This window comes from Anomaloglossus baeobatrachus, chromosome 2 (genome assembly GCF_048569485.1).
Source record: "Anomaloglossus baeobatrachus isolate aAnoBae1 chromosome 2, aAnoBae1.hap1, whole genome shotgun sequence".
Lineage (NCBI taxonomy): Eukaryota > Metazoa > Chordata > Amphibia > Anura > Aromobatidae > Anomaloglossus > Anomaloglossus baeobatrachus.
Genome location: NC_134354.1, coordinates 137763802 through 138052159, shown reverse-complemented (window position 1 = coordinate 138052159; position 288358 = coordinate 137763802).

The window sequence follows — 288358 nt, the reverse complement described above, 5'->3', positions numbered from 1 at the left end:
GCATTATGAGCAGTATTTATTAGAAGTTTAGCACTGGATGCTGTATCTCTACTTATTTCGCTCATTATCAAGCTATTCAAATGGGTCCTATTTATGTACTAAGCACCTTGTACCCTGCACAGTTATAGACCTGTTATACAAGTGTTATCACTGGACAATAAAAAAAACTTTTGTACAATTAAAGACGAAGTTGTAGCACTGTGCACTTTTGTTCACATATAACAGGTGTCTTATCATTTCATCTGTAACGCCGTTTCTATTCTATTTTTTCAGCTGTGATTTATTCTTAATTTTAAATTATTACATTTGTCAAATACATTTGAAATTTGAATAAATTCAGTCTATTAGACATAATTTTGACCTATTTATCCTCCTGAGATACAGAAACCTTATAACTTTATTGTATAATAAAATCCCCTGCTGTGTTGTTGAGGGTGTCTTAGGGTCCCGTCACACGTAGCGTCGTTCCAGCGATCCCACCAGCGATCCGGCCTGGCAGGGATTGCTGGAGCGTCGCTACATAGTCGCTGGTGAGCTGTCAATCAGGCAGATCTCCACAGCGATCAGAGACCAGCCACCAGCGACCTGTGTAACGACACTGTGCTTGGTAGCTAGGGTACACATCGGGTAACTATGCAAAGCGCTTTGCATTGTTACCCAATGTGCACCATGGTTACCAGTGTACCGCCGCTTTAAAGACTGCCTGCACATTCAGATCGTTGGTCTCCCGCTGTCAAACACGCCAATGCGTGCTGCACAGCGGGAGACCAACGAGCAAAAAATGGTCCTGATCGTTTTGTAACCTTGCAGCAGTGGCCCGCTTGCAGATGCCTGTCACACACAGCGATATCGCTGACGAGGTTGCTTATATGTCGCAAAACTTGGGACGTTTCAGCGATCTCGCTAGTGATCTCGCTGTGTGTGACGGGGGCTTTACCCTATAAAGGAATCATGTTTATTAGCATTAATTATGTACAATTTTAAAAGAGTTTTCGATAAAAATGTATTTTATTAATATTGGAGTAAATGTGCTCAATCAATTGTGGACATTCTGTCTATTATTTGGAATAATAGTACTATACACTAGATTAGCAGGTATGACAGAAGGACCATGAGTGAAATGGATTTTGTGTGTAACTTTTCCACCTTAATGCACACATTCTCACCCTTAGATGTAACATGACTTTGAGCAAGGGGAGAGTTATCAATCGTTGACACCTAAATAGGATACTCGAGATTAGAAACACTGTACCCACATTCAATAGGAAAATCATAGCCCATGAGATCTAAGGCGGAACGTGAATCTACAAATGCAGTGATGACAATAAATCCAGATTTTGTACCCATAGACCACTGGCAGACGCAGACAGAAAAAGGTCCCTGTGCAAGAACAGTATATGGGGTCTTTTTAGTCCAATATATCAATAAAATGCACAGTGCCACCTGCTTTCGAGGGAGAAATGGGCCCTCTTACCTACTGGGCCCTTGTGCAGCTGCATAGGTTGCACCAAAGATATGTCCGCCCAAGCCATAGACACTTGGAGGAAAAACCCAAATATTTGTGTAGCACCCCTGAACCCTTCAGGGCACTACTAGGTACTGCCTCCTGATAAAGATGCAGGGCATACCCCCAGGGACCTGGAAGCTCAGTTCCGGTACCAACAACACACATAACATCCTCAGTTCCCTCTCCAAATTGTGGGTGACTGATTAGTGGGGACCCAATGGATGGACACCTAAGCGTGGAGTTTATCCAGTCCATTAGCCAACAACCCGGGGGGGGAGGAGAGAGACAGTAGTTCAGTCTGTAGTGACAGTAGTAGGAGATGGACGTGTCTCGAGATGGGGTTTTGTAGCGGTGACCTGACTGGTACAGAAGAGTGGTTGCTAGGGAGGGTACTACGAGGCACCTCTGGAACCAAAGCACTGATGGGGCACAGGGCCCTAGGTTAGGTGAACGCTTCAAGCTGCCTGACAAATACCTGTACAGTGAGGGGCTCATCCAGGACCTCACTGACCCAAGAGTCCAGGGTCAGGGTTCACACTGCCCGACCAGAGCCTGACGACAAACAGGAGGGAACATTCCCAGACGTTCCAAGCCACGGGGTTCTACAAAACTACTGAGAGGTGCAGGGGAAATAAGCCACCAGGTTACCACACTGGCTCTGGGACTACAGGGACCAGAGGTCTGAACCAGCCATCCAGCACTACCATCGCTGTGAGTAAACGAGAGTTGTACTGCATTCCGATCGTGTGGTCTCTGTTCTTTCCATGCTGCACTCCATCATCCACCCCCTGGGGCTCAGCCCTACTTGCGGAGGGCCTAACATCCAAGCTGCTATCACCACCAGCCCCAGTGGCCCTAAACTGTGCAGCAGCGGCTCCAACTACCTGGTCGCAACCCGCAAGTGGTGTCACGACATAAACTCTTTCATCTCCCCTGTGTATAACCCTTTTTAAAGCGGCCCCAAGGGTCACGGAACCGGGCATCGACCATCACACACCTGTGACACAGCATCCCCTTACATATACGGCCCGGGACTGAGTAATCCATAGCCCTGGGGTGGCTCATTTGCATGAGAGATCTTTTCAGACTCTTAAAACTTGTGCTATTGCACCTTAAAATGCCTTTTGATTTTTCATTTACAAATTCATTCTTGAACTTAAAACACTGAATCATAACATGACCTGTATGACCACAGTTCAAGCAAAAATGAGCAGAGGTACCCAGTTTAATTCCCTCCTTGAACTTTTGGCAAGCCACGATTTGCATATATTCACACGGGTCTACTGAATGATAGGCATAAGTACAGCCAGAGACATTGCCTCTTCCAGTGACAATGGCGAGGAACTATAAGCCATCGTGTTTATGATCTTACTAGAATTTCCCTGACAAAACTGACTGCCGAGAGCTGGATCATTCTAAGTGGTTTCCACTGCAGAATATCTGAACTGCAAGTAGTAGTCCTCCACTTTATGATACCCTGAATCAACCTGCAATTAGATGACTGCGCCACTGCAACCTTATCGGCGTCATGGTAAATAAGCTCCAGTGTAGAAAAACTGTTAACAGAGGTAAATATTGGAGAATTCTCAGCCTGAGAAACTCCACAAAGCAAAGACACAACAATGGCTACACTGGACAGAGGCGAAAATACAGCTTACAGGGAGAGGAAAAAATGAAAAACTTCCTTTGGTCTCTGTTGAATCAGCCTGGCAATTTCACCTTAGGTTCGGAGTCAATGTTTGGATGGGAAGAAACCTCTGTAGCTCTGGCAAGTGCATGTTTCCAGGTGCAGTCTTGAAGCGATTACTCTTGGAGGGTCTCCACATTATCCTGTCCTCTCTTGCATTTGTCTTTCAATGGTGACCAGCCTTCTTGGAGGACTTGAAAGAGTTTGTGATATTGTAAAGATAAAATATTCTCGAAATCACAGACTTGGAACGACCAACTTCCCTTGATATGGCTGATAATTTTGATCTCCAATGTATATAAATCACAACCTTTTGATCTCCAGTGTATATTAAATCCCAACCAAAATATTAATTTTCATGCTATATGACAATTTTCTGTCTATTGCATTCTTATTCTTTGATTATACATAAAACTCGAACAGAACACCTTACCCACCCTGAACATAATACACATAGATCTCTATCTCACTGTCACTGTAAATAGAGCTACCTCACTAAATGCATACATTTATTTCTCTTACTAATTTTTATATTTTATTAGAATATGTATCCCAATGAGCATTTGCACCTTCAAGGTTTTTATTTAATTCCTCTACTTTTAGTCTTATGACACTACCACTTATGCTTTCTAGTAAATGCGATTCTGTTATTGTAAAGATTGTCATGAATCATGATCTTGGTTATGTAACCTTCCGAATTGTAATTGAGCAAAAGACCTTTTTTTTTCAATTAGATTTCACTCCTCTTTCTTTGTTTCATTCTACCTTTAACCATTCCAGGTGAAATAATGCATTGGATTGATCTATTATCATTTTCTGCCTAGGAACAGTTTCTTACAAGCATTGTCTTAACAAGCATCTTTTAATAATAATAATAATAATAATAATAATAATAATAATAATAAAAAAAAGTTTATTTATATAGCGCCAACATATTCCGCAGCACTTTACAATCCGGTGGGGGGTTGTATAGACAAATACAAAAAAAAATAGTACATAATTCAACAGCTACAGTAGGAATGAGGGCCCTGCTCGAAAGCTTACAATCTATGGGGAAAAAGGGGGACACAAAAGGTGAAGCACACTTGTAGATCTGACCGGCCATCGTTATGCTACTTTATTGGTTACATATAAAGAGGAATGATCTGGTCTTTAGACAGTAACCTTTTGGGTGCCCTTACGTGCTATTGGTTGTATGTAGGATGTGAGGACAGAAATAGGCGAGAGAAGGGTAAGTAGCATTTAGAAGGTGGGACGGGGGAGAGTTAGGTTAGTAACTTATGATAAGCTTGTCTGAAGAGATGTGTTTTTAATGTACGCTTAAAAACTTGGGGGCTGGATATTAGTCGCATTCTTTGGGGTAGTGCATTGCAGAAAACTGGCGCGGCACAAGAAAAGTCTTGGAGACGGAGGTGTGAGGTTCGTATTATGGAGGATGTTAGTCTAAGATCATTTGCAGAACGAAGGGGGCGGGTAGGATGATAGCTTTGAGTGATATGGAATGAAATACAACTGGAAGTGAACCCTTACCTTTTCTCTGTTTGCTCTCATCTCCCACCCAATAATGAAACAAAAACATAAGCAAACATTTTGGTATCTCTAGTTCTATAGTTTACTCATCATCTGCCTTATTTTTCCCCATAATTCCATTACTCTCTAACATCAATCTTTGCCTAGGGCGGAGTTGTCATATAATTATCATGAAAGCAAGCCAGCAAACTCACTGTTCTTCATTGTATATGATCAGAAGCCCAAGGTTCCCCTTCTAGTGACAACCACTTCATTATCCCTGAGGCAGAAGCTCTTTGTAAGGACTTCTCCAAGATCTGGGAGGACACAAAAGACATTCTTGAAACGTCATCCGAATGGATGAAAAGACAGGAAAAGAAACGATTGGATCCATCATGTTTTTGTCCAAGAGATAAGGTAGGGTTCTCCTTTCCGTTTCAAGATGCTTTCTTACAAGTTAATCCTTGCTTTATTCATCCATTTGAGGTCATCAAGCAAATCAATGTTGTGTCGTACAAGCTGAAGCTTCCAGACTTGTTGCACTTGCCTAACTCCTTCCACATAGCTCTCATCAAGGTAGTAACCTTGAGTCACTTTTTCAAGGACCTGTATGCCACACATTTGCCTCTCTGTACTGTAGATCTTTTTGAGGTTAAGAACATCCTGGTCATGAAAAAGGTAAGGGGAAAAACACTTTTCCTGGTCAACTATAAGAATATTGGCTCTGAAGAGATGTTGTGAGAGCTCAAGAACATTCACGCCCCTCTTTTCCTGAAAAATTCCTTTCTGACCTGTGGAATAGGGGTTGTAAGGTGATAGGTACTGTGACGCCAGCATCCATTCACTGTCCCACTTCCTGCACCTTGCGGGGACACTGATGTACTCACCACTCCAGCTGCCGAGCTGCATCTTCTGCTTCACAGGTCTCTTGGCAACACGCTTAGCATGCACACACACCACTTTTTAAAGAGGCAGTGAGTGCACTCCGGAAGTGTCCCCAACCTATAGTTAAGAAGCATTAGGTATTTAGGCCACCCTCCCATATAGGGAGGTGCCTGCAGAACTTCAGTATCTAGTGTGTATTGTCTAGTTCATTGTCAGGTCCCTGTGACACTGTATGAACCTGCCATCCTGTCTGAGCCAGCCGTTCTGTCAGAACTAGAACAGAACCTGAGCCTGTCCTGTCTGATCCAGTAATGTTATCCACCCTGCCTGTGATCTCAGTCCTGTCCTGCCTGATGACCTTGGGGCCAGCTGCTGATGACCTTGGGGTCAGTTGTATCCTGCAGGTACCTGTGGAATAAGCCTAACCTCACCATCAATGGCAGAACTTGGTGGTCAGTCATGCCACTCCAAGGTAAGCCCAGTCCCATGGTGCAGTGGGTTCTCATACACCATTGTGACAAAACTATTTCAAGGGAATCTGTTCATCTGATGTCTAATAAACCATTGGCTTGCCATTATACTCTAAAATAATAGTGTTATTTTTTTTCAAAGCAGCATAAAAAGTTTTCACAAGTCCAATATTGTCCAAGGGTTACTACATAGCTAGTTAACTAACTAAATGTGCGCAATGGATGCACTAGGGATGTGTGTTGTAACCAACATAACACATCTTATAAACAATTTGGTTCTTAATTTATATGATACCACATCTCTGGTTGTTTATTTTGGCAAATGGGTTGGCTAAATGAAAAATAAGATTTTACATACAGCATTTTCTAACATTGAGACACTCTAAATAGGTATGTGGTTTGCCAATTAAATAGAAAAAAATATTGGACAGAATATTTAGAAATGAAAACGTGCATGCATAAACATATTGGTCTACAAGGTATGGGCTCCTCCATCATATGTAGTGTAATGCAGCTCTAGTGCCTCCAAAGCATTTTATTGTCTTTAGAGCACTTGTTTTCACCATCAGGTGTCAATCATAATTCTATAAAGTTCACAGGAAACTGTATATTAATGTCTTGAAGTGAGCTACATCACTCTATTCAGTTCTTGGCTTTGCCGATATTATCTTACACCTCATTGCATGCATCGTACTATATTTCTAACCATAAATGTGTGTTGCTTTACCTCGTCTTGACCCTTATTTAATTTACAGAGTGATGGAAGGTGTGACATCAGACCAGGACATAGCACACATAGTAAGTATGCATTCATAAAGTATCTTATATTTAGGTCCCTGATCTCATACTTTCGCAAAGGAGCTTCTCCATTCTTTCAGATAGAAGCATTTAAAGAAGAGGTCTCTCATATGGTACAGGTTAATACAGCCAAAAACCTGTTTGGCTTGAACTTGAAGAATTGCTGCTTGTTTGCTTGATTTTTTATTTCATGATCTTTGGGTCACCATTCCTTCCTATTTCTACACAATGTAGTGTGGGGATCACTGCAGAGGTTATCAACACTGATTAAATAAAAGTGTCAAAAGAGTAACTCTGCCCTTGCTTTTTATAGGAGTTGTCCACTACTGGACAACCACTGCTTGATCCAAACCTAAATATAATATAAACAATCTGTATACACCTCCTGAAGCAGCGCCTTTTCAGCGATGTTACTGTTACCCGAGAGTGATGTGACTTGTTGTTTCATAGTTGCCAATTGAAAAGGCTTGTTAAAAAGCCACTTTTGACTTTTAAGGCCCTGTCACACACAGAGATAAATCTTTGGCAGATCTGTGGTTGCAGTGAAATCATGGACATATTGTTCCATTTGTACACAGCCACAAACCTGGCACTGATTGTCCACAATTTCACTGCAACCACAGATCTGTGTGTGATAGGGCCTTTAGGCTATGTGCCCACGGTGCGGAACATTTGCGGAATTTGCCGCGATTTTTTCACGGAAATTCTGCAGATTTTTCAAAAATCTGCAGTACAGCGAGTCCCCAGCCATTTCTATGGCATTTTGGAACTGCTGTGCCCATGCTGAGTTTTTTTCCGCAGCGGAAATAATGCGATTTCCCTGCGGAAAACTCTGGAGCATGTCAATTATTCCTGCGGATTTTTCCGCACAATTCCATACTTACCTGCCTTGATAGAAGACACCGGGAGGAGCGCAGTGGAGCCAGGAGCAGGAAGCAGGAGGTGGGCGTGGCCTGCACGAGCTCCGGTCATGTGACAGCCGGAGCTAGTTCAGGCCCGCCCACCTTCTCCTGCAATGGGCAGACAGACACGGCTGGAAAGTGAAGTGCTGCGTGATGGAGGTAAGAATTAACTCACCGATCACTCCAGCACTTGTTCTACATTGAGGATGCAGTGCCAAAGCCATAGTACTGTATCCTCAATGCAGAATGACCGCAGCATATCCGCAGGACATTCCGCAATACAACCGCAGCATGTAAACAGACAAAGTTGTGCTGCGGCTTTCTGGGAGCTCCTGCGGATATATCCGCATGACACTTTCCCCGTGGGCACATAGCCTTAGGATTGCTACTTTCTATAGGTGGTACAAGAGTTTGTCTCCTTCCTCCCTGGAGAGACAATTTTGTTGTTTCATGTGATGGTGGGCAACAGTGAATAGCTGCTCATCAACTATAGCCTTTACTATTCGATCTGAGAAGACATCCAGCCAAACAGAATACTGATTAGCTGCATCGAAAGAGTGGTCACTCATTGCGTATAAGCTGCACATGACACAACAAGTCACGTCACTCTCCAGGAACAGCAACGCCAACATTGCTGGAATAAGATCACTGCAGTATGTGAGTATACACTGTATTTTAATTAGGGTCCCAAAGTAATTAAGCTTTGATTGTTCAGTAGTGTACAACCCCTTCAAAGTAATATTAATATATTTTTTTCCTTGCCAATGAGATGTCTAACTTCTGCTGTGGCATAATCAAACAGCACCGAAACGTTACCTCCATGATATTTATCCAGACTTATGTTTACTTATATGGTGGTGTGAAAAAGTGTTTGCTCCCTTCCTGATTTCTTTTTTTTTGCATGTTTGTCACACTTAAATGTTTCAGATCACCAGACAAATTTAAATATTAGACAAAGATAACATAAGTAAACACAACACGTAGTTTATAAATTAAGGTCTTTACTATTAACGGAAAAAGAAATGCAAATGTGGCGCCCTGGAGAAGCCAGGACGTCACAGGTACTACAACAACACACCCCACACCCCGGGGTGTGCACACCAAGGTCAAACAGAAATCCTTGTTGCCTCCCTCCAGGGGCTGATGTCCACACCAGGGGGTGGGCCAGCCGGTTGGCCCCGCCCACCGAGGAGTTCACAGTCCTGGAGGCGGGAAGAGAAGTCAGATCAGTTTTGAGTTTGGAGAAGTGAAGTGGTAGTAGAGGAGACTGACCGTGTCCGGGTGCGTGGACCGGGCACATACAGCAAGGTTGGCAGACGGTGGTGACCGTCTGCAGGAGAGGCTGATTGGAGTGAACCGTAAGGACCGGGGACGGGCGGTGGCCCAACGGTACTGGATCGGGGAGCAAAGAGAAGCCAGCACCATTCGGCAGGGCTTACGGACCCCGACCAGGCTAGGAGTCACCGTAAAACTGGTCAAATCCATTAGCAAAGGGAACCTCCGGGGTTTCCCAGCAGTCAAGACCCGATTGAAGGCAACAGCTCACACCGTAAAGGGAAACACAGTCACCGCCAAGGCTACAGTTCCCAGGGACAGAGCCTGCGGGCAAAAGGGGCTCCCTCAGCATCCATCCAAGCTGGGGAGCGGGTTACCGGTGGGAAGCCATTGGAACCGTAAACACAACACAGGTGCAGGGAAAGGCAGTCACCATCAACCTACCGGGAGAGCTACCGCAGCCGTCTGTGGGACCCGTCCATCCAGCCATTTGTTTTACCGGAGACTTTGCATTCATTATTGGCTGAGTGAGTACCACCGTGCCATGCGGCACAGTGCTGCCCCCGCGACCCTGCACCTCACCAGGCCCCGTAACCCGCCTGCCATCCCTAACCCTCACCGGGGCCCCGGGACAACCAACCCCCCTACCCACGGAGGGGAGAACCAACATCCAAGCTGCTCCCTGTCTTCGCTCCCAGGATCCCCGTCCAGAGCAGTGGTGGTGTCATAACCTCACCACAACCGTGGGTGGCGTCACGGACAATATCCCTAAACCAAACCACCCCCTTTCACTCACGGGCGAGGAATGCCGCTCGAGTCCCCGGGATCCGGCTCGTCGCTCGAGCCACCGAGCAGCAGCAGCAGCCGGACCCAAGCAGTGGGTGAGCGCAGCATCACCTCCTCCGCCCACGTCACAAACCTACAGGGCCCTGAGTAAAAAGTGATTGCTCCTCCCTTAAAACATATTTTAACTGTGGTTTATCACATTTTTATTGAGCTGAGTTCAACACTCACACCTGATTACTGCCACACCTGTTCTCAATAAAGATATCAGTTAAATAGGACCTGCCTCACAAAGTGAAGTAGACCAAAAGAGCCTCAAAAACTAGACATCATGCCTAGTGATGAGCGAGTACGCTTGTCACTACTCGGTACTCGCACGAGTATCACTGTACTCGGGCTACTCGGCGGGTACCGAGTAATCTCGTGATACTCGTGCTGTACTCGTGGTCTTCATCCCTGAATGTTGGCGCTCTTTTGAGAGCCAGCCCTCATGTAGGGATTGGCTGGCAGACCACTGCAATGCCACAGCCCTGTTAGTTGTGGAATTGTAGTGATTGGCCGGCCCGCACAGCGTGACCGAGCCTTTATACCAGCGGGCGCGCTGTGCTCTGCACACAGCCATCCAGACAGTCAGTGCAGGGAGAGTGTTGCTGCTTCAGGGAAAGCGGCCCTTTATAGTTAGTTCCGGAGCAGGGCTGCAAACAGTGTGACCAGAAGTCCTTCTCAGGACTATTGAAATAAATAAATAATTAAAAAACCGGCGTGCGGTCCCTGAAGTTTCCCCCCCTCTCTCATACTCACCGATCCCCGATCACCGGCGCGGCACTGCACGGCGTTCACACTGCTCCGGCGGCTTTTACTATTTTGAAAAAGCCGGCCGCTCATTAATCAATCTCGTATTCCCTGCTTTCCCCGCCCACCGGCGCCTATGATTGGTTGCAGTGAGACACGCCCCCATGCTGAGTGACAGGTGTCTCACTGCGCCCAATCACAGCAGCCGGTGGGCGTGTCTATACTGTGCATTGAAATAAATAATTAAAAAAAACGGCGTGCGGTCCCCCCCAATTTTAATACCAGCCAGATAAAGCCATACGGCTGAAGGCTGGTATTCTCAGGATGGGGAGCTCCACGTTATGGGGAGCCCCCCAGCCTAACAATATCAGTCAGCAGCCGCCCAGAATGGCCGCATCCATTAGATGCGACTGTTCTGGGACTGTACCCGGCTCTTCCCGATTTGCCCTGGTGCGTTGGCAAATCGGGGTAATAAGGAGTTAATGGCAGCCCATAGCTGCCACTAAATCTTAGATTAATCATGTCAGGCGTCTCCCCGAAATACCTTCCATGATTAATCTGTAAGTTTCAGTAAATAAACACACACACCCAAACAAATCCTTTATTAGAAATAAAAAACACAAACACATTCCCTGGTTCACCAATTTAATCAGCCCCAAAAAGCCCTCCATGTCCGGCGTAATCCAGGATGGTCCAGCGTCGCTTCCAGCTCTGCTGCATGAAGGTGACTGGAGCAGCAGCAGACACCGCCGCTCCTGACAGCTCCACGTGGCAACTGAGGTGAGTAGCACGATCAGCTGTATCCAGCGGTAGCCGCGGGTTACCTCAGTGACAGCTCAGCTGATCACGCGGCTGTCTTCAGTTGCCGCGTGGAGCTGACAGGAGCGGCGGTGTCTGCTGCTGCTCCGGTCAACTTCATGCAGCAGAGCTGGAAGCGACGCTGGACCATCCTGGATTACAGGGAAAATACAGGGAAGCCCTTTTTGTTTTTAGTTATTTAAATAAATAATTAAAAAATATATATGGGCTCCTGCTGCAGTTTTTGTATTGCTAGCTAAGGGTAATCCAAGCAGCTACTGGCTGCTAACCCCCACGGCTTGGTGTTACCTTTACTGGCAATGGAAAATCCAGGGAAGCATTTTTTATTTTTTTTGCCAAAAAACTACAAAGAAAATGACGTGAGCTTCGCCATATTTTTGTATGCTGTGTCAGCCGGTCAATAACGGAATGGGGAAGCAGAACGGGGAGTTGACCGTGTGCCAGAGCATGTCACCAGTACACGGCGATACACTAACGTGCACCATATACCGGAGAGATGCAATGGCTGGACCTAGCATGACGTCAAAGCCATGTGACCAGTCTGTAGCCAATGAGATAATAGACACGTGACTGGTTACATGCTATTTTGACGTGACGATAGGTCCTGTCATCACTGCTGGTTACCCAGAGAACGCAGCGATTACCGATGGAAAAGCTGCGGGAGACAGAGTGCAGGATGCATCGCGGGTACCAGTAAGTGTTATGGCAATGTTTATTAACTGTATGTGTACATTTATAATGTGTTTTTATGTGTTTGTGATTGCCTCCCATTGTTTTCAATGGGGTTCGAGAGGTTCGTCGAACGGTTCGTCGAACGGTTCGTCGAACGGGGCACCGTTCGACGAACCGAACTCGAACTCTAGGGGGGGTGGCTCATCTCTAGTAATATGTAATATGTAATAATGATATAAAAGAAGAACTTGAGCAGAATGCGGAATAACAATCAATATTTATTAAAAACAATATTAATAAACTGCATAGTGCAAAACACAATAACACATGATTAGAGACATAATGATATGGGAGGAAGATGGGGGACAGGATGTAAATGAGTCAAATGCTGGGTACAGACTTAGGATAATGCTATTATCAAAAAGGCTCGAACAGTGCCAAACAATAGAGATAAAGAAATCACCAGATAGGAATCAGAAAATCCTTAAGCAATTATTCATGCGCCTGTCGACAGGGATATACCCTGGGGAAATATAGACCATATGGCATGCTAAGAGGAATAAGGTAATAACACCTGGATTTTAAATCAAGAGTCTGGCAGGAGCAAGGCAAAAGTTGCCCATTAATAGAAGCATTTACTTGAGTCCGGTGGCGGAAAGGCCCGACGCACGTTTCGCGGCTCTCTAGCAGTTCGTTAGCCGCTTCATCATGGGGTAACATAGAGAGTAGTCATGATGAAGTGGCCAGCGAACTGCTAGAGACTTCAGGACCTCATGTTTCATGTAGCATGACGAGCGTCAGGGAGTAACAACTCAAGCACGACTACTGCCCCATGCCATGTTACAGTGTCAAAAACAAAACAGCTTTATTTAAAGCATGACATCCTAAAAAAAGACAAAAAAAGTGTCAAAAATGTTATAAAGCGCATTTACAAAACACACCCAAAAAAGCAATATAAAAAGTAATTTAATTTACATGATAGATGCAGAAATGATGCATAAAGTTTGCAACATCAAACACTAGAAGATGGGAATATGGCCTTAAGCGGGCTTTACAGGTTGTGATCTCGCTAGCGAGATCGCAAGCGATCGTACCCTCTCCCGTCGGTTGTGCGACACGGGCAAATCGCTGCCCGTGGCGCACAACCTCGCTTACCCCCCGTCACACGGACTTACCTGCCCTGTGACGTCGCTCTGGCCAGCGAACCGCAACTGTCTAAGGGGGCGGTTTGTGCGGCGTCACAACGACGTCACACGGCAGACGTCCAATAGAAGCGGAGATGAGCGGGACGTAACATCCCGCCCACCTCCTTCCTTCCGCATTGCCGGTGGAGGCAGGTAAGGAGATGTTCGTCGCTCCTGCGGTGTCACACACAGCGATGTGTGGTGCCGCAGGAACGAGGAACAACATCGCTAATAAGCAGAAAACGATTTATTGTTTCAGGACGACCTCTCCACGGCAAACGATTTTGACCGATTTTGCAATTGTTTAAGGTCGCTCGTGTAACCCACTGCGATCTCGTTAATGACGCCGGATGTGCGTCACAAACACCATGACCCCGACGATAATTCATTAACGATATCGTAGCATGTAAAGCCCGCTTTAGAGTGGGTAAAAGGGTGCATAGGCTCAACAAAAAGTCTGTGGGTAATGTACTCTGCTTTCATCAATGATCAGAACTTCTGAGATGCGGCAATAACATGTTAATTTATTTTTAAGTTTAACCCCTTCACGATTTTGCGCTTTCCGTTTTTTTTGCTATTTTTTAACAAAAGACGTAACTTTTTTATTTTTTAGTCAATGTGGTCATGTGAGGGTTCATTTTTTGTGGAACAAGCAGTAATTTTAAATGAATCCATGAGTTTTACCATATAGTGTACTGGAAAACGGCAAAAAAAATTAAAATGCGTAACAATTGCAAAAAAAGTGCGATTCCACTATTCTTTTTGTGATATTTTATTCACTGTGTTCTTTATATGGTAAAACTGATGTGTCAGTGTTCTGCCTGAGGTTGATTTGTAGACACCAGACATGAATAGGTTTACTTTTATCTAAGGGGTTAAAAAAATCAGAATGTTTGTTCGGAAAATGTGGCGTACGTTTTGCGCCATTTTCCACGACCCATAGCGTTCTCATTTTTCGGGATTTATGGCTCAGTGAAGGCTTATTGTTTGCGTCTCGGGCTGACATTTTTAACGGCAACTTTTTTGCGCCGATACAACGTTTTGATCGCCTGTTTTTGCATTTTGTGCAAAATATCCAGCAACCAAAAAACATAATTTTGGTGTTTGTAATTTTTTTGCCGCTACACCATTTACCGAACAGATTAATTGATTTTATATTTTAACAGATCGGGCATTTCTGAACGTGGCAATACCAAATGTGTGTATATTTTTTATTTTTTTAACCCTTTAATTTTCAACGGGGCCAAAGGGGGGTGATTTGAACTTTTAGGGTTTTTTTTTTTTTCTTCTAATTTTTATAATTTTTTTTTTATTTTACAAGGTCCCTTAGGGGGCTATAAGGATCAGCAGTCTGATCACTCATTTATTTATCCCAATCAGAGAAGCATCGCTCAGGTTGGGAGAAATAATCATGTCTTGTAATCAGCAGTACTCGGCTGCTGGTTAACCCTAGAACTCGCAACCATAGAAATCTACCATAGAAAACAAGTAACCCAGCAGGCCTGCGAGGCCCCAGGTATGCGTTCTAGGGTTAAAGGACCTGAGTCATGTTAGGTACAGGAGTCATCGCATGACCCTGTGCTACCATGACAGCCATCGGATCCACGTGACTTCCGGTAGCAGCCTGTGAGTGTTGGATTACCGCAATCAATGTTAAAATGGCGCTGTCGCATCTTGATAGTGCCATTTAAGGGGTTAACAGGTACGGGTGGATAGCGATTCCACTCGTGCCTGCAAGACACACATGTCAGCTGTACAAATCAGCTGACATGTGCACGGATCCTCGCCTGCAGCAGCAAGTGGGGATGAACACTATGACTGCAGGGACGTAATATTACTGCCCGCAGTTGATAAGAGGTTGATTACCCTTTAGCTTTTTCAAAAGTAGTGTGAAAATGCCTGCCTTGAATGAATACACTGGACCATTAGTGATCACACATTGTTGACCTGCTCCAAGGATATCTTAGAAATATATACATTTTATATATATATATATATATATATATATATATATATATATATATATATAAATATACATATATATATATATATATATATACATATATATATAAAAATATACATATATATATATATATATATATATATATATATATATAAAATATATATACAAATTCTCCATATAAGTAATGTACATGATGGAATTTCATTAAAGAGTATTTAAGCTGCAAGTACTGTACTTTGTAGGATGTTTTCTCCCCAGTCATGATGCATTTTGTTGGGGTATGAAATTTAAACTTTTGCTAACTCGCTAACTGTTTTTTATATTTCATTAATTTTATCTTATTTGTAGGTGGAAATTCCTTTAAATGAGATTTCCTATCATTAGTGGAAATTGAAAAGTATTCTTTAAAAACCTGTTCTTGGAAACTGAATTAGATTACTTTTAATGAAGTATAATTAAAAACATATGGCTCACAGAATACACTGTACCAAACCAATGTTTTAGGCCAGATAAGTTTTTAGCCGGATAGATTGCTGTAAAATTGAAGGAAGCAGTATGTACGGTTAAAATGACCCAATAATGTAGGTAAATGAAATCCACGTTCTATCATACATGTCTCCAATTTAGAACCGAAGAGCAGACAAGTAGTTTAAAAGTATTGGACCCTTTGTATGAATGACCGGCCAATTCAAGATGACATCATATTTGATCACACGACACTGCGGAGTAGAATCTTATTAAATATTAATTTGTATACCATGATTACATCATTGTGCCTTAACTTGATTACATGCTGGTGTCTTACATAGGCTCCCTAGGAGTAGGGGCTACCTCCGCAACTGCTATCACAGCACCCCTCCATTATTGGAGCTATTGCAGAATCAAGCGCATTTGTATGTTTTTTGCAATGTTAAAAGCTACAACATTGCTTATTCTTGAAGACTTGCCAATTTTTGCATTTGAGAGGACATTCTTCCAGATTTTTTTTTACGTAATTATACCCGAGGGCCCATACATTGTCTTTTTTTAAAATACAAATAATTCTGTCCCAAAAAAAAGTATATACGATTAATATACACATCATTATAATTATAAATTGATGATCTAATACTAGAGGCATGTCCGAGTGACGTTCCTATTTCTCCAGACAGGCAAATGAAATGGCAGCCAGACACATGAATGTAAGAAGAGTCTGCCATTGACATCTTGCTTGTTGCCTCTACTAATATTATATAGAAATGTATATATCAAAAGTAATTAAAAGAGTCAAGGCAATCAAATACGTAAACTGATAAATAAATCACGTAAGATACATAACATGGCTGGTTGAAGCAATTAGATCCCCAGTTATTTCTGTTTGGATAGCTAATCATGTTGGACAGCACATTAGCGATTTCCTTTGAGTCTTGTGTATGTACGGGTAATTACAGAAGGGTTTAGGAAGCACGTTTTGTGCACACAATAAAGTATACCCACGTGTTTTATGGACTATTTGGAGATAAATAAACTTGAACTTAGAACTTTAATAACTTGGGCATTTCATGACAATGAAACATTTGAAAACTCTGTTAATGATTTACATTATAAGAGTATTACATAGACAGAATAGGACTGGTACTAATTAAAGACATTTCCTTCGATGTTGCATTGCTTAGTATAATTTGTGGATTCCATATGTAAAAGCCATGTGTCAGATTGCTCAATGATATGCCTGACACTAAGTACGCTGAGATCTAAGGACTGAGAAATGTCACCGAATGTTCACATGTGATCTCATTCATTCCAGGCCTAAGAAATCGGAACAAACGTATTAACCATGTAATGGGGGCTACATTGTATTTTTTGAGTTTGCGATAAAAGAATTTGTTTAATGGGAACCGGTCACAAGGATTTTCCCTTATGAACTGTGGCCACCACCAGTGAGAGGTTATATAGATCATTCTAGAATACTGTATATAAGAGCCCAGGCCACTCTGTATAACGTAAAAAAATATAATACTCACCCAGGGGGCAGTCCGGTCTTATGGGTGGTCCTGCTCTCAGTACGGCACCTCCTGCATCTTGTGTGATCGCGTCCTCCATGTGCACTTTGATCTGCCTGTCTGAGGGCATAGCAAAGTACTGTAATGTGTATTCACAAGAATAGGTCAAAGACTGCTCGTGCATGCACACTATACTACTTTGATCTGACCTCAGCCGGGCAGATCAAAGTGCACATGTGCAGGAGCCCAATGGAGACCTCTGTGTAAATGATACAGGATGCGTCATGCACATGGAGCTGGGCAGGAGGACAGCAAGCACACAAGATGGAGGAAGCACCAGAACAAGAGCAACAACACTGATCAGACCGGACCGCCCCTAGATAGATGAGTATTATAAAGGTGTTTTTTCATGCTGACCATGTTTTTTTTAACTTCCTCATAACTTTTGATGTGCATCAAAAGTTGTGACCCTGCCTTAGATACGGTCTCGCACATCGAGCCTGCATCTTTCCCTGTACATCACAAGTGATTGTTAACCAGTTAAATACCACTGTCAATCTCTGACATGTAACACTCTATGAAAAATGGGCGTATCATTCCTCCTGCCCATCGGCATGCCCGTGACGTGATCATGTGATGTCAATGGGTTGTAATGACAGCCAGGGGTCTGCTGATGACCCCCATGCCTGTCATTATGATTTCTCTGTTAACACAGAGAAAAAACAAGCCCTCATATGGCTATATTGATGGAAAAATAAAAACGTTATGGCTCTTGGAAGAAGGGAAGGAAAAAGCCGAAAATGAAACAATAGATAATCACCCAGGGTGAAGAAGTTAAAGGTTGCCTTTAAAAAAACTTATGAAACCAGGAATCAGCAATACTTGGTTTATTGGTGTGTGTAGATGAGATTTTTTTATGGCAAATGTTAGGGGCAAAATAGGCTATGTGATAAACATGTTAGCAAAACAAATAGTGAGACGCTACTGGCTAAAATGCTAGATAGGTTAAAAAAAATGGAATTATTCCAGGAGACCAGAGGGATGACACCCTGACACCTCAGTGCAATGTGACACATCCACACTTCATGCTGTCTGTATTTCATTATTGTCAGAGGCTATGTTCACAACCATGGCATAGCATGGCGTGGGTTGCCAGCTTCAGGGACATTATACGTATTTTCAGCCCCTAATTTTAGCAGTCCCACTGTCCCTTCTAGCAGTCCGGTATTGAACCCTGTATTTCCCAAGCACAATTATTGTATTTTGAGGAAAATAATAATGTTTAGTTATTATAATTTGTGCTTTGACCTCCTAGTTTTGTTCCGCTTTTTACAAACATTCAAAACATAAAAAGTTTTTTTTACTTCTTTTTTTTATGTAACAATTTAATTCCGCTATATCTAACCATAATGTACATCTAAGCCGGCGGGCTTTGCACACTACGACATCGCAGGTGCGATGTCGGTGAGGTCATGTCGAAAGTGACGCACTTCCTGCATCGCTCTCGACATCGTAGTGTGTAAATCCTAGATGATACGATTAACGATCGCAAAAGCGTCGTAATCGTATCATCGGTGTAGCGTCGGCGAATTCCATAATTACGCTGACGCAATGGTCCGATGTTGTTCCTCGCTCCTGCGGCAGCACACATCGCTGTGTGTGAAGTCGCAGGAGCGAGTAACATCTCCTACCTGCGTCACCGCGGCTCCCGTCGGCTATGCGGAAGGACAGAGGTGGGCGGGATGTTTACATCCCACTCATCTCTGCCCCTCCGCTCCTATTGGCCGCCTGCCGTGTGATGTCGCAGTGACGCCACACGACCCGCCCCCTTAATAAATAGGCGGTTCGCCGGCCAGAGCGACTTCGCACGGCAGGTGAGTGTATGTGAAGCTGCCGTAGCGATAATGTTCGCTACGGCAGCTATCACAAAGATATCGCAGCTGCGACGGGGGCGTGGACTATCGCGCTCGGCATCGCAGCATCGGCTTGCGATGTTGTAGTGTGCAAAGCCCGCCTTAGGGGCACTTTGCACGCTGCGACATCGCACCTGCGTTCTCATTGGGGTCAAATTGAAAGTGATGCACATCCGGCGCCGGTAACGATGTCGCAGCGTGTAAAGCCTAGATACACCGATCACCGATCGCAAAAACATCACAATCGGGTGATCGGTGTAGTGTTGGTCATTTTCATGAATTTGCTGCAGCGACAGGTACGATGTTCTTCCTCGTTCCTGCGGCAGCACACATCGCTGTGTATGAAGCTGCAGGATCGAGGAACATCTCCTACCTGCGTCCGACTGCAATGAGGAAGGAAGAAGGTGGGCGGGATGTTTCCGTCCCGCTCATCTCCGCCCCTCCGCTTCAATTGGCCACCTACCGTGTGACGTCGCTGTGACGCCGCACGACCCGCCCCCTTAGGAAGGAGGTGGGTCGCCGGCCAGAGCGACGTCGCAGGATAGGTAAGTGCATGTGAAGCTGCCATAGCGATAATGTTCGCTACGGCAGCTATCATTAGATATCGCACCTGCGACGGGGGCGGGGCCTATCACGCTCGGCATCGCAAGCATCGGCTTGCGATGTCGCAACGTGCAAAGTGCCCCTAACAGTAATTTGAAGATTAGCCCTAGCCCTAGGCCTAACTTTGACTTAACCAATCCCGAACCTTAACCTCAATTAGGGTTAGAAAATATATAAAAAACATAAAAGGAGTTCTTAGTAATGAATGAACACACTACTGAGTCATGAGTTCTGTAACTGATTCTATACTGTCTTCAATCATTATGTGCAAATCTTTTGCCATCTCTGTTCCCATTTATGCAGAACGCAGCAGTGGAGATGAGATTGTCATTGGCTGTTGCACTCTGTATAGACATTGATTGATATGACAAAGGTCACTTCATTATATTGGGCTAAGGTCAGCGTTTGGTTGTTTCCTATGCAGAGCGCAGTAGCAAAAGACAAAGTTATGTCACCTACTTCACTATTCATTAGCAATATTGGGAATGGTGTGGAGATGGAGATGCCAAGCGCTTTATGGGTGCTGTGAGGAAAGGGGCCAAGTTTGCACACCTATAGACTGTGGTGTCTGGAGCAACTGCCCCATGAACTTCCCATGCCATGCCACTGGGGCTCAAACACACACGTATTCTTTTTGAAGAGCTGCTGCCAAATCCACCATTTGAACACAGAGCGCAAGAGTCTTTAAATTTACCAAAATATAGAAATACCCCATAGACACCGTGATACAAATGTATAAAACATTTTATTTTATAGTGCACAGGGTATTGCAGTACATACAAAACAAATCATGAAAAAACCAGATTGAGTAGGTGAAGGAAGAGGGGAGACCCCCACGTGACCCAGGAAATATGTCAAAAGTTGTATCGGACCTGCTAGACCAGATAAATATAAATCTTATTGTGGCAACCTCATGCCCATAAAAATGATCCTATATAGGGGCCAACACATCCATTGTGCCGCCAATTCACGGACCCATAGCCTAGGCCTATGACCTTAAATCAGGTCATGACTCAGAAGGCCCATATGCAAGGCTGCACAGTGGATGGAATACTCCTTAGGGCACGGTTATCACTCAATACAACCATACAAAAGTAGAAAAATAGAAAGTGCCCAAGCAGTATCGTATTAGTTAGTCATTAATGAGGCATGCAGGCTTACCACACACAAATTAAGCGTCCGAGAGTCCTGGAGGGCACGTGGGGACCGACGTCCCAACACGTGTTTCGTCACAATACTTCGTCGGGGGACGACGAAGTATTGTGACGAAACACGTGTTGGGACGTCGGTCCCCACGTGCCCTCCAGGACTCTCGGACGCTTAATTTGTAATAAAATGTTTTATACATTTGTATCACGGTGTCTATGGGGTATTTCTATATTTTGGTAAATTTAAAGACTCTTGCGCTCTGTGTTCAAATGTATCTCCGAGTTGTTGCCTATAATGTCTGGATTTTTTAGGTTATATACAAATCCACCATTTCCCTACAGTACAAACTGTCAGCTGTACCTTCAGTTTGGGAAGAAAATAAAGTTCCTTGCTTAACTTACAAGAGTTTTGTGCCATTTCAGGAGGGGGGACATTCTTACAAGATACTTCAGTTTTTAACGGTTTGATTTTTATTCACTATACCGACTACAGTTTTTGTTCTTGGGTGAAGAGTGAGAAGTCCCTATCTTCAAAGACCCTTTCATTCTTCACCCAGCCTGTTTCCAAGAGCCTAAAGGCCACTTTACACGCAACGACATCGCTAACGAGATGTTATTGGGGTCACGGAATTTGTGACGCACATCCGGCCTCGTTAGCAACGTCATTGCGTGTGAAACGCAGGAACGACTGTTAACGATCAAAAATACTCACCATATCGTTGATCATTGACACGTCGTTCTAATCTCAAATATCGTTGCTGCTTTTGGACTCAGGTTGTTCGTTGTTCCTGTGGCAGCACACAATGCTATGTGTGACACCGCAGGAACGAGGAACAACATCTTACCTGCGGCTGCAGTCAATGAGGAAGGAAGGAGGTGGGCGGGATGTTACGTCCGCTCATCTCCGCCGCTCCGCTTCTGTTGGGCGTTCGCTTAGTGACGCCGCTGTGACGCCGCACGAACCGACCCCTTAGAAAGGAGGCGGTTCGCCGGCCACAGCGACGTTGCTAGGAAGGTAAGTATGTGTGACGGGTGTTAGCAATGTTGTGCGCCACGGGCAGTGATTTGCCCATGACGCACAATCGACGGGGACGGATACTTTCACCAACAACATCGCTAGCGATGTTGCTGTGTGTAAAGTGGCCTTTACTCTTATATCTCTAGACTCTATAGTTCAAGGGTCTCACCATGCTTCCCTGGACTCTACTCTACAGGAGCACAGCATGCTGATCAATCTACACACATGGTCAAAATTGTTGGTAACCATCGTTTAATGAAAGAAAAACCCACAACGGTCACAGAAATAACTTGAATCTGACAAAAGTAATAATAAATAAAAAAATCTATGAAAATGAACAAATGAAAGTCAGACATTGCTTTTCAACCATGCTTCCACAGAATTTAAAAAAAAAATAAAACTCATGAAATAAGCCTGGACAGAAATGATAGTACCCTTAACTTAATATTTTGTTGCACAACCTTTTGAGGCAATCACTGCAATGAAACGATTCCTGTAACTGTCAATGAGACTTCTGCACCTCTCGACAGATATTTTGTCCACTCCTCAAGAACTAACTGCTCCAGTTGTCTCGTGTTTGAAGGTTGCCTTTTCCAGACGGCATGTATCAGCTCTTGCCAAAGATGCTCAATAGGATTTCGGTCAGGGCTTATAGAAGGCCAGTTCAGAATAGTTCAATGTTTGCCTCTTAGCCATTCTTGGGTGTTTTTAGCTGTTTGTTTTGGGTCATTATCCTGTTGCAAGAACCATGACGTGCGACTGAGACCAAGCTTTCTGACAGTGGACAGCCCATTTCTCTCTAGAATCCCTTGATAGTCTTGATAGTTCATTGTGCCCTGCACAGATTCAAGACACCCTGTGCCAGATGCAGCAATGTAGCCCCAAAACTTAACAGCCTCCTCCATGTTTCACAGTAGGGACAGTGTTCTTTTCTTGTTATGCTTCATTTTTCCATCTGTGAACATAGAGCTTATGTACCTTGCTAAAAAGTTTCATCTTTGTCTCTTCTGTCCATAGGACATTCTCCCAGAAGCTTTGTGGCTTGTCAACATGAAGTTTGGCAAATTCCAGTCTTGCTTCTTTATGATTTTTTTTCAACAGTGGTATCCTCCTTGCTTGTCTCCCATGATGTCCACTTTGGCTCAAACAACAACGGATTGTGCGATCTGACACTGATGTTCCTTGAGCTTGAAGTTTACCTTTAATCTCTTTAGAAGTTTTTCTGGGCTCTTTTGCTACCATTCATAATATCTGTCTCTTTGATTTGTCATCAATTTTTCTCCTGCGGCCATGTTCAGGGAGGTTGGCTACAGTCCCATGGATCTTAAATTTCTGAATAATATGTACAACTATAGTCACACAAACATAAAGCTGCTTGAAGAGTCTTATAACCTTTACATTTAACATACTTGTCTATAATTTTCTTTCTAATCTCCTGAGACAACTCTTTCCTTTGCTTCTCGGGTCCATGTTGAGTGTGGTACACACCATGTCACCAAACAGCACAGTGAGTATTTGTAGAAGGCCCGGATTTAGGGGGCACCCAAGGGGCCCGCGCCCTGGGGCACCCACCAAGCGGGGGCCTCCCACCAATATAGAAAATGTGAAAAAAGCCAAGCAACTGGTGTAACCAAAATGTGTGAAGACAAGTGATAAAATATAACTTTTATTAATCACTGATTAAAATATTTTACACACACAACATAAATGGTTGTAAAACCAAACAATAATTACAGCACAAGGAGCTGATGTTATGCAAAGCTCCCACTGTATACACAGAGGACATTAACAGTAAGAGAACCTGGTCCCAAAAAAAAAATTCTCTCACTGTGCACACAAGTATGATTTACCCAAAATAACATCAATTGTATCCAACTGATGTCCATGAGTGTGTACGCCAGAATGTGATAATCATAAACTTACACACCTAACAGTGTTGGGAAATGTCATCAAGATATGCATACGGTCATAAAGCACTGAGGTGCTATAAATCAAAATAAGACGTGTTGTCTAGTAGAGGGGGGGGCAAAACAACAGCCTCATAATACCCCTCAAAGGCAACAATCTGACCTTATACACTCCTGGGCCTCTCAACGCGTTTTGTAAATAGCTTACTCATCAGGGGACACTGGTCAAGAAAGCGAAAGCTGCAAGAGGAGCAACATGGTCAAGGTATTTTCTATCAAATTAATTTAGCAAAGCGTGCATAAACCCAGCATGTAAAGAGCCAAATCCTACCTTCAGAGTAGTACGGACCTCCACCATAGTATGTCCGGGCATAACATAGCGCACCGGGCTTTGAATTTGCTGCCCTTAAATGTCATAAAGGCCGATATAGGCTCCGCCCACTGTGACATCACTCCCAAGTCAGGTGACCGCCCTCCATCCAACAAACCCGAGGAGGCTCGGAGCGATCATGTGATAAGGGGAGGGTAAACAATTATGTAACAGGAAGTTACGTCAGAGTCCAAATCTGTGCTCCAGATTGCACATCCCGGATGGGACATCTTTAGTACATCACTAATGGTTTAAGCAACCATCAATCATTATCTTCTGTATGGTATAATCCTTTATTTTGGCAGCATTTGTGAATTATTGTTATTAGTGATTTAGAACACTCCCCTACAATGGCTGAGTATATGAGATATGGGCAATTGTCATCTCAGCTGTGGAGGCCTGTTTAAACTGTTGCCTTATCATGATAATTGCGTTTGGGATCAAACTGGATCGCAGGCTTGCTTTCTATAAGATATCGCAATAACAGAATCTAATTAGCGATGCCTTTTGTAGTCACATCTGCGATCTGCAACAGAGTCTAATTAGCGACACCCTTTTAGTTCCATCCGGGATGTGCAATCTGGAGCACAGACTTGGACTCTGACGTAACTTCCTGTTACATAATTGTTTACCCTCCCCTTATCACATGATCGCTCTGAGCCTCCTCGGGTTTGTTGGATGGAGGGCGGTCACCTGACTTGGGAGTGATGTCACAGTGGGCGGAGCCTATATCGGCCCTCATGACATTTAAGGGCAGCAAATTCAAAGCTTGCTGCGCTATGTTATGCCCGGACATACTATGGTGGAGGTCCGTACTACTACGAAGGTAGGATTTGGCTCTTTACATGCTGAGTTTGTGCACGCTTTGTTAAATTAATTTGATAGAAAATACCTTGACCATGTTGCTCCTCTTGCAGCTTTCGCGGCTAGTGTCCCCTGATGAGTAAGCTATTTGCGAAACGTGTCGGGAGACCCAGGAGCGTATAAGGTCAGATTGTTGCCTTTGAGGGGTATTGTGAGGCTGTTGTTTTGCACCCCCCTCTACTAGACAACACGTCTCATTTTGATTTATAGCACCTCAGTGCTTTATGACCGTATGCATATCTTGATGACATTTCCCAACACTGTTGGGTGTGTAAGTTTATGATTATCACATTCTGGCGTACACACTCATAGACATCGCTTGGATATAATTGATGTTATTTTGGGTAAATCATACTTGTGTACACAGTGAGAGATTTTTTTTTTGGGACCAGGTTCTCTTACTGTTACTGTTCTCTGTGTATACAGTGGGAGCTTTGCATAATATTAGCTCTTTGTGCTGTAATTATTGTTTGGTTTTCCAACCATTTATGTTGTGTGTAAAATATTTTAATCAGTGATTAATAAAAGTTATATTTTATCATTTGTCTTCACACATTTTGGTTACACCAGTTGCTTGCCTTTTTTCATATGACCGTGGTGAGCAACAACACACGATTTGTAATATTCCCACCAATATAGGGATAAATATCTTAAAACATGCAAAATACACGTCTCTTTGCTGTGAACCATTTTTAATGATAAGGAACATTTAACAAAATAGAAACTATTGAAAGTGTAGGGGACATTGCTACAGTCCTACATCTCAGTGGCTGGCGCAAAGTCATGGGACCTGCCATGACCTGGCTGACCTGGCTAGCCAGACTTTCTTAGTACCTGTACCTAATGCTTAGGTTATGGCATGAGGCAGCCTTCTCCGATCCCAACAGAAGCTTCTAGGCCAGAGATGGCAAACCTATGGCACTGTCAGGTTTCCAGGTTTTCCGGTTCTCTTTTGAATGAGCTTGCCCTCGGTTAACATGGAGTTTACTGTTCTGTTGCCCTACTTCCTGTCCAGCTGCTTAAAAGGCCGCCTCTAAGCCTAGTCCAGTGCCTGAGTATACTGCTTGCTGTGTGCTCCTGCTTTGCTGCTGCTAATCCTGTTTGCCTTTGGATCCTCCTAAAGACTACTGATCGACCGACTCTGGACCTTACCCGGTTTCTCAAGCTGTGCCCGGATTCCGTCTGCCATCTTCGGTCAGCACTCTGCCCGGTTCTCTCTGGTTCGTAACCACTCTGGACATTCATCCCGTACGGACACTCCTGGACTTTTACCGCTTGCCCCTTGTGTCCTGGCTGCTGCGCATTTAGGCCTTCCGGGGTGATTGCCGGACAGTCCCTGTATAGGGGTTCGCTCTGGTGGTCTCCCTGGGGGAGTCCGGTGCGTGGCCCCGGGAATTCCCTTCGCTCCGTTTCGGGAAGGTATTGTGTGTATTTGTACCGCTGTGTTTTCCGTTGTGTATCTACCGTGGTTACATATTATAAAATATCTTGTACCAAGAACTCGTCTCTGATTGTCATTGCCCTACGCTATCGAAATCCTCAGAACATATATAAGTATTACATTATACTCAGGCCATAAGAGGATTTCGCTGGGGCAATGACTGAGACACGAGTAGATCAGCTCTTCTCCATGATTAACTCCCTGCAGCAGGAGATGGAGGCGGTGCAGAATAAACTTAGAGATATGGAGGCACAGCTGGGCCATGATCACCAGGTACTGGGGCCGGCTATACAGGATTTGCAAGTCAGAGTGGAGGCTCAGGAAGCCGTCCCCACTACGTCCGTATCAACTGCCGGTATGCCTAGGTTACCCCCATTCCGTTTCAATGGTGATCGTAGTCAGTTCCGTGGATTTGTTAACCAATGTATACTGTTTTTCGATGTACATTCTGATTATTACCGTTCTGATCGGTCAAAGGTGTTATGTATCATCATGTTATTAACCTCACGAGCACTGGCTTGGGCTAATCCCATGATAGAGAATCGGGACATCCGTTTGAATCACCTGGATGACTTTCTGAATGCAATGGCGCAAATGTTTGATGATCCGAATCGCCGTGCTACCGCTGAAGCGGCTCTCCTTTCCTTACGTCAGGGAAAGCGTTCTGTCGTTGAATACGCCACTGAGTTCAAGAGGTTAGTGGTAGACACCGATTGGGGAAACAATGCCTTATTGTCTGTTTTCAGAAAAGGTTTGTCCGGTACCATCAAGGACGAGTTAGCCCGTTCCGAATCTCCAGGGGATTTTGAACTGTTTCTCCAGCACTGTGTGCGCATTGATACCCGTTTGACGGAACGTAGACAGGAAAAATGGGCAGCTGTAAACCGTGTAAACAATATTGCGTTTCCTTCCAGAGAACCCGCTCTCAGGACGCCACGGGAGGCCGAGGACGTACCTATGCAAGTGGACTCTCTGCAAAAACGAGAGACCAACGAACGTCGTGAACACCGGCTCCGTGAGCGTTTGTGTTTCTATTGCGGTCAATCGGACCATTTCTTGATCGACTGCCCGAAACGTCCAAATCGCCCAAATAAGGTAATGGCAGCCATGGCAGAGTGTGACAACACGGACGCAGAGTCCGATATCTCTGAGGCAAGTGGACACTTGGATGCGGTGTTTCCCTTGACGGTAATGTCTACCTCACCGAAGGACTCAGAGGGGAAATATACCCATTGCTCACTCCCCATTCAGATCCGTTGGGAGGGACAGCTAATTCCTACCTCTGCAATGATAGACTCTGGGGCAGGGGGAAATTTCATGGACTCTTCCTTTGCCAGGAAACATGGTATCCGGACTCAGCAAAGATCCTCACCGGTTACCATGGAGACGGTAGACGGATCTCCGTTAATCTCTGGACCAGTGGATCGGGAAACCGTACCGCTCGAATGCGTGATGAAGCCAGGTCAGCAGGGGACCCTTGTTTTCATGATAATTTCTTCTCCTCATTTTCCGATTATTTTAGGTATTCCGTGGCTACGGTCTACAAATCCCGTCATCGATTGGGAGACTAAAGAAATATCCTTCCCACCGCAGAGTGGTCCGACCATTTGTCCAACTGTTCCGGTTCCAGTAACATCAAATACGGAGGGCACTGTACAGGTACCTGTTTTACCCCCGGTTTACCGTGACTTCGCTGATATATGCGACAAAAGAAAAGCTGATCGGCTTCCCCCGCATAGACCGTATGATTGCCCCATAGACTTACTCCCAGGGGCGGAGATTCCGTTTGGTCATGTCTACCCGTTGGCCGCACCTGAGCTAGAAGCACTAAAAGAGTATATTGATGAAAGCCTAGCCAAGGGATTTATTCGTCCGTCTACCTCACCCGCAGGGGCACCCATCTTTTTCGTGAAAAAGAAGGAGGGGACTCTGAGACCCTGTATTGACTACCGGGAACTGAATAAGATAACCATCCGGAACCGGTATCCGTTACCGTTGATTCCTGAGCTATTGGAGAGGGTCCAACAGGCAAAAATATTCACCAAATTAGACCTCCGTGGGGCATATAATCTGCTTCGTATACGTCCCGGAGACGAGTGGAAGACCGCGTTCCGATGTCGGTACGGACATTTTGAGTACCTAGTGATGCCTTTTGGACTTTGTAACGCTCCCGCGGCATTTCAACATCTAGTTAACGATATTTTCAGGGATATCATGGACCAATTCATGGTGATCTATCTGGACGATATCCTAATCTTTTCTGATTCTTTACAGGAACACCAGGAGCACGTTAAGACCGTACTTACCCGTCTGAGGGAAAACCACCTGTACATTAAACTGGAGAAATGCGAGTTCCACTGCTCACAAATACAATTCTTAGGTTATGTCATCTCTCCTCAGGGACTGAACATGGAATCTAGCAAGATACAAGCCATTCTCGACTGGCCGGAACCGGGAAACATCAAAGAGGTACAACGCTTTGTCGGTTTTGCCAACTTTTACCGACGCTTTATCCGTAACTTTTCAGAGATTGTTCGTCCCATCACTCTGTTAACCAAAAAAGGACAGAAGTTTGTGTGGTCCGCCCAGGCCCAGGAAGCATTCCATCGTCTCAAGGTATGTTTTACCTCAGCGCCAATATTAGTACATCCGAATCCCGCACTTCCCTTTATCGTGGAGGTTGACGCTTCCGACTATGCATTAGGGGCCATTCTTTCTCAAAGGACCGGGGACAAGAGTCTCTTGCATCCGTGTGCCTTCTTTTCCCGCCGGTTGTCCCCTGCAGAAAGGAACTATGACATTGCGGACAAGGAATTATTGGCAATTATTTCCGCTTTCAAGGAATGGAGACACCACTTACAGGGAGCCACGCAGCAAGTGATAGTACTCACAGATCATCGTAATCTGGAATTTCTTAAGTCTGCCAGGTGCCTGTCTCCACGGCAAGCCCGTTGGAGCCTATTTCTTAACCAATTCAATTTTATCGTTACATACCGTCCAGGTTCACGTAATGGGAAAGCCGATGCCTTGTCCCGAATCCACGCCGTGGACTCCGTGCCTGGAACCCTGTCTCAGACCGTGTTATCGGATGCCAATTTCGTTGGAGTAATCCAGGACCAGGACTTGTGGAAGGACATCAAGCTGGCCTATGATGGTGACGTATTTCTTGCTGCCCCCCCGAATGATGTAACTCTTGTTCTTCGGAATGGTGTGTGGTTGAGAGAGCGACGCATTTATGTCCCAGAGGCCGTAAGACTTCGGGTTCTCAAATTGGTCCATGACTCCGGGTTGGCTGGTCATAGGGGGGTACTGAAGACGCAGGAATTTCTGAGCCGTTTTTTCTGGTGGCCTACCTGTTTAAAGGATGTGAAGGACTATGTCCACTCATGTGTGGTTTGTGCCCGGTGCAAGGTCCCTCGTGTGGCTCCTACGGGACTCCTCCAACCGTTACCCGTGCCATCTCGCCCTTGGGGGTCTATCTCCATGGATTTTATTGTGGAGTTGCCAGTCTCAGGCGGGCACAATACCATTTTAGTGGTGGTGGATCGATTGACTAAAGCTGCTCACTTCATTCCGTGGACCGGTCTTCCCTCAGCCGCAGAGACAGTGGATTTGGTTATCCAGAACGTATTCCGATTGCATGGGGTACCAGACGAGATCATCTCTGACCGGGGCGTGCAGTTCACGTCTAGATTCTGGAAGGGGTTTTGTACGGCACTCCAGATTGATGTCTGTTTGTCTTCTGCATACCATCCTCAGACAAATGGGCAAACCGAACGGACAAATCAAACCCTGGAACAATACCTTCGATGTTATGTCAGCCATCTCCAAGACGATTGGTTGAAGATGCTTCCGTTGGCGGAGTTCTCATACAACAACACTCAGAGCAGCTCCACTAAGGTAACGCCCTTTTTCGCTAACCTGGGTTACCATCCAACTGTTTTGCCTAGGTCACCGGTTGCGGTTTCGGTGCCAGCAGTGGAGGACAGATTGACAGAACTACGACAAAATCTGGAGGTTCTAAAGGACACTGTGGCTACGGCTCAGGAGCGTTACAAGAGGTCGGCAGACACTCACCGGAAACCGGCACCCATGTACAAGGTAGGGGACTCTGTATGGTTATCCACCAAGAACCTGAGATTGGGTGTTCCTTCGCAGAAGCTGGGACAAAAATTCATCGGTCCGTTTAAGATCACCGGAATCGTGAGCCCTGTGGCCTGTCGGCTACGGTTACCGCACCATCTAAAGGTACACCCGGTCTTTCATGTGTCTCTCCTCAAACCCGTTTCCCCTAATACGTTTCGTGGTCGTGTTATGCTTCCTCCTCCGCCTGTGATGGTCGACGGCGAGGAGCAGTTCGTGGTTGAGGACATTATTGACTCCCGGCTCCATCGTCGTCGGCTTCAGTATCTGGTACGTTGGCAGGGGTACGCCCCCGAGGACGATTCCTGGGAACCGGTGGGTAACATTCGGGCACCCCGGAAGATTGCTCAGTTTCATCAACGTTTCCCGGACAAGCCAGGCCCTGATCCGTCCTGAGGCCGTCTCTGGGGGGTGAGTAATGTCAGGTTTCCAGGTTTTCCGGTTCTCTTTTGAATGAGCTTGCCCTCGGTTAACATGGAGTTTACTGTTCTGTTGCCCTACTTCCTGTCCAGCTGCTTAAAAGGCCGCCTCTAAGCCTAGTCCAGTGCCTGAGTATACTGCTTGCTGTGTGCTCCTGCTTTGCTGCTGCTAATCCTGTTTGCCTTTGGATCCTCCTAAAGACTACTGATCAACCGACTCTGGACCTTACCCGGTTTCTCAAGCTGTGCCCGGATTCCGTCTGCCATCTTCGGTCAGCACTCTGCCCGGTTCTCTCTGGTTCGTAACCACTCTGGACATTCATCCCGTACGGACACTCCTGGACTTTTACCGCTTGCCCCTTGTGTCCTGGCTGCTGCGCATTTAGGCCTTCAGGGGTGATTGCCGGACAGTCCCTGTATAGGGGTTCGCTCTGGTGGTCTCCCTGGGGGAGTCCGGTGCGTGGCCCCGGGAATTCCCTTCGCTCCGTTTCGGGAAGGTATTGTGTGTATTTGTACCGCTGTGTTTTCCGTTGTGTATCTACCGTGGTTACATATTATAAAATATCTTGTACCAAGAACTCGTCTCTGATTGTCATTGCCCTACGCTATCGAAATCCTCAGAACATATATAAGTATTACAGGCACGTGTGCCAGACAGGGCACACAGAGTCCTTTCTGTTGGCACGCGCGCTGTCACCTCATTCAGCCACTTTGAACTGCTGTTGTGATGGCACCGGCTGTTTAAAATTGTGTTGGAGCAGAGCCAGAGTAGACATTTCTCCTCGCTCTGACACTTCTCCTCTCCTAGGCCGCAGGCCTGTTGCCTAAGAGACGGCGGAAGCATCAGAAAGCGGCGCCGGTATAATGACGACTGGTGGCAGCGCGGGAACTGAGGATCCAACCCAGTGGCGCAAAGTAGTGAATCTGGTGCTGGAAAGTAAGGGTTTTTTTTAAACTGTGTGCGGCAGCAGCTGTGTCAAGGTGGAGGTGAAACATGACAGTATGGGGAAAACATGGCAGTATGGGGGAAACATGGAAGGATGGGAAAACATGGAAGGATGGGGGAGACAGGTAAGGATGGGAGAAACATGCAAGGATGGGGGAAAACATGCAAGAATGGGGGAAAACATGGCAGCATGGGGGAAAATATGCAAGGATGGTTGGGAAAAACATGGCAGGATAGGGGAAAACATGGTAGAATGGGGGAAACATGCAAGGATGGGGTAAACATGACAGCATGGGGGAAACATGCCAGGATGCGGGAAACATGCCAGGATGCGGGAAACATGCCAGGATGCGGCAAACATGCCAGGATGGGGAAACATGCCAGGATGCGGGAAACATGCCAGGATGGGGGTACATTAATCAGCATGCGGAAACATGCCAGGATGGGGTACATTTACCACAATGGGGGAACATGCTAGGATGGGGTACATTTACCAGAAAGGGGGACATTTACCAGGATGGAGTAATTTACCAGCATGAGGGAACATGCCAGAATGGAGTACATTTTACCAAGATGGAGGGCATTTACCAGGATGGAGGACATTTACCAGGAATGGGGTACATGCCAGGATGGGGGAACATTTACCAGGATGAGGTACATTTACCAGGATGGGGCCATGATGGGGAAACATATACCAGAATGTAGGAAATATATATCAGGATGGGGGACATGTTTACCAGGAAGTTGCCCAGGAAGGGGGACATAACTGCAATGAAAGGGGAGGAGAGCAACTCGTACATCTTTATGGAATTTCAAGATGTTCATACTTTGAAATGTAGATGTGGATTACAGGGTAAAAGGATATTCATGAAGCAGGAACGACTTGTAAATTTGGCTATCATGAGCATCAAGTCAGATATACTGCGTGAATTGAACTTTAGTGACATCATTAGTGATTTTGCAGCACGAAAATCAAGGAAAGTGCCTGGGTTATAAAAAATGAATGATTTTACCTGAATTACTCTGATTTTTGTAAATAAACCTGCATTTATTTCATTGTGTGTTACATATTGCAACACCTTGAAAAATGGGCCTCCCTCCAAAATGGGCCCCTGGCCACCCACCTTTTAAATCAGGCCCTGATCTGTAGCCCTATATACTGGTCGACTGACTGATTACAAGATTGTAGACACCTGTGATGCTAATTAGTGGACACACCTTGATTTAACATGTCCCTTTGTCACATCATTTTCAGGGGTACCATGATTTCTGTCCAGGCCTGTTTTATTAATTTTATTTTTTTTTTAAAATTCTGTGGAAGGATGGTTAAAAAGCAATGTCTGATGTTCATTTTTATAGATTTTTTTAATTTATTATTACTTTTGTCAGATTCAAGTTATTTCTGTGACCATTGTGGGTTTTTCTATCATTTAACGAGGGGTAACAACAATTTTGACCATGAGTGTAGCTCTCACCTACTGGAGTTAAACATTGCCTTTTATCCTCCTCAAGATTTCTCTTCCCTGCACTTCTATGTGACATAGTAATGACACTATTGACTATTCTTGAGCCTGCCCTTTAATTTGACAGCTGAATATAAAATGCATTTATTTAAATAGAATAATATGAAATTTGTTTTGTGTCTTGCACATCTCTTTATAGAGAAGGTTCCAGTTAATATTTTAACTTAGATCTGCAACAAATCTTATCTTACTTCAATGTTGAGATGCAATCACTTGATGTTACAGGCCTAAAGCCTGAGATTGCACTTCTAAGATGTTATCAGTTGGTCTGATAGATCTTAAAGTAATCTCAAATATGAGGCTGCTGATAAGTCTTTGGCTTTGTGATCTTTTTTTTTGTTTCTATGGTAACGAATGTTACTTCACATGAAAGCCTTATGTGTCTAATATATGTTTTCAAAATTTTGTGTTTATTGCTTATGGCAACAGTGTTCTGTGCATGCGGGAAAACAAAATGGCAGAGTCTAATGCAATATTCACAGCAACTGAGAGCAGAAGAGTGATAAAATTCTTGTTTCTGCAAGGAAAGTCCGCAAAAGATATTCATGATGATATGTCCCAGACATTGGGGGATCAATGCCCTTCATATTCCACAGTTAAGAACTGAGAAATTTAAAATTGGCCACTTCAGCACCAATGATGAGGAATGTCCTGGATGACCGAGAGTGGTTGTTGTTCCAGAGATCGTCGATGCTGTGCACAACCTCATACTGGAGAATCGACGAATTTCAGCTAAAGCAATAGCAGACATCATGGGGATTTCCTGTGAACGTGTTTGTGTCATTATCCATGAACATTTGGACAAGAGGAAGCGATCTGCAAAGTGGATCCCCAAATGTTTGACAACAGATCAGAGAAGCAGCGAGTGAAAACTTCCCGCTCTATTTGTCAGCGTTTCTGGACTGATAAGAACTTCCTGGATCAACTGGCCACTATGGATGAGACCTGTATTTATTTGTGTGACGCTCTGGGCAAGCCAGGGGTCACAGGTCATGACACCACCACACCCTACACCCCGGATAGGTACACCAAAGCTACACAAAAATCCTTGTTGCCTTCCTCCAGGGGCTGATGTCCACACCAGGGGGTGGGCCAGGCGGTTGGCTCCGCCCACCGAGGAGTACACAGCCCTGGAGGCGGGAAAACCAGGCAGATCAGTTTAGGGAGAGGAGAGATAAGCTAGGGAAGTGAAGGAGTAAACAGTGAAGTAGAAGGAGGGAAAGTAGAGAAAGAGAAAAGTGACAGTGGAGAAAGCCTGAAGTTGATCCAGGTGTGTGCCTCGGACTGAGAACAGCAAGGTCAGCAGACGGCGGTGACTGTCTGCAGGAGAGGCTACTTGGAGGTTGCCGAAAGGACCGTGGACGGGTGGTGGCCCGGCGGTACCGGACCGGTACACAAGGAGAAGCCAGCACCATTGGCAGGGGCCTTTCGGATCCCGGCAAGGCTAGGAGTCGCCGTGAATTTGCCAAATCCGTCAGTGAAGGGGACCACCGGGTCTCCAAACAACTAAGTTCCGATTGAAGGCAACAGTCCAACCGTATGAGAGAGACACCGCCACCGCCAAGGCACCAGTTTCTCAGGGCCAGCGCCTGCGGGCAAAGAGGGGCTCCTCCGGCCCATATCCAAGTCGGGGAGCGGGTTACCGGTGGGAACCCATCGCAACCAACAGAAGTACTAGGTGCAGGGAAAGAGACAGTCACCGTTAACTACCGGGGAAAAGCAACAGCAGCCGTCCGTGGGAACCGTCTTTCCAGCCGTGTGTTTTACCGAGAACTGTGTCAACGTCTCAGGCTGAGTGAGTACCACCGTGCCGTACGGCACAGCGCTGCCCCTGCGACCCTGCACCTCACCAGGCCCCACACCCGGCCTGTCATCCACCCCTACCCCATCACCGGGCCCCGGGACAACCAACCCCCTACCCACGGAGGAGAGAAATAACAACAAAGCTGCTCCCTGTCACCGCTCTCGGGATCCCCAGAGCAGCGGTGGTGTCCACACAATCACCACAACCGTGGGTGGCGTCACGGACAATAAATCCCCAAAACCAAACCCCTTTTCACTCACGGGCGAGGAGCACCGCTCGAGTCCCCGGGATCCGGCCCATCGCTCGAGCCACCGAGCAGCAGAGGCTGCAGCAGCAGCGGCAGCCGGACCCGAGCAGTGGGAGAGCGCAGCGTCCCCTCCTCCGCCCGCGACATTTGCATGACCCTGAAAACAAGGAATAGTCAAAAGAGTGGAGGCACAGTGGTTCTCTTTGTTCAAAGAAGTTCAGGGTGCAACAATCAGCCACTAAGGTGATGACGTCCCTGTTCTGGGATAAGGAGAGCATACTGCTACTGGAATACCTTCAAAAGGGTTCCACCATCAATGCAAGGTATTACACTGAACTTTTGGACCAATTGAAGGCAGCTCTGAAGGCCAAAAGGTGCGGCAAGCTGTCCAAAGGAATCTTGTTCCTGCAAGACAACGCCTCCGCTCATACTGCACAAGTGACCACGGCAAAACTGGCATAACTGGGTTTCCAGCTGGTTGACCAACCACCTTATTCACCATATCTAGCTCCCTCTGACTATCATCTGTTTCAAAACACCTCAAGGGTACCACATTTCACTCCATTTCTGATGCCATGGCTGCTACAGATGCCTGGTTTGAGGCACAACCAAAATCCTTCTTTTTGCTAGGCTTACAGAACTTGGAATACTGATGTAAGAAGTGTGTTGACATCAGTGGAGAGTATATGGAATAAATGTAACGTTTCATCATCCTATCTCGTTTCTTTCTGGGTACTGCCAAAGACTTATCAGCAGCCCCTCGTATATATACACACAACCTCTTTTAGACGTCAGGTTTTTCAGGCAAAAGACAAGTAAATGCTGGCTTTGTTTTTTCTGAAGCGTCTTTTTCGACATCTTTGCTTCCCTTACGTGGTGGCTTTGCAGCCAATGAGTTTTTTACTTCTATGTATAAAATAGTAGTTTCCAACATAAGAATGGTCAGGTCATTTCTGTTTACTCATCTTTTAAAACCTATTCATATGCATGGCGTTCTTTAGTCTTTAACCATCAGCTCATCTCCTTCCACTAGTCCTATTTATTTTACCTACCAAAGGCAAATTAAATGTTCTATCCCATGTGGACACAACTAAATTTGGCCTATTCTCTTTGAACCAATATTAGTTCCAGTTTAATTCCAACTTGGCATTTGCAAGTTTACAAAATGAAATAATGCATCTGCTAGTTTGCGTTGAGCCTCAGTCATCCCAATGGTTTTCAACTGTTAGTTTTTACGATTCCCAGAATTCCGTGAACACCCCAGTGACTCCAACGAAGAGCTGTATATCCAGCCTGCTTTGCTATCAATTCTATGAATCAGACATTTCACATAACACCTTTTTTAATATATGAAATCTCACCTTTTGTTGGCAGCAAAGTTTTCAAGCGCTTGGGCATTCCATACAAATATTTTTCTATAAATACATGAATATGCCCCTGTAGACATTTAATAACTAGGAAATACAGTTTACTATGCAAAACAGAACACTAAAGCACCAAGTAATATAGCAAGTGAATATTATAAGTATTGATGCCAAGCAAACTTTATGAAGTTAATAGTAAAGTTCATCCCTAGAATTATTTTTATTAGGCTGAATAGAGTGGTATCAGAGAAGACATAGAGGAATGGAAAAAAAGATGGACAGTTAAAAAGATAATCCTATTCTTTTGTAAAACCATTATGTATGATGGGAAGTTGTGTATCTTTATGATATACTTTGTGCTTTATCCACCACCTTGTGAGTCTGGGTATTTAAGGTTTATTTATACACCATTGAGAAGGAGGATTTCCCATTTTGGAGCATGCTTGCTAGTTGTTTAGTCCAAGATTGCTCCATCCTGGTGCCATTTCGATGTTTAGTACACTAAGGTCTATCATACAGAAGATCTCAAGTTTGGACAAGACACAGAGATTAGCTCTCTCTTCGCACTGTTCCCCGATGCTGCCCCCACTTCATACTGTGCCCCTCATGCAGATCTGTCTCCATAATGAATCCCGCCTTCATGCTACCCCCACTTCACACTGTGCCCCCATGCTGATTTGTCTCCATAATGAGCCTAACCTTCATGCTGTGCCCCGTTTCAATTTTCTATACCAAACAGTTTATATTGCCCAAATTTCATCCTGAGCCATCCCTTGCTGCCTCCTCTCCATAGTAAGCCACCCATGATTCCCCTTCTCCATACTGAGATTTTCATGCTACCTCCTCTTTATATGCCCCCTTTCTATACTGTACCCCACGATACCATATCTTCCCTTTATTCCCTCTCCATACTCTCCCTCACACTACACCTCACTCTGTAGGCCCTGTTAGTGCAGTCTATAGTAGTAGTCCACCAGTATCTACAGCTATATGAGCGCTTACGTGCACCTGGCTCCAGATCCTTGTCTTCCTCTGCAGTGCTTTGCAGCGACATCTGAAGCGTGATGAGGTGACCTTATCATGACTCGGTAATGGTAGCAGTGTGAAAACGCTGGAGCTGATCAACATATCACTGACCCTGAAAGTGCTGGCACACTCATAGCTTCATTTGTATTCACATCTTACTTTTATGACCTTGTGTTGGTAAGGATAGCTGTATTGTGGTGTTTTTTGAATTTTATGTCCTTTTCAGTGAATTGTTTTCTTCTGAATGTATGTAGAATTTGGAACTCCTAGACACCTTCATTTGGTATTTTCAAGCCAGCAAACATTGAGACCAGGAATACAAAAAAGCATCACTAGGTATGGACTGCGCAACTAAAATTAAAATTAAAGCTCCACTTACTCTCGTGTTTTTTTATTTTTATTTGCCCTTTTAGAAAGTATCATGTGTAAGTGTCATGAAGGTAGTAACATACTCACTAGTTGCTGTCGTCTTCTGGTTTCAGCGGTGTTGCGATCCGCTCCAGCACCATGTGACCACATCTATAACCTGCCTACTCTCTCAGTGTAAAGGCTACTTTACACGCTGCGATATCGGTCCCGATATCGCTAGCATGGGTACCCGCCCCCATCTGTTTTGCGACACGGTCAAATCGCTGCCCGTGCCGCACAACATCGCGCAGACCCGTCACACATACTTACCTGCCCGGCGATGTCGCTGTGACCGGCAAACCGCCTACTTTCTAAGGGGGCGGTCCGTGCGGCGTCACAGCAATGTCACTGAGTGGCCGCCCAATAGAAGCGGAGGGGCGGAGATGAGTGGTCGGAACATCCCGCCCACCTCCTTCCTTCCTCATAGCGGCCGGGAGGCAGGTAAGGAGAGGTTCCTCGTTCCTGCGGCGTCACACATATCGATGTGTGCTGCCGCAGGAGTGACGAACTACATCGTTACTGCTGCAGTAACGATAATCAAGAATGGACCCCCATGTCACCGATGAGCGATTTTGCACGTTTTTGCAACGATGCAAAATCGCTCATCGGTGTCACACGCAGCAACATTGCTAATGCGGCCGGATGTGTGTCACAAATTCTGTGACCCCAACGACTCCACATTAGCGATGTCGCAGCGTGTAAAGCCCCCTTAAGTCTATGAGACTCAGAATTAGGCTGTCCAGCCTCTCTAGCCTTGTTCTGATAGACATGCATTGAGACCATTTAAAAAGTGACCTCCATTCCACCCAGTAACTAGTGTTTTTGGCAGGTCACAAATGCGGTTAGGTGGAGCCACCACAGACTGTAACGCTACTGAAACTGGGAGATGACTGCAACCGGTGAGTATGTTATTATCTATATGACACACATTATACCTGACAAAAGGAAAAATGTAAAAAAATACTGAATTGAACTTCCATAATGACAGTAATTTAATGGTGAACATTTGTTTAATAGAAATATCAAAAATCTTCTGCATTATGGGGTTCTTCAGACTCACAGAGATAATGAAAACCAACATAGCAGAGCTATATGAATCTATAAAATAAGAACAAAAGTGTAACAAATGTCAAACAATAAAAATCTACAGATGAGAATTAGTCATAGCAATCATTTTTTAAAACAGATCATAATAGAAGTGTTGCAGAACATGGACTGTATGTACAAAAATACAAACATTATATATAGTTAATAAAATGAATAAAAATTTGTTTCGGTCCAAAATAAAAAGTCAAAACATAATCCACAGATTATAAAATGAAAATAGGCAGTATAGTTAGTAAGCAGGGGGTGATATAACTGACCAGGTTTATTACATGGTTTTATATATATTTATTAGTTTATTAAAAATTCTAAATACTAATTCCAACATGCTAATGTGCTGGTCTACATAGCAAACAGCTAAAGCCATAGATTTTATAGCCAAAGAATACAGGTGCATCTCAATAAATTAGAATATCATCAAAAGGTTAATTTATTTAATACAAAAAGGGAAACACATACAGTATATTATATAGAGTCATTGCACACAGAGTGATCTATTTCTATATATTATGTAGAGTCACTACACATAAAGTGATCTATTTCAAGTGTTTATTTCTGTTAATATTGATTATTTTGGCTTACAGCTAATGAAAACCCAAAAGTCATTATCTCAGAAAATTAGATTATATAAGACCAACTGAAAAATGATTTTAAACTCAGAAATGTTGGCGCCTACTGAAAAGTCTGTACAGTAAATGCACTCAATACTTGGTCGGGGCTCCTTTTGCATGAATTACTGCATCAATGCGGCGTGGCATGGAGGCGATCAGCCTGTGGCACTGCTGAGGTGTTATGGAAGCCCAGGTTGCTTTGATAGCAGCCTTCAGCTCGCCTGCATTGTAGGGTTTGGTATCTCTCATGTTCCTCTTGACAATACCCCATAGGCCCTCTATGGGGTTTAGGTCAGACGAGTTTGCTGGCCAATCAAGCACAGTGATACTGGGGTTATTAAACCAGGTATTTGTACTTTTGGCAGTGTGGACAGGTGCCAAATCCTGCTGGAAAATGACATTTTCATCGACAAAAAGCTTGTTGGCAGAGGGAAGCACGAAGTACTTGGATTGTGGCCTCTCCACTCTTCCTCCAGACTCTGGGACCTTGATTTCCAAATGAAATTCAAAATGTACTTTCATCTGAAAACAACACCTTAGACCACTCAGCAACAGTCCTGTTATTTTTCTCTTTGGCCCAGGTAAGACACTTTTGGCGTTGTCTATTGGTCATGAGATTCTTGACACAATGACACAAGGAATGCGACAGTTGTAACCCATGTCCTGGATACATCTGTGTGTGGTGGCTCTTGAAGCACTGACTCCAGCAGCAGTCCACGTCTTGGGAATCTCACCCAAATTTTTGAATGGCCTATTCTTAACAATCCAATCAAGGCTGCGGTTATCCTGGTTGCTTGTGCACCTTTTTATACCACACTTTTTCCTTTCACTGAACTCTGCATTAACATTCCTGGATTTAGCACTCTGTAAACAGCCAGCTTGTTTAGCAATGACCTTTTGTGGCTTAGGGTGGTGTCACACACAGCGACGACGACAACGACGTCGCTGCTACGTCACCATTTTCTGTGACGTTGCAGCGACGTCCCGTCGCTGTCGCTGTGTGTGACATCCAGCAACGATCTGGCCCCTGCTGTGAGGTCGCCGGTCATTGCTGAATGTCCAGCTTCATTTTTTGGTCGTCGCTCTCCCGCAGTGATGCACACATCGCTGTGTGTGACAGCGAGAGAGCGACGAAATGAAGCGAGCAGAGAGCAGGAGCCGGCGTCTTGCAGCTGCGGTAAGCTGTAACCAGGGTAAACATTGGGTAACCAAGGGAAGACCTTTCCCTGGTTACCCGATATTTACCTTCGTTACCAGCATCCGCCGCTCTCGCTGCCAGTGCCGGCTCCCTGCTCTCTGCACATGTAGCTGCAGTACACATCGGGAAATTAACTCGATGTGTACTGTAGCTAGGAGTGCAGGGAGCCAGCGCTAAGCAGTGTGCGTGGCTCCCTGCTCTCTGCACATGTAGCTGCAGTACACATCGGGTAATTAACCTGATGTGTACTGTAGCTAGGAGTGCAGGGAACCAGCGCTAAGCAGTGTGCGCGGCTCCCTACTCTCTGTAGCACAGCGACGCATGTCGTTATGATCGCTGCTGCTTCTGCTGTGTTTGACAGCTAAGCAGCGATCATAACAGCGACTTACAAGGTCACTGTTGCGTCACGTAAAATGGTGACGTAACAGCGACGTCGTTGTCACTGTCGCTATGTGTGAACCCAGCTTTACCCTCCTTGTGAGGTATGTCAGTGACTGCCTTCTGGACATCTGTCAAGTCAGCAGTCTTCCCCATGATTGTGTAGCCTGCTGAACCAGACTAAGGGACCGTTTTTAAGACTTAGGAAGCATTTGCAGGTGTTTTGCATTAATTAGTTTAATTTTCTGAGATAATGACTTTTGGGTTTTCATTGGCTGTAAGCCATAATCATCAACATTAACAGAAATAAACACTTTAAATTGATCACTCTGTTTGTAATGACTCTATATAATATATTGTTTCCCTGTTTGTATTGAATTAATTAAATAAATTAACTTTTTGATGGTATTCTAATTTATTGAGATGCATCTATAGATGTTATCCTCCAGGCAAAACCAGTTGCAACATACTAAATAGTTAAAATAGTACCTATAATTTATGATAATACAGCCCTAATTAATACCTCTTATATTACCATAGGAATGCTAATTTAAATGAAGGCAGTATTAAATGTTGCTATAATTCCACATTAACAATGGATTTTGATATAGGGCAACTTTATAAAATAAAAATGTTTTGCACAGAAATTTGATTCTATGCCACTATTGCCTCTTCAGGCTCTTTATATATGTGGATAAGAAAGTGCAGATATTTGCCAAGGTGATGGTTAGGCATAAAGATAGATAATAGTGCCATGACAGGACTTATTATTTTCAGAACAACAATAGCCAAGAATTGGTACTACTGATCTTCTCCCTCACTTACCCAGTTGAATAAGGACACTAATACCAGGCTCCTTGATAAAACCATTACAATATCATCACTTAGGAATAAATTATGAACATGCATCTTTTCTAATACTTCAAGTATGAAATCCCAGGCCCTAACCCCCTACCTTGCTTTTATCTCTTAGCGACTGTGAATTTAACTCCGTCCATACTCCTAATAAGACAACCATTAATTTTTCATAACACATCACTATTTCTCAGGCTTCAAAAACAAGTGACCCTATTGTGACTCCCTGGCAAAACCAGGTAGTCACAGATGACTGTACCCCCCACCAAGGCTACAGGAATCGCTTCCTCCTTGGGATTACACACCCACATAGTGCATATGAGCAGCCGCCCCTCCCCCCGTCAGGAGCTGAAAAGAGCAGCAGGGGAGGAGTTCAGTAAGTCGGAGGAGAGCAGCAGAGCAGTCAGGAGTGTGTCTCCTGGGCTGCAGAGAAACTTGCAGAGCGGTCAGGGGTTGGAGCCCCTGGACTGCGGGAACAGGTCAGGCACTAGGAGGGCACCCAAAGTGGACCGGGGTAGGGTAGTGGCTCGCCGGCATCGGGAACCCGGAATAGTGCAGGGAAGTGGACTTCCCCCGTTCCAACCAGAGGTGCTAAGCAGACTACAAGGTGCAGTGCAACAAAGGAGGGCTCCTGCTCATTGCATCGTGTGTAGGACCAGCACACCCCTCCAAAAGGCTCCCGGTCACCGGCAAGTTGGTTTACAGAGGACTCTGTGTTTTATGACCACACACATCAGCCTAGCTTCATCCTACACCAAGACAACCAAACTGTGAGTTTCCTGCTTCCTACAATCCCTGCCACCACCACAACTCCCAATTGGGCCCCGGGACTACACCTCCCCTACTCGTGGAGGGGATTCCATCTTGCTGCCCCACACCACCAGTCCCGGGCACGGTCCCCAGAGGCAGCGGCAGTGCCACCATCTCATCACCGCAACCCACAGGTGGCGTCACAGACAATCTCCCTTACCTAATCCCATTTTTGCTGTGGAGCCTGGGATCACAGATCAAGTCACGCCACCGTGATACCTCTAGAAGCGACTCCATTGGCCCGGCTCTGAGTACCCCCTATCCCTGGGCGACACACTATAACACCCCTAATTTAACATGATCATCTTCCATTCTAGAAGTGTGACGCCCTGGACAAGCCAGGTAGTCACATACATACCAACATACAACATACACCCCCACCCTAGGCAGATACACCAGCCAAACACAAAACCCTTGTTGCCTCCCTCCAGAGTCTGAGGTCCACACCAGGTGGGGCAGAGCCAGGCGGTTGGCCCCACCCACCGAGGAGTTCACAGGCCTGGAGACCGGAAAAGTGACAGTTCAGTCCAGGAGGTGGAAGTGAGAGGAGTGAACACTTGGGTGTCTGGGTTGGAGCCCAGACACTAACAGCAAGGTTGGCAGACGGTGGTGGTCGTCTGCAGGAGTTAGTGGAACTCCGCTGAGCCGTAAGGACCGGGGTCGGGCGACGGCCCGCCGGTACCGGACCGGGGAACGGAGTGAAGCTAAGCCCACAGGCAGGGCCATCGGACCCCGACCAGGCTTGGAGCCGCCATCAATAGTCAAAGCCGAATGTGACAGGAACCCCAGGGGTTTCCCAACAACCAAGTCCCGATTGAAGGCAACCATCCACCCAGAGAGGATATACAGCCACTGCCACAGGCTAGAGATCCAAGGGCCAGCGCCTGCGGGCAAAACGGGCTCCTACGGCACCTATACGCCGGGGAGCAGACTAACGGTGGGCAACCACAGGAGACAGAACATTCTAAAAGGTGCAGGGAAAGACAGCCACCATCAGCCGTCCAGGGAGAGCACAACAACAACACTGCAGCCGACTGCGGGAACCGTCCATCCGGCCGTTTTGGTTTACCAGAGACTTTGTCAGTGATTGTCTGAGTGAGTACACCAGTGCCGTCCGGCACCGCGCCACGCTGCCCCTGCAACCCTGCACCTCACCAACCCTGCCTCCCCGTTACATCACCGGGCCCCGGGATCACCAACCCCTGCCCACGGAGGGGACAACATCTCAGCTGCACCCTACCATCTCTCCCGGGATCCCCGTTACCAGCAGTGGTGGTGCCATTATCACCACGACCCGTGGGTGGCGTGACGAACAATCTCCCTAACCAAACCACCCCCCTTTCACTCACGGGTGAGGAGCGTTGCTCAAGTCCCCGGGTCCGGTCCACCGTTCGAGCCACCGAGCAGCAGCAGCAGCAGAAGCCCCGGACCCGAGCGTGACGAGTGCCCTCGACAGAAGATTCATTGCTAACCGTTTATAATACTCAAAGTGGAATTGTCATCCCTAACTCTTTCTATATTGACACAAACTCTCCAATTATGGTGAGACCTTCCATATCCCAATCTGCCATCAGTATATATTCTGAGGTTTCTTTTTTGAGTTGTCCATTACCTTGCCTCTTAAACCTATGTATCACAGAGGATACTAAACTACAACCAAGATAACACCACCTCAACCAGAAAAAAAAAAAATCAGTAAAGGAACTAGGGGAGGGAGAAAATGAAGAAATAAACACATATGAAAAACTACCAAGCAAGAAAAAGTACAAAAGGCAACTGTAAAAATATAACTTTTTCCCAAATATGTGTTAGATGATTCTATAACTAATCTTTTAAAGAAAGACTCTTTTTCCCCTCAGCCAAGAGAGATGAATTTGAACTGTTGTATAAGTAACTTCATCAGCAAGCTCATTCTAACTTATTACTTTGCCACTAAAAGGCTTAAACAGCCAGACAAAACCCCTTATGTACGAACTTCCAATACACACTTTGTAATATGGCGCCTGGTATGTAGCATAGAAGTGGTGTAAACCTGAATGTCAGTTTTGGTAATTGTAGCATCATAAGTTTTGTTAAGGCGTACCAGGGCCAGGTTTTATGGATAACTGGAGAAACAGGTGGGTCTGGCTATCCACATACCTCCACCTATGTGTATGTGTGTCGCCCTGGGCAAGCCAGGGGACACGGGTCACAACACCACCACACCCCACACTTCAGGTAGGCACACCAATGCTAACCAGAAATCCTTGTTGCCTTCCTCCAGGAGTTTGATGATGCACACCAGGGGGTGGGCCAGGCAGTTGGCTCCGCCCACCGAGGAGCTCACAACTCTGGAGGCAGGAAGTCCCAGGCAGATTAGCCCAGGCAGGGCAAGTATGAGGAGCTAAGTGAAGGAGTAAACAAGCAGTGAAAGTAAGAAAGTAGTAAAGGAGGAAAGCGAGTGAAGTGACAAGTAGAAAGAAAGCCTGAAGGGTCCAGCTTTGTGGAGGGCCAGATCAGCAAGGTCAGCGACGGCGGTGACTGTCTGGAGGGGGACCGTTTGGAAGTTCCTGGAAGGACCCCGTTGGCTGTGTGCCCGGTGGTCTGGAGCAGTGTTCTGAAGGACAGTCAGCACCAGGGCAGGGGCCTCTCGGACCCCGGCAAGGCTAGGAGTCGCCAAATTTGCCGAATCCGTCAGTGACGGGGACGCAGATCCCCCAACAACCAAGTCCCGATTGAAGGCAACAGCCCAACCCCTATTGGAGAGACACCGCCACCGCCACGGCACCAGTTTCTCAGGGCCAGCGCCTGCGGGCAAAGTGTAGAGCTCCTCCGGCCCAGATTGCAGTCGGGGAGCGGGTAACCGGAGGGAATCCACCGCTACCACAAGTCAAACATAGGTGCAAGGAAGAGGGACATCACCGTCACCTACCGGGAGTGCAGGTGCAGCCGTCTGTGGGACCGTCCTACCAGCCGTTTGGTTTACTGTACAAACTGTGTCCGTGTCTCAGGCTGAGTGAGTACCACAGTGCCGCAAGGCACAGCGCTGCCCCCGCGTCCCTGCGCCCACCAGGCCCCGCACCTACTTCCCCATCACCGGGCCCCGGGATCACCAACCCCTACCCACGGAGGGGCAACACAACAACTGGCTGCTCCGCATCACCATCCCCGGGATCCCCATATTGAGCAGCGGTGGTGAAATCACCACAACCGTGGGTGGCGTCACGAACTATAACAATCCCCACACCCAACCACAAAACCCCCCTTTTCACTCACGGGCGAGGAGTGTCGCTCGAGAAACCCCGGGATCCGGCCCACAGCTCGAGCCACCACTGAGCAGCTGCCGGACCCGAGCAGAAGGGGTGAGCGCGGTGTGCTGACACCCTCCTCCCCGCCCGCGACAACTGTCTCATCTGTTAAGATGGAGACTGTTTGTTTACCATGTGGTCAGTGTGGGCAGACTGGGATGTTTCCATTAAGGAATCCTCTGAGAAAGGAAGATTCGCTTGTCCTGACCGGGACCGTTGATAAGAGGTTGTGATGCCTCTCGAAGAGATCCTCTGAAGGAAGAGGGGGGTCGCTTTGTCTGACCAGCGTCAGTGGGGGGTGTATAGAGGTTTGTGAAACTCCGGAAAATGTACCTCTAGAGAAGGATGTGTATATTGGCCCAGGGTCAGTGAGTGGTGGCTGATATCGCTGGAACAAGGTAAAAATAGAAAGGTTAAAGCTCACCAGTTAGTTTGATTCAAAGCTGGATGGAGATTCCTGGACAGTGCTCGGTGGACAAGTGAGGCTGCAATTAATCAAGACAGGGAGGAAATCCAGCACAAAAACGTCCATAGAAGCAAAAATTTGAGGAAGATTAAAAAGTCATCTTTATTCCTTAGTAATTAAAAAACATGGTGAGTATAAAAACTCCTATGATGTACGCGTTTCAGACAATCAGTCCTTAGTCATAATCATAAGGAAAAGACAGAGAAAAGGAAATTAATAGCCTGTGAAAAGAGCTAAGAAGAGAAAATTACACAATCAATACAATTAGATATGCAAATTTGAGTAACACTGGCTTTGCAACACAAAAAAAAAAGATTTATTTTTTTAAGACTCAATAAATGTACCAAAGATCAGTTTGTTTGTTTAAGGCTGTGGGATGTTTAGTATTCATACACAAAATTGTAAAAGCTTCTTGTTGATGTAACATCTGTATGCGATCTCCCTGCATAAAATTTTTTACATCACCATGATGGAGCTGCAAAAAATGATATGAGGCTCCAGAAAGATTTCTAGTAGTGGGGTTACGGATATCATAAAGATGTTCAGCAATACGGGTATGTAAAGGACGGCTGGTACAGCCAACATACCGAAGATAATAGTATAATGCCTCAAGCATATGGACAAATATTGGAATATACAATGAAAAATGCTACTTGCTAATTTGAACATGTGAAAAATGAATTGCATACCTGCCATGAATATTAGGAAAAAGGAGATATTTAGCAATCGCATTGATCAATGTAACTGAGCCCCAAGGCCTCGTCAAGGCATATCTCTATATTGGGGTCCCTAGCTCTGTGACCCTAACTGTGTGTCATCTCATTGCAATTAAAAACTGCTATGGGAGGAGAGGGGTAACTAAGGACTTTTTTATATAGGAGATGGAAAAAACATGGCCGAAAGGGGCGGAGCTGTGTTCACATTCAGAAAAAAACTACATATAACTGAATAGGATAACTGAAGTGAGCACTAATATATATATTATGAGTGCAAGCCAAAAATTACATACTATATACTGATAAGGCTGCACATCAAACTTAGATAATAGTATAATGCCTCAAGCATATGGACAAATATTGGAATATACAATGAAAAATGCTACTTGCTAATTTGAACATGTGAATAATGAATTGCATACCTGCCATGAATATTAGGAAAAAGGAGATATTTAGCAATCGCATTGATCAATGTAACTGAGCCCCAAGGCCTCGTCAAGGCATATCTCTATATTGGGGTCCCTAGCTCTGTGACCCTAACTGTGTGTCATCTCATTGCAATTAAAAACTGCTATGGGTGGAGAGGGGTAACTAAGGACTTTTTTATATAGGAGATGGAAAAAACATGGCCGAAAGGGGCGGAGCTGTGTTCACATTCAGAAAAAAACTACATATAACTGAATAGGATAACTGAAGTGAGCACTAATGCGATTGCTAAATATCTCCTTTTTCCTAATATTCATGGCAGGTATGCAATTCATTATTCACATGTTCAAATTAGCAAGTAGCATTTTTCATTGTATATTCCAATATTTGTCCATATGCTTGAGGCATTATACTATTATCTAAGTTTGATGTGCAGCCTTATCAGTATATAGTATGTAATTTTTGGCTTGCACTCATAATATATACATTAGTGCTCACTTCAGTTATCCTATTCAGTTATATGTAGTTTTTTTCTAAATGTGAACACAGCTCCGCCCCTTTCGGCCATGTTTTTTCCATCTCCTATATAAAAAAGTCCTTAGTTACCCCTCTCCACCCATAGCAGTTTTTAATTGCAATGAGATGACACACAGTTAGGGTCACAGAGCTAGGGACCCCAATATAGAGATATGCCTTGACGAGGCCTTGGGGCTCAGTTACATTGATCAATGCGATTGCTAAATATCTCCTTTTTCCTAATAGTCATGGCAGGTATGCAATTCATTATTCACATGTTCAAATTAGCAAGTAGCATTTTTCATTGTATATTCCAATATTTGTCCATATGCTTGAGGCATTATACTATTATCTAAGTTTGATGTGCAGCCTTATCAGTATATAGTATGTAATTTTTGGCTTGCACTCATAATATATATATTAGTGCTCACTTCAGTTATCCTATTCAGTTAAACATACCGAAGATGGCATTCCCCGAAAGTAACAATGTAAATAACAAAAGAATCACTGCAATTCAAAAAAACATTATTTTTTAAAACCTTATTTGTTACTGTGGACAAAACAGAATTCTCATTGGTAATGAAATCTTCCTCAAATTTTTGCTTCAATGGACGTTTTTGTGCTGGATTTCCTCCCTGTCTTGGCTGATATCGCTCCACTGGAATACTGTCATGGTCACCTCTTGATGAGGTTAGTGACAGGCTCAGGGTCTCTTTTATCATCTAAGGCCTTACATATTAAACGTATGTTTTTCTTTTAGCAGTCACAGAGTTAATGTCAGTTTTCCTTAATAGCTACAAGCTCATTAACTCTGCCCAGGTGATTGCTCTGGTGACCACTTCCAACCTGGATAAAAACCTTCTGCTTCCTGCAGAGGATGCTGGTTATTCAGTTCAGTTTGAAGCCATACCTGGAGCTGTGAGGAAGTGCTTTTCTGCTGCTGCCGCCGCTGCCGCCGCCGCCGCCGCCGTCGTCGTCGTCGTCTATTGCGTTGGTGTGTGTGAAGGTTACTTGCATTGTTACTTTCTTTTTTCTGTGTTTCCCCTCCCTGTACACCTTTTGTTGTTCCCTATTGTTGGTATTAGGTGTGAGTGAGTTTTGATTGTACCTCTGTCAGTTTTGTCATTGAGGTTTTCCACTTCTGTTCTTGCCCCTCCCCCCCAGGTGGTGGGTTGTGGAGGGGGGGGTCCTTTCATCAGAAACAAGGACAGGAGACAAGGAGACGTTGGGGGCCCAGACCTCGCCATCTTTAAATATACCTCTGGGTTGAGGGAAAGCCTAGGGTACGCTTAGTCTAATGATCAGCGTAGGGCCTCCATTCCAGTAACCCCCCCCCCCCCAATTCCTGTCACTCCGCGTGACAGATATTTGAAAAGTGTATGCGAACCTGAGTGGGCATACTGCAACCATAACAACTTGAAAACCATGTGTATATTGTACGAGAAGTGTGGTTTATGTATGTTGCAATAAATCGGCTGGACTTTTTAATGAAAGTGTTCCTGTGAGCTACTTTACATCGCAAGCAGTGTGAGTAACCCCATGACACCTTATAAAGGAATTTGACCCAACACCTACCACAACAGAACCTAAACCGAAATTTAAATTTTACCTTACTCATCACAAGTGTAACGATATTGAGACCTTTTTTTTTATTAGTTTTTACAAAGTTTTTAAATATTAATCAATGTTGTTCTAAGATATAAACATAATCTGTCAGCACTTTTTGGGAGTACAATCATAAGCATTTCATACGTTTTTACACTATTATTGACACATACATCAAGTTTATGTGAAGACTCGATACTTATTGTATACTAGAAGGTGGCCCGATTCTACGCATCGGGTATTCTAGAATTTACGTATTGTGTAGTTAATGTATGATTTTTGTTATATATATATATATATATATAGCTGTTGTTGTGTGTAGTTACCAAGTGTTTGTAGGGGCTGTACATGTTCTGGGTGTTGTCTGGGTGTAGCGGGGGGTGAGAGCGGTGTTGTTTGTGTGTTGCGTTGTGTGTCGTTATTTGTGGAGCGCTGTGTGTCTGTATCGTTGTGTATGTGTGTTGCGCGGTTTGTGTGTGTGTGTGTTTTGGGGGGAGGTATGTTTTGTGCAATGTGTGTGGTGTGCGTATATTTGTGTGTGCCGCGGTGTTTGTGTGTTGGGTGTTGTGTGTCTGCGGCGTTGTCTGTGTGTGTGGGTGTCTGTGTAGGGCGGTGTTTGTGGTTCCCAGTGTGTGTCTGGTGTGTTGTGCAGTGCGTGTGTGGCAGTGTGTGTGTGTGTTTTGGAGGGAGGTGTGCACCCCCCATCGTGGTCCACCCCCCATCGTGCTCCATCCCCCATCGTGCTCCATCCCCCATGCTGCGCACCCCCCATCGTGCTCCATCCCCCATGCTGCGCACCCCCCATTGTGCTCCATCCCCACTCCCCATTGTGCTCCATCCTCCATGCTGCGCATTCCCCATCGTGCTCCATCCCCCATGCTGCGCATTCCCCATCGTGCTCCATCCCCCATGCTGCGCACTCCCCATCGTGCTCCATCCCCCATGCTGCGCACTCCCCATCGTGCTCCATCCCCCATGCTGCGCACTCCCCATCGTGCTCCATCCCCCATGCTGCGCACTCCCCATCGTGCTCCATCCCCATGCTGCGCACTCCCCATCGTGCTCCATCCCCCATGCTGCGCACCCCCCATCGTGCTCCATCCCACATGCTGCGCACTCCCCATCGTGCTCCATCCCCCATGCTGCGCACTCCCCATCGTACTCCATCCCCAATGCTGCGCACTCCCCATCATGCTCCATCCCCAATGCTGCGCACTCCCCATCATGCTCCATCCCCCATGCTGCGCACTCCCCATCGTGCTCCATCCCCCATGCTGCGCACTCCCCATCGTGCTCCATCCCCCATGCTGCGCACTCCCAAACGTGCTCCATCACCCATGCTGCGCACTCCCCATCATGCTCCATCCCCCATGCTGCGCACCCCCCATCGTGCTCCATCCCCCATGCTGCGCACCCCCCATCGTGCTCCATCCCCCTTGCTGCGCACTCCCCATCGTGCTCCATCCCCCATGCTGTGCACCCCCCATCGTGCTCCATCCCCCATGCTGTGCACCCCCCACCGCGCTCCACAGTCACACATCAGACAGTAAACACGCACACATCTGATCGAATACACTCACACACACACCCCACTTTTCCCTGTGCCCACCGGTGGGCGGTCCCAGCAGCTGTGCTGCACGCCGTGCTCCTCTGCCGACACTCACAGATCCGATCGCATACACTCACACACACACTCACACACATCCGATCGCATACACTCACACACACTCACACACATCCGATCACATACACTCACACACACACACATCCGATCGCATACACACACACACTGACGATATCGCACATACGCGCTGACACACTCACAACATCCGGAGATACCACATGCTTCCGGCCATGTGATCCTCCGGCAGGTCCTGGAAGATCACTGCACAGTATCGCCGCCGAGAAGCAAGCGATATCACGGGATGTTGTGAGTATGTGGATTAGATCTGATGTGTGTGTGAGGTGTGTGTGAGAGTGAGTGTGATCTGATGTGTGTGTGTGTGTGTGTCTGTTCTTATGTGTGTGTGAGGTGTGTGTGTTCCGCCGCAGGACGTGGATGCGATCTGATGTGAAAGTGTGAGTCTGAGTCTGAGTCTGAGAGTCTGCGTGTGAGTCTGAGAGTCTGCGTGTGAGTCTGAGAGTCTGCGTGTGAGTCTGAGAGTCTGCGTGTGAGTCTGAGAGTCTGCGTGTGTGTCTGAGTCTGAGTGTGAGTGAAAGTGTGTGAGTCTGTGTGTGTGTTCTTATGTGTGTGCGTGTTCCGCCGCTGCAGGACCGGGCGAGCGGCCAATCCGTGCGGGGGGCGGGGCCATGACAAGCCCAGCGGCCAATCAGCTTTGTGTCACCCTAAGGACACAATTTTGGAGCAAGACAGACAGACAGAATAAGGCAATTATATATATAGACTAGAAGGTGGCCCGATTCTACGCATCGGGTATTCTAGAATTTACGTGTTGTGTAGTTCATGTATGATTTTTGTTATATATATATATATATATATATATATGTTGTTGTGTGTAGTTACCAAGTGTTTGTGTAGGGCGCTGTACATGTTCTGGGTGTTGTCTGGGTGTGGCGGGGGTGAGAGCGGTGTTGTATGTGTGTTGCGTTATTTGTGGAGCGCTGTGTGTCTGTAGCGTTGTGTGTGTGTTGCGCGGTTTGTGTGTGTGTGGTGTGTTTTGGGGGGGAGGTATGTTTTGTGCACTGTGTGTGTGCGGTATGTGCATATATTTGTGTGTGCCGCGGTGTTTGTGTGTTGGGTGTTGTGTGTGTGCAGCGTTGTCTGTGTGTGTGGGTGTCTGTGTAGGGCAGTTGTTTGTGGTTCCCAGTGTGTGTGTGTGGTGTGTTGTGCAGTGCGCGCGCGCATGTGTGTGTGTGTTGGGGGGAGGTACGCACTCCCCATCGTGCTCCATCCCCCATGCAGCGCACTCCCCATCGTGCTCCATCCCCCATGCAGCGCACTCCCCATCGTGCTCCATCCCCTATGCTGCGCACCCCCCATCGTGCTCCATCTCCCATGCTGCGCACCCCCCATCGTGCTCCATCCGCCATGCTGCGCACTCCCAAACGTGCTCCATCCGCCATGCTGCGCACTCCCAAACGTGCTCCATCCGCCATGCTGCGCACTCCCAAACGTGCTCCATCCGCCATGCTGCGCACTCCCAAACGTGCTCCATCCGCCATACTCCGCACTCCCCATCGTGCTCCATCCCCCATGCAGCGCACTCCCCATCGTGCTCCATCCCCTATGCTGCGCACCCCCCATCGTGCTCCATCTCCCATGCTGCGCACTCCCAAACGTGCTCCATCCGCCATGCTGCGCACTGCCAAACGTGCTCCATCCGCCATGCTGCGCACTCCCAAACGTGGTCCATCCGCCATGCTGCGCACTCCCAAACGTGCTCCATCCGCCATGCTCCGCACTCCCCATTGTGCTGCATCCCCCATGCTGCGCACTCCCAAATGTGCTCCATCCGCCATGCTGCGCACTCCCAAACGTGCTCCATCCGCCATGCTGCGCACTCCCAAACGTGCTCCATCCGCCATGCTGCGCACTCCCAAACGTGCTCCATCCGCCATGCTGCGCACTCCCAAACGTGCTCCATCCGCCATGCTGCGCACTCCCAAACGTGCTCCATCCGACATGATGCTGCGCACTCCCAAACGTGCTCCATCCGACATGATGCTGCGCACTCCCAAACGTGGTCCATCCGACATGATGCTGCGCACTCCCAAACGTGCTCCATCCGCCATGCTGCGCACTCCCAAACGTGCTCCATCCGCCATGCTGTGCACTCCCAAACGTGCTCCATCCGCCATGCTGCGCACTCCCAAACGTGCTCCATCCCCCATGCTGCGCACCCCCCATTGTGCTCCATCCCCCATGCTGCACCAGCATCAGCCTCTCTGCCCGCAGCATCAGCCTCTCTGCCCGCAGCATCAGCCTCTCTGCCCGCAGCATCAGCCTCTCTCCTCCCAGCATCAGCCTCTCTCCTCCCAGCATCAGCCTCTCTGTCCCCAGCATCAGCCTCTCTCATCCCAGCATCAGCCTCTCTCATCCCAGCATCAGCCTCTCTCATCCCAGCATCAGCCTCTCTCATCCCAGCATCAGCCTCTCTGTCCCCAGCATCAGCCTCTCTGTCCCCAGCATCAGCCTCTCTGTCCCCAGCATCAGCCTCTCTGTCCCCAGCATCAGCCTCTCTGTCCCCAGCATCAGCCTCTCTCCTCCCAGCATCAGCCTCTCTCCTCCCAGCATCAGCCTCTCTCCTCCCAGCATCAGCCTTTTCTGTCCCCAGCATCAGCCTCTCTCCTCCCAGCCTACCCCAGCCTCAGCCTCCCCCAGCCTCAGCCTCCCCCAGCATCAGCCTCTCTCCTCCCAGCATCAGCCTCTCTCTTCCCAGCATCAGCCTCTCTCCTCCCAGCCTCCCCCAGCATCAGCCTCTCTCCCCCCAGCATCAGCCTTTTCGGTCCCCAGCATCAGCCTCTCTCCTCCCAGCCTACCCCAGCCTCAGCCTCCCCCAGCATCAGCCTCTCTTCTCTCAGCCTCCCCATCCCAGCCTTCCCCAGGATTAGCCTCTCCCAGCCTCCTCCAGCACGCCGTGCTCCTCTGCCGACACTCACAGATCCGATCGCATACACCCACACACACCCACACACACCCGATCGCATACACTCACACACACCCGATCGCATACACTCACACACACCCGATCGCTTACACTCACACACACCCGATCGCATACACTCACACACACCCGATCGCATACACTCACACACACCCCCGATCGCATACACTCACACACACCCGATCGCATACACTCACGCACACACACATTGACGATATTGCACATACGCGCTCATACTCACAACATCCGGAGATACCACATGCTTCTGGCCATGTGATCCTCCGGCAGGTTCTGGAAGCTCACAGCACAGTATCGCCGCCGAGAAGCAAGCGATATCCCAGGATGTTGTGAGTGTGTGGATGCGATGTGATGTGTGTGTGAGGTGTGTGTGAGAGTGAGTGTGATCTGATATGTGTGTGTATGTGTGTGTGTGTGCTGTTATGTGTGTGCATGTGTGTATTTTCCGCCGCTGTAGGACCTTGATGCGCTGGTAACTATGCTACCATGGTTACCAGCGTATCTCGTCCCCCGCTCGCACGGGAGCCCACACCAGCATACGCCGGCCAGCCCCAGCAATGCGATGGTATGTGTCGGCTGGTTTGGCGGCGTACGCTGATGTGGGCTCCCAGGGGTACAGTACTCACCTGGTAGTCGTGGCTCCGTGACCGTGTCGGTTCGGGGAATGCGTAGGGGGGGCGGGGCCAGAGCTAGCGTGCATTGCGTGAGGGGGGCGGGGCGTGGCCGAGTTGTCAATGCCTGCAGGGTGCCGGGGCGAGAGGCCAATCTGTGTGGGGGCGGAGCCTGGGAGAGCGGCCGGCCAATCCGTGTGGGGGCGCAGCCTGGGCGAGCGGCCTATCTGTGCGGGGGGCGGGGCCATGGCGAGCCCAGCGGCCAATCAGCTTTGTGTCACCGTAAGGACACAATTTTGGAGCAAGACAGACAGACAGACAGAATAAGGCAATTATATATATAGATAGTGTACATTTATCAAGAATTCTACAATCTGCCCTGCCATACTTGTTATCAGTTTCTGGGCCAAATACTGACTAATAGCTTTCCATCTTTGTCTACTCAGTGCTTGGAGTTTATCACAATTTCTGTGTTTTTTTTTTTTTTCATCCATCCACTTTTTGAGGATTGACTACTTTATCAATGGGATTGAAATCTGGAGACTTACCTGATCATGAATCCAAAATATCATTGTTCTATTCACTGAGCAACTTTATGTAAGAAGAAAATCAGGTACTCTGAATCTAAGTATGATGCATATAGTGAAGTTTTAATCGTGGTCCAGTAGAAAAAGTGTAGAATATATGATGTTTTGGTCAAAGACTTTTATCAAACATACACAGAGGTGTCTTGACCACATGTATGGATCAAGATGTCCTAAGCAGCCTGAAGTGGACTTCATCAGAGAAAATAACTTTAACCAAGTCTTCTGCAGTCCAATCCCTATACTTCCTGCAGAATGTCAATTTGTCCTTGATGTTTATCTTGAGAAGTGGTTTCATTGCAGGCCTTCTCGGCACCAGGCAATCCTTCAAAAGCCTTTGTGACGCCCCGGACTAGTCGGGTCGTCCCAGGTAGTCACACACAACACCACATCCCCTCCAGGTTAGGTGACATCAGTCAAACTAAAAACCTTGTCACCACCCTCCAGGTTTGATGTCCACACCAGGGAACGGAGTCAGGCAGTTGGCTCCGCCCACCGAGAAGTTCACAAGCCTAGAGGCGGGAAAACACAGATACAAGTTCAAGTTGACAGTGCAGAGTAGTTTTGACAGTGAAGGAGAGAGGTTGAGTCCAAGGGCAGACCTGCGCCCAGGCCTGCCATAGACTACTCCGGTGGCTGGGTTGGAGCCCAGTCACTGTTGGCAAGGAGGCAGACGGTGGTGGCCGCCTGCAGGAGACCGGGAAGATGACCGGTGGAACCGTAAGGGACCGGAAGAGGGTAGTGGCCCGCCGGAACCGAACCGGGGAGCCAACTGGATACCGGAGCACTAGGCAGGGTACTCAGACCCAATACAAAGCCCTGAACCGACAGGGCCGAGTCAAATCAACTGATTGCTGACTGGATTTAAGGACCTATCCCACACAAGTCCCGTTAGAAGACAACAGCCCAACCATACAGGGTAAAGCTACCGCCAAGGGATAGAGACCCAAAGTGCCAGCGTCTGCGGGCAAATGGGCTTCTACGGCATATACAAGTCGGGAAGCAGACTACCGGTGTCTAGGCATAGGAGTCAAACATTTACACATAGAGGTGCAGGAGAAAGGCGGAAACCACCAACCTATTCTGGGAGAAGCTGCAGCCGGCTGCGGGCCCCGTTCATCACTCCGTTTGGTTTACCAGAGACTCCAGTGTCTTGTGTCAGAGTGAGTACACCAGTGCCATCAGGCACCGCACCGCAACACTTCACCCTGCACCCCGGCCCTTGCCTACCGGGCCCCGGGACCAACACCCCCTACCAACGGAGGAGTCAACACCTAGCTGCACCATTACATCGCTCCCAGGAGCCCCCATACCTACACCGCAGCGGTGGTGTCTACAATCACCACGACCCGTGGGTGGCATCACGAACTTACATTACAAACTAACCCGCCGTGGAACTCCTCACTCAAATCCCCGCGTGTAGCGCCAACTCCCTTGCAGAGCGATGTGACCCCCGGGTCCGTGAGAGGCTCGAGCCACCACCTGCAGTACGAGCACGGATCCGAGCAGCTCGGAGGTCGCAGCCGAGCCCGCGGGGCAGTACACCTTTGCCTTAAGTGGGCTTTACACGCTACGCTATATCTAACGAGATGTCAGTGGGGTCTCGTCGTAAGTGACGCACATCCAGCATAGTTAGTGATATCGTAGCATGTGACAGCTATGAACGAGCAGAAATACTCACCTTCTCGTTCATCGTTGACACGTCGCTCAGTTTCTAAAAATCGAACGTCCTGTTGTTCATTGTTCCCGAGGCAGCACATGTCGCTCCGTGTGACACCCCGAGAACGATGAACACAGCTTACCTGCGTCCCGCCGGCAATGCTTAAGGAAGGAGGTGGGCGGGATGTTTACGTCCCGCTCATCTCCACCCCTCCACTTCTATTGGTCGGCCGCTTTGTGACGTCGCTGTGTTGCCGAACGTCCCTCCCCCTTCAGGAAGTGGATGTTCGCCGCCCACAGCGACGTTGTTTGGAAGGTAAGTACGTGTGACGGGGGGTTACAGCATTGTGCAACACGGGCAAGAAATTGGCGGGCCGCACAAACGATGGGGGCGGGTGCGATCGCAAATGCGATCACACGAAAAATTGTAACGTGTAAAGCAGCCTTTAGTTTGAGTGAAGATGCACTGTCACTGTGTTTCTCTGTTGAGCAGAATCAGGATATCTAAGCTTTGGTAACTTGTTTGTTATAGTCCACTGATGAGAGTGATTAAGAGTTGCACTCTGAGTGTAAGTAAGGGTATCGTCACAGTGTTCTCAAGAGACGTTACTGTAAGACCACTGACTCTTCTTCCAGAGACTTCTTTAAAACCACAGTAGGTGCCTAGTTGAACAGATCAAAGAGTTCTGACGTTGCAAGTGATCGGTTGCTCTGATCAACCTTCCAATATAAGTTCACCAGACATATCTTTGCACATGACTGGTTCTAAAGACCTTCTCTACAGACTTCTGTGCATGAAGTAAATATTGTGATAAAACTTGCTGGTTGGTTTGCATCCTCCCCTCCATGGCTTGTGGTGGGAGGAAGAACAATCAGTGCAGAATTAGGTTGGGGTGGATGGAGTGCTTGTATGTGGTCCTCACTGTCACGCTTTAAACACTTAATGGCAATTTTTCAGTCTTTAGCAAAAAGTGTTCAGTAGAAGCATAGCATGTTAGCATAACCCAAATGTCTTTAGACGCTCCTTGCATTCTGGGAGCGGTTTCTTTCTGAAGCCAATGTATTTCTTTAGAGGATTTGATTTCTTATGAATGGGACACAGATAATTAGTGTTTTCGACCTTTTTTCCTTCTTTGCTGGCCTGGAGCTGATGCAGGTGTGGAAAGAATATCTCTTTCACTGACACTGCAGTTTCTGTTGTTTGAACGTGGACTCTCATATTTAGGAGGAGACAAACTATGGCCACTGGGTTCTCCATAGAAAAAGTTTGGGTCAGTCTTATACTCTGCAAGAATAAGGAGAATATCTAATAAGGGACATGGCTGTAGTGGTGTTGGTTTTGTAGCTGCTTCAGGGTGAGGATGTGGTAGATCTGTGCCTGCTACACTTTAAACTGAACACTTACCTCTGCTACATGCAGGCTGCTCTTCATAATTTCTTAGGCTGAAGTGTTGCGGGCGGCGGGGCGCTGCGCTTGCTAACGCTCGGGTCCGGCGCTGCTGCTGGGTGGCTCGAGCGGTGGGCCGGATCCGGGGACTCGAGCGGCGCTCCTCGCGCGTGAGTGAAAAGGGGGGTTGGTTTGTTTTGGTTATTTAGTCCGTGACGCCACCCACGGGTTGTGGTGAAGATGGGCACCACCGCTGCTGGTGACGGGGATCCCGGGAGTGATGGTAGGGAGCAGCTGGGATGTTGTTTTCCCCCCTCCGTGGGTAGGGGTTGGTGGTCCCGAGGCCCGGCTGTGTGAAGGGGATGCAGGGTAGGTGAGGTGCAGGGTTGCAGGGACAGCGCGGCGCGGTGCCGGATGGCACGGGTGTACTCAGCAAAAGAGGCACAAACTCTCCGGTGAACCAAACGGCTGGATGGACAGGTCCCGCAGCCGGCTGCTGTGTCCCTCCCCGGACAGGTGATGGCGGCTGTCTTTCCCTGCACCTTTGTGTACTCTCTTGACTATGAAGGGTCCCCAACGGTAGTCCGCTCCCCGGTGTATGGATGCCGGAGGAGCCCGTTTTGCCCGCAGGGGCTGGCCCTTGGGTCTCTAGCCATTGGCGGTGGCTGTATACCCTCACGGTGCGGATGGTTGCCTTCTAACGGGTCTTTGGTTGTTAGGAAACCCCTGGGGTTCCTGTCACACTCGGATTTGACTGTTGATGGCGGCTCCAAGCCTAGTTGGGGTCCGATGGCCCTGCCTGTGTGTGCTAGCTTCACTTCGCTCCCCGGTCGGTACTGGCGGGCCATTGCCCGACCCCGGTCCAACGGTTCCGCGTTGATCCACCACTCCTGCAGACGGCCACCACCGTCTGCCAACCTTGCTGTCAGTGCCTGGGCCACAAACCCAGACACTCTCCACTTTACTCCTCTCACTTCAACCTCCTGGACTATTCTGTCAAATTTTCCCGCCTCCAGGCCTGTGAACTCCTCGGTGGGTGGGGCCGGCCGCCTGGCTCCGCCCCACCTGGTGTGGACATCAGACCCTGGAGGGAGGCAACAAGGGTTTTGTGTTTGGCGAATGTAACTGTCTGGGGGGAGTGGGGGTGTGTGTGTGTTCCCTGTGACGACCTGGCTTGTCCAGGGCGCCACAGAAGCACCGCTACATGAATGATTAGGCCAGAACATGTTTAGGCGATTTTAGATTAAATGCAGTTCCTTTGCATTGTCTTCTACCCAGTCTACACCTGAAAGCTTAGAGTTGTCTCCTAAGTTCCATAGTCATCTTCCTTCCTGCTCAACCCATTCAAAATCAGCTAAGCTGTCTGAGCCACATCTCATGCAGCAGTCATGCTTTTTGATGACTCTTTGATTGCCCATCTGCCTGGCCCTGCCCCAGAAGTGGAAGACACCAAATGCACTGACACCCAACCACTTGTTGTATTGGAGGATGAGTCCATAGGAGGGCTGGTAGACATGATCTGCAGATCACCACAGTTCAGAGGATGATGAAACACAGGTGCCAACTGCTGCGGCTTTCATCAGTGTGTAGACTGGGATGGAGGGCAGGGCTGAAAAGTGGGTGCAAGACGATGCGAGAGATGATGATGAGGTGCTTGATCCTACCTGGAGCGAAGGCTGTTATAGTGACGGGCACAGTTATGATGAAGACATACCTCCCTAGCCATCCACTTGCTTATGAAATGCTGCCATTCAGGCTGGTGGAGATGGACAGTTTCCAATAAATGATGTATGTGGCTGAACCGCAGTAAGTTGTTGCCAGCCACCATATTTTTCCCAGCGTGCCATCCCTGCCCTGTACACTACCTCAAAAATTACCCACATATGTTAGAGCTTCTGCTGAAAGTGCTGGCACCGTTTCCACCCTGATAATGCTCAACTGTCTGTGTTACAATTGCTGTTGCCCACACAGGATTCCTAGGTGTGGTTTCTGGGCTGAAAGCGTCCTTGTATCCAAGGAGGAGAAACCATTTGCCCAGCGGGGTGGTCAGCATGTTATGTCAGGGGCAGCACTGCAGCATGACTAGGGGACCACATATAAGTCAGTACACACACCTGTGACTGATCTCAGCTTGTTGTTGACTCTGGGAACTGCACATGAGGCAATATATGGTGTTGTGCCTGTACAATAACCCTCAAGTTGCAAGGATTGTGACCAGTGGTGATTACTGGGTGGAGACCCTACTGGATCTGTACTGCCCCATGCACGGCTGCAGCCGAGCCGCTCGGATCCGGGCTCGCTGGGGGGTGGCTCGAGCGTCTCCGGACCCGGGGGTCCTGTGGTCACTCCGATCTGAAAGGGGGCAGGCGGTTTTAGGGGGCGTAGGTGCATGGCCGGAGCCGTGGTTAAGTTCGTGACGCCACCCACGGGATGTGGTGAAGGTGGACACCACCGCTGCAGTTATGGGGCACATGTTATGCAGCAAGTTGTTAACCCCTCCGTGGTCAGGGATGGTGGCCCCGGGACCCGTTGGGGGTGTTTGGCGGTGCAAGGAGATGGGCGGCCGGAGGGCACTGGTGTACTCACGATTAGAAACACACACAAGTCTCTGGTAAAACAAGGTGATGGTGGTCGGTGCCCGCAGCCGGCTGTAGTCTGGTCCCCCACCCGGTTGGTGGTCTCTGCCTTTCTCCTGCACCTGTTTGTGTGATGGTGGACTACCTGCTCATGCAGCGTCAGGAGTCCGCTCCCCGGCTTGTAGATGTCGGAAGAGCCCTTTGCCCGCAGACGCTGGCCTGTTGGATCTCTCTGCCGTGGCGGTGGCTTTCTATCCCCCTCGTTGGGCTGTTGTCTTCAGTCGGGACTTTGGGTGGGACAGGACCTATAGTCCTGGCTGCAATCAGTGAATTAGCTAGCCCCCAGTAGCTTCTGGACCTAGCTTCAGGGTCTGAGTACCCCCTTTGTGCTCCGGTTTCCGAGTCGGTTCCCCGGGTCGGTACCGGCGGGCCACTACCCTGTCCCGGTCCACCATGGTTCCACCGAGCCGTCTTCCGGCTCCTGCAGGCAGAGGCCTCCATATGCCTCCTAGCCAAAGGTGCCCGGGCTCCAACCCTGGCACCTTTCAGTCTGATGCAGGCCTGTCGCACAGGCCTGACCTCCTCTACTGAACTCTCAAACTGAACTGTTTTCTTTTTCCTGAATCAGGCTCTCTGAACTCAGTGGGCGTGGTCAACAACTTGGCTCCTCCCCCTGGTATGTCCATCAAGCCCTGAGGGAGGTGACTAGGGTTTTAATGGTTGGCTGATGACACCTTGTTAGGGGACTGGTGTAGTGCGGGGCTCTGTGACTACCTGGCTGGTCCACGGCGTCACACTCCCTCTTGGTTAACCACAGACCGTCCGCAGGCTGTCCGACCACCACCGTTTATTTTTCTAAACTGAAAAAGATAAAAACATATTTACAAGTATAATAGCATTTATACAATTCTCACGCATATGTGTAGTTCTTCCCTTGTGGGAGGCTGGTTACTTAAACGTTGCAAACAATTTTATTAATCGGGCACGGGATGGGACCGAGTCCTTTCCATTTTGCCCACCCAAGGAAACCTAAACCTTGATACTGCCTCTAAAAACAGGTCAGCACCCCTTTTCCCCAGTCCAGGAAACGGGTTCAGGTCCGGGTGTTGCCCATACGGGCCGTGTAATAAGTTCCTTACCAGACAGTCTGTCAGAGGCCCCACGTCCAGGGGACCCCTGACCCGGAGGATAGTCACCGGTTTCCTTGGTGACGGGACCCCGACCTCCTCTGCCGCAGGCCCTTCCTTCAACCAGTTTCTCCGGAGAAGGTAGAACTGGAAAGGGTGGTCAGGGACTATATAGAAAGCCCAAAAGTTTTTGGATAGCCAGCGAGTTCTCAGCCATGTCTATGTAAAAATTGGGTTTTAACTGGAACAGGGGAGTCATCTGAGTCCCAACGGGGTCGGGCAAGATGGTAGCTGGTAACCGCTACCTTTTTAATACTCTTCTTCATCTTCATGGTCAGAGGGTGGTGGAGAGGGGCGGACGTGCAGCTGAGCACCCATGTATGCCCTTCTCCGGACACTCAGCGCAAACCACCCCCTCTCTCCGCAGTGCCGGGTATACGTGACATGCCGGGTATACGGTGGGGATAGACGTCCCTCTGGGATACAAAAATCTCTGCCTCCAGGCCCGGCTCAAAGATGAACCCCCATCCTCTTTGGGGGTCAAAATGCCGAACTTGGCCTTCAAAGTTTGGGCCCCGCACCTGGAAGGTGGCGTTGCGGAGGTTGTCCTTCTCTTTGATGGTACGGGAAAGCACCTCTGCCTTCCTCTTCTCCCAGGCTGCAATCTCCTGGCCCAGCTGGCGCTGCTGCCGCCCCCAATACGAAGCGTCCTCCTGCTCCGGCTCGCTCTGCGCGGGGGTCGGGCCCAGCCGGAGCTCCCCTGTGCAGCGGCAACCCCGCGATGCCTCAGCCGAGGCTTGGAACCTGGGAGCGGCCAGCTTTACCTGCTGGGCTGACATCCGGTCTACGGCCATCTCCATCTTGGCCGGGTGGACTGCCGGGGCCTGGATCACCTTCAGCACGGTCGCTTCCGGGACTGGCGGGTCCACACCGGGAGCGGGCATCCTCCGGAGGTGAATCTTCCTCAGTGTCGGTGACGGAGCGGCGACGGGCTGTTCGCCGGCGTCTTCTTCAGGCGGATCCTCGTGGATTGGTGGATCAGGCTCCGCCGCCGGTGTCGGTGGCAGTGGACCGAGCGGGGGAGCAGCGGCAACCGGTACGGGCGGCAAGGGAGGCAATATAGAGGGCAGGGGAAGACCGGGTCCCGACATAGGGGCGTGGGTCGCTTACCCGCTCCTCTAAAGTTGCCTCCACTTCACGTACTCGCACGGCCGCAGCCACTTCCTCCATCTCAGCCACCCACCGCTCCATCAAGAAGTCCACCCATGCCACTGTTCCAGGCACGGGCTTCGGGGCTCCAGGCTTGCTAGACGGGTCAGCCATGTCGCTCTCTTGGGGTCCAGGTACCAGAAGGGTGGCAGGGTTCTGGAGTCCCTGCACTTTATCTGCTTGGTCACATGTTGCAGAATCTTCACCCGCCCCCCTCCCTTGGTCTTTTCACGGCACTCCCTTCTCTGGCCGGTAAGTTTCGTTTTGCGACTTCTGGCTTTGTTGTACGGCCGTGTTCCCAGGGGCTTCAGCTTTCGTGCCCTTTTCACGGGGAAGACGACTCTGGCGGGAATCTTCGCACCAAAAGATGGCGGCAAGATGGTGGATTTTGAAACTTTTACAATGGATCACCACTGACTTCACTTCAAGGCGCACTTCACTAGGTAAATGAATGGGTAAGTAACCTGTTCTTGACGCCAGAAGAGCCGATGTGTACCGCCTCGTGCTCAGCTGCAGCCGAGCCGCTCAGATCTGGGCTCGCTGCACCTGTTTGTGTGATGGTGGACTACCTGCTCCTGCAGCATCAGGAGTCCGCTCCCCGGCTGATAGATGTCGGAATAGCCCTTTGCTCACAGACGCTGGCCCGTTGGATCTCTCTGCCGTGGCGGTGGCTTTCTAACCCCCTCGTTGGGCTGTTGTCTTCAGTTGGGACTTTGGGTGGGACAGGACCTATAGTCCTGGCCACAATCAGTGAATTAGCTAGCCCCCAGTAGCTTCTGGACCTAGCTTCAGGGTCTGAGTACCCCCCTTTGTGCTCCGGTTTCCGAGTTGGTTCCCCGGGTCGGTACTGGCGGGCCACTACCCTGTCCCGGTCCACCACGGTTCCACCGAGCCATCTTCCCGGCTCCTGCAGGCAGAGGCCTCCATATGCCTCCTAGCCAAAGGTGTCCGGTCTCCAACCCTGGCACCTGTCAGTTTGCTGCAGGCCTGTCGCACAGGCCTGACCTCCTCCACTGAACTCTCAAACTGAACTGTTTTCTTTTTCCTGCCACAGGCTCTCTGAACTCAGTGGGCGTGGCCAACCTCCTGGCTCCGCCCCCCTGGTGTGTCCATCAAGCCCTGAGGGAGGTGACTAATTTTAATGGTTGGCTGATGACACTTTGTTAGGGGACTGGTGTAGTGCGGGGCTCTATCTGTGACTACCTGGCTGGTCCAGGGCGTTACAGATCCACACCAGGGGCATACATAGAAATCATGGGGCCCCATAGCAGAATGTCTAATTGGGGCCCCCCCAAAAAAAAAGTATAAATATTCAGCTATAGTAATCGAGAGCATATCACACAACTTTGAAGACGTTAAAAACTAATTTTCCTCCCATTGAGACCCTGAATTTCCCTTTCATTAAACCCAGAATGTATGATGCCAACTAAAGTGTCTCACAAACATTGCACAATACCACCAGTGAATTCCTCCACACGCACAGTATGACAACCCTACTGTACCCCCCTTCAACTACTCCAACACAGCATGATCCCCAACTGTGACCCCCACAACTCTCCACACTGTATAAAGAATTCTACATGCAGTCTAATGCAATTACATAAAGTATAATGGCCTCCACATTGTATAATAGTCCCCACTAGCCCTCCAGATTGTATAATGGTCCCCACTAGCCCTCCGAAAAGACCTCTGCGAAAGCGCCCTCCGCATTGTATAATGATCCTTCCTAGCCCTCCGCATTGTATAATGTTCCCCACTAGCCCTCCGCATTGTATAATGGTCCTCACAAGCCCTCTGCATTCTATAATGGTCCTCACAAGCCCTCCGCATTGTATAATGGTCCTCACAAGCCCTCCGAGAAGACCTCTGCGAAAGCACCTTGTCGGCCACATGTGTAGGACACGACAGGCCGAGTGGTCCTCCGGTTAGCGTTTCTGGTCACCACTCGACTGGTGTGTGAAGGACACGTCAGACCAGGTAGTCACACCAGTAGAATTTGACTGGGAAGCCGAGGAGGGAAATAGGGTTCACACACCAAATACAGGAACACCCTGTCAACTCCACAGGGGTTCTGGGATACGCTGTCCGTGCGCGTAGAGGACACAACCAGACAGGTGGCGCAGCAGGTACGCTGTCCGTGTGCGTAGAGGACACAACCGGACAAGTAACGCAGCAGCCCAGTTAACGCCACTGGACTGCTATAGCACAACTGGAACGGCAGCAAGGAAGCACGGCGCCTGACGCTGATGTGCTGAGCCACGAATCATGGCGTGACAGGCACCGTTCGCCTAGCCCTACCTACCGCTTCCAACAAAGCTTATGCCACCATGAACTCTAAGTGAAGACTGCGCACCTCCATGTTGTCTCCAGCCCCTTTTTATAACCTGGGTCTGCCCCAAACCCAGGGTGGAACCACCAAGGTCCAATAGCAGAGTGACATGTCATCAGCGACGTCACCAGCGGCCTATCCGGAACCGCCACATCATTGATGACCTCATGGCAGCCACGCCCCAAACACTTCACCAGTCATCGTCTGACGACCAATAGTGAGGTGCCAGATCATAGGGGCGGGCCTCTGCGAGCCAGTCCGGAGTGGCCACGTCATCAGGACACCTGACACCCTCTGCCCTATCAGGGCCTGCCACCTCACAGACCTGCTCAGTGAGGTCCTTACTGGACCTAGCCTCTGATGTACTAAGTGCCTGAGCATGCTCAGTAGCTTGCACAACAGACTCAGAAATCAGACTATAATAGCATGCTCAGAAGGCACATCCCAGAACTTAGACACAGCACGAAGTCCAAGTACCTGTGCAAAAAGTCTGTTAGGATTAATTGTGGGAGCATGCTCAGTAGCCTGAATTGAGGACTTATGCGGTCGTCACACGATACGATCTATCGTGCGATCGCACGAGCGATCGTACCCGTCCCCGTCGTTTGTGCATCACGGGCAATTAATTGCCCGTGGCGCACAAAGTTGTTAACCCCCCGTCACACGTACTTACCTGCTGAGCGCCGTCGCTGTGGGCGGTGAACATCCACTTCCTGAAGGGGTGGGTTGTTCTGCGTCACTGCAACGTCACACAGCGGCCGCCCAATAGAAGCGGAGGGGTGGAGATGAGCTGGATGTAACATCCCGCCCACCTCCTTCCGTCAGCATTGCCGGCGGGACGCAGGTAAGCTGTGTTCATCGTTCCCAGGGTGTCACATGGAGCGATGTGTGCTGCCCCGGGTACGATGAACAACCTGCGCAAATAAGATTAAACGATTTTTTAAAAAGGAGCGATGTGTAAACGATACACGATTTACAACCGATTTGCGAACGGTAAGAGTCGCTCGTAGGTGTCACACGAGATGACGCTGTGAACGATACTGGATGTGCGTCAGGAAAACCGTGACCCCGACGACATATCGCACGATAGATCATCTCATGTGACGCCCGCATTAGTCTCAGAAATGACACAATTAGGCTGAGCATGCTCACTAGGCAAAACACCGGACTTAAGCTCTGGCTGGGGTGAATCGGTGCGTGCATGCGCACTAGCCGCCTCTCCACACGTAGACGTGGTGGAAGGAGCAGAAAGCTGGATGACCCGAGCCACGGCCAAGTACGGCAGCCGGCGCCTGGGCGCAACAGGAGCCGCAGCAGGCTGCTTGCGGCTATGACAGCGCCGGTTCATAACAGTACCTCCCCTTCTAGCGGCCCTCCCACTCTTATGGTCTATAGTCGCCACAGATACCACTGAGCGACGGGCAGAAGATGGAGACATGCAGTGGGAGCTACAAGACTCGCTCCACCGTGTAATCACCTCAGGTAACCAGTCGATATGTGGGGATGCCACTTCAACCAAGGCATACCCAGCAGACTATCATCTGCACCATTAGGGAAAACCAGAAATGAAATGGTCTCCCTATGCCCAGATGACATGGCAAGGGTAATGGGCACTGTCCGCTGGTGAATTACCTCGGGCAACAAGGACCCATCCACCACACGGACTCTCACTGGCCTTGGCATTTGCACCAGCGGGATGGCATGCCACCGGGCAAAAGAGGAGGAGATGAAACTCTCTCCAGCACCTGTGTCCACACTAGCCATTGTGGGCCATGTTGACCCCTTAAAGGAAATGGACACAGGAAACGTCACCTTAATGGATGACGCCGAGTCTAGTCTACCTCCAGCTATGGTCACCAATCGCGGTCGCTTACCCTGACGCTTTAGGGCAATGGTTGGCATAATGACCATACTGCCCACATGCAAAACAGGAAATGCCCTTGCGACTCGATGACCTAACAGCACCAACCCTAGAGATGTCCATAGTGACAAACGTCCTCTAAGGGAGGTTCAGTGGGAGAGACCACTACAGTGGCTTAACAACCCTCTGACCTGCGCTCCAGTCGACGTTTGGAGGTCTGCAGGTCAACGCGGGTAGCCAGAGTCATGAGGCCCTCAAGGGTAGTTGGTACCTCGCGCAACGCTAATGCGTCCTTCATGTGCAAGACTAATCCATTCCAGAACAGTGGCATGAGAGTCCTCTCTGGCCATCCCAGTTCTGCAGCAAGTGTCCTGAAACTCACAGCATATTGACTCAAGGCGGTACGCCCCTGCTCCAAAGTCAGTAGCTGTAGGGCCGAGTCGTGAGTGACCTGAGGCCCCAGGAACACTTGCCGCAAGAACTCCAAAAACTCATCAGAGTCCTGAACTACGGGGTCATTCCTCTCCCACAATGGTGTAGCCCACTCCAGTGCTCTATCAGAGAGCATGGAGATGATAAACTCCACCTTCGACTTCTCTGTAGGGAACCGTGCAGCCAACCGCTCCAGATGGACTGAGCACTGGTTCACGAATCCCCTACAAGCCTTGCTGTTCCCCGAAAACTTGTTGGGCAGCGAGAGGTGAGGGAGGGTTGGAGTGAGCTTGGTGGCCGACACCATTGCAGCCGCTTGAGCCACCACATCATCCATATCAGCAGCAAAAGCAGACTGCTCCAGAGACCTCACTCTGGCCTCAAGCTGCTGTATGAACTGACGTAGCTGCTCTATCTCTGCCATGCCAGCGAGACCCTGGCGCAGTCATAATGTTTTGGGTGGACCGGCAGATTGGGACCAGGAGGTATATATCCCAATCGCCAGTCGGGGCCCACCGTGCTCCAGATGGTAATGGTGCTGTTGGCACCCTGTGGGTTTGGCGGAGACTATAGAGCTGATGACTTAGAGATAACCCAGGAGACCTGGGAACCGGTCACGTGTGTAGGAACACATCAGACCGGACGACAACCCAGTTAGTGTTTCAGTGGAGCGGGTGCTACTTCGACCACATGTGCAAGGAACACGTCAGGCCGGATGGTGACCAGGTAGCGTTGACCAAGAAGACCGCTGCGAAAGTGCCCTGTCGGCCACGTGTGTAAGACACGACAGGCCGAGCAGTCCGTGTGCGTAGAGGACACAACCGGACAAGTAACACAGCAGCCGCAGCCCAGTTAATGCCACTGGACTACTATAGCACAACTGGAATGGCAGCAAGGAAGTATGGCGCCTGACCCTGATGTGCTGAGCCACAAATCATGGCGTGACAGGCACCGTTCGCCTAGCCCTACCTACCGCTTCCAACAAAGCTTATGCCACCATGAACTCTAAGTGAAGACTGCGCACCTCCATGTTGTCTCCAGCCCCTTTTATAACCTGGGTCCGCCCCAAACCCAGGGTGGAACCACCAAGGTCCAATAGCAGAGTGCCATGTCATCAGCGACATCACCAGCAGCCTATCCGGAACCGCCACGTAATTGATGACCTCATGGCAGCCACGCCCCATACACTTCACCAGTCATCGTCTGATGACCAATGGTGAGGTGCCAGATCATAGGGGCGGGCCTCTGCGAGCCAGTCTGGAGTGGCCACATCATCAGGACACCTGACACCCTCTGCCGTATCAGGGCCTGCCACCTCACGGACCTGCTCAGTGAGGTCCTTACTGGACCTAGCCTCTGATGTACTAAGTGCCTGAGCATGCTCAGTAGCTTGAACAACAGACTCAGAAATCAGACTATCTGCCTGAGCATGCTCAGAAGGCACATCCCAGAATTTAGACACAGCACGAAGTCCAAGTACCTGTGCAAAGAGGCTGTTAGGATTAATTGTGGGAGCATGCTCAATAGCTTGAACTGAGGACTTAAGCGGGCTTTACACGCTACAATATATCTTACGATGTGTCGACGGGGTCACGTCGTAAGTGACGCACATCCGGCATCGTAAGTTATATTGTAGCGTGTGACAGCTACGTGCGATTGCGATTGAACGTTAAAACGTTCATCGCATGCACGTCTTTCAATTGCTAAAAATTGAACGTGAGGTTGTTCAGTGTTCCCGAGGCAGCACACATCGCAGTGTGTGACACCCCAGGAACGATGAACAGATCGTACCTGCATCCCGCGGCTCCCGCCGGCAATGCGGAAGGAAGGAGGTGGGCGGGATGTTTACGTCCCGCTCATCTCCGCCCCTCCGCTTCTATTGGCCGGCTGCCGCGTGACGTTGATGTGACGCCGAACGTCCCTCCCACTCCAGGAAGTGGACGTTCACCGCCCACATCGAGGTCGTATGGAATGGTAAGTACGTGTGACAGCAAATAATCGTTTGTGCAACACGTTCAACAAATTGAATGTGCCGCACATATGATGGGGGCGGTTACGATCGCATACGATATCGTATGCTTAATCGTAACGTGTAAAGCAGGCTTTAGTCTCAGAAATAACACAATTAGGCTGAGCATGCTCACTAGGCAAAACACCAGACTTAAGCTCTGGCTGGGGTGAATCGGCGCGTGCATGCACACTAGCCGCCTCTCCACACTTGGTGGAAGGAGCAGCCAGCTGGACGACCCGAGGCACGGCCAAGAACGGCAGCCGACGCCTGGGTGCAACAGGAACCGCAGCAGGCTGCTTGCGGCTATGACGGCGCCGGTTCGTAACAGATATGGAGTTGAGCCCTATCTGAGGATTGCAGGCTGCATTTACTGCTCACTACCTGATTAAGTTGATTTTGTGTGTTTTTAGTACCACAGGTAGCATATTAATTACTAATAGGCGCATATGTTTGTCAACTGAAAATGCTGACAGACTGACTGTTCTCAAAATGAACAAGGACTAGATTGGCCATACTTCTCAACCCCAGAGAATGACATAATTTGTATCGTCCGTTTAGTTGAGCCAAATGTGAGGCTCGCAGGCTCCCTCCCTGCTTAAGTTCATTCTGTGCCTTTTTAGTGCCACGGGTAGCATGACAACTAATAGATGCATCCACCTCTCAACTGAAAATGCTGACAGGCTGGCTGTACTCAAAATGAAAATGGCCTGGATTGGCCCAGAGTTTTCAACACCAGCAGATGACAGCAGCTAATTCAAATGTTCCTTTTGTGTCTAATATACCGTATTTTTCGGACCATAAGATGCACTTTTTTCCCCCCAAATGTTGGGGGAAAGTGGGGGGTGCGTCTTATGGTCTGACTATAGGGCTGCGGCCGGGAATGAGGGTGCTGCGGTGGAGCGGGTCATCGGCGGCACGAGCAAGCTGCAGCAGCACCTGCCGTGACCACGTGGGCCCGCTCATTACATATGCACGCCCATCCTCCCGCCCATCATCTCTCTGCGAAACCGGCGCTGACAGGTGGGTGCGGGGGGGGGTGCGTGCATAATTAACAGCCGGCTGTGATCACTCCTGGCAACTACAGCCTGGAGTGATCATGTGCGGCTGTATTCACTGCCCCCTGTGCATCATTATCAGCGCGGGGTGCAGTGAATCAGTGTACTCACACGTCACCGTGTGTGGAGCCGCCCCCTGCAGCATCGCGATGTCTTCCTGTCTGTGCCGGTCAGCTGATCTGGACACTAGCGGATCGCACAGCGATGACGTCATCGCTGTGCGCGCCGCTAGTGTCCACTAGATCAGCTGACCGCCGGCACAGACAGGAAGACGCGATGCTGCAGACAACGGTGACGGCTCCACACAGCGGCGCTGCAGCTGAGACAGAGATCGGTGCTTCAGGGAGTGAGGAAAGGTGAGTATAAACGTTTATTTTTTTTCTGTGCCACAGGATACAGGCCATTTACCAGGATGGGGGTATATCATGAGCAGGATGGATGGGGGTATATCATGAGCAGGATGGATGGGGGTATTTCATTAGCAGGATGGATGGGGGTATATCATGAGCAGGATGGATGGGGGTATATAATGAACAGCATGGATGGGGGTATATCATGAGCAGGATGGATGGGGGTATATCATGAGCAGGATGGATGGGGGTATATCATGAGCAGGATGGATGGGGGTATATCATGAGCAGGATGGATGGGGGGTATATTATGAGCAGGATCATATACAAGGCAGGAGGATCCTTACCAGAATGGGGAACCTTAGTAGAGAATTTGGGGACATTACCCCTATAACAGTGTCAGCAGCAGATCCTCGCCCCCTAACAGTGTGTCATGACCATATTTTTTTGGTTAAAATTTTATTTTCCTATTTTCCTCCTCTAAAACCAGGGTGCGTCTTATGGTCAGGTGCGTCTAATAGTCCGAAAAATACGGTATTACCATGCACCCCTTCCCAACTCCAAAAAGGTATATGGTTCATGTTTGTTTTTATTTTTCTTGTCCTCCTCCTCCACTATATCCACATTATGCGGCACTCTCTCATAATTTTTAGAGGGCCTGCAAGCGAGTCTCAATCAATTTTTACAGGGCTAGCAGCCAGCATGTACTCATAATTTTTAGAGGACCAGTCGCTGGCCCTCACTCAATTTTTACTGGGTCAGCAGCCAGCCCGAACTCATAATTTTTAATATCTTACACGATGACGTGTGCCATAACAACATCCATGCCCTCACCAATGCAGTTACAGTGAAGGAAATAATTTGATCCCTTACTGATTTTGTAAGTGTGCCCACTGACAAAGACATGAACAGTCTATAATTTTAAGGGTAGGTTCATTTTAACAGTGAGAGATGGAATATCCAAAATAAAATCCAGAAAAAATCACATTGTATAAATTATATAAATGTATTTACATTTTGCAGAGAGAAATAAGTATTTTATCCCTCTGGCAAACAAGACTTAATTCTTGGTGACAAAACCCTTGTTGGCAAGCACAGCAGTCAGACATTTTTTTTGTAGTTGATGATGAGGTTTGCGCACATGTCAGGAGGAATTTTGGTCCACTCCTCTTTGCAGATCATCTTTAAATCATCAAAATTTTGAGGCTGTCGCTTGGCAACTTGGAGCTTCAGCTCCCTCCATAAGTTTTCAATGGGATTACTGTCTGGAGACTGGCTAGGCCACTCTATGACCTTAATGTGCTTCTTTTTGAGACACTCCTTTTGTTGCCTTGGCTATATATGTGTTGGGTCATTGTCATGCTGGAAGACCCAGACACGACCCATTTCTAATGTCCTGGAGGAGGAAAGGAGGTTGTCATTCAGGATTTTACGGTACATGGCTCTATACATTGTCCCACTTATGCGATAAAGTAGTCCTGTGCCCTTAGCAGAGAAACACCCCCAAAACATAATGTTTCCACCTCCATGTTTGACAGTGGGGACGGTGTCCTTTGGGTCATAGGCAGCATTTCTGTTCCTCCAAACACGGCAAGTTGAGTTAAGGCCAAAGACCTCAAATTTTTGTTTTCAAGGAAAGGCAACTGTGAATGAAGGCAATCCAGGTCCCAGCATGTGTAGCGAACGCCACACACACCAGGACAATGTCAGAACTGGCCCTCACCGTGCCAGACCAGGGTCCATGAATGAAGGCGGATCAGGTCCAAGGATAAGGTGCTTAATTAGTTCTGATTTTAATGAATTTAGGTGGCCGCATAGCACAATGTAATAAAAAATATAGAGTGGGACCCCACTATCATGATTTGCCGTGATGTGGCAGGGGCGGCTCAAAAAATTGATCAATCATTTGCTAAAAATCTCATTTTGCATTATAGTACAATTGGAATAATACGTGAATCTTCACTTTTAACCCTACTTTTATGCAACCATAGAAATCTACAATAGAAAACAAGTAACCTAGCAGGCCTGCGAGGCCCTAGGTATGCATTCTAGGGTTAATTGTTTGCATGTCATTCTCAAGCAGTGATGCCCCCCCCCCTTTTCTGTTTTATGAGGGAGACCCACACTAGGTCCAACAGAGGCAGGGGAACACTATCAAAGGTCTGGGAAAGTTTCATTAGCTTCTCCCAGTGCCCAGGCCTTAATGCGCAGTGTAATCTAACAAGGAGGGAAACGTTTATGAAAATGGACAAGGAGTAACTAGCTGACCACTCCAGAGTCCTCCGTGATTTATCTGTACCATACAAGTATTGAGTATCTAAGCTGGATATATGGTATGAACCTGCCTGCTGGCATGCCCTGCCGATAGAGTTTTGTCAGAGCATGTTTCTAGTCCCACAAGGGGCATAATAATTGATCAACTGAAAATGTTGACATGAAAAAAATTGACAACACTTCCTAAAAGACAAATGTGAACAGGTGCAAAAAAATCTTATATAGACCCGATGACGCTATGCGGCTGACCAATCACAGTAATACAGTAGCCAAGATGGCTTCAGCATTACCATGGCTGGCAGGCAATCCCTGTTTACTGGCTGATAAAAAGCCAGGAAACATGTGGGGCGGGAACTTGACCATAGCGTCCGGGTAGCAAAATGCTCAATCGAGTATTGAGCGTCTCGAACACAGTAATGCTCGATCGGGTACCGAGCAGTGCCGAGCACATTTTCCCATCACTAGAGATGATGTCTCTGATATTTGTAGACCACACGAAAGACTATTCTCCTTGCGGAGACCTGACAAACCAGTCTGGCTGCCAGTGAGGGGACTTATAGCTGCAAGACCCCTCTGGGAAATATTTAAATTGTCTCTCCAGGGAGGAAGGAGACAAACTCTATTGAGAGTAGCAATCCTAAAAGTCAAAAGTGGCTTTTTAACAAGCCTTTTGATATAACTAAGGATTTATGCTAGATCAGAACCCCAATTTGCAAACAAGGTGTTTTGGGGGTGATTGTCCCTCGTAAGTTCAAAGTATGGCTATCTGATGTGGCTTATGAGAAGCTATAGTGGGGACTACGGGGAAGACTATTCTCCTTGCGGAGACCTGACAAACCAATTTGGCTGTCAGTGAAGGGACTTTTAGCGGCAATGCCCCTCTGGGAAATAATGTGCTATTCTTGCCTCTGTTATAGACGTAATATCATGTAGTGGGTAGTCTCTCTCAGAATTAAGTTGCTGTAAGCTTTGCAGTTCATCTTCAGAATCCTGTGCTTTAAGTTTTTCCAGAGTAGTAATGTATTTTTTACTTTTCTCTGTATATAAGTCAGAAACTGTACAGAGATGTCCTAGGGCTCCCTCTGGTCAGAGCTCATGAGAAGCAGCCTGAGAGGTGGTGGTGATGTTATTCAGGACCTTTTGCCAGAAGTATGATACATTACAAGAGAGTTCACCTTTTATAGTCTCTACATTTTCTTTAAAGAAGTAGTCCAGTTACCAAAACTGATTTTTTTTTTTTTGATAAATCTTGCTAATATGTGCCCCTCAACACATCTATTCTGTTTTTTTCAGCAAAATTACCTTTTGTTGTGCACTAGCAGCACATGCTCATTGCTGGCTCCAGCTCTGATGGGGTTAATCTCTCCTCTGACTTCCTGTGTTCAGTTCCTACAAGTCCCAGAATTCTTTGTGGCTCTAGGGCGGTGTCTAGCTTATCTAACACACCCATTGTGTCTAATACACCCACTCTGCTCTCCGACCAAACCCTCCTCCCTGTCTCTTCCCAGTGGATGTACTGAGAGCAATCACACAGAGACAGCAGCAGCTCTACACAGCCAGGGGAAGAAAGTGTGTGTGCGCGCGTATATACAGTGTATGTGTATGTGTGCACGTATATACAGTGTGTGTGCGCGTATATACAGTGTGTGTGCGTATATACAGTGTGTGTGCGTATATACAGTGTGTGTGTGTATATACAGTGTGTGTGCGTATATACAGTGTGTGTGTGTGTATATATACAGTGTGTGTGCGTATATACAGTGTGTGTGTGAGTGTGTATGTGTGTGTGTATGTCATACTCACCTGTCTGCAGGGTCCCGGTGCCATGCCCGCTCCCAGCTCCTGTCTCGGTACCGCCGCTCTGGCTGTGTGCAGTCTCCCCGGGGCACGTACGAAGCTTGCAGGACCTGGCGGTGGATCACCTGATGCAGTCACCTGACGCATCAGCTGATCGATTCTCGCGGTGTCGCCGGCTTTTTCGCGCCCGGCCGGCTATCAGCTGATCCTGCCGTCAGGGGACTTCATCAGCTGATTACCGGCAGCTCCTGCAGTGATAGGCCAGGATCAGACTCCCCTGCAGGAGCTGCCGGTAATCAGCACAGACGTGAGTATTTATTTATTTATTTATTTATTTTCTACTGATGCATCAGCTGATTGTATAATCGGCTTTTATACAATCAGCTGATGTGTCATGTGATTCACGTAGTTTAACCTGACACATCATCTGATCGCTTTGCCTTCCAGCAAACCGATCAGATGATATTGGATCGGGATTGGATGGCGCGGGACCCTAACCCAGGATTACTGCGGAGGGGGGTTTATTTCAATAAAGATGGAGTCACTAATTGTGTTGTGTTTTATTTCTAATAAAAATATTTTTCTGGGTGTTGTGTTTTTTTTTTATCATTACTAGAAATTCATGGTGGCCATGTCTAATATTGGCGTGACACCATGAATTTCGGGCTTAGGGCCAGCTATACAGCTAGCCCTAACCCCATTATTACCCAGCTAGCCACCCGGCATCAGGGCAGCTGGAAGAGTTGGATACAGCGCCAGAAGATGGCGCTTCTATGAAAGCGCCATTTTCTGGGGTGGCTGCGGACTGCAATTCGCAGTGGGAGTGCCCAGAAAGCTTGGGCACCCTTCTCTGTGGATTCCAATCCCCAGCTGCCTAGTTGTACCCGGATGGACACCAAAATTAGGCGAAGCTTACGTCATTTTTTTTTAAAATTATTTCATGAAATTCATGAAATAATTAAAAAAAAGGGCTTCTCTATATTTTTGGTTCCCAGCCGAGTCCAAATAGGCAGCTGGGGGTTGGGGGCAGCCCATACCTGCCTGCTGTACCCGGCTAGCATACAAAAATATGGCGAAGCCCATGTCATTTTTTTTTTCTTTTTGGGTAAAAAACTGCATACAGTCCTGGATGGAGGATGCTGAGCCTTGTAGTTCTGCAGCTGCTGTCTGCTCTCCTGCATACACTAGTGAATGGAGGATGCTGAGCCTTGTAGTTCTGCAGCTGCTGTCTGCTCTCCTGCATACACTAGTGAATGGAGGATGCTGAGCCTTGTAGTTTTGCAGCTGCTGTCTGCTCTCCTGCATACACTAGTGAATGGAGGATGCTGAGCCTTGTAGTTCTGCAGCTGCTGTCTGCTCTCCTGCATACACTAGTGAATGGAGCATGCTGAGCCTTGTAGTTCTGCAGCTGCTGTCTGCTCTCCTGCATACACTAGTGAATGGAGGATGCTGAGCCTTGTAGTTCTGCAGCTGCTGTCTGCTCTCCTGCATACAATGAACATTTTGAATAAGGAAATGACATCAGACTTTTTTTTTTTTCATCAACAATCTTTAATGGCATTGTGCACTGATTAAAAATGCAGTGAGCAAAAACGCAGCAAAAAACGCACCAAATCGCGTCAAAAACTTGACATGCAGCACCGCAGGTGACAGAGCAGAGCAAGTTGGTGACATGCTCTGCTCTGACACATAGTGTGCTGCATGTCACTGTATTCACTCTGGGACTTGTTGTGCAGGTGACCGGATGATACATGTCACTAACTTGCTCCACTGGGACTTCTGCTGCATTGTTCCAACTGTATACACTCTCACCTGAACAAGTCCCAGAGCAGAGACAGTTAGTGAAATGCAGCATCCGGTCACCTGCACAACAAGTACCAGAGTGGTGAAAGATAGTGACATGCAGCACACTATGTGTCAGAGCAGAGCATGTCACTGTTTCCACTCTGGAACTTGTTGTGCAGGTGACCGGATGATACATGTCACTAACTGCCCCACTCTGTGATTTCTGCTGCATAGTACCAACTGTATACACTCTCACCTGAACAACAAGTCCCATAGTGGAGACAGTTAGTGACATGTAGCATCCGGTCACCTGCACAACAAGTACCAGAGTGGAGAAAGATAGTGACATGCAGCACACTATGTGTCAGAGCAGAGCATGTCACTGTCTCCACTCCGCTGACCTCACAGCCCGTACATGCTGCGATGGATGCAGGGGGACACAGAACAAGTAATCGGCCGACACTGGAGTCATCTGATTACTTGGGATGAATGAGCAGTAAAATGCTCTGGTGCTCGATGGGCGAAGCCCATGCCGATTTTTTTTTTTTAAAAATTCATTAAAAATAAAAAAAACAAAAAAAATCACATTGTTTGTGGGCTCCCGCTGCATTTTCTATTGCTAAGGGTAACCAAAGCAGCTACTGGCTGCTAGCCCCCGCTGCTTGGTGTTTTTTTCACTGGCAATAGAAATGCAGGGAAGCATTTTTTTTTTATAAAGGTTTTTCCCTGAAAACGTTTTTAAGAAAATGACGTGGGCTTCACTATATTTTTGTATGCTAGCCAGGTACAGCAGGCAGCTACGGGCTGCCCCCAACCCCCAGCTGCCTAGTTGTACCCGGCTGGGAACCAAAAATATAGAGAAGCCCTTTTTTTTCATGAATTTCATGAAATAATTAAAAAAAAAAAAATGATGTGGGCTTTGCCAAATTTTTGAGTCCAGCCAGGTACAACTAGGCAGCTGGGGATTGGAATCCACAGTGCAAGGTTGCCCAAACTTTCTGGGCCCCCCACTGCGAATTGCAGTCCACAGCTGCCCTAGAAAATGGCACTTTCATAGAAGCGCCATCTTCAGGCGCTGTATCCAACTCTTCCAGTGGCCCTGGTGGCAGGTGGCACGCTGGGTAATAAGGGGTTAATACCAGCTATGTTTTACCAGCTGGTATAAAGCCCGAGATTCTTAATGTCAGGCCAAGTTTAACCTGGCCATTAAGAATCTCCAACAAAAGGTTTAAAAAAAAAAAAAAAAAAAGACATCACACAGAGAAAAATACTTTATTAGAAATAAATACACAGACACAGCAGGGACTCCATGTTTATTACTCCCTCTCACCCCTCCATGATGGAGAGATTTCTGTACTGACCATGCCAGGAGAGAGCGAGGAAAAAGAGCGAGCGGGGGGGAGGAAAAGAGAGCGAGCGGGGGAAGGAAAGGAGAGCGAGCGGGGGTAAAGAGAGCGAGCGGGGGGGGAAAGAGAGTGAGCAGGGGGGAAGAGAGCGAGGGGCGGGAAAGAGAGCCTGGGGCGGGAAAGAGAGCGAGGGGCGGGAAAGAGAGCGAGGGGCGGGAAAGAGAGCGAGGGAGGGAGGAAAAGAGAGCGAGGGGGGAGGAAAAGAGAGCGAGGGGGGAGGAAAAGAGAGCGAGGGGGAGGAAAAGAGAGTGAGGGGGGAGGAAAAGAGAGCGAGGGGGGAGGAAAAGAGAGCGAGGGGGAGGAAAAGAGAGCGAGGGGGAGGAAAAGAGAGCGAGGGGGGAGAAGAGAGAGAGGGGGGAGAAGAGAGCGAGGGGGGAGAAGAGAGTGAGGGGGGGAGAAGAGAGCGAGGGGGGAGAAGATTGCGAGGGGGGAGAAGAGAGCGAGGGGGGGAGAAGAGAGCGAGGGGGGGAGAAGAGAGAGAGGGGGGGGAGAAGAGAGGGGGGGAGAAGAGAGGGGGGGGAGAAGAGAGAGGGGGGGAGAAGAGAGAGAGGGGGGAGAAGAGAGAGAGGGGGGAGAAGAGAGCGAGGGGGGAGAAGAGAGCGAGGGGGGGAGAAGAGAGCGAGGGGGGGAGAAGAGAGCGAGGGGGGGGAGAAGAGAGAGAGGGGGGGAGAAGAGAGGGGGGGAGTAGAGGGGGGGGAGAGAGGGGGGAGAAGAGAGCGAGGGGGGGGAGAAGAGAGCGAGGGGGGGGAGAAGAGAGAGAGGGGGGGAGAAGAGAGGGGGGGGAGTAGAGGGGGGGAGAGAGGGGGGAGAAGAGAGAGAGGGGGGGAGAAGAGAGAGAGGGGGGGGAGAAGAGAGAGGGGGGGGAGAAGAGAGGGGGGGTGAAGAGAGAGGGGAGGGGAGAAGAGAGAGGGGGGGGAGAAGAGAGAGGGGGGGAGAAGAGAGAGAGGGGGGGGAGAAGAGAGAGGGGGGGAGAAGAGAGAGAGGGGGGGGAAGAGAGAGAGGGGGGAAAAGAGTGGGGGAGAGAAGAGAGTGGGGAAAGAAGAGGGGGGGCAGAGGTGCTCTGTCACCAACTGTCTCCACTCTGTGACTTGTGGTGCAGGTGACAGAGTGCAGACAGTTGGTCCCATGCAGCAGGACAGATGGCAGAGCACAGCGGTGACATGCCTGTCAGTGTCTTGCTGCTGGGAGGAGCAGATGATCACACTGCCCGACACCGGCCGCTCTCCTGACATCGCAGCAGAGCGGGCGGGTGGGGAGTGTGATCAGATACTTACGTGCAGGGGGGGATTCAGCTGAAGAACCCCCCTGTACTGCACACTGGCGCCCCGTGCCTCACCATCTGCAGGACGCTTTGCCGGCTCCACACTGACGTCCTCCGGATCCTCCCCTCGATGCTGAGCTGTGACGTGCGGTAGTCACCGCCCACAGCCCTGTCACTCAATCTGAGTGGTGCCAGCCTCCTGTGACGTACCCGACCAGTTTGAGAGCCCGGAAATACCGGGACGTCAGAGGATGCTGGCGGCCACAGCTCCAGGGGGTCATGTGACTGGCACTGAGCGTGCAGCATAGCGCTGCTCAGTGCCAGAAATGGAAATACAAGCCAATGGAGAAAATACCTAGAATTGTAAGTAGAACTTCTACAGAAAATAAAAAAAATGGGTGAACCACCCCTTTAACTTTCCATGTTGGGTTGGTAGAGCACCTAGTCTTTTCACTGGACTGTGGATCAAGATCTAAACATTGATCATCTGATTGTAGGTCTTGCAAAGACTATGGAGTCTTGCCTTCAGCCATGGTAACTGCAAGCAGAATGAATCTGTGTAGTGCTGTGGGCTGCTGGATTCCTAGAAAGGTCTATGCTGAAGGAGACTGGTCTACAATTGCTTCACACACAATGATGATTTCTGTATGCAGCAAGCAAACGTTCAATTGCAAGATGCTGTATCGATATGGAAGCTGTAGTCTGGTTTTACAGTACTATATATCTCTCAGAAGTCCTTATTACTATTCTGACTCCATAACTAAGCTGCAAGTGTTTGGCGCTTGAGGCACCGTTTCTGCGGCTATCTCTTATACCACTACTCACATGTAGAGACTTTGTCAGATAGCTTGACTTGACTTGTAGAGGCATGGATGAAGAGTCCAGAAGAAATGGTTTATTTTTCAGCTGAATTCTTGTATTTATGCAAAATTACAGTAGGTAAAAAGGACTATTCTGAACCATGGGGGAACACTATTCTCTTAAGGAGACTTTGCAAGCCAGTCTGGCTGCTAGTAAGGGGACTTATAGCTGCCATGCCCCTCTGGGAAATATTCAAATTGTCTCTCCTGGAGAGACAATTTGAATGTTTCCCATTGCAGCTATAAGTCCCCTTACTGGCAGCCAGACTGGCTTGCAAAGTCTCCTTAAGAGAATAGTGTTCCCCTGTGGTCCCCACATAGCTTCTCGTGAGCCAGATCAGACACCCCATACTTTGCACTGACGAGGGGCAAGCAACCCTAAACACCGTGTCTGCAAATTGGGATTCTGATCTGTCAAATATCCTAGGTCATATGCAAAGGATTGTTAAAAATCCACATTTGACTTTTAGGATGGCTACTTCCAATAGGTGGTGCTGCACTAGTTTGTCTCCTTTCCTGGAGAGACAATTTGAATATTCTGAACCTGGGGTGCAAAGACATGAGCTTCTAACATGGCTAACATGCACAGAATGAAGAAGAGACAAGTTACAGACATCAGAACAGCTACAGGGAGGGAGGGAGGACAAAACTTCTGAAAGGCAAACCTTATTGCATAGAACATAACAGAAACAATACAATAACAATACAATACTGTATGATTCCCAAGTCGTGGGACATGACAAGTATCATTTGAGCTGCATAGGAATCTACAGATTAATTATAAACCTGGTGTATCTGTAGATATACTGTGTATAGTATTAAATTCCAAACAAAATATCACTGTTATTGAACATTAAACTTTAGCTACCCATTTAGCTAAGTGATATTAGAAAACACATGGTTTAATCTGAGAATCTGCATCCTCTATTTGAAGGCTGTAATTCTTGAAATACTTGATATGTATGACACATGCAGAATCCAAACACGAGGTGGGAGTGTATTCCTTGGAAATCTCTGCTGTGTGTTTGGATATAAGTTACTACTACAGATTTTCCAATCAGATATCACAACCTTGTGGTGGACATTTTTTCGTACCACTTCAGCATCTTTTTAAGATTATGACTGTTTTACGTTATTATATGTTATTCTTTAAATATTGAAGGTTTTTATGTATAGGAAGGAATGGAAACTGATGTAGCTTATAATGGTTATTTTTTTTACATCAGTGTACCCAGACTTCTCTTAATTTTCTGTGTATGAAATATATTCTTCTCTTCATAAAGCATCCTCTAAAGTTTGCCATGTGTTTTATAAATAAGGAACAATGATAAAGTATACAATAAAGTATACAATAATGCAATACAGAATTGTATAGTGTGTGAACATAATGTTTGTATTTAGTAAGGCACTTATTAAAGTGGTTTTATATTGATAACTCAAATTATATGATCACCATAAGATTAGTGGGAGAAAAATGCACCCCCTGTAAACGTAGTTCAACACCTATGATAATAGTCTCTGTGCATGTGCATAATGATATAATGGCATACTGTAAAGGATCATTTTAATGGCTTACAGAGAGTTTTCACTACTACTATATTAATGCCCTATATTCAGGGTTGTCACCAGAAATTTCCCCCCCATGTCAGCCAGGACACACCAGTTGGCGGGACCAGGCGGAAGGGAACGCCCACCTAGGGGTCTAGAGGTGACAAGGGGAGGGAACCAGTCAGTAAAGTTTAGTTTTGAGTTGAGAGTGGAGTTGAGTGGAGTGAGCAGTCGGTGACATGAGCTGAAGTGCAGTGTGGTCAGGGTTGAAGCCCTTGGACCACGGGAAGACCGACTAGGTAGCAGACGACATTGTAGGGCCACAGGCGACGGAGATCCGGTCGCGGGAGACCTGAAGTGGACCGGGGCAGGGTTGTAGCCCGCCGGTACCGATAATGGGAATCCAGTCCGGAGGCCGTTCACAGGCGGGGTACCTGGACCCTAGGATGAGGCAAGCTTCAAGCCCCTTGTTAATTGACCAGCGGGACAAGGTACCAGGCCTTATTTCCGAGAAGAGAAGATAGAGCAGACCGGCAGCCCAAAGCAGGGGGTAGGGTGTCCGCCAAGAACCCATTGAGATCCTACGGGTCAGCGTCTGCGGGCAACGGCTCTCTCTGCGTACAAAGCTGCAGGGAAGCGGATTTCTCCTGTTCCAAGCGGGTTTAATCTACACACAGCAAGACAGAAGTGCAAGAGGAAGGGCCCCTACCTTACCAACCTGTATGTGGGACCAGCACACCCCTCCAGAGGCATCCGGCCTTGGTTTACAATACGGACTCTGTGTGAACTCTTCCTAAGTGTGAGTACACCGGTGTCATCCGGTCCAACCTGCTGACGGCGCCCCAGCACTGCTCCCTACCTACACCTGGGCCCGGGACTATACCTCTCCTACCCGTGGGGGGGATACCACCTTGCTACCCCCACACCATTGGTCCCGGACGCCGGCCCCGAGAGGCAGCGGCGGTGCCACCATCCCATCACCGCAACCCACGGGTGGCATCACAGACAATCTTCTCTGTAAATACCCCCTCTTTCACTGTGTGCATGGACGGGTGGTTGCACAAACCCCGGGTCCGGTCACCACTCCAGCCCCAGACACGATCCCGGATCCGAGCGCCACTCGAGCACTCGAGCAGCCCCGGTTGCCACAGCGGAGGCGGCACCCGTCCACGACATATATATTATAGAGACTGCTGCTTGCTGTATACAGAATAGAGGATGCTGCGGGCTGTAGGCAAAACAGAGGCTGATTTGAGCTGTATATACAATAGAGCCTGCTGCGGGCTGTATACACAATAGAGACTACTGTGGGTTGCATACACAGTAGGGGATGCATACACAATAGGGGCTGCATACACAATAAGAGGTGTATACACAATAGAGGCTGAGGGCTGTATACAGAATAGAGGCTGCGGGCTGTATACACAATAGAGACTGCGGGCTGCATACAAAATAGGCTGTAAGCTGTATACACAATAGAGGCTGTGAGCTGCATACAAAATAGAGGCTGTGAGCTGTATACACAATAGAGGCTGCATACACAATAGAGGCTGCAGGTTGTATACACAAGAGGCTGTGGGCTTTATACACCATAGCGGCTACGGGGTGTACATAGTGTATACACAGCACTAAGCTGTACACACATCCTCACTATACACATATAGTATATACAGATGTTCCGCCCCCGTGCCAGCAGCCGGCGCTGCTCGGGTTCGTGCCTTCAGGGGTGGTGGTTTGAGGGTCTCCGGACCCGGGGGTCTCGTGAACACGTCGAACAAATGGGGGGGACGCAGATGTACGGGCTGGGCCGTAGTAAATTCATGACGCCACCCACGGTGTGTGGTGAGGTGAGACACCACCGCTGCTGTTATGGGGCACCCGGGGTAGATGTTGTGCAGCAAGTTGTTACCCCTCCGTGGGCAGGGATGGTGGCCCCGGGACCAGGTGGCAGGTGACCCCAGGGGTGTTGGTGTACTCACTGTTAGTAAAACACACAAGTCTCTGGTAAACCAAGGTGATGGTGGCCGGTGCTGCGGCCGGTTGCATTCGGGTCCCCCACCCGGCTAGTGGTCTCTATCCTTTTCCTGCACTGTTTGTGTAAGGTGGACTTTCCTAGTGTGAAACTCAGGAGTCTGCTCCCGGCTGGATGTGGCCTAAGGAGCCATGCCCGCAAATGCTGGCCCGTGGGATCTATGGGCCCTGGCGGTGACCTCTTATCCCTAATCGGTGAGCTGTTGTCTTCTATGAGGGACTTTGGGTGGGACAGGACCTCTAGTCCTGGCCTCAGTCGGTGAATTAACCAGTCCGCTTGGTTCCAGTTTCTGGCTTCAGGGTCCGAGTACCATCCTTTGTGCTACGGTTTCCGGGTCGGTTCCCTGTGTCGGTACCGACGGGCTATAACCATGTCCCGGTCCACCTCGGTTCCACCGAGCCGTCTTCCCGTCTCCTCCTGACGGAGACCACCGTCTGCCTCCTAGCCAGTGGCACCAGGGCTCCTACCCTGGTACCGTTCAACTTAGCTCCAGCCCACACTCCTCTCCACTTGAACTTCAACACTCAACTGTCTATTTTCCCGCCCCGAGCTGTCTGGACCCCTAGGTGGGCGTGTCCCAACTGCCTGGTCACGCCCACTGGTGTGTCTATCTTTCCCTAAGGGGGGGTGACTAGGGTTTCTGGTTGGCTGTGTGTTTCCTAGTGAGGGAACGGTGTAATGCGGGGGGCTAACTGTGACTACCTGGTTTTGCCAGGGCGTCACACAGACATACTGTAATACAGGATATAGTGTGGACCTGTATATACAGTATAGTGGTGTCTATAAACCAGGAACAGGAAGACAGACACACAGAGATCATACTCACCAGCCATGGGCGCTGAAGACAGAAGATTCAGATGCAGTCCAGGTGCGATCAGCGGTATTAGAGGATTATTTTTTCGTCGTGGCGACTTCCCTCTTCTTCTTCACAATTATACCCAAAAATGGTATAATTAAAAACGCCAGCTCAAGATGCAAAAAATAGTCACTGCGCCCCAGAACCTGAAAAATCAGAAAGCTATGGATCTTGGAAAATGGTGTCAGAACTCAGAAGCGCTATTCTTTTTTTTTTTTTTTTTTTTTTTACAATCTTCTTAATTTTTTCCCCCCACTTAGATAAAAGTAAAACTATACATGTTTGATATCTATGAACTCATACTGACCTGGGGAATCACAATACAAGGTCAGGTTTTCAAAATAGTTAACATGGTAAATAATAAACCCTCAAACAATTGTGCAATTGCACTTTTTTTTGCAATTTCACTGCACTTGGAAGTTTATTTTACAATTCTCCGGTACTGTATGCGGCAGAATGATTGGTGACGTTCAAAAGTACAACTTGGCCCACAAAAATAAAGATTTAAATGCACTGTAGTCTTTTTTTCAGAAGAGTAATGATTATAAGAAGCAATGTAACAGAAAAGCTAATGCTGTCTAGTCAGACACGTGTAGAGATGTTAACTTGATTGCAGAGGCCAAGTGTGAACACAACTGAGAATATTTCCAAACAATTGGAAACTTGTGTGCTGAGAGGCTGGTATGGACAACAGTTCGCAAGTTGGACTGAGCATGGAAATACTTCTTGTAGCTTGAAAGTGAGGAGCAGTGGTAGAGAGGACAAACACTTAGCTTGAGCTCAGACAAAAGAAGTAGTAAAAAATTCCTCACAAATATGTGGGAAGTATGGACAATACTATTAAGTAACAAAACACCTAATCTCTACCAGAACAGCCTTAAGGCTATGTGCGCACGTGTGCGCTCTGCACCGCACCGAAAATGTGCGCTTCAGAGCGCAGCTGAAAAGCTGCGTTCTGAAGCGCATGGTGCCGGCAGATTCGTGTGCTCTGCATGCTGCCTCTCCCTATAGACAGCATGCAGAACGCACGAAAGAAGTGAAATGTCACTTCTTAGAACGCAGTGATTCGGCAAGCAGCCGAATCGCTGCGTTCTAACATGCCACGTGCTTACGGCTCCTGCACAATCTCCATAGATTGTGCAGGGGACGCAGGACGGATGCAGTTACGCTGCGGTGCAGAACGCAGCGTAACTGCATGTAATATGCACACGTGCGCACATACCCTAAAATTCATAGGTTGGTGATGTCCTGTTACCTGAGAAATACGGTAGTGACTACTGCAAAGGTAGGTGGCAATATGAGAAGGGAGGCACGCACTGCATTTTTGCTGGAACAAGTCAGTAACACTTTATGGTTCAAATATGAAATAAAAAATATGTGTTTGTCTGATGTTTACATCACATACAGAAATATAATTGCAATCATGTTATGAGTACCAAAAGGTTATATTGACAGTTAGAATGAGTTAATGCAGCAAGTCAATATTTGCAGTGTTGACCCTTCTTCTTCAGGACCTCTGCAATTCTCCCTGGCATGCTCTCAATCAACTTCTGGATCAAATCCTGACTGATAGCTGTCCATTCTTGCATAAGCAATGCTTGCATTTTGCCAGAATTTGTTGGTTTTTGTTTGTCCACCCGTCTCTTGATGATTGCCCACAAGTTCTCAATGAGATTAAGATCTGGGGAGTTTCCAGGCCATGGACCCAAAATTTCTATGTTTTGTTCCATGAGCCATTTAATGATCACCTTTGCTTTATGGCAAGGTGCTCCATCATGCTGGAAAAGGCATTGTTGGGCGCCAAACTGCTCTTGGACAGTTGGGAGAAGTTGCTCTTGGAGGACATTCTGGTACCATTCTTTATTCATGGCTGTGTTTTTAGGCAAGACTGTGAGTGAGCCGATTTTCTTGGCTGAGAAGCAACCCCACACATGAATCATTTCAGGATGCTTAACAGTTGGCATGAGACAAGACTGGTGGTAGCGCTCACCTCGTCTTCTCCTAATAAACTGTTTTCCAGATGTCCCAAACAATCGAAAAGGGGATTCATCTGAGAAAATGACTTTACCCCAGTCCTCAGCAGTCCACTCCCTGTACCTTTTGCAGAATATCAGTCGATCCCTGATGTTTTTTCTGGAGAGAAGTGGCTTCTTTGCTGCTTTTCTTGAAACCAGGCCTTGCTCAAAGAGGCTCCGCCTCACAGTACGTGCAGAAGCACTCACACCAGCCTGCTGCCATTGCTGAGCTAGCTCGGCACTGATGGTAGTCCGATCCCGCAGCTGAAACACTTTTAAGATACAGTCCTGGCGTTTGCTGGTCCTTCTTGGGCGCCCAGGAGCCTTTTTGGCAACAATGGAAGCTCTCTCCTTGAAGTTCTTGATGATGCAATAGATTGTTGACTGAGGTGCAATCTTTGTAGCTGCGATACTCTTCCCTGTTAGGCCATTTTTGTGCAGAGCAATGATGGCTGCACGTGTTTCTTTAGAGATAACCATGGTTAACTGAAGAGAAACAATGATACCAAGCACCAGCCTCCTTTTAAAGTGTCCAGTGGTGTCATTCTTACTTAATCATGACTGATTGTTCGCCAGCCCTGTCCTCATCAACACCCACACCTGTGTTAATGGAACAATCACTAAAACAATGTTAGCTGCTCCTTTTAAGGCAGGAATGCAATGATGTTGAAATGTGTTTTGGGGGTTAAAGTTCATTTTCTTAGCCAATATTGACTTTGCAAGTAATTGCTGTTAAGCTGATCACTCTTTTTGACATTCTGGAGAATATGCAAATTGCCATTAGAAAAACTTAAGCAGTAGACTTTGTAAAAATTAATATTTGTAGCATTCTCAAAACTTTTGGCCATGACTGTACATATATTTTATAATTTGCTAATTACGTATATTATTTAATCTGCTGTCACTGTTCATCTTTTTCTCATAATTTATAGGTCCTCTTTAAATTGTTAATGGTTGAGGCCAGCGTCTTGGTTCTTATGGTTTGATTCTAATGGCTTCATGGATCAGTCACTAATCTGTTGCTTCCCACTTCTGTATATTCTGTACTGATTGTAATACACTTGTTAAGGAGATGGAAATACCATTCTAGTGTACGACATTCAGCACGCTTGTAACTGTTTTTACTGGCCACATATTTTTCAGTATATAACAACTTTACAACTTAGGAAATAGCTGGAAAAACAAAGTGGCGCAGATCAGGTCTTATCCAAGATGAAGGTAATGGTATATGCTCACCTGGATTGGTTGTGATATCATCACAACCACCATAAAGTAATGTAGAAAACGCCTTTCGTGGTCCTCAAAAATTGGATCAATCATACAGGAGAAGAAAGGGTAACTGAACCACGCTGCCTTGGAGAATCAGTCAGATATGGATGGTCAAGGATGTGATTTATTACCACGCGTTTCGGAGAACACAATCTCCTCCAGAAAAATCACAGATGAATTAGGTTAAATTTACAACTTAGAGACAAATCATCACCTCAGCTGTGGGTCATCGAAGTCTAAGACTACAGAAGTGATGTGCGAGAACATTTATTACCAGCCAATAGTGTGCCTGGATTGAAGATTTTATTTGGGCTTGTACAATGCACTTTTGCTGTATGTTCATCCAAGCATGAAGCACAGTTATCTACAATAACGTATCTGACTTCCTGAACTATAGCACTAACACCTCCAAGGAAAGTGTTCAGAGCACACGTTAATTCTATGATCGCATGCCTGTCTAGTCATACGCCTATTCTTTTAGAACCACAATACCAAATTTTTGGGATTGATGAGAGCTCAAAGAACGTCTGTAACTTGCCGTCACTGTTATAAATAGCCAATATATTCTCCAATGTTGGAGCTTGCTTAAAGAAACATTCCCTCCTGCTGATCTTTCATTTTATAATAAATCACAATAAATCTGTCTTTTCACAAGGAACTGTTCCTTCTTATCTTAATCCCCTAACTGCTAGCGTTATAATTCATGGTACTGATGGGATGCAATGAATAGACAGTGAAGAAAAGCTGTTATAATTTTACTGATGCAAATGGAAGGTAGTGGTGTAGATTGGGTTGTCAGTGCGAGGGGTAAGGCAAATATTGTGCCCCTCTACTTAGTAATAATCTCTCATGAGTGCTTGCTGGAAAGAAATAATGCAATAATGTCTCCAGATTGCTCCCTTAAAACAAAAAATATAGCCTTAGTGCCCCCATTAGAAAGTAGTAATGTCTTCTTAGTGCCCCCTTAGCGTTTTGATGTCCCCTTTGTACCCCTCTTCCCAACCAAAAAAACAAAAAAACTTTATACTCATCTAATTTGAGTCATCTTCCCTCCTACACATAGACAATTCATTGTGTCACCCACACCAGGACGCTACCGTCATGAAAGCTGTAAGGCTAGGTTCGCACACTGCGTCTTTTTGACGCTGCGTTTTTGTGCGTTTTTGGCCGCTAAAAACGCACAAAAACGCACCTGCGTCGAAAAAACGCATCAAAAAACGCATGCGTTTTTGCCGCGATTTGGTGCGTTTTTGGCTGCGTTTTGCTGCGTTTTTGATCTCTGCGTTTTGCTGCGTTTTTCCAATGCATTGCATGGGGGGAAAACGCAGAAAAACGCAGGAAAGAACTGAGGGTATGTGCGCACGTTGCTTTTTACCTGCTTTTTACCTGCTTTTTTGCTGCTTTTTCTTCTGCGCTGTTTAATGCCAAAATGGATGTGTTCTTCTATTCAAGCAAAGTCTATGGGAATTTGGGTTTCTTGTTCACACTATGTTGTTCAAAATGCTGCCTTTTTGAGGCAGAACTTTGGTCAAAAACTCAGCTTTTCAAAGAAGCAACATGTCAATTGTTTTTGCCATTTGGGTTTTGCACTGCAAAGCTGAGTTTTTGACCAAAGTTCTGCCTCAAAAAGGCAGCATTTTGAACAACATAGTGTGAACAAGAAACCCAAATTCCCATAGACTTTGCTTGAATAGAAGAACACATCCATTTTGGCATTAAACAGCGCAGAAGAAAAAGCAGCAAAAAAGCAGGTAAAAAGCAGGTAAAAAGCAACGTGCGCACATACCCTTACATGTCCATTTTTTTTTTTTAACTCAAAAACGCAGGTAAAAAAAACAGATGTGTGCGGACAGCAAAAATGAAAACTCATAGACTTTGCTGGGGAAGCAAAGTCCTGCAGTTTTGAGGCCAAAAACGCACCCACAAAACGCGCAAAAACGCCGCGAAAAACGCACTGTGCGCACATAGCCTAAGCCTTCGGAAGGCTGCAACTTAACAAGCAGAGAGGCTATGTATCCCTGCTCTACCAAGTGGATCCAACCGTGTCTGCCTCATAATCATGTGAATGTTTTCCCACCTGATCTGTTAATCTCTGCAGCTCCTCCAGATTCACCTTGGGCCCCTTGGCTGCTTCTATAATTATTGCAACCCTTGCTTGGGTTGTATGTCTAGGTAGACGGCATTTTTGGATGATGGATTGAACAGTGCTCTGTGAGATTTTCAAAGCTTGGGCTATATTTTTTTATATCTTGACCCAGGTTTTCTCATTTCTACAACTTTATTCCTGACCTATCTGGTGTGTTCCTTGGTGTTCATGATGCTGTTTGATCCCTAATGTTCTCAAACAAACCTCTGAGGCCTTCACAGAACAGCTGAAGTTATACAGAGAACATATTACTCGCAGGAGGACAACATTTACTAATTAGGTGACTTCTGGAGGCAATTGGTCACTGAGGATTTTATTTACGAGTAGCAAACTACAGGAGGCTTAATACAAATGCATGTGACAATTTTTCTGATTTATATTTCTAAAATATTTAGACAACCATGCATCATTTCCTTTACATTTCACAAAGTACTGCTACTTTGTGCTGGTATGTTACATATAATCCCAATAAAATATATTTAAGTTTGTGGGTGTACCATGAAAAAATGTGGAATAGTTCACAGGGTATGAATACTTTTTCAATGTGCTATAGAGCAGAACATGGAAGCTATGTCATACTGTTTAGTGTCCATTCCTGAGTACTGAAGATCAGCTCCAGATCAGTGAACACTAGTGTTGAGCAAAAATTCGACTATTCGTACTCGCTAAGTTGTTAGCGAGTACTGTCCACTACTTTCACATTCGTTCCGAGTAGCGGGCACAATCTAAGTCAATGGGAAATACTCACTAAGTAGTGAGTAACCCGAAAGCCGTACTATTCACTAGTCGCACGAAAAGTACGGCTTTCGGGTTACTCACAACTTAGCGAGTATTTCCCAATGACTTACATTGCGTCCGCTACTCGTAACGAATATGTGAGTAGCGGACAGTACTCACTAACAGCATAGCGAGTACGAATAGTTAACTACTCGCTCAACACTAGTGAATACTAGACACTGTGAAAGAGCTATAGTTTTCCACTCCATACAGTATTGCCATCTGGCTGCTCTCAGAGGTGATAACAGTTGATCGATTTGGGGGGAGGTCGGGTCCTACCCCATCCACGGTCCCACCCCACCCCCGTCAGATTCCCCTCACCCCATCACATCTCAACACCCGTCAATATTGATGACATCTAAGAATACAGTGTAGGCCAGGGGTCTCAAACTCAGCTGGGTGTATGGGCCGCATACAGAAAAAAAAAATGAGGGGGGCCGCATTATTTGCAGGACAAAGTGAACATTTTTAATGAATCCATGTTTTTTTTTCTATACATCTTGGATCACTTTTGTAAACATTTTTCGCTTGTTTATTATAACAAACGTGCACTTTTTTGTTAAGTTTATATACAGAAAAGCATTTTTAATGTAAATAAAAAAAATGTCATGCTTTCGGATTTTTTTTTTTTTTACATTTTATCACCTTCTTGTAATTGTTTTACAATTAGCAGCATCATATAGTAATCTTAGCCAAAATCTTGTAGTAATGTGCCCATGCTGCAGTAATGTCCCCATCCGTGTGCCCTGTAGTAAGGTGCTCATCCTTGTGGTATTGTGCCCAGTAGTATAGTGCCCATCCTTGTGCCCTGTAGTATTGTGCCCAGTAATATTGTTCCAATCCTTGTAGTATTGTGCCCATCCTTGTATCCTTGTAGTATTGTGCCCAGAAATATTGTGCCCATCCTTGTAGTATTGTGCTCATCCTTGTAGTATTGTGCTCTGTAGTATTCTGCCAAATCCCGTAGTATTGTGGCCATCCCCGTAGTATTGTGACCATCCCTGTAGTATTCAACCCATCCCTGTAGTTTTCAGCCCATCCCTGTAGTATTGTGGCCATCCCTGTAGTATTCTGGTCATCCCTGTAGTATTCTGGCCATCCCTGTAGTATTCTGGCCATCCCTGTAGTATTCTGCCCATCCCTGTAGTATTGTGGCCATCCCTGTAGTATTGTGGCCATCCCTGTAGTATTGTGGCCATCCCTGTAGTATTCTGCCCACCCTTGTAGTATTGTGGCCATCCCTGTAGTATTCTGCCCATCCCTGTAGTATTGTGGCCATCCCTCTAGTATTCTGCCCACCCTTGTAGTATTGTGGCCATCCTTGTAATATTCTGCCCATCCTTGTAGTATTGTGGCCATCCCTGTAGTATTGGGGCCATCCCTGTAGTATTCTGCCTATCCCTGTAGTATTCTGCCCATCCTTGTAGTATTGTGGCCATCCCTGTAATATTCTGCCCATCCTTGTAGTATTGTGGCCATCCCTGTAGTATTCTGCCTATCCCTGTAGTATTCTGCCTATCCCTGTAGTATTCTGCCCATCCCTGTAGTATTGTGGCCATCCCTGTAGTATTCTGCCTATCCCTGTAGTATTGTGGCCATCCCTGTAGTATTCTGCCCACCCTTGTAGTATTGTGGCCATCCATGTAATATTCTGCCCATCCTTGTAGTATTGTGGCCATCCCTGTAGTATTCTGCCCATCCCTGTAGTATTCTGCCTATCCCTGTAGTATTGTGGCCATCCCTGTAGTATTCTGCCCACCCTTATAGTATTGTGGCCATCCCTGTAATATTCTGCCCATCCTTTAGTAATACGCAAACAAAAAAAAAATTATCCTCACCTTTCCTTCGTTCCCTGTGTGCCCACGATCAGTACTTGCAGAGTTTTGGATGCAGCATGCTTCAGCTGCGTCCAAAACCCTGCTATGTATGGTAAAATCACAGTGGGCATGGGATTTCTAAAAACCCCATGCCCACTGTGCGTGTACAGCCCGCAGTGAAAACGGAACTGCGGTGTGGCTTCCAGAGGCCGCAGCATGTGAATTTATGCTGCGGAGTCGGAAGCGTCCTTCCTAGGCAGAGCACAGCGAGGAGACCGCAGCGGCCCGAACCCCTGATCGCAGGCACGGGCAGCTGCGGTCTCCTAAGGAGTAGACTTGCGGCCCCGCCGATCAGGACGCGCTGTGTCCAGCACGCAGCGGGTCCTGATCTTGAGCACGTACCTTACCTGCTTGTTGCGGCCCGTGACGATCGCGGCTCTGTGCTGAGGGTTGGCGCCAGCAGGAACTTCACGGCGGTGCAGCGCAGAGGAGCTGTGTCTGGACCAATGGCTGCTGCCTGCCAATCAGATGCAAGGAAGTGACGTCGCTGTATGACGTCACCTCCTTGCATCTGATTGGCAGACAGCAGCAGCAACTGGGATAGAACTGACAGCTCCTTGCGCGGCACCGCAGATGGATTCAAATGCAGTAAAGTTCCTGCCGGCGCCGACCCTCAGCATAGAGCCGCGATTGTCACGGGGTCTGCGGGCCGCAACAAACAGCCTCAGGGGCCGCATGCGGCCCGCGGGCCGCGTGTTTGAGACCCCTGATGTAGGCCATCACTATTATACTAGTGGGAAATTTCATTAAAATGTTAAAAAATAGAGCTACTGGTAATTTCCAGTATACCATTATAACATTAGGAACAAGTATGGAGACATCACATGTAAACAACTGATTTTATATTTGTAAAGACTTTAAAATTTCTGCTAACAGTTTTAAAGCAGTAATAGATTTACATTTCTCGAGACAGACAGTATGCTTCTTAATAAATTTAACACATTTTACTCCAGTGAATTATGGGGTAAGAGCAGTGAGTGAAATGTGAAAGTGAGGTTTACATTCAGCAAAGTGTTCAATCAGACGCAAATACGGACACTCTCCACTAGAAAACCTACACTCCAAGCCACATTTTGTTATGTGAACCCCATGTATGGACAGTATTAACGTCTGAACATGTTATCACTGTACATGATCACACTTATTTATGAACCCCGACAACACACACAACTACATTTATCTCGAGTAGACATTGCTGATATATGCAGAAGTGTGGCTGAGCCATAAATCTGACAGACGTTTTCTTTTTATTGCTGACATAGGAAGAATAGGTCACAGATTACAACGGTTTTAATAGATTTATAACATATGCCTATGGAGCACTTTAAAAAAAAGCTAATTTATTTATTTGGGGAACACAGATTAAAAAATTAGGAACATTTTTGGGTGTATAAATCAGGATTGCACGGACACAGATAAAGAACAGACGACGCTTTTGATGCATTTGGTGTCTTCTTTAAAGTTCACATACAGACCAAGAACATAAAGCATGTACAGCGAACAGGACGTGATGCTGCGAAATTAATTTTAAAATGTAATCTATGTTTCTGTATATTAAAAGGCCAGACATCCTATAAAATGAATTTGGAGGTAGGAGGACAAAGCATTGCAAACAGAGAGGCAACAACATATTCCACAGCATTGTACAAATTGTCACATTTCATATCAGTCTCTCTCTCTGGGCGGCACGGTGGCTCAGTGGTTAGCACTGCAGTCTTGCAGCGCTGGGGTCCTGGGTTCAAATCCCACCAAGGACACAATCTGCAAGGAGTTTGTATGTTCTCCCTGTGTTTGCGTGGGTTTCCTCCGGGTACTCTGGTTTCCTCCCACACTCCAAAGACATACAGATAGGGACTCTAGATTGTGAGCCCCAATGGGGACAGTGTTGCCAATGTATGTAAAGCGCTGTGGAATTAATAACGCTATATAAATGAATACAATAATTATTAATTATTATTAACCCACAAGGGCTCACAATCTTTTTTCCTTATCTCAGACTCAAATACATTTGGGCCACTTTTATAGGAAGTCAAATACTAAACCATTATGATTTTGAGGTCTTGGAGTAAAGCAAAATACCTGGCAGAAACCCCCAGAAACACAAGGAGAACATGCAAACGCTATACAGACGTTCATCATGATTGTTTTTTTTAAACCCAGTATCCCAGTGATTGCAAGTGAGCCTGAAGGAGGGGGGGCACCAGGCCACTCGCGCTCTTCTTTCTTTCGCCAAGGAGACCTCATGAGTGGATGTGACTTTGGGTGGGGTGCATGATACTTATTGTATTCTTCAGGCTGCTGTCCATCATGCTGATGGCAGTCAACGTAGAAAGTTAATAACATACGCAACACAGGAGTTCACTTGGTCAACCAGAATCGTTTACTTTTATTCTCTACACCACTATAACAGATATGACCTTTTTTCCCTTTCTTTCACTCAGTGTGGGATACTGCTCCTTGACCTGTCCCCCACTCCACTATCTTGGACCTCGTCCTCAAACTCTGGGGTATGTGTCTCTTTCCTCCTATTCATCACTCATGCTAGGACCTGATGGCTCTCTAAGCCTGCTGCAGTGAGCTTTGGTCTCCGGACCTCTCAAGGTTACCTGAGGCTATGTGCGCACGTTGCGTTCAAGGGTTCCCTGACTGGTCCTAGTATCAAGGCCACATCTTCTCTCTCTTGAAACCTACACTCTACTATCCCCTTTCAAGACCTCCCTACTGTTCTCCTTCTTGCATCTGTCACTTCTCCTCAACCCTATCTTTTCCACTCCGCTGCTATCGCAGCCAAACCACAAGGTGGTGGTTGTTGGCAACAGTCCCGCTCTACTGAATCTGGACCCTGCACCTAGCTAGCAGCATTATATATTAATATATACAATACAATTGGTATAACACATATAATACATACCATAACCAGTACAATGGCAAGTCCACCTCCTACAAGCCACTGTTCTGCACTGTTTGAAAAAGTTGGTCTCTGGAAACCACCATTAATGAGTTTCTGGTAAGTGCATGACATTATGGGTTTATTTTTATATTAGCTTTTAGTAGTCTTTGTGTGTAGATAGGGAGAATGTGGTCTACTAACATGAATATTCAAACATTCTCAAACATCATACAGTCATTTACTTATAAATGCTCAATACTTTTATTGTGCATTCATGAGCTATAACGTAGGACAGCAGGGAATAATAGGCTATTATTCACAGCATACTATTATATCATTATGTACATGTACAGAGAGTGAGACATATGACAGAAGCTGATATTATATTTGATAATGTACAGTATCAATTGGTATTTAAAAGTAGAGCTTAAAAGTGATGTCCAGTCTATCCACTTTGTTACTGCAGACTTGTGAAACCTTGCATCACACGCTCTGTGCACTGTAAGGATTCTCCAGTCTCAGAGCCGAGAATGGTGATCACGTGGCTGCGAGTATGTGACATACTTACTCCCAGCCACATTCTGACTAGCATTGAGCAAGAATGCGCCTATCTAGTTGGATACTGGCTGGCAATATGGATATTGCATACTTGTGCCCATGTGACCGCCGTTTCCAACTCTGACATTGACGAATCCTCACAGTGCACAGTCACAGCCTAAAAATAGCTGCCCACAGTCGCCCCACAATAAACACCTTTTTATTTCCAACCTAGAACTTGATGGTAGCTGTGATTTGTGACAAATCACAGCTGACATGAACCCCATATATTACCCCAATTGCCACCGGACCAGGGCAATTGGGATGAGCCGGGTAAAATGCCACAATTGGGACATTTAATGGATGCACCAATAGTGGGGTGGCTGGAAACTGCTGTTTTTAGGCTGGGGAGGGCTCAATAATCATGGACCTTCCCGGCCTGAGTATACCAGTCCCCAGCTGTCTGCTTTACCTGCACTAGTTATTAAAATTGGACAAGAGCCCATACTAATTTTTTTTATTATTTATTTAAATACTTAAAAAAATGGGGTAGCTTCTAGTTTTGATAATCAGACAAGATAAAGCACACAGCTGGTGGCTGCAGCCCATAGCTGCCTATTTTACCTGTGCTGGTTATCACGATAGGTGGGTACTGCACGTCAAAGTGTCATAATACTCTGACAACATTGTTCCCAGAAGTGATCTGTGCTTCAGAGATGCCTCCAGGCATCTTCCCCCTATTGTTCCCATTCAATTTCAACACTTTTCCAACCATTTCAGCATTTTTACAGCCCCGCCAGACATCATGGGAGGGACTGCTGGAAAATTATTCGAGTTTCCCATTGAATTGTATTAGATTTATTATTTGTGATGAATAAATGAATAGCACAAAGTATTTGAGACAAATAATCCGAATGCCAATATTTTACTATTCGCCCATCACTAGTACTGTATTAATGTATACCTGATGGGTATGGTTATGTATTCATGTAAGTAGCCCTTTTAAATTATGCAGAATGGAATTAGTATGGCGATGTGGCCCTTGGACAAAAAATGTTGTTCACTCCTGCACTAAAATAAACAGTGATAGTATAATTACTATCACTGTAAAGTTACTGTTGTTCAATATGCATTTTGGAGGTAACACATTCCCTTTAACTTCAATTATACTATAAATGTTAACTTTTGAGAAAGACATAACCCTTGGTGATAGTGGGACCCAATGGTCTATTAGTACCACTGTGACTTCCAAGACTGTTTCCTGAGTAGCTTTAACATTTACACTTTTGCTTCATATGGGGTTAATTTTGATTCCAAAGACAAAAAACATAATGTTAACTACTCAACAGATGAAGTTTTGCTCATTTATAATATTATCTGCTTTATTGAACATATGAAATGTATGGAGAACATTTGTATTTTCCAGATTCCAAAGTGGTCAAAAGTTTGACATTTAAAGTCAAACTTTAAAGGGAACCTGTCACCAGATTTAGTGACTATAAGCTGCGGCTACCACCACTGAGCTTTTATATATAGCATTCCAGAATGCTACAGTATATATTAGAGCCCAGGCCACTCTGTATAACGTAAAAAAACAAAAAAAAACACTTATTATACTCAGCTAGTGGGCAGTCCAGTTCGATGGGTGTTGCTGCTCTCTGGTTTGGTGCCTTCTCTTTGCGGTCTGGCGCCTTGTCTCTGCTGCGATCTCTGTCGTCCTTCTTCCCAGCCTAGTGTGGATGACACGTCTATGTCATCCACACAAGCCAACATTGTGGTCCTGCACAGGCGCACTTTGAACTGTCCTGCTGAGGACAGATCAAAATACTGTAATATGCAGGTGCATGGAAAGGTCAAAGACCATCCGCACATGCCCACTAAAATACTTTGATCTGCCCTTAGCAGGAGAGATCAAAGTGCACCTGTGCAGCACCTCAATGCCGGCTAGTGAGAATGACATAAGGCAAGTCATGCACACAGGCCTCAGATGAAGGAGGATGGCGGTCACTGCAGAGAGGAGGCGCCGGACCAGAGAGGGGTAATGCCGGACCGGAGAGCAGCGATACCCATTGGACTGGATTGCCCCCTTAGGTGAGTATTATAAAAGTGTTTTTTACATTCTACACAGCGGCCTGGGCTGTTATATATGGTATTCTGATATGCTGTATATAAGAGCTCAGTGGTGGTGGCCGCAGCTTATACACACGTGGTCAAAATTTTTGATACCCCTCGTTTAATGAACAGAAAAACCCACAATGGTCACAGAAATAACTTGAATCTGACAAAAGTAGTAATAAATAAAAAATCTTTGAAAATGGAGAAATGAAAGTCAGACATTGCTTTTCAACCATGCTTCCACAGAATATATTAAAAAATAAAACTCATGAAACAGGGTGATGGGTCCCTCCTTAACTTAATATTTTGTTGCACAACCTTTTGAGGAAATCACTGCAATCAAACAATTCCTGTAACTGTCATACTCGTGTTTGAAGGTTGCCTTTTCCAGACGCCATGTTTCAGTTCTTTCCAAAGATGCTCAATAGGATTTAGGTCAGGGCTCATAGAAGGCCACTTTAGAATAGTCCAATGTTTTCCTCTTAGTCATTCTTGGGTGTTTTTAGCCATGTGTTTTGGTCCGTTATCCTGTTGCAAGACCCAAGACCTGTGACTGAGACCAAGTTTTCTTACACTGGGCAGCACATTTCTCTCTAGAATCCCTTTGATAGTCTTGAAATTTCATTGTACTCTGCACAGATTCAAGACACCCTGTGCCAGATACAGCAAAGCAGTCCCTGAACATAATAAAGCCTCTTTAATGTTTCACAGTAGGGACAGTGTTCTTGATATGCTTCATTTTTCCGTCTGTGAACATAGAGCTGATGTGCCTTGTCAAAAAGTTCAATGTTTGCCTCATCTGTTCATAGGACCTTCTCCCAGAAGCTTTGTGGCTTGTCAACATGTAGTTTGGCAAATTCCAGTCTGGCTTTTTTATAATTTATTTCAACAATGATGTCCTCCTTGGTCGTTTCCCATGAAGTCCACTTTGGCTCGAACAGCGACGGATGGTGCGATCTGACACTGATGTTCCTTGAGCTTAAAGTTCACCTTTAATCTCCTTAGTAGTTTTTCTGGGCACTTTTGTTACAATTTAATTCTCCATCTCTTTGATATGTCATCAATTTTCCTCCTGTGGCCACGTCCAGGGAGGTTGGCTACAGTCTCATGGATCTTACTTTTCTGAATAATATGTGCAACTATACTCATAGGAACATCAAGCTGCTTGGAGATAGTCTTATAACCTTTACCTTTTAACATGCTTGTCTATAATTTTCTTTCTAATCTCCTGAGACAATTCTTTCCTTCGCTTCCTCTGGTCCATGTTGAGTGTGGTAGACACCATGTCACCAAACAGCACAGTGACTATCTGTAGCCCTAAATACAGGCCCACTTACTGATTACAAGATTGTAGTCACCTGTGATGCTAATTAGTGGATATACCTTGATGTAACATGTTCCTTTTGTCACATTATTTTCAGGGGTACCATCATTTCTGTCCAGGCCCATTTCATGAGTTTTATTTTTCTAAAAATTCTGTGAAAGCATGGCTGAAAAGCAATGTCTGACTTTCATTTGTTCATTTTCATAGATTTTATATCACCCCACGGACAGCGATTTGCCTGTGATGCACAAACGACGGGGGCAGGTGCTTTCACGAGCGACATTGCTAGCGATGTCGCTGCGTGTAAAGCAGCCTTAAAACAAGCAACTCACCTCTTATGTAACTGAATTCTTAAAGGGCTTTTCCACAGTCGCATTATTTTTTACAATGCACAAGAAATGCACACTTTATTGTAAATACACAGACTAAGCCCACCATAACATTTAATTCTTGCACTTGTGTCCTTTTTTTATCTCTGTCTGCTCCTCCATGCATCCAGCTTCATGCAGCTAAATGGGCCACCCTATTCTTACCTGGTAAAATTACCTTTCCAGCAGCACTTTGCTTCTCACACTGTGGAAAATCTCTCAATCCCTCTCGAGTGCTGTTAACTATCCCCTCTCTGAGTTATCTTGAAGCTTCTGTGCACTTTCTGCACCTCTATAGTAACTTGACAGACCAATTTTATTTTCTGCCCTCTATATCAGTATAGCCACAACTATGGTTTTACATAATTCTTAGCTAATTTCTTGCAGGGCTCAGCTCTCCTGCACTCCTTTACAGAAAAGTTTGTAATTTCTAGGCAGGATACAGTTGTGTTTGTTTCCGGCTGCTGACAGATCAGGGATGGGAAATTTTAAGTACTGCTCTAGATCAGTTCTGGGGAACATGCGGCCCATGCCCTCCGCTGCCTCGCTGCCACATACATTGGTGGAGGACCAATTAGTGTGCGATGCAGCGATGCAGCGAGTCAATGCAGCTGAGTGGAGGGGAGCTATGTGGTGTTATTTTTCTTATGTGTATGAGTGCATGCTGTAAATAGGGGGCTTTGCATGGATGTTGTATATAGAAGCTATGTGGTGGTCATGTATGTAGGAGGCTATATTGGGCTCATAGAATATATATGAGGTTATGTGGGGATTATAATGTACTAGCTCTAGCACCCTGCATTGCCCGGGATAGTAACTGTCTCTCTGTTTCTCTCCCAGTCTCTGTCTCTCTATCCCTTTGTTTGTCTGTCTCTTTCCTTGTTTGTCTGTCTTTTTCCTTGTCTGTCTCTGTCTGTCTCTCTCTGTCTCTTTCTCTGTCTCTTTCTCTGCCTGTCTCTCTATCTCTTTACCTGTCTGTCTCTTTCCCTGTCTCTTTATCTGAGTCTGACTCCTTCCCTGTCTCTGTCTCTTTCCCTATCACTGTCTGTCTCTTTGTCTGTGTCTGTCTCTTTGTATGTAGCTGTCTCTTTCCCTCTCTGTTTGTCTCTTTCCCTCTCTGTCTGTCTCTTTCCCTCTCTGTCTGTCTCTTTCCCTGTCTGTCTGTCTCTTTTCCTGTGTTTGTCTGTTTCTTTTCCTGTGTTTGTCTGTCTCTTTGTCTGTCCATCTTTTTGTCTGTCTGTCTCTTTCCCTGGCTGCATTGTGACATACCAACATTGAGAATTTGTTTTCATCATTCAAGTTAATTCATAGTGCATGGTTAATTGGTTTTAGTCATTGATCTATAGACTTTAATGGCTAAGTATGATCCAATTCTCAGAAGCAAATCGTGCATGATGCGGACCACTTGATCTGAGGAAAAAATCGGACTTGTGCAATGCCTTATTGAATAAGATTGGTCCTAGTGATTTTTTGACAGAAAGCACTTGAACCGAAAATACAGTTGTCTCCATGAGCGCTTAGACTAGTGCAGCCAACATTGTAGACTTTACAGGATATTATCACTTTTCTGAAGATCGCCCTCCTAGCTCACCTCACCAATACTTTTCTCACCTGGCCAATACAAGTCTCACTTCACCAATACTTGTCTCACCTGACAAATACTAGTCTCACCTCACCAATACTTGTTTCACCTCACCAATACTTGTCTCACCTCACCAATACTTGTGTCACCTCACCAATACTAGCCTCACGTCACCAATACTAGTCTCACCTCACTAAAGGCCGCTTTACACACAACAACATCGCTAATGAGATGTTGTTGGGGTCACGGAATTCGTGACGCACATCCGGCCTCGTTAGCGACGTCGTTGCGTGTTACACATAGAAGCGACTGCTAACGATGCAAAATACTTACCTAATTGTTGATCGTTGTCACATCGTTCAAAATATCATTGCTCGTTCTGGACGCAGGTTGTTCATCGTTCCTGAGGCAGCACACATCGCTAGGTGTGACACCCCGGGAACAACGAACATCACTGTACCTGCATTTTCCAGCAACGAGGTGGGCGTGACTTTCCTGCGGCTGCTCTCCGCCCCTCCGCTTCTATTGGACGCCTGCCGTGTGACGTCGCTGTGACGCCGCACGAACCGCCCCTTAGAAAAGAGGCTGTTCGCCGGCCACAGCGACGTTGCTACGAAGGTAAGTCCGTGTGACGGGTACTAGTGATTTTGTACGCCACGGACAGCGATTTGCCCGTGACGCACAAACGACGGGGGCGGGTGCGATCGGCAGCTAGCCGACAGCGATGTCGCTGTGTGTAAAGTGGCCTTTATACTTGTCACACCTCACCAATACTAGTGAGGCTCACTTCACAGTTTCAAAACACTGGCCTAAACTAGTTACTTATTAAATAATTGGGAGAATGTCTAGACCAATCTGACAAAGCATTGAGGTCATGTGTCAACTGCAGTGCAAAGTGATTCAGAACAAACCAAATCCAAGGCTACATAAAATCTTTTTTTAATGGGATTTAAAATTCCTGGAAAGCCTACATTGTTCAGGCCACATTGACCCTTAATCATAACATAATTGGCAACAAGTGAAGACAGAAAAATAACAAATGCCTCAACCAACTGTGCAAAGTCTCAATGAACACTAGAACATGTCTGCCTTTGTTTTATAGGGTATGTTGTAATAAATAAAATATAAAGAGAAACATATTTTTTTTTTAAACATTTTTACACAAGAGTATTGTGAGTGTGTTCTATGACTTCAAAAGAGCGGGTTTATTAGCATCGAAATGTATAATCATTTAAAACCAGCTCATCAGGATACCTCACCAGGCTCAAAACAGGTTATTAGAAAAGGTAGATTATTCCAATACGAGTGCAAGCTGGATCTTTTTAGTGTTTATTGATGTACTAAGGTCACTGTGCACCCTTTTTTTAACTAAAGGAATAGCCCGGACTGCTGCCCCAAAGGGGCTCAAGGGAGGGCAGCATGACTAGGAGGGATGCCAGGCCATAGGGTCAGTAAGGGGTTAATGTAGGATGTAGTTTGAGCGGGAAATCTGGGGGTGGAACTAAGGGGCAGTTAGGACTAGGGGTCAGTTGATTGGTCAGGGGGTGGTGCTGTTGGGGGTTGTATATAGGTCAGGTCAAAAGGTGGGAGGGCATTCTTACCTGGACGGTGACTGGAATCGTTCCCGCCCGCCCGCCCTGATGATGGATTCAACATCGACGACGAAGAGGAGGAAGATCGTAATTTGTCGCAGCGGCGGAAAGGAGGGGGGTGTCTGAAGGTGGGGGTTTGCACAGAGGAGAGGACGGAACCCAGTGCCGGAGCGGGTTACCTCTAGCGGTGCAATTGTTTGGTGAAATGGGTCCTTGCTGGGTTGAGTCTCAGTGGGATATGGTGTGGGCAACATCTGGCCAGGGCTCTCGAGTCGGTGTGTTGCAGCTGAGGGTCAGGAGGTGGGTTGATGTTGCAAGGAACAGTTTGGTCAACCTTCAGTTACCCCCCCCCTCCTTTTTCGGGTGTTCTTCAATGAAGATGTGTAATGTTATATGGCTTATGTTTTTGTTATTAATAAATGGGGCTGCTGTGGCCTTTTTATCCAATATCACGCTGTGTTTTGTGTTTATTTTAGATAAGAACCCTGGAGGGTAGGGGGTGTTGGGTGAATGATAAGGCCTTCAGTCTGACATTCCGGAGTCAAGTATTTTTTGGAAAATGCAACTGGGATATAACAGCTGAGCATATATGAATGTTTGATACTCACCCTCCGGCGGCTTCTTCCATTTTCCATGTCACTCCGGTCCCACAGCGCCATCTTTTACCCGTAACTTCTGACTGGACGGAAGTCAGAAGCTACGTCACAAGCTCTCAGTACAATGCTATGAGAGACAGAACGAGGCCAGAACGAGGCTCTCATACAGTTGTATTGATTTGTGTCCTCCAGCGCACTCCTTGAAACACTGGAGAGCTGTTGGCAGGTCACAACCGACAGGAGTGACGCTGTAAAAGATGAAGCCATCTGAAAGTAAGTATAAGATAGGCGGCAGGGGGTTTACATTTAAAGTACCATACCAGAGGTGAAATAAGAAAAAACACTTCAGTGGTGCTTTAAGCCTTCCTTTGTTGAGCACAATGCAGAAAGTGTCTTAAAAACCTAATAAATTTGGTAGATGCCATGTACATCAGACTTTTTTTACATGCTCATTAAAGTGGGCACAGCAAAAAAACCCTTTGGTAATAATCAGGGTTCATATAGCGTTGGCCCCTACATTCAGTTTCTCTGTCAGGCCTTACGCCATACTTATGCGCTTGACTATAATGATGCAAACAAAAATCACAGTGTGCTCTGCTACGGATCATTTTTGGCCATATATGCCTAGTTGACGAGCTCAGCAAGACATAATTGACTATGTCTTGCTGCCCGTCTTCAATAGGCGTATATACCTGAATACTATGACTTTTTTTTGCATCATAATAGTCAATAGCCCAGTCACCGCATTTGCTCGAATTTACATTTTATTCAGTCTTAACCCTCAACGGAGCCACTGAACATAGGGGCAAATGCTATAGTGCTGCTCATGTGCAAAAAGAGACCAAAGTGAAAAAAACTACACAATAGGTGGTCACACATCCAGTTCTCAAAAAAATATAACTTTATAGGAATACATACTAAATCACAGAAAAAGCATTTTGTGTGCTTATATGCACTTGAATTCTGGCACACATTGAATAATAACAGAGTGGGGTTTTAGCCTTTAAACCCTATGGTTAGCTTATCATAGGCGACACACAATATTAAAAGGTGGATGTGGAAACTAGACAGTTTCGTAAGAGTTATCTCCAAAATTATTTATCTCCTTTCTGGGAGATAGGGAATAACTTACTGATGTCTGGGGTCTAACCACTGGTGGGTGAGTGTAGAAACTGCTGGTCAGACCTATAGTGATCCTGGGAATGGGGCTCTGGAAACTGGGCTCCAGGGACCAAGTGTGATTGCAACACGTGCATGTATTATAGTTATGCCCCTTACAGAGCCCCTTTTTGACTGGAGTAGAGGTGCTCTTGCTTGACCTCAAATCCATTCAAGACAGCAGAAGCCTCAGAGACCCATTGGGAGTCTCAGTTGTCGGAACCTGATTTATCAGTAAGTTATTCCTTATCCAATAGATAAGTGGTTACTTAGTATTTTGGGTATAATGCTTTAAATGTTGGAGAAATTATATACCAATAATCTTCTGGTAGTCATGTAAATATAAAGAAATAAAACTCAAGTTTGAGAATGAATAAAACATTTTAGAGTAAAAAATGTTTGTACAGCATTTTGTGCTTTATATGTTTTCGCATCTAGTATTTTGTTTTTTGAATATTCATTATCCAAGCTTTTCTGTAACATGCATAAGGTCACGGCCGTCTTTAGCACTCATGCTTCCTTAAGCATCTTAAATAGTCACAAGCCCCACTAGTAAGTCAGCCTAAGGGCTTGCTCACACCACCGTATAATTTGCATGAATGCTATATGTTTTATTGGATAGCACTTGGACCAATGTTATACTATAGGGCAGTACCAATCGCATGCTGCGACTTGCAGCTCAAATTATGTGGTGTGCACTAGTGATGAGCGAGTACTAAAAATCTCGGGTGCTCGAGGCTCGGGCCGAGCATTCCAAGATACTCGTGTACTCGGCCCGAGCACCGAGCCCAATGTTATCCTATGGGAGACCCGAGTATTTTTATGAAATGACCCCCGACAGCATGTAGAAACCCTAAAAATGTCACAAAAGTCTCAGAAGAGTGCTCAAATGACATGGCAACAGCATGGGGAAGACCCATTGAAGCATTTATCACTCAGAAGTCACAGCTGTGAACAATTTTGTCCGCGTTTTACGCCATTTTTACGGACTCACCAGAAAACCTTCCAAAATGACACCAAAATGAATTTTCATGGCGGAAATGTTAAGGGAACATACCCAATAGTGAGATAGAGCTAATGTATGTTACTTTTTGAGATCAATACATGAAAGATTTTACGTAAAACATTGTGTGGCACTCCGATGTCCCTGAGAAGAGACGTACATAAAGGCCTCTGAGTCTAATGTGCCCATTTTGAGGATGTGAGTCTTTGTAGTATTTTCCTTTGCCAGGGCAGTCCAAAATTGTGAGGTTCACCAATGCCCCTGCATACAGACGTGCATGATGGCCTGTAAACCTGTAGTGCCCATTGTAAGGAAGTGGGTCTATTGTAGTATAGCCCTTAGGCAGGGCAGCCAAAAATTGGGAGGCTCCACGTTGTCCCTGGATAGAGACGTGCATGAGGGCCTCAAAACATTAAGTGTCCATTGTCAGGAAGTGGGTGTATTATAGTATAGCCCTTTGGCAGGGCAGCCAAAAATTGGGAGGCTCCACGTTGTCCCTGGATAGAGACGTGCATGAGGGCCTCAAAACATTAAGTGTCCATTGTCAGGAAGTGGGTGTATTATAGTATAGCCCTTTGGCAGGGCAGCCAAAAATTGGGAGGCTCCACGTTATCCCTGGATAGAGACGTGCATGAGGGCCTCAAAACATTAAGTGTCCATTGTCAGGAAGTGGGTGTATTATAGTATAGCCCTTTGGCAGGGCAGCCAAAAATTGGGAGGCTCCACGTTGTCCCTGGATAGAGACGTGCATGAGGGCCTCAAAACATTAAGTGTCCATTGTCAGGAAGTGGGTGTATTATAGTATAGCCCTTTGGCAGGGCAGCCAAAAATTGGGAGGCTCCACGTTGTCCCTGGATAGAGACGTGCATGAGGGCCTCAAAACATTAAGTGTCCATTGTCAGGAAGTGGGTGTATTATAGTATAGCCCTTTGGCAGGGCAGCCAAAAATTGGGAGGCTCCACGTTGTCCCTGGATAGAGACGTGCATGAGGGCCTCAAAACATTAAGTGTCCATTGTCAGGAAATGGGTGTATTATAGTATAGCCCTTTGGCAGGGCAGCCAAAAATTGGGAGGCTCCACGTTGTCCCTGGATAGAGACGTGCATGAGGGCCTCAAAACATTAAGTGTCCATTGTCAGGAAGTGGGTGTATTATAGTATAGCCCTTTGGCAGGGCAGCCAAAAATTGGGAGGCTCCATGTTGTCCCTGGATAGAGACGTGCATGAGGGCCTCAAAACATTAAGTGTCCATTGTCAGGAAGTGGGTGTATTATAGTATAGCCCTTTGGCAGGGCAGCCAAAAATTGGGAGGCTCCACGTTGTCCCTGGATAGAGACGTGCATGAGGGCCTCAAAACATTAAGTGTCCATTGTCAGGAAGTGGGTGTATTATAGTATAGCCTTTTGGCAGGGCAGCCAAAAATTGGGAGGCTCCACGTTGTCCCTGGATAGAGACGTGCATGAGGGCCTCAAAACATTAAGTGTCCATTGTCAGGAAGTGGGTGTATTATAGTATAGCCCTTTGGCAGGGCAGCCAAAAATTGGGAGGCTCCACGTTGTCCCTGGATAGAGACGTGCATGAGGGCCTCAAAACATTAAGTGTCCATTGTCAGGAAGTGGGTGTATTATAGTATAGCCCTTTGGCAGGGCAGCCAAAAATTGGGAGGCTCCACGTTGTCCCTGGATAGAGACGTGCATGAGGGCCTCAAAACATTAAGTGTCCATTGTCAGGAAGTGGGTGTATTATAGTATAGCCCTTTGGCAGGGCAGCCAAAAATTGGGAGGCTCCACGTTGTCCCTGGATAGAGACGTGCATGAGGGCCTCAAAACATTAAGTGTCCATTGTCAGGAAGTGGGTGTATTATAGTATAGCCCTTTGGCAGGGCAGCCAAAAATTGGGAGGCTCCACGTTGTCCCTGGATAGAGACGTGCATGAGGGCCTCAAAACATTAAGTGTCCATTGTCAGGAAGTGGGTGTATTATAGTATAGCCCTTTGGCAGGGCAGCCAAAAATTGGGAGGCTCCACGTTGTCCCTGGATAGAGACGTGCATGAGGGCCTCAAAACATTAAGTGTCCATTGTCAGGAAGTGGGTGTATTATAGTATAGCCCTTTGGCAGGGCAGCCAAAAATTGGGAGGCTCCACGTTGTCCCTGGATAGAGACGTGCATGAGGGCCTCAAAACATTAAGTGTCCATTGTCAGGAAGTGGGTGTATTATAGTATAGCCCTTTGGCAGGGCAGCCAAAAATTGGGAGGCTCCACGTTGTCCCTGGATAGAGACGTGCATGAGGGCCTCAAAACATTGTTCCCATTGCAAAGGAGCGGGTCTCCTGTCGTTGTAATGTCCATTCTGCAAAGAATGGGCGAAAAAATTTACCACTGGGGGTATACCTGAAACAAAGGCCTAACTATTGTAACGGTCATCATGGTGGCGCATGAGGAGAAGGAGGAGCAGTCCAGCGATTATCCAAAGTCCAGAAGTGTGTACCCATGGGTGACTGGAGGTACATGGCAAATTCCCGTTACAAACTTTAAATTCCGCTCTCATTTGCTGGTGGTGTGGTGAAGTCTGGCCCAATCCAACCCTTGTTCATCTTGATCAGAGTCAGCCTGTCAGCATTTTCAGTTGACAGGCGGGTGCGTTTATCTGTAATGATTCCACCTGCGGCACTAAAAACACGCTCTGACAAAACGCTAGCGGCAGGGCAGGCCAGGACTTCCAAGGCGTAGAGAGCCAATTCATGCCACGTGTCCACCTTGGATACCCAATAATTGTAAGGCACAGAGGAATGTCGGAGTACAGTTGTTCGATCTGCAAGGTACTCCTTGAGCATCTGGGCAAACTTAGGATTTCTTGTGGCACTACCCCGCACCTCAGGGGCTGTGGTACGTGAGGGGCTGAGAAAACTGTCCCACATCTTAAAGACTGTTCCCCTACCTCTGGCGGATTGGACTTGTGCCTCTCTCGGCTGTACGCCTTAGTTGTCCACTGATTCCTGACCTATGCCGCTAGCGTTTTGTGAGGGGAATGCTTTGCCTACTTCCGTGACTATGGCCTTCCGGAACTGCTGCATTTTGGTTGACCTCTCCGCCTCGGGAATAAGAGACATAAAGTTCTCCTTGTAGCGTGGGTCTAACAGTGTTACCAACCAGTAATGATTGTCGGCCAAGATGTTCTTAACGCGAGGGTCACGAGACAGGCAGCTTACCATAAAGTCAGCCATGTGCGCCAGACTCTTAACAGCCAGGACTTCAGTAGCCTGACCAACACGATGACTGAACATGCTGTCCTCCTCCTCCTCCTCATCTACCCTGTCCTCTGGCCAGCCACGCTGAACCGAGGATATGACTGGTGTGCATGTCATATCCTCAATTTGGCTGGAGAGTTGCTCCATGTCTTCATCCTCCTCCTCGTCATAGTCCTCCACTGCACGTTGTGATGAGACGAGGCTGGGCTGTGTGTTATCACCCACACCCACTACTGTTTCTTGCTGCAACTCATCGCGCTCCACCTGCAATGCATCATGTTTGTTTTTGAGCAGAGACCGTTTTAGAAGGCAGAGTAGCGGTATGGTGACGCTAATAATGGCGTCATCACCACTCACCATCTTGGTGGAGTCCTCAAAGTTTTGGAGGATGGTACATAGGTCGGACATCCATCTCCACTCCTCAGGTGTTATGTGTGGAGTTTGACCCATTTCCCGACGGCTTAGGTGATGCAGGTACTTAACAACTGCCCTCTTCTGCTCACATATCCTGACCAACATGTGCAGAGTTGAATTCCAACGCGTGGGGACATCACACACCAGTCTGTGAGCCGGAAGATGCAAACGGCGCTGAAAGCCGGCAAGGCCGGCTGAAGCAGTAGGTGACTTTCGAAAATGTGCAGACAGGCGGCGAACTTTTACCAGCAGATCAGACAGCTCTTGGTATGACTTTATAAACCGCTGAACCACGAGGTTGAGCACATGGGCCACGCATGGAACATGTGTCAGCTGGCCTCGCCTCAAAGCCGCCACCAGGTTCCGGCCATTGTCACACACGACCTTTCCTGGCTTTAGGTTCAGAGGTGTGAGCCAGTGATCTGCCTGCTGTTTCAGAGCTGTCCACACCTCTTCTGCATTGTGGGGTTTGTCACCTATGCAGATTAGCTTCAGCACAGCCTGTTGCCGCTTCGCCGAGGCAGTGCTGCAGTGCTTCCAGCTTGGGACTGGTGTGGAGGGTAAAGTGGATGAGGATGCGCAGGAGGAGGAGGAGGCTGAAGAGCATGACATTCCAGAGCTGTAGAGTGTGGGTGAAACCCTGACTGAGGTAGGGCCAGCAAACCTTGGTGTGGGAAGGACGTGTTCCGTCCCTCGCTCAGACTGGGTCCCAGCTTCCACAATATTAACCCAGTGTGCCGTCAACGAGATGTAGCGGCCTTGCCCACAAGCACTTGTCCACGTGTCTGTGGTTAGGTGGACTTTGGGTGAAACAGCGTTGTTCAGGGCACGTGTGATGTTTTGTGACACGTGGTTATGCAACACGGGGACTGCACACCGGGAGAAATAGTGGCGGCTGGGGACCGAGTAATGTGGGACAGCTGCCGCCATCAGGTCGCGGAATGCTTCTGTCTCCACCAGCCTAAAAGGCAACATTTCCAGCGCAAGCAGTCGCGAAATGTTAGCATTTAGAACTGTGGCATGTGGGGCGTTGGCAGTGTATTTGCGCCTGCGTTCAAAGGTTTGCTGAATGGTTAACTGAATGCTGCGCTGGGACAAGGACGTGCTTGATGATGGTGTTATTTCTGCGTAGGCAACTGCAGGTGCAGGACCGGAGGAGGCTTGTTCGCAGGCAGCATGGACAGGGGATTGGCTCGCATGCACAACCAGCGAAGACGTAGCAGTGACATCAGCAAGCACTGCTCCTCGACTCTGTTGTACTTCCCACAAAGTCGGGTGCTTGGCTGACATGTGCCTGATCATGCTGGTGGTGGTCAGGCTGCTAGTTTTGGTACCCCTGCTGATGCTGGCACGGCAGGTGTTGCAAATGGCCTTATTAGGATCATCTGGAGCCAACTTAAAAAACTGCCAGACTCGGGAAGACCTAACATTTGTACAGGCACCTTGTGTCGTGTTGTTGTTCCAGGGAACGGTTGCCTGACTTCTGCCTGGAGCCACCACCCTTTTTCTTACTGCCTGTTGGGATGCTACGCCTCCCTCCCCCTGTGCACTGCTGTCCTCGCTCTGCATATCCTCCTGCCAGGTTGGGTCAGTTACTGGATCATCCACCACGTCGTCTTCCTCTTCCGCACCCTGCTCCTCCTCCTGACTTCCTGACAATTGTGTCTCATCATCGTCCACCCCTTGTTGAGACACGTTGCCAACTTCGTGAGAACGTGGCTGCTCAAATATTTGGCCATCTGTACATACGATCTCCTCATGACCCACTTCAACATGAGCTGGCGAGAGGCCAGAATGTGCGAATGGAAACGTGAACAGCTCTTCCGAGTGTCCAAGTGTGGGATCATTAATGTCCAAGGACGTGTACTCAGCCTTGTGGTAGGAAGGAGGATCAGGTTCTGAAATGTGCGGTGCAGTATCACGGCTACTGACACTTGACCGTGTGGAAGACAGAGTGTTTGTGGTGGTGCCAATCTGACTGGAAGCATTATCCGCTATCCAACTAACAACCTGTTGACACTGGTCTTGGTTCAAGAGCGGTGTACTGCTGCGGTCCCCAAGAATTTGGGACAGGACGTGCGAGCGACTAGATGTGGCCCTTTGTTGTGGCGAAATTAGAGCTTGCCCACGACCTCGGCCTCTGCCTGCACCACCATCACGTCCACTTCCTTGTTCCTTGCCAACGCCCTTGCGCATTTTGCAATGCTGTGCTGACGTGTATTCACTAGACTTGTGCGTTATATCCAAGTTTGTGCAAATCGTGCACCTGTACGCTGCCACCGACAGGCACACACGTGCGGTTTTTAAATGCAAGCACGGACGCACTAAGAACCTAACAGGTTTTTAGGAGCAAAAATTAATGAGAACTCTGACACTATCAGCCACTGCTGACTGACGTGTATTATACACTACACTTGTGCGTTATATAATAGTTTGGTAAAAACGCACACAAGTGCACCTGTACGCTGCCACCGACAGGCACACACGTGCGGTTTTTAAATGCAAGCACGGACGCACTAAGAACCTAACAGGTTTTTAGGAGCGACAATTACTGAGAAGTCTGACACTATCAGCCACTGCTGACTGACGTGTATTATACACTACACTTGTGCGTTATATAATAGTTTGGTAAAAACGCACACAAGTGCACCTGTACGCTGCCACCGACAGGCACACACGTGCGGTTTTTAAATGCAAGCACGGACGCACTAAGAACCTAACAGGTTTTTAGGAGCAAAAATTAATGAGAACTCTGACACTATCAGCCACTGCTGACTGACGTGTATTATACACTACACTTGTGTGTTATATAATAGTTTGGTAAAAACGCACACAAGTGCACCTGTACGCTGCCACCGACAGGCACACACGGGCGGTTTTTAAATGCAAGCACGGACGCACTAAGAACCTAACAGGTTTTTAGGAGCAAAAATTAATGAGAACTCTGACACTATCTGGACTGTTTTAGACTGTGTACACCAGCCCCAGATATGATGAAGGCTGGTATACGGTCACCACTAGGAATGGCTATATACCCTGCCTGCCTGCCTGTATACTGCTACAATAGTCCTGACAAGGACTCTTCTGGTCACTAGCCTGTATTCCGACCTGGCTATACCCTGCCTGTATACAGCAACAATAGTCCTGAGAAGGACTCTGCTACTGTACTCCGACCTGGCTATACCCTGCCTGCCTGTATACAACTAGAATAGTCCTGAGAAGGACTTTTGGTCACACTGTTTGCAGCCCTGCTACGGAAATAGCTATAAAGGGCCGCAAACCTTTCCCTGAAGCAGCGACACTCTCCCTGCACTGACTGTCTGGATGGCTGTGAGCAGAGCACAGCGCGCCCGCCGGTATAAAGGCTCGGTCACGCTGTGCGGGCCGGCCAATCACTGCAATTCCACAACTAACAGGGCTGTGGCATTGCAGTGGTCTGCCAGCCAATCCCTGCATGAGGGCTGGCTCTCAAAAGAGCGCCAACATGCAGGGATGAAGACCACGAGTACAGCACGAGTATCGCGAGATTACTCGGTCCCCGCCGAGTAGCCCGAGTACAGTGATACTCGTGCGAGTACCGAGTAGTAACAAGCATGCTCGCTCATCAGTAGTGTGCACTCATTCAACTCTATGGGTGCATGGAAATCATTGGACTGCACTCGGATGACTGCAAGTTCAGTCTGATTTCCGCGGACTCACAGAATGGAGCAGATGGAGATACTTTGTTCTCCATCTTCACCTGACAGTGTGCAATGATTCTCTCATGCCACAGAATGTGATCACACTAAGCTGATACTCTGATCTGACTTGGATCAGAGTAAAGTGTGCTTTACACGCAACGACATCGCTAACGAGATGTCGTTGGGGTCACGGAATTTGTGACACACATCCGGCCTCGTTAGCGACGTCGTTGTGTGTGACACGTACGAGCGACCGCTAACGATGCAAAATACTCAGCAAATCATTGATTATTGAAACGTCGTCCATTTCCCAAATGTCGTTGCTGATTTTGGACGCAGATCGTTCGTCGTTCCTGAGGCAGCACACATCGCTACATGTGGCACCCCATGAATGACGAACAACACCGTACCTGCGTCCTCCGGCAACGAGGTGGGCGTGACTTTCATGCAGCTGCTCTCCGCCCCTCCGCTTCTATTGGACGCCTTCCGTGTGACATCGCTATGACGCCGCACAAACCACCCCCTTAGAAAAGAGGCTGTTCGCCGACCACAGTGACGTCGCTAGGAAGGTAAGTATGTGTGACGGGTACTAGCGATTTTGTACGCCACGGGCAGCGATTTGCCCGTGACGCAGAAACGACGCGGGTGGGTGCTTTCACGAGCGACATCGCTAGCGTGTAAAGCAGCCTTTAGTTTGGTAGTTTGGCGCGTCATTACCATAATTCATCCTAATCTCAGGCATGAAAGAACAAGTGCTTGTGTCACCCCGGCCTACAAGTTCCTATACTGCACATCATGGTTTTCCTCTATCTTCGCAAGTGCTTGTATTCATTTGTATTCACATCTTAATACACAAATACAAGTGAATGCACTTCCATAAAGATAAACAAACAATAAGGAGGGGGAATTAGATTTTTTTTTCTTTCTGCAGGTGATCCCCCAACTCTCCAAAATCTGCCGTCCTATGGGTTAATCTTACATAATGCATGTCACAGTGAATTCCTTAAGACAGAATATATAAACTGCAGGTGCATTGTGTCCAACATGGAAAAATCATTGGTCACAACCTCATTTGCATAAATATTCCTTTTAATTCTCCCTTAAACAGGAGGTCAGTGAATTCTTGTTGTCCTGAATATAAAATAATCTGAATCAAGCAAAACCCGGAAAGACATCAAACCGGCTGAAGGCTGAGGGTTCAGTAAGGTGCGGATCAGGGCACTGCTTATTTATTACTTTGCAGCTGCAATCACAAATCTCTATTCATTTTCCGAATACTCCTCTTTCCTCCTGGTAAGAACTAGGAGAGCTATGCAAAGTATCGTCCCGGCAGGTGATCACTCCTGCAGTTAGTCTATAGACATAACAAAAGCATCAAAAAGCCAAAAAGTGAAATAATCATTGTAAATCATCTAAAAGATGCAGGCACCATAAACAGATCTATCTTAGAGGTTGACTTTTTACCCTCTGCATTTACATCATGTACGTCATTGTCATTCAATAGCCATTCCCATTACAGATAAGCTCATGCAGAGCTATGTTTATGGGAATGTAAGAAATGTTCATCGTAGTATATTTTCTGAGTGAATCTGTTACTGCTGAACCATTTCCTTTTAATTGGGTCTGATCCTCTAATTAGATCTTAATCAAACCAACATGTTTTGTATATTTGGTACATATGACTATTTTGTTTGACTTTAAATGGAATTTAACCCCCTCAAAGTAATGTAATAGTGCTTCATCTAAAATGTCAAACCAATAATTGTATTTGTGTAATCTTCTTCTCTCTCTGCTTCATGTGATATGACAGAAAATTTCCTTTACATTTTCTGGGCAGTGCCATTTTGGAAAAAATAATAGAAAGTGGAAATTTAAATACGTTTTCTAGGTCAGATGTTAGAGGATAGACCTCTGAATAAGAATGTAATAGTTTTTTCTCATACGAGTTTGATCTGCGTTTTTCATGGATTGTACTCATACCTATGATAGTAGTTTATGGGGTAGTTTACATGATAATTTTTTTCCTCTGACCGAGTGCATAGAGGCTTTTCTGATATTAATCCGAGTGTCAGATCAAACTCGCCAATGGATCCATGAAAAATCAGACAGCACTCAGATGCCATCCATGGCTGTTCGTTTGTTCCGGAGTGTTCGATGGGAGAAGCTTGAGAAACCTCTGTCCATTTTTCTTTTTATCTCAGAAACACCGATGAAACTCTGACCAAACTTTAATGGTAAGGCTGCAGTCACATCTGCATGTGACTCGCACAAGGACCGGCCACAAGATCTCCTGACAGGAGCTAGCAACTGCATGTATTTCTATGCAGCTGACCTGCTTATCAGGAGATCCGGTGGCCTGTCCGGGAGGTACGATGTGATCCTCGTGCAAGTCACAAGTGTGACTCCAGCCTAAAAGTGTCACGGGTGGGCTAGGCTAGCTGGGAGACCTGAACTGGCCCTAAGACTGGGATCCCTGTGCTGACCCTCAACCCAGAGGTACACTTAAGGGTAGTGAGGTCTGTTCCCCCAGCGTGTCCCTGTCTCTATTCACGCCCTGAACTATCCCCCCCTCTTCCCCACCTCGGGGTGGGCAAGGGACATCGAGATAATTCCCAAAAAGACATGGACAGGGGAAAGAACTGAAACTCGTTCACTCTGCAAACAACCACAAAGACAATAAAGGCAAAGGGAGAAAAAAATATAAGGAAGGAAGGAACGCAGACAAAGGGACACTTCCACACCACACTACCAACAGATGGCAGGTCGCCAAAGAGGATCGTCAAGGGCACCGGATATTCGCAAGAGCACCAGCAGATTCTATTTTTGGCAATTTCCTAACAAACTCCCCAGCCTTAAATAGAGACTGACCAGCTATGGATGGTAACCAGCAACCTGACTCTCAGCCAACGTCCAGCAGAGTTGAGCATTAAAGAGAAACCAGGCTACCTGTCAAGGCCCTGTCACACACAGAGATAAATCTGCGGCAGATCTGTGGTTGCAGTGAAATTGTGGACAATCAGTGCCAGGTTTGTGGCTGTGTACAAATGGAACAATATGTCGATGATTTCACTGCAACCACAGATCTGCCAAAGATTTATCTCTGTGTGTGACATGGCCTTCAGATTGTGCCATGTGAACAGGGTCCGACGCGCTGTAATCCGCAGGCGTGGATCCAGACAGCGCATGACAAAAAGTGACACTTTGACAAAACTCTGATGACACCCTGATGAGAAATGCTGATTGGACTTCTGATGAAGTCAAACTATATTTTTAGAACAATCACTTAAACGTGAAGGAGCCATAAGGCTGCACTTAGTTCACCAATGCCTTTGTTTCATCAGTGAAAGGCCTCATTGGCATCATTTTGCATCAGTGTTTGTATGCCAAAGCCAATAGTGGAACCTACAGAGAAAAACTATAATTGAAAGATTGACATCTGTTCTGTGTTTTGTAGACACTTTTCTTTTTGGCAAATACTGATGAAATACTGATCAAAAATACTGCTGTGTGAATGAGGCCAAAACTAGATAATTTTCCATTGGAGTTGAATCAGTTTTGTGTCCTAGTATGTTTCGTTTTTATGGACTTATTAAGTTTGAATGATGAGGGCTTGTCCAAAAATTGGACTATAGTAGTGTGCGCTTCAATATTGTCTGCACAAAGATTCTGTGAAGAAAACTGTGCAGGTGAATTGACTTTAATGGGTCATTGTTTGGTCAGAGAGCTGCAATACACGTGAACATCATTCATGTCAATAAATAGATTTTTAGTCAGGTTGACCGTATTGTTTGTTTTATTCAAAGCCCGGAGGTAAGCAGGTCCTTTGGATGTGTCTATTTGGCACATGGGCTGTGACAACAAAAGGGCTAGAAGCAGGGGCCTGTGGGTCACTCTCCCCATCTTCGCCTCAATTACATCAGTATCCGCCTCCTTGGGATGCAGATGCCAATATATATAATGGTGGAGGATAGACTGTGGGGGCTCATAAACGTCTAATCAAAAGAGAGGGATATCTACTGTATAAGAGCACCACACACTAATGTATAAAATAGAGGTGTTTGAAGTGTTGTTATGGACAAGATTATGAACTATGAGTATTAAGAGTATATAAGAGTTATATAAAGAATTCCAAAAACCAGGATTTAAGATAGTGCTTGAACTGTGTACCACACCTATATCTGCATTCAGACATCATAAGACTCACCAGACAGTCTGAACTTTCATGTGACAAGTGAATCATGCTGACATAGCTTAATATAAATGGGGAAATACATTGTACATTACAGTATACTGTATATCACAGAATAAGCTATGTTACGGTATTACACAATAGGAGATGTGTTACGTATTATTGGCTCCTAGCCAACTAGTTCCTTTAAATGTTTGTCAACTTCCGTAATTAAACCAGTCATATTTTCTATGCAGATCCGTGTCATTTCTCTGGTCTGTATGGAAGAATAGTATGCATGCTACTAACAAATGACTCATGATTTGGATGCAGACGGGGTTAAGGTAGATGCATAATTAGATTGCATCACTGTAAATTTCTGGCCCCCTTAACACTAGAACTACTGGACTCGTGACACCTATATAGAAATACATGGTGCAAAGTAGTCAAAATGAATACCTCAGTAGTTCTAGTCAATCAATAGTAATCAATGCCAAATAATTTTAGACACTCCTGGCTCATGGACACTTCTGCACCATGGCTTATAACTTTGACAAGGTCCCCCTTGTATACACCCAATGCCAACAACCTACCAGTGTGTTTGGATGTATTCTGCACCACTGAATAGATACTACACATTATGAGAATCTAAGGGCCAAGAGGCAATGACCAGATTCCAGGCTGAGCTTTGCACAATATATAAAACAATAGTGTTTAAGTTGGCCAATTAAAATATTGTGCATTTGTCTATTTTGAACACTACTGTTGGCAAGCTATTTTGACATAAAAAATAAGTTTCCTTTTCCAATTTTTGAGTTATCTTTGCTTATGTGTCTCTTAAGTGACAAATGTCTCTCTACTATAATTAAATTATAGTTAGACTAAGGGCAGCTCTTCCTATGATCCCTTGTAGATCTTATCCATATTATATCACTATCCAATGATGCATGGACTCCACAGTGTAGACCTATAAGTACTCTCTATGCCATTATGCGGGACCTCCATAAGGTTTTACTGCAAAGGCTGGAGTCACAATTGTGTGTGACTCCTGCGAAGATCGCATTGCCCCGACTGGCCGGCAGCTCTCCTGATAGGAGTGTGTCAGCTGCATAGTAATACATGAAACTGACTCGCCTATGTGCCGCACCCGCGACAGCCGACGGGCTGCTCAAATCTGTATCCGCAGTGGCTCGAGGGGTCTCCGGATCCGAGGCGGGGTCACGCGGCAGCTCGAAATAAAAAGGGGGAAAAAAGGAAGGTATTTACAAAAAGGGGTGGATTGGATAGTGTTCGTGACGCCACCCACGGGTCGTGGTAAGAGTGAGATACCACCGCTACCGCGTTTGGGAGAGAGGGCACCCGGGAGCGATGGGATGGCAGCTTGAGATGTTAACCCCTCCGTGGGCTGGGGGAAGGTGTCCCGGGGCTCGGTGATGGTGGAGCGGGGATGCGTTAGAGGCAAAGGAGAACAATGTACTCACACAGTCCAGAGATACTGACACTGACACGGGGTAAACCAAAGTCTTGAGCGCCCTGCAGCTTTTGTTCGACCACGCTGGGTCCGTGCCTTTTTGGCGTTGCTGGTTGGCCTGAAGCCTCGTCGGACACAGCAGCACCATGAACATGTAAGAAAACAAGTTCATGCTGTCCGTGTGCTATGCGGATGTCACACGACTAGCACACTGACACCACACGCTTAGCACACATATGGACACATGCACACACATACGCACCTACACCACGGACCATGCAAAACGTGTGTGTTTTGCACGGACGTATGAAAGAGGCCTTAGATATAGGGTAGTCTCAGTGTGTTAATCTAATCACCGATCGCCGACTCTCTGGATTACACTAAACTCTTTGTGTGACCCGAAAGAGGCTTTTACAATGGCTATGGAGTGTCAGAACGAGGCTCCGTGAATTTACATTGTAAAAGAAGAAAAGCTCGGACGCCTGCCCTGAAGGGGCTCAAGGGAGGGCAACATGACTGAGGAGGGATGCTAGGCCTGAGGGTTAGCAAGGGGTTAAGGTGTAGGGCATTTTGTGCGGGAAAAGTGGGAGGTGGAGTTATAAGGGCTGTAGGGCCATGTAATTGGTCAAGGGGTTGTCAGTGGTAGGGGAGTCTTTATAGGGCCGAATTATGAGATGGGAGGCTCATTAATTACCTGGAAGACGTCCGGAATTGTCCCGCCCACCCGCCCTATTTCAGGATTTCTGGAGATCGACATGGAGAGATGAAGAGGATTGACCTTGTCGCAGCAGTCGGCGGAAAGGAGGGGGGGTATTTGAAGTCGGTGGATTGCACAAAGAAGAGCGGGGGGGGAACCCAGTGCAGGAACGGGTTACCCCTGGTGGTGCAATGGTATGGTTGGTGGGTCCCTGTTGTGCTCGTTCACAGTGGGACATGTTAACGTGGGACCCTGCTGTGCTGGGTCACAGCAGGGCATGTTAATGTGCTGGGTGTCCTCGAGCCGGTGTGGTGCGGCTGAGGGCACATGGTGGAGCAACACTTGGCTGGGTGTCCTCGAGCCGGTGTGGTGCGGCTGAGGGCACATGGTGGAGCTGGTGTTGCAATCGTGTACAACGGGACTCTTCATTTACCCCCCCTCGTTTGCTGGTGGTTATGTTTTATGGAGTTATTAATATATTTATGAATAAATGTTATTGATTATTTGGTGATAATAAACTAGGCTGCTGTGGCCTTTCACATCCAATGTCACGCAGTCTGTGTCTTATTTTGGGTTGACAAGGGGTAAAGGTGGATAACTGGTTTGGGTCAGTACGGCAAGATAGGGCCGTCAGTCAGACTTTCCTAAGTCATGTTTGGCTCACATAGAGACCAGTGTGATTTCAAAAGTCGAAATTTCTATCACATGATATTGCTAGCAACTGAGGAAGATGGCGCTTGGTGAGCTCCCCCATCTGAGAGCAGCATAATGGAGCGATGTGTCACTTACTGAGCTGTTTCCTGTTATTTTGATAAAATCTATGTTTTATCTGCTGGAGATCTGCTGGAGAGCTCATGCATATGCTGCACTAGTTGCAACACGCCAAGTAGTCCTGTAATGATAATCTACTGCTGATTAATCAGTGATTTTATCAAAACTACACTAAACAGTCCAGTAAGTGACACATCGCTGGAACAAGATCTCTGCCCCTACGTTACGCAGCTCTTAGATTAGGTAGCAAAAACCTGGTGATATTGTAGTGTCAGTGTATTAAAGGGAATCTAACATTTACACAGATTTAGGGAAATGATAGCTAACAGGACATCTTGAGAGATGCCCTAATGGGGCAGTGATGATCATATCTGTAAAGCGCTATGGAATTAATAGAGCTCTATAAGTGAGTAAAATAAAGAATTAAAAAAAATAGGAATGCTTCTTTATTCATTCTGCGGCACATTGTTGGTTTACCCAATAATTGTCTTCGTTTTCTGTTTTTGTTTGTGACTATTTATTTGTTTGGGATTATCCACTTCTTTTTTTAAGACAAGCATTTATATATATATATATATATATATATATATATCTTTCAACCTAATATAGAAATATATTTTATCTTTGTGTTCTGCACATTGTTTATTGGCTTTCAACATTAAAGAGGCCAAAAGCTGATAGTGTGCAGTCATAGTAAGAAAGCAGAAGAAACGTGCCCATAATATAATGAAACAGAATATATTTTGTGGCAAATTTATTTATATGCCAGCACGTTAAACTTTAGTTCGTACATCATACAAGCATAACTTGGGCAATACTCTCCTTTATGCATTTTCTTACTATCATTAAACTATCTGATCTTGCAATACAGCCTGTAACATGAAGGGTGCTGATAACAGTATTGATCACAGACTAGCATTTTTGTATATTGGCTGTATTTTCACAAAAGCTGTTAATCTTTTTACTAAAGTGGTTTCCCTGGGAAAAATGTTTTTTGGCAACCCAGCAGAAATCCTCATATTATTCACATAAAGCCTTAGACAGAAAGCAAAGTGCATTTTTTGTCTTTAATTCTATGATTTGTTGTACCTGGCAGAGGCTGTTGTATAGGTCTGTCATCCATATGACTTTCCATACTTGATTGAATGAAATCTACGGCAGTTAGCATAGTGCGCTAAAGGGTATATCAAGTATGGGCGAAGCTCCATAGATCTCAGGAGCTACAGTGTCTGTGTTTCTTGTGGGATTGCATTCACCCCGGTGTGATGCCCTGGACTAGCCAGGTCGTCCCAGGTAGTCCCACACACACACACACACCCTCCCCTTAGTAAGGTGACAGCAGAAAAACTACAAAATCCCTTGTCACCACCCTCCAGGTTTGATGTTCACACCAGGAGGGCGGAGCCAGGCAGTTGGCTCCGCCCACCGAGGAGTTCACAGGCCCGGAGGCTGGAAAGCAGTTAGTGAGAGTCTAGACTTGACAGTGGAGTGAAGTGGAGTCAAGTTCGAGGGCAGACCTGTGCTCAGGCCTGCCAAAGTCTACACCAGGTGTCTTGGTTGCAGCCCAGTCACCTCAGGCAAGGAGGCATACGGTGGTGGCCGCCTGCAGGAGCTGGAATTACAATCAGTGGAACCATAGGGACCGGGGACGGGCGGTGGCCCGCCGGTACCGAACCGGGGAACCAATTGGAAACCGGAGTACCAGGAGGGATACTCAGACCCAGTACGAGGCCCCGAAACAACTGGGCTGAGTCAAATCAACTGATTGAGGACTGAACTTTAGGACCTTTCCCACATAAGATCCGACTGAAGACAACAGCCCAACTATAGGGTTAAAGCCACCGCCCAGGCATAGAGACTGAGGGGCCAGCGTCTGCGGGCAAAGAGGGCTCTCCCGACGCATATCAAATCGGGGAGCGGACTATCAAGCTCAGGCATAGGAGTCGTGATTTCTACACAAGTGAGTTGCAGGAGAAAGGCGGAAACCACCAACCTGTTAAGGGGAAGACTGCAGCCGGCTGCGGGCACCATTCACCATCTTGTTTGGTTTACCAGAGACTCCAGCGCATTTATCATAGTGAGCACACCAGTGCCTCCTGGCTGCGCACAGCGTCGCACCGCACCGACACCCCCGCACGCACCCATCCCCTTGCCTCAACACCTCCCTCGGGCCCATCATCCCCCTACCCACAGAGGGGGTCAACACCAAGCTGCGCAACACCGTCCCCAGGAGCCTAGTCAACGGCAGCGGTGGTGTCCATCCATTCACCACAACCCGTGGGTGGCATCACGAACTTAAACCCCCTGCAAACAACTGCGGCTCCGGCCGTGGACCTGCCCACTGAAGTCTCTACGTGTAGCGCCAACTCCCTTTCAGAGCGACGTGACCCCCGGGTCCGTGAAGAGCTCGAGCCACCCACCGACGAGCACGGATCCGAGCGGCTCAGCAGCTGGCCGAGCCCTGGGGCGGTACACCGGGTACTACTATTTCATGTCATATAATCTGGGCGGTACAGTGGCTCAGTGGTTATCACTACTGTCTTGCAGCGCTGAGGTCCTGGGTTTAAATCCCACCAAGGACAACATCTGCAAGGAGTTTGTATGTTCTCCCCGTGTTTGCATGGGTTGCCTCTGGGTTCTCCAGTTTCCTCCCACACTCCAAAGACATACAGATAGGGAATGTAGATTGTGAGCCCCAATGGGGAGAGCAGTGGCATAGCTAGGGTTTCAGCTCAGGGGGGGCAAACCATCTGAGTGGGCCCCTTGCCAGGTAACCATGATAACTACGGTGGCGCAGACTAATCGTGGGTATAGTGGACCTCGGCAGATGACACTGATGTTACCGCTATATGGTGACTATACTGTAGTGGTAGATATCGGTGCTGCAGCACATACAAGAGATCACAGTGCAGTTATAGATGGTGACTTACAGCTGACGTTCTTTCGGATGGAGTTGTTCACCTTTTCCGTCTTTTCCATCTGGCCCAGACCGACATGACAACTTCTTCCAGCCACAACTCATCTACAGAAATTTCAACAAAGACATATTTGACTCCTCACACTTCCGGCACCGAACCCCATCTAATCCCAACCTGCACAAACTCCTCATCCTGCCGTCACCCCAATACTGAGCCACTGCTGCCGTGTGTGTCCCTATTACTGCACCTGCTGTGTGCACAAAAACCATGCTCCTCTTACTGCCACACATAATAATGCCACCACTGTGCCCCCACATAATAATGCCACCACTGTGCCCCCCACATATTAATGCCACCACTGTGCCCCCCACATAGTAATGCCACCACTGTGCCCTCACATAATAATGCCACCACTGTGCCCCCCACATATTAATGCCACCACTGTGCCCCCCACATAGTAATGCCACCACTGTGCCCTCACATAATAATGCCACCACTGTGCCCCCACATAATAATGCCACCACTGTGCCCCCCACATAATAATGCCACCACTGTGCCCCCCACATAGTAATGCCACCACTGTGCCCTCACATAATAATGCCACCACTGTGCCTCCACATAATAAAGCCACCACTGTGCCCCCACATAATAATGCTACCACTGTGCCCCCACATAATAATGTCACCACTGTGCCTCGCACTTAATAATGCCACCACTGTGCCTCCACATAATAATGCCACCACTGTGCCTCCACATAATAATGCTACCACTGTGCCCCCACATAATAATGCCACCACTGTGCCCCCACATAATAATGTCACGACTGTGCCTCGCACTTAATAATGCCACCACTGTGCCTCCACATAATAATGCCACCACTGTGCCCCCACATATTAATGCCACCACTGTGCCTCCACATAATAATGCCACCACTGTGCCCCCACATAATAATGCCACCACTGTGCTTCCCCATAGTAATGCCACCACTGTGCCCCCCCATAGTAATGCCACCACTGTGCCCCCCCATAGTAATGCCACCACTGTGCCCCCCACATAATAATGCCACCACTGTGCCCCCAAATAATAATGCCACCACTGTGCCTCCACATAATAATGCCACCACTGTGCCCCCAAATAATAATGCCACCACCGTGCCTCCACATAATAATGCCACCACTGTACCTCCACATAGTAATGCCACCACTGTGCCCCCCACATATTAATTCCACCACTGTGCCCCCAAATAATAATGCCACCATCGTGCCTCCACATAATAATGCCACCACTGTGCCTCCAAATAATAATGCCACCACCGTGCCTCCACATAATAATGCCACCACTGTGCCTCCACATAGTAATGCCACCACTGTGCCCCTCACATATTAATGCCACCACTGTGCCCCCCACATATTAATGCCACCACTGTGCTCTTTACATGGTAAAATGCCTCATTTGTGCTCTCTAAATGGTAACATTTCCCCCTAGAAAATATTAATGACCTGTGTAAGTGCCCTAGAAAGGTGCCCACATATTGTTCCTAGAAAGTAATAGAGCCCCCAGTGTGCCTTTCACAGTCACAATACCCTGACTTCCCCTATAACAATAATGGATCCTAATTGTCCACTTAACATTTAATAATGTCCCTCCCATGTACAGCTCCCCTATACACAGTATGAAGCCCTTATACCTCCCCTATACACAGTATGATGTTCCCATGGCTCCCCTATACACAGTAAGATGCCTCTACCCCTTCCCTATACATAATATACCTCTACACCTCCCCTATACACAGTATGATGGGCCTACAGCTCCTTACAGACACCCGCGTACAGCCGTATACACATACACACACCTGCGTACAGCCGTATACACATGGACACACCTGCGTACAGCCGTATACACATACAGACATTTGCGTACAGCTGTACACACATACACACACCTGCATACAGCCGTATACACATACAGACACCTGCGTACAGCTGTATAAACATACAGACACCTGCATACAGCCATATACACATACAGACACCTGCGTACAGCCGTACACACATACACACACCTGCATACAGCCATATACACATACAGACACCTGCGTACAGCCGTATACACATACACACACCTGCGTACAGCCATATACACATACAGACATCTGCGTACAGCTGTATAAACATACACACACCTGCATACAGCCATATACACATACAGACACCTGCGTACAGCCGTACACACATACACACACCTGCGTACAGCCATATATACACACATATATACAGACACCTGCGTACAGCCGTGTACACACACATATATACAGACACCTGCGTACAGCCATATACACACACATACACAAATATAGTCACATAGAAGTGTATACATATTTGAAAACATTCACGTACAAATAATCATACACAAAAGACAGACACAATCCTATACACTGACACATACTGGAGGTGCTTTTTACTTTTGATGATTGGGGGACACTTTTCTCTCGTGCAGCCACAGACTTGTTTCATGCCATGGTAAATCCCTCTAAGCTAAAGGACCTGTGGTGACGTCACGCCCATGTGATCAGAAGGGGCGGGACCTCAGCAACGCAGGTGATGACAGAAAGAAACTCCAGGTGTCCTGGAGTTCTTTATGATAGAAGCGGGGACCGAGGTAAGACCTCCAGATGGAGGGTGCAGGGGGGCGCAGGGGTAGAGGGGGGGGGGCAAAGCCTACATGATTATAGTGGACGGGAGGAAACATGGCCACGCCCACTAACAAAGCCAGTCACGCCCACTACCCAGTCAGCTTCTAATCACTGGGATGAAGCCACAACACTGGATGGAGGCAGCGCGCGCTGCGTGACGTTATATTATTATAACGCACGTGGCCGCGCACTGTGCATGCCAGCGGCTGGGTCTCCTGTACTATGCAGCGGTCAGCACTGTCTGCGCCTGTCAGTGTGGCCGGCCACATCATAGTACAAGAGACACGGCCGCGCGCAATTCACTCTGCGCGGCCATGTGTGTTATAATGACATTATGCAGCAGGCGGCCAGCGGCCGGCCCTCAACAATAGCTGGGAAAGCAGCCTGGGGGGCAATTGCCTCCCCCCCCGCCCGACACTGAGCGATGACGTCACCACGCCGGGACTTTGTGTCCTGCGTGTGCTAACTATATCGGCGCGTATTGGTATTGCAGCTCCGGGTGGGCCCCCTCTGAGCACAGGGCCCGGGGCGGCGGCACCCTCTGCCCCCCCGCTAGCTACGCTACTGGGGGAGAGTGTTCCTGATGTATTTAAAGCGCTGCAGAATATGTTAGCGCTATATAAAAATTAAAGATTTATTTATCTGGGTGTCTGTGCATGTCACATGAAAGTCACCAGACCAGGGAGCTTAGCCAAAAGCTAGACTACGGAATCAGCTCCTGCGGCCACCTACTTACCATCCCCTACTACTGTATTCCCTTTTACATTTGCCTACCAACCTGTGGATTGCTGGAGGCACCGAGATAGGATTAGGCTCCGAGTTCTGAGGCCCTGCATTCCTGCTGGAGGTTGGGGCAAACGCACTAGACTAAGGGGCACTTTGCACACTACGACATCGCAAGCCGATGCTGCGATGCCGAGCGCGATAGTCCCCGCCCCGTCGCAGCTGCGATATCATGGTGATAGCTGGTGTAGCGAACATTATCGCTATGGCAGCTTCACATGCACTTACCTGCCCTACGACGTTGCTCTGGCCGGCGAACCGCCTCCTTATTAAGGGAGCGGGTCGTGTGGCGTCATAGCGATGTCACACGGCAGGCGGCCAATAGAAGCGGAGTGGCGGAGATGAGCAGGACGTAAACATCCCGCCCACCTCCGTCCTTCCGCATAGCTGGCGTGAGCCGCAGGACGCAGGTAGGAGATGTTCCTCGCTCCTGCGGCTTCACACACAGCGATGTGTGCTGCCGCTGGAACGAGGAACAACATCGTAACATTGGTCATTTCCAAATTATGGAAATGACCGACGCTACATCGGTGATACGATTACGACGATTTTGCGCTCGTTAATCATATCAAAAAGGCTTTACACACTACGATATCGCCTACGACGCCGGATGTGCGTCACTTTCAATTTGACCCCACCGACATCGCACCTGCGATGTCGTAGTGTGCAAAGTGTCCCTAAGGGCCTTAATTTAACTGCTGCAACCTTCTTAGTTATGCCACTGGTTTAAGGAAATATGGACTCAGTGTTCTTCCAGGTTACATTTACAGATTTCCAGTACTAATCAAACAATTTACATAACTATAAAACGTCTATATTCCACCTCTGACTTGTATCCATTATACATCACTAGTGGAAGTGTATGGGGCCCTGCTGTACCTCAGCACCATTAGTGTGTATTCTGAAGAAAGGGATTTATGCAGCGCTCATACCACGTAGTTTAGTTATAAATTTATGTATTTTTTATTCTTTGTAGGCACAGGTCAACGTGTTTCGAGGTACGCAGTCCTCTTCATCAGGACAGCAGAGCAAAAGAACATAAAAAGACATACATTTATAAGTAAACTATGTGGTGTGAGTGCGGCATAAATCCCTTTCTTCAGAATACACACTATTGGTTATATTGGGGAGCTGCAGCTATCCACTGTAATCTGTGTATTGTAGTGGTTGTGACTGGCACAACCACTATGGATGAGTACACTTCTTTTACCTTATAAAGTTTTTTTATCGGTTAAGACCCTGTTGCGCTTTTCTTTCTGCAGTCTAGTACCTCAGCACCATGATATGCTCTTTTGGATTCACTATAAAGGGGGTTAAATTCTTAAAGCATTGCTTGTCGGGAAGAGTACATTCATAATATGGTATTGCATGAGGGCAAGAAAGGGAGTTAAAGGAATATTCCCATCTCGAAGATACTATCCTAATATGAAGCAGGTGTAATAATAAAATTAGCAAATTCCTCCAATTAGAAATGTAGTATAGATCTTCTGATTCACTATGTCACTTACCTCATGTTCAGGGCATTGCAGGACCTTAGATATCCATGGTCACACCCACACATAAGTGACAGTTAGTGAGTTGCTTGTGGTCATAACCATGGATACCTAAGGTCCTGCAATGCCCTGAACATGAGGTAAGCGACATAGTGAATCCGAAGAACTATACCACATTTATAATTGGAGATATTTGCTAATATCATTATTATTATTACTACACCTACTATACAGTGTGTCCACCCATATCCTGTTCACTGCCACTAACTTGAGAACGGCGGCAGCTATAGGCATAGAAGTGGTGTCTAGGTATAGTAAAGTATCCATGCGCTACGCAATGAAACCACCTATAGCGCCACCTGGTGGAAAACAACAGAGCATTTTTATCTTGAAAACGGAACGAGACAGAGAAAAAAAGTGAATTACAAAGTTGTAGGGCATCATCAATTCAATACAAATCAACACCTTGCATACAGAAATGCTATGATTAGAACGTGTAAAACTCACAAGGCTGCGGATGTGAAGCGATACCTCATGGAGACCTTCCTACAAGTCATTGGGTATGGTAGCTGTGTGGAGTGGCCTCCACGCTCACATGACCTGACCCCATTGGACTTCTTTCTGTGAGGTCAAATCAAACAGCAGGTGTATGCGACCCCTCCACCAACATTGCAGGACCTACGACAACGTATCACAGATGCTTCTGCAAACGTGTCACCTAACATATTGCACAACGTGCAGCAAGAGACAGTATGCTGTCCAGAGTCTAGATGTGCATTGCAGCTAACGGTGGCCATTTGAGCATCAAGCTTAAATGAGCGCCATATGCGTGACCAGCATTCAATGTTTTTGGGGGGGGGCATGGGTTTCATATCATAGCACTTCTGTATGCAAGGTGTCGATTCGTATTGAATTGATGATGCCCTACAATTTTTTAAATCATTTTTTTCTTAATCTCGTTCCGTTTTTGAGATAAAAATGCTAACTCCATTGTTTTCCACCAGGTGGCACTATAGGTGATTTCATTACTATACCTAGACACCACTTCTATGCCTATGGCGGTGGACAGGATATGAGGGGACACACTGTATATTGGGGTGGGAGCTTTAAGATGGGAATAACCCTTTAAGGGTAGGAGCACACAGAATAGCTACAGCTTAGTAATATGCTTTGTCAGAAGCAGACACATACAGAAAAGGGACCCTGGGAAAGAACAATATTTGGGCCCTTTGCAGTCACATAGCTCATCATAATGCACAATTCTACCTAGTTTTGAGGGGAAGGTTAGCCCCCTTATCTCTTGGGCCTCTGAGCAGCTGCACAGGTTGCTCCAATGCTATGCTCGCCCCTAGGCTTTGCCATGTATATGAAGCATAACAATGCGGATGTTAATATTGGCATGAGATATTTAAATATAATTCCAGTCGTGGGTATTGGTTTCATATGTAACAGAATATAAATATGATTACACAATTTATAATGTATTCATCATTGTGGGAATGTGAAAAATTCAGGAACCAACAGAGAACATCAATCAGGGAAAACTCGGTTTTGTTGACCAACTCTCAATCATTGCTATAACAACCCTGTCTTCAGCACAATTGCTTGGCTCTAGCTCAGTCCGTGTGCACCAGTCTACCATGTGCTGCGTTTGTTAGATCTGCCTTAAATGGCTAGTGTGATTTCTCTAACTTCACTGTACTTTGTAGCTCATTTTTTTATTGTTGGGTTTTCAAATTGTTTCCAGTGTCTGATGCTGGAGTTTTAGTTGCATTACGTAAATGTGCTTGGGGTGTTCTACAAATAGATTCTGTTTCGCTGAGGAGCAGTACTGACCCAGGAGTCTCTGGGCAAGCCTTATTTGTTCTGCTACACATCGGCAGGACCCAAAGCAAAAAAGCTTGGCCTTGATCCTTGGAGTGTAACGAAAGACATATTCAAACATGGCTGATTGAATGAATGTCTGTCTTACAGCTAATTATATTCCTGCCTCTAAAACATATCTGGAACCATATATTGTAGCAATATCTTATCATTTCTAAGGAGATAAGAAAAAATCCTGAGTAGTGGAATCTGCTTCAGGAAACTCTATTTTAATTTTCGTTTTTTTCAGGATTATGTTTATGTGCAGCCCCCACGTCAGCAGCCGGGCTACTCTGATCCGGATCCGCGGTGGCTCGAGGGGCGTCCGGACCTGGGGGTCGTGCGGCCACTCGAATAAAGGGGGTATTTACAGGGGATAGTGTATTTAAAGTTTGTGACGCCACCCGTGGTGTGTGGTAAGGTGGAGTACCACCGCTGCAGCTGGGAGTACCCGGTGGCGATGGAGTGGGCAGCCAGGTGTTTAACCCCTCCACGGGTAGGGGGAATGCCCCAGGACTCGGTGATGGTGGCGGGACGTGCTGTTGGGGTGGTAGGGGTCACTTGCATAGTCACTCAGTCCATAAAGCTGACACTGACAACTTAGTAAACCAAAGTTCTGGACACCGCTGCCGCTGAGGGGGAGCACGTTTGGGTCCCGTTTCTGCTGCTGTTGCCTGATGATCTGTGACCTTTCCCTTGGTACCTTGTTCTCTTCTATTAGTTGGCCCCTATAGCTTGAAACTAATCGGGTCCCGCTCCCCAGTGTGGCAAACTGAGGGAGCTTGCTCTCAGGGTTCACGCTTGGGATTTCCTGGACCGTTTTAGTGGAAAGTCCTATCCCCCTCGTTGCGCTAGTACCCCGATTTTGGAGCAGGTGGAGAGCGGATCTTGAAGGCTCCGTTCTCGTCAGTTGAATTGTCAGGTTGCCTGAAGCTACTCCCTGACCTAGGGTCCACGTACCCTATCGTGCCCTGGTCCCAGCCCGGTGATGGTTCAAGGCTGCCAGCTGTCCTCCATGACAATACCGTGCCCCTTGTCACGATCCCCTGCAACCGGGGGTCCAGCTTCTACCAGGCCCAGACCACCGTCTGCTACCTAGTACCTCCAAGGAGCCCAGCTCCTGACCTCCTCTCTCCTTTACTTCCAACACTACTCTGGCCTTCCTGACATTCCTGACCTCCCCTTACCAACCCCCCAAGTGGGCAACCATATAACACTCAGGCCGTCCCCTGGTGTGTCTGGTGGGTGTGGTGCAGAGTGTTCCTACGATTTTGATTAGCTGGTTTTGGCAACACCATTGGTTAGGGACCCGTAACCAAGGAGGAGGGGGATATTGCACAGCAGGGCAGATTGCACAATACCCTGTGACGACCTGATAGGCCAGGGCGTCACATTTACACAATTTTCGAGGTGGATTTTAAAGCAGTTTAGTTCCAAAATCTACAGTAAAAAATGGTTCAAAATACATGTCACTACTATGAGGTCGATTTCTCACAGGTCCATATCAAATTTGACACCATCAAGTAAAGTTGGTGAGAATTGATTTCCAGGACATGGTCTATCAGCCATGTCAGTAATCTGTGGCTGATGGAAACTAGCCTTGAGAACTGCCTCATATCTGATGGATCTCTATTTTTTCTTCTGATTAACCGTCCTGGTGTGACATCACATGTGCATCATACCATAACGATGACAATGCTCCTGGCTGGCTAATCAAAACAGGAGTGGCCACAGATTACTGATGTGGCTTATAGACTAGGTCCTGTGAATCGACTCACAGAAACTCTACTCTACTAAACGCAATATGCAAAAATAGCTTCAAAAATGTTTTTAAACTGCTTCAGGGAAAAAAAGAAGTTTCATAAGTGGATAAATGGATTCCTCTTGAATAGCCTGTTGGATTTTTCTACCTTCATATGCCTAAAACACACTTCCGCAAAAAAAAAACGTCCGTGTCTTACGGTCCGTTTTTCGGGTCCGTGTTCCGTTTTTTTGGGGCGTTTCTCCGGTACATATGGCATCCGTGTGATGGCGTATGCGAGCCATGTGCACGTGTAAAATGTCCGTGTTTCTGTGTAAAATGCCCGTGTATGTGTACGTGGAATGTGCGTGTGGAATGTCCGTTTGTGTGTTGCACAATGTCGTTGATACATGTCGGCTGACAGCAGACAGAGTTGCGCGATGAGAATGAACTCGGGTGAACTTCACCCGACTTCATTGTCATCCCGCGGCTCTGTCTGTGTGCCGCGTACTGATTAGCGGTCACTTGTGAAGGATTCACCAGTGACTGCTAATCCCCCGAGTGACTGAAGTGAGCAGCCCTCTCTCATACTTACCGTTCCCCGATCACCAGCGCGGCGAGGAACAGCTGTGCAGAGAATACGCGGCAACAATTACTTTGAATATGCCGGCTGCTCATTAATCAATCTCGTATTCCCTGCTTTCCCCACCCACAGAAGCCTGTGATTGGTTGCAGTCAGACACGCCCCCCACGCTGAGTGACAGCTGTTTCACTGCACCCAATCACAGCAGCCGGTGGGCGTGTCTATACTGTGCAGTAAAATAAATAAATAAATAATTAAAAAAAACGGCGTGCGGTCCCCCCCCAATTTTAATACCAGCCAGATAAAGCCATACGGCTGAAGGCTGGTATTCTCAGGATGGGGAGCCCCACATTATGGGGAGCCCCCCAGCCTAACAATATCAGTCAGCAGCCGCCCAGAATTGCCGCATACATTATATGCGACAGTTCTGGGACTGTACCCGGCTCTTCCCGATTTGCCCTGGTGCGTTGGCAAATCGGGGTAATAAGGAGTTATTGGCAGCCCATAGCTGCCAATAAGTCCTAGATTAATCATGTCAGGCGTCTCTCCGAGATACCTTCCATGATTAATCTGTAAATTACAGTAAATAAACACACACACCCGAACAATCCTTTATTAGAAAAAAAAAAAAATAACAAATTGCCTTGTTCACCAATTTAATAAGCCCGAAAAAGCCCTCCATGTCCGGCGTACTCCAGGATGGTCCAGCGTCGCTTCCAGCTCTGCTGCATGGAGGTGACCGGAGCTGCAGAAGACACAGCCTCTCCTGTCAGCTCCACGCAGCTAATGAAGGGAATAGCGCGATCAGCTGAGCTGTCACTGAGGTTACTCGCGGCCAACGCTGAATACAGCTGATCGCGCTATTCCCTTCATTAGCTGCGTGGAGCTGTCAGGAGCGGATGTGTCTTCTGCTGCTCCGGTCACCCATTGTTAGGTTGGGGGGCTCCCCATAACGTGGGGCTCCCCATCCTGAGAATACCAGCCTTCAGCCGTTTGGCTTTATCTGGCTGGTATTAAAATTGGAGGGGACCGCACGCAGTTTTTTTAAATTATTTATTTATTTTACTGCACAGCTACGCTGTGTGTGTACCGATCAGATTACAGTGGAAACTTGGATTACAAGCTTAATTCATTTCGGGAGTCTGCTCTTAAACCAAGTTACTCTTATATCAAAGAACATTTTCCCATAGGAAATAATTGAAATGCAGACGATTCATTTCACAACCCAAAAATATTTACTGTATTTATACAAACTTATAATAATACAAAATAATGTACAGTATTCATATATATTATACAGTACACTAATACAAAATACTGTACAGTAAAAAGCATAGAACAAATTAAACTGCACATTAGCTTACAATAGAGTTGGTGTACACTTTAGAGAGAAAAAATTATGTATAGATATGACAACCTTTATTCTCATGATTGGATACACCTGCCTATGAAGTTCAAAGCTCAATGAGGTTACAAAACCAAATTAGTGCTTTAGTAAGTCAGTAAACAGTAGTTAGGAGTGTTCAAATCAAGAAATTGATAAGGGTGCCCATACTTTTGCACCGGTCAAATTGTGTTTAAATGCAGATTGCACATTTTCTGTTAGTACAATAAACCTCATTTCAATCCAGAAATATTACTCAGTCCATCAGTTATTAGATATATGAAACTGAAATAGCTGTTGCAAAAACCCAAATTGTTATAAAGAAAAAAGGTTAATATTAATAGGGGTGCCCAAACTTTTTTAATTTGACTGTATGTGTATATTACCAAAAAATTGGTAAGAAAATTGGCTATGCACCATATGAAACATATCCTACAAAGAATTGTCCACCCATAGCCAAAAAGTAGAGAATAAGAGAGTAAAAATATCAATACTTTATTTAAAGCACATAGGCATAAAAATTATATAAAAATGAGTCATTCAGATAGAATGGTGGCATGCCTCATAGGAAGCACATACAGAGCATATATAATATAGTATGATACACAATGCTTGGAGTTGGTGTCTATTAATAATTATAATATATTTAAATAGGAGTATTTAGTACTGTAGGATATATACAGTAGACATCAAATTATAAATCCAAAATTCCATGTACATAATATAGGCATGTACTACTGTGTTTTTCCAAAAATAAGCCCTCCCCAAAAAATAAGCCCTAGCATAAATTTTCGGCCTTTTTGGAGCAAGGTTTAAATACAAGCATACACACTCACTACATACAGCAATACCAATTGCTTCTGGCCAGCAGAGAATCCTGGGACGTAGTGCGGTGGAACGCATAGAGGACCTGTGGTGGAACGCATCGATGCCGAGTCCTCCTTGTGTTCCATTGCACTGTGTCCCATGTTCTCCTGCTGCCCGGAAGCAATGCTTATCGCGGATGTGGTGAATAATAATAATAAATAATAATAATATTTATTTCTATAGCGCCAACATATTACGCAGCGCTTTACAATTCAGGAGGATCATATACAAACAAGTAACAGTTATAGAAGATACCATATTTAAAGGGAAAAAAGGCAACCCTGCTCGTGAGAGCTTACAATCTACAATGATATGGGGGGGGTGGGGGGAAGATACAAGTGCTTATTTACAATGACAATCCAGCCATCTCAAGGAAATGGTGGACAGATAATGAATGAGTGAGTGTGTGCGCGATTTGATGTGTGATTGTGTGAGCAATTAATTGTGTGATGTGATCTGAAGTGTGTATGTGTATGAGAGTGTGTTTGTGATATGATGTATGTAAGTGTGTCAGCCAGAAGCAGGGGAGGACAGTATACAGCATACCTGCTTTGAGTGCCCGCCGAAGATTGCAGGAGGACCTGGGAGCCATACAGACGTCCAAGGTCTGGTAAGTATGAGTTTCCTGCAAAGAGGGGGGGGTCTCCTTTTTGGGGGGTAAACTTACCCCCAACCGTGTTTCCCTAAAAATAAGAACCTACTAGCTCTAGCGTCTTAGTGTCTTATTTTTGGAAAAACATGATAGCATAGAATCATATAGACAAATATAACCAGTTACACTAGTATTTTTGCTGCGAACAGGCAGTGGTATTATTACCTGGAGTGATCCATCTGTAGCGGTGGCGTCCACCCCAACGTGCATTTCGGCATGAGATGTCAACCCTTTGTAGAAGGCTGAAACATGCACCAGTGTGGACACCACTTCTATAGGTGGATCACTCCAAGTAATAATACCACTACTATTTAAATGTATTATTATTAGATCATAGCCTCTTTTATTATTATTATTATTATTATTTATTATAGCGCCATTAATTCCATGGCACTTTACAAGTGAAAAAGGGTATACATAAAAACTAGTACAACAATCATTAACAGTACAAAACAGATTGGTACAGTAGGAGAGAGGACCCTGCTCGCGAGGGCTCACAGTCTACAGGGAATGGGTGAGGGTACAACAGGTGAGGACAGAGCCGGTTGCGCAGTGGTGGACTGGACTTAGGGTTATTGTAGGTTGTAGGCTTGTCGGAAAAGATGGGTCTTTAGGTTCCTCTTGAAGCTTTTCATGGTAGGAGAGAGTCTGATTTGCTGGGGTAGAGCGTTCCAGAGTATGGGGAACACACGGGAGAAATCTTGGATGCGATTGTGGGAAGAGGAGATAAGAGAGGAGTAGACAAGGAGGTCTTGTGAGGATCTGAGGTTACGTGCAGGTAGGTATCGGGAGACTAGGTCACAGATGTAAGGAGGAGACAGGTTGTGGATGGCTTTGTAGCTCATGGTTAATGTTTTGAACTGGAGTCTTTGGGCAATGGGAAGCCAGTAAAGGGATTGGCAGAGTGGTGAGGCTGGGGAATAGCGAGGGGAGAGATGAATTAAGCGGGCTGCAGAGTTCAGGATAGTTTGGAGGGGTACAAGAGTGTTGCAGGGGAGGCCACAGAGCAGGAGGTTGCAGTAGTCGAGGCGGGAGATGATGAGGGCATGTACTAATGATTTTGCTGATTCTTGGTTAAGGAAAACATGGATCTGGGAGATATTTTTGAGTTTTAGTAGGCATGAGGGGAAGTGGGCTTCGATGTGCGGCTTAAAGGATAGAGCAGAGTCGAGGGTTACTCCAAGGCAACGAGCTTAAAACATTCTATGTGATACTATATTATATTCTATATTATTTATCCATTGTATCTGCTTCCTCTGAGGCAAATAACCATTTAATCTGAGTGACTAATTTTTATAACATTTTTAATGCCTATGTGCGTCAAATAAAGTATTGTTATTTTTATTCCCTACTTATTGGCTATTGGTGCAAAATTGTTTATAGAATGACAGGAAGCATATTAACTGACATTGTCAAATATACAGACCAGGATAATAGTGAGAACAAAGGATCCAGTGTAGGTTGTCCCGCTTGTTTCCTGTGGGACGAGAATCAATGGTGACTAATTATTCTATTACTTGATCACTGAGGGCTGTGATTGTCTGTAGTGGTGAATGGAGCGACACATAATCAGAGACACAGCCAATGACACAAATGGCGATTTTTTTTGGATGACCTGTGTACTTTTCTTTTAAAAAATTCCAAATAAAGTTCCAAGTTGTATTATTACCGCATTGGTGCTGAGTCCCATACGCTTTTTTTCTACAAATATTCTCACTGGTTAATAAGAGAAATAAATAAATAAAGCGGATTGTTCATTAGATATGAGGGAAGTGGTCTTCCTGGCTTTAACCTTTTCCCCCATCCTACACATGGAAATGCTGCAGGTATAGCAATATACAGATAAGGCCTCTTTCACATGTCCTTGTCTCTGGTACGTGTTTGGTCCTTTTCCTCACGTACCGGAGACACAGGCACACGTACACCCATTAAAATCAATGGGTCTGCGCTCACGTGCGTGTTCTGCCATGGACCGTGTGTATCTGTGGAACATACGTATGTCCGTGTGCTCCACCCGTCAAGATGTCTGGTTTTTCTCTGGCATCACGGGTGTTTCACGGAACGCAAACGGACCACACGGAGGTGTTCTGTGTGACACGCGCTGGAGAAAACACACGTGTTTGAGAAAATAAAAAAAAACTTTACTCACCTTCTCCAGCCCTCCTGTCTTTGCCGCTGCTATCACTTGCTTCCGACCGCCGCTCATTATGCTCATTGCATATTCACTTCACTGCGGCCAGAAGCAGCAGCAGCGGGGAGTCGTCAGGACCGGAGACCGAAGATCAGCACCACGGACAGCGACGCCAGGGACAGGTGAGCAGAAAGTTCCCGTTCTCCGTGTGTTATCACGGATAACACACACGGAGAACACACGTAGTTCATAAACACGGCTCACGGTGGGCAAAACGCACCTCTGACACGTCCATGAAAAACGAACGTGGTTTTTCACGAACGTGTGAAAGAGGCCTGAGATAGTCAGTGACAGGGAGGGGAACCTTCCTGCTCTTTAAGGGTGGCTGAGTTGTAAGAACACTTTAAAGGGAATCTGTCAGCAGGTTTTTGCTACGTCATCTGAGCAGCATGATGTAGGCAAAAAGGCCCTGAATCCAGTGATGTCACTCACGGTACTGGGTTCAGCCATTCTGACACAATTAGAGTTTTTAAATTCAGCATGTAGAAGAGCTGAGAAAGCTGTCCCGCCCATACTGGGTTCTCTATATACAATTTCTATAGACAGTGAGCTGCTAAGCACAACAGGGGGCGTACCGAACTAGCTGACCTAGTCTGGCAATGATAATCTCCTGAAGCTAAAACAAGCATTGCAGGTAAACAACAGCACACTGTGTGAAAAGTGGGGCATGGATGAAATCTCTGTGTTAACCCCTGTCATCGAATTACATAGCAGAAACCTGCTGTCAGATCTCAGATACAGAAGTTGTGTGTGTTTGTGCCACTGCACTTATGAGTAATGCAAATCTCACGTACCGTATCTGAGGTTTGTGACCTATGGATGTGCACGATAACAGATGGCTATGTTATAAAGCATTGTCTTACTTTATAGAACATATGATGCACAAGTAAGAATGTCCTAAGATTTCATTTATTTTTTTGGACTTAAAAAAAGGACTTTTCCAAACGGAGTAACTGAAATATTGTTGTTCTCATTTCACAGCTATCTGTTCGTTCTTCATTTCTGTCTCTCACCTGACACAGCTGTGGTCCTTTGCCCCCCTCCCCTTCATCCTCTGCATTTTAGTACAGCTGTTCCCGCTCTCTCTCATGTGCTATGTTTCAGCATTAGGAATTCTGTGTCCAGGGAATTTGAGCTGGAAGCCAACAGCAATATGTGTCTTGGCCAGTGCGTGCGTCTCCGCAGCCAGGTGAGGCACTGATCCAGTCCCAGCTGCCAGGAGAAGCCTGAAAGTGCAGCCTTTGGTATAAATATCAGCAGAAAATAAACAGGAAGCTTGGAGTCACAGACGGACCCTGTCTGCCAGGGATACCGGACAATCACCTCAAGGTCTATTGGTCATCTTGATCGATGTTGGTTCCTCTTACCAGAAAACTTGTGCTCTGTGTGTGAGTCCAGGTAACTTAATCACAGTGATTCATTTGGATCATTTTGCCAGGTACTTGTAGAAATAAAGTACTCTTCTCTATTTGTCCATCTATATTGTTATTATTGAAATTGCAGTTCCAAAAATTCTTGTCCATTATGAAAATGGTGAAAATGTGTCAGAATGTCTTATTAAAATATGAATATACTGTTGTATAACGAATAATTAGTGGATAAAATTGCAATATACCTAACATCAGATGCAGATGTGTACTTTCAGGCGGTATAGACGTCTTATTTAGTCCAGACAATTGCAGACACGATTGCAATCTTTTCAATTTTAAGAAACATAACTGCAAATACAGTAGCACTGAATTGTAATGTTTACTGTCATTTCAGAAAGACTCAGAGCTGTAATGGTTAAAAGTACATGTGTGATGTAATCTCCTATTTCAGACTACGCTTCTCTCTACAACTGTCCTGCGTAGAAACCATGTTGTATCACACAGGCCCAACTATCTCCTACAACCTTCAAGGTAGTAAATCACTTCTGCACCCCTGAAATTGTAAGGACTTCACACCTTTTTCCTTCTCATCAATTTCCAGTGCACTCATTTAGAATATGCTATGGTTCTGAATTAATGGAGTCAAGCAGTATAATATACCTTCTGTCATGCATTGTTCTGCTCCTCACTCACTAGGTGTCATGGCGACTCCAGACTCTTTTCACATTGCAGAGTCTGGCAGGCAACCTGATGTTTCTTAGTTTTTCAGCCAGAGTTGGGCGTCAACTGTTTAGTGCTCTCTGCTCTTCGGTTTAGCAGGAGTTAATTCCTGCTGGGTGGTGAATTGGTGCTGGTGTGGCGCCCTGGACTAGCCAGGTCGTCACAGGTACTAGAACACAACACTCCCCCACCCCTAGATAGGCACATCAGTCAGACACAAATCCTTGTTGCCTCCCTCCAGGGGCTGATGTCCACACCAGGTGGGGTGGAGCCAGGTGGTTGGCCCCACCCACTGAGGAGTTCACAGTCCTGGAGGCGGGAAAGGAAGTTAGTTGAGTTAGGGAGGTCAAAGTGAGAGGAGTAAAGTGGTAGTGGAGGAGCAAACTGACTGTGTCCGGGTACGTGGCCCGGGCACCAAGAGCAAGGTTGGCAGACGGTGATGGCCATCTGCAGGAGAGGCAGATCGACGCGGAACCGTAGGACCGGGGAGCGAAGTGAAGCCAGCACAAGCCGGCAGGGCCTGCGGACCCCGAACAGGCTTGAAGTCGCCGTTAAACAGGTCAAATCCGTTAGTGACCGGAACCCCAGGGGTATCCAAACATTCAAGATCCGATTGAAGGCAACCGTCCAAACAGCAGAAGGGAAATACAGCTACCGCCACAGCTAGAGTTCCCAGGACCAGAGCCTGCGGGCAAAAGGGCTCCTCCAGCCCATATACACGCTGGGGAGCGGGTTACCGGTGGGAAGCCATCGGGACCGAAGATACACAACAGGTGCAGGGAAAGGCAGCCACCACCAACCGTCCAGGAGAAATCACAGCAGCCGGCTGCGGGACCCGTCCATCCAGCCGTTTGTTTTACCAGAGACTTGCATCAGTTTGTGGCTGAGTGAGTACTACCGTGCCGTCCGGCACCGCGCTGCGCAGTCCAAGCGCCCCCTGCACCTTGCCCAGCCCTGCTCCCCCGTCACCTCACCGGGCCCCGGGACCACCAACCCCCTACCCACGGAGGGGGAAACAACATCCCAGCTGCTCCCTGCCATCGCTCCCGGGATCCCCGTCAACAGCAGCGGTGGTGTCCAACCTCACCACAACCCGTGGGTGGTGTCACGGACCAAATCCCCAAACCAAATCACCCCTTTCACTCACGGGTGGGAGCGCCGCTCGAGTCCCCAGGTCCGGCCCACCGCTCGAGCCACCGAGCAGCAGCAGCACCGCCGAACCCGAGCGTGGTGAGCGCAGCGCCCTCCCTGCCCGCGACAACTTGGCGTCACGAACAGGATCTTACCGTTCTACCGGCTGGTAGAAGTGCGCCTTGTGTTCCGCCGGCGGTATCCGGCCGAAAAATTTCAGAAGGCGCCATCTTGGGCACGAAGATTTTCCTGCTCGAGCGCCTTCTCGAGCAGTGGAGGCACGAAAGCCGAAGCTCCGCCCCTGAAGAGAAGGTGCTGAGAAAAGACCAAAGGGGGACGGATGGTGTCCGGCCGCATGTAACTAGCGCTGCGGAGTGCAGGGACGCCAGGACTCTGCCGAAACACGTTCCTGGACGCCAACGTGGAAGGATGTGTCGAAAGATCCAGGCCAGGCTGATTCCCGGATGGAGCGGTGGATGGCCGAGGTGGAGAAACCGGCTGCGGCTGTGCGAGCACGCGAAGTGGAAGCAACCGTGGAGGAGCGGGTAAGCGACCCATGCCCCTATGTCCCCCAGGGACCGTCCGCTGTGGCTGAGGGACTCAGTCTGCCCCTGCCCTCTATATCGCCTCCCCCGCCGCCCGTACCAGTTGCCGCTGCTCCCCTGCTCGGTCCGCTGCCACCAACACCGGCAGTGGAGTCCGTTCTACCAGCCTGCAAAGACCCGCCTGCAGAAGACGCGAGCAGTCAGCCCGTCATCACTCCGACACCCGTACCAGCCCCACGTCGCGCCTGCATCCAGAAAGTACCTCATCCCGAATTGGCCGCACCAGTGATCCCAGAGGAAGCCGCGCTCCAGATGACAACGGCCCGGCGGTCCGCCCGGCCAAGATGGAGGTGGCCATCGACCAAAAGCCAGCCCAGCAGGTAAAGCTGGCCGCCCCCAGAATCCAGGCCTCGGCTGAAGCGTCGCGGGATTGCCGCTGCAAGGCAGCCGAGCAGGCCACGACACAGCGGGGTTCCCCAGTGCAGAAGGTGCCGGTCGTAGCCGGCACGGGGGAGCTCCGGCTGGGCCCAACCCCCACACAGAGCGAGACGGAGCGGGCAGACGCTCCATACTGGGAGCGGCAGCAGCGCCACCTGGGCCGGGAGATCGCTGCCCGAAAAATGTGTAAAGCAGATGTGCATGCCCGCATGTATGTGGAGAAAGATCACCTGCAGCGAGCTACCATCGGGGTCCAGGGCAGTGCACCATGTGAAGGTGGCACTGGAGCCCCACGGTTGAGAATGGACTGTTGAGTAAGGCAGCGGTCCACTGTTGCACCGTTGTCCCCGTTGGGACCACCAGCATCGTTAACCTGTTAAATAATGAAAGTAATCAACCGAAGATGTTACCTGATTATCGACTGTGATTGAACCAGCCGTTGCCGGCAAGTAGTCCCCGTAGGGACCCTTTGTTACCGTGCATAAGGAACTACTTATGGACATGCCTGAGAACTAGCGGGGCACCCACAAACTAGTGGAAATGTAAATATGTTGGCATGTTTCCGTTGCCGCCTCCGGAGAGGCAGATTGGAGGAAGGGCCTGCAGCAGAGTAGGCTGGGGCCCGGCCACCACCTGGACTGGTGGCCATCCTCCGGGGGTCAGGGGTATCCATGGACGTGGGGTCCCCTGAAGTGACCGTAGGGTGCGAAACACCGTACCCGTCCCCGCTCGGGCAGCCTGGATCTGGACTGGGGTCAAGGGGTGCTGCCCACTTCTTAGGGGTAGCATCAGGGCCAGGTTGTTTGGGTGGGAGAGCGGAAGCCGTCTGTTTTAATAAAAATGTCTACCGTTTGTAACGTTGAAGTACCGTGCCACCCGTTAAGGGAAGTTCATAAAAAGAATGCTTTGTTGAATGTTTTCACACATGTTTTTATACTTTTGCAGTTTTGAAAAAGAAAAAAAAATAAATAAAACCGGTGATGGACGGGCAGCCCGCGGATGGTCTGCATTTAACCAAGGGGGAATGTGGCGCCCTGGACTAGCCAGGTCGTCACAGGTACTACAACACAACACCTTCCCCCCCGAGATAGGCACATCAGTCAGACACAAATCCTTGTTGCCTCCCTCCAGGGGCTGATGTCCACACCAGGTGGGGTGGAGCCAGGCGGTTGGCCCCACCCACTGAGGAGTTCACAGTCCTGGAGGCGGGAAAGGAAGTTAGTTGAGTTAGGGAGGTCAAAGTGAGAGGAGTAAAGTGGTAGTGGAGGAGCAAACTGACTGTGTCCGGGTATGTGGCCCGGGCACCAAAAGCAAGGTTGGCAGACGGTGGTGGCTGTCTGCAGGAGAAGCGGATCGACGTGGAACCGTAGGACCGGGGACGGGCGGTGGCCCGCCGGTACCAAACCGGGGAGCGAAGTGAAGCCAGCACAAACTGGCAGGGCCTGCGGACCCCGACCAGGCTTGGAGTCGCCGTTAAACAGGTCAAATCCATTAGTGACCGGAACCCCAGGGGTTTCCAAACAGCCAAGACCCGATTGAAGGCAACCGTCCAAACAGCAGAAGGGAAATACAGCTACCGCCACAGCTAGAGTTCCCAGGGCCAGAGCCTGCGGGCAAAAGGGCTCCTCCAGCCCATATACACGCTGGGGAGCGGGTTACTGGTGGGAAGCCATCGGGACCGAAGATACACAACAGGTGCAGGGAAAGGCAGCAACCACCAACCGTCCGGGAGAAACCACAGCAGCCGGCTGCGGGACCCGTCCATCCAGCCGTTTGTTTTACCAGAGACTTGCATCCGTTTGTGGCTGAGTGAGTACTACCGTGCCGTCCGGCACCGCGCTGCGCAGTCCAAGCACCCCCTGCACCTTGCCCAGCCCTGCTCCCCCGTCACCTCACCGGGCCCCGGGACCACCAACCCCCTACCCACGGAGGGGGAAACAACATCCCAGCTGCTCCCTGCCATCGCTCCCGGGATCCCCGTCAACAGCAGCGGTGGTGTCCAACCTCACCACAACCCGTGGGTGGTGTCACGGACCAAATCCCCAAACCAAATCACCCCTTTCACTCACGGGTGGGAGCGCCGCTCGAGTCCCCGGATCCGGCCCATCGCTCGAGCCACTGAGCAGCAGCAGCAGCGCCGGACCCGAGTGTGGTGAGCGCAGCGCCCTCCCCGCCCACGACACTGGGGTTACAGGTTGCTGAAGTCCTATTACAGGCGCCTGCACCTTATAACAAATGGTGGAACTTAGTGTCACGGATGTGTCTGGACCTTCAGATGCTGCTGCTGGGACCAGGGGCGACACTTTGGCGGGCCAAACCTCCTAACCCTTATAGGTACCTGCGGTTTGACGGCAAGCGCAGGGCCTCCAGTGTCAGGGCCAGCACAGGAGCCCCTAGTCACCCCCCTTCTTTGTGTTTCAGCTCCCTTATTCCCAGGAATCCACTTGCTGGGTGTCTCTCCCCACACCCAGCGTGACTTTATAACCCGCCCAAAAAATTGCAGGACTCTCTAAAAAAAGTGCGTTGTTGACGTTTTTGGATTTTTTTTGTATTATGGATCCTGTTTCTAAATTGACCCAGTAACTTTACAATCTCTCCTTGGAAGTTACTGATATTAAAAAATACATTCATAAGAGAGTTGATGTGTCTGTTGTTTAGAACCAAAAATAGCACTTCCTGATCATTTTTCAGGAGGTAGAGAGAAATTTACAGCCTTCAAGGAGGCCTGTAAATTATATTATCATCTTAGGCCTCACTCTTCTGGAGCAGCTCAGCAGCAGGTCGGCATCATTATATCCCTCCTGTAAGGGGATCCTCAGTCATGGGTATTTTCATTGCCGGAAGACAACGCTTGTCTCTAGTCAGTCAAGGGCTTTTTCGAAGCTTTGTGCCTTATCTATGATGACCCTGACTGAGTCTCGTTAACTGAGTCTAGACTACGTCAGCTGCAGCAGGGAGATCGGTCAGCTGAATTATATTGTTCTGAATTTCGTAGATGGGCTACGGATACTAAATGGAATGAGCCATCACTTAGAAGTCAGTTTTGTCATGGTCTGTCTGATAAACTTAAAGATGCTCTCACGGTATATGATATTCTTACTTCTCTAGAGGCTGCCATGTCTTTAGCTATACGTGTTTACAGACGCCTCCGTGAGAGAAAGGGTAGAACTTTTTTTCCAGATGACATATCTAGAGGTGAAATGTCTTCCTCTAGAGGACAATCCGGGGGTGAAGGGTGAGGTATTGTGGCAGATAAACCCATGCAGCTTGGTGGAGCCACCACTTCCCGTGCCTCTCCTGTCATCCGCAAAAGGACAAGAGCGTGCTTTTTTGCGGTAAACCCGGTCATTTTGTTGGAGCTTGCCCCCTTATTCCTAAATGTCCTGGAGTGCCTGAGTCCCATGTTACAGTTGGTGGGGTGGAAGCAGTGAATCAAGTTATGTCTTTTTCTTTTACTTGTAGTTCCCGTTTTTTCCTGCCTGTTTTTGCCATTGACTCTGCACCACTTGCTCATAGACATTTGTCTCAGATGGTACATGGTATTAATTTGACAATGGGATCCGTGCATTGTGAGTTGATTTCATGCTACGTGCTGGAAGGTCTTCCCACTCCCATTGTGCTGGGTTTACCTTGGTTGATTAAACATAACCCCATAGTAGATTGGCAGGCGCAAATTATTTCTGATTGGAGTGACTTTTGTTATGATAATTGTTTGGGGGCTTCCTTATCCGCTGTCTCTCATGTCTCTCTTCCATCCTTTCTTTCTGATTATGACGATGTCTTCTTTGCGAAAGGATGCCAGGACCTTCCCCCTCATCGGGTGAACGATTGTCCTATTAATCTTGTTCCCGGAGCTAAGCTACCCAAATCTAGACTGTATAGTATCGGGGCCTGAGAGACAGGCTATGAAGGAATTTATTGCTGAAAGTCTAGAGAAGGGGCATATTAGACCTTCATCTTCGCTTGTGGCGGCTGTTTTTTTCTTTGTTAAAAAGAAAGATGGAGGCCTTCATCCTTATTTGGACTTCCAGGAACTGAATCTTATCAAAGTCCATGACCCGTACCCTCTTCCTCTGATTCCTGATCTATTTAACCAGGTGGTGGGAGCTCAGTGGTTCTCCAAGTTGGACTTGAGAGGGGGCGTACAACTTGGTTAGGATCAATAATAAATTTCCTCATTAGCATATAGTTATATGTGGGTCTCTGGATGCCCAAAAAGGGTCAATCTGTAGCCAGCACTAACTCCATTACATACATAAAATCAGGAGAAATCGGAGTCTAATATAGTGCAAGAAAGTTAAATCACAAATGTTTATTAGATACTACTATTAGATACAAAATTCGCATCAATAAAGAATCAAGAAATGGCCATAATAAAATCCCAGTAAAAACAGCATGGAAGGGAAAAAGACTCTGGTCATGGACAAAGGAGTAGTAAAGATGTGGTCAAATAAAAGGCCACTTCCTCCGACCCATGACAAAGCTAAGAGGTTGACTCTATCCCTCTGTAAGCTGTTGGCTACCGAAATGCTGCCTTTCCGCCTAGTGGACACACAGGATTTTAGAGACCTTATGTCTGTCGCTGTGCCCCAGTACCAGATGCCTAGTCGCCACTACTTCTCTAAGAAAGGTGTGCCCGCGCTACACCAGCATGTCGCACACAACATCACCGCTTCCTTGAGAAACTCTGTGTGTGAACGGGTGCATTTCACCACCGATACTTGGACCAGTAACCATGGACAGGGACGTTACATGTCGCTGACTGGGCACTGGGTAACTATGGTGATAGATGGTGAAGGGTCTGCTGCACAAGTCTTGCCGTCCCCGCGACTTGGGCGTCAATCCTCTGTCCAAGTTCCTCCACTGCTTTTGCCTCCTCAACCTCGTCTGGGTCCTCCACCTCCGCCCCAAGCCTGCCTGGTCAGGCCACTAGTGTTGGAACTGCGCAGAAGGAATCACGCACCCCTCATTACTATGCTGGCAGCAGAGCGCAACGGCATCAGGCGGTCTTTGTCTTGGAACTAAGAGTCACACAGCGGCTGAGTTGTGGGCAGCTCTGGAGACTGAGTTTGTTAAATGGTTGTCTCCACTCAACCTGCAGCCTGGTAAGGCCGTGTGCGACAATGCTGCAAACCTGGGTGCGGCCTTTCGTCTGGGCAAGGTGACACACGTGCCTTGTATGGCTCACGTGTTGAACCTTGTTGTCCAGCAATTTTTAACACACTATCCCGGCCTAGATGGCCTTCTGAACAGGGCACGAAAACTGTCTGCTCACTTCCCAATATGGGAAGGTGTCTTAAATACCTGGTACCTCCCAAAGATAGGCTTGAGACACTTCAGGAGTACACACACTCCCCCCTTTTGAGTAGCAGGGAGTGTGCTCTTGCCTTTAGCTTTAGCCAGGAAACCGTGCAGCATGGCCGAGGAGCCACTGTGAGCACAGAAGCAGAAGGAACAGCTGGACAGCAGGGCCGGTTAATATGTCGGTGTCCCTGCCGGTTAGTACATGAACACCATCATTACAGCTTATGGAGACATGAATACTCAAACGAATAGCAGAGTGGCAAATATGAATAGTGTGGCGCCCCTGAGTACATCAGGGTGCCACAGTGTACTGCAATCCTTACCAAGGGTGCAGGGCCTACCCCCGTGGTTCCAGGTACCTAAGAAATCGGTGTCACTACCATCAGCACCACAAATCCCAATCAACACCTCACATCATGACCCGGCAGACTAGTTGGAAAAGTGCCACCCACTAGGGGGTCAGGCAGACTGGTGGGAGGGAGGAAGAGAGCAGAGTAGTGAGAGCCCTCAAGGAGAGAGGAGCTGGAGTAGTAGCTCCTGGAGAGCTAGACCGAGATTGGGTCGCAGATGGTGGTCCAGGACCAGAGGAGTCGGGGACCGGTGGCAGTGACATTGGAAAAGGGTGCGACGGATGTAGTCTAGGAGGACTGTCAGAATCAGAAACCCAAAAGAACTGACCGATACCGAGCACGACGGGGTACAGGACCCTAGGTCAGGATCCGATTCAACGTCCTGATAATTAACCTGGGAGGGAGAGTATCTTCACGAACTTTCCTAAGAGCCAAGAGATTGATGGCATCAGCACACCGCTGGGGATAGGGTTTTCCAGTAAAGCAGCCCACTGAAATCCCAAGTGCCAACCATCAAGAGCACAGCTACACTATACAAAGTGAGCGGGACCCTAACAGCTTCAAGCCAAGGGGCCACAACAGACAACTAAATTGTGCACGGAGGTGGGCTCCGGATTACCATGTGACACCGGTGGGAGCGGATACCTGGACGGGCTCCCCGCAGTGACAGTGAGGCACAGAGACTTTGGTTTAACTTCAGTGTGAGTGTCTACTTTATAATTCTCATCAAGCATCACGACTACTCACAGTGATTACCCTGGTCCCCTGCACACTGCGCTCCCAAATATCCACCAAAAACCCCAGAGGCCGGGGCCTTCCCTACCTGCGGAGGGACTGACACCGTGCTGCTCCACACCATCTGCCACGGTACTCCTTCCAGCAGTGGCGGTACTCCGATTACCGCAATCCGCAAGTGGCGTCACAAACTTCTCCCCTGTAAATAATCCCCTTTCAAGGATCGGAGTGTTTGCCGAGCCCATGTCCGGACCCCTCGAGCCACGAACACCTCGGATCCGAGCACCCCGGTCGGCGCCGGGGCGTCACAATAGGATCTGAATAGCAGAGACAAAGATTGTTAACATAACCTAATACAGCACAGCTGAGTATGAAAAAGTTCCAGAAACTGTTGCACTGACCTTGGAAGCAGTAGCTGGTTTCTGGATTGAAGATAGGAGTAGCTGGAATGATAACTAAACACCTGTTCAGAATAGAGAAATATGAGGCTATATTATGATGCAAAGTGTTATAGTTCCTGAATACTCAGGTGGTAGGTGGCTGATTGAGACAGCCTTAGGGGGCATAGGTTAATATAAGTCATGCTTGTCTTGCTACCAGAGTAGTGGAGCAGGGACAGGTGAGTAGCAGTATTCCTCATTTTAGGCCCCTCCTAAAAGAGTTCATAAAATAAGAAAGAGGATAGTTGACATGACATTTTTTGAGCAGATAAGGAGCATTAATGTTCTTTTTAGGAACCAAGCATCTCTTTTTGGGACCAATTCCCTTGCAGTCTAAGGGTGACTTTACACGCTGCGACATCCTAGCCGATGCTAGTGATGGCGAGCGTGATAGCACCCGCCCAGGGCCGTATTTACCATTAGGCACCCGTGGTCCCGTGCCTGGTGCGGCAGGATGCGGGGGGGGCGGCACCTTCTAGCAGTAAAAAAAAAAATTTTTTTTTTTTACATATCCATTAAATCCGCTGTATTTTCGGAGGGGGGAGGGGGGAGAGGCGCACCTCCATTTATTTGTATCCGCATCAATTAAGACGCAAATGCAGACAAACTGCGGCGGCCGGGCACAGAGAGCTGATTGACCCCGGAACTGCCGGCGCCTGCACTTCCGGGGTCACAGGCGCGCCAATCAGCTCCTTCCTCTGTGCTGCGTCCAATGCTGTGTGGATTTCAAATGCAGAGCTCACAGCAGGACGCCGCAGAGGACGCCGCGATGGAAGCCGGTGTCAAAAGAGGATACTCACGTGAGCCAGGAAGATGACAGCGGGCCCTGGAGCAGGTAAGTGCTCGCAGAGCTGAAGATTCATAAGGAGCGTGGAGGTGTCTCTAATGCAGACTGGAGATCTGCGCATGTGGTGGGGGGAGAGAGGCTGATATTGGGGGACACTTGGGGGAAGAGAAGCTGATACTGTGGGAGGCTGGGAGGAGAGAGTCTGATGCTGGGGGAGGCTGATGCTGGGGGAGGCTAGGAGGGGGGAGGCTGATGCTGGGGGAGGCTGATGCTGGGGGAGGCTAGGAGGGGGGAGGCTGATGCTGGGGGAGGCTGACGCTGGGGGAGGCTGGGAGGAGGGAGGCTGAGGCTGATGCTGGGGGAGGCTGGGTGGAGAGAGGCTGATGCTGGGGGAGGCTGATGCTGGGGGAGGCTGGGAGGAGGAAGGCTGATGCTGGGGGAGGCTGGGAGGAGGGAGGCTGATGCTGGGGGAGGCTGATGCTGGGGGAGGCTGGGAGGGGGGAGGCTGATGCTGGGGGAGGCTGGGAGAATGGAGGCTGATGCTGAGGGAGGCTGATGCTGGGGGAGGCTGGGAGGAAAGAGGCTGATGCTGGGGGAGGCTGGGAGGAAAGAGGCTGATGCTGGGGGAGGTTGATGCTGGGGGAGGCTGGGAAGAGGGAGACTGATGCTGGGGGAGGCTGGGAGGAGGGAGGCTGATGCTGGGGGAGGCTGATGCTGAGGGAGGCTGATGCTGGGGGAGGCTGGGAGGAGAGAGGCTGATGCTGGGAGAGGCTGGGAGGAGAGAGGCTGATGCTGGGGGAGGCTGGGAGGAGAGAGGCTGATGCTGGGGGAGGCTGGAAAAAAAGAGGCTGATGCTGGGGGAGGCTGGGAGGAAAGAGGCTGATGCTGGGGGAGGCTGGGAGGAGGGAGGCTGATGCTAAGGGAGGCTGATGCTGGGGGAGGCTGGGAGAAGAGAGGCTGATGCTGGGAGAGGCTGGGAGGAGAGAGGCTGATACTGGGGGAGGCTGGGAGGAGAGAGGCTGATGCTGGGGGAGGCTGGGAGGAAAGAGGCTGATGCTGGGGGAGGCTGGGAGGAGAGAGGCTGATGCTGGGGGAGGCTGATGCTGGGGGAGGCTGGGAGGAGAGAGGCTGATGCTGGGAGAGGCTGGGAGGAGAGAGGCTGATGCTGGGGGAGGCTGGGAGGAAAGAGGCTGATGCTGAGGGAGGCTGATGCTGGGAGAGGCTGGGAAGAGGGAGACTGATGCTGGGAGGAGGGAGGCTGATGCTGGGGGAGGCTGGGAGGAGGGAGGCTGATACTGAGGGAGGCTGATGCTGGGGGAGGCTGGGAGGAGAGAGGCTGATGCTGGGGGAGGCTGGGAGGAGAGAGGCTGATGCTGGGGGAGGCTGGGAGGAGAAAGGCTGATGTTGGGGGAGGCTGGGAGGAGAGAGGCTGATGCTGGGGGAGGCTGGGAGGAAAGAGGCTGATGCTGGGGGAGGCAGGGAGGAGAGAGGCTGATGCTGGGGGAGGCTGGGAGGAGGGAGGCTGATGCTAAGGGAGGCTGATGCTGGGGGAGGCCGGGAGGAGAGAGGCTGATGCTGGGGGAGGCTGGGAGGAGAGAGGCTGATGCTGGGGGAGGCTGGGAGGAAAGAGGCTGATGCTGGGGGAAGCTGGGAGGAGAGAGGCTGATGCTGGGGGAGGCTGGGAGGAGGGAGGCTGATGCTGAGGGAGGCTGATGCTGGGGTAGGCTGGGAGGAGAGAGGCTGATGCTGGGAGAGGCTGGGAGGAGAGAGGCTGATGCTGTGGGAGGCTGGGAGGAGGGAGGCTGATGCTAAGGGAGGCTGATGCTGGGGGAGGCTGGGAGGAGAGAGGCTGATGCTGGGGGAGGCTGATGCTGGGAGAGGCTGGGGGGAGAGAGGCTGATACTGGGGGAGGCTGGGAGGAGAGAGCCTGATGCTGGGGGAGGCTGGGAGGAAAGAGGCTGATGCTGGGGGAGGCTGGGAGGAGAGAGGCTGATGCTGGGGGAGGCTGATGCTGGGGGAGGCTGGGAGGAGAGAGGCTGATGCTGGGAGAGGCTGGGAGGAGAGAGGCTGATGCTGGGGGAGGCTGGGAGGAAAGAGGCTGATGCTGAGGGAGGCTGATGCTGGGAGAGGCTGGGAAGAGGGAGACTGATGCTGGGAGGAGGGAGGCTGATGCTGGGGGAGGCTGGGAGGAGGGAGGCTGATACTGAGGGAGGCTGATGCTGGGGGAGGCTGGGAGGAGAGAGGCTGATGCTGGGGGAGGCTGGGAGGAGAGAGGCTGATGCTGGGGGAGGCTGGGAGGAGAAAGGCTGATGTTGGGGGAGGCTGGGAGGAGAGAGGCTGATGCTGGGGGAGGCTGGGAGGAAAGAGGCTGATGCTGGGGGAGGCTGGGAGGAGAGAGGCTGATGCTGGGGGAGGCTGGGAGGAGGGAGGCTGATGCTAAGGGAGGCTGATGCTGGGGGAGGCCGGGAGGAGAGAGGCTGATGCTGGGGGAGGCTGGGAGGAGAGAGGCTGATGCTGGGGGAGGCTGGGAGGAAAGAGGCTGATGCTGGGGGAAGCTGGGAGGAGAGAGGCTGATGCTGGGGGAGGCTGGGAGGAGGGAGGCTGATGCTGAGGGAGGCTGATGCTGGGGTAGGCTGGGAGGAGAGAGGCTGATGCTGGGAGAGGCTGGGAGGAGAGAGGCTGATGCTGTGGGAGGCTGGGAGGAGGGAGGCTGATGCTAAGGGAGGCTGATGCTGGGGGAGGCTGGGAGGAGAGAGGCTGATGCTGGGGGAGGCTGATGCTGGGAGAGGCTGGGAGGAGAGAGGCTGATGCTGGGAGAGGCTGGGAGGAGAGAGGCTGATGCTGGGGGAGGCTGGGAGAAAAGAGGCTGATGCTGGGGGAGGCTGGGAGGAGAGAGGCTGATGCTGGTGGAGGCTGGGAGGAGGGAGGCTGATGCTGAGGGAGGCTGAACCTGGGGTAGGCTGGGAGGAGAGAGGCTGATGCTGGGGGAGGCTGGGAGGAGAGAGGCTGATGCTGGGGGAGGCTGGGAGGACAGAGGCTGATGCTGAGAGAGGCTGATGCTGGGAGAGGCTGATGCTGCAGGAGGCTCGGAGGAGAGAGGCAGATGCTGAGGGAGGCTGATGTTGGGGGAGGCTGGGAGGAGAGAGGCTGATGCTGGGGGAGGCTAGGAGGGGGGAGGCTGATGCTGGGGGAGGCTGGGAGGAGGGAGGCTGATGCTGGAGGAGGCTGGGAGGAGGGAGGCTGATGCTTAGGGAGGCTGATGCTGGGGGAGGCTGGGAGGAGAGAGGCTGATGCTGGGGGAGGCTGATGCTGGGAGAGGCTGGGAGGGGGAAGCTGATGCTGAGGGAGGCTGGGAGGAGAGAGGCTGATGCTGGGGGAGGCTGGGAGAAGAGAGGCTGATGCTGGGGGAGGCTGATGCTGGGGGAGGCTGGGAGGACAGAGGCTGATGCTGGGGGAGGCTGATGCTGGGAGAGGCTGGGAGGGGGGAGGCTGATGCTGGGGCAGGCTGGGAGGGGGGAGGCTGGGAGGAGAGAGGCTGATGCTGGGGGAGGCTGGGAGAAGAGAGGCCGATGCTGGGGGCAGAGAGGCTGATGCTAGGGGCAGAGAGGCTGATGCTGGGGGAAGCTGGGGGAGAGAGGCTGATGCTGGGGAACGCTGGGGGAGAGAGGCTGAAACTGGGGGAGGCTAGGGGGAGAGAGGCTGATGCTGGGGGACGCTGGGGGGAGAGAGGTTGATGCTGGGGGGGCTGGGGAAGAGAGGCTGATGCTGAAGGCGGGGGAGAGAGGCTGCTGCTGGGGGAATGGGAGAGAGGGGCCAATGCTAGAGACAGAGGACAAGGGTTGAGGGATAGTGCAATGACAAAATCGATGGGGGTAGTGTAAGGACTCAGAATGAGAGGGGGGCAGCATTGGGAGCTCATTATGGAGAAGGGGAAGCATGTGTGGGCTCAGTATGGAGTGGAGCAATGAAGGGGAATCAATATCAAGAGTGGGGTAGTGTGTGTGTGTGTGTGGGGGGGGGTGTCTCAGCATAAGCGTTAGTGTGGTGGTCTTAGTATGATGAATGGGGCAGCATGGAGGTGTCATTATGGAAAAGAGGAAGGCAGCATTAGGAGCTCATGGAGAGGGGCAGCATGCATGGGACATTGTGAGGAGAGGGCAGCATGCATGGGACATTGTGAGGAGGGGGAAGCATGCATGGGAAACTGTGAGGAGGGGGCAGCATGCATGGGACATTGTGAGGAGGGGGCAGCATGCATGGGAAACTGTGAGGAGGGGGCAGCATGCATGGGACATTGTGATGAGGGGGAAGCATGTATGGGACATTGTGAGGAGGGAGCAGCATGCATGGGACACTGTGAGGAGGGGGCAGCATGCATGGGACACTGTGAGGAGGGAGAAGCATGCATGGGACATTGTGAGGAGGGGGCAGCATGCATGGAACATTGTGAGGAGGGAGCAGCATGCATGGGACATTGTGAGAAGGAGGCAGCATGCATGGGACATTGTGATGAGGGAGCAGCATGCATGGGACATTGTGAGGAGGGGGCAGCATGCATGGGAAACTGTGAGGAGGGGGCAGCATTCATTGGACATTGTGAGGAGGGGGAAGCATGCATGGGACATTGTGAGGAGGGAGCAGCATGCATGGGACACTGTGAGGAGGGGGAAGCATGCATGGGACATTGTGAGGAGGGAGCAGCATGCATGGGACACTGTGAGGAGGGGGAAGCATGCATGGGACATTGTGAGGAGGGGGCAGCATGCATAGGACATTGGGAGGAGGGGGGTAGCATGCATAGGACATTGGGAGAAGGGGGCAGCATGCATGGGACATTGGGAGGAGGGGGGCAGCATGCATGGGACATTGTGAGGAGGGGGCAGCATGCATGGGACATTGGGAGGAGGAGGCAGCATGCATGGGACATTGTGAGGAGGGGGCAGTATGCATGGGACATTGTAAGGAGGGGGCAGCATGCATGGGACATTGTGAGGAGGGGGCAACATGATGTGAGGTCAATGTGCAGATCATATTTCATAATTGAGGAAGGTGTGGCGGGTATAATTTATAAGGGAGGGCAGTGTGTAGTTTATTAGGGGCAGTGTGACAGTCACAGCATATAAGTGGGGACGGTGTGGTGGGAATATTTTATACTCATGCTATGTTTTGATGTGCCTCTGGTGATCCCCATTGGGGGGGGGGTAGTGCCCTTTGTTTCTCATTTATACTTTTTCAAGTGTTTTACAGAGTAGATCTGCCTTAAACAGATGTCGTGTGCGAAAACGCATAGTGTTACGTTGTCACTAAGGGGCGCCACCACTTAAAGTGCCTAGGGCAGCACGAAGGCAAAATACAGCCCTGCACCCGCCCCTATCGTTATGCTGATATGTGAAGATCACACGTACTTACCTGCTCGGCGACATCGCTGTGACCGGCGAACCACCTCCTTTGTAAGATGGCGGTTCGCTCGGCGTCACAGCCACGTCACTAAGCGGCCACCAATCAAAGGGAAGGGGCGGAGATGAGCGGGACGAACATCCCGCCCACCTTCTTCCTTCCTCATTGCTGGCGTGTGGCAGGTAAGGAGAGGTTCCTCGTTCCTGCGGCGTCACACGTTGCGATGTGTGCTGCCGCAGGGACGAGGATCAACTTCGCCCAAGCGACAGCAGAGATAATAGGGAGAGGACCCCCATGTCAACGAGGAGCGATTTTGGACGTTTTTGCAACGATACAAAATTGCTCCTAGGAGTCACACACAACGAGATCGCTACAGCGGCCGGATGTGCGTCACAAAATCCGTGACCCCAACGAGATCGCTGTAGCAATCTTGTAGCGTGTAAAGCCCGCTTTAGGTAGAAAAGATCATGACAAAACTTCTTACAGTCAAATATTTGCTTAGTCGAATAATCCATGTCAAGATCAGTAGCAGGAGTTCTCTTGAATTGATAAAAGAAAAAAAAATGAGTTGCTGACCAAGGGACATATTAAGAAGATATGCAATGCATTGGGAATCTTCAACGTAGAAGGCTGTTTCATTTCGCAAGGAAAGTGACTGAATTGATTTACTCAATAATTTGGAATGGACTCACTAAATTAGGAGCCAGCTTCTTGTAATGAGTCTTCAAACAGATATTTTTGGTGGAAAGTCAAACCTTGTCACCATGAGAGATGTTGGTAAGAAGTCGACAGTAGTTATCAGCACTCTTCTTCGCTTTAGTCACAACTGCTGCCAAATTGGATTGCACTTCAGTTCAGATGTAGAAAGACACTAGTTAAGGCAGGAAGATGATTCCTTGATGCTATTGGCAGAGGAAGACGAAGCTTATGACCACAGACTGTGATAAAGGGAGATTTACAAGAAGATGCAGAAGCTGCATTATTATGGGTGAATTTGGCTCAAGGAAAACAATCTAGCCAGTTATCTCATTGGGAATTAGAGAAAATTTGTGTTACGTCTCCACCAGGGCCTACTCCGGTGACGTCTGCCCCAGTCACCAGGCGCCACTCTACTGTCACGTCTCCACCAGGGCCTGCTCCGGTGACGTCTACCCCAGTCACCAGGCGCCGCTCCGCTGATACTGCAGGCAGTGCTGGTGATGGGGGAGAGGCCAGTTCCAGTGGCTCTGGTGGGCGGAGTCCCCACAATTCACCAGGCTTGGTCTGGCTGGAACTTGCAGTACTGCTGACTGACTGTAGGGGTGTGTGCCTTCCAGCTAGTATCAGCTCCTACTCCAGCCTATGGGCAGGCACCACACCCTTTTTATATTATTCAGTGTGCTTGGATCTTTGCCAGATATAGTCTTGTTTTGCTGTGAGCCACATCCTTTCTGATACTGTGCACCTTGCTTTATGTCTCCTATGAACTTGGCTTTGTTTATTGACGTCCCTTTTGCCTGCTGTTTTGTACCTCGCCTGACATCCTGATTTTAACCTCGGCCTGTTTTCCGGACATTCCTCCTCCCTGCTCTTTTCGTACCTTGCCTGACATCTCGGTTTGACCTCGGCCTGTTTTCTGGACATTCCCCCTGCCTTCCCATTTTATACCTTGCTGATGTTCTGGTTTAGACCTTGCTTGGAGGCGACTATCCCTGTGTCTGGACTGCAGCCTATCTTAGGCAGTCAACCCCTGGACCCTGCAGTATTTCCAGATCCCTGTATAGGGAAGTTCTTGCAGTTACAATTTGAAGGTATTGCTCAACAGACTAATGTCCTCAATGTGCCTATTACCTTGAGGGGGATATGCAGAAAAATCTAAAGATATTTTGAGATGCTTGCAAAGTGTCCTCCAGAATCTGGAACAAATTGCACTCCATGGTTAGAAACTATACAAACTGAAAAACAGAATAGAAAATGTATTTGAAAAACACTTGAACCAGTTGTGGATGTCTCGATAATCGAACAAAATGAGCAATATTGGAAACATTGGTCACTTATTATCCAGATGGTTGTGAATATCTTTTAGATGAAGAATTCATTCAAGTTCAACTACCTTTGAGGGTTTATCTTTGGTGGCATCATATAGATAAAAGGACCTGTAAAGGGTATCATCCCTAGTTGTTCTTCCAACTGGATTTTAGATTAATTCAAACCATGAGAAGAGGAGCGACTATTGACCTTGTTGGTAATTCAATGGGGTAACTGAAGATATTCCAGATTTGTATGGTCTTTATAGATGATCATCAGAAACTTATCTCCTTCTAGTTACTGATGAGCGAGCACTAAAATGCTTGAGTTCTTGGTATTGAATCGACAGGTTGGACACTCAGACGGGCTCTACTCGAGTGGCCAATAGGAAACTTGAGCATTTTTCCAGCAGACACTCCCAGGACTCTGGGGAGGCAGGAAAATCACTGAAATTAATAGAAACATCGCTCAAATGAAATGAGAACAGCATGGGGAAGATGCCTGGATGCATTTCTGACTCCCAACGTCATGGCTGGGAACAATGTTGTCACAATATTAGGGTAAGTGCACATGTTGAGTATTTGGATGCAGAAATATTTTCATCTCTTGGTGTGAAAAGTGCGGTGGTTTTTGAAGTGTTTTTGTCATGACCCCAGCTGTCAGTGTTTCCTGGAGCGCGGCCGGGGGTAATGGCCCCCCCTCCGTTCCTCGTTCCCGGAATCACAGCGCCTTTATTTTCTGGGCACTTCTGTTCATGCGGTGCCAGTTATAATTCTGCTCTGCAGTGTGCCGCTGGTCCCTTGTGAGTTCTGATCCTGCCTTCCGTCCTGTTTACATTTGTCCTCCCTGCCTCCTGTTCTGCCTGTGTACGTTATCCCTGCCTTCCATCCAGACTGCCTCCATTCCTCTCTAATTACCATCCTCCCTCCTCTGTTGTTCCATCCTCCTGTACCCCCTGCTATTACCTGCTCTCCTGGCTCCCGACTTTGGCTTGTCTATTTACTCTGGTTTCCGCGCCCCCATGGTCTTTGATGTTCTCTCTCTGTTCCTGACTCGGTTTTCTCTGGACTCTGTGTCTGTTTAAACCTTAGTACCTTGTAGACATCCTGGTTCTGACCCCGACCCATACCACCATCCACTTCTTCCACTGGGGAGACTTGTGCCCTCTAGTGGAGGATTGCTCTCAGCCCTCTCTTGGTGCTCCAGCTCTCCCTGCTGGTTTGTTAAGTCTAGTGCCATCTAGTGGGGAATCCCTGCCTAACACTCTCCTGGTGTTCCAGCTCCCCCTGCTGGTTCATTACAGTTTTCTATGCGTTTTTGCATGTGTTCTTGAATACATTTTTCACCTGCTTTTTTTTTAGCGTTTTTGGACACCAATGAATGCTATAGAGATGGATTTATTGACATACAGACATATAAGCAGACACACATATAGACAGACAGATATATAATTGCACAACTCTCCGAAAAAATAAAATTGCACCCTGTGGAGTTTATTGGACACCTTTTCTTGTTTAAATAAATAAATGGGAAAAAAAGCCATCCATATGGGAAAGAAAAATCAACTAAACTCCACTTGCTAGGACCTTTGATGACTTCACAGTCATGTGATATGATGTAATCAAAGGTCTCCTAATTGCAGAAGTCTAAAAGAACTGAACAGGAGACAGGCTAGTATACAGGACATATATTAGTGGGAAAGGAGAGCAAACTGGGCAATTTCACAGGGCCCCCATTCTAATAGAGGCCCGCGTGTTTATATTTAGAGTTACGCGAGTACTGTCTAATACTCGCGTATTCATTCCAAATAGTGTGTGCAATGCAAGTTAAAGGGGAATTCTCGCTATGTAACGAGTAACCCGAATTCTGCACTATTTGCTACTCACACGAATAGTATGGCATTTGGGTTACACGTTACATTGTGAGTTATTCCCCATTGACTTGCATTGCACACGCTATTTGGAATGAATACGCGACTATTAGACAGTACTCATTATGAGTGTAGCGAGTACGAATAATTAGGTACTCGCTTAACTCTATTTATATCCTGATGATAAGACGGCTTAAGGACTTTTGTGACATCATATCATGTGACTAGGCTGTCACCAAAAGGTCTCTTAATTGCAGGTGTCTAAAGCTGGGTTTACACGCTGCAACATCGCAAAGGACATCGCTGTTACGTCACCGGTTTTGTGACGTAACAGCGACCTCCCTAAGTCTCTGCTAAGTCGCTGGTGAGCTGTCAAACAGGCAAACCTGGCCAACAACGCAACAGCGATCCGGACCTGCAGAGCGACCTAGCTGGTTGTTGGGGACGTTGATAAGCAGCCTTTTGAAAGGGAAGTTGCTAACAAAGTCTCTGCAAAGTCTTTCACACACTGAAACTTTCCAGCGATGCTTGCTGCACAGCGGGAAACAAAGGACCTAGGAATGGTCCTGAACGATTTGTAACGGTTACAACTTCACAGCAGGGGCCGGGTCGCTGATAGGTTTCACACACTGCAACATCGCAAACAACATCGCTATTGCGTCACAAAACCGGTGACGTTACAGCGATGTCCTTTGCGATGTTGCAGTGTGTAAACCCAGCTTTAAGCTAAAGAAGAGATAAGCTGGTATGTATGTGCAGTGTTTGTGTGTGTATATGTCGCGGGCGGGGAGGAGGGTGTCAGCACACCGCGCTCACCCCTTCTGCTCGGGTCCGGCAGTTGCTCCTGGTGGCTCGAGCTGCGGGCCGGATCCCGGGGTGTCTCGAGCGACACTCCTCGCCCGTGAGTGAAAAGGGGGGTGTTTGTTGGGATTATAGTTCGTGACGCCACCCACGGTTGTGGTGATGGCACCACCGCTGCTCAGTGTGGGGGTCCCGGGGATGGTGATGGGAGCAGCCAGGTGTTGTGTTGCCCCTCCGTGGGTAGGGGTTGGTGATCCCGGGGCCCAGTGGGGTGCAGGGGCGCAGGGGCAGCGCTGTGCCTTGCGGCACTGAGGTACTCACTCAGCCAGTAAACACGACACAGTTCTCGGTAAACAAACGGCTGGTTGGACGGGTCCCTCGGACGGTTCACGGTGCTGCGGTTCCCTGCAGTTAGCGGTGACGGTCTCTTCCCTGCACCTTTGAAATGTCTTGTGGTATCGGTGGATTCCCTCCGGTTACCCGCTCCCCGGCTGCAATCTGGGCCGGAGGAGCTCTACACTTTGCCCGCAGGCGCCGGCCCTGGGAAACTGGTGCCTTGGCGGTGGCGGTGTTTCCCCGTTGTGGTTGGACCTTTGCCGTCAATCAGGACTTGCTTGTTGGGAGATCTACGTCCCCTTCACTAACGGATTTAGCAATTTACAGCGACTCCAAGCCTTGCTGGGATCCGAAAGCCCCTGCTCTGGTACTGACTGCCCTTTGTATACTGCTCCAGGCCCTGGATACACACAGCCTCCGCGGCCCTTCCAGCAACCTCCAGACAGTCCCACTGCAGATCTTCACCGCTGTCTGCTGACCTTGCTGACTCCGTCTGGACACACAGCCACAGACCAACTTCAGGCTTTCTGTCACTTTCTTTACTCCTTTTCTTTCCTCCACTTTCACTTCTTGGTTGTTTACTCTAGCCCCTGCCTGGGCTTCTCCTCACTCCTTTCACTTCCTCCTCCCTGACTCATCTCCTCTCTCAAGCTCTCCCCTGAGCTATCTCTGCACTCTAGCCCTGCCTGGGCTAATCTGCCGTTCACTCTTTCATGTCCCTAGCTGGACTGCCTGGTTTACTTCCTGCCTCCAGAGTTGTGAGCTCCTAGGTGGGCGGAGCCAACCGCCTAGCCCACCCCCTGGTGTGCACCATCAACCTCTGGAGGAAGGCAACAAGGATTTATGGGTTAGCTGGTGTACCTGCAGGGAATGTGGGGTGCGTGTGTGTTGTTATCTGTGTCCCCTGGCTTGCCCAGGGCGACACATTCCCCCTTAGCAAAACGCAGACCGTCCTCGGGCTGCCCGTCCAACACCGGTTTTATTTTCCTTTTTGTTTTTCTGAAAAGGTAAAACGGTATAACATTATCAACGGTAAATAATATACATTTTTAATCAAAAACTCTTCCCAAGACGGGAGACACATTTACTTAAACGTTTCAACGGTGTACGGTCACGGTTTCCGCTCTCTCCCACCCAAGCAACCTGGCCCTGATGCTGCCCCTAAAACCCAGGCAGCACCCCTTGACCCACAGTCCAGCACAAGTCACCCGAGCGGGATCTGTCCTTGCCCTCCAGAGGGTGGCCACCGGTTCCTTTGGTGGCTGGGCCCTGGCCTGCTCTGCTCAGGGCCCTCCCTCCAACCTTCCTCTCCGGAGGCGGCATTGCGGAAACGGTAACGGTACCCAACATATTTACATGCCACTAACGTTTGTGGTTGCCCTGCAGAGTTCACGGGCTTGTCCATAGATAGTTCCCATGCATTTTAAACGGTCCCCACGGGGACAACGGTGCCGGCTCCTGCCGGTTCAAATCACTGCAGACAATCAGGTGACAAACTTCGGTAAATCATTTTTCATTTTCATTGCAGAACTTTCAAACTTTTTCAAACAAACACATAACTCAGTGGTGGTCCCAACGGGGACTGTGCAGCGGCACTCCGCTACCTTTTTCGGCTCAACAGTCCATTCTCACTCGTGGGGCTCTAGTGCCACCTTCACATGGTGCACCGTTCTGGACCCCAATGGTAGCTCGCTGCAGGCGATCTTCTTCCATATACATGCGGGCATGCACATCCGCTCTACACCCCTCTCGGGCATCGATCTCCCTGCGCAGCTGCTGTTGCCGCCGCTCCCAGCCGGGAGCACTTTCTGTTTGCTCCGGTTCAGCGTGTGCGAGGGACGGACCCAGCCAGAGTCCCTCCGTGTCGGCTGCGACCGGCACCTTCAGTAATGAGGGACCCCGCTGTGACATGGCCTGCTCTGCCTTCTGGCAGCTGCATCCCCGCCGTGCCTCCGGTGCATCTTTGCTGACGGACTCAGCCTTCGGCTTCTTCCATAGAGGCAATTCAGGGGGTTTACGGGCTTCTGCTGCAGATCGGTCCGCCGGGGCGGATTGGCAGGGTACCGCTACCGGTGGTGGTGGTAGCGGGCCTAGTGGCGGGGCAGCAGCAGCTAACACGGGTAGCGGGGGAGGCAGCAGGGTGAACGGGTGTAGGCCGGGCCCCTCAGCCGCAGCGGCCGATCCCTCGGGAATACAGGGACGTGGGTCTCTTACCCGTTCCTCCAAATCTTCCTCCACCTCGCATCTCCGCACAGCAGCCACCACGTCCGCCATGTCGGCCTCCCGCTCCTCCAGGAGGAGCTGCCTGTGGACCTGCAGACTGCTGCTTAGTTGGACGGTCCGGACTTCCACCCACGCCGCCATGCCAGGCGCGGGGACCACGGTGTTGTTGGTCGGACTCAGCATCTTTAGCAGCGGCCTCTTCCAGGAACCAGTAAATGGCCGCAGGGTCCTGGCATCCCTGCTTCCATAGCCGCGCTTACATGCGGCCAGCCGCCATTTCGTCCCCCTTAGCTCTTTCCGGCCCCTCCTCTCTCGGGGCGGGGTTTTGGCCTTCGCGCCTCTACTGCTCGAGAAGACGCTCGAGCGGGAACTTTTCGCGCCAAAGATGGCGGCTTCTGAAATTTTTCTGCCGGATGCCTCCGGCGGTAACAAGGCGCACCTCTACCTGACGGCAGAGCGGTAAGATCCTGTTCGTGACGCCAAGTTGTCGCGGGCGGGGAGGAGGGTGTCAGCACAACGCGCTCACCCCTTCTGCTCGGGTCCGGCAGTTGCTCCTGGTGGCTCGAGCTGCGGGCCGGATCCCGGGGTGTCTCGAGCGACACTCCTCGCCCGTGAGTGAAAAGGGGGGTGTTTGTTGGGATTATAGTTCGTGACGCCACCCACGGTTGTGGTGATGGCACCACCGCTGCTCAGTGTGGGGGTCCCGGGGATGGTGATGGGAGCAGCCAGGTGTTGTGTTGCCCCTCCGTGGGTAGGGGTTGGTGATCCCGGGGCCCAGTGGGGTGCAGGGGCGCAGGGGCAGCGCTGTGCCTTGCGGCACTGAGGTACTCACTCAGCCAGTAAACACGACACAGTTCTCGGTAAACAAACGGCTGGTTGGACGGGTCCCTCGGACGGTTCACGGTGCTGCGGTTCCCTGCAGTTAGCGGTGACGGTCTCTTCCCTGCACCTTTGAAATGTCTTGTGGTATCGGTGGATTCCCTCCGGTTACCCGCTCCCCGGCTGCAATCTGGGCCGGAGGAGCTCTACACTTTGCCCGCAGGCGCCGGCCCTGGGAAACTGGTGCCTTGGCGGTGGCGGTGTTTCCCCGTTGTGGTTGGACCTTTGCCGTCAATCAGGACTTGCTTGTTGGGAGATCTACGTCCCCTTCACTAACGGATTTAGCAATTTACAGCGACTCCAAGCCTTGCTGGGATCCGAAAGCCCCTGCTCTGGTACTGACTGCCCTTTGTATACTGCTCCAGGCCCTGGATACACACAGCCTCCGCGGCCCTTCCAGCAACCTCCAGACAGTCCCACTGCAGATCTTCACCGCTGTCTGCTGACCTTGCTGACTCCGTCTGGGCACACAGCCACAGACCAACTTCAGGCTTTCTGTCACTTTCTTTACTCCTTTTCTTTCCTCCACTTTCACTTCTTGGTTGTTTACTCTAGCCCCTGCCTGGGCTTCTCCTCACTCCTTTCACTTCCTCCTCCCTGACTCATCTCCTCTCTCAAGCTCTCCCCTGAGCTATCTCTGCACTCTAGCCCTGCCTGGGCTAATCTGCCGTTCACTCTTTCATGTCCCTAGCTGGACTGCCTGGTTTACTTCCTGCCTCCAGAGTTGTGAGCTCCTAGGTGGGCGGAGCCAACCGCCTGGCCCACCCCCTGGTGTGCACCATCAACCTCTGGAGGAAGGCAACAAGGATTTATGGGTTAGCTGGTGTACCTGCAGGGAATGTGGGGTGCGTGTGTGTTGTTATCTGTGTCCCCTGGCTTGCCCAGGGCGACACATATAGATGGATGGATAGATTCTCAATGCTCAGCCCTATCTGACTCACTACCAAGAAGTTGTATCCTATATGTCCATGCAGCCCATTCTGGGCTAGTCCATCAAAACTATTAACCCTGTCTGTATTCAACCAAGTTCATGTAAAAACACATTTAAAACATTACATAATAACATCATAACTACAAAGTGGGTGTGGGCCGCGCTCTTCCATTTCCTTACAATTGCATAGTATAATAGTGAATACAGGAATCACAGAATTTTTACAGAATGCCTGTAGGTTACACGGAAAAATAAAGTATGGGATATTTAAGAAAAGTAAATTATTACACACATTCCTGGCACAAAGTAAGACAACTAAAAAGTGGAGTAAACTTAGACCAGACAGTCTTAAAATATGTTAGATATACCAGACCGCAAGAACCACTTTGATAAACCTAGCGCATTTTAAGACTGTCTAGCCTACGTTTGCACCGTGTAAGAATATTATACTGACAAATCTACTAGTGTAATGTTTTAGTTTAAATTTGCGGTTGTATACTTGTTTTTTTTCAATTGTCTGGGGTCTATTTCCAGGGAACTATTTGGTCTCAAAGTCTGTATGCAGGTTGGATTTTGCTAGAGGTCTTTATATGAGGGGCCTGGCCTGGTATCTATATGAAAAGACTGGGCTGGGGTCTTTATACAGACTGAGTCTGACACTGGGTTGGCAACGGTCTCTAAAATAAATTGATGTATTTGATCTTTTTGGATGCTGAAACTTCTAAAGATTATTATAACACTTTATCATCATTTTACAGTTCGCAGTAAATACAGCTAATGTCTTCATATCAGAATTATTTTAGTGATTTATTATGGGTTATTATGGTATTCTAATGTGTCCTTAAAAATGCTTTGTCCTTGTATTTTTATCCAGAAAAAAAAATAAATAAAAAATCAAGTTGACAACCCTCGTCTTGCCTGCAGACTGTTTGAGGTGAGTAAGGCTATGTGCGCACGTGTACGTAATTCATGCAGTTACGCTGCGCTTTGTAGCGCAGCGTAACTGCATGCGTCCTGTGTCCCCTGCACAATCTACGGAGATTGTGCAGGGGCCGTGCACACGTGGCATATTAGAATGCAGCGATTCGGCTGCTGCCCAAATCGCTGCGTTCTAAGAAGTGACATGTCACTTCTTCCGTGCGCTTTGCCGGCAGCCCCTGCTCTGTCTATGGCAGGAGCTGCAGGCAGAGCGCACGTTCTCGCCGTCACCATGCGCTTCAGAACGGAGCTTTTCAGCTGCGCTCTGAAGCGCACCTTTTAGGTGCCGTGCAAAGCGCACACGTGCGCACATAGCCTAATGCCTGTTGTTTGTTTAAGAATATGAGCTGGGGTCTTTATAAAAGACTTGATTGGGACTTACAGTGGGGAAACTAAGTATTTAAAACACACCCAATTTTGCAAGTTTTCCACCTACAAAGAATGGAAAGGTCTGTAATTTTTATCGTAGGTACACTTCAACTGTGACCGACAGAATCCCCCGAAAAATCCAGATAACGACCTGATTTTTAAATAATTAATTTGTATTTTATTGCATTTGTGCCGCCCCTGTGCCAGCAGCCGGCGCTGCTCGGGTCCGGGCCTTCTGCTGTGGTGGCTCGAGGGCCTCCGGACCCGCCGAATGAAAAGGGGGACGTAAATGTACGGGCTAGGCCGTAGTAAGTTCATGACGCCACCCACGGAGCGTGGTGAAGTGGGACACCACCGCTGCTGTTGTAGGGCACCCGGGGGAGATGTTGTGCAGCCAGTTGTTAACCCCTCCGTGGGTAGGGATGGTGGCCCAGGGACCCAGTGTCTCTGTGCAGGGGATAGCCAACGCAGGGAGTGTTGGTGTACTCACTGTTAATAAACCACACGAGTCTCTGGTAAACTAAGGTGATGGTGGCCGGTGCCGCGGCCGGTTGCATTCGGGTCCCACCACCGGCTGGTGGTCTCCATCCTTTTCTCTGCACTGTTTTGTGTAAGGTGGACTTCCTAGCGTGAAACTCAGGAGTCCGCTCCCGGCTGGATGTGGCCTAAGGAGCCGTGCCCGCAGACGCTGGCCCGTGGGATCTATGGGCCCTGGCGGTGACCTCTTATACCTATCGGTGGGCTGTTGTCTTCTATGAGGGACTTTGGATCGGACAGAACCTCTAGTCCTGGCCTCAATCGGTGAATTAACCAGTCCGCTTGTTTCTGGTTCTGGCTTTAAGGTCCAAGTACCCCCTTTTGTGCTACGATTCCCGGGTCGGTTCCCCGTGTCGGTACCGGCGGGCTAAAACCCTGTCCCGGTCCTCCTCAGTTCTGCCGAGTCATCTTCCCATCTCCTGCTGACGGAGACCACCGTCTGCCTCCTAGCCAGTGGCACCAGGGATCCTGCCCTGGTACCGTTAAACTTGAACCTTGCTGCTGGAGCTACACTTAGCTCCAGCCCACACTCCTTTCCAAACTGAACTTCAGACTAAACTGCTTTGTTTTCCCGCCCCGGGCTGTCTGGACCCCTGGGTGGGTGTGTCCCAATCGCCTGGTCACGCCCACTGGTGTGTCTATCTTTCCGTAAGGGGGGAGTGACTAGGGTTTCTGGTTGGCTGTGTGTTTCCTAGTGAGGGAAAGTGTTATGCGGGAACCTATTTGTGACTACCTGGTTTTGCCAGGGCGTCACACATTAAATAAGTATTTGATCACCTACTAACCAGCAAGAATTCTGGCCCTCACAGATCTGTTATTTTTTCTTTAAGAAACCCTTCTACTCTACACTCATTACCTGTATTAATTGTATTTGTTTGAACTTGTTACCTGTATAAAATACACCTGTCCACACAATCAATCAATCAATCACACTCCTTCCTCTCCACCAAAAAAGCTGTCTAAAGACACCAGGGTCAAAATTGTAAACGTGTACAAGGCAGGGATGGGCTGCAGAGCTACAGGCAAGCAGCTTGGTAAGACGGCAACAACTGTTATCGAAATTATTAGAAAATGGAAGAAACACAAGATGACTGTCTATCTTACTCGGTCTGGATTTCCATGCAAGATCTTGTCTCATGGGGTAAGGATGACTCTGAGAAAGGTCAGGAATCAGTCTAGAACTACATGGTCAATGACTTGAAGAGAGCTAGTCTAAAAAAAATACTGTTAGTAACACACTATGCCGTCATGGATTAAAATACTGCAAGGTATGCCAGGTCCCCCTGCCTCTCCATCTTGAAAAAGCAGCCTCACCATGCGAAACGTGCGTCGTTGAAGTCCAGGTTCCTATATGGGGGTTTTCCAGACTAAGAGTCTTGATTCCTTATGTCATCTGCACCCCTCCTCTTAAGGTAATGAACTGTCTACTGATTAGGGGTTTCTCAGTCCATTTCATATCCTGATATCAGTGCACTTATGCCATTGTGATGAATTCCCTATTTAGTCTATCACTGACCTTCACGATTTAACCCCAACTGTATGTAGAGCTGGTGTGTGCAGAATTAGATCTCAATCCCTCCTCTGAAATTATTTTTCTGATTTTTGGCGGTGATTCCCAGATCTTTTTTTATCATCATTTACTTTTAGACCCTCTTTATCTATCTATAGATATATTTTTTGTACTTTGGGTATTTTGTACTATATGACAATTTTCTCTGAGAATCTGTTTTTGCAATTACTATGTAACTGGACATCCCCCCAGATATTTCATGTAGGTGATGTTTTATCTGTTTTTAATATTGTTCTCTACTGTGGTTTTTCAATTACAAATAAAATAATTTTTCTATGAATTGCACATATACTCTCTGTCCTCCTTTTTTGTCTTTATTAGAAAATGGAAGAAACACAAGATGACTGTCTATCTTACTCGGTCTGGGTTTCCATGCAAGATTTTGTCTCGTGGGGTAAGGCTGACTCTGAGAAAGGTCAGGAATCAGTCTACAACTACATGGGAGGACCTGGTCAATGACTTGAAGAGAGCTAGTCTAAAAAAATTACTGTTAGTAACACACTACGCCGTCATGGATTAAAATACTGCCAGGTACGCCAGGTCCCCCTGCTCACACTAGCACATGTCTAGGCCCGTTTGAAGTTAGTCAATGACCATCTGGATTATCCAAAGAAGGCATGGGAGAAGCTCATGTGGTCAGATGAGACCAAATAGAACTTTTTGGTATCAACTTCACTCACCGTGTTTGGAGGAAGAACAAGAACAACCCCAAGAACACTGTCCTAACAGTGAAGCATGGGCATGGAAACATCATACTTTCGATTGATTTGATTGATTGATGTGCTTTTCTGCAAAGGGGCAGAACAACTGCACCGTATTGAAGGGAGGATGGATGGGTTCATGTACCGCAAGATTTTAAACAACAACCTCCGTCCTTCAGTAAGAATATTAAGCATTGAAGATGGGTTGGGGTTGGGCCTTCCAGCATGACAATCACTTGAAACACACAGGCAGGGCAGCTAAGGAGTGGCTCCTTAACCCATTAACGACCGCGGGCCATAACATTACATCCTAGCGGTCATAACGTTACTGCCCGCGGTCTGCCAGCGGCAGCATGCTGCGATCGGCGCACATCTCAGCTGATTTTCACAGCTGAGATGTGTGCCTGCTAGGCACGAGCAGAATCGTTATCTGCTCGTGCCGTTTAACCCCTTAAATGGCGCTGTCAATATGTGACAGCGCCATTATAAGCGCGATCGCGGTAAACTTTTACTTACCGCCCGATACTGGAAGTCACGTGACGCGATTACGTGAATTCCGGTAGTTGTCATGGTAGCACAGGGTCATGTGATGACTCCTGTACTACACATGAATTGCTTTCACTTTCACTGTGCCCACAGCCCAGTGAAAAAGAAAGTGAGCGTATCTGCTGTTTACAGCTATGTAGCTGTGATCAGCAGATAGTGCAGAGCGATCGGACTGCTGATCGCAATAGCCCCCTAGGGGGACTAGTAAAATAAAAAAAAAAGTTAAAAAAAAGTTTTAAAAAATTAAAAAAAAACAAAAAACCTAAAAGTTCAAATCACCCCCCATTCGCCCCATTGAAAATTAAAGGGTTAAAAAAAATAAAAAAATATACACACATTTGGTATCGCCGCTTTCAGAAACGACCAATCTATCAAAATATAAAATCAATTAATCTGATCAGTATACGGCGTAGCGGCAAAAAAATTCCAAACGCCAAAACGACGTTTTTTTGTCGCCACAACTTTTGCGCAAAATGCAATAAGAGGCGATCAAAACGTAGCATCTGCGCAAAAATTGTACCGTTAAAAATGTCAGCTCGAGACGCAAAAAATAAGCCATCAATGAGCCATAGATCCCAAAAAATGAGAACGCTACGGGTCACGGAATATGGCGTAAAACGTGCGCCACTTTTTTCGGACAAATTTCAGATTTTGTTTAACCCCTTATTTAAACGTAAACCTATACATGTTTGGTGTCTACGAACTTGCACTGACCTGAGGCATCACACCCACACATCAGTTTTACCATATAGTGAACACAGTGAATAAAATATCTCAAAAACAATAGTGCTATCGCACTTTTTTTGCAATTTTTCTGCATTTGGAATTTTTTTGCCGTTTTCCAGTACACTATATGGTAAAACTTATAGTTTCATTTAAAAGTACAGCTCATTCTGCAAAAAATGAGCCCTCACATGACCATATTGACTGAAAAGTAAAAAAGTTACGTCTCTCAAAAAAAGAATGGCGAAAAAAAAAACGGAAAGCGAAAAATCGGCCGGTCGTGAAGTGGTTAAAAAGCATTTCAAGGTCCTGGAGTGGCCTAGCTAGTTTCCAGACCTGAACCCATTAGAAAATCTTTTAAAGAAAGCTGAAACTCAATGTTGCCCAGTGACAGTCCTGAAACCTGAAAGATCTGGAGAAGATCTGTATGGAGGAGTGGGCTAAAATTCCTTCTTCAGTGTGGGCAAAGTTGCTGAAGAACTACAGGAAATGTCTGACCTCTATTATTGCAAACAAAGGTTTCTGTACCAAATATTCTGTTTTTCAATTGTATCAAATACTTATTTCATGCAATAAAATGCAAATGCATTATTTAAAAATCATACAATGTGATTTTCTGTATTTTTTTTTTTAATTCTGCCTGTCACTGTTGGAGTGTACCTAAGATAAAAGTTACAGACCTCTCCATTCTTAGTAGGTGGGAACATTTGCAAAATTGGCAGTGAATCAAATACTTATTTTCCCCACTGTATATCTTTATTTAGAGGTTCTGTATTTGTTTAGGGGTAATGGTGCTGAATATGGACTGTATGGAGTAAGTGGGGCTGCTGAAGCAAGTCATATGTGCTCTTAATGAGTCAAATGTCATAAGTTGGGAGAATGTCCGGTGCCAGAAGCTGCAGGCACATACCACAAGTTTGGGATTTGTATACATGCAGTCACGTACTGACTAGATGTATGAAGCCTTGCTCGCTGCAAGTTAATTGAGTGAGGCCAGATATGTCTAGTTGGAATGTGCTCGGAAGTATGCAAATTGCATACTCGTGGTCATATGATTGCCCACTCTCACTGCAGGCACTGGGAAATCCTTACAGCATGGAGTGCTTGTGTTGTGAGGATTCACAGGTCTGCAGTTACATAGATCCTAAGACCAGCAACCATTAAAAATATGACAGTTCATAACATAATAGTGTGGTCCATGTAATGTTGGAACTTTCTTGTAAGAGGGCAGTGGATCATTGTTTAATGTGAAATACCAGCTACCAGCTGCTGCAACCATTGTTCAGATCATACCAGGGGCTGTAGTGTCAGACCGTACAAACTTATATAACAGGTATTAACTTTCTTGACAAATGGTTAATTTGACTGTTAGGATGGAAATTATATTTTGGTTCATGCTGCACTGCAGGCATCGCATGCTTTAGGTAGGAAACATATTGTGAGAAATTTGAATTCAACCATAAAATATCTATGTATACATTTATAAAAGCTTTTTCATCTGCTTCAGCAAGGATAAATGTAGCAATTGGGGGGTTCCCAAAACATTTTAAGTGGATAAGAGTTGAACTATTTAGAATTCTCTAACGATATGTTATTAATGCCTTTACGATTAAAGCTTTATTATCACTGATGGGGCTTTCCTATTACATATGTGGCGCCCCTGACCTGGTCAGGCACCACTGAGTACTGCACCCATGCTGGGAACAGTACAATACAGGTAATCCAGAAGGCTGACCGGGGTGTGGAACACAGGCGCATAGTGATCAGGCCTCACACATGTACCTATGAGAGGACCCCTGGGGATCCCAGGAGGGGGAAAAGCCTTGACCTTCACTGGAATAGTGGAGGGGGCCAAAAGCCTCCATCTCCTCTCAAGGGGTGTGGTAAGAGAGTCTGGTTGCTAGCTGGCGTAGGCAAGAACAGGAGAGGAGGGGCAGTGAGTCAGTTAGAGCAGAACTCCATAGGGCTCAGTGAGGAGCAGACCTGTGGGGCTGTTGCTGTCTAACAGCGCCCGCGCAGTGGCTACCGACGGGGGAGAACGGTCAACTAGGAGTGCTACCCGAAATCCATCTTCAGCTAGAGAGAGAGCAACGGAGTGGGAAGTAAGGAGACTGCTAGAGAGTACCAGGCCCAAACGGGCGGCAGATCCCGGAGCGGAGATAGATCCAGCTTTCTTTTGCTAAACCTGCCGGTGTGGGGCCCTCAAAGCCCACACCACAACACCTAAAAGCCGCAGCCACGTAGCCACAGTTAGGGCCCATAGGTCACAGGAGGCAAGAAGCTGGAGTGATCTGGCCCAGGCAACAAGCACACGGCAAACGAAGGGGAGTGAGGCTTCAGCAACTTCCCTGGGTGACCCCCATAGGGACTCAAAGTCGGGGTCACCCCAAACCACTAAGGGCTAAGGAAGGCGAGTTAGTAGTCACCCTCACAAGTCAGCCTGAAGGACACCTGGTTCCCGCCTGGTTCATCCCAGCTACGCCCGGGTTACTCACCCTGCCACCTGAAGTGAGTAAAAACCCTGAAAGACATTCTGCCTGTGTGGAGTTATTCTGCGCCTTGTGGTACTACGCACCTACACCGGGCCCTGGGGCTTGCCTCACTCTCAGGAGGCTATTCCAACTAACTGCACACACCATCAGCCCCAGGCGACCCTCAACCTGCAGTGGCGGTCCCTACTGGCCGCAATACTGAGAGTGGCGTCACGACAAGAAGAAGATCTCCTACCTGTGACCAGATCCAGCTGAGTGGAGTCCCTGAAGGTAATGCACCGACACTACACCTGTGGGGCTTCACATCTGGCGTCACGAACAGGATAAGGACTAGACCTGTTCAGACAGGTGACCATGTGCCTGGGCGGTCCGCTTGAAAAATTGGAAGCGCCGCCATATTGCCACCATGGAAAGCGCGCTGAAAAACAACAGCAGCCCGCGCTGGAGGAAGTTACCGCCCACGAAGAGGTGTGGCTACCCAGAGATCCCCTGCAGAGTTCTGACCTCGCTTGTGAAGAGAGCGGAAGCGTCCAGAGACGGCGGAGCAGAAGAGAAGCCAGCAGCTTGCTAGAGAAAATGGCGTCTGAGTGCAGAGACCCAGAGCCAGGCTCCGCTGCCTGGTGGTGTCGGGAGCTCGCCGAGTTCTGCGATCAACTGGAAGCCAGGGTCGGAAGGCTGATCAGAGAGGGACGCGAGGAGTTTCTATGGATGACCGTGGCGGTTCGGGCCTACGAGGAGAGAGCCGCGCACCGAGTGCCAGACCGGGTGGTGACGACTCAGACCCCGATGCTGCTACCGATGGGTGAGTCCAGTGTTGCCCCTGCCGGCCCGGATGCCCCGACCCCTGCTGCCACGCCCGCGGTCCCTGAAGAGGCGCCCGGTGTGGCGACGCTGAGCCAGGCCGCAGCCACGTCAGGTGCGGCCCGCCAAGCCCAGCCCGCCGCAGCGATGCCCTGCTCGGCCCGCAAAGAACCGGCTGCCACCGCGACCCTCATCCGCGCCGCAGGCGTAACGCTGACCCAGGCCGCCGCCCTGCTAGGCCCGGCCCGCCAAGACCCCACCGCCGCAGCAACGCTCGTCCGCGCCGCAAGTGAGGTGCTGAACCAGGCCGCAGCCCCGCCAGGTGCGGCCCGCAAAGCCCAGACTGCTGCAGCGACGTCCAGCCCAGCCTGCACAGAGCCCCCTGCAACAGCGACGCTGATCCAGGCCGCCGCCACGCCAGGCTCGGCCCGCCAAGACCAGGCCGCCGCCATGACAGGCGCGGCCCGCCAAGAAAAGACGACCTCATCATTTTCCCCGGCCTGCAAGGCCAGAGCAGATACCGCTCCCCGGTCTGAGGAAGTCCCTACTAGGAAATCCCTGATAGGTGAAGACTCCGCATACTGGCAGCTGAAGGCTGACCTGGAGGCCAAGTTCCCACAGGAGATGGTGGACAGATACATGCTCCCTCCGCACACCCCTAAGGCAACCCCTGCAGCAACCACGCTGAAGAGTCCACCGCCTGGGCCAGCTGAAGAAAGCCCATCCCCAGCACTGCCACCAAAGGAGTGCCAAGAAGAACTAAGGGGGAGAGGAGGCCAGGAAGCTGAGGAGCTGACTCCGGAGCCACCAGCAGTGGATCCATACCCAGAGCCGGAGATGTTGCCCTATTCCCGCTGGGATGAGGAAGACCTGACACCGTCCGCTGACGAAGATCTGCCTAAAAGTCTCACCTGGGAGTTTGCAAGCTGTACCACGCAGAGTTCAGGCCGCAAGACAAGGCGTCGCAACAGAACAACGCTGTCCCCTGCACCGCCATCCCCAGAGCAGAGAGAAGTCACGGCCAGAGATCTACAGGAGAAAAGGTTCCTGAGAAGAGCCAAAGCCCAGGCCAGAGGACCCCTTTGTAGAGGAGTTGTGGAAGACTTTAACTTGAAAAGCGGATACGGCTTTATAGTGGCACCAGGTATGAAAGAGGGCATTTTCGTTAATAGGAGGGATGTGAGAGCCCACTTGCCCAGAGGACACCCTGGCAGAAACTTAAAAATGGGAGACACCGTGCAGTTCACCATGCACCAAGGAGAAAGAGGATGGTATGCCTTAGATGTAGCACCATGTCCCAAAGAAGAAAGAAAAGACAGAGATAAAGAAACAGATGCAGCAAAGGAAACAGATGAAGATCAAGAAAGAAAAGACAAGGAACCTACAGATGAAACTACCTCAGACGACGACAAAGAGCAAGAAAGCAGCAGGTGCCGCAGCCCAACAGGCCCAAGCCCTGGTATGGAGGAGTAGAGAAAAGTAAAGTAAGAAGAGAAGTTACTGTTTTGACCAGTTTGAAAGTTTGTTTTGCAACGTTTAAGCATGTGCCCACAAAAACTATTGTGAGAAAACTATAAACCTTAAGGCTATGAACTGGCTATAGCCACAAACTCTCGCAGTGTAAATAGTTACACCAAAAGGGCACCACCGCCACCAGAGTCAGCCTGTTTAGGGGCTTGGCTCGTCTGCAACCAGGAGGAGCCCGTCCGTATATAGGGCCTTGGCTCACCTGCGACCAGAGAGCATGCCTGTTTATGGGGCCTGGCTCTCCACCACAAAGAGGGTACCTGGTCAGCACCAACTGTGGAGGCCGCCTCTGCATCCTGCCAGAAGAGGCTGAAGGCGCGGATCCACCAGGCCAGGTATACCCTGAAACCACCAGCCCATGTAAGCCGCCTCTACATCCTGCCAGAAGTGGCTGAAGTCGCGGCCAACGTGAAAGGGTTTTTGGGTGGGTTAACGGACTTGTGGGTGGAGGGTGGTGATGTATGGTACCTGGTGCATTTAAAAATGTTTTACATGTTTTAATGTTTTATGCATTTTAAAATGTTGTCTTGCAGCCCGAGGACGTGCTGGTGATAACTAAGGGGGAATGTGGCGCCCCTGACCTGGTCAGGCACCACTGAGTACTGCACCCATGCTGGGAACAGTACAATACAGGTAATCCAGAAGGCTGACCGGGGTGTGGAACACAGGCGCATAGTGATCAGGCCTCACACATGTACCTATGAGAGGACCCCTGGGGATCCCAGGAGGGGGAAAAGCCTTGACCTTCACTGGAATAGTGGAGGGGGCCAAAAGCCTCCATCTCCTCTCAAGGGGTGTGGTAAGAGAGTCTGGTTGCTAGGTGGCGTAGGCAAGAACAGGAGAGGAGGGGCAGTGAGTCAGTTAGAGCAGAACTCCATAGGGCTCAGTGAGGAGCAGACCTGTGGAGTGCAGTGGCTACCGACGGGGGAGAACGGTCAACTAGGAGTGCTACCCGAAATCCATCTTCAGCTAGAGAGAGAGCAACGGAGTGGGAAGTAAGGAGACTGCTAGAGAGTACCAGGCCCAAACGGGCGGCAGATCCCGGAGCGGAGATAGATCCAGCTTTCTTTTGCTAAACCTGCCGGTGTGGGGCCCTCAAAGCCCACACCACAACACCTAAAAGCCGCAGCCACGTAGCCACAGTTAGGGCCCATAGGTCACAGGAGGCAAGAAGCTGGAGTGATCTGGCCCAGGCAACAAGCACACGGCAAACGAAGGGGAGTGAGGCTTCAGCAACTTCCCTGGGTGACCCCCATAGGGACTCAAAGTCGGGGTCACCCCAAACCACTAAGGGCTAAGGAAGGCGAGTTAGTAGTCACCCTCACAAGTCAGCCTGAAGGACACCTGGTTCCCGCCTGGTTCATCCCAGCTACGCCCGGGTTACTCACCCTGCCACCTGAAGTGAGTAAAAACCCTGAAAGACATTCTGCCTGTGTGGAGTTATTCTGCGCCTTGTGGTACTACGCACCTACACCGGGCCCTGGGGCTTGCCTCACTCTCAGGAGGCTATTCCAACTAACTGCACACACCATCAGCCCCAGGCGACCCTCAACCTGCAGTGGCGGTCCCTACTGGCCGCAATACTGAGAGTGGCGTCACGACAAGAAGATCTCCTACCTGTGACCAGATCCAGCTGAGTGGAGTCCCTGAAGGTAATGCACCGACACTACACCTGTGGGGCTTCACACATACATTTATCACCAGTCCATGGGATGTGTCCAATGATGATGTGTTCCTCACTACCACCATTCCTAAGAACTGGGGTTTTAAAGTTTAAAATTTCCTGTGTGAACGGAACAGTTGTGTGCATGTGCATGTCTTCTCTGGACCTGACATCACCTCGCTACTAACCAAAATCCAACAATGTCTGTCTGCTATTTCATCATTCTCTGCGTGATTCCTAGAGCTTAACATGGACAAAACTGAATTCATTATCTTTCCTCCTCCTTTCTCAACCCCTCCAACATGCCTATCCATCAAAGTTGATGGCTGCTCACTCACCCAGTCTCGCAGTCTTCAATGCCTTAGAATAACCTTCGATTCTGCTCTATACTTCAAACCACACATCCAAGCTCTCTTCACCTCTTGCCATCTACAATCTAATATCTCCTGGATTTGTGCATTCCTTAACCAGGAATCTGCAAAAACACTAGTGCATGCCATCATCTCCTGCCTTGACTCCTGCAACATCCTGCTCTGTGGCCTCCCTTCCAACATTCGTGTACCCCTCCAATCTATCCTAAACTCTTGAGGCCTGATTAATCCACCTCCCCCCTCACTATTCCCCAGTCTCTGCTCTCTGCCAATCCCTTCACTGGCTTCCCATTGCTCAAAGACTCCAGGTCAAAATACTAACCATGACATACAAAGCCATACACAACCTGTCTCCTCCATACATCTGTGATCTAGTACAACCTGCATGCAACCTCAGATCCTCACAAGACCTCTTTCTCTACTCCCCTCTTATCTCCTCTTCCTACAATCGCAAACAAGATTTCTTCCGTGCCTCCCCATACTCTGGAACGCTCTACCCCAGCATATCAGACTGTAACCTACCGTGGAAACCTTCAAAAAGGAACTGGAAGACCTTCCTCTTTCGACAAGCCTACAACTTGCAGTAACCCTCAGACCAGTACACCACGGCGCAACCACCTCTGTCCTCACCTACTCTACCCTCACCCATCCCCTGTAGACTGTGAGCCCTCACGGGTAGGGTCCTCTCTCCTCCTGTACCAGTCTGTTTTTTTACTGTTTATATGTATACCCTTTTCACTTGTAAAGCGCCATGGAGTAAATGGTGCTATAATAATAAATAATAATAATAATGTATGACCGAACTGCTATCCATAAAAGTGATCGGAATGGTAGTAATGCATTCACATTACCACTCCATTCACATATGCTGGACTCTGGAACCCCCATTCTTGGGATCAGAGGGGGTCCCAGTGACCAGAACCCCAGCAATCATGCATTAATCATCTATGAGGTGGATTGTTGATAAACGTTCATAAAAAAAAAGTGATGTCACTGTATATCAGTCAAAACCCAATCTATATGATAAGTGTACTATTGCTGGATCTAGCCTTCCTTTATATCAATTGCTGCCAAGAGCTCCTGCCATTTATCCGTTGCTGAGCGTCTATATGGAATAGAAGACTATTCATTGAATCAACTTGGTAAGCTGGCATTTTTTCCTCTTTTTTCAATCTACTCAATCTACTACTACTAAAGGTCCAGTCACACTAAGCAACTTACCAGCGATCCCAACAACGATAGGGATCGCTGGTAAGTTGCTAGGAGGTTGCTGGTGAGATGTCACACTGCGACGCTCCAGCGATCCCACCAGCAACCTGACCTGGCAGGGATCGCTGGAGCGTCGCTACACGAGTTGCTGGTGAGCTCACCAGCAACCAGTGACCAGCCCCCAGCGCCGCGTGGAAGATGCTGCGCTTGGTAACTAAGGTAAATATCGGGTAACCAACCCGATATTTACCTTGGTTACCAGCGCACGGAGCTACACGTGCAGAGAGCAGGGAGCAGCCCACACTGAGCGCTGGCTCCCTGCTCTCCTAGTTACAGCACACATCGGGTTAATTACCCGATGTGTACTGCAGCTACATGTGCACAGAGCAGGGAGCTGCACACACCGCTTAGCGCTGGCTCCTTGCTCTCCTAGTTACAGCACACATCGGGTTAATTACCCGTTGTGTGCTGCAGCTAAATGTGCACAGAGCAGGGAGCAGCGCACAATGCTTAGCCCTGGCTCCCTGCTCTCCTAGCTACAGCACACATCGGGTTAATTAACCCGATGTGTCCTGCAGCTACATGTGCACAGAGCAGGAGCCGGCACTGACAGTGAGAGCGGCGGAGGCTGGTAACAAAGGTAAATATCGGGTAACCAGGACAGGGCTTCTTGGTTACCCGATGTTTACATTGGTTACCAGCCTCCGCAGAAGCCGGCTCCTGCAGCCTGCACATTTAGTTGTTGCTGTCTCGCTGTCACACACAGCGATCTGTGCTTCACAGCGGGACAGCAACAACTAAAAAATGGCCAAGGACATTCAGCAACAACCAAGGACCTCACAGCAGGGGCCAGGTTGTTGCTGGATGTCACACACAGCAACATCGCTAGCAACGTCACAAAAGTTGTTCGTTAGCAGCGATGTTGCTAGCGATGTTGCTTAGTGTGACGGGGCCTTAAGGCTCAATGACATAATAGGAATCATAGCAGACTTTCAGGAATATCTAGTAAGGTCAATCTAGGGCACTAAGCAACTGTTGATTCAGAGATTGTTTGCTACTCTACATATACAGTTGATTTGCCTTTTGATGTACACTAAAAAGCTCATTTCACCCATTGAGTGAGCATTTTTCTCTTTCATCTGAAGATCGGCAGTCTATTTAGACTGCAAGATTATCATAATATGTGATCCTAAGATCACTCGTTCATGATAATCTTCCAGTGTAAATTGACCATAACATTACTATGGAATTTTCAGAATAGAACTTGCTATGATTTCTAATATTGTGTCTGTCTTTTGTCTCTCTCTCAGAAGACCAGATGTGCCTGATATACTGAATATAATCTCAATACATTGTTATAAACATAATAACTAGCTAGGATGAATTCCAATGGGCGGCCACGTTGACCAAATAGATCTTTATGACTTTTAAGGGTCCCCAAGAACGTTACAGCTTATTATGCATGACATCATATTTAATTGGTCTCCAAGTAACAGGACTATGTTACATTTATTTGTCCCATCCCATGGAAAATTGGACCACAGTATCCTTGGTGGTAATTCAAATATAACATCATGCTGAGATGGACAATTGCTGAGGACAATTGATGAGCAGATTAAAGCGTTTTGGCTGATGGGGACCAGTAGAACATATTTTTTAAAACCTTCCCGTTCTTCGCTCTTCTTAGCAGTCATATTGGGGATTTTCACATCCATTCCTATACCTCTCAATGTATTTGATTCTTTAAAAAGTGTGACACATAAGAGATTTGCTAAATAATGCAATCAGTTTGATGCTTGCCAGGTAGTTTGTTATGTAGAAGTATGCCAAGTAGGAGTATAGTATGATATAGGTGACATAATGACATAACTCCCTAGATCTTTCATTTTTTTGTTTTTGTTTCACTCCTACCTTCCAATAGCCATTACATCTCTTACTCACTGTTGACATAGCCACAAAAGAAAAAGTTTTTTTTCTTGACTGACAACTTGAGCTTTTAGAGAAAAACACACAATTTCCTAAATGTTAATGTCATTGTGTAGTCCTATGTGATTATAGCCTAATATGAGTAAACTAGCAGTATTTTAAACTTATTTCATAAATTGAATTTATTGTAAAGCACATAATAAAAATGTAAATCAGATGAATGAAAAAGAACACGGATCATAATTAGAGAACCCTTTCAGATTCCTGCAAGTTATTGGTGTTAATCTGGCACCTGGTGCTAATTTCCTTAATTATCTGGCAAACCCTATTTAACTGGCAGCCTAAATGACTTTGCAAAAATGGTGGTCGTTCCAAAGTGACTGAAACCATCTGGAAGCAGGTTTTTTAGATAAACGTCATAACAAGAGAAGTTGGTTGTTTCAAGTTTGTGATTTTGAGAATATTGCATCTTTGCAACATCACACACTCTTTCAAGTACCCCAAGAAGGCTGGTTGCCCTTGAAAGACAAATGCAACAGAGGACAGGATAATGCGGAGAATTTCTATGGGTAATCATTTCAACTCTGCAGCTAGAATTGCTCAGCAGTTGATCACTGAACAGGGTAGGGATCTGTCTGGTCCTACAGTGTCACGACGTTTAAGAGCATTTGGACTGAAAGCCCACTCTGCAGTGACCAAACGTCTCAGTAACAGAAAGAATCAAAAGGCTAAACACCTTTGGTGAGGAGCAAGTTGTGAGGACAGAGAAGTGGTCCACAGTTCATTTTAGTGATGAAAGCAAATGTTGAAGTCAGTCAAATAAAGACCTGTACTGATTGGTGGCTGTTGTTACCTTCAGAAAATTTAGATATAAATATTTCTCTGTGCTACAGTCATTGATGTTCTCTAATTATGATCATCACGTTTTTGGGCAAAATAAAGGTTTCATGTTGATAAAGTTTGGATCTTTTGTAAAACACTGTTCTAATGGCATGGTGTACCCGTTACAAACAAAATTTCAAATTTTGATCAATGTATATTAGATTATTTCTGAAAAAAGCAAGTAATCATACATATACTCTCTACTGGTTTTAGATTTCATTTTTGGGATTCTCATTTTGAAGTAAAGTTGACATATAAACTTTATTGTGTAGATCAGTGCAGTTATAGAGATACCAAATTTATATAGTTTTTGTTATGGTTTACTACTTTATGCAAAAAATAATGATTTGTCTTCTCAGAATTTTTTATTTTTCCATTGATGAAGCTTTGTCAGCTCTTATTTTTTCTAGGTACATATGACTTTCATTTAATTTATTTTTAAGTTTAGAAATATTTCTTAATAAAATAAAATAAAATTTGATGGAGAGTACAACTAAAGGAATTCAATATATTGCTGGAAGATGTGTGACGCCCTGGACTAGCCAGGTAGTCACAGGTAGACCCCCTGCACAAACACCAGCCCCTAATAAGATGACAGTAGCCAACCTTCAAAACCCTTGTCACCTCCCTCAGGGTTTGATGTTCACACCAGGGGGCGGAGACAGGCGGTTGGCCACGCCCACCGAGGAGTGCACAGGCCCTGAGGTAGGAAAAACAGTTCAGTTCCCCGTGGGGAGCACAGTGTTAGTTCTCTCTGTTTAGTTCAGTCTGTACAGTGGAGTGGAGTTCAAGTGCAGACCTGTGTCCAGGTCTGCCACAGTCTAACACCAGGTGTCTCGGTTGGAGCCCAGTCAGTCACCTCTGGCAAGCAGGCAGATGGTGGTTGCTGCCTGCAGGAGCCGGGAAGATGGCTGGTGGAATCGTAAGGGACCGGGACAGGGTAGTGGCCCGCCGGAACCGAACAGGGGAGCCAACTGGAAACCGGAGCACTAGGAGGGGTACTCAGACCCAGAACGAGGTCCAGAAGCCACTGGACCACGTCGAATTCACTGATTGAAGTCTGGACCTTAGGTCCTTTCCCGTCCCAATACCCGAAAGACAGCAACAGCCCACCGAGGGGGATAGAAAGCCACTGCCCAGGCAGAGAGATCCCACGGGCCAGCGCCTGCAGGCAAACGGGTTCCCCGACACAACAAGCCGGGGAGTGGACTACCGTTGCTGAAGCATAGGCAGTCAAATTCTACTAAAAAGGTGCAGGAGAAAGGCGGGAACCACCAACCTGAGAAAGGGGCACAGCGCAGCCGGCTGTGGGCACCGACCACCATCCTTTTTGGTTTACCAGAGACTCTGGTGTATCTGTCATAGTGAGTACAACAGTGCCCTCGGGCCGCGCTCCACACCATCTTGCCCGCACCTCACAAACCATCGGGCCCCAGAACATCACCCCCTGCCCACGGAGGGGTCAACACCAGGCTGCATAACACCGTCCTCGGGAGCCTAGTTAACAGCAGCGGTGGTGTCCACATTCACCACAACCCGTGGGTGGCGTCACAAACTTTAATCCCTAAAAACACCATGGCCCCGGCCGTGAACCTCCCCACCGAAGTCCCTACACGTAGCACCAACCCCCTTTCAGAGCGACGTGACCCCCGGGTCCAGAGGCGCTCGAGCCACCCACCAAATGAGCCCGGATCCGAGCGGCTCGGCTGCGGCCGAGCGCGAGGCGGTACACATGCACCCTATGTCGGAAGGTACTCAACAAGCTACTGCGGAACATGGTCAAACTGTGTATGATTAAGCCTCATGATTTGCCAGGATCAAAGGCGCAAAGACGTCTTAATGCTGATGTCTCTTGGTCAAAAGAGAAGATCAAAATCTGCAGCGATATCATAAAGTTTGTACCATGGAATGAATGAATCATTAACCAAGGCAAACTCGACAAGTGTCAAAGTAGAAATGGACAGAACAGGACTTGACTTAAGGATTCTTTACACGCTGCGACATCACTAACGATATATCAGGGTCACATCGTTAGTGACGCACATCCAGCGCCGTTAGCAACATCGCAGTCTGTGACACCAAGGAGCGATGATCAACGAGCGCAAAAATGTGAAAAATCGTTGCTCATTGACACGTCGCTCCTTTTCCAAATATCATTGCTGCTGCAGGTACGATGTTGTTCGTCGTTCCTGCGGCAGCACACTTCACTATGTGTGACACCGCAGGAATGATGAACATCTCCTTACCTGCGTCCACCGGCAATGAGGACGGAAGGAGGTGGGCAGCATGTTCCGTCCGCTGATCTTCGCCCCTCCTCTGCTATTGGACGGCTGCCGCGTGACGTCGCTGTGACGCCGCACTTACTGCCCCCTTAGAAAAGAGGCGGATCGCCGGCCAGAGCAAAGTTGCAGGAAAGGTAAGTCCGTGTGACGGGTGTTAGCGATGTTGTGCGCCATTTGCCCGTGACGCACAACCGACGGGGGCGGGTACGCTCGCTAGCGATATCGGTACTGATATCGCAGCGTGTAAAGTACCCTTTACTCAAAGTTAGCAAACTAAAATGGACCAAAATCTGGAAATTTACAGTCAAATGAACATTGGGATTACTAATCTCTCAATGATAACCAAAGGAGGAACGGTGTCACTTTTATTCTCAACCGGAAATTGGCTAGCACTGTCATTAAGTACAATGCAGTCGATGATAGTCATCTTGATAGGACTAGAAGGAGCACAAATCCATGTCACAGTTATACAAGTATACTAACAACAGATGCCAAAGAGGAGGACATTGAACTATTCTACGATCAACCTCAAGAAGAAATCAACAAGACACTAAAACAAGACATACTCATTATCATGGTAGACTTGAATGCCAAAGTGGGCCAAAACAAACATGAAATTGTTATTAGAAACTTTGGAGAGTGAAACAAGACTGGAGGCAGCTTCATTGACTTTTGTACAACAAGTCAACTGTCTATCATGAATACCTTCTTCCAAAATCACAACCAGAAATTTTAACATGGACATCACTGAATGGGGCCTATAAGAATCAGATTAACTATATATCTGTCATCCAAACATGGAGGTCATCAATTATTACTGTAAAAACAAAGCCAGGAGCTGAGTGTGGAACTCATCATGAACTTTTGACAGCAAAGATTAGAGTCCAGTTGTGCAGACTAGACAACGGTTGTTTCCAATTTCAATTTGAACAAAATTCCTGAAGTTTTTGGAACAGTTTGTACAACTCATTCATCTCAATGGACACAGCTGAAAGAAAGCCTGATGATTTATGGACACATATTAAGAATATTATTACTGAAGAAGCCCAAGAGACAATAAAGAAAAGGCAGAAAAGACCCTCACAGCCACAGTTAACAGAAGAGATCCTAAAAGTGTATGAATGGCAAAAGCGAAAGGTAACAAGCAGGACACAGACAATATCAGTAGAAGACTAAAGAGAGCCATTCAAGCAGACAAAGAACTTTATTACCAAAAGATATATAGATAGAAAATGAACATCAAAAAGGCAAGACCAGGAAGGCATACCAAAATACCAAAAGATCAAAGCGATACAGTGAGGGTTTCAACCAAGAGTAGGTCTGTTGAAAGACGCCAACAAGAAAAAACTAACTAAGCCAGAACAGATCAAAAAAAGATGGAACGAATACACGGAGCACTTTAACAAGAATGACTTCGTGATATCAGAAGAAACTGAGACTGGAAATGAAGGCGAACTGAACATCTTGAAAGACGAAGTCGTTGCTGCTATAAAGTTTCTGTCAAAAAACAAAGCACCTGGATGTGAAAATACTCCAGTGGATCTAGTAAAGTCTTCTGAAGCAGCATTTGATTTTATGACATGCCTGTGTCAATAAATTTGGACAATTGTAAATGGTCGAAGGACTTGACAAGATCGTTCTGTATTACTATTCTGAAGGAGGGAGATGCTACTGAGTGTAGAAACTATCCGACTATTGTGCTCATACCTTAGGCTATGTGTCCACGGTAGAATGTACCTGCAGATTTTTCTGCCTGAAAATCCGCGACTTTCGCGGCAAATCCGCACCCAGCGATGAGCTGAAATTTGCAAAGGATTTCAACCTAATCTGAGCATTAATCATTCAAGATGCAGTGCCAACACCGGAAGTCAATAGGAGAACAGTTATTATGGGCAAATCAACAATAAAGTCACTGTACAAAGTCTTCAAATCAAGGAATATATCACTTTGGATGAAGTCACGGCTCGTACATAGTCTGGTCTTTTCTGTGGTAACATATGACACATGGACAATAATGGAAAAAGGCAGAAAAAGAATCAATGCATTGAAAATGTGGTGCTGGAGAAGGATGTTATCCAAACCATGGATGGCAAAAAGAACAAATCAATTTTGTAACAAATTAAGGCAGACATGTCACTTGAAGCAAGGATCACCAATCTATAACTTTCTTACTTTTGACACCTCATATGAAGAGAGCAATCACTAAAGAAAGACATTGTGGTCAGAAAAATAGAAAGAACAAGGCGAAGAGGAAGACCAGCAACCTTATGGCTTGATATTATCAAGATAATGGAGAAAAACCCTAGTGGACCTATCTTGACTGCATAAGATCGATCTTCCTGCAGAGCATTCATCCATCAAGTCGTAATGGCTTGAGATCGAGCAGAAGGGCGTATTAATAATAAATATTTCTTACATTGTTATTACACAAACTACATTTATCACCTATACACAAGTTAGGTGAAAAATGTATTTATAGTTGTGCTCCAATCAGTGGGAACCTCACTGGTCCTGAAAATGGGGGGTCTCAAAGTCCTTTATAAGAGCACAACCCTCTAGAGTGTAGCATTAATATAGTTTGAATGTAAAGCCGATGTCCCTGCATGGTTACCCTGCCTCCTCGTAGCAGGAATCCGACATGCCAACCACCACAGCCGCTCTACAGGTCTATTTTCACATGTGACTTCTCCCACGGTAGTCTTCAGCTCTCAGGACCTGCGTGTAAAGCAAAGGTCTCCTTTAGGCCTTCTTAGGAGGTGCCTGAGCATCTTCTGTATTATGTGTGTCTTTCAATGGTTTGTTGTCAGGTTCCTGTGACCTTGTATCCTGCCTGAGCCCGAACCTGTCCAACCTGAATCCGAACCTGTCTTTCCTGAATCAGAACCTGTACATTCCTGAACCTGCCTTGTTTCTAGAACACATTTTCCTTTCTGTACTCGTATTGGTTCCTGAACCTGACCCATCGGTACCAACCATCTTGTCCACACCTTATCCATATCTTGAACCCGCCCTGTCTGAATCAGTAGTCTTGTCTTAATGTGGTGCCCCTGAGGCTTCAGTCGCCACAGGGTACGGCACCTGATTTTAGGTGCTGTGCTCATCCCGGATTCCTGGGTGATCAGTGCCGGTTCCACACAACACCACATCCTAACACACAGCAGATTAGCTCACACATTAGTTCAGGGCTGGGGCAGGTCTCATTAATGCATTGTGACCATTAACCTGGTTATGGTACTTAATCCCTGTGCACTGTATCTAGAGCCATCTGGGGGGGTGGAGTTTAGTGGGTGGAGCTAAGTTTGAGAGTGGACAGTTGACCATTGATGGAGTCAGTCAGGAGTTGATGCAGAGGAAGAAGGGACTTCGGTCCAGGGTAGAGCTTATTGACTTTGGTGGATAAAAGGAGTACGGTCGCTGGGAGAGTACGGTTTCAGTACTCACAGGACCGAGCACAGTCTGGGTGTGGAGCCCTAGATTAGGGGACGCTTTAAGCTTGCCTAATAAATCTACCGGGAGAGAAGATTTTACATTTCTTGGCCTACCAGAGTGTTCGGGGTACAGCAGCATACATAGAACCTGGGAAATGGAACAGAGATCCAACCCATTGAGAAGTTCAAGCTGCCTGCAGTACAGGCCAGGACTGTGAGACCAAGAGAGGACCCCAGAACGCCTCAGGCCACGGAGACCCACCAATTACAAACAGGTGCATAGAGGAAGAGCCCACCAGGTCACACGACCAGCACTAGGAACCGAGGAGTTCGGGATCGCCTGGAGTCCATCATGGTGGAGACCGGCACCCTGTGGGCATAAGGAACAAAGGAACAAACAGCCTTGTATGCATTAAGAACAACCCATATGAGCTGATGTGATGACTCAGAGCCACATGGTAAAAAAGAAAAAAATGGCAAGAGAAAAAAAATAAATAAATGTGAACAACCAGAAAAAAACTGAAACAGCATGGTATCAAAAACAGCATAGATATTTTCAGCACAAGAAATAAAAGAGATGAAAAAGTGAATAAATAAGTGAAATGCATACAAGGCTGTTTGTTCCCTATATAAAGGTCCAGGCGGCCTATTTGTAATATGATTTCTTTTCCTGAGGAAGGAGACGGATGTCTCTGAAATGCGTAGAACTGTATAATAAAAAGAAATCTTTTTAATCTACACACATCAGTGGTTTCTAGTGCGGCATAAACCCGGTTTTCTCCTCTACCTGTATATCACTGAAACCTCTTCCGGGGCTGCTGCTAAACCACCAGGCACTCACAGGCTATCATAAGGGGTTGTGACTGGCACAACCTCATCAGGTGAGTGTATCTCTGTCTTGTCTTTCCACCCTCATACCGGGTAGGACCCTATTGCACCTTTTTTCACCTCCTACAATAACACCATCCCGGGAGTCCCGACTAGCAGCCGCAGCCTCATAGCTGCAAAAACCACAGGTGGCGTCACAAATTCTATCTAACTGTAAATAGCCATCATCCCCTTTCCTTTATTACAGGACTCCGCCAAGGTCATGGAGCCGAGCACCGCCACCGCTGACATCTCTGGACTAGTCTGGCCCGGTTCCGAGTACCCCGACTCTGGGGCAGGTGAGTCATTAACCAGTAGCAGTGTCTACCCTGCCTGTGATACTGAACCATTTCTGCCTGTTAGGCCTCCGTCACACATCAGTGAAAAACACGCACGTGTGTTACGCCCCGTTTTTCGGGTCCGTTTTCTGTTTTTAAGTCCGTTTTTATGGTACGTGTGGCATCCGTGTGAATTGCGTATGCTAGCCGTATGTGCGTGTTGATTGTCCGTGTGTGCGTGAGATACGTAAGTGACATGTCCGTGTATTGCCCGTGTGAAATGTTCCATGTGTGATGCACAATGACGTTGATACATGTCGGCTGACAGCAGACAGCGACGCGCGATGAGAAAGAACTCGGGTGAACTTCACCCGACTTCATTGTCATACCGCGGCTCTGTCTGTGTCGCATACTGATTAGCGGTCACCCGTGAAGGACTCACCGGTGACCGCTAATCCCCTGAGTGACTGAAGTGAGCAGCGCGATTAGCGCTGCCGTCACTCAGGTTACCTGCTGCTAGCTGGATCCTCCACCCGTGACCGCAACTCACCTGTGACTTCATCGCTGTCACTCGGGCGACTTGCAGTCACAGTTGGAGGATCCAGCAGTGGCCGCGAGTAACCTGATTGACATCATCGCTGATCGCGCTTCTCACCTCAGTTGCTGTGTGGAGCTGACAGGAGCGGCGGTGTTCTTCTGCTACTCTTATCACCTTCATGTTGCAGAGCTGGAAGCGATGCGGGACCTCCGTGGATTACGCCGGACATAGATGGCTTTTTCGTGCTTAATAAAGTGGTGAACGTGGGTATTTGTTAGTGTTTATTATTCCAAATAAAGGATTTCTTCGGGTGTATGTGTTTATTTACTGTAACTTACAGATTAATCATGGAAGGTATCTCGGGGAGACACCTGACATGATTAATCTTAGACTTAGTGGCAGCTATGGGCTGCTGCCATTAACTCCATATTACCCCAATTGCCAAAGCACCAGGACTAATCGGGAAGAGCCGGGTAGAGTCCCAGAACTGTCGCATCTAATGGATGAGGTTATTCTGGGCGGCTGCTGGCTGATATTGTTAGGCTGGGGGGCTCCCCATAATGTTGGGCTCCCCATCCTGAGAATACCAGCCTTCAGCCGTTTGACTTTACCCTGGCTGGTCTCAAAATGAGGGGAACTGCACGTCGTATATTTTTAAATTAATTATTTCTTTATTTTACTGCTCAATATTGACACGCCCAACAGCGGCTGTGATTGGTTGCAGTGAGACAGCTGTCACTCAGCGTGGGGGCGTGTCTCACTGCAACCAATCATAGGCGCCGGTGGGCAGGGAAAGCAGGGAATACGAGATTGATTAATGAGCGGCCGGCTTTTTCAAAATAGTAAAAGCCATCAGAGTTTTTTTTAACAGTTGTGCAGCGCCGCGCCGGTGATTGGGGAACGGTGAGTATAAGAGAGGGGGGAAGCTGACCGACAGACTGAGAGGGGGACAGACAAGACAGAGAGACCGACTGACGGACTGAGGGAGATTAACCGACATACACAGAAAAAGAATGACCGACATCGCTAGAAAAATGCACAAAACGTACACGGAGCATACGGAGATGCATCCGTGTCACGTACGTGTGCTCACGGACCCATAGGCTTCCATTGGGTCCATGTGTGCGTGTTCCGTGCAGAAAAGGGACATGCTTCTGTGCAAAACAGATACACATACGTATCACGGACACGGACACACGGACCGTATGGAATAACGCACGTGTGACCTCAAACATAGCATAATATTGGTGCACGTTTGTCCGTGTCTCCGGTATATACGGAAATGGACCAAACACGCACGTGTTTCACGGATGTGTGTTTGAGGCCTTACCCGCAGTCAGCTGCTGCATTTCGGGGACTGCCCTGCAGTGGCACATGGTTTTTACCGGCAGTTAAGTCCAACCCCACCATCAGAGGCTCTTTTAAACACCCGGTAGACACTTAAGGCCACTTTACACACAGAGATAAATCTGCGGCAGATCTGTGGTTGCAGTGAAATTGTGGACAATCAGTGCCAGGTTTGTGGCTGTGTACAAATGGAACAATATGTCCATGATTTCACTGCAACCACAGATGTGCCAAAGATTTACCTCTGTGTGTAAAGTGGCCTTTAGTCATGTGACCTCATGATGTGCAGTAATCTATGAGGCCTGGTCGCACTCAGAAGTCCTATTCTAGAGTGAAAATTCAACCCTTGATGTCTGAAAAATGCCCACACATCCGACTGTGAGCAGTTGAGGTGGGGGTGGGCCAGAAAGGTGTGCAGTGAGTATTATTTTTTTCATATTTCTTTTTTAACTTTTTATGGCCCTCTATATTTCACTATTCTGGATAATACAGATTTTTGTAAAATTTGAGGAAAATTCAGTTCTACTAATAAATAAATTTGCCATTCTCTTCTAACAGCGCATTGTTTCACTATGATTGCTAATACATATGATTAGATTTCCTTTAAGTACTTGTAAATTATAGATGGTCTTTTAGAATTTTATGCATCTGCTGACATTTGCTCCTATAGTTATTGTTGCGGTCTCACACTGTTACACATTAAATAGCTATGACTGGCTAAAATCCAGCAATAGTTATGTTTCATGTATGTGCGGATTTTGATTTTGTATTCCAGCCAAAATAAAGAATAAAAAAAATCGAAGACTTTACTATCCGCAGGGAGAGAAAATCTAAATTCTTTACAAACTTCCATTGTAACTAACTAAAAGAAATAATTGCATATTTCTTTAGATAATGTAAATTGTCTAAATTTGCTTATGCATGAAACTTTCCAGAACAAATTTGAAAACAGCCAAAAAAAAAAGTAAGTGGGTCCTGGTGTATATATTTGGAGCAATACGTCACCCCATTACTGCCTTAGTGTCTAATTTGTAGGCTTCGACATCTAAATATACAGTTTGGTATTAACGTTTAGAATAAGGAACCAATCGTAGGCCACATTTCAACTGATCGGCAACAATGTTCCCGTACTTAAAATGCAGAACCCTTTCCTTATTAATAAAGAAATCAAACTCTAAAACCTCCTTCAATTAGTCAATGGTTTCCATATCTCTTCCTCTTTCCTCATATTGGTCATGTTTAGGAATACACACGCCATACCTCTATAACAAACACAAACTAAGTGCATTTTCATGTTTGTTTGCTGACTTTACAAAAATAAAAGCGCTGAATACTTTGGGAAAGTACTTGGGTCAACTCCAAAAATCCTTTCTTTGCGTGGATTAGATCCAGACCGGATGACTTAGAACATAAAGAGCCTAACACAATTGGGGCAGTCTTAAGACTCAAGCGGAGATCTGAAGCCTATCATAAGTGGTAGATGTAAGATGTGTAGTGCTCATAATCCTTTGATTATCCAGTGCCAAATGCCCTCTAGTCACACAGTATAACACACTGGTGATGAAATGCAAAGTAATGGAAAGCTCTGGCACAAAATTGTGCCATGTCAAGTGAATGAAGATACTAGAAATAAAGCTGTTATTTGCAAGTGTGGGAAAGTGATGCATCGTTTTACTGGATATATCTGGCCAGATTTGTCAGGGAAGGACTCAGTCTGATTTACTCAGAGACAAAACTACCCTCCTCCCTAGTGGGACAATAGAGTTTCAAATAAGATGCATAATTTATGCAAAAAAAAATGAAAAATAAAATAAAAAGACCAGCACACTGGGATCTGCATGCTCAAACTGGTCGACTGTTTAGTTGCTGCAAAATAATTTCTAGATTTTACTGGTCATTATAAGATTTTGCTGCTTTGACTATAGAGCTGCAGTTTGCATAAAATATAGGTTATTGATCAATAAGTGTTGTGTTAATGCTGAAAACAAATGTGCAAGAGATAACCTAACCAGGACCCGATTATGTGGGTAGGCCATAAAAGACCAAGGTAAAGTGTAATTTTATTAGGAAATTTGACTTCATTCCTTTTATAAAAAAAATGCATTTAAGTGGCTTCCAAACCACTGTTTTACCCAAGCTTATGTATATGCATACCTTCAGCTGCACTGATATCAGAACATGCTAATTTGGAGTACAAATGATGGCAGTCAATTTGTCAGCACTAGAGATGAGTGAGCGTGCTTGGCACTGCTCATTACTTGATTGAGCATTGGGGTGCTTGGGTACTTGTGAAACTCAGCCAATTATAGCCGTATAGCCGGTGCTCCGGTATTTCTTCCGTGTAACAATGGCCACAATGCACAGGTTTGCTTCACTGCATGATATGTGCGGGCACCCCAGGGGAGAGCCAGTCGCAATCTCTAAATAGGAGAATAAAACAACATTTTCAAATGTAGCGTGACCAAAAAAAACACCTCTCCCTCTCTGCCCCCAGAAATGCTCTGCTTATGGCTGGCTGAGTCTAGGCGGAGACGCTAACAGGCCAATCATTGACTTTCCATAATGCTCGTTACATGCGTCAAGCTCATTCGAGTATCTTGCCAGCTCAAATCGAGTAACAAGCATTCAAGCATTTTAGTGCTCACCCATCACTAGTCAGCAGCACCTGCCTCTTCCTCTGAATGTTGTGATTATCAGACTCCTGCACTAGGCTTAAAGGGAATCTGTCAGTAGGATTTTCCCTTCTACGCCATCTATATGGTTTTTCAGGTTATAGAAAAATTAACAAAATGATACTGTGTTATCTGTGATACGATGTCTTATTCCACAGAAATCTAAATTTTTCTTAATATGTAAATGAGCTGTTAAGATCCATGGGCCGGACACAGATGTTCCTGAAAATCTTCCTCCAGAGCTTATTTTAAGAGCTTGCTTACACCACCATATTTTTGGTCCCAGTGCGATCTGCTAAAACATCAGATCGCACTTGGACCAATCTTATTCTAAGGTGCCGAGCACATGCCAGATTCTTTTCTCGGACCGACCAAAAAATTGCAGCATGTCCAACTTGGCACTGATTTTTCATCACACTTGGCCATGAAAATCAATAAGTCTGCACTTGGATGACATCTGCTCTGGAGACAGATTGGAGATTTTTGTCTGGGCCAAAAATCTTAAAGGGGTGGTTCACCCTTATTTGTTATTTGCTAGATCGATATTATGTTGAGAAAAAATGTTTCTCTCAAATACCTTATGTTGGCAATAGTGCCTGTGAGAGGCACTATTACGGACCGCTGTTCCCCATCGCCTGACCCGCGGGCTCCATCACCTCGGGGATCCAGTGATGTCACATCAAGGTCCTGATCACGTGACATCACCGCGGTGGCTGGCTGCAGTCTCCGTGAGTGATTGGCTGTGGGCGGTGTTTCACTGCTCAGCACAGCCCAGTGTGTCAGCCCATCAGCTCCCTGCTTCCTCCTCCCTCACAGCAAAGCGCCGCAAGCAGGAGACACGCTGGGCTGTGACGAGCGGTGGAACACTGCCCACAGCCCAGTTGAGTCAGGAAGACTAGTTCCAGCCACGGTGATGTCACGTGATCCGGAACTTGACATGACATCACCGGATCTCCAAGATCATGGAGCCCGGGGGTCAAGCGATGGGAAGAGTGGACTGCAATAGCGCCGCTCACAGGCACTATTGCCAACATAAGGTATTTGAGAGAAACATAGTTTCTCAACATAATATCTATCTAGCAAATAATAAATATGGGTGAACCACTTCTTTAACAGCTCATTTACATATTAAGAAAAATGTGGATTTCTCTAGAATAAGACATTGGATCGCAGATATCAAGATATTATTTTATTTAGTTTTCTATGACCTACATGCCATATAAACAGCTTAGTAGGGTTGATCCTACTGACAGATTCCCTGTAACCTTAGAGATGGCGAAATATTGGTGCTAAACTGACTTTTTCACTGCCATCATCAGTACACCAATGAGTGTTCCGATATCAATGCACCTAAAGGCAGGCAAATAGATTGGGAAAACACATTTTTTTTTACAGAAATGAAGACAAATCCTCTAAAAAATGATTTGCAAAGTTTCATAACTTTCTGTGCTCTTTATTTACACCCCTTTAAATATAAAATGTGGCAGCTTTAGTGTGCTGCCATCTAGTGGACAAGTTCACTTTACTGCAATCTGTACTGAGCAATTGTATAGCCTACAAAGAAATTACATTTTATCTGAATGTGTTACATCACCATGATATACAATTAACATGAAAATGCTAAATAGTAAAAAGTGCTGCAAAAGTTATTTCATGTCCAATTAAACAGTAATTTTTAAAATCTAAATGTTTATTTAACCATGTCGTCAGGTCAGAGAACACTATGACCAAGTTAACACTTATTTTTTTTCATGGCACTAATGAAAGGCAAGAGGTATTCTCATTTCCACAGTCCATCAAATGGCATAAAGATGATAGCATTCTTCAAAATCTGTCTTCATTCTTCAGAGTTCCAGGCAAAATAGCAATAAAGTACAATAGTTTAGCTTGTCACGTCTTTTTATTTCTTCAGTCAATCCAAGTTATTAAAAAAAATTATGTAGAAACCTCCCTAAAGAAATCATGAAATTAGGAAACGTGTGGACATAGAATCTGACAATTTACTAGACCAATAACGTACTGTATGACCTAAAATGTAGGCTGACTTTCAAGGGATGTAATACACTTCCTACAAGATGTTATACAAACTTGAGCATTACTTTAAAATGAGATAATTATGAGTTCTCTGATTAATAGGGAATAAAGGTGAACAGTAATATTACTCTTTGTTTTCCCATTTTACTTGCCACGTTTACAAATGTACGTCTGATTAAGTAAAGGTTTTGGGCCCCGCAGCTCACTGGAAAAAAAACGTCTTTTTAATGAAGCTGATTCCCGATCTCATTTTTAGAAAACCTTTAAAAACAATTTTTTGAAGATTCAGTCATGTGGTTTTCTGTCACCAATATTTCCATTTTCCTTTGCATGAGTTTTGATTGTTGTGCCCCAATGTGATCTTCACTTATTGCTCTTTAGTGGTTTGTATAATATATTTCAACAATGTTTGTTACATTAAGATTTGCCACCAGGATGCCATACTTCTATGAGTATACCTCCTGAAAGTCTGCCCCTCAGCAGCAAAGCATAAAACACTGTGATCCTATAAGCTGTCTCAGCATGGCAAAATAACTTTGTAAAACATTTATTTTTATTTTACTCACTTATGTAGCGAAAAAATTGTGCAGCGCTTTTGTGCCGCTCCAACAGCAGTCGAACTGCTCGGATCCGGGGTTGCTGTGGCTCGAGGGCCTCTGCACCTGGGAGCTTCTGGCCACTTCAAATGTAAGGGGATATTTACAGGGGATGAATGTTCATGACGCCACCTGCGGGTTGAGGTAAAGGGGAGTACCGCCGCTGCCGATGGGAGTACCGGGGCCGATGGAGTGGGGCAGCCAGGTGTCAGTCCCTCCGCTGGTAGGGAAGGCCCCGGATAGTGGGCATTTGATGAACAGGTGGCTTGGCCTTGGGAAGCAGGGTGCAGGGGTCAGATTGCGGTAGTTGTGGTGCTGGATCAGGTGGAATAATCAGACACTCACACAGACTGTAAACCAAAGTCTCAAGGCACCGCAGTCTCTACGGGGGAGAGCCCGTCCAGGTCCCGCTCCCACCAGTGTCACTTGGAAAGTCCAGAGCTGTTACGTCACCACCGGAGTCCGCTCCAGCGACTTCTGCTCCGATCGCCAGGCGACGCCGTGTTCCTGCCGTGGATGGTGCTGGTGATGGGAGAAGAGTCGATGCCAGCGACACCGGTGGGCGCAGGCTCCGATCATCCACTGGGCTGGGTTATCTTGGGATCTGCAGTACCACTGGCTGACTGTGGGTGGCGTGTGTCTTCCAGCTGAAGTTGCCAGCGTTCAGCTACAGCCAATGGGAAGACACCAAACCCTTCTTAGCTCCCCTCCTGTCTGCTCACCTTTGCCAGAGATAGTTCTGATTTCCTGGCTCCTGATCTGCCCTATTCTGTTTTGTGATTCCTGTGTGCTGACCTCTGCGTGTTTTCTGACCACCCTTCTGCCTGCTGTTTTTGTACCTCGCTGCCCGATCCGGATTTGACCTCTGCTATATTTTCTGATTACGTCCTTGTCTGACAATTTCTGTCCCTGCCTGACGACTACTCTCATCGGACTGCAGCCTTCCACAGGTAGTGATCTCCAGGGCCCTGTGTAATTCCAAATCGCTGTATAGGGGTTAAAGGGTTTCAGGGTTCTGGGGATCCTGCTTGGTGAGTGGCTTCCCTCTAGTCTCTCCATTACATCCCACCTGAGTCTATTGATCCAGGCAGGCGTTACAAGAGCCCTGCCTCCATGCACTAATTGATTGACAGTTTTGGCCCCTTGGCTTGAAGCTTTCGGGGCCCCGCTACCCGTGCGTATGGCAGCTGTGCTCTTGGTGGCTGGCACTTGGGATTTCAGTGGGTTATGTATTTTGGAAAACCCTATCCCCCGTGTTGTGCTGAGGCCTCCAATCTCTGAGCTCTTGGGGAAAGTTCATAGAGACTATCCTCCACAGGTTAACACCAATAAATGGCCAAAATCATATATTAGCTAACTCTGAAGTAAGAACAATAACCTATAAAGAACAGAGTGAATAGCCAAAAGGTAGAATCAAATAATATCTTTATTGAAAAAATTAATCAGCAAAGTAAAAAACACTAACAAACAAAAAAAAAGAGAAAAGGGGATAAGCCATGAAAATTATTTCCATCCATAAGCAACACAAAAGCACAATTGTATCACCAATACATAATGGATAAATATATATATATATATATTTTGACCACTAGGGGTCCTCAATATAAGGTTAGATATTACACTCCTCTTCAGTCAGTACATAAAGCAATAAATCAGATATGTGGGACAAATCCACCAATTACCAAGGCGCTTGAAGCTTTTCCCTGATCTAGGGTCCTGCACCCTGCCATGCTCGGTACTGGTAAGGTAGCTGGGCTTTCTGGTGCCAGCAGTCCTCCTAGACTGCGTCTGTTACACTCCTGTCCAGTGTTCCTAATACCAGTCCCCGATTCCTGTAGTCCCGGACCACCATTTGTGACTTAACCTGTCGCCTCCCTGGGACTTCCAACTCCCCTGCTCCTCACTCTCTGAGGGCTACAACTCAACTCCTTGTCTCACCTCCCACCAGTCTGCCTGACCCCTAGGTGGGTGGCCCTGCTCCAACTTGACCAACCCACTGGTGTGTCTGTCCAGCCCTGGTGTGGTTGGGATTTGTAGTGCGGATGTCAGTGACACTGTTGATGGGAACCTGAAACCACGGGGGGTAGGTCCTGCACCCTGGGGTACAGGATGCAGTTACCTGTAGCACCCTGATGTAGTCAGGGGCGCTACACTTTACAGACGTGATCATCACTGTCCCAATTGGGGCTCACAATCTAAATTCCCTGTCAGTATGTCTTTGAAGTGTGGGAGGAAACTGGAGAACTCGGGGGAAACACACAAACATGGGGAGAAAATACAAAGATGTTGTCCTGGGTTAGATTTGTAAAAAGAACCCCAGTGCTTCAAGGCTACAGTGCCAACTACCTTTGTAACTATCTACATAATGTATATATAGATGATCTATGTATAGAAAAATAAGTATACTAGAAGGTGGCCCGATTCTACGCATCGGGTATTCTAGAATTTACGTATTGTGTAGTTCATGTATGATTTTTGTTATATATATATATATATATATAGATGTTGTTGTGTGTAGTTACCAAGTGTTTGTGTAGGGCGCTGTACATGTTCTGGGTGTTGTCTGGGTGTGGCGGGGGGTGAGAGCGGTGTTGTATGTGTGTTGCGTGTGTTGCGTTGTTTTGTAGCGCTGTGTGTCTGTAGCGTTGTGTGTGTGTGTTGCGCGGTTTGTGTGTGTGTGGTGTGTTTTTGGGGGAGGTATGTTTTGTGCAATGTGTGTGTTGTGCGGTATGTGCGTATATTTGTGTGTGCCGCGGTGTTTGTGTGTTGGGTGTTGTGTGTGTGCAGCGTTGTCTGTGTGTGTGGATGTCTGTGTAGGGCAGTTGTTTGTGGTTCCCATTGTGTTTGTGTGGTGTGTTGTGTAGTGCGCGCGCGTGTGTGTTTGTGTGTGTGTTGGGGGGAGGTGTGCACTTCCCATCGTGCTCCATCCCCCATGCAGCGTACTCCCCATCGTGCTCCATCCCCTATGCTGCGCACCCCCCATCGTGCTCCATCTCCCATGCTGTGCACTCCCAAATGTGCTCCATCCGCCATGCTGCGCACTACCAAACGTGCTCCATCCACCATGCTGCGCACTCCCAAACGTGCTCCATCCGCCATGCTGCGCACTCCCAAACGTGCTCCATCCGCCATACTCCGCACTCCCCATCGTGCTCCATCCCCCATGCAGCGCACTCCCCATCGTGCTCCATCCCCTATGCTGCGCACCCCCCATCGTGCTCCATCTCCCATGCTGCGCACTCCAAAACGTGCTCCATCCGCCATGCTGCGCACTCCCAAACGTGGTCCATCCGCCATGCTGCGCACTCCCAAACGTGCTCCATCCGCCATGATGCGCACTCCCAAACGTGGTCCATCCGCCATGCTGCGCACTCCCAAACGTGCTCCATCCGCCATACTCTGCACTCCCCATCGTGCTGCATCCCCCATGCTGCGCACTCCCAAATGTGCTCCATCCGCCATGCTGCGCACTCCCAAACGTGCTCCATCCGCCATGCTGCGCACTCCCAAACGTGCTCCATCCGCCATGCTGCGCACTCCCAAACGTGCTCCATCCGCCATGCTGCGCACTCCCAAACGTGCTCCATCCGCCATGCTGCGCACTCCCAAACGTGCTCCATCCGCCATGCTGCGCACTCCCAAACGTGCTCCATCCGCCATGCTGCGCACTCCCAAACGTGCTCCATCCGCCATGCTGCGCACTCCCAAACGTGCTCCATCCGCCATGCTGCGCACTCCCAAACGTGCTCCATCCGCCATGCTGCGCACTCGCAAACGTGCTCCATCCGCCATGCTGCGCACTCCCAAATGTGCTCCATCCGCCATGCTGCGCACTCCCAAACGTGCTCCATCCGCCATGCTGCGCACTCCCAAACGTGCTCCATCCCCCATGCTGCGCACCCCCCATCGTGCTCCATCCCCCATGCTGCACCAGCATCAGCCTCTCTACCCGCAGCATCAGCCTCTCTCCTCCCAGCATCAGCCTCTCTGTCCCCAGCATCAGCCTCTCTCCCCCAGCATCAGCCTCTCTGTCCCCAGCATCAGCCTCTCTCATCCCAGCATCAGCCTCTCTCATCCCAGCATCAGCCTCTCTCCTCCCAGCATCAGCCTTTTCTGTCCCCAGCATCAGCCTCTCTCCTCCCAGCATCAGCCTTTTCTGTCCCTAGCATCAGCCTCTCTCCTCCCAGCATCAGCCTTTTCTGTCCCTAGCATCAGCCTCTCTCCTCCCAGCATCAGCCTCTCTGTCCCCAGCATCAGCCTCTCTACCCCAGCATCAGCCTCTCTGTCCCCAGCATCAGCCTCTCTCATCCCAGCATCAGCCTCTCTCCTCCCAGCATCAGCCTTTTCTGTCCCTAGCATCAGCCTCTCTCCTCCCAGCATCAGCCTTTTCTGTCCCTAGCATCAGCCTCTCTCCTCCCAGCATCAGCCTCTCTCCTCCCAGCATCAGCCTCTCTCCTCCCAGCCTACCCCAGCCTCATCCTCCCCAGCATCAGCCTCTCTCCTCCCAGCATCAGCCTCTCTTCTCCCAGCCTCAGCCTCCCCAGCATCAGCCTCTCTCCTCCCAGCACCAGTCTTTTCTGTCCCTAGCATCAGCCTCTCTCCTCCCAGCATCAGCCTCTCTCCTCCCAGCCTACCCCAGCCTCAGCCTCCCCCAGCATCAGCCTCTCTCCTCCCAGCATCAGCCTCTCTCCTCCCAGCCTCAGCCTCCCCCAGCATCAGCCTCTCTCCTCCCAGCATCAGCCTCTCTCTTCCCAGCATCAGCCTCTCTGCTCCCAGCCTACCCCAGCCTCAGCCTCCCCCAGCATCAGCCTCTCTCCTCCCAGCATCAGCCTCTCTCCTCCCAGCCTCAGCCTCCCCCAGCATCAGCCTCTCTCCTCCCAGCATCAGCCTCTCTCTTCCCAGCATCAGCCTCTCTCCTCCCAGCCTACCCCAGCCTCATCCTCCCCCAGCATCAGCCTCTCTCCTCCCAGCATCAGCCTCTCTCCTCCCAGCCTACCCCAGCCTCAGCCTCCCCCAGCATCAGCCTCTCTCCTCCCAGCATCAGCCTTTTCGGTCCCCAGCATCAGCCTCTCTCCTCCCAGCCTACCCCAGCCTCAGCCTCCCCCAGCATCAGCCTCTCTTCTCTCAGCCTCCCCATCCCAGCCTTCCTCAGGATCAGCCTCTCTCCTCCCAGCCTCCTCCAGCACGCCGTGCTCCTCTGCCGACACTCACAGATCCGATCGCATACACTCACACACACCCACACACACCCGATTGCATACACTCACACACACCCGATCGCATACACTCACACACACCCGATCGCATACACTCACACACACCCGATCGCATACACTCACACACACACACATTGACGATATTACACATACGCGCTCATACTCACAACATCCGGAGATACCACATGCTTCTGGCCATGTGATCCTCCGGCAGGTCCTGGAAGCTCACAGCACAGTATCGCCGCCGAGAAGCAAGCGATATCCCAGGATGTTGTGAGTGTGTGGATGCGATGTGATGTGTGTGTGAGGTGTGTGTGAGAGTGAGTGTGATCTGATGTGTGTGTGTGTGTGTGTATGTGTGTGTGTGTGTGTGTGCTGTTATGTGTGTGCGTGTGTGTATGTTCCGCCGCTGCAGGACCTTGATGCACTGGTAACTATGCTACCATGGTTACCAGCGTATCTCGTCCCCCGCTCGCACGGGAGCCCACACCAGCATACGCCGGCCAGCCCCAGCAATGCGAGGGTATGTGTCGGCTGGTTTGGCGGCGTACGCTGATGTGGGCTCCCAGGGGTACAGTACTCACCTGGTAGTCGTGGCTCCGTGACCGTGTTGGTTCGGGGAATGCGTGGGGGGCGGGGCCAGAGCTAGCGTGCATTGCGTGAGGGGGGGCGGGGCGTGGCCGAGTTGCCAATGCCTGCAGGGTGCCGGGGCGAGAGGCCAATCTGTGGGGGGGCGGAGCCTGGGCAAGCGTCCGGCCAATCCGTGTGGGGGCGCAGCCTGGGCGAGCGGCCAATCCGTGCGGGGGGCGGGGCCATGGCGAGCCCAGCGGCCAATCAGCTTTGTGTCACCGTAAGGACACAATTTTGGAGCAAGACAGACAGACAGACAGAATAAGGCAATTATATATATAGATGCAGTGAAGCAGAGTAGACACTACTAGAATGTCCCCTGATGGGCCATGTGTTTTTCTATAATGTTGGACATTATCTGTGCCTTCTGAAGCTTTCCTCAGAGAGTTGTAGCATTTCTAGTCCTACACTGACCGCTGCTGGCCTTTCTCAAAACTATCTTTGCCTTATATGGTAGAAGGAAGTGAAGCAGCAGTGGGGAAAATTTCCGAGTCCTTTCTGATAGGAAAGGAAAGGTGAGGACTGAGTTTGGTGGGAGAGGTGTATGAACACTGGAGTCGATGAGCCTACTTTTAGTCACTTTTATCCTTAAATGACTGTGCCTTGTAAGGATAATAAAACTGTGGAAAGGAAAAATATCATGCCGCCATTTATTTTTAATCAAGGTAGACCCCGAACAATAGCAAGATCATGAAAGCCTACCAACTGCCTACCAACTGCCAAAAGTCAAGACAGTTATAGATGCCTGATGCTAAGATCCTCTCAGAGCTTGGATGAGGAAGAGTTAATTTTGCTGATACAGAAAGAACTGGAATATAGGCTGTGGAAACTGGACAGGCTTAAAGTGCGCATTGACAACACTGCAGTTTATGTGGAGTAAAAGTTCCCTTTGTTCATGAAACCTACAGTGTCTGTGTTTCTTATGGGATTGCATTCACCCCGGCTACTACTGCATGGCAGGAACCACATGAAAGTCAAACCAGACCAGGGAGCTTAGCCACTACACATAGCTGGACTACGGAATCAGCTCCTGCGGCCACCTACTTACCATCCCCTACTACTGTATTCCCTTTTACATTTGCCTACCAACCTGTGAATTGTCGGAGCCATCAGAGGCACCGTGACAGGATTAGGCTCTGAGTTCTGAGGCCCTGCATTCCTGCTGGAGATTCCTGCAGGACCTGTGGTGAGGTCATAGCCATGTGACTTGGTATCCAGCTTTGGTGGCTGAGGCCCCACCTCTTCTGATCACATGGGTATGACCTCACCACAGGTCCTGCTAGACAAAGTGAGTTATTTGTATAATGTTTATGCTAATTCTAACAGAGGGAGGAGATAACTATGAATATATGATCTGCTCCAGTGCAACTGTCACTCAAGAAGCTGCTCATTTTACAAACTTCACTTTCTTGGATTTCAAAACCTAAACATCTGAGCTGACCACTACAGGTATGTATAGAATCCGCCTGATAGTGCCAGTATAGCGCTGGCTTTAGGTTATATACGAAAATCCTGGTGATTGGTTCCCTTTAAGACCACTCGTATAGTGACAGTTATTTAATTGCTAGTGGCTAGCCATGTATACTTAAGCTGCTGTAATGCCCTGCACATGAGGTAAGCGACATAGCTAATCAGAAGTATACTACATTTCTAATTAGAGGTATTTGCTAATATTATTTTTATTACACCTATTATATACTGGTATAGGATCTTGGAGATGGAATTACCTCTTTAAGCCAAAAAATGGGCAATTTCTGCATTTTGCGACTTCCACTTTAAATGCTGACCTTAGACTTACCCACTGACCCTCACCTATCTAAATAATCCTTAATCAGTGATGCAATGTGAACATGGGATCCCAGGAGGGAAAAGACAGGGGAATGCTAGAAGGATTAAGTGCCACAGTCTACAGTGAAGGGCTCTTTGGAATAACACAAACTGTGTGACTGGCTGTGAATAGCTTTGCCTTGACATAATGTGGAGTTACAAGTCCCAAATGAAAACTGTTGGCTCAGCATGAAATAAGGCTAATACTGTACATCTTGATAGAGAACAGAATGTATAGGCTTGTCTGTCTGAGCTGGGAAAAACGTATAAGCTCAATGTCAAGAGGGTCTACAATTATATGCACAACAGGTACAGAATAATTCCCAGCCATAAGGGCAAAGGCCAATATGGATCTTACAGACTGCTTTCTGTAAGCCTTTAAGTAGATCAGCTATGATCTCTTACTAAGCAGCATGGTATGCGGAGAACAACAATTTGGCAATTGATGGAATACATTACTAGTGAACTTTTCCAATCTTTTTCCAATCTGTGTGTAGACTAATGCGACGTTACAACTTTTCACAAATTATACATAAGTATCACCATGAGAAGTTTCTGTTCACTAGTTTCTTTTAGAAAATGTCAAAGCTGTCACATTAGCTTGTGATTTAAGTAACGGGGAGACTGAATACAATGAATAATATTAATGCAGAATAACGGAATGGATAAAAAGAACATTGTATCTATAAATTAGAACTACCGTATTTTCCGGCGTATAAGATGACTGGGCGTATAAGACCACCCGCAACTTTTCCAGTTAAAATATAGAGTTTGGGATATATCATATATACTTGAGTGTAAGCCGAAGCGAGTAATATCCCCATTGTTTAGTGATGTTCCCTGCCGTAATATCCCCATTGTTTAGTAATGTCCCCTGCTGTAATGTCCCTTGCAGTACTGAGCCCATTGTTTAATAATGTCCTCCTGCTGGTTCCCTTCTGTCCACTATCATGCAGTTGTTTACACGCAATAAAAGATATTCTCTCCTGTCCTCTGTGCCCACACAGCCTCCAGCTGCTTCTGGAAGTCAGCAGGCACACAGACCCCTCCATGATAGCGTCCGCTGCACGAAGTGGCCGCTGCAGGATGTCATCATGGCTTTACTACAGTTGAATGCTTTACAGTGCCACAAAGCATTCAACTGCAGTAAAGCCTTGATGACATCCTGCAGCAGCCACTCCGTGCACTGGATGCTATCACGGAGAGATCTGTGTGCCAGCGGTCTGCAAGAAACAGCTGGAGGCACCGCGGGAACGGAGAACAGGTGAGAATATCTTTTATTGTGTGTAAATGACTGTGCACCGCCGTATAAGATGACACCCGGCGTATAAGACGACCTACGACTTTTGAGAAGATTTTCAGGGGTTAAAAAGTAGTCTTATATGCCGGAAAATACGGTACATTCCTACAAGTAGTGGAAGAGACCTATTCTCTGTCTTTAGCCCTTTCGACAGAAAGATCAATAGAAACTACAGCAGTTTGTGAATAATGGAGTCATGGATGCAGCCATGTGGTCCCACTTGGCTTCAAAACAAAAGAATGAGTGCACCACAAAATCTCAAAATGTAACAATAATATAACGGGGTGTTAGCCAATGCAGTGTGAAAGGGAAGCAGGGGAGAAAAGAAGTAGACACTGCATATGACAGCCAGCACAACTAAAAAGCCTAAGGATGAAGAATTGATGCTGCAGAGGGGTGAGGGGGGATTGGAGGCGGGTAGTGGGATATATTTTTAATATATATTTCGTACATGCAATGTCAATTAGTGACTTCTAAGGCCTTCAAGATAATGTCATGTATTAAAAAAAAGTGTGGGCTCATGGGACCAGGACGTATAACTACAACATTACAAAGCATAATTAACTTGTGCAAGAAAATCAATGCTGCATATGAATATATGGTAAAAAGCTGTTCATTTAAAACCCCAGGAAAAAACAAGAGGGCAGTCCCATCATCTGGAAAAAGAAAACAGTTCTATTTCCTTAGGAGGCAATGCCTCTTTACCTTGAACTACTAATCTGTGGATTTGCCTACCTCAGGAACTGGTCACATTAGGAACTGTTGATGGTCTCAAAAAGGGCTTAGATGGGTTTTTAAAAGGAAGTAAGATAAATACTTATGTAAATGTATAAAATTCTTATTATGGATGTTGATCAAGTCAAATCGATACTTGGTATCAGAAAGGAAAGACATGTTCTTTATGGAAGATTGGATCATGTATTATGGAATTCCTTCACCTTCTATTTTCCCTCGTTTCAGCTTGATGAACATTTGGATTTTTCCAACAGTACTATGTAAATATGTAGGCACCAGTTAAGGAGTTGAGTTTGGGTGCCCACTCGGTAAGTACAGTAGCACCTTTATTCTTACCTCAATGAGGACATCTTTAGAGATATCCTCAGCCTTTATAAATTATTTTATGTTAATTTATTTCCAAGACCAAATGCCAAAACGTCCAAGTACACAATCAGAAAAATTTGTCAAAAACCTAGAGAGATAGTGAAATTGGTTAGCCATCCAAATGAGCCTCTTCCTGAGAATAGGGATTTTCTGTCTCAATTAGTTAGCTCTCTTGGGAGTTAAGCCTCCACTAGAAGGACTATCAAAGACTATATAAAAGCTTCAGCAGGGAATGTAGCAGCCAATTTAGGGTGATTTATATTGAGAGGACATCAAAGACCAGGCCCAGCAATAGAGATAGGTACACTTACTTTACAAAAAGCTAAATGTTTTAGAGCATTCTTTTCCTAACTATCTAACTTATTATGTTGTTTTTGGACGGTGGTGAGTAAGGGGTACTTCACACACAGCGAGATCGCTACTGAGATCGCTGCTGAGTCACGTTTTTTGTGACCTCATTAGCGATCTCGCTGTGTGTGACACTGAGCAGCGATCTGGCCCCTGCTGTGAGATCGCTGCTCGTTACACACAGCCCTGGTTCGTTTTTTTATTGTTGCTCTCCCGCTGATAAGCACATATCGCTGTGTGTGACAGCGAGAGAGCAACAATCCTGAATGTGCAGGGAGCAGGAGCCGGCGTCTGACAGCCTGCGGTAAGCTGTAACCACGGTAAATATCGGGTAACCAAGGTGGTTACCCGATATTTACCTTCGTTACCAGCCTCTGCAGCTCTCACGCTGCCTGTGCTGCCGGCTCCTGCTCCCTGCACACGCTAAGCTAAGCGGTGTGCGCTGGTAACTAAGGTAAACATCGGGTAACCATACCCGATGTTTACCTTAGTTACCAGTGTCCGCAGCTTCCAGCGCCGGCTCCGTGCAAGCGCAGCGTCGCTTGCACGTCGCTGCTGGCTGGGGGCTGGTCACTGGTCGCTGGTGAGATCTGCCTGTTTGACAGCTCACCAGCGACCATGTAGCGATGCAGCAGCGATCCTGACCAGGTCAGATCGCTGGTGGGATCGCTGCTGCGTCGCTAAAGTGTGACGGTACCCTTACTGAGTCTGAAAAGATTATCAAAAGTTAATTGTAGTGTTGTACAATAGAAATGTTAAACAAAAAAGTGGCAATGACAATGGATGGAGTAGCAAGCTCATTAGTGGGGATAAAGTGAAGGACATTATGAAATATAACATTCAATCACAGGAGGATGATATCTGTGGTGGCCATCATACCATGTGGTGGGCTTGTGCACTACAGGATTGATCTGTGAGCGCACTCATACAGTGTGGATAAGAGTTTGTGCATCATAATCTGTGTACGGGGCACTGTGATGGGAATCATAGTGTGGGGGGTCTGTGGTAGCATCATACTGTGAGTGTTACATGGAGTTTTGCACAAACTTCGCCAACTGTGATGCCGGCATTGGATTTTGTTAATATTGCAGATTCTGACACTTCACCCGACGGTTTCTCTGGTGTCTGGGATCAACACAGACAGACTCGGACGTCGACCTGCTGTTTGCTAATTCATAGGCAGGCTAGCAAGAGTTAATTTCTGCTACTCTGCTTGCTGCTTTAATCACATGTTGTGGGGAGACCTATCACATCTGCTCCCCTCCTATTTGTACTGTTGGAATCCTTTTACCCATGCCAGCTATATTTTATTCTGTGTTAGGCTACTTTCACACATCTGGTTTGAGCCCGGCGGCTCAATCCGGCTGTGAAAACTATGCAACGGATGCGGCGAAAACACCGCATCCTTTGCATAAGTTTTTACATGCGGCCCGTCCGTTTTTTTCCGGTTGCGGCATGCTACTGAGCATGCGCAGTGGAAAAAACCGCATGCGGCGACCGGATGCGTTTTTTTCCGCATCGCGCCGCATCCGGCCTCCATAGGTATGCATTGAAAAATGCGCCGCAGCGGCCGGATGCGGCGCGATGCGGTGTTTTTTGCCGGAGCAAAAAACGTTGCAGGGAACGTTCGATCCGGCCGCGGCATCGGCTAAATCTGCCGCATGCGGCCAAAACCGGACCGAACGCAAGCCCCTGCGGCACAATACGGCACTAATGTAAGTCTATGCAAAAAAAAACGCAACTGGCGTTACAAAAGCCGGTTGCGGTTTTTCTGCAGAACGCCGTATTGTGCCGCAGAGCAAAAATCCGGATGTGTGAAAGTAGCCTTAGGCTATGAGGTGTGGTGTCCCAGACTCTCTCTAGTGAAATTTATGTTTAGTGGTGCTTTTTCCTTGGTGCGGTTGTGGAGTGTACCCCTGGTGTTTGTACTTCCTTCCTGCTTTTTTTCCTCCTGAATTGTCTTATCCTTTGTGTGTGTGTATGCTATGTGACAGAGTTTTGGTTTTTCCCTTGTCTGTCATTTTCTGTAGTTTCAACACACTCCTGTCCTGTCCCTCCCTGGGGGAGGGGGAGAAGGAATTAGATCACGACAGGTCAGAAGCAGTACCAAAAAGGAGACTCAGGCCTTTCCACCATTAGGACTATCCCTGAGAATAGGGATAGCATATGGCCCCCTAGCTTGAGGGACAGCTTAGGAGCTCCAGTTCCCGCTATGCCATAGTTACTCTGACACAAATAGCGAGTTGTGTTGACAAAAACTGAACACCATAGTAAAAATAAAACATAAAAAACTTTTGGAAACATTATTTTCACCTTCAAAAAAATATATTCTGATTTGGTTTAAGAACTTATCTGTTTTCACACTCTCTGCACTCCTTACATCACCGCACCTTATGCAGTTTGACTACTAGAATCATGTGCCAACCTTTCTCTTCTAGTTTTCCCAATTGAAACAATGAGAGAAGCAGAAAAGTAAGCTGATGGCACATAACTGTCTCTATGCACATTGCATATGGAGTGGTAATGTAACAAGCACAGAGAGTGTCTGTCAAAGTGAAATCCTACAAGTGTACTGGACACCTCTTTAAAAGGAACTTGTCATCTCGAGGAATTCTATTTATCTGCAGATATAGGTTAATCTGCAGATAAACAGCATTTAATGCCTGAAAAGCATTGGCTGCAAGGAGAAAATTGAGATTTTTTTTCATCATAACAATGAGAGATAATATTGAGAGGGGAGCTGTGGGGGCCTCATAATGTGAGTGATAGAACTGTGAGGGCATCATACTATTGAGGCCTCATAATGTTTGTGGGTGCATTTTGGGGGCATCATACTATCTGGGAATCACTATAGGGGCATAAAACAGTGTGCATGTGAAGGGGCATCACATGCAAATTAGCCTTGTGTTAGAAGCAAAGTCAGTGGGGAAGAGCAGGGCACCGGTGCGTCATCCCGCAGCCCAGCATACAGCAGCGTGATGAGGTCATTACTCTGCGACCTCATCACACTGTTGCATGCAACAGAGAAACGCGGAGGTGGCGAGAATGTGGCAGCCAGTGGGGAAAGGTAAGCGCTTCATGATCTGAAGACAGCACATTACACACACAGCTCTGCTACATCCACACTCTAAATCCCTCCTGACCCCACACATAAACTTCACCTCATCCCGCACCATGACAACCAGCACAGCAGAGTCCTGCATATGCTGAGGAACTGATCATGTCAGGAACTGATCAGCTAGCTGTATACAGATTGGGGGCTGTATATCCTTTGGGGGGAAGGACAGCTGTATACCCTTGAGGGGAGGGGAGCTGTATAGCCTTGGGGGGAGAGCTGTATAACAGGGAGATGAGCTGTATACCCTTGGGAGGGAGAGCTGTATACCCTTGGGGGAAGAGCTGTATACCCTTGGGGAGAATAGCTGTATATCATTGGGGGGAGGGGAGCTGTATACCATTGGAGGGAGGGGAGCTGTATACCCTTGGGGGGAAAGGTGCTGTATACCCTTGGGGGGAAAGGTGCTGTATACCCTTGAAGAAACAGCTGTATACCCTTGCAGGGGAGGACAGCTGTATACCTTTGGGGGAGCTATATACCAGGGAGATGAGCTGTATACCCTTGGGGAGAGGGGTTCTGTATACCCTTGAAGAGGAGAGCTGTATACCCTTGGGGAGAAGAGCTGTATACCCTTGGGAGAAGAGCTATATACCCTTGGGGGAGGGGAGCTGTATACCCTTGGGGGGGAGGGGAGCTATGTAACCTTGGGGGGAGGGGCGCTGTATACCCTTGGGGGGAAGATAGCTGTATAACCTTAAGGGGGATAGCTATATACTTTTGAGGGGGAGCTATATACCAGGGAGGTGAGCTGTATACCCTTGGGGGATGAGTTGTATACCCTTGGGGGGAGAAGAGCTGTATACCCTTGAGGGGGACAGCTGTATACATTTGGGGGGGAGCTATATACCAGGGAGGTGACATGTAAACCTTTGGGGGAGAAGAGCTGTATACCATTGGGGGAAATCTTAGGTTCAGAGTAAGGAGTTGTCACTCCAAAACGCGTTCCGTTTTTCTACCCTGCCATGTAAACTGGATTTTATTATTATGGAAGAACCTTTTTATCTTTGTTGAATAAAGAATTTTTTTTAATTCATTTGGAACTTGGATGCTGGATCCCATTTCTTTCTTTAAGTTACTTGGGGGAAAGCTGTATACCCTTGGGGTGAAGAGCTGTATACCCACAGCAGAGTCCTGCATACACTGAGGAGCTGATCATACTGGGCGTGCCGAGCATTAGCTCGTTGGAAACAACTTGTATATATATATATGTCTGTGTGGGTGTATATATAATATATATATATTGTGATGTAGCGACCGGCAATGTTGTGAATGGCCGGTATGTGCCGAAGAGGCGGAGGGCCTCTGCGATCTGAACCTGTAATGTTTCTCTGGGACTTGTAGTTCCATGAGGATTGCAGTATGTATTCAGGGCTGGGTTCATGAGATGGTCAGAGGTGATGGGCAGGACTGACCATCCACATGCCTCCCATACATGAGTGTGTCTAATGGGTTTTAATCAGGCTGTCAGTAGGTGGGATGCATCTTGCTTAAAGCACATGGTCAGGAGATCATGTGCATGCTGAGGCAGCAAAGGGCTGTGAGAGACCAGGTAGTTGCAGAGTCTACTGGGGCTCTGGCCTGACAGCAGGTGCCGTCGAACGGAGCTGGTCCGAGGACTGGGTTAGTGAGCCCAGTGAGAGTCTCCCTGGAGGTCGAGCCTACATAGAAACCTGCAAAGCGACTAACAGGTAACCCTGAGAAAAGGGGATGTGGACTGGCTGATACCAGAGAATGAACTGTATGGACACTCGGCGGTTGAAACCGACAGTGAGACATTGTTGTCCTGCAGGGAGAGTGGCTGTGGCCCATTATACGGCGTGGTTTATAAGGATCTGAATAAATCACTTACATTGTTTAAGTGACAAAGTGTTCCTGTGTGCCTCAATCCCGCTACCTGACGCATGGTTCCCCATATGTTTGGGGCCCACGTCGTCACAATATATATATATACATATATATATATATATATATATAAAATATATTTTATTTTCCAAACTCATGGTGAGACTGTGGAAGGTTTGAGGGGTGGAGGCGGAGCTGAGGTGGAGCCTGGGCAGAGTCTCAAAGGGGACTGAAAATTTTGCCAGTATGGGACCCTGACATTTCTAGTGGCAGCCCTCAGTGTGGCAATTCATGCCTCTCTCCCTGTCTACAAAAGTTAGAAGTTGTGCCCTTCTGCTACTGTGCCTATGCGCCTTGACCCCACCTATTCCTCCCAAACATTTTTTTGCTGCGAAGATATCCCAATTAGGGCTTTTGCTATGGGACACCGGTATTTCTGTGTATGCCGCTGTTGAGCACTTTGCTTTTCAGCCACCAGAACACCTTGAATCTTCATTACTCTCCCTCTATGAGATGTATGCTGTCAAAAATCAAGATTACCGTATCTACCTGATCTGATGTGACTTGACCCATTTTATATAACATTGAACAATATTGTTGCTACATAACTAAATAATGTGACAAGAGCACTTAGTCCCAATTCATAACCAGAAAAAGTTGATTTTTGGGTGACTTTCTTTGCATTCTGGCATTAAGTATTATAAACACATAATTGAACATACTTTTTTTTATTTAAAATAAGAAAGGCATAACCATGCAACCCATCTTATAAATGACTTCTAGAAAATGCCCTTGAGGTCAGCAGAAGGTCGCTGAAGATGTATTATGTTACCTGTAATAAAGTTACGGGCAACAGGATTTTTAGAACATGTAATCACAGAAATAACGTGATTGTTTTACTTTAACAAAATTCCAAATGTTTACTTAGGACAGAGAAAAACATTTTAGAAGACAAAGTCTTAAACATTTGTTAAATTTTTGCAATATAATCTGAGTCTTGCTGCCCAGTCCCACCCAAAAGTTTCCTTGGGATTCGGCAGACTATTTACTGTGTGTGGCTGTGAACGTGCCATAAAACAATATAATCAACAGGCTCAAGCTTTCCAATTGTCTGTGTTATAAAAAATGAAAGGACCGAAAAATAGTTGTGCTATCAGACACAATAAAGGGTTTCAACAGCCATAGATAGGTAATCACTTACTCAAGGACTGCATTATGTAAAATGGACACAGGAGACATAGAATGTTTTTATCCAAGAGAAAGGGTGGGCCTCCCGATCTACTTACTGCTTCATTTTATCATGACCTCAGCTGGTAAATGTCCTCAGCAAGAAGAATGGTGAAGAGAAATGAACCAAACAGTACATACTTAGACTACTCAAGACTTTCACATGCAATGGATTTTTGGCAGACATTTCTGTGTCTGTCATTAAAATGGGGCTTGCAGAAAAAAAGCAACACATTGTTACAATTGTCAAACTGCAAAGTAGATACTAGACTACACAAATAACTTGGCACAAGCTAGACTTGAGTACAGAATCCCGAAACACTCAGCTGTTCATCTTTGCCCACCACAAGGAAGGCTGGATTTGGCTGCAGAGAAATCCTCAGATAATGGTCCCATAGACTGCCATCAGCTGGCAGCCGATACTGACGAGAAGCAATTTGGTAATCATCAACAAAGGCTGAGTTTATAGCCAGGATTTCTTCCGAGGAATGAACAGTGTCTCCAAGTAAGGGTCAAGTGCGAACATAGTCAGGTGTAGCCAGGAGTCAGATAAACAAGGTCTTATTTCAGGGAATAGAAGTAGGGTGGTGAGCACAGATTAAGTGACAGCAACCACTGAAGCTGCGGCCACTTCTTCATCATCCCTCAGAAACAGGCTATCAGGGATCAGTGGTGACAGAAGTTGTGGTAAATGACTACAGCACCATCCTCTGATGATATCCTGTTCTATAGGGGGTGACAGAAGATGTGGTGAGGGGCTGCAATGATATCCGCCTCTGACGTCTTGTTTAAGACTCAACCACAATGTTGTATAGGGAGAATGGAAGGGAATTTATTAATAAAACAAATTACAAAAGTGGTTAGGGCTTAAAATAGATAATTATAGAAGGCATCCAATTGGCCCACTCATTTAAGGCTGGGTTCACATTACTAAAATGTTCTCTGGTTTCCGTCTTTGAAAGCACCACGCCCTGCATTTGTTTTTATACTCACACTCCGGCGGCTTCATCTTTTTTTGGTGGCAGTCCGGTCCTGTGGCGCCATCTTGTACCCGTAACTTATGAATGGCCAGAAGTCCCAAGTTGAATCACAAGCTCTCAATATTACTCTATGAGAGCGCATCACTTTAACACTGAAATAAAAGATAAATGTTGGGAGTGGTGCTTTAAAAAAATTATTCCAGCAGGAACCCTGCAATAGTCCCAATGGAGCCAGTCTCTTGAATAAAGCAGATGGAGTCACTGTGGACACTGTCTGGTCTCAATCCTGTCAGTATTCATCTTTTTCAGACATGCACAAAAACGTATTTTGACAAAAACCTGGCGTAGAGCACTGAATAACTGTCAACTTTACTATATATTTTATAGTTTTTTAGGTTGAAGGTAGTCATAAGTCCATCGAGTTCAATTTATAACCTAACATGTTGATCCAGAGGAAGGCAAAAACTCCATGAAGCAGATGCTAATAGCCCGATATTAGAGGAAAAATTCCTTCTCCATCCAAAACCAGCAATCAAACTAGTTCCGTGGATCAATGACCCATTGCAAAATCTAGTACTAATAACCAGTAATCAGGGCTGCCATCATGGCATTACTGCCTATACTGGTGCAGTGGTAAGAAGAAGCAAAGAGGGGGCCTCGGTCCACTCAGAGAGAGAGCTGCCCTGTCTTCTCTTGCCGCACACTGATCTTTGTAATCAGTGCTGTGCAGTAGAGGAAGCTTACTTGACTGGGACAGAGGTTGCAAGAGCTGTGCAGCTGAAGGATTTTCTACACTAGGAACTTCAGGACTTTTCACATCATGTGACTGATCATGTACATGACATCAACCCCAAAAATATTACCCCGATTGGCACTGTATCAGAACAATTGAGAAGAGCTGAGCAAAATGGATGTGCCACTTCTGGGGCAGCTGAGGGCTGCTATTTTTAGGCTGGGTATGGCCAAATAACTATTGGCCTTCCAAGCCTGATAATACTAGTTCCCAACTGTCTGCTTTACCTTGGCTGGTTATCAAGAATAGGGGAAACCCCATGGCGTTTTATAAAATAATTCATTTATAAATAAATAATTAAAAAAAAATGGCTTGGTATCCTCTCTATTTTCCATAGCCAACCAAGTTAAAGTAGACAGCTGAGAGCTACAGCCCGCTGTTGTCTGGTTTACTTTGGCTGGTTATTAAAAATGTATTACCAACAGCGTCCAGGCATCTTCCCCATGCCGAAAGATTGTTGATTGGCTGCAGTCTTTCAACAAGCTTTATTCAGCATCCAAGCTCGGACACGAACTTCCTTGAATAGTCCGTGTTTTAGTTAGCGCCCCGGACTCAAGGTGTCCAGTACGAACCCTGAACTTTACCGTTCAGGTTGGCTCATCCCTAGTAACTATGTCCCCATAGTGATATACTTGTATGGAGCAGGATCAGGAGCTGTGCCCGCTCCATGCCAGGCAGATGTTGACTGTGATACATAGTTGGCATCTGTCTATGACAGCAGTGATTAGAGCTTGCCTTGATTGCTGTTGTTTTAAGTATTTAAATGCTCTTCTAAATCACTGACATTTATATTTAGATAACACGTTGACCAGTGCATGCACTCACTAGCTCCCATCAGCCCCTTGTGACGCAGTTGCAGGTTGCCATGTGTTGCTGCCATATTGGTTGCTATGAAGCCAGCCTGAGGTTGGGTTCCTTGGAAGATGACACAAAATGCAGGGGTGTTATTACAGCATGCTCACTTTGTACTGAGTGTTGACTGTAACAGCTCAATGCACCGGTCCTATTACAGGAAGCGGAGTGATGGCAAAGGGAATAAAACTTAATTTTCTCCCTGCAGCCAACACTTTTCCAGGATACTGGCTAGTCAGGATTTAAATTCTATTTACCTGTAGATTAACCCTATATCTGCAGATAAATAACATTTCTCGAAGTCACGTTTCTTTTAAAGAGGTGTCCAGTACACTTGTAGGATTTCACTCTGACTCCTAACATTGTGTAATGTACTATTAGGATTCAGCTGTTTTCACACTCTCTGTGCTCACCACATTACCGCTGCATATGCAATGTGCATACAGAAAATCACATGCAACCAAGCTTACTTTTCTGCTTCTCTGACTGTTTGAATTGGGAAAAGTAGAAAAGAAAGGTTGGTACATGATTGTAGTAGTCAAATTCCAGAAGGATTGGTGAGGGTGATGTAAAAAGTGCAGAAAGTGTAAAAATAGTTGACTCCTACAGAAAAATCAGAATATACCTTTTGAAGGTAAAAATAAAATTTCCAAAAGTTTTTCTTTTTTGAAAGGGGGTGTGCAAAAGGGTCTCACTATATAAGTTTTGTTTTCTGTTTTTGTTAACACAACTTGCTATTTGATAAATTAGGCAAAACTATGAAAATATTTAGCAAATTCTAATCCAGACTTTTAATTCTGACATCATATTGTTCCCACATCTTTATAGAAAGCTTGGTTTTGCTCCTGTATCTATGTAGTAAACTCAGTTCTAGTAGTCTATTTATTTAGTAGGCTCGGTTTTGTTTCCGTATCTATGCAGTAAGCTTGGTTCTGTTTCTGTTTCTATATAGCAAGCTCAGTTCTTTTCCGGTATCTATGTAGTATGCTTGGTTCTGTTTCTGTATCTATTCAATAAGCTCAGTTTTGTTCCCCTATCTATGTAGTAAACTCGGTTTTCTTCCTGTATCTATGTAGCAAGATCAGTTCTGTTCCCGTATCTATGTAGTAAGTTCCGTTCTGTTTCTATATCTATGTAGTAAACTTAGTTCTGTTCATGTATATATGTAGTAAACTCAGTTCTGCTGTTGTATCAATGTAGTAAGCACCATTCCGATCCTGTATCTATGTAAATAGCTATGTTCTGTTCTTGCATGTATGAAGTAAGCTGTGTTCTGTTCCTGTATCTATGTAAGCTTTATTCTCTTCCTGTATCTAAGTAGTAAACTTGGTTCTATTCCTGTATCTATGCAGTAAGCTGAGTTCTGTTCCTGTATATATGACGTAAGCTGTGTTCTGTCCCTGTCTGTATGTATTAAGCTCTGTTATGTTCCTGTATCTATGTAGTAAGCTCTGTTATGTTTCTGTATCTGTGCAGTAAGCTCCATTTTGTTCCTGTATCTATGTAGTAAGTCCTATTCTATTTATCTATGCAGTATGCTCCATTCTGTTTTTGTATCTATGCAGTAAGCTCCATTCTGATCCTGTAGCTATGCAGTAAGCTCCATTGTGATTCTAGCAAAGTACAACAAACAATGTACACTATACTATATGTACAGGATAAATGGAAGAAACTTATCAGATTCAATATATGTCCTTGTCTGAAGAGAATAGCTGGCAGCACATCCGTTCTGTTCCTGTGTCTATGTAATAAGCTCCATTCTGTTCCTGGACCTATGCAGTAAGCTCTGTTATGTTCCTGTACCTATGCAGTAAGCTCTGTTCAGTTTATGTATCTATGCAGTAAGCTACGTTCTGTTCCTGTGTGTATGTAGTAAGCTCCATTCTGTTCCCATCTCTATGCTGTAAGCTCCATTCTGTTCCTGTAACTATGTAGTAAGCTCCTTTTATATTGTATCTATGCTGGAAGCTGCATTTTGTTTGTAGTTTAAACACGCCAACAACCTTCTTTGCCATTTTTCCCCCCAGCACAGCTGTACTTTATCTATTGAAGTGTGGGCCATCCCTAATGTAGAGCAAGTAGCCAACAGAGAAGATGGCCCAGTTCTCCAGGACCTCAAAGCCCTGCTTCCTACACCAATTCCTGAGACACTTATTGACCTCTCTAATCTTCCGTTGACACTCTGAGGTTGCACGTGGTTCAAGCAGTATTTCAGAAAATATTACCTTTGATGTCCTTGCTTTAAGCTTGTCACATGGTGTTAAGCTCTGAACTCAGCAAGTGTCATGGTGATTTCTGACCCTGGTTACACTGCAGAGTCTGACACGCCACCTGGTGCCTTTGAGTTGCATAGTCAGACTCTGACTTCGACCAGTTGTGTGCATACTAATGATCAGCCTAGGAGGAGTTAATTTCTGCTAGCCTGTGGATTGCTGCTAAGGTCATAGGTTACTGGAGACCTATCACAGCTGTCTCTGCTCTTTAAAAGATGCTGGAGCCTGTTCCACCATGCTGATTATAGCTTATTTTGTGAATACCAGTCTTTGTGCTCTGGTGATCTAGTTCTGGTGATCTCCTGTGCGTTATTTGGTGTGTTGTGGAAATATGTTCATTGTTATTTCCTCCCTAATTCTTTCTTTCCTCCTCAGCAAGTATTGTCTTACCTCTGTGTGCAGTGAGTTTGAGTTTTGTTTTTTCCATCTGTTGGTTTGTGCGTGATTGGCCACTTCGGTCCTGGCCCTCCCTGGTGGTGGGGAAGAGGGGGTACAGACCTGGGCTGTTCGGGGGCTGGGGTTAGGAAGGCAGCCCAAACATCGTCACCATTGGATGTGTCTTTGGGATCGGCAATAGCTGGGGCCCCCCTAGCACCAAGGCCAGTGTAGGGACCCTTATTCCAAATTACCTCATCATACCTCACCATACCTTGTGAAAAAGTTGACTAATTCCCTGAAATCATTTTTAAGGTCCTTCCACCTACCTCTAACTTTGTCACTGGAGCCAATATACGCCATTTACCCTGGGTGTCATAGGCCCCTCCCAGTAAGATGCAACCCGATCTGTGATGTGCCGAACCTGAGGTCCAGGAAGACAACACACTGTTCAGTAATCCCTGTCTTTGTGAAAAATTCCCTTATTTATTCCCCTAATATTGGAGTCCCCTATTACCAGCACCTGTCTGGCCTGCCCTGAGCTCTTATTTTCCCGTTACTCTAGCAGACACTTCTCCAGCGTTCAAAGGACGTGTCTTGCTGCAGCATTGCCACTTTTTCACTGACACCTCTCTTATCTATCAACTTAGAAAGCTTATTGGAGTGTGCCAGATCAGCACTAGCTTCCCTGGCACTCTTCCCTTTACCCTGCCTTCTGTCACCCAGCTCCCTGTCCTGAATCTCCATACTCTGATCCTCCCCCACATCTACCCCAGCGAGCACTTCCGCAGTGAACAGCTAACGCCTTTCCATATTGTCTATACATTTCAGTGTTGCTATCTGCTCCTTTAGATCCAGGACCTGGGCTTCCAAAAGCCCAACATGCACATATCTTGCCCAGCAGTATGAACTATCCAATGGCTGGTCAAGGATTGCATACATGTGACAAGATGTACACTGGATGGCCTTGTCAATAATGGAGCACATATTAGAATGGGAATTACACAACACAGAACTATGACAAGCAAATATAAATGGGAAATTAGTATAAATTATTCCCTTTACAACTCCCTGAATCCAAAGTCACTAAATCACAAGTCACATACTTAAGGCAAATCACAATTAAGAAAAAAAACACTCGCAAGCTTATTCACTCACTATTTCAGATACCTAAATATAGTTGCTTTTCCCTTAGTTTTATAACCTGCAGCTCACTGCAATGTCATGCTGTTTATAGCAAGCCTATAACCTAAGGGGTAACATTTCCCAGTCAGAAGCATCTCATACAATCGAATCTTATCTCATGCTTTGCACTGACGAGGGGCAACATCCCTAAACACGTGTCTGCAACTGGAGATTCATATGAATCATATTTCAAGGCTTGCTAATGGGTCGATATTGACTTTTAGGATTGCTACTTTTATTAGGTAGAAAATCCGTTAGGATTAAATAAATAAAGGAAATGATGGTGCAAATAGCATTAAAATTATTATTTTTATTCAACAATTAAAATAGATATTTCTTTCAAATCCATATAAATATAAGGCAGGAAAAATGTCCCATAAATTATAGCAGCGGTTTCACTAGGAAAATAAGGTGTATAATGCCAAGATCACATAAAAGGTCAATCCCTAATATATGACAAAGTGCACAGTGCAAATAGTATCCAAATCCTATGTCATATATAAATAAGGTTGTGGTATAATGATCCTATGTGATAAAATATTATTAACAATTATTTAATTTGCAAGGAAAATAATACCTTAAGTGATCTGTAAAAACTCCAAGGAACACCGCAAAGCCCCGACACGTGTTTCAGCAATCCTTTCCTCAGGGGGTGCTATGATCACATAGGATTCTAAAAGATGAATTTGATTTCTTTTGGTTCTGTACCATATTTTTTACGGTATGAAAGCACTGGTAGGAAGCTTGAACCTCTCTTGGATCGGACCTTTGTCCCCATTCCCAGACTCCCTTTTTGCTGCTGTGCCCTGGACACTAACGTCGGTAAGGTCCTTGATGGTCCCAACACCAGGCAGATTCTTATCAGGTGACCCTGAAGCATCTTCCTGAACTAGGGCTCTGTACCCCGCCGGTGCTCGGTCCAGTGAGTACTGGCACCATACGCTCCCTGGCAACTGTACTCCCTTTTACTCAATCAGTCACTTTACACTTTCCGTCTGTGTACTGCCATCTGAATGAACGTCTAACTGACTTTATGTCTTCCGACTAACTGTCTGACAAGATGTCCGTCTCCCATCACTCCACTGACTAGCCCCTCCTCCTCCTCCCAGGTTTATGACTAGTGGATTGGATAAGTCCCAACCAATAGGTGGCCATCCATCAGTTCCGTCTCTAGCCTGTTACCCAGTCTGGTGAAAAGGGCATGGATTTGTTTATGTGTTGTGGTGTTTATGGCACTGGTCTTCCAGGAATCCGGGGTTAGATGTAATACCCTGTGGCACCTGACACTCAGGGATGCCACAGCACCACACCAGGGTATTTTTTTTATTTTTTTACACCTAGTCTTATACTCATCACCTCCTTTCTTCAGCACTACAAGGCACGTGCCACCATCTTGTGACCACAACTTCTGATTGACCAAAAGTCAACACTTATGGTCATAAGTTCTTAAAGGGAATCTGTCACCAGGTTTTTGCTACCCCATCTGAGAGCAGCATACTGTAGAGACAGAGACCCTAATTCCAGCGATGTGTCACTTACTGTGCTGCTTGCTGTAATTTTGATAAAATCAGTGTTTTCTCTGCTGCAGATCTAGCAGTTATACAAAGCTCAAGTAGTCCTCTAATGACCATCTATTGCTGATTAACCCCTTCATGACCGAGGACGTACCAGAACAACATAAATCATGAACTGGTGATCACCGCCGGCTGCTGCGGTGAGCCGGCTTTGATCCCCGCACATGCTTGCTGATTTGAACAGCAGACATGTGTGGCTATCAGGCGCTGGTCGATCCACGATCCACCCTTGCCTATTAATCTCTTAGATTGTGCTGTCAAAATGTGACAGCAGGATTTAATGGCCGCAACGGGGAAATCGCCCTTCCCGCCTCCATCAGAGGCCCCATGACGTGATCACGGGTAGCTGATGGTTGCCATGGTAGTGACAAGTTATGCTGACTCCTATTGCTATCATGACGTAGTTCATGTTACAGCTGCCAGAGCAGCGGCTGTAACAGGAGAGCAGCATTTCTGGTGATCTGATCTGTGCAGGTCTGATAACAGAAATTAATCAGCAGTATGAGCCTTATAATCCCCTAAGGGGACTAGTAAAATAAATAAAGTAAAAATAAAAGTTTTAAAAAATGAAAAAAACCTAAAGGTTCAAATCACCCTCCCCCATTCGCCCCATTAAAAATGAAAGGGTTATAAAAAAAAAATACACATATTTGGTATCACTGGGTTCAGAAATGCCCGATCTATCAAAATATAAAATCAATTAATCTGATCAGTAAATGGCGTAGTGGCAAAAAAAATGTCAAACATCAAAATTATATTTTTTGGTTGTCGCAAATTTTGTGCAAAATGCAATAACAGGTGGTCAAAACGTAGCATCTGCGCAACAATTGAACCATTAAAAACGTCAGATCGAGATGCAAAAAATAAGTCATGACTGAGCCCAATATCCAGAAAACTGAGTAAAGCTATGGGTCACGGAAAATGGCGCAAAAAGTGGGCCACTTTTTTGTACAAACTTCTGAATTTTTTTAACACCTTAGGTAAAAGTAAACCTACACATGTTTGGTGTCTACAAACATGTAACAATTTGAGGCATCACACCAACACATCAGTTTTACCATATAGTGAACACAGTGAATAACATAACCCAAAAACAGTCATGCAATCATACTTTTTTTTTTCAATATTTCTGCACTTGGAATTTTTTTGCTGTTTTACTAATGGTTTCATTTAAAAGTACAACTCGTCCCGCAAGAAACAAGCCCTCATATGGCAAAATTACGGCTCTCGGAGGAAGGGGAGCAAAAACCAAAATAAAAAAAGGAAAATTGCCCTAGGGTGAAGGGGTTATACCATGATTTTATCAAAACTACACTAAGCAGCCCAGTAAGTGACACACTGCTGGAATCAGGATCTCTACCCCTATGTTATGCTACTCTCAGATTAGGAGTTAAAACCTGGTGACAGATTCCATTTAATGAAAAACTATTAGAGCCTTGTTCTTGCTCTCATAGACTTGCATTGATTTGTTACATGGATCTCCCAGAAAACACAGGAGCGATCTGGCAGGTGAAAAACTGCTGGAGACTGATAAATGATGAAGCCAGCACCTAGTAAGTATGAAACTGAGTAAGGGACCTTACATTAGTCGTACCACTCCAATGCTGCAATTAAAAAAAATGCTGAACTGGTGCTTTAATGTTTCCAGCGAGACACAGGATGCATCACCTATAAGTAGTAAACCATTTATATACTTTTCTACTATTTTCCATTTTAAGTAAAATGAAAAATATATAACTGAACAAAATACAGATTTTTTTATTTTATTTTAAGAGAAGTATGTAGTAGATGGAATTCCCCATGTAAAAATCCCCACTTGGCTCTGAATAAATCCAATTATGGAGTAAAATTAATTTCAACAAAACTGATCCTCAAAATGCTTCTTGCCATAAGTGGTCATCTCTTATTAGATTAGGCCAAATGATGGCAATTATTGCAGCATTAGTTATAAAATGCGCAACATCCTCTGCTTTTCTCTATGTATCAGAATTTAACTATTCGAGGTCCAATATGATCTGGAGGTGTTTAGAATGTGAGAGGTGAATGTAGAGAGATTGTGGTTAGGCCCTCTTCACACATACGTGAGGCAAGGTCCGTTTTGACCATCCATGTTCATTTTTTTTTTTTTATCACTTATCCGTGTGTACCTTTTTAAAAGCGTGTCATCTGAGTGGATATAGAAAGTGAAATTACAAATCTTCTACACTTTCAATGTTAAGGGCAGACAGCACATGGACTGTACACTAATGCTATCCGCGTGCTGTACGTCTTTACATTGATCCGTAGACTTGTACTGGCCCCTGTTATCCGTGCTGCCGGAAAAAAAACAGTCATGTCTCCGTGCGGTTCACACAGTCACATGGGCCATGTGAAAACACAGATATATGAACATCACCATGGGTCATAAGTAGTGTTGGGCAAGCCCCCTGATGTTCATTTTCGGGAGACTCACCCAAACCTTTTGTAAACTTCGAGTTCGGGTTCTGAGCTAACGCGAACTTGCGTCCAAACCCCGAACTTGGACTTTACAGTTATGGGATGGCACGGGGGGGTCTTGTAAAATAAAGAATATAGTTAATAATAAACAGTCATTATACTTACCGCTCCCGTGACACGTCCTGCAGACTCTGTCTCCCAGCCTCTTCTACTTCCGGGTCCAATCATTAACTTCATCACTTGGCAGTATTCGGCTGTTTTCATCCGTGTTCGAGGTGACATCAGGGTTCACCCAAGTCCATGAGGCATGGACTCAATTGAACTTTAACTGTCACTGTTTAGTGGCCCGGTCCAGATTGTGTCTGTTTCTTTAAGTACATTTACTTACATGTAATATTATGCTATATGTTATAAGTAAAGCATTTTTCATTTGTTGTGTTCTAGCACCATCTACTGGTGAAAACTGTAAGAATCTGAAGTGTTCATTGGGTGTTATCCTATTGGCTAGTTTTTGGTCACATGGCTCAATAGGTGGAGCTATTCTCCAGCCTCTGTCTAGAAACAACTGGAATGAGGTGGTTCTGGCTGAGTCTCCTCTGAGGGAAGACATTATGTGGAGAATCTCTTCACCACAAGACTCCTCCTAGGCCCGAGGCCTAGAATTTCATCATTTCCTGATTTTTACAGCCAATATGCTGAAGGCTTCCTATCCTGACATTGTGCATCTCTTCAGACAGTAGGGCATACTGACTATAAACCAGACCCCACTGCACGCAGATTGGGGAAGTTTGAGGGTCTCCCGCCCCACTGCAATATTAGTGGCTTTCATGCCATTGTCCACGCACCAGCTGTCCGCTCCCCGTAGCACACTGGGCAACTGTCTTCATTTGCTTACAAGTACTGCACGTGTCTGAACTAGCAGTGCAATTAACCCCAGGACTCCAGGTCTGTACAAACTTATCATATCTACCCTCTAAACTCTGAGACAACTGAGACTCTGAACCTAAAGCATACCAGTATTAATTCTGAAACAAATCGTGCACTTAAAGCTCCAGTACCCTAATTGCACTTCAGCATTCAACTCCAAGCTGTATTTGCCGTGACCTACCCACGAGAGACTGTGAAACATATATTCCTTACTAGAAGGTGGCCCGATTCTATGCATCGGGTATTCTAGAATTTACGTATTGTGTAGTTCATGTATGATTTTTGTTATAGATATAGATATATATATATATATATATATATATATAGATGTTGTTGTGTGTAGTTACCAAGTGTTTGTGTAGGGCGCTGTACATGTTCTGGGTGTTGTCTGGGTGTGGCGGGGGGTGAGAGCGGTGTTGTATGTGTGTTGCGTTGTTTGTGGAGCGCTGTGTGTCTGTCGCTTTGTGTGTGTGTGTGTTGCGCGGTTTGTGTGGGTGTGGTGTGTTTTGGGGGGAGGTATGTTTTGTGCAATGTGTGTGTTGTGCGGTATGTGCATATATTTATGTATGCCGCGGTGTTTGTGTGTTGGGTGTTGTGTGTGTGCAGCGTTGTCTGTGTGTGTGGGTGTCTGTGTATGGCGGTGTTTGTGGTTCCCTGTGTGTGTGTGTGTGTGTTGGGGGGAGGTGTGCACCTCCCATCGTGCTCCATCCCCCATGCTGCGCACCCCCCATCATGCCCCATCCCCTATGCTGCGCATTCCCCATCGTGCTCCATCCCCCATGCTGCGCACCCCCCATCGTGCTCCATCCCCCAGGCTGCGCACACCCCATCGTGCTCCATCCTCCATGTTGCGCACTCCCCATCGAGCTCCATCCTCCATGCTGCGCACTCCCCATCATGCTCCATCCCCCATGCTGCGTACCCCCCATCGTGCTACATCCCCTATGCTGCGCACCCCAGATCGTGCTACATCCCCCATGCTGCGCACTCCCCATCATGCTACATCCCCCATGCTGCGCACTCCCCATCGTGCTACATCCCCCATGCTGCGCACCCCCCATCGTGCTACATCCCCCATCGTGCTACATCCCCCATCGTGCTACATCCCCCATGCTGCGCACTCCCCATCGTGCTACATCCCCCATGCTGCGCACCCGCCATCGTGCTCCATCCGCCATGCTGCGCACTCCCCATCGTGCTACATCCGCCATGCTGCGCACTCCCCATCGTGCTACATCCCCCATGCTGCGCACTCCCCATCATGCTACATCCCCCATGCTGCGCACTCCCCATCGTGCTACATCCCCCATGCTGCGCACTCCCCATCGTGCTACATCCCCCATGCTGCGTACCCCCCATCGTGCTACATCCCCCATCGTGCTATATCCCCCATCGTGCTACATCCCCCATGCTGTGCACCCGCCATCGTGCTCCATCCGCCATGCTGCGCACTCCCCATCGTGCTACATCCCCCATGCTGCGCACTCCCCATCGTGCTACATCCCCCATGCTGCGCACCTCCCCATCGTGCTACATCCCGCATGCTGCGCACTCCCCATCGTGCTACATCCCCCATGCTGCGCACCCCCCATCGTGCTACATCCCCCATCGTGCTACATCCCCCATCGTGCTACATCCCCCATGCTGCGCACTCCCCATCGTGCTACATCCCCCATGCTGCGCACCCGCCATCGTGCTCCATCCGCCATGCTGCGCACTCCCCATCGTGCTACATCCGCCATGCTGCGCACTCCCCATCGTGCTACATCGCCCATGCTGCGCACTCCCCATCGTGCTACATCCCCCATGCTGCGCACTCCCCATCGTGCTACATCCCCCATGCTGCCCCCTCCCCATCGTGCTACATCCCCCATGCTGCGTACCCCCCATCGTGCTACATCCCCCATCATGCTACATCCCCCATCGTGCTACATCCCCCATCGTGCTACATCCCCCATGCTGCGCACCCGCCATCGTGCTCCATCCGCCATGCTGCGCACTCCCCATCGTGCTACATCCCCCATGCTGCGCACTCCCCATCGTGCTACATCCCCCATGCTGCGCACCTCCCCATCGTGCTACATCCCCCATGCTGCACACTCCCCATCGTGCTACATCCCCCATGCTGCGCACTCCCCATCGTGCTACATCCCCCATGCTGCACACTCCCCATCGTGCTACATCCCCCATGCTGCGCACTCCCCATCGTGCTACATCCCCCATGCTGCGCACTCCCCATCGTGCTACATCCCCCATGCTGCGCACTCCCCATCTTGCTACATCCCCCATGCTGCACACTCCCCATCGTGCTACATCCCCCATGCTGCGCACTCCCCATCGTGCTACATCCCCCATGCTGCGCACTCCCCATCGTGCTACATCCCCCATGCTGCGCACTCCCCATCGTGCTACATCCCCCATGCTGCGCACCCCCCATCGTGCTCCATCCCCCATGCTGCGCACCCCCCATCGTGCTACATCCCCCATGCTGCGCACTCCCCATCGTGCTACATCCCCCATGCTGCGCACTCCCCATCGTGCTACATCCCCCATGCTGCGCACCCCATCGTGCTACATCCCCCATGCTGCGCACTCCCCATCGTGCTACATCCCCCATGCTATAATAGTTCTCCTATTATACTCAGAGAGGAGTATAATAGGAGGACTGTAATAGAAGGAGTAGTCCTGGGGGGAGAGGAGTATAATGCCGGCTCCCTGCACATGTGTACCGGGAGCCGGTGTACACTGGTAACTATGATACACATCGGGTAACTAAGGGACCTTAGTTACCCGATGTGTATAATGGTTACCAGCGTTCATGGGCTCCGTTAAGATCCCAGCATCGCAAGGTTATGTCTGGCACTGCTGGGATCGTGACGGAGCCGGTGTACACTGGTAACCATGATACACATCGGGTAACCAAGGGACCTTAGTTACCCGATGTGTATAATGGTTACCAGCGTTCACGGGCTCCGTCAAGATCCCAGCATCGCAAGGTTATGTCTGGCGCTGCTGGGATCGTGACGGAGCCGGTGTAGAAGCAAGCGATATCCCAGGATGTTGTGAGAGTGTGGATGTGATGTGTGAGGTGTGTGTGAGAGTGAGTGTGATCTCATGTGTGTGTGTACTCACCTGGGAGTCGGAGCTCCGTGTCAGTTGGGCCAGAGCGAGCGTGCATTGCGTGAGGGGGGCGGGGCCTGCAGAGAGCCGGGGCGAGAGGCCAATCTGTGTGGGGGGGCGGGGCCATGGCGAGCCCAGCGGCCAATCAGCTTTGTGTCACCGTAAGGACACAATTTTGGAGCATGACAGACAGACAGAAAGACAGAATAAGGCAATTATATATATAGATTGATTTGCTTTGTTCCTGCTATATTAAAGCAACTGTTATCCCCAAGACCGTGTCTGTGGACTGTCCATCAGCTGTGGATATTGTGTGGGGGTGGATAGCAGGGAACATCTGGGCCCTTACAAAGGTCGAATTTGGCGTCACGAACAGGATCATTCCTCTGTGCCTATCTTCTCTTACTGCACTACAAGTCTAAGCATTGCTCATTAACCTCTATCTTGCCAGTGAATACTGCCAAAGACTGTTTCCTGTTTCATGCTGGGGTTAACAGCACCGGCACCAGCTCTTCTACTCTGCTGCCTTTCAAGTTACTCAAATAAGTGCAAATCCTCATTTACCGCAGTGCTATTTTCAAGAGGGGGAGCCTTCCATTTCAGAGACTGTGTTGGTGCATAACAGTGCATCCCTTAAAGCTACAGTGTCATCATTATTCGTAAAGAGACAGTACTTGCATCATCACCAAAATGTCTGAACCTCTTCATAATGGCCAGGCCGAGTCTGTTAACTCTGTATCATCATCCTCATCAGCTAGTGCTCCAGTGGAATGGGCTAATGCCGCCAACCCAGTTCCAGCCCCTGTCATGGCTACCAGCATGCCATTCTTCATTGGAACCTCTAGTCTCCCAAACTACAGAGGAGATCCTCATACACTTGCGGAGTTCAAAGAAAAGATGATGTATACTCTTGAGATTTTCTCACTTTCTCCCCATCAGCAGGTACAACTTCTCCTGGGACAGCTTGATGGACCAGCTGCTGAGGAAGTCCGTTCCTGGCCATCTACCGAGAAAACCAGTGTAGAAGCGATCCTCACCCGCCTCAGAAAAGAATTTGAACGCCAATCACCCACCGAGGTTCATCTCAAATTTTACAACAGACGTCAGGGACCAGGTGAGACTCTTAGGGACTACACACTAGCATTTCAGTCTGCCTACAGGGCTTTACAGCAAATAGACACTATAGATCCTGCTGCTGCAGAGAACATAATCACCAACAGATTCATAGAAGGTTTGGACTCCAGGCTAGAACAAAGTCAACTCCGCATTCTAGCAGCACAAAATCCAAACATGACTTTCTTAGACTTTAAAGCTCTAGCCCTGCGAGTAGTGGGTACTGACTCACATTGTACCAGCTATGCTCTTGCGCCTCCTTCCTCCGACCTTGCTGCTGGAATTTCTACTGTATCTCTTCTTTCACCTGTTTCCCCTATGCAGGCCACACAGTCTGTGCAAGCCCCTACTCTCATTCATGCACCTCCTACCACGGATGCACTTGTCCAAGTCCTTGACTCTGTATTCCAAGCCTTAAAGGAGCTAAAAGGCCAACGTCCTGCATCATGTGAATCATCTGTAAACCAGACATTGTCCACAGAGCCACGTTCTAGTAGGCCAAGTCCTGATAGGCCCCCTCCTGGAAGGCCTCCATCTGGTGATTGTGTGTACTGTACTTATTGTGAGCGTCTTGAACACTACAAGTATCAATGTTAGAAGTTAAACGGGCCACCCCCGAGGCCAAGGGCCGCCCCTCGGGAGGTGAATCCAAGGGCCCAAAGGGACAATCACAATGGATTTCCCAGTTCATCTCCAAGTGCCTGTATATACAGATAGGGACTCTAGATTGTGAGCCCCAATGGGGACAGTGTTGCAAATGTATGTAAAGCGCTGTGGAATTAATAGCGCTATATAAATGAATAAAATTATTATTATTATTATTATTATTATATAACCATATGGATCGATGGTGTACCTCTAGAAGCTTTAGTGGACACTGGTTCACACGTCACCACAATTGAGCGACAAGCCTTTGAAAAGAATTGGGACTTTGATCTCCTGAATCCAGTGGGTAAAGCAAAGTTAGACTTAATTGCAAGTAATGGTCAACCTATTTCCCAGCTAGGCTACTGGGAACCCACAATCCAAATTGGTGATCGCAAGTTACCAGGTCAAGGTGTAATTGTTACTGAGGCTGAGGGAGATACAACAGCAGTAGTGTTAGGCATGAATGTCATTCGCCATGTGTTTACTGAATTGCTCGCTGCCTTGCATGCTTCTCTCCCTTCTGCTTCTTCCCCTTACAGGCAAGCTGTTCAGCGGACTATCAAAGTGCTCTGCGCCCAACAGAAGTTTGCCAACAGTAAAGGTGAGATCTGCCGTGTTCGAATCACCGACGCACGACCAGTTACCCTCTCAGCCAACAGCGAGACTCTATACAAGGATAAGGCTGCACATCAAACTTAGATAATGGTATAATGCCTCAAGCATATGGAAAAATATTGGAAAATACAATGAAAAATGCTACTTGCCAACTTGAACATGTGAATAATGAATTGCATACCTGCCATGAATATTAGGAAAAAGGAGATATTTAGCAATCGCATTGATCAATGTAACTGAGCCCCAAAACCTCGTCAAGGTATATCTCTATATTGGGGTCCCTAGCGCTGTGACCCTAACTGTGTATCATCTCACTGCAATTAAAAACTGCTGTGGGTGGAGAGGAGTAACCAAGGACTGTCTTATATAGGAGATGGAAAAAACATGGCCGAAAGGGGCGGAGCTGTGTTCACATTCAGAAAAAAACTACATATAACTGAATAGGATAACTGAAGTGAGCACTAATATATATATTATGAGTGCAAGCCAAAAAAATACATACTATACAAGGATATTTTTTTGGCTTGCGCTCAACTGTATAGTCTTGATCCAGAAGACATCATAGATGAAGAGACACTTGCTCATCAAAAGTCATTAAAAGCCACTCCCAAAGGCTCTAATACACCCACTACCTTCTGGTGGAATGAACTTAATGTTGGAGATGCTAACACTCCTATCGAATACATCAATGGTGTAACTAAACTTGCTAAGCGACACAGCCAAGCTTTCAGCAAACACCCCCTTGACTTCGGCAAGACTACTCTGATCCAGCACAAGATCAACACAGGTGATCATCCTCCTATCAAAGAAAGACATCGTCCAGTACCTCCTGCTAACTATCAACAAGTAAAGAAGCTGTTAAAAGAGATGAAAGATTCTGAAGTCATCCGAGAAAGTCAACGCCCGTGGGCTGCATCCATCGTCCTGGTGAAGAAAAAGGATTGTAACATTAGATTTTGTGTCGACTACCGAAAGTTGAATAATGTTACACACAAAGATGCCTATCCTCTTCCACGGATTGAAGAATCCATCACCGCTCTTGGCTCAGCTGCATACTTCTCCACTCTTGATTTAACCAGCGGTTACTGGCAAGTAACCATGGCTCCTGAGGATAGAGAGAAGACAGCTTTCACCACCCCAATGGGACTCTTTGAGTTTAACGGTATGCCGTTTGGGTTATGCAACGCCCCTGCTACATTTCAGCGACTCATGGAAAGATGTCTTGGTCACCTCAACTTCCAGAGCGTTCTGTTATATCTTGATGATGTTGTCGTATACTCTCGCACTTATGAAGACCACCTATGCCACCTTGCAGAAGTATTCCAGGTACTTATTGAACATGGCCTGAAACTAAAACCGTCAAAGTGTCATCTGCTCAAGCCGAAAGTCAACTACCTGGGTCATGTTGTAAGTGCCGAAGGTATCCAGCCTGACCCTGAAAAGATCTCAGCTGTGAACAACTGGAACACCCCAAGAACCGTCAAAGAAATCAGAAGTTTCCTAGGTTTTGCGGGCTACTAGCGCCGCTTCATACCTCATTTTGCGCAAATAGCAGAACCCCTTACAGAGCTCCTACGAGGTTGCCCTAGAGAAAACTACGACAAAAGACTTCCAATTAATTGGTCTGAGCGACAAGAAACTGCCTTTCAGATGTTGAAAAGTCTATTGACTTCACCTCCAATTCTGGCGTACCCTGACTACCATCATCCTTTCCGTGTCTACACGGATGCCAGCCACCAAGGCCTCGGAGCGGTACTATCACAAGTCCAGGGTGACAAAGAGAGAGTCATTGCATATGCCAGCCGAAGCTTGAGAGGTGCAGAGAAAAACTATAGCAATTACAGTTCGTTCAAATTAGAGCTGCTAGCTCTTGTGTGGGCAGTCACTTAGAAGTTCAAAGATTACCTCGCTGCTACACCCTTCACCGTTTACACGGACAATAATCCTCTCGCTCATCTCAATACTGGATGGCTAGGTGCTCTTGAACAGAGATGGGCTTCAAGATTAGCGAATTTCTGCTTTGATATTAAAGGGAACCAAACATCAGGATTTTCGTGTATAAGGTGCAGCCAGTGCAGTACTGGCACTATCATGCACAGTGTGTACATACCATCAGGGGACAGCTCGGGTGTTTAGGCAGTGAAATACAACTTTATAAAGTTTGAAATTTCGTGCACTTTTTGATTGACGTTTGCACCTCTGCAGATAATGTCCGGGCGGGTTATGCAGGAGTTCCCCGCCCCCCCACCAGCCTGTTCCTCCCTCTCTCCTGATGTCCGGGCGGGTTATGCACGTGTTCCCCGCCCCCCCGTGCCGCCTGTTAGTCCCTCCCTCCCTCTGGCTGTATGTAAATATCTAATCTTCAGAAACATGTCGCCGGAGTGGGCCTCTGCACATAGCGCTTATCTCCAGCGCCATGTTTCTAAAGCCCCCGGATTACACAACTTGGTGTCTGAGAGGGCGGCGCCACAGCGATGTCACACCGGCTGGTGTGTTGGCCCGGTGTCCTGGGGCGGCACGATACAGGAGCAGCAGGTAATCGCGTCCTCCGGTCAGCTGTTCTGTCCTGTTCTAATCGCGCGCGCTCCCGCGGTCACAACGGGCTGTGAAGAAACTAGGGCGCATGTGCCGCCCTCTCAGACACCAAGTTGTGTAATGCGGGGGCTTCAGAAACATGGCGCCGGAGATAAGCGCTATGCGCAGAGGCCCACTCCGGCGACATGTTTCTGAAGATTAGATATTTACATACAGCCAGAGGGAGGGAGGGAGGAACAGGCGGCGCGGGGGGGGCGGGGAACACGTGCATAACCCGCCCGGACATCAGGAGAGAGGGAGGAACAGGCTGGTGGGGAAGCGGGGAACTCCTGCATAACCCGCCCGGACATTATCTGCAGAGGTGCACACGTCAATGAAAAAGTGCACGAAATTTCAAACTTTATAAAGTTGTATTTCACTGCCTAAACACCCGAGCTGCACCCTAATGGTATGTACACACTGTGCATGATAGTGCCAGTACTGCACTGGCTGCAGCTTATACACGAAAATCCTGATGTTTGGTTCCCTTTAAGTATCGCAGTGGCGAGATCAACATCAATGCTGATATGTTATCCCGTTTGCCTGAAGGAGAAGAGCCTCCTGAGGAAGATCTGTGGGAAGATGTTGAGATGCCTCCCTTCTATCAAAGGTTTGCTACACAAAATGCTGTTGCTGCTACACAAACTGATGATGTTTCTCCACAGATACCTGACCTATTCCAAGATCCATCGAGATGGAAAACTCTTCAAAATGAGTCTCGTGTCCTAGGTGAGATCTATGATTACCTGACTACTGGGAGAATACCTTTCAGACGACGCAGAAGATGTCCTGATGTTGAGCTTAATCGTCTGTGGAGACAGTGCAAAAGACTCTTCATTCAAAAGGCTTGATCCTGCGCAATACCTTAGACCCGGTTTCAGGTGAAAGGCTACATCAGATTCTAATCCCACGGCGAGATGCCAGAATTGTTCTTGATGCCTACCACGACCAGTCTGGGCACTTTGGCGTGCACAAAACTGAAGCCACCATACGCCAACGCTTCTATTGGATTGGGATGCGGTCAGACATAGAAAATTGGTGTAGTGAATGTCCAGCTTGCAACCTCACCAAAGTCGGTAAGAAAGATGCCAGAGCTCCTCTTCATCCAATCCATTCTCAGAAACCAAACGAGCTAGTCGCTCTTGATCATGTGAAAATAGCACAAACTCGTGCAGGCTACACGTATGCCTTAACCATGGTGGATCACTATACTAAGTGGGTTGCTGTTGTGCCAGTAAAAGACCTTACAGCTCGGACTACAGCTATCACCTTCTACCGTGAATATGTGAGACATTACGGTTGCCCTGAAGCAGTCCTCACAGATCGTGGATCTGCCTTTGAGTCACAATTATTTCAAGAACTCTGCCAATTCCATGAGTGCAAAAAGCTGAGAACAACCGCCTATCATTCCTAAGGGAATGGCCTCTGTGAGAAAGTCAACCAGACCTTCATCAATATGCTGCGAACAGCATCTGTTACCAAACAAGCTGAATGGCCTCAATTGCTTGACGAGTTAGTGGAAATCTACAACAATACTGTCCACTGTTCTACAGGCTACCCGCCATATTATCTGATGTTTGGAAGACAAGGTCAGCTCCCAAAAGATCGTTCTCTTGGAATCCAAGTCCCTGACGTGATCAATCCCCCGCAAAAAACTGATTGGGTCTCAGAGCATCAGCGAAGAATACACGAAGCCCAACAGATTGTTGATTACCGCATGGGTGAAGCTCACCGTCAACAAGAAGAGAGCTACAATCAAAGAGCTAATGCTTCCCCACATCAAGTTGGAGACAAGGTATGGCTAAAGAAGTACCACCGTACAGGAAACTCGATTCACTCTGGGAAACAGAGCCATACACAGTTATAGCTATCCCATATCCTGAGTCAGATGTCTATGAAGTGAAGAAACCCGGAATGGCCCCACAGACAGTGCACAGGAACCGCATGAAGCTATGCACCAAAGAGGATCTACTGGTGATGTCATCACCTCCTCCACAAGTCTTGCTGGTCTACACACCAATTCCTGCAATGGAAGCACCAGCCAGACAACCTACTGTGGAAGAGTCCCTCTACAACACTCAATTTATCCTTCCATGCTATCAATATGTCCCCGTCTCGGTTCCTGCTCCAGTTGCTGCTCCTCTGCCAACTTCACCTGAGCCAGCAAACAATATCTTTCCTACTCAAGAGGAAGATCAAGTGTTGAGGCGTTCAGAGCGAAGCACAAAAGGAACACTTCCAGCCCGCTACAGAGACTAAAAGGTCATATCCTTTTCCATGAGTATATAATCTTGTGTTTATTTATTTAACTGGATGGTCAGTTTAGTAATGTTTAAGCCTCTGCACCTGTGTAATACCAAGCACCTTGTTTATTATATGCACAATTTTCTGTATACAGCCATGGACTTATAGACTGGACCACTAAAGTGCCTTTCCAGAGCCTTTCATATGGACGATAGTATATTGCGGAAAGAGACTCTATCTCATATTGGCACTACCACATTCATGTTTTGCATTTGTTCATTGCCTTATTGTTACTGTGCCTTAAATATATATTTCCTTCATTTCTTAGCAGTCCTCCACTCGCACAATCGCCGAGGACGGCTCACCTTCAGAGGGGGAGTATGTAGTGGCCCGGTCCAGATTGTGTCTGTTTCTTTAAGTACATTTACTTACATGTAATATTATGCTATATGTTATAAGTAAAGCATTTTTCATTTGTTGTGTTCTAGCACCATCTACTGGTGAAAACTGTAAGAATCTGAAGTGTTCATTGGGTGTTATCCTATTGGCTAGTTCTTGGTCACATGGCTCAATAGGTGGAGCTATTCTCCAGCCTCTGTCTAGAAACAACTGGAATGAGGTGGTTCTGGCTGAGTCTCCTCTGAGGGAAGACATTATGTGGAGAATCTCTTCACCACAAGACTCCTCCTAGGCCCGAGGCCTAGAATTTCATCATTTCCTGATTTTTACAGCCAATATGCTGAAGGCTTCCTATCCTGACATTGTGCATCTCTTCAGACAGTAGGGCATACTGACTATATACCAGACCCTACTGCACGCAGATTGGGAAAGTTTGAGGGTCTCCCACCCCACTGCAATATTAGTGGATTTCATGCCATTGTCCACGCACCAGCCGTCCGCTCTCTGTAGCACGCTGGGCAACTGTCTTCATTTGCTTACAAGTACTGCACGTATCTGAACTAGCAGTGAAATTAACCCCAGGACTCCAGGTCTGTACAATCTTATCATATCTACCCTCTAAACTCAAGAGACTCTGAACCTAAAGCATACCAGTATTAATTCTGAAACAAATCGTGCACTTAAAGCTCCAGTACCCTAATTGCACTTCAGCATTCAACTCCAAGCTGTATTTGCCGTGGCCTACCCACGAGAGACTGTGAAACATATATTCCTTATTGATTTGCTTTGTTCCTGCTATATTAAAGCAACTGTTATCCCCAAGACCGTGTCTGTGGACTGTCCATCAGCTGTGGATATTGTGTGGGGGTGGATAGCAGGGAACATCTGGGCCCTTACAACTGTACGAGTCTCGCATTGGTATCACCCGGCACAGCGCACCTATGTTTGTCTTCTCGCACAGATGTAGCAGAGCTAAAGATGCTCGCCCGCCTTTGGACTATGTCGGAGGGTTTTTTTGGGTAATAAAGATGGAGTCCTAAATGTCTACTGTTTTATTTCTAATATAATATTTTTTTCTGTGTTGTTGTTTTATTTCAGTGGTAATATAACAGGAAATTACTCGTGTTCGGGATTATGTGCATGAACACTATGTGTTCGGTACGGACCCCGAACTTTACAGTTTGTGTTCGCCCATCACTAGTCATAATACATATGTGTGGCATCCATCCATGAAGTTATTCGAGCACTATGGAGTTAATCGAACTACAATGCAAGTGTGAACATACACTAAACAGATATAATTACCAGATCAATGAATATTATCATGTATAATGTAGGCTCACAACACATTTAGCCTATGTGCCCACGGGCGCTCGTACCTGTGGATGTATCCGCTGGTACGAGCGCATGTTTCCCGCAGCTGCCCGCCGGCGTTCGCAGCTATTTTTAGCTGCTAGATTACAGCGGAATAGCTGCAGGAAACATGCGGAGATTCATGCGGCTTACCTGCAGACGTCCCGGCCTCTTATCTCCATAGCGGAGGGCCGAAACATCCGCAGGTAATTCCGCATGAATAATTGACATGTAATTATACATGCGGATGCCTACATCCGCAGCATGGTCGGCAGCCGCACTTTCCGCAGCGTGGACACCGCACTCCCCATGTTCCATAGCATAACATGGGGAGTGACTATAAATGCTAAAACCTGCGGATTTATCTGGAAAATCCAGAAAAAATCTGCATGTTTTCCGCGGCAAAATCCGCAGAAACAAGGTCCTGTGGGCACATAGCCTTAGTTGGATTTTAGCTTCTATAAGGCTATGTGCCCACATGGTGTTTCTTTTTTGCATTTTTTCATGTGTTTTTCCTTGCTTCTTTTAATCAATAAAAGCAAGGAAAACACAGTCTATCGTTACTTACAGTGCCTATGCTGCTTCTGTTAGGGTGACCTAACGGTCACAGCTTTTGCCAGCGATGTCCGAATGCAGAGAGGGTACCGATGACCCCCCCTCGGCTATTCCAGCTCTCAATGAAAACAAGCGAACGCCGTTATACACATAAGACTGGAGATGTGCGGCTCCGAATAGAAAGTGTATTGGTATTGTTTACATTACAAAGTTATACAAAGTTGATTAGGGCGTAACTATGCAACATACATATTCATTAATCTACATTCATTAAGGCGTGGATTGCATATTCCCAGCAAGAGAAATTAATATAATGACTTATACTCCCATAACAAGATGTTTTTCAGTCGTCTCTAAGTCAAAACATTCTGCGTCCTTGAGGTTGGTCTCACAGTTTATTACGCAAATAAGTCTGGTTTGGTCTTGCCAGGGAGAATGAATTTCTATTATTTTCTAAGTCAGTGAAAAAGGTTAATTCTTTCCTCACAATCCCCCCTATTGGCGTGATTGATGGACAGGGGGCCATCGAGAAGCTGTGGACTATAGAGAGAGCAGGCTAGCCTCCAGATACTTTCTGAGCCGCGGGTTTGCTCAGGGAGTGTCGTCTCACATCCGTCACCCAGGACTGCCTGCATGCCTCTCGATAGGAGTCTCATCATGATACGCCAAGGTGATTTCTAGAGGAAAGAGTAGAGAAGAGAAAAAAAGGCATATTAGTGATTTCATAGGGGTGCTGATTGCTGAATAATCATTGTCTTTACATTGCTTCAAGCAGCGGGAAAACAAAGCCATTAGCAACTTGAACACTACATAAGCAACTAGTAAACAGAGTAACACTTGGTGTCATTGACTGATAGTCTATTGTAACAGCCTCCCCATTGAAACACTTCGTTTATTGGGACTGGTATGGCTAAGTATGGCATGGAAGAGGCTGTCACAAGTGCGTGTGTACATATCCAGCAGTCTGTGATCTCAAGTTTTTCAGCTAACACTTCATGATGGGTCTCAAATGAATTCTGCCGTGGTGTAGAAGGCCCCAAAAAGGGAGTACACATAGAAATACTTATCAGCAGTATTAGGCCTTCTTGCAGTGGCTGGCATGGACCCATGTCGATCTCCCCTCAAGTTTGACGGAGGTTGGAGTGGTCAGCTGGGCAGTCAAAGGCCCTTCGAATCGTGGCTCAAGGGTCTTTTTCATGTGCTTCTTTAGGTAGACCCGGTCACCAGGCTTTAGAGAGTGGGTTCCTGGAATGGCATCAGGATCAGGTAGAGAAGAGTAGACCCTTTGGTGGGTTTCAGTTAGTCTCTTCTGCAGGGAAATAATATAAGACGTTAGGCTATCACATTGCAGGTGTAACTCCTGCGGGAAGTAGCATCCTAATCTGGGTGCACTACCAAAGAGTATTTCAAAGGGTGAGAGCCTGTGCTTTCCCTGCGGGGTAGTCCTTATAGAGTAAAGAGCTATGGGGAGACATTCTGTCCATGGTCTACCAGTCTCCTCTATTGCCTTGGCTAGTTTGAGCTTTAGAGTTCCATTTAACCTTTCCACTTTCCCTGATGACTGTGGGTGGTAAGGCGTGTGTAAAGCTGACTGAATGCCTAACAGGGCACAGGTGTTCTGGAAAACTTGTCCAGTGAAATGAGTACCTCGGTCTGACTCTATGACTTCAGGGAGTCCAAACCGAGGCACCAGCTCACAGGCCAATTTTTTTGCTGTAATTCGGGCCGTGGCTGAGCTTACAGGGTAGGCCTCTGGCCATCCTGAGAAGAGGTCTACACAGACAAGTACAAACTCGTAGATGCCATGTTTTGGCAACTGTATATAGTCTATTTGTACTCTTTGAAATGGGGCAAACGTCTTTGGCATGTGTCTCTGCGGGGTTTTAGTTAGCTAGCCTGGATTGTTGTGTTGACAGAAGTGACAAGCTTTTATTCTCTGGGAGGCGTATTGTCTGAAGCCGGGGGCTACCCAATAAGGTTGCATCTGGTTCATGATTGAGTTTGTGCTACCGTGTGTAGGGTAGTGGAGTGCTTGGAAAATGGCAGGGAACCAACTGCGTGGCAGGACGGGAAGTCCGTCTAAGCGCCAAATCCCCTCCACCTTTTCTGCCCCCTTGGCCCGCCATCCGGCCTTTTCTTCCTCAGAGGCGTTTTCTTGTGTCTCAAAGAGGTTCTGCATTTCTTCCTCCGTCGTTGACACTGTTTCCGTCTCCTTCAAAGGGAGTAAGGTGGCTTGTTTTGCTGTTTGATCGGCCAAGCGATTTCCCCTTGCCTCGGGTGTTTGAGCCTTGGTGTGGGCAGCAACCTTTATGATTGCTAGCTGTTTTGGTATCAAGGCTACTTCCATTAGTTTCTTCACTGAGGCTCCATGCCTGATGGGATTTCCTGTTGCTGTAAGGAATCCTCTAGTCTGCCAGATAGTGCCAAAATCGTGCACAATGCCGTGTGCATAGGCTGAGTCCGTGTAGATGTTCGCTGTTCGTTCTTCCAGAAACTCAATTGCCCAGATGAGGGCAAGAAGTTCTGCTTCTTGAGCAGATATGCGTGGAGGTAGCGGTTGTTTGGCTAAGACTGCATATAGTGTTACTACCGCAAATCCGGTGTGGAACTTGCCTGTGTCATCGGCATTTCTGCTTCCATCCACAAAAAGTTCAAAGTCTGGATTTGTAAGCGGTGTTGCCTGTATATTGTGCAGGGGCTTTGCCTCATGTTCAATGAGTTCCTGACAATCATGATCAAATGGTGCACTGGTACGTTTGTCACTCTCTTCTGTCCTCTCTTCTGTCACTCTCTTCTGTCCCCCCTTCTAAACTTGTAAAGATCAGCAGATCAGCAAGGTTTAGACTTATAACTCGAGCAAATGAGATGTTTGGGGGTAGCAACAGCGTGCACTGAAGTCTGACTTGTCTTGCCATGGAGAGGTGTTTCAACTGCACTTGATTGAGAACAGCATAGATGTAATGGCTGGTAAGGATGGTAGTCCGTCTTCGGGGTGAGTACTCCTACGGCAAATCCTTGAAGCTCTGCTACAAACAGATTAAAGGTGAGATCATAGTTTGGTAGTGCCAGAGCAGGTGCATCAATCACTAGTTCCTTGAGCTTTTGAAAGTTTTGTCGAGCTTCTTCTGTAAGGGAGAAAGGAACATTCTTTGTGCAATCATACAGCGGTTGCATGAGTAGTGACGCATTGGGAATCCACCGTCTGCATTTATCTCCTCTTGCTTTGCATCCTACTTCTGCCAGAAAGGTAAGCATTCCTCTTCACTAGGGCAGCACAGTAGTAAATCATCCTCGTACTGGTAGATGTACTGCGAGAGGTAGCGGGAGGGGGGATTGTCTCAGCTGCGGTGGTGTAATTCCAGGCTTGACTGAAACTTTTACTGTAGGCACGGGTAGTGTGCCGAGGTCAGTTTTTGATGTGGACCAGAGTTTTGCAGGAACTTGTAGAAGTATTGGGTCCGTGTTTACTTCATGTGTAACTTCAGATTCTGGTTGATCTTCTATCATCTGGAGGGTGCACAGGACTTCTTCTGGGATATCTTCTGGAATTTGCAGGATAGCAGATCCATCTTCATTGTAGACAATCTGAGCTTGTAGTTTTGATAGTAGATCTTCTCCCACTAGGGCATCTCCACCCAGGGGGGACACTAAGAATTTAGACACGAACATGTGTGGTCCCAGTTTCACCTTCAGTGGATGTGTTATTGGGATTATCTGGGCTTGTCCATCAAATCTGGATACTACAGTAGCTTCAGATGAGATGGATCCTTCAGGCACTAGGTTCCTGGGGTTCAGGAGCGTGAGGCTCCTGAGTCCACCAAAGCTCTTATTTCCTTGTTGCCAATGTGAAGGGGGACGTGTATAAATGGACCTCTGGCATCCCTATCCCGTGCTGCCGCAAGTCAGGCAGTCTTCTGCTCCTGACTCTCGGGTTGGTTTTGAGTGTCCCTCTTCTTCTTTCTACAGTCTCTGATCACATGTCCTCTGACTCCACAATAGTAGCAGGTCGGTGCCTTCCTAATTGTACCTTCTGGCTGACCGTCCACTGCTGCTATGACAACTTTCTTGTTGCTCCTTTTATCCTTTGCGTCGGTTTCTAAGCCACTTGCTTTGTTGACTAGAAGATCTATGTCTTCCATGTTTCTCCATTCTGGGCAGCACGCTTTCAATCTTTCTGCCAGAGGTGCATGTATTCCATCCATGAAGGATCTTACCATCAGGCGACGTATCGCACCCGCTTGTAAGTCCAGCCCTTCATCTGCGAATGACTGCATCAATCTGTAGTAAAATGAGCTGACATTCTCCACAGGACCTTGATGCACTGGTCCCATTGTGCCCTTAGTTCTTTGCTCCTGGGCGCAGAAGAGATTGAGTCTTATCATGAAATATTGGCCCGATTCCACATTACGGGTATTGTCCGGAACATGTCCTGTCAGGTGGGCAGTGAGTTTGGCATACAGTTCGGGAGACTTTTTAACTCTACACAAACCTTCCATGTCCAACCAAGTGCTTCTGTAGGAGACCTGTATTTGGTTCAGGTAACGTGAAAAACTGACTGGGTTTCTAGTCGGGTCTGGAGCATTTTGCAGGAAAGCCATCTGCTCGGCTGGAATCCAGGGTACGTAGTCATCATACGTACGAGGAACTGCATCTCTGGGAGCATCTGGGTTTTGTGGATTAACAGGTGGTCTTATCAGGACTCTTCTTTCCACTACGGGATAAAGAGGCACTGGTGCTGTGGCTTGTAGCTTGTGCTGTGGGGCTCCACAGGCTAGGCATGTTTCACTCCAGTCCGGATTTTGTTGGCCACAGTTTGTGCAGGTCCATCCCGGGGATCCTGCTATTTTTGGAGCTGTTCCAGAAGTAGCTGACAGGTACGGAGGAGGCTGCTGTAGATCCTTATTAGCCTTCTTCCCAGTTTCTTCCCATGTGTCTGATTCTTCATGGTATATCCAACCTTGATCGTGGGCTGTTTTTGCCATGTCAGAAAGAGTTCTGACTAGTTTAGTCCATGATTTATCTGCTATCACTCCTGCTCTAGTAGCTCTTATTGTGTCCCATTTGTTGGGGTCCAATTGATCCTTCCCCTTCAATCCAAATGTCTTAAAAACTTCTTTGGACTGACTGGCTGTTCTTTTGCCATGATAACACGTAATGAGATGTTGCAGGGTGCATCCAGCTCTTCTGTCTTTTGATATTCCTTGCCCCATTCTTCTTCTTCTATCTTCTTCAGCTTTTAGACCCTTGAACGTCCTTTGGACTAAACCTACCTATCCTGGAGATACTCAGAGACTAACTCCTTTTGTATTCCTACCTAAAGTAAGGTCTAGAACCACCTTTCCTGGAGATACTCAGAGACTAACTCCTTTTGTATTCCTACTGAAAGGTGGTGTCCTAACTTCAGAGGGGTCTGAGTATGTTGAATGGTGCTGGGTTACCCTTCTTGTACCAAAGGTACACTCTATATCCGATGGCAATGGCAAACAGGGCTATTCCCACTAACACTAAGGCAGTGAATATCACATCCATTGGACAGAGCAGGTACACTATTCCCTTTCAACACTCACTGATGTATGGGATCTATGACAACCAACAAAGACAACAGCACAGAAGAAAAGCGCAGGAGAGCAGACACGCGACACACGGAGAGGCAGAGAAACACAGAGAAACAAACAACCAAACAAGACACAGAAAACATCAGCTGGCAAGGCTCTCTCAGAGTTCAGTAGAAACCCGCCAATAACCCAGTATCTACTCACAGTGCACCTCTTGCGCGTTGAGGAGAGGGGAGATCAGATGTGGGGAGCATAAAGAGAAGAATAAGGTTCAACTCTTACCTGGCCAGGTGTTTCTGGTCCCCACGTCTGGTCACCTCCTCCTCGGCTTGGCAAGACAATCCACTGCGTCCTGGGATTACAAACACGGGTCCCTATTCGGGCGCCAGATAATGTTAGGTTGACCTAACGGTCACAGCTGTTGCCAGCGATGTCCGAATGCAGAGAGGGTACCGGTGACCCCCCCTCGGCTATTCCAGCTCTCAATGAAAACAAGCGAACGCCGTTATACACATAAGACTGGAGATGTGCGGCTCCGAATAGAAAGTGTATTGGTATTGTTTACATTACAAAGTTATACAAAGTTGATTAGGGCGTAACTATTCAACATACATATTCATTAATCTACATTCATTAAGGCGTGGATTGCATATTCCCAGCAAGAGAAATTAATATAATGACTTATACTCCCATAACAAGATGTTTTTCAGTCGTCTCTAAGTCAAAACATTCTGTGTCCTTGAGGTTGGTCTCACAGTTTATTACGCAAATAAGTCTGGTTTGGTCTTGCCAGGGAGAATGAATTTCTATCATTTTCTAAGTCAGTGAAAAAGGTTAACTCTTTCCTCACACTTCTTTCTTCTTGCAGATTTTGCTGTTGACAAAGGAAGCAGCATGTCAATTGTTTCTGCTTTTTTTTCTGTTTCTATTATCCCCTGCCATGCTTTATCACTACAGGGGATTATATGGTAGCACTTTGCTTCACACAGCATGCATACAGCATGGTGTGTGACCCTCTGCATAACTCAGTAACCCGGGGTCATTGTGGTGATGACCAAGGATTACTATGGCAGCAATCGGGTCCCTGTGATTGCATTACAGGGCCCCACTCGCCAGGGAGAGGTAAGCAAATCCTCTTCCTGCCTCCTGAATGCTGTGATCGCACTGATCGCAGCATTTAGTGGGTTAAACTGTCAGGAATGATGCAAGGCAGTGAGAGGTGGGTCCAGGCAGTAACATCAGCCGGAGACCCGATGGCAATCGCAGGGTTACAGAGCCTGAATCCCCGAAATTGCTATTGTACCGCCCCGCGGGCTCGGCTGCGACCGCCGAGCTGCTCGGATCCGTGCTCGTACTGCGGGTGGTGGCTTGAGCTTCTCATGGACCCGGGGGTCACGACGCTCTGCAAGGGAGTTGGTGCTACACGCGGGGATTTGGGTAAGGAGTCCCATGGCCGGGGCCGCGGTGGTTTTGACTCGCCCGCCCCAGGGCTATGGGACACCCGGTGCTGGGCCGGACTAGTCCGGGGGTCATCAGTGGTGGCGGGGCCCGACTCCGTGACCCTGGTGGGTGTCAATTAAATATGGCTGGTGACTTGGGGGTGAATAGAGTTTATGGTTGTCGTGACGCCACCTGTGGTTTGCAGCTATTAAGCCGCCGCTGCTGTATGAGGCCTCCGGGGCTGGTGATATGGCAGCTTGGGTGGTCCTGCTCCCCACAGGTGGAGCGGTGCCCCGGGGCAACAGTTGGTGCTCGTAAGAGTCTATGGTGTGATGGAAGTCTCTGGTGATGTTGTGTGAATAATATGGTGCAGGGCCGACAGGCAGTGAAAGAAACAGGCACAAACAGTAGTCTCTTTACCTTCTCCTCTTTTACTTGGCAACAGTTTCGTCCTGGGAGACCGTCACAGGTGGTAAAGATGATCCGGCCGGCCTGGAAGTGCCTGGGGGTGATCTTTTTGGCCAGTTGAGTGTGAGGCCTACTCCCTGCTCTTTCTTTTCTTCTACAGGACCCTGCACTCTGAATTTAGCAATGGCCCTCTTACTGCTGGGACCGGTAGTTCGTCCCTTTTTCTGTATGGTAGGCTGAGCAGGCCCTCTCGGGTGCTTCTCTACTGGAGTCCACACCGGGCCCTTGGGATGCAGCTGTACCTTCAGAATGCTTCTGGGCCAGGGGGCTTGCAGCTCTCCTGCCCTCCGGACTCGGCTACCAAGGAATATTTTAAGCCCGATGTCCAAGTCTCTTCTGTGCCTCTCTGCAAATCCTGCTTCACTGGGCCAAGCTATTCCAGCTCCAGGCCCCAGTCCACAGGACAGCACCACTCTGCGTCTGCACTCTCTGCTCTCTCTAACCAGACTGAACACTAACTCCTCCCTCAGGTCAGACTTGAGGAATGCTCCCTGGAACTCCAGGTTCAGAGCTCCCTCTGCTGGCCTGAGGGAGAAACTGCGTTGGATGTTGAACTTACTGGCCAATGATTCCCCCAATTACCTCCTGGCTCAGCATTAACCCTTTGGAGGGGCAATGCTGTTGTGGCTACCAGGTCCTGGGGCGCCACAGTTTGGTTTGGGATGATAGTTCGTGATGCCACTCACCGGTTGTGGTGATTGTAGACACCACCGCTGCGGTGAAGGTATGGGGGCTCCCGGGAGCGGTGTAATGATGCAGCTAGGTGTTGACCACTCCGTGGGTAGGGGGTGTTGGTCCCGGGGTCCGGTAGGCGAGGGCCGGGGTGCAGGGTGAAGTGTTGCGGTGCCGTGCAGTGCAGTGCGGTGCCTGATGGCACTGGTGTACTCACTCTGGCACAAGACACTGGAGTCTCTGGTAAACCAAACGGAGTGATGAACGGGGCCAGCAGCCGGCTGCAGCTTCTCCCAGAATAGGTTGGTGGTTTCCGCCTTTCTCCTGCACCTATGTATGTAAATGTTTGACTCCTATGCCTAGACACCGGTAGTCCGCTCCCCGACTTGTATATGCCGTAGGAGCCCGTTTGCCCGCAGATGCTGGCCCTTTGGGTCTCTATGCCTTCGCGGTGGCTTTACCCGGTATGGTTGGGCTGTTGTCTTCTAACGGGACTTGCGTGGGATAGGTCCTAAGGTCCAGTCCGCAATCAGTTGATTTGACTCAGCCCTGTCGGTTCAGGGCTTTGTATTGGGTCTGAGTACCCTGCCTAGTGCTCCGGTATCCAGTTGGCTTCCCGGGTCGGTTCCGGTAGGCCACTACCCTGTCCCGGTCCCTTACGGTTCCACCGGTCATCTTCCCGGTCTCCTGCAGGTGGCCACCACCATCTGCCTCCTTGCCAATGGCGACTGGGCTCCGACCCAGCCACCTGGTAGTCTCTTGGCAGCCTGGACACAGGACTGCCCGTGAACTTGTATTAACAATAGAGTACAGGAATTCATAGTGTATATATTATTAATCGACCAAAGTCACCATATCATACATTGCTACAAGAATTAGACTTAGTCTAAAGTTTAAATAGAACATCAATAAGGGCATCAATGCACACAGTTGTTTGAAAAAATATGACAAATTGTTTATTATGCGTGACACATAAAGGACATACACAGACGATTTTAAAATCAACACAGCAAAAAGTTGGGTGGTGTGACAATAAGTGGTGCTTATTATATATTGCACATTGCAAGTTAAGGCCCCTTTTACACACTGAAACTTTCTAGCGATCCCACCAGCGATCCCAACCTGGCCGGGATCGCTACAAAGTCTCTGGTGAGCTGTCAAACAGGCAAACCTGGCCAACGACGCAACAGCGATCCGGACCTGCAGAACGACCTAGCTAGTCATTGGGGACGTTGTAAAGCAGCTTTTTGGAAGGGAAGTCGCTAACGAAGTCGCTGTAAAGTCCCCTTTACACACTAAAACTTTGCTGCACAGCGGGAAACAAAGGACCAAAGAATGGTCCTGAACGATTTGTAGCGATCACAACTTCACAGCAGGGGCCAGGTCGCTGATGTGTTTCACACACTGCAATGTTGCTGGGGAGGTCGCTATAACGTCACAAAACCGGTGATGTTACAGCGATGTCGTTTGCGATGTTGCAGTGTGTAAAGCCACCTTAAGAGCTCTAAGAAGACAGATACAATAATATCAACAATAGACAAAGAGACCCATGTATTGGTCTGCAAGGGTTAAATAACCTCTGATCACAGCAACCAGTGAATGTATAAGAAAAAAGATCAAAACTGGTCAATGATGAATAATAATGAATACTACAAAGCAGATGGTTACAATACCAGTTAGCTTAACAAATAGAATATAGATAAAGTTGTAGCCATGCAAAGTGAATGCAGCCTGATAATAAGTTTAGTAAACAATGGCCAGGGCTGCTGTGAAGGATAACACAATTAAAGATTAGATAACGGAGCTAATCCTGGCACAATAACATTTTACAAGCTTTCAGTAATGAAAGATATAAAGGCAGGCTACAGATCAGATAGCCATGGTAAACATCAAAGACACCAATCACTGCTAGCAGGGATAATGTACCCTAAGTAGGAAGAGCTCAGCCAGGAAAGATACCCACCAATGTGTTGAACCCCACCAGAGCACACCGCCCACACCTGACGCGCGTTTCGCAACGGCTTCGTTGGAGCTATATCTATATTCTATTTGTTAAGCTAACTGGTATTGTAACCATCTGCTTTGTAGTATTCATTATTATTCATCATTGACCAGTTTTGATCTTTTTTCTTATACATTCACTGGTTGCTGTGATCAGAGGTTATTTAACCCTTGCAGACCAATACATGGGTCTCTTTGTCTATTGTTGATATTATTGTATCTGTCTTCTTAGAGCTCTTACTTGCAATGTGCAATATATAATAAGCCCCACTTATTGTCACAACACCCAACTTTTTGCTGTGTTGATTTTAAAATCGTCTGTGTATGTCCTTTATGTGTCACGCATAATAAACAATTTGTCATATTTTTTCAAACAACTGTGTGCATTGATGCCCTTATTGATGTTCTATTTAAACTTTAGACTAAGTCTAATTCTTGTAGCACTGCCTGTGAACTTGATTGCTTTACACTTCCTCCTGACTACTCTCCTCTAGAACAAGCACTTTACTCCCTGTTTTCCCGCCTCCAGGCTTGTGAACTCCTCGGTGAGCGCAGCCAACCGCCTGGCTCCGCCCCCCCCTGGTGGGGACATCAAACCTGGAGGGTGGTGACAAGGTTTCTTTTTAGTTTGCTGATGCCATCTAAACGGGAGGGGGTTGTGTGTGACTACCTGGGACGACCCGACTAGTCCGGGGCATCACACTATGACTAAAAAAAGCTGAAAAAGAGGGAGGAAAAAACGCATATGAAAGCTACCAGTACAAGTCTGTGGATCCATGAAAATCACTGACAACACAAGAATGGTATCAGTGTGTAATCTATGTGCTGTTCATCAATAATACTGTAATGTATAGGAGAAGCTTTGTGACTTATTTCATTTTTTTTCCATACATGAAAATCACTGATAAAATTCTGATGATGAAAACTGACATTCACCAAATAATAATAAAATTCAGATCGAAAACACTGATGACAGTTGGACCATTTTTGTGCAGACATGATAAAACACTGACGTCTGAATGAAGCCTAATATCTATGGAAACATTGACTATATGAAACTTAATGAGTTCAGCAGTCTTTATACAAGGGAAACCGCTTGATAATCAGTGTGAAAAGCAGTTTAAGAGGCTAAAAATGAACTTTTAATCCTAATATCTTAAAAATCAGTATTAGGTGATATGTAACCAAAAGCTCCCTGGTATTCTGACAACTCAGAAACTACCACATGTCGGATAAAGTGGCAACCAAGGAGCCTAAAGATATAACAAAATAAACAAAAAAACACATCAGACACAAACAAAAATTGAGTAGATTATTTCCCTCAAAGGGACAGTGGTCCATATAGTGAATATATAAGAAAATAATCAAAAAGAACTCAATATAAGAAACATAATATTATATACTGGTCCTCAGAGGAGGAACTGACAGCACAGTTATAATCAATTCAGATGAGAATAATTTGAAACAATCTCACCCGTATCGAGTAGCTTGGGGTTCCTCAGGGTTGCCTCTGTGTGGGTCCTTCCATTCTTATATCATTACTGACCCTACACATCCCTAAGGAAGCTTACTTCACCTGGCACCCACAAGCTTCTGCCCTAACAAGGGCAGACCACAGCTGACCCTCACTCAAAACCCCTATACCGTTCCTAGCTTTGTCCCGACGCGTTTCATTGTGAAGGAATCATCAGGGGACTTTATGGAAGAGTGGCAAGGAGAAAGCCATTTATCAAAGATATCCATACAAAGTGTCATTTAAAGTTTGCCACAAGCCACCTGGGAGACACACCAAACATGTGGAAGAAGGTGCTCTGGTCAGATGAAACTAAAATCGAACTATTTGGGCACAATGCCAAATGATATGATTGGCATAAAAGCAACACAGCTCATCAACCTGAACACACCATCCCAACTGTCAAACATGGTGGTGGTAGCATCATGGTTTGGGCCTGCTTTTCTTCAGCAGGGACAGGGAAGATGGTTAAAATTGATGGGAAGATGGATGGAGCCAAATACAGGACCATTCTTGAAGAAAACCTGTTGGAGTCTGCAAAAGACCTGAGACTGGGACAGAGATTTGTCTTTCAACAAGACAATGATCCAAAACATAAAGCAAAATCTACAATGGAATGGTTCACAAATAAACGTATCCAGGTGTTAGAATGGAAAGTCAAAGTCCAGACCTGAATCCAATCGAGAATCTGTGGAAGAAACTGAAAACTGATGTTCACAAACACTCTCCATCCAACCTCACTCAGCTCCAGCTACTTGCAAAGTAAGAATGGGCAAGAATTTCAGTCTTTCGATGTGCAAAACTGATTGAGACATACCCCGAGTGACTTGCAGCTGTAATCGCAGCAAAAAGTGGCGCTACAAAGTATTAACTTAAAGGGGCCGAACAATATTTCACACCCCCATTTTCAGTTTATTCTTTCTTCCAAAAGTTTAAAATAAGCAATAAATTTCGTTCAACTTCACAATTTTGTGTCCCACTTGTTGATTCTTCACCATAACATTAATTTTTTTTATCTTTATGTTTGAAGCCTGAAATGTGGGAAAAGGTTGAAAAATTCAAAGGGGCTGAATACTTTCGCAAGGCACTGTACCTCCTGTTTAGAGATGAGCGAACACGAACAGTAAAGTTCGGTGTTTATACGGAACACAGACTTTACAAATAAATCGTGTTTGAGTTTGGAATTTGGGTGCTCTGTGTGCTAACCACTCAAGCGAGCATCACTGTGCTCAGGTATGCTCAGTGCTCTGCTCGGTGTGAGCCACTTGCAGTGTCTGAATGGCTCGCACTGGGAGTAAAATCAGCATTATCAGATGTAGTGTGTCCAAAAAAAATTGAAAAAGCGTCATCCTCCCTCCCCTGTAAGTGCTCTGTTTTATGGTTGGCTGGACTGCCCAATTAGAGACTTCGAATGGGGTTCAGGTCTTGTCTGGATACAGAACAGAACTTTGTATAAAGTCCGGCTCAGTCTGCAGAACCTGAGCTTCCACGGGTCCGCTCATCTCTACTCCTGTTAAGTGATATTGCCACAGTTTTTATTTTTTAAAGTGTAGACTTGACATTGATTTGTTACTGCGGGGTAGCTATTAGTTGATAGTAGTGGGCACTTGATGTAGTAATATGTTCCTTCACTCTAACTTACAAGAGATTCCTTGGATCTTCTAGCCAACAGATGCTGCCAAGCACCCAAGAAAGCTTCAAAAGACTGAATATTCATGTTTGCCTTATTAAATTAAAAGGTTTTTGTTTGACAAATTCCAGGTTGCATACCAATAATCCCATGCCTTGACCCAGTAAATCAAGTTGTTTAACAAACAGAGGACATTGCTGTGAAGCTTTCATCTGTCTTTACTTAAATAAATGCTACAATATGAAGGCAAATGTCAAGTTTCCATGAACACTTTGGGGTTTTAATCCCTTCGATTAGTTTTGCACCCTTTTTTGAACACGGAGAATATTTCCAGATGGTTGGATATTTTTGGCCTATGTGTGTTGCCAGTGTTAAGACTTTCCAAAGGTGAATCCCAAAAAAACGTTGTGTAACAGATGCCAGACATAACTGTTTTGCAACAATGGTTATTATTTTGAATATAAATGCCTATTTATCACATCCATCCAGTCAAAGTATTAATCTCTTAATGATATTAGAGGATATATTTTGCCATCAATAGGGCCTGATAGGGGACAGATATTCATAGACAAAGCCTAATATACTGTTGTACTGTCACGTATTGGTCATATACACAAGTTTGACCAGGAAAGTTGTGGTCAATCACAGCTTAGCTATAAAGCTACATAGGGCATATAAAAGTACAACCAGGCATATCACAAATCCTAAGAACATGATACATGCCTTTGTCACAACAGTGTTACCATGTAATTCCAGAAAATAGTTCCTTCCTTGTGTAAGGAAGTGGTCGGAGGACCAAGTGTGTGAAGAAATCCTCTCTCTGAAGACCCTGACTGAGATGTTCTTATTAGTTGTAATTTAAGATTTTATGCTATTATCTTATATAAGTATGTAGAGAGTGCGCTTAAGTTATACGGTCATATATTTTAGGTGTAAAATGCAATGTTAGATACAGGGTTAGTAGAGTGGTTCACTTATGTAGCAAAGCTAGAAGAGTTGCTGGGTAGATAGGGCTGGTGAAGTGCAGTAGGGCCAGGTAGCATTGTCACCACAGGTACACCAGGGGTTAAATATAGGTTTCAGCCCTGGGAGGAGTTGTGGGCACTAGATCCCTGGGAAGTTGGAAATGTTCAGAGAGAGAAGAGATGGCTGCCTAAAAGGCAGGTTGTGTGGTGTCGTCGGTGAACTGATTCCCCCTATGAGCAGGTCTGGGGTTGGCGGCCTGCTGGGTGACATAGGGGGTTCTGTGGGTCCATCGAGCACCAGGACAATAGAGAGCGAGACAGCTGGTAACAGAGGGCAGCCATAAGAAGTACAGCATAGTGCTAGAAGGCACTGAAAGAGAGATAAGAGAAACAAAACTGAGAGTAACCGATAAAGAGAAGCAGAAAGAAAGAAGAAATGAGGTTATCCTGAAACGGCAAGTGAGTAGACGAAGTCCAAACGTTCAAGTGCCCGATCATCTGCCTGTAGCAGGGGCCATGGGGTCAACTAACACACTGACCATGACTACAGCGCCCCCTGTGCCACCTGTTTACACTTGTGCAGAGACTTTAGGGGTGCAGGGTCTATTAGGCTCCAGAAGATGGCAGACCATTCGGGCCATTGTTAGACATCCAAGTGCCATGGTAATCAATTGGATTCCTGCTAGCTGCATTGGAGGGGTCTTGATGGACTTACAGAGGGAACATTCATCTCTGTGTTGACCAGTTAGGTGTTGTGGTCAGAATTATCCATGATATCAAAGGTTTCCATGGGGAGATTATATGGGCACAGCAGTTGAAACAACACCTACACTAATACTAAATCCATATGAATAATAGAAAAATAACAATGGTACTACTGAATGTGAAGACACTATCATCCTGAAAATGCAGCCCTTGTGTGGCTGCATTTAGATCCCTCATGGATTTAACCTACTGCCCATCTACAATTGGGCAAAACAGTAATGTCCTTCCCCTCTTGCCTGCGCACAGCTTGGGATAATCTGTAAAAAAAAAACAAACTATTGAAGACCCATATTTTTAAAGAAGACCCAGCCAGATAACACTAACCACTCATGCTTTGTCTTCTTCCTGCACAAAGTTCATTGGGGGCCCCTGCAGGTGTACGGAGATTGATGAGAAGCAGATTAGAAGGACTTACCATGTAAATCAGAGTATCCAGTGTTCCAGATGTGCTGACATCTCACTTTCTTACATACTAAACTACTCAACCTCCAAGGGTTACAGGGGCTGACAGCAAAGGTCATTTACTATCTCCTGTAGATTTAATTACATAAATAACCTTCATATGGGAAGCAGCTTAAAGTGAACTATTCTTCTACCATTCCTATCCATCATTAGCTGTTTTCCTGTTTTATATCTTTCACTTCTGTGAATGAGTTATTTATTGAAACATTTTTGCTGGTCTATCCTGTAACTTCTGTAGTCTGCAGACTATACAGTGATAATAAACTGAAAATTCCAGGCCTTTTAATTAATACATCATCTAAATGTTCGTTTATCAAAATTTTAGTTAATTCTTAGACAATATTTCAGATGTTTGAAATTGACCCCTCATCTCTCTGACCTTTCTCAGAATCTGTCTTACACCATGAGGCAAGATCTTGCATGGAGCCCCAGACCAAGTAAGATTGACAGTCATCTTGTGTTTCTTCCATTTTCTAATAATTGCACCAACAGTTGTTGCCTTCTCACCAAGCTGCTTGCCTATTGTCTTGTCGCCCATCCCAGCATTGTGCAGTCCTACAATTTTGTCCCGTGTCCTTAAAGAGCTCTTTGGTCTTGGCCTTGGTGGAGAGATTGAAGTGTGATTGATTGAGTGTGTGGACAGGTGTCTTTTATACAGGTAACTAATTTAAACAGGTGCAATTAATACAAGTAGTGAGTGCAGAGTAGGAGCTTCTTAAAGAGAAAATAACAGGTCTGTGAGAGCCAGAATTCTTGTTGGTGATCAAATACTTATTTCATGCAATAAAATGCAAATTAATTATTTAAAACTTCATACAATGTGATTTTCTGAATATTTTTATTCTCTGTAACAGTTGAAGTGTACCTATTTTCCCTACTGTACATCTTCCTAGATTGTTCACATGGCTGCCATATGTAACAGGTTGTGCGTGCTGGTGTATTAGTAGAAGTGGTCAAGAAGGATCTGAAGGATGAAGGATGGATACATGAAGGATCTGCAAGCTTCTTTGATATAAGTCACTTGGTGAGATTCACATCCTTTTTATTCATGACTTGCTTTTAGAAGATTCTGTTAGGATAATCACAGTGTGGCCATCACTACTGTTGGATGGATAAAATTTGCATATATGGATTTCTAGAGATATAGAAGGCAGTCCCACTTATGTGACTTCTTCCTTCTATGACTCATAATGGAGAGCTTCTCTGTAACAGTAGTTCAAGAAGACCCAAATTTGTCATGCATCACATGGTTGTTGTTGTATGGGAAATATACTGTGAGACTATTATTGCACATTAGTGTTCCATAATTCAGTAGCACCACTAGCCTTGGTCAGCTAAAAAACCCCAAGTACATTATGTTGATCTTAGCTGAAGCCACTAATTTCAATGCAACTGGCCATCATCATCTGTATTAAGACCTCCTCACTATTGCCTGTCAGTGGCTTCCTTCTCTTACGTCACACTCCCCATTAAAAACTCATACAAGATCAGCCAAACGTACATGTTAGGTGGAGGTCAGTAGAGATTCAACAGCTTTCTAAGGTTAAAGAAGTGGTTCACCCATTTTCATCACTGGCCACATTGATATTATGTTGAGAAACAAGGTTTCTCTCAAATACCTTGTGTTGCCAATAGGGCCTGTGATTGGCGCTATTGCGGTCCACTCACCCCCTTTGCGTGACCCCCGTGCTCCATGACGTCTGATGTCCGGTGATGTCAAGTCAACTTCCCGTTGACCTGATATCAGCATGGCCTGCTCCAGTCTCTGTGAGTGACTGGGGTGTGAGTGGGGTTTCACTGCTCTTCACAGAACAGCATCGCTGCTGCTTGAAGCGCTTTGCCGTGAAAGAGAGAGCATGGAGATGCTGCGCTGTGACGCTGGGCTGTGAAGGGTGGTGGTGGTAAAATGCCGCCAACAGCCCAGTCACTCAGGAAGACTGTGGACTGCCTCAGTTGACGTGCCATCACTGGACATCAGAGGTCATAGAGCCTGGGGGTCACGCGAAGGGGGTGAGTGGACTGCAATAGCCCCGCTCAAAGGAACTATTAGCAGCACAAGGTACTGTATTTGAAAGAAACCTTGTTTCTCAACATAATATCATGTGGCCAGTAATGAAAAGGGGTGAACCACAGCTTTAACTGTGTTACGGTCTTACAACATAATCCTCATTTTAATATTTATTTCATAAATCAACAGTGCACATGAAAATAAGCAACTTTGTAATATATCTAATCAAACAAATCTGCTTCTTCCTCTGTCAGAATTGATCAGTCATTATCACAATTCTCAATTCTAAGATAAAATCTGTATTCAGTGAAGACTTTTTCATTACTGAGATAGGAGATGGCGGCTGTTACTGATGAGAGTCTATGTAAACAGAGGAGGGAGGACGGAACAGAACTCTGCCTCTAGCTCCACCCTCTACCTCTAGCACCTTCCTTTACATCTAGTGCCTCCCTTTACATCTAGCGCCTCTCTCTCCCTCTAGCTCCTCCCTCTGCCTCTAGCTCCTCCCTCATCCCGTCGTGATAGAATCTCATCAGTAACAGCTGCCATCTCCTATCTCAGTAATGGGAAAGTCTTCACTTAGTACAGATTTAACTTCAGAATTGAGAATTTTTATAATGACTGATTAATTCTCACAAATTATGACTCACCATAACCATGAGGTACTTGGCTGTAATTCCTTTGACTAGGGGCTACTTGGCTTAGAGAAGATCAGAAACAAATGATGGAAGTTATAAATATGGAATCTCTAACAGTGCCGTAACTTGAAGCTCATGTGTCTCAGTGCAAAACAGGGCCCCAATTTTTGCAAGTCTTTAATACTAATGTTGTTTTTATATAGGCTAAATTGACTTTTTGGGCCCCTGTTAGGCTCCAGGGCCCCAATACAATTGCAACCCCAGCACATTTTGTAGTTACTCCTCTGTCCACTGATTTGTCTTCATTCTTTCTACTATACAATTGTGTAATGTTCTCATATTGATCTGAATAGCCAGCTCTAGCCTCATGAAAAATGTAACAAAGGCTAGAAACACTGATACTTAGATTCATTTGATTGAGTTTAAGTAATACATTTGCCGTTAATCAACACCATGTGGTTTCACCTTGTTCCTGGTTCTTCACGTTATTGGTACACAGAGGTGAGATTAAGTGCTGTTCCCCTCTCACAGACTGCAGATCTCTCAAGGAACATCTGTAAACTATGAGTAAAGTAGTTACAATGGTGTCTATTAGTGGAGAACTGCCAGACACAAAATGGGCACGGATTTATAAAAGAAACGCAGGATCAGTTTTATCACATGTTGTTAAATTGGTACATTATCGTCAGTGTAAAGCTAATTTTTTCTTGTTGCCATGTGCCATATTGATGGAAAATATATCATTATACAAATATAATCATTGCCTATGTACAATATGCTGTACCGCATTTTTATTAGGAGCAAACAAGAAAGGCAATTGTATCATCTGCACTGAAGCGGGCTTTACACACTGCGATATCGGTCACGATATCGCTAGTGTGGGTACCCGCCCCCATCTGTTGCGCGACACGGGCAAATCGCTGCCCGTGCCGCACAACATCGCCCAGACCCGTCATACTACTTACCTGCCCGGCGACGTCGCTGTGACTGGCGAATCGCCTCCTTTCTAAGGGGGCGGTCCGTGCGGCGTCACAGCGATGTCACAGCAGCGTCACTGAACCGCCGCCCAATAGCAGCGGAGGGGCGGAGATGAGCGAGATGTAACATCCCGCCCACCTCCTTTCTTCCGCATTGCGGGCGGGACGCAGGTAAGGAGAGCTTCCTCGTTCCTGCGGCGTCACACGTACCAATGTGTGCTGCCACAGGAACGAGGAACAACTTCGTTACTGCTGCAGTAACGATATTTGAGAATGGACCCCCATGTCACCGATGAGCGATTTTGCACGTTTTTGCAACGATGCAAAATCGCTCATCGGTGTCACATGCAATGGCATCGCTAATGCGGCCGGATGTGCGTCACCAATTCCGTAACCCCAACGAGTTCGCATTAGCGATGTCGTAGCGTGTAAAGCCCCCTTGAGTGCCAGAGAAAGGTGGGTGCACACAAGCCATGTTGCCTTGTTCTTAGTATTTACGAGTAGATACAGGGCTATGTCAGCAGGCTGATCCTTTGCTCTTGCTGAAAGAAAGCCTAGCTAGAGTTGTGCCTATTTTCAGTGCCTCAAGGTATTCATATCCCATAAACTTTCAGGATTAGAAATAAATCCAGCAGCAAAGTCCAGAAGTATATAAAAAAATTAAAAAAGTTTATTTGAAAATAGTTAAAAAGTCCATGATGTAAGAATGAAGTCCATGGCTGCAATATTGAAGAGGCTGCACCTCCTACCAACCACCAACCGCCCCGTTACCAATCCAACCCCCACCCCTTCCCCGGATCCCTCCCATAAACAACAGACAGCCATTTTGGATAAATATGCCCAAATCAGCCTTTATTATAACAAACAACAATAGCTTAACATGAAAGGTGAGGAGGTTCCTGGAACTCCAAAGCCTGGCGAAACCATTACTTAAGGAAAACATCCAGCATTGCCACCAGCCGCGACCACAGGCTTGGGGGCACCACTATTGCCAGAAAACGTATCCAACCACACAGACTTCCAGGGACCCCACTCTGAAGAGCCCCAAATCCTCCAGGCAATGTTACCAAGAACTGACCCAAAATGAGAGGTTACATCCACCAGATGTACCACCCCCCAACCACAATTTCTCCACTAACTCCAAGAACCCCCTCTCCCCCGCACATCGAAATGACCCAATAACCGTTCACACCCACCCACCAAACCATTCTATGTAACTTTAACCTTAAACTGAACAACCCTATTCATCAGGGAGGGAGGGTGGGACTTTCAGCAATGGTGCCTCCGTGCCGATTGAGGGGCCACCCCCCTTATCCAGACCCTATATATTCCCCTATTAACTGATAACCACCCCCCTCGCAACAACCTCCCCCTATACTCGTGACCACCAAGCCTGCGAAACTGCTCTGCTATTAACCCCTTGCTTGCCCTCCAAAGCTGAGTCATGGGTCACTTCGCCCATAGCTCCACTTAGGGCTCCGTTATACCTTCATTGCAGTATTGTAGAGGCTGCACCTCGTACCTCCAACCGCCCCGTTACCAATCCAACCCTCACCCCTTTCCCGGATCCCCTTCATAAATGAGAGACAGCCATTTTGGATTAATATGGCCAAATTGGTCTTTATTATAACAAACAACAATAACTTAACATGAAAGGTGAGGAGGTTCTTGGAGCTCCAAAGCCTGGTGAAACCATTACTTATGGAAAACATCCAGCATTGCCACCCGCCGTGACCACAGGCTCGTGGGCACCACTATTGCCGGAAAACCTGTCCAACCACACCGACTCCCAGGGACCCCACCCTGAAAAGCCCCAAATCCACCAGGCAATTTTACCAAGAACTGACCCAAAATGGGAGGTTACATCCACCAGATGTACCACCCCTCCAACCACAATTATTCCACCAACTCCAAGAACCCCCTCTCCCCCGCCACAGCGAGTATTATTAGACCCCTCATAATGCGAGTCATGCCACCAACAGAAGTGCCCGCTCCACACGTTCCTGAATGCCCAACATCCATATATCGATACCGATTGCATTCAGGTGGACCCCATCCGACCTCCAAAAATTGCCCTCTCCTGATCCCAAATCCATATGTTTCACCACAATGCAACAATTTTGTGACACAAAACTTAACCACTCTGTTCACCTTTACCCTGGTTTTGTTTATTTTTTCCATGGATCGAGCTGCACGCCACACCTTTCTGGGCACAATATCAGACCACCCTTATATCAGGCACCGCAATCCAGAGGTGCAGAAAATCATGCCAGATGTCACGAATTAACTCACGGCTTGATCTTACCTCGAGATCATTGCCCCCGTCGTGCAGAGCTAACACATCGGGTAAGCTATCCAACCTCGCAAACCGGTGAAATTCTGACAAAACTTGTCTCCAGGCCATGCCCTGGAGACCAATCCACCTGACGGTTACCTCCTGCCTGCGTAAGCCCAACTGCTGCCAGTTTCATAGCACATCGGCTTTCAGTACCCCCCAATAGACAAATGAGCAGCCGAAAATCCACGCTAACTAAGCACCGCCTGGAGAGAAAAAGGAGGGGAGAAGGTAGGGGGTTGTAACCAAATGACCGTAATAAAAAGAATAAAAACTATGCCATTCAACTATCTTAACAATGTTACAACCCTCCAGATCTCGCCGTGGCCACCCCATCACCCCCTCCCCGTCCCTCTAGATCCGGATGCACGTACAATTTGTACCGCCGGGACTCCCACCTACCTATCCTTTTTACCACCTCTGGAGGGAGGCCCCATCGCTCCGCTTCAGTAACAGCACCGATCCGAAAGGAATGAGCTGAACACCACTCTCCCTCCAGCCCTAAAACAGCCAAGCACTCCCTCAAGGCTGACACAAATTGATAACGAGACAAGAAGGAACCATCATTGTGCCTCATCAAAGGCCCTGACTTCAGATTTCCCAGGCTCCGATACTGCCTAAAACATGCAACAGGGCACATCCTGAACCCTTCAAGAGTCCCCAAACTAACCTTCATGCCCTTACCTGTTTGATCCATCTTAGACCTTCGTATCTTTAACTCTGTCTCATTGATATAGAGAGGAGAGTGCAGTGTTATTTTCTATAAAAATATCAGCCAGCAACCGCCCAGATTTGCCGCATCCATTAGATGCGACAGTCCCGGGACTTTACCCGGCTCATCCCAAATGCACTGGTGCGGTGGCAATCGGAGTAATAAGCCCATAGCTGCCATTAAGTCCTAGCTTAGTGATGACAGTGATGCCAGGCGTCAATGAGACACCCCCATCACTAAAATGTAAGTGAAAGTAAATAAACATGAACATCGAAAAATCCTTTATTTGAAATAAAAGACAAAAAAACACGCTCTTTCACCACTTTATTAACCCCAACACAACCCTCCAGGTCCAACGTAATCCACACAAGGTCCCACGACGCTTCCAGCACTGCTACATCTGACACTCACAGCGAGCGGCCATAGAGCATAACCGCTCACTGGGAGCTCCATGCAGCAACTGAAGTGAGTTGCATTATCAGCGGTGATGTCACTCAGGTTAGCCGCTGCCACAGCTGGAGTCCTCCACCTGTGACAGCAAATCACCTGAGTGACTGAAGTGAGCCGCGCAATCAGTGATGCCGTCACTCAGCTGATTTGCAGTCACAGGTGAGTCCTTCACCTGTGACCACAAATTAAGCTGCAACACAGAGACAGAGCCACACAATGACAATGAACTCGGGTAAACCTCTGATGTCAAAGCTGCGGGCCACGCACTACTGCCTGTGTCACGGCACTTACGTCAGAGATTCACCAGAGTTCATTCTCATTAGATGGCTCTGTCTCTGTCTGCTGTCAGCGGCCAGTCATGCTCTATGGTGCTGCTGTGACAGAACAGGAATGTAGCAGAGCTGAATCGCCGTGGGACCGCACTGTCAAAAACACATCCAAAACGCATTCACGTTTGGATGCATTTTTTTTGTCAAACGCAGTGTTTACAGTTGTGAAAGTCTGCCAAAGGGTGCGCACATACCTTTATTCTCTGCTCCAACTTTATTTACCTGCTGCTCAAGGCTGAACGGAGCCAGGGCAGAGCCATGGACGTAGTGACCCATGACTCACCTTTGCAGGGCAGCAAGGGGTTAATGATAATTTTATAGAAAGAGCGGACTTTCTGCGGGGTCAAGAGTCTAGGGGGGTGGATTTATAGGGCCAGGGGAGGGAACAGGGTGGGGGCTGTATATATGTCCAGGGAGAGAGGGGGGGCACTACTTCGGCGCGAGGTACCATTAGAGAAGGTCCCGCCCTCCCGCCCTATATATATATTTAATCTTTGTCGGGGAAGACGGTGGAGTTGAGGTTCATTTAATTTTCTATTGGGTGTTCGGGTCATTTCGGCGAGCAGTGGCGAGGGGGGTTCTTGGAGTCGGTGGAAATTCGGAGTGGGGCGTGGTACATCGGATAGATGGGGGACCACCCCCCTTTGTTTATTCTGGTATGGTAATTGCCTGGCGGACTTGGGGGGGCTCTCCAGGGGTGGGGTCCCCTGAGAGTCGGTTAGGGACACGGTTTTCCGGCAAAGGTGGTGCCCCCGAGCTTGTGGTCGCGGCTGGGGGCAAATATGCCGGATGGTTTGGTAACAATATTTGGTGTCCGCCAGGTTTTGGGGCTCCAAGAACCGCCCTTGCATTGGTAAAATGGTTATTTATGGTTATTTATTTGTTATAATGTTTGTTAATAAACCGGGCTGATTTGGCCAATTTATCCAAAGAATGGTGTTGTGTTTTTATTAGCGGTTGGGAAAAAGGGGGTTTTGTGGGGGATTCTGCTGAGACGATGAAGAAAGCCTCTGCAGTAGGGCAGTCAAGCAAAGGTAAGTTCTTTTTGCTGAACCTCGCAGTCAGAGCAGGCACCGCCTGACCTCACTGTCCAGCCCCGCTCTCTGCACATCATTGCCTGTCAGTATTCTGTCCAGCACTGACCTCTCATCACTCCAGCATAGGAAATAACAGAGATCTCGCTGCTCTCATCTGTGACAGTGCAATCACCTCACATCACATCCACAATGGTAACAGATAGAGTTGTTACATGTTCCTCATCCCGTATAGATAAATGGATTCTGTGTAATGAAGACTATATATAGCACCTAATGTGAGTCTATAGAAGATATATGTGTATGTGTGTGTGTGTGTTTGTATATATATATATATATATATATATATATATATATATATATATATATAAATATATATATATGTATATATATATATATATATATATACCTTACAGATCAAAGGTTTGGACACACCTTCTCATTCAAAGCGTTTTCTTTATTTTCATAAGGCATCAAAACTATGAATTAACACATGTGGAATGAAATACTTAATAGAAAACTGTGAAACAACTGAAAATATGTCTTATATTCTAGGTTCTTCAGAGTAGTGACCTTTTGCTTTGATTACTGCTTTGCACACTCTTGGCATTGTCTTGAATAACTTCAAGAGGTAGTCACTGGAAATGGTCTTCCAACAGTCTTGAAGGAGTTCCCAGAGATGCTTAGTACTTATTGACCCTTTTGCCTTCACTCTGCGGTCCAGCTTACCCCAAACCATATTGATTGGGTTCAGGTCTGGTGACTGTAGTGGCCAGGTCATCTGACGTAGCACCCCATCACTCTCCTTCTTAGTCAAATAGCCCTTACACAGCCTGGAGGTGTGTTTGGGGTCATTGTCCTGTTGAAAAATAAATGATGGCCCAACTAAACGCAAACGGGATGGAATAGCATGCTGCTGCAAGATGCTGTGGTAGCCATGCTGGTTCAGTATGCCTTCAATTTTGAATAAATCCCCAAGAGTGTCACCAGCAAAGCACCCCCACACCATCACACCTCCTCCTCCATGCTTCACGGTGGGAACCAGGCATGTAGAGTCCATCTGTTCACCTTTTCTGCGTCGCACAAAGACACGATGGTTGGATCCAAAGATTTCAAATTTGGACTCATCAGACCAAAGCACAGATTTCCACTGGTCTAATGTCCATTCCTTGTGTTCTTTAGCCCAAACAAGTCTCTTCTGCTTGTTGCCTTGTCCTTAGCAGTGGTTTCCTAGCAGCTATTTTACCATGAAGGCCTGCTGCACAAAGTCTCCTCTTAACAGTTGTTCTAGAGATGTGTCTGCTGCTAGAACTCTGTGTGACATTGACCTGGTCTCTAATCTGAGCTACTGTTAACCTGTGATTTCTGAGGCTGGTGACTCGGATAAACTTATCCTCCGCAGCACTGGTGACTCTTGGTCTTCCTTTCCTGGGGCAGTCCTCATGTGAGCCAGTTTCTTTGTAGCGTTTGATGGTTTTTGCCACTGCACTTGGGGACACTTTCAAAGTTTTCCCAATTTTTCAGACTGACTGACCTTCATTTCTTAAAGTAATGATGGCCACTTGTTTTTCTTTACTTAGCTGCTTTTTTCTTGCCATAATACAAATTCTAACAGTCTATTCAGTAAGATTATCAGCTGTGTATCCACCAGACTTCTGCACAGCACAACTGATGGTCCCAACCCCATTTATAAGGCAAAAATCCCACTTATTAAACCTGTAAGGCACACCTGTGAAGTGAAAACCGTTTCCGGTGACTACCTCTTGAAGCTCATCAAGAGAATGCCAAGAGTGTGCAAAGCAGTAATCAAAGCAAAAGGTGGCTACTCTGAAGAACCTAGAAAATAAGACATATTTTCAGTTGTTTCACACTTTTTTGTTAAATATTTAATTCCACATGTGTTAATTCATAGTTTTGATGCCTTCAATGTGAATCTACAATTTTCAGAGTCATGAAAATAAAAGAAAACTCTTTGATTGAGAAGGTGTGTCCAAACGTTTGGTCTGTACTGTATATTACATATACACAAGAAAAGTCGAGTTTTTTAGCCTATTTTTTTATGCTGAAAACGCCCCCTCAAATTATACTTGAGTGATGATCCCACAAAAAATTATTCTCACCTAACCTCTATTTCTGCAGTGTCCTTTTACCTGCTTCCGGTGGACTGCAGGCACATAGACCCCTCAGTAATCGCGGCCAGTGCAGGGACCGCCCCTGTTATCATCAGTGCTTTACTTCACTTGAATGGTTTGTGACACCACAAAGCATTCAACTGAAGTAAAACGCTGATGACAACAGCGGCGGCCCCGTGTACCAGCCGCGATAACCGAGGGGTCTATGTGCCAGCGGTCCGCAAGGAGTAGGTAAGAGGACACCACGGGAACAGAGGTCAGGTGAGAATAATACGGGACAAGAAGGGGACCGGAATGAGGACATTACTAAAGGATGGATACATTACTACAAGGCACAAAGATGTGGCACATTACTACAGGAGCCAATATGGGCACATTATTACAAGGGCCAATATGGGCACATTACTACTGGGGCAATATGTGCATATTACTACTGGGGATAAGATGGGCACATTACTACAGAAGACAATATGGGCACATTACTACAGGGCACAGAATGGGCTCATTGCTACAGAGGACAATATGGTCACATATTATGTAGTAATCTGCCCATCCTTGTCCCCATCCTATAGTAATGTGCCCCATCCTTGTGCCCAGCCTGTAATAATGTGCCCATCCTGTAGCATTGTGCCAATCCTTCTGCTCATTCTGTAGTAATCTCCCTTTTCCTTGGGGTCCACTTCCTGTAGCAGTGCTCCATCCTGTAGAATTGTCCCTATTGTGCCATTCTTCACACACAAAAAAACAAAGAGATATTGTTCTCACTTGTCCTCCATTCCCTCGGTGTCCCGTTTCCTGCTTTTTGCTGCCCGCAGCACCCTTGATGATCGTGGCTGATGCAGGGGGCCACCGCTGACAGAGCTTTATATCAGATAACAGATTTCTGGTCGCTGCGCAAGAATGAACTGTTTATACAGCTACTCCAATGATCAGCTCCTAGCCTCTGATTGGTCGGCGGCTGATCATTGGAGTATCTGTATACAAAGCTCGCATCTGCGCAGCTCCCAGAAATCTGTCATCTGAAATAAAGTGCTGACTGTGTGGGCCCCCAGCACAGGCAGTGTTCATCAAGGGGGCTGCGGGCAGCAAGAAGCACTAGGGGCTGCATGCTGCCCGAGGGCCGCGTCTTTGTGACCATTGCATTGCGGAACATGTGGGAGGGTGTGGGGAAAGGGGGGGCAGGGACTCCAACATACGGTACCTGCAGCAGGGCGGCAACATGACGTAGGTTGTGATGGCCGTCAACAAAGGCGAACCTAAGCTCCTGCTCTTGTCAACGTGACATCACAGGAACTAGCAAAATCCTGGCAGGAGCGGTCACATGTCAGCTCTGGGCCGGGGTGAGGGGCTGACAGCAGGGCAGTTAGGTAGTTGCTATTGCTATTGTGAAACAATAAAAAATAAGCATAATAAGTCGGATAACCCCTTTAATTGGATCTTAAAGTTTATGAATTTGGGTGTAAGTGTTAATTTCAGAAAATTTGATTCGAACTTGATCCTTGGCAGATCTATCCTCTCATCTCTGCTGTGTTGTCTAATTTGCCTGATTATTGACAGTACTTTGCTTTTTTTGTTTCTCATCTATTCTGTATTCCAAACTAACACTTTATTGGCATCAGTTGTAATTGTATACAAACTTTTATACCTTTAAGCATAACATTTGGACAGAAGATCAGGGGGAGTTGCCTGGGTGTACTGTAATATTGTGTTTGTAAATTACTGAATGTGCTAAACATTGTGAACCTTGTTAGTATCACTTTATTGTTGGTTAGTCATTTCAGAATTTTGTGTCTGCAAATATAAACAGGCCATAAGATATGAGCTCATGTTCACTGACCTGGATCCCCCGCAATGCTATTCATGATGGAGTTAGTCAAACATTATCAAAATGAACAATACATGTGTATTATGTAATGAAGGAAAGGAAAAGAAAAACATTTATTTGGAAATCAATATGATTGTGCCAAAAGCAGGATAATGGCCTTCTCAGTGTTTTCCATTGCTCTACAGAACTTAGGAATTAGTTGATGTGGAAGAATTGCTTTTTACTGAAGTCATCACAACATAGTTATAGCCAATATTTACATAATTACATATTAAAAGACTAAAGGCCGCTTTACACGCTGCGATATCGTGACCGATATCGCTAGCGTGGGTACCCGCCCCCCATCGGTTGTGCGACATGGGCAAATCGCTGCCCTTGCCGCACAACATCGCCCAGACCCGTCACACTACTTACCTGCCCTGCAACATCGCTGTGATCGGCGAACCGCCTCCTTTCTAAGAGGGCGGTTCGTTCAGCGTCACAGCAACGTCACAGCTACGTCACTGAACCGCCGCCCAATAGAAGCGGAGGGGTGGAGATGAGCGGGACGAACATCCCGCCCACCTACTTCCTTCCGCATTGCGGGCGGGAGGCAGGTAAGGTGAGGTTCCTCGTTCCTGCGGTGTCACACGGAGTAATGTGTGCTGCTGCAGGAACGAGGAACAACTTCGTTACTGCTGCAGCAATGATATTAGAGAATGGACCCCCATGTCACCAATGAGCGATTTTGCACGTTTTTGCAACGATGCAATATCGCTGAAAGGTGTCACACGCAACGGCATCGCTAATGCGACCGGATGTGCGTCACAAATTCCGTGAACCCAACGAGATCGCTTGAGCGATGTTGCAGCGTGTAAAGCGGCCTTTAGGGCAAAAAGATAATGCAGAATTACTTACTGATATGTAATAGTTTCTTGTCCTTACAGTACAAGTTACAGTGTAGCAAGACATGTAATTGTGTATTGGCATGGTGGCAGAGCTTTGCTTGATAGTTTTGAAGAATGATGCTCCTCTCAGCCATTTAGGCTGTGTGCACACGTTGCGTTTTTTACCGCGGAAACGCTGCGTTTTGAACCGCAGCGTTTCAGTGGCAAATTGCATGCGTTCAGCTTTCCCAGCAAAGTGTATGGGAAAGCTGAAAAATCAGTGCACATGCTGCGTTTCTAAACGCAGCGTTTTTGATGCCAAAAATCGGTGCGGAAAGAAAAGCAGCATGTCACTTCTTTTGTGCGGTGTAGCTGCGTTCTCTCCCCCATTAAATCAATGATGGGGGTCAGAACGCAGCTACACCGCAGTGAGCTGCTTTTTTGTTGCGGTCCGCGGGCTTTGTCGGCACGCCAGAACGCAGGCATTTACCTGGAAGTGAGGTCAAGAGGCTTCCTGTTGACCTCACTTCCTGGCAAAGTCCAGGAAAGCCCCCGGTGTCGTCAAAGTGCCCACCCCGACCCCGACCCCCCTCCCGAAAATCCAACATGGCCGCGCGCACAGTAGCGCACCGGCCGCCCTGCTCCTATGATTTCTGTCGCATGTGCAATAACACATGCGACAGAAAAATGCCCCCCCAGGCCCTGCCAGGTCACCCCCTATTCCCCCGGTATTCCCCCTCACCTGTCCGGTCGCAGCGCTGATCCCCCGCGGCCCCCTCCTCCTTCACAGCAGACGCCGGCCGGTCACATGTACAGAGCAGCTGACAGCCAGCACAGTGTTCAGTGTGAGCTGTGCTGGCTGCTCGGCACTCTGCAGCTGTGACCCGGGGAGAGTGGGTGCAGATTCTTTGCACCCACTCTCCTCAAATGGAGGGTCTGCCCTCCTAGAAAATGGGGGATACGTTCCCTGAACGTGCCCCCATATTCTAGAAGGTCCAGAGGCGACGTGGGACGTCCATATGGATTTCTGCGGACCCATTAAATTGGAGAACAAGGGAGTGATTTGGGGAGTGTTTTTTCTAATAAAAAATGTTTGGTCATTTTTTTTGCTTTTGTTTACTGTCAATTAGTTATGTCTGGTATCTAATAGACGCCGTGACATCACTAATTGCTGGGCTTGATGCCAGGTGACATTACACATCTGGTATCAACCCCATTTATTACCCCGTTTGCCAACGCACCAGGGCGCGGGATGAGTTGGGGCGAAGCGCCAGGATTGGCGCATCTAATGGATGCGCCACTTCTGGGGCGGCTGCGGCCTGCTATTTTTAGGCTGGGAAGAGTCCAATAACCATGGCTCTTCCCACCCTGAGAATACCAGACCCCAGCTGTCAGCTTCACCTTGGCTGGTGATCTAATTTGGGGGGACCCCACGTTATTTTTTTTTTAATTCTTTATTTATAAATAAAAAAAAAAAGCCTGGGGAGCCCTCCAAATTGATCACCAGCCAAGATGAAGCTGCCAGCTGTGGTTTGCAGGCTACAGCTGTCTGCTTTACCCTGACTGGCTATCAAAAATAGGGGGGACCCCACGCCATTTTTTTCATTTTTTTTTTTTTTTTTTATTGGATAAATACTAAGCTAGGCACCCTTTAGTGCCACATGAAAGGTACTAAAGGTGCCAGCTTAGAATATGCAGGCGGGGGTGGGACTTTATATATATTTGACATCCATTCATCCATTGACGCTTTTTAGGTTGTGTGCCCACAATCAGGGTTTGCAGCGTTATGGGCGCTGAGTGTTTTCCCTGCGTCCATAACGCTGCATTGTGCAGTAGAAGCACAGTGGAAGGATTTTTGGAGATCCCATGCCCACTGTGCTTCTTTTCTCCGCAGCATAAACTGACCGGTGGCGTGGCTTCCCGAGCCTCAGCATGTCAATTTATGCTGCGGAGACGAGAGTGTTCTCTGCAGGTAGAATAGAGCTAAAGTCCACAGCAGCCTGAACCCAAATCGTGGGCAAGGGCAGCTGCGTTCTCCCGTGGACAACACTCACATCTCTGCAGGAAGGCTGACACTGTGTACTAGACGCCGTGTCGCTGGATCATGGCCACATAGCCTTAGGCCCCTTTCACACGTCAGTGATTCTGGTACATTTGTGCTTTTTTTTAAACGTACCAGGATCACTGACATACGCAGACTCATTATAATGAATGGGTCTGCTCACACGTCAGTGATTTTTCACTGCACGTGTCTCCATGTGGCGTACCCGCGTGTGCGTGATTGCCGCACGGAGACATGTCCATTTTTTTCTGGCATCACTGATGTTCCACAGACCACGCAGTGGTGTGGTCCGTGAAACACGTGCCAGAAAAAAAACGTGCTTTTAAAATAAAAATCATTTTAACTCACCCGGCGTCCAACGATGTCCTCTGCAGCCCGTGCAGCCTGCTGCTTCTGAGCCGGCTCATTATTGTCGTGCATATTCATTATGCGCTACACAGCCGACCCGGAAGCAGCTGCTGCGGGGGTCAGCGCCAGCCGGATGCTGCACCGCGGGAGCGATCAGCACCATGGAGAGCGGGAGCGGGCGCAGGTGAGATGATTACTGAGTGCAATCACGGGCCACGGAGAACGGAGCCCGGATTGCACTTAGACAACCCATGTGTGCCGTGATTCACGGCACACGGAGGGACATGTGCGTGTTTTACACGCCAGTGAAAAACGTCAGTGTTTTTCACTGACGTGTGAAACGGGCCTAAAAGTGAGAATATTGTTGCTACAGCAACATTTTGGGTGAAGTAGCTGTGGATTCAAAATGCTTAATATACTCCTGAATAAAATCCTTGAGGGGTGCAGATTCCAAAATGGGGTCACTTGTGGGGGTTTTCTGACGTATAGGTACCCAAGGGGCTCGGTGCGCGAAGTTTATTTCAACTTTTCCAAAATTCAAATGGTGCTCCTTCCATTCCAAGCCCTCCCATTTATCCAAACAGAATGTGGAGAAGGAAACGACATCACAGGTTTTTTTTTCCAAAGGTCTGTGTTCAACCAACTTTATTAACACTGACAAGTCTTAAAAAACGCACCTAAAAACCGCATGAAAAATGCATGAAAAACGCATGAAAAACGCATGCGTTTTTGATGCCTTTTTTCTCAAAAAGCATTGTTTACAATTCTCCCCTCTGCCAGAGGGTGCGTTTTTTTCCGCGCGGAAAAAAAAGCAACGTGTGCACATAGCTTTACAGCGGTTGTCCGACCTTGCGCCAGAAGTCTGCAGTCACTCTATGTGACTGCAAACTTGTGAATCCTCACAGCACACAGGATGTGCACTGTCAGGTTATTATGGTGCGTATTTGCAAGTATGCAATTTATAATAATAATTATTTATATAGCACCAACATATTTGCAGCACTTTACAATTCAAAGCGGACATATACAGACAATAACAACATTACAGACTAAAGGCCGCTTTACACGCTGCGATCTCGCTAGCGGGATCGCTAGCGTGCTTACCCGCCCTCATCGTTTGTGCGTCACTGGCAAATCACTGCCCGTGGTGCACAAAATCGCGCGGACCCGTCACACTACTTACCTGCCTAGCGACGTCGCTGTGACCGGCAAACCGCCTCCTTTCTAAGGGGGTGGTTCGTTCGGCGTAACAGCAACGTCACTAAGCAGCCACCCAATGGAAGCGGAGGGACAGAGATGAGCGGGACGTAACATCCCGCCCACCTCCTTCCTTCCTCATTGCCGGCGGCCGCAGGTAAGGTGAGGTTCCTCATTCCTGCGATGTCACACATAGTGATTGAGACTGAAGGAGATATGATGTGATGTGATGTGAGGGAACAGGGTCACTGGTGCAGGTAGGGTGAGAAGAAGCAATAAGCCTAGTAACAGATTCGAAGACTAAAAATGAGCTAGATGAAGTATAGGAGGGAAGAGAATATATACTATTAAGAACGGAGATGGTATATGGTCAATTTTTTCCATAAAATAATTAGTTGTCCAGATCGTCCGAGATGAGATTGGTGGTTGGGACCTGCACTCTTGGACCAAGGATGGAATGAAAAGTGAGTAATTCAGGATTATTGGCTAGTGAGTAGTGATGGGCAGACTCGCTGATACCCGGGTTCGGCGAGTCCAATCGGATTAAAAAAAAAAAAACAGTTCAGACCCAGAATTGATCCTAGATATCTGGCTGGATGCCAGTCCCCATGTAAGTCTAGGAAGTCCAGAATCCGGCACTGTAAAATGGTGGTTGGGTTGGATAGGGGGATTGGAGCAAGTTACTGAGTCTCAGCGTAGCTCTAACACTACTTCAAGGGCCACTAAATATACTTCATACATATTCATTGCCCACTAGAAGTCCCCTCATCTCTGATTGGTTGAAGTTAGAAGCGCTCCCACTCTGTGTGACAGCGTGCCTGACTGCACCCAATCACATGAGCTGTGTGAGCATCTCTGTTGCTATAAAAATAAATGAATAATTTAAAAAATTGGTGTAGGGTCTCCCCATATTATGATTCCCAGCACAGATAAAGCATACAGTAACAGGCTGCAGCTCCCAGCTGTGTGGCTGTGTGTCAAAATAAGAGAGACCCCATGTGGCTTTTTAAAAAAAAAACTAAAAAAAAATTCCCTTTCAATTATAATACCCAGCCATGATAAAGCCAAGAGCTGGGAACTGGTATTCTGGGGCTGGGGAGGCCCCCTAGCCTAAAAATAACAGCCTGCAGCCACTTCATTAGATGCGACAATCCCGGAACTTTATCTAGCTCATCCCGACTGCCCTGGTGCAGTGGCAATTGGGGTAATAAGGGGTTAATAACAGTTTACAGCTGCCACTAAGCCCTATATTAGTAATGGGAGATGTCTATGAGACCCCCACCCCCATTGCTAATCTGTAAATGAAAAGAAATAAACACAAACACCAAAAAATCCTTTATTTATATTTATTATATTTGTTTTTAAAAAAAAAACCTTTTTCACCCATTAATTAACCCTCAAAACACCCAGGTCCGACGTAATCCAAATGAGGTCCCACAATGATTGCTGCTCTGCAACATATGAACTGACCGCATGGCCATAGAACATGACCAACCGCTGTGAGCTTCAGGCAGAGAATGAGCCGCTCGTGACGTCACTCAGGTTATTTGCAGTCACAGCTTGAGGTTCCCACGGTCCTCCACCTGTGAACGCTGTTAACCTCACCTGAGGTCATCCAGTTCAATAAGATCACTTGAGGTCACCTGAGGTTACTATGCTGCTTTGTCCTTTGGAAATAAATAGATGTTATGGAAACAGTGTAGAACTGTGAATTATGCTGTTTCCTTAAGTATGGAAGGGAGCTTTATAGTTACTTAATATAGCAGAGTAAACACATGTGCAAATGTAGATATACTTTGCATTACAGTGAAAGCAAACTTTGATTTATATTGCAAATGAGCTTGCAAGAGCTTAGAGGTCAATCCAAATTTCTATGTTTCAGCAGTAAACCCTGCCTAACATCATTTCCTTGACCTAAAAGGGGGTTGATCACTACAGCTTTGCTAGCACTCACTCTGTTGGGGCACACGTGAGGTTATTATATCATGCAAGTCCCACCCCTCAATCACCGTCGGCTTCACTGACCCCACCTTCGAATGTATAGAACATCTAGAGGCAGTGAGTGACAATCACAGCTCTCACTCCCTGTTGATTATACGTCTGAACGTAAGGAGAGTGAAGCCAGCAGTGACTGGGTGCCAGACTCGCATGATGTAATAACCTCACGGGAGCCCCAGCAGAGCAAGTGCCAACAACACTGGAATACTGCTGGGCTTGTGAGGTGAGTACAAGCTTTTTTATTTTAATGGGGGGAAAACATAGGGAATAAAAAGAGGTTGTCCAAGTAATGGACAAGTCCTTAGCAGATGCATCAATGGCTTCAATGACTATCACAGTGGAGTGGTGACCTAAGTGCTGCATTCTTAATGTTTAAGCTGTTCCGAGTGCACCTTGTTCTCTTTTGCAGTATTGAGAGTAGAGAAAGTTGGTGGGTTTAATTAAATAAAGGATTTATGGTAGGTATATGCTTTCTGCAGGTGTGAGGATGTAAGAGTAAGGTCAAGATGCAGCACACAAAGGAGGAAGAGGCAGTTGTGACTCAACTCTATTTATTAATATTCCAACAGGGGTTGGGAAACAAAAGGCAGGGGAAGGTTGTCTCAAGGGGAAAAGAGTTTAGCTTCTGGTTACACAAAAGAAATCAACACAGCAGCTCATAAAGACCTCATCTAAAGCCTGCTTTACACCTTGCAATTAAGCATATGATATCGTATGCGATCGTACCCACCCCCATCTTATGTGCGACACGGTCAATTTGTTGAATGTGTCGCACAATCTAATATACCCCCGTCACACGTACTTACCCGTCCATACGACCTCGCTGTGGGCGGCGAACATCCACTTCCTGGAGTGGGAGGGACGTTCGGCGTCACATCGACGTCACTCTGCAGCCGGCCAATAGAAGTGGAGGGGCCGAGATGAGCGGGACGTAAACATCCCGCCCACCTCCTTCCTTCCGCATTGCCAGCGGGAGCCGCAGGACGCAGGTAAGATCTGTTCATCGTTCACGGGGTGTCACACACTGCGATGTGTGCTACCCCGGGTACGATGAGCAACCTGATGTTCAATTTTTAGGAAATGAACAATGTGTATGCGATGAACGTTTTACCGTTCAATCGCAATCGCACGTAGCTGTTACATGCTACAATGTAACTTAGGATGCCGGATGTGCGTCACTTACGACGTGACCCTGCCGACACATCGTAAGATATATAGTAGCGTATAAAGCGGGCTTAACAGAGGCAGAGGAGCAAGCATGTTAATTCTTGTAGGAAAAAGTATACAGGGTCCCCATCTGCAGTCCCCAGACACTATACCTCCCGTCTCTATGGGTTATGGTCACTGAATTGATGAATACCCTAAGCTCAAACCACTTTCAACACAGTCCCCCACAACAAATACTGCACAGACAGGCAGGAAGCAACAGCCCATTGGATTCAGATCACCCACGGATGGCTATATTGACTGGCAACGTCTGCGGCTTGATCTCATAGTCTGGTTCGGGGGCCTTAATAGGCAGAGTTGGGGTTTTGAAAGGCATAGTGGGGGTCTTGACAGGCGAAGTTGTGGTGTTGACATGCTAGCAGGGGTCCTGTATGACTTGACAGGCAACGTCGGCATTTTGATGGACATAGCCGAGGCCTTGGGGGTCTTAAGGGCCGTCTTCAGGAACCTCGGGCTTGCTGAATGGTGAAGGGTTGCAGGATTTTTGGCCCATCTTCAGGGGCTTTCTGGACAGTGAGGGGGCTCAGTATTTGCGGGCTACCTGATTCAGTCTGCTCTGGAGATGTCTCTCTGCCGCTCGAGTCTCCTGCAGGGGAAGCTCCTTTTTCTCCTCAGCCTGCATGTCCTCACGCTCCTGCTTGTCATGTCAGAACACCTCTTTTGGTCCCTTCTTAGGCTCTTCACTTCTCTTTCTCTTCCCTTGTCTCCAGTTGAACTGGTCCTTCTCTCTAAAGGGTGCTTTACACGCTGCGACATCGCTACCAATATATCGTCGGGGTCACGTCGTTAGTGACGGACATCCGGCGCCGGTAGCGACATCGCAGCGTGTGACACCAAGGAGCGACGATCAACGATCGCAAAATCATCCAAAAACGGTGATCGTTGACACATCACTCCTTTCCTTAATATCGCTGCTGCTGCAGGTACGATGTTGTTTGTCGTTCTTGCGGCTGTGTGTGACAAACATCTCCTTACCTGCGTCCACCGGCAATGCGGAAGGAAGGAGGTGGCGGGTTTTTATGTCCCGCTCATCTCCGCCCCTCTGCTTCTATTGGATTGGCATCTTAGTGACGTCGCTGTGACACCTAATGCACCTCCCCCTTGAAGGAGGGATTGTTTCGGCGGTCACAGCGACATCGCTGAAAAGGTATGTGCGTGTGACGCTGCCATAGTGATAATGTTCGCCACGGCAGCGATCACCAAATGTCGCACATACGACGAGGGCGAGTGCTATCGTGCTCGACATCGCTAGCAATCGCTAGCGATGTCGCAGCGTGTAAAGCACCCTTATGACTTTCCCCCGGAAACCAATTCACCAGTTTTTAATTCCTAGGTTACTTCTGGTCTTCTCGCTATATTTCTTTGGCCAGCAGAGGAGAGTGTCAAATCACTAAACTCACAAGGGTCACACGGATCATTGTGCCCATATTCCTACAAGACCTTCTGAGGCACACAATTCCCAAACTATAGCCCTTTGCCTCATAACTGACAAACTCACAACTAAAGTGGTTGTGGTCTTCAGATGGGTTGATTCCGAAATGTGTTTCTTGCAGCATTGACAGCTGACTGAATGGTCTCTACTGCAGCATTGGCAGGAGATACTTAACTATACGCACACAGATTCACAGTTGGATATTTTATGCAAAATGACCTTCACATAAAGTACGAACAGTTTTGGGAGTGTTAGAGGCATTAGGTTGAAAATTCATCAGTAAAGAGCACAAACTGGCAGACAAGAGCACTGAACCAGAAAAACAGTTATCCCATGGATATCAGGGCTCTGTCATTTCCTTGATCATTCACCCACCTACAGCTCAATGTGCTTTTTTCATTTTTTGCAATCTCTAAAGCAGCCCATACATATTATATAAAACTTAAGTGCAATCACTGATTTGTAACAAAGCACAACATTGTCAGCTTATTTGGTGAAACAAATTAGTTTTGACCAAGGACTGGCAAACGAATGTTCATGATTGTTTACAACATCAGTCACAGCACTGGCTACATCATCGGCCAAAATATCTAAAAATGGCTGATGTAGCCTATGATGTGTTTGGAGCCATTAATGAACGATCATTTGTTGGACTATTTTCACCTAATCTGTAGAGTGTAAAGTACGACCCCGGTGATTTTTTTAATTTCAGCACTGTAGTGGTGCTTTAAATTTAAAGACCGCTTTACACGCTGCGATATCGGTACCGATATCGCTAGCGAGGGTACCCGCCCCCATCTGTTGTGCGACACTGGCAAATCGCTGCCCGTGCCGCACAACATCGCCCAGACCTGTCACACATACTTACCTGCCCGGCAACGTCGCTGTGACCGGCGAACCATCTCCTTTCTAAGGGGGCGGTTCGTTCAGCGTCACAGCGACGTCACAGCTGCGTCACTGAACCGCCGCCCAATAGGGGCGGAGATGAGCGGGACGAACATCCCGCTCACCTCTTTCCTTCCGCATAGCGGCCGGGAGGCAGGTAAGGAGAGTTTCCTCATTCCTGCGGTGTCACACGGAGCGATGTGTGCTGCCGCAGGAACGAGGAACAACTTCGTTACTGCTGCAGTAACGATTTTTGAGAATGGACCCCCATGTCACTGATGCAAAATCGCTCATAGGTGTCACACGCAACGGCATCGCTAATGTGGCCGGATGTGCGTCACCAATTCCGTGACCCCAACGAGTTCGCATTAGCGATGTTGTATCGTGTAAAGCCCCCTTTAGTCCCCAGCCCCCTGTCTTATACTCCCCTTACAGTGTCTTCATCTGTTATCGAAACCGTTTCCATTAGTCTCCGGCAGTTTGTGACCTGCCGGCTGTGTGACGCCCTGGCCTATCAGGTCGTCAGAGGGTATTGTGCAATCTGCCCTTCTGTGCAATATCCACCTCCTCCTTGGTTACGGGTCCCTCACCTTTGGTGTTGCCAAGAACAAGCTCATCAAAACCCTAGGAACACTCTACACCACACCCACCAGACACATCAGTGGATGGCCTGAGTGGAATAGGGTTGCCCAGTTGGGGGGTGGTAAGGGGGGGTCAGGAGCAGTACAGAACAGGGGCTCCTTGAGACTACTAGGTAGCAGACAGTGGTCTGGGCCTGGTAGGAGCTGGACCCAGGTCGCAAAGGATCGTGACAAGGGGCACGGACTGTCGAGGAGGACAGTTGGCGGCCTTGTGCCATCACCGGGCAGGGGCCAGGGCACAACGGCGTACGTGGACCCTAGGTCAGGAAGTAGCTTCAAGTGTCCTGACAATTTACCTGACGAGGACGGAGCCTTCAAGATCCGTTCTCCACCTGCTCCAAAATCTGGGTACTAGCACAACGAGGGGGATAGGACTTTCCACTACATGGTCCATAAAATCCCAAGCGTGAACCCTGAGAGCAAGCTCACCCAGTTAGCCATACTGGGGAGCAGGACCCGATTTAGTTTCACACTAAAGGGACCAACTAGAAGACAAGGTGCCATGGGAAAAGGTCACAGGCCAACAGACAACACCAATGGGCACGGAACCCAGGCGTGCTTCCTCTAAGTGGCAGCGGTGTCCAGAATTTGGTTTGCTACAGTTGTCGGTGTCAGTGTTATTGGACTGAGTAAGTATGCAAGTAACCCCTTACCGTCCCAACGGCACACCCTCGTCACCTTCACCGAGTCCCGGGGCATCCCCCCCTTGGTTTGAGGAGCTGTACAACCCCCGGGTCCGGAGCCCTCTCGAGCCACCGCAGATCCGGATCCGAGCAGCCCGGCTGCTGACATGGGGGTGACACACCCTCAAACTAAACTTGACGTCATGAACAGGATCCGAGCAGGACCCAATTACCTGGGTGACATGTGCCTTGAAGACTGAAAACCGCGAGTCAAAATTCCTTTACCCGAAAATTCCGCCATCTTCCGCCATCTTTTCACACCAAAATGCCATCTTCCCCATAAAAGCGCGTGAAGCAGAAGCCCCGCCCTGCGTCCTGAGTGTGAGGCCGGAACCGGAAGTTCCCAGAGGGCCACAGCGCGCGAGAGAGTGCGGAGTGAAAACCGAGGGGCCGTGCCAGAATCTAACTGCAGCAGAAGAGAAGCAGAGACGCCAGGACTCTGCCATAACGTTCCTGGACAACGCAGAGGAAAGATGGCGGAGCGGAGCTGGTCACTGAAACGTGCTGTTCCCGGGACCGCGACATGGATCGAGGAGGAGACAGAGCAGCTGTGTAGGAGGATGCGGACGCAGTTCCTATTCATCTTGAATCACTGGAGGGAAGAGATGAGGAGCCTGGCGATGGCGGTGCAAACCCGTGAGATTGAAATCCAACGTGAAGAGAGGGTAAGCGGTTAGCCAGTCCCTACTGATTGCCCAAATCCGACCACAGCAGCTGAGGGATCTGGACCGCCCCCACTCGCGGTGAGCACTCCACCATCACCCAACCCGTTCACGGCGGACGCCGATCTGCCCACTACTACCCCGGTAGCGGAACCTATGGGGTTTTCATATGACGCCCCAGCTGCAGAAACCCCGGTGCTGTCCCTCACCCCAGTCATGACAGCAGTCATCCGGACACCGGCCAGACCAGACCCAGCCGCATCACCAGGCCCATCCTCAGAGGCCGAGCACCCGGACCCTGCAACCCCGGCTGCGGAGCAGTCGGTTCTTCAATCTGCCAAGGCGGAAGTGGAGACTAAAGATCTCCCAGTTCCACTGCCGCGCGGCATCCCAATGGCTGTTGGGGCCGCAGGAGTCCACTTAAAGCCAGAGCCAGCTAGGGAGCCGAGGCCGGAGGCTGACGCCCTCTACTGGGAACGACACCAGCAGAAGATGAAACCAGAGATGACAACTCCAGACCAGCGGCAGCAGGAGATCGTTGCCCGTACCCGGAGGGAGAAGGAAAATTTGAGAAAAGCCACCTTTCGTGTCCGAGGGCCGCAGAGAAGGGGCTTCATGCGGCGCTTTGACCCTGAGAAGGCGTGGGGTTTCCTCTGGGAAGCGAGCCTCCCTGAAGAAGTGTTTGTCGCTCTGAGGGATATAGAGCAACATCTCCGGAGAGACCACCCGGGCCGGAATCTGGAGCCAGGGGAGGTGGTCACTTACACACGGCACTGGAGTGAGTGGGGCTGGTATGCCCTAGATGTGAAGCGGCTCGCTATGGTAGATGAGCGAATTGTGCCAGCTGCCGCTGTTGATTACCAGCCTCCCAATGAGCGGTATCAGTAGTTTGAAAAGTGTTTAAAATGCTAAAAATGTCAGTAGTTTAATGATGCCATAGAACTGTTAGGTATCGTGTTTTCGTTTATTGTTTTTCATAGTTTATTACTTTCCATATAGAAAATGTTAGCAAATAAGTGCCTAATCGACCAGTTTTAATGAAACGAGTGAAAGTTACCTGATTTGCATGAAGATTGTTGAGATGTGTACACCCGGTACATGGACTTTGTTGAGTTTATATATATATAGTAAAAATGGACCACGGTCACAGGACTGGTGTGACCAACACGAACTTGTGTTTTTGTACATAGTTGCACCTCCTGTGCCCACCATAGTTGTATAAAGGCCGCTTTACACGCTGCGATATCGGTACAGATATCGCTAGCGTGGGTACCCGTCCCCATCTGTTGTGCGTCACGGGCAAATCGCTGCCCGTGCCGCATAACATCGCCCAGACCCGTCATATGTACTTACCTGCCCGGCGACGTCGCTGTGACCGGCGAACCGCCTCCTTTCTAAGGGGGCGGTTCGTTTAGCGTCACAGCAGCATCACTTAACCGCCGCTCAATTGAAGCGGAGGGGCGGAGATGAGCGGGACGTAACATCCCGCCCACCTCCTTCCTTCGCATTGCAGCCGGGAGGCAGCTAAGGAGAGCTTCCTCGTTCCTGCGGCTTCACACGGAGCGATATGTGCTGCTGCAGGAACAAGGAACAACTTCATTACTGCTGCAGTAACGATATTTGAGAATGGACCCCCATGTCACCGATGAGCGATTTTGCACGTTTTTGCGACGATGCAAAATCGCTCATAGGTGTCACACGCAACGGCATTGCTAATGCGGCCGGATGTGCGTCACAAATTCCGTGACCCCAACAACTTCGCATTAGCGATATCGTAGCGTGTAAAGCCCCCTAAACACAACGCCCGGGACCTTCACCTGGTCATGGACCCACCATAGGTATGCAGCGGGTCAAGTTGTTTGGGTGGTGGGTTAATGGGATCCGGGACATTGGGACTGGACTGTCGTGGGTAGAGGCTGCAACGGAGCAGGTTGAGTCTCCGCTACCACTGAAACCGGTAGCGTCCCACCGTTGAGGAGATGAACTCTTAAAATGTTGAGTAATGTTTAAGTGACAAGCCTCCCTGATGAGGGATGTATGTGTAAATAAAAATGTTAATTTTCTTATCTTTTTCTACATCTGAAAAAAAAAATAAACCTCTGATGACCTGTAGCTCAGGGAGGAGCTACATTTAACCAAGGGGGAATGTGACGTCCTGACCTATCAGGTCGTCACAGGGTATTGTGCAATCTGCCCTTCTGTGCAATATCCACCTCCTCCTTGGTTACCGGTCCCTCACCTTTTGGTGTTGCCAAGAACAAGCTCATCAAAATCCTAGAAACACTCTGCACCACACCCACCAGACACATTAGTGGACGGCCTGAATGGAATAGGGTTGCCCACTTGGGAGGGTGGTAAAGGGGGGTCAGGAGTGTCAGGAGCAGAACAGAGCAGGGGAGAAGTAGCTCTCAGAGAGAAAGGAGGTCAGGAGCTGGGCTCCTTGAGACTATTAGGTAGCAGACGTTGGTTTGGGCCTGGTAGGAGCTGGACCCCGGTCGTAGGGGATCGTGACAAGGGGCACGGACTGTCGAGGAGGACAGCCGGCAGTCTTGTGCCATCACTGGGCAGGGGCCAGGGCACGACAGGGTACGTGGACCCTAGGTCAGGGAGTAGCTTTAAGCGTCCTGACAATTTACCTGACGAGGACGGAGCCTTCAAGATCCGTTCTCCACCCGCTCCAAAATCGGGGTACTAGCGCAACGAGGGGGATAGGACTTTCCACTACATGGTCCAGAAAATCCCAAGCGTAAACTCTGAGAGCAAGGTCACCCAGTTAGCCATACTGGGGAGCGGGACCCGATTAGTTTCACACTAAAGGGACCAACTAGAAGACAAGGTGCCACTGGAAAAGGTCACAGGCCAACAGGTAACACCAACGGGCACGGGACCCAGGCGTGCTCTCTCTAAGCGGCAGTGGTGTCCAGAACTTTGGTTTACTACAATTGTCAGTGTTATTGGACTGAGTGTGTATGCAAGTGACCCCTTACCATTCCAATGGCACACCCCCGTCACCTTCATCAAGTCCCGGGGCATCCCCAATATCCGTGGAGGGGTTAAACACCTAGCTACCTACACCATCGCCACCGGGTACTCCCAATTTCAGCGGTGGTACTACACCTTACCACGCACCTCGGGTGGCGTCACGCACTTTCAACACCATCCCTTATACGTAACCCCCCTTGGTTTGAGGAGCCATACGACCCCCGGGTCCGGAGCCCTATCGAGCCACCGCAAGGGCGACATAGCTGCTCCATGGTATCATAGAACACATGGAGGTTCTAGTCTCGTTCTGGCTCTCATAGACTTGTATTTACAGCTTGTGAGATAACTTCTGATTTCTAGCCAGTCAGGAGTTACAGTCAGAAGATGGCGCCGGAGGACTGGAGTAATGCCGAAAAAACTGTACTTGTGACCGTGATTCTGAATGCCTGGTACATCCAGTCATGCACAGCAGATCTCTCTGAAGCTGGGACGTGTACACCAGGCTTCATATTGCACATGACTGGAAGTGCCCGGCATTCAGAAGCGCGGTCACAGCAAACACAGGTACGTGCGGCATCGCTCGTGACGCTGCCTTTAATAGCATGTTAGTATGACCCTGGGACATACTAACATGCTAAGAGAGCAGCTAGTCGGGGGATATAACACCCTTGGGACTAGTCCCCGCACTCATTAGCATAAGATAAAAGATCTTTAGAAATACTTTCTCTGAAGACCCCTTTATCTATGCTAGTGTATACAGGGACGGATAGGCAATATGCACCCAGAACTGCTCGTGGTTCTGGGTGCATATTGCACCTGACAGGTTCCCTTTAAAGTTCAGGGCTGAGCTGTAGAGCTGAACATGGTGCCTATCTACACCGTAGTGTTGTATCAGGGAGAGAGTGATTTCAAACTACATTCCTGATTGGTTCTTCATTTTTGCGATTCTCCACAGTGAATATAAATGTCATACTTTCTACAAAACCAAACTGTTTGAAAAGATTAAGTAAAGGTTCTTTTTGTTCAGTTCATTGCTTAAAATCAGCTTTAGTTAGGGCTGGAATAGCAGTTTCCTGTCATTTTTAATTGGTGTATGCCTCAGCTAAAACTGTAGGCTTTTAATTTAATTTACTGTTCGTTGTTTTTAACCAGCATACTCCTAACATATTGTCAGCATAGACGATCCTTAATAAGTAGATTGTTCACTAGGAAACTGTTTAATTGACCTTTTAAATGCTATTGAACAGGATTTGCCCCTTACATTCCTACATTTTATGATCTGTCTCAATTACACATTTCCATGGAACTGCAGCCAACCACATCTGAGATGACTGCAGGGGATCTGCTTGTTGTGAATCTATGATTGTTGGACATAGAAAAACGAAAAATATTCCTTAGCTGTAGGAGAACACGCCAGTCCAAACTATCTGCTGTTTTTTCTGTGTCCAGCTCCATTGCTTTGTCCTGGATAGAGATCAGCTATCAACCAGGTTGCCAACACTCTACGGGGACTGGCAACTGTAAGCTGCTCACGGAGGCCAAACTTGTAGATTCATGTGCATGTCCCCCAGTGACTATATGCATTCCTGCACTGTTGTATGGTACCATGGTTAGTTGGTCCAAATATGCCAGCAAGGGAAAAAGTGCATCAAACTGGAGAGTCCCTTGTAATAATTATGTTGTGATTTTTTTTTTTCGTTAATATTACTGTTAATTACTGTCAGGTTCCGCCTTATAAGAAAATGACATATCTGTAGCCTTATCATATTTAGCGAGCTCGTAAAATGAGATACTCTCTTGTTTCAAGAGGTTTTCCATTGGTAACATTTTGTACCCCAGAGACTTCCATTGATTAAAAATAACAAATATAGGTTTACTTAAAGACACCTGCTCTAGTACCAGCTCTCTGCCACTGCCCATGGGCTTTGCCGATATGTTCCAGTAGTGATGTCATTACTGCAGTGCAGAAAACCGCTGCAACCAATCACTGGGCTCAGTGGTGATACATAATAGCATCAGCCCACAGTTAGATAGAAACAGAAATATAAAGAGAAGCAGATGCTTTACTGGTGTCTAGTAATAGGCCTGTGGATTATAAGTGTAGTAGGGTGAGTGGACTAGTGTGAGATGAGAGTTGAGGGATAGCTGAAAACCCATTGGGCGCTTAAAGAACATGAGATAGGAGAGTATAATCCCTCATCTTGCTTATGATTGAGACAAATATTGGAGTTAACATGTGTGACGTTACTTCTTTTCTACCGCTGTTGCATATCGAAGGATTGTGGCCCTTAAGCATACAATCGGTTTTTAAAGAGACAGTATCTCCTTAGAACTCAAGCTTGGAAGGTATGCACAAGTGCAGACTAGTAAAGTAGAGCGAAGCCCTGCTGGCCATCACCTGGTTCCCCTCTACATAGTGGCCACCAGGCCTCACAAAGGAGCAAGGTAGAACATGCAAAGTTACTGATGAAGCCACAGGTATCTTTTTGAAGATCTATGCAATGTCATTGGATGGACGGAAGCACTACCACAATCTGGTGGACCTAATGTCGCATGTTAGTGTTCATGACCGAAGTATCGGCATTGCTCATAATTAGATGTACTACAAGTATGTACTACAAGTACAGTCTACCTCCATCAGTCTTTCACTGTCTCAAAGTTGATGTTACAACCATTAAAGTGATGACGAGAAATAACATTCATCAGTTCAACCTCAAAGTTTTGCATCATAAAAAGGGGAGCCTCCCTCTACACAACACAACTGATAGTCATTTAGGGCTCACTCGCTTGCTACCTCTATAACTAAGATGAAAGAAATAATGGTTGTCATGTACAGAGCTGAAAGTGAAGCATAAAGGGTTAGTTCTACAATCACTTTTCTCCAGATTCAAGCAACTTGGATTCAGTTCTCATTTCAGACAAGTTTTGGCTGTTCTTATTGTTACATCAAACTTTGTTGCTTAGTTTCTGACAATCCCTCTGTTACAAAAATGAAGTTTTAAAAGTGTTTTTAGGCACACAATGATAAATCAGAAACAACTGTAAATTTTTTACTATGTTCAGCTAACTGGTGGAAATAATTTAAGGTAAAGGAGATGGCCTAAAACAGTGGTGAAAATAATTTCAGTTTTCAGTCTTCTAATATACAGTAAAATGTCTTATCAGTTCAGTTTACCTTGGACTCTCTGATAATTGTAATCTAATATAGTTATCATATTGAATATACAACAGTTGAAATAAGTATTGATCATGTCACTAATTTTCTAAGTAAATATATTTCTAAACAACTCATCAAATCCAAACAGGCAAATAATAAATGTCTGTAATTTTAGGGATGTATAATAATGAGAAATGATACAGGGAAAAAGTATTGAACACGCTTATGTGACACCCTGGACTAGTCAGGTCGTCCCAGGCAGTCCCGTGCGCACACACACCCTCCCCTTAGAAAGGTGACAGCAGCCAAACTACAAACCTTTAAGGAACTCCATTCAATGTCTGAACTGGGTGCAAAAACCTAAAAAAACATCACTATAAGGTATGCACACCAGTGACTATGCAAGGGGAATACATGTAATAGCAGAAACTGCTGTGTGAATACTGACATGAAAAATTCAATAGCTATATGTGAGAATGAAATGTGAAAAATGGAACCTGTATTACTGCCATGAACATATGAACAAAGAGAAGTTTAGCTACTGAATTGATCAATGCAATAGAGCCCCAACACTACGCCAAAGTACTTCTCTACGTAGGGGTCCCTACCTTGTATGTGTCCTCTCATGCAGTTAAAACTACAAACTACAAACCTTTGTCACCACTGTCACCACACTCCGGGTTTGATGTTCACACCAGGGGGGCGGAGCCAGGTGGATGGCTCCACCCACCAAGGAGTTCACAGGCCCGGAGGCGGGAAAAACAGTGGGAGATGAGCTTTAGCTTTGACAGTGGAAGGAAGTGAGGAGAGTCAAGTTCAAGGGCAGACCTGTGCTCAGGCCTGCCAAAGTCTACACTAGGTGTCTGGGTTGGAGCCCAGTCACCTCTGGCAAAGAGGCAGACGGTGGTGGCTGACTGCAAGAGCTAGGATTACAGCCGGTGGAACCGTAGGGACCGGGGACGGGCGGTGGCCCGCCGGTACCGAACCGGGGAACCGATTGGAAACCGGAGCAACAGGAGGGGTACTCAGACCCAGTACGAGTCTCAGAAACAACTAGGCTAAGTCAAATCAACTAATTGAGGACTGGACTTTAGGACCTTTCCCACACAAGACCCAACTGAAGACAACAGGCCAACGATTAGGGTAAAGCCACCGCCAAGGCATAGAGACCCAAGGGGCCTGCGTCTGCGGGCACACAGGGCTCTCCCCACATACAGCAAGCCGGGGAGCGGACTACCATTGCTTAGGCGTAAGAGTCATAACGTTTACACTAAGGAGGTCCAGGAAAAAGGCGGAAACAAGTAACCTGTTAAGGGGAAGCTGCAGCCGGCTGCGGGCACCGTTCATCATCTTGTTTGGTTTACCAGAGACTCCAGCGTGTTTTATCATAGTGAGTACACCAGTGCCTTCGGGCCGCACACCGCGCCGCACCATCACGCATCCATCCCCGCGCCTCAGCACCTTCCTCGGGCCCCCGGGACCATCATCCCCCCTACCCACGGAGGACGTCAACACCAAGCTGCGCAACACCATCCCCGGGAGCCTAGTCAACGGCAGCAGTGGTGTCCATCCATTCACCACAACCTGTGGGTGGTGTCACGAACTTAAAATACCCTACAAACCACCGCGGCTCCCCACCGACGTCCCTACGTGCAGCGCCAAACCCCCCTTTCAGAGCGACGTGACCCCCGGGTCCATGGAGAGCTTGGGCCACCCACCGACGAGCACGGATCCGAGCGGCTCAGCACCCGGCCGAGCCCGGGGACGGTACACATCGACTCTTCTGGCGTCACGAACAGGATTGAACCCATCCACTTACCTGTGGAAGTGCGCCTTGAAGTTATCGTCAGCGGAGTCCCCGTTGAAAAATTGCAGAATCCGCCATCTTGTCACCTTCCTGTGGCGCGAAGTTTCCCGCCCAAGCCATCTTCTCCAAGCAGAAAGGGCGCGAAAGTAAAGCCCCGCCCCCTGAGAGCAGAGCAGTGCAAAAAGCAAGTGAAGTGCCTTGAAAAGACCAAGGGGGGACGGAGGGAAGATGTCCGTACCTACCGGAGACGGCGAAGGGGCGTCAGCTGAAGGAGTGGCGGCGCCCGAAGATGGGAACGTCGCGGCCCTCGCTCCGGTCACAAGAGCGGGGGAGGCCGCGGGTCCAGCGGTCGCTCAGGTAATGCCGATCTCCTTGCCCTACGTGCACGGTGCTACCTGGCTACCCCAGTACAATGGGAAGCCTGATGCCTTGCAGGTGTTCCGGAAAAAGATAAACACTATCCTTGACTTGTATGCCATGACTGGCAGACTGCGTGCGATGGTAGTGCTAGGGCAGCTGACCGGAGTGGCCGAGCAGGAGACGGAAACCTGGGCAGATGCGGATCGGGCCTCGGTGACCACTATTTTCAAGAAACTCCAGTCCGCCTTTGAAACCCGCACCGAAGCTGAGTTGTGGATGCAGTTCTACCAATGTCGGCAACGACCCATGGACAGCATAAGAGACTATGCTTTGCGCCTGCAGACGGCCCTCCTGACGCTGAGGTGGGTGGACACCATCAGTGAAGCCAACAGCCAGAAGATGCTAGTGGAGCAGTTCCTGCAGGGACTGGGGACTGCCGAAGATCGCAAACAGCTGTGGTTATGGACTTTGGAGCACGCCAACCTAGACTTTACAGTACTAAAGGAGCGGGCCATCAAGGCCCTACAAGCACCAACCGTTGGCGCTCCTGATGCGACCCCTTGGCCGGTCGAAACCGCTCCCGTCTCGGTAGCGCCCCCTCCGTTGGCTCTACCGGCCCCTGCCACACCCGTCGGGACGATGGAAGCGCTGACCTTGCAGGTCCGACGCATGAACGAAGACCTCACCTGGATCCTCGCTGCACTCCAGCTACCGACGAGAGCCAAGCCCCAGGAGAAGATTCAGCTCGCCGACAGTCCAGAGGATGTCCCTTGGATGCAGCGGAGAAAGAACAATGACCCGCGGTATGGGCCACCCATTTGCTACAAGTACAACAAGCCTTGCCATTACTCTAGGCGATGCCCGTTAAACGAGCAACCCCTGAGGCCAAGGGCCAATCCTCAGGAGTAGAGCCTCATGGCCCGACTGATTGGCGAGACCGGTACGTTGGAGGTCGCCCCATCATCTCCCTGGCAGTGGATGGCGTCCTGACCATGGCCCTGTTGGACACCGGATCGCAGCTAACGACTATGCCTTATTCATTGTACCAGCGATATTGGGCCGATAGTGAACTTGCCCCTCCCGATGATAGCGACCATTATTGCGGCCAATGGGCTCCCTATGACCCAGGTGGGATTTAAAGAGGTGACCCTGACTGTGGGACGGACCCACCTGAAACGTCAAGGGTTCACGCTACCGTCATACAGATTGCAGTGGAAGACCACCAGACGGGGACCCCCAGTTGCACTAGCCACATGGACCCACCAACCAGAGAGAGGTGCAGGGGAAGAAGGAACCAGATTACTAAACTGGCACTGAGATGAAGGGTACCTGAAGATGAAACCAACCGGCCTCGGGTGACCAGTTACCACCAGAAAGTGAGTAAAGAACCAGTTACACTGAACTCATTGTGTGGACTACCTTCTTCCGACACCCGTCACATCCCAGCTTGCGGAGTGCCTACTACCCAGGCTGCCATTAACACCAGCCCCAATACTGGACATTGTGCAGCGGCAGCTCCATCTACATAGCCGCAACACCGCAAGTGGCGTCACTTGTGAACATTATTCTAATCCCCTGTAAATATTTCCCTTTTCAAAAAGGACCCAAGGCACGGGACCGGGCAATGGCCACCAAAGTGACATTCCCCAGTTATACACCACCCGGGACCGAGTACCCCATAACCCTGGGTGACACAGCTCTACTTTGCAGTTTGGAGTGTTTTGGGGTTTTTTTTTACCACTACTGTTAAGTGCATCTATCAAAGTGAATTGCCTGCTTGATTTTTAAAGTTTCAGCAACTGAGTTCATCTGAACTGCACTACTTTGAAGTGAATGGGACTGTTAAATTTAGTTCTCCTTAATTCTGGAAAAAACATTGGTGTACTATTACTGAGTCCCATAGGATCCTGATTGCTAGAACTGCTCTCCTATGTGTAGTCACATATGTAAAAATTCTCGAAATATTCCTACTTTATATGCCCATTTTTTGCATTATAAGCACTTCCACATTAATAAAATATTTATACAGTGATTTATGAATTTTTATTTGCTTTTTCAAATAATTAGATTCTATATTATTTTGAGAGCAGTTGGCACTTGTACATACATATACCGTACATATTTAATATTGTTGAATTGAGCATCAAAAAGATCTACATTTATAAGTTTCAATTAAGTGTATTTCATTTGATTATTCTACATGTACATAGTAAGTCTCATAACCTGATTTTCAGGGACTTTAAGTGATATATTTGAAATACTTTTTTTTTTCTCTCAAAAATTAGTTAAAAAAACTCTGATGTAAGATTATTCCACATATGTATTATATCACATTCATGTCAATTTGTGTGTTTGTCATTAGAGTTGAGCGAGTACCTAACTATCTGTACTCTCTATACTCATAACGAGTACTGTCTTAGGCCCCTTTCACACGTCAGTGATTCTGGTACGTTTGTGCTTTTTTTTAAACGTACCAGAATCACTGACATACGCAGACCCATTATAATCAATGGGTCTGCTCACACGTCAGTGATTTTTCACTGCACGTGTCTCCGTGCAGCGTACCCGCGTGTGCGTGATTGCCGCACGGAGACATGTCCATTTTTTTCTGGCATCACTGATGTCCCACGGACCACGCAGTGGTGTGGTCCGTGAAACACGTGCCAGAAAAAACGTGCATTTAAAATAATAACCATTTTTACTCACCCGGCTTCAACCGCGCTCTCTGCAGCCCGTGCAGCCTGCTGCTTCTAAGCCGGCTCATTACTGTCGTGCATATTCATGATACACGACACAGCCGACCCGGAAGCAGCTGCTGCAGGGGTCAGCGCCGGCCGGATGCTGCACCGCGGGAGCGATCAGCACCATGGAGTGCGGGAGCGGGCACAGGTGAGTTGATTTCTAAGTGCAATCACGGGCCACGGAGAACGGAGCCCGGATTGCACTTAGACAACCCACGTGTGCCGTGATTCACGGCACACGCAGGAACATGTGCGTGTTTTACACGCCAGTGAAAAACGTCTGTGTTTTTCACTGACGTGTGAAACGGGCCTTATACTCGCGTATTCATTCCGAATAGTGTGTGCAATGCAAGTCTATGGGGACAAATTCGCAATGCAATGAGTAACCCGAATGCCACACTATTCGTAACAAATAGTGCGGCATTCGGGTTACTCGTTACTTTGCGAGTTTTCTCCAATGACTTGCATTGCACAGTATTGCGAGTATTAGACAGTACTCGTTATGGGTATATTAGTGTATGAGTACGAATAGTTAGGTACTCGCTCAACTCTATTGGTCATTTAAATTAAAGTTATTGTTTTATTCTAATTTTTGTATGGAGTCAAAAATTATTGGATCGTGCTATTGGAATGACTCCCTGAGAAGTTTTGAGGTGTTTTTGAGAATTTATTACAGTTAGATTGTATGCCAGTGCCAGTATATAAACAGTATTCACTCATCCTCTGTTCCAGCTTGGAGTTGCTAATGCTCCCTATTGGTGTAGAGAGAGAACCATTGGCCAAGGACCACTGCATTAGACTGTGGCATATATCACAGCTATGTACTAATAGAGCATATATAAAACACATCTGTACCGCCCCGCTCTCGGCAGCCGAGCTGTTCGGAACCGGACCTGCTGGTGGGTTGCTCGAGTGTCTCCGGACCCGGGGGCCTTGCGGTCACTTCAAGTAAAAAGGGGGGTGATGGGATGGTGGATGAAGGATGTATATGTACGGGCTGGGCCGTACGGAGTTCGTGACACCACCCACGGTATGTGGTGAGTTTAGACACCACCACTGCCGTTACGGGACACCCAGGGAAGGTGTTGTGCAGCAAGTTGTTAACCCCTCTGTGGGCAGGGACGATGGCCCCGGGACCCGTTGGGGTTTGGCGGTGCAGGGAGATGGGCGACCGCAGAGTGCTGGTGTACTCACTATTAGAAAACACACGAGTCTCTGGTAAACCAAGGTGATGGTGGTCGGTGCCTGCAGCCGGCTGCGTTTGGGTTCCTTCACCCGGCTGGTGGTCTCTGTCTTTCTCCTGCACCTGTTTT